Source organism: Accipiter gentilis, chromosome 4 (assembly GCF_929443795.1).
Source record: "Accipiter gentilis chromosome 4, bAccGen1.1, whole genome shotgun sequence".
NCBI lineage: Eukaryota > Metazoa > Chordata > Aves > Accipitriformes > Accipitridae > Astur > Astur gentilis.
Window position 1 is genome coordinate 35,924,583 of NC_064883.1, and position 210,428 is coordinate 36,135,010.

A 210,428-nucleotide genomic window follows, 5' to 3' on the forward strand; every position below is an offset into this window, starting at 1 on the left:
AACTCCCTTCTATTGCAAATGCCATCACAGACACTTTGCACCATTTCCATTTTCCAGCAGGAAGTCTGAGTATTTAAATTCTAACTTCTAGATGGCAGACTGAACCACCCTTCAGAAACTCCCCAGGTGCTTAAGCTGCTAATTCAGGCACTTGGATTAGGTGCTGCAAATGCTCACCAGTCTCACCTCTTCACTACAGAGAAATGGCATGTCCTGGTACTAATGGATATTCTCTCAGAGGACACTGACAAGCAGCATCCACAGCGCATCTGCGAGAACCCAGACTTCTCCAGTATGATGCCTCTCCCAGTCACTGGTACATTTTGACCAGGATTTACAGTCTGAATTAAATGGCATTTCCTCTGTAAGCTCCTGCAAATTACTTATGTTCCAAAAACTACGACCTGTGGGAATTAGAAAAGGTAACAACACTACTTTAAAATATCACAAGGCTGAATAATTTTTCAGTGACATACTTTGGTCTCAGTGGAGGATTAAATAAAATTTCTATGCCAGTCTAAAGAGCAAACTGTGATGCATGACAGAGTGGTTCTTCTGCAGTTCATCTTCAGGTTAGAACACAGACATCCTACTGAAACCACTTATTTGTGCACTTTATTTACTCATAGGTTTAAAAAAAAAAAAAAAAAGAAAAAATATCTAGGCTTCAACACATAGTCATCTTCAAATCCCCTCCCCCTCAAAAGATGAAGAGAAATGGCCTTTGTAAAGGGTATATAACTTAGGTCATCAAAAGATTTAAGGAGGTTACAAGCATCACAAGTTTAAATCAGTTGCAATAAGCCCTGACTTGATTTAAATCCCTCAATTAAAATCAACTAATAAACAGGGTTTGGCATGTTATCTTAAGTAAGCCCTCGCATCAGTTTTGCCACCTTGTAACTTTGGTCTTTTATTTCTGGTCCGTATCACTGGAGACACTGATTAATAATAGTTTTCCAGAGCACAAGCTCTTGAGGATTTGAAATGAGGCAATACGGGATCCTAAAGCACATTGAAGGAAAATATAGTATGCATAAAGCAATGTTCTGCACTCAGGTACTGGCTAGGCAGCACTCTGCCTAGGCATCCGAAACCCAGTGGCATGGCTTACTACAACACCGAGCTTTTGGGGATTTGTTTCAACATTGCAAAGCTTTATGTTTTGAATAATATGGGTGCAACAAGCAAACAACCTTTATTTTAACCTACAGAAAAACTGATGGTGGGGTTCCCCCTTGAGAGAAGTTTTGCAATACTTTTGCTGTATTCTAAATGTATAAAAACTGGTTTAGGTTTCATTTAAAATACAGATTTATAGAGCACTGTGAAAAGTCACATGGAGACTTTTGCATAATCTGCATAACAAAATGTAATTACAATTTTTTTTCCATACAGAACTGGAATACATATACAGTATAAATGCAGGTCTGAGCACCTTTTCAGTCTATAGACTTTACCGGCAGCATGACCATTTGTGCTACAGAGGTCCTACTGTAAGGGAGAGACCTGGCCTTCTTCCAGAAGAACTGTGCCCACCAATGCCTTGGAAACAAACTTTGAGTAGAAAAGAGTGGAAAGTGGACAGGAAGATCCTTTGACTACTAACAAAATGAAATAATAAGATTAATAGCAAACTTAACGCAACACAGAAGAACAGCAACTTGCAAAAAAAAAATTGTTGAATGTTTTAATGCATTTTGAATCATAATGAAGAAAAACATTTTACATCTAAAAACAAATTAGTAGTATAATAAAAAGTGGTTCCACATAACTTATAAATTCCTTTTCCAAAAAGGTAGTTTTCACAGATTTAGGCAACAAATAAGATGTTTCATTCCAGATCTTTCTGACTGTAAGGTATACACAAACCTTGTGAAAACTGATGTGCATTGCTTGAGAGAAAGACATAAAAGCTTGATTTTGCCCAGTGATTAGTTTTCCGTGAAATTCTGCACAATACTGAAACTGTAACTGCAACTCTCCTCCATTTTATGAAATGCTGGACGTTGTTCAGTGCTGAAAAACACTGTTTAGAACATTCAAAGTCATGAAATGTTTTCCATATATTTAGTCAATGTACTATTATTCACTACCATTGCTCATGTGTGATTCACTTCAAGGGGAATGGCAGCCTCAGCTTAACCTTCGGTACAGTATATAAAATTAAGCTAAGCAATAGTTAAGTGTTTAGCTGATTTAAGTATTAGCCTGCTCATAAGAACGTGGCTCTAGCACCTTGTTTGGTTGATTTTTTTCAAAGTGAAAGCATGTAATCATCCCATTCCTGGTGCCAGAGGATTGTCCCTCTGGTGATATAAAAAGTTTGCAGCAATGATGATTAAACTGCATAGAGTCTAGTGGTCCTGTATTACATATGTATTAGACAACCTGAAACAGACAATTTAGCAGGACCAAAACCAGTTGTCCTCTCCTCCACCTCGGGTAATAAAAGGATAGTCATTGCTCAAGATACTACATGCAGGTCATGTTGGAGAAACTGCTTCTACTGGCTGGAGAGACATTTTTCTCTTTTTTAAACAGCATCAACCTGTTTAAAGTTCTCTCTATTACCAACTAAAACAAAAAGTGAATCTTTTTTCTTAAAGAATAAAACCTGCAACCCAACATCAAATGGCTTTACCCAAGAGTTAACATCCCCCCCAAAAAAGTTAAAATAAAATTTGACACCATCCTTTAACCCTTGTTATCAGAAGACTTAAAACTCTGCAGCTGTCTTCTCCAACCTCGCTAGTTTTGGTATTTCAAGATTACTTCAGTACAATTCTGTATATATCTTGTATCTCAAAAAAAAAAAAACCAAACAAACAAAAAAACCCCAACCCAACTCAAAAAAAAAACCCCAAACCAGAAAAAAACCACCAAGGGATCAAGCTACTATGATGACCTGTACTATAAAGACACTACATATACTCTCCATTAAATACCTTGAGCTTCTTTAATGTTATGCTCCAAAACAATGTCTAGGACCCCAGTTACCCTACAATTACTCAATGATGCATTCATCCCCCCATTGCACTCCAATGGCATTTTATGTTAGTTAAGAGAAGAACCAGTTAACACATCCATTTTAATGTCATTATAGACAGTGCTGTAGAGGACATGAGCACAGCTATAGTTTCATGAAATCATAATGATGAGATAAAATGTTCCTAACACTTATCTTATGCCAACTCACCATTAACTCCACGATTCCCATCGTAAGAGCGCACCCTCAGCTTACCCTCACCCTTCATCTTATACTGTGATATGTCAGACAGTTAGGGGCAGTATCTCCCTTTAGCTAAAAAGAAGTGTCTGTCTGAAGCAGCCTTTTTGTTCTTTCAAAGACATCAGCTGCCACCTATATTTACTTATATAATCAGCAGCTGTGGTATAACACCCCACTGCCAGTGCAAAAAAGGCTAAGCATAGTGAGGAGCAAAACCAGAGTAAGGTCATTTGGGAGAAAGAAGGGAGACCTATGTTAATTACCCCCTTTTGGAACACAATAGGGACTGCAGCAGCCCTTGCCACAGCTGAGAACAGAAAGGTGACAGATGATGTTTACTTATCATATTGCTCCATTAGCTTTAAGTGTTAATTATCTTAAGGATCACGTTTAGCATGATTGTCTTTCCTCTCATGTCAGAGATAGTACTTCAGCCAGAGACCAAAAGTGCTTTTTTCTAGGCTACAGAGAGATTCAATGCATCTTGACCAACATACGTTTCTGAGGTAGTACTCATTTACTTTGTATTGCTGGCTCAAAGTAAAAATATGGGAAGTGAACACAATTAAAAGTATGCTCACTGTAGGTATATTAAAAAAAAAAAAAACCAAAAAAAACAAAAAAAAAAAAACAAAAAAACAAAAACCCAAACCCCCAAAAAACTATTTCCTTTCTGGGCAGATCACCAAAAAGAAGCAATCCTTCTTACAAAGGTCAGCTGACATTCACTGGTAAAGTCAAACTTTCATAAATGGTTTATAACAATAGCTATAAACTAAAGTGCTTCAAAATTTGCTTGACTAGATTTCAGTGATTAGAATCATAAAGTTTTGGATTTTTGCTAGTATGAAATGCTATGAGATTTCAGAATCACTTTATATACGAAGGGCAGAATGAATATTTTTCTTTTTCAGAAGCAAAAGTACAAAAAGCATTCCAAATAAACCTGGCAGTCTATATTCACTACAAGTTGCTTGCATTTTCCTTCTCAAATCTACTATTTCTCCAGTAACTGGAACAAAAATGGAGTTGAAGTTGCACTATACTGCAGCACTTAAAAAAAGTATTCCAAATCAGATGCAGACAGGAAAATGTTTACAATCATACAACTAGTGAAATTCACACTTCATTTCAAAGTTTTAGCCCTGCAGATTCTTTTTAACACAAGGCAGATATGTAGAGTCATGGAAAAATGTAACAGACTGCTATGCACTCTCTACGTTAATTACGTTTCACATTTATGTCACAAATGTAATGCCCTACTGTGTATCTATTAAATGCTAAATAACTTATGAACATTTATGTGCTCTATGCAACAGTGAACATATTGACCAGTGGATGCCAAAATATAAAAGTTCATACACAAGACAAACTAATTTTAAAAAAATCACATTTTCTGTACAATTCATGCAAACTGTGCACAATGTGGGAACAAGAACAACATTTGCTAAAGTCTCCACTTAAGGAAGAGCTTTTACAGCGACAGCAGACCAGTGTTCAGAAAAGTCTGCGAAAGTGTAGAAGTCCATGGCAACATAAAATGCAAAAATTATCCAGCATTTCATTTTTCTTGTAACAAAGCAGGGATGTTGATGTTCCAACCAATAGCCTGACGATCAAATCCACATGTGAAGAGGTTACATATTGGATGGTCCTCACTCCATGCTGAGCAGCATACCATTCTTCTGTGGCCCTGCGACAGTATGGGAGATAGCAGTATTACTTACAAGGTATTGTGAAAGCTTCTATGTCAACAAGTTAGTGCAACTCAAAATGCAAACTTGCTAATGCTCACACTGGTTTTCAAAAACGGTACTTGAGAAACCTAGAGGTCATTGTTATCTTCATCTGCAAGGTAAAAATCTTTATAACGATGAGGCTCCTTAATACCAGCACCAGATCCATAATGACAGAAGTATACAAACATGTGCACCAAAACTTTTGAGTTTTCCAAGGTATGTTTGCTATCTAATTACATTTTATTTACAAAAGCAAATTGAATTTTGATTTTAGCATTTTTATTTATAAAAGAAATCTTAAAATATGGAACTACTTGCTGGCAACTACTTTGTTATAAACCTGCAAAATTAAGTGTCCATCATGTTCATAATTCAGAAAGGATAATACTACAGCAGGAAGAATGTCATACTGAGGAAAAGCAATGCCTTATCTATTGTTCAAGTCCAATAGTAACAAAAATGCCCCAAGGAGGGTTCTGACCAACATTTAAGTTCCAAATAAAAATTTGCCATGATTTCAGTAGTGTCAGCCTGAATGGAAATATTAAGGGGAAAAAAAGAAAAAAAAAAAAAAAAGAAAAATCAGGACTAAACAATAGACTAAAAAAACCTAAACTAGAAAAAGACTAAAAAAGACTAAGTAAGTCTTAAAACCCCTTCCTAAATTCTGTCAAGAGCTGCTGAATCCACCCAAAAAAAGCCTACTGAAGTGGCATAATCTGACTAATTTCACTTACTATAATTTACTCCATTAGTGATGCTTGCCATGCTAAATAGCACCACAAATGCACAAAATTTGATGGCTCCAGCAAGGATGGTTTATAGTACGTGGTACCAAGTATCAAGAATGCACGTGCATGAGCAAGGAAGGAAAAAATAAGATTTACCCCCAAATCATACAAGGTGAGCTCACAAAACTGACCCCCACTTTTTTCCTTTTATGTTTCTTTATATAACACTGTGTAATTGAAAAAAAATAAAATTAAACCTCCTAGTGAGTGACATGATTCACACCAAGACATTAAAACACATTTGGAATGCTCTTATACATTTTTTCCATTTCATAGAGAAGGCAGACATTAGTTTCACTTTAGTAAGGAGAAAAATTATGATGAAATCCACTTGAAACATCATTTCAAATTCCAATTTAAAAAATTCAAAATATGTTACTTATTTGCATGTTGGTCATTTTCAATAACTAACAACAGCATATTTGTATAGACAAGTGTCTTTCAGCATTTGCTCAGCTTTTAAGCTATGGAGACCAAATCCTACTTTTAATCTTTTATGAAACAAGAACAGACATACTTGAAGGCTATAAATATTCAGTTACCTGTCTATTACTGCGAGGGAGACGCGCTAATCGCACTCCTGACATGTCAAATAATCTAACCTGTCGGTTGTCATGTGGAAGGGCGATAATTCTTTGGCCAACACATACGTTAATCCTGCACAGAAGAGACAAAAGTAGGTTACATACGAAACAGTGAGTCTGGCAAATAAAACTTGACAGTACAAGTTTAAGCTCATGGGAAGTTATACAGCTGAATTTTTCCTGATTAGAGTTCACAAGTTAAAAAAGCATTAAACCATTAAGGTGTTTTCCATTGTACTAGATGCTCAAACAGTCTTAACATCTGCACCCCGTGTAAAAAAAAATCTCAGAAAAGCAATACTATGTAATTACTGAAAATTAATGTTGACTACACCTGCATTTTATAAAACCACTTCAGACCTTTTGCAGAATCTCACAAATCTCAACTTTAATTTTAGCGACTAAAATTGAATATATATTCAGTGAATTAATAAAAGAGACCAATTCAGTTGGAAGGGACCTACAACGATCATCTAGTGCAACTGCCTGACCAAAAGTTAAAGCATGTTATCAAGGGCATTGTCCAAATATCTCTTAAACACTGAGTGGCTTGGGGCATCAACCACCTCTCTAGGAAGCCTGTTCCATTGTTTGACAAGCCTCTTGTTAAAGAAATGCTTCCTAATGTCCAGTTTAAACTTGCCCTGGCACAGCTTTGAACCATTCATATGTATGAGAGAAATTAAGAATTAATTAAGTAAACATTAATTAAGAAAAATAGTAACTCAGAGATCTGATTACCTGTTGACTGCAGAATCTGTACGGATCGTTGCAATAGGAGACCTCATGTTTTTCAAATCCCAAACTTTTACAGTACGGTCATCACTACCAGAAACAACATTGTCTCCCACAGTGAAAACTGCAGATGTCACAGTGCTAAACAATCAGGAGCAAAAAGAAAGACATCAAGCCCTAACGTTCTTTTTTAAACTAGCATCTGATTTCAAGTTCTATTTTCTGTTCCTGTGCTTCCTTTAAAATGTAACTTGCCGGGGGTTATTTTGTTTGTTTTTTTGTTTGGTGGGTTTTTTTCAACAAAAGTAACCTGAAATACTAAAACTCCAAGTGGGTATTTCAGAATTAAAAAATATTCTTACAAGAAGACCGGCCCAAGAGCTAAGAAAAGAAGCCTAACAGTGAAGAGTCACTCTGGTGGCATCTCTCATATTCCACTGATCCTAATATGAGCTAAACATGTCCAGTCTTGAAACCTTAATTCACTTTTGTAGTTCTGTATTAACGTCCAGTAGGCTTATCAGGCAACCAAAACTGATTTAGTAGCATACAGTACAATTCTTCCTCTCAAGTGTTTTGAGACTAGTAGTCAAGTTCTTTTATTTTCCATCCAAAGAATTCTGTAGAACTACCTCACAGGCATTTGTCATTCACAGCACAGACACTGAGGAAATCCAAAATACCTGTCCGAGATGTAGCTAAAGCTATTTTGTACACACACCTAAACATGTTGTAATACATACACAGAGCTTCCATTATAACTCCACTAGCAATAGCTACAGCAATCTAATATTTTCTAATTGTGATTTCTATTCCTGTTTACAAGTAGCCAAAGTCTGACAGTCAGATAAAAAATGGCAAGTAGTAGTAGTAAGAAACACAACCAGACGGGTCTTCAGATTTCACCCATGATGTCTATAAATGCAAAAGGGCAGCCAGAGAAAGACTCCCAAGAATAATCCTACCAGCTGCAAGTGCAACATGTTACTTTCAGAAGAGATTATATAAAGAATTTTATTTTAGAATTTTACTATCTTTGTATTTTATGCTTTCAAAGAACAGTACACCGCTGAGCTCAAATGAACAGTTCTCCCGATGATGAGCTGATTATTTTTTTAAAATCTGTTACCTATTATTTCATACTAACCAATTAAAGTTTTTGTACTACTATTTTCATTTTAGTATTGCATGAATTCCCAACTCAAAACCAGTTATTTTCTGCCCACACAATGTACTAACAAAGCATTTTTGTGTCTCCCTAAAATCATTAGGGAAGGCTTCTCAACTTTGCTTCTACAGATTTGATTTAATGACCTATCTTGTAACTTGGGTCATGCACATCAATTTCTTAGAATTTAGTAATTTTAATTTAAGTTGTCAGTTGTTACTGTCACTTTCGTTGTTCTGCAGAAATTTGAATTCATGTCCTATCCAAGCTGCTGATTGAGATTAGCACTAGCCAGGTCACAATGGACCAGTTTATGCAAGGCTCTTAATTTAAATTGACACCAAATTAAGTTTTAATTAGGATGAAAGCCCACTTTATTCATGATACCAAGTTTCCTAATGCATTATCAGCTAAGCTACCAGGGAGATGATTACAAGAAGAACCAAGAAGTCTTCACCTAATCTTCTGGACATAAAGGCCACAACTCACAAGTCTCTTTCATCAGGCACTTTTGCATTTGGGAAGAAAACTCATTCACGTAGTCAAGTTACTGCAGAATAGGGATGGTATGTCCTTAGCACTGAACTTGTCTTCCATGAGCCTGACCTCCATTAAACTTACTAATGTCTGCATTTCTCTCCTCACTAGTTCTTTATACAAGCTGAAAAATATCTCAGTAAAATGTTTCAGACTTTCACTGAACTCTATACTGCTGTAATACATTTGAAACAATGTTTTTAAGTTTAAAATTCACTATTAAGTCTCCATACTTTGCACACACATTGGGAGACCTTCTTGTACACAACAGTATAAGGAATTCAAGTCACAGAAAAGCTCCAGGTGAGTAAATATACAGTGTTTTAGTATTCTGCTGCCAACACAGAAACCTGATCTGTTTTCTCATCATACGTTTTACTCCAACTGCAATTGGACTATGTTATGAAACTGTCTTAAAATAACCCTCCAATTTTGGATGCTTTTTTTCACAACTTTAAACAGCTTTCCAGCTTCTTTGATCTCATATTGGTTCTCCTTTATCACTTATCACTGTCAAACATAGTTAAGTTTCTCTGCCCACATAAAGTTCTCTCATTCTTAGATTTATCATTTTTCAAATGAAAACATTTCAAAATTATCACCATGCAAACAGAATGCCAACTCTAGGTTAGCCTGACCTTTACTGCTCCTGTAAAAAACAAAAAGACTCTCAAAAGAAAATAAAATACTTTTCTGTACTGCTTTCAGTTTAACTACTCATTCAGATATTATTGAGGACACTAAGAAAAAGTTTGTAAAATAAAAATGCAATTAAGTTCTGCTGTAGCTCTCTCTGGTGACTGGATAAGCGATAGAAAAGCAAAGGGAAGGCCGCCAGTCTGTTTTCAGTGACATCTTTAAAGGTGTTTAGTGGTCTTAGTCCTCTGCTGACCCTCCCAACAGTTCAACCCTCTAAGGCACTGAAGGCTGGGATATGCGCTATTTGCAAGCGCACCTGACTATGAAAACAGCCTTTTTCATAAGGAGCTTTGAATTCAAAGGCTAGATACAAAAGCACTTTTTACTGAACCCACTGTTTATGATCAAGAATTTTGGTCACAGTTTCAAAGAAAACTATATGGATGTACTGCATAACAGACCTAGATATTATGCTTTAAAAAAATGAAACATTACTCTTCCAGGGAAACCTATAGATACACTCAATTCAATTCTCAAAGATAGCTCATTTTCAAACTAAGACTGCAAGACTAGAAGTTTTAAGTAACTTAACACCAAGACTAGAAAAGACAAAAGCAGTATCGTTCTCACAAACTTGACAGCTCTGGGGAGGGTTACCACCACTTGACTGTCATCTGAGAAAAGACCAGGTGGATTTTTTTGGTTTTGTGTTTTTGAAGCGGAACACATTGAGTTAATATTTAAAAAAAACCACATAAATTCAAGAACATGTGCAACACTACTGAGACTTAAGAAAACATGAGCAAGTGCTGTGCTTATAGGCTTTCTTATGCACTACAGATCATGCTTTGTCTCCTCTGCTATTCCAAACTGGGGCACCTCTTAAGGCGAGACAGATACATCTCATCTCATTTTTTGGTTTGTTTAACTAAGACAAAAATAGCAACAAGAAGAAAGGCCACTTCCTATTTACAAACTAAAACAGGATTTCAGCCCAACTAAAGGGGGAAGGTGAGAAGAAAGGGAAGCAAAGTCTGTGTGAGAAAAAAGAAGTTGGTAGAGCAACCAATATACAAATAACCTTTCAAAAGTATTGCCTCCCTAACCCCACTCATATCATGAAAATTAAAAGACTTTTTCATGTATTTTCATGTGGCTAGTTTTACTTTCTGTTTAGACTAGTCTTCAGTTTGTTCTAACCCAGATAAAACTGTGGTTAACATCCCCTTGGCTATAAAAAGAAGTGTCAACAACAGATCATCAGACCCCATATTAATGAAATGCTAGAAGACATTAGGTTTTTAATAACTCAAAAAGATGACAGGTATTGTAGGACATTAAAAAAAAAACTGGCAAAGAAGAAGCAGTCTTATGACACTTCAAACCATGGGTCCCACAGGGAGTTTGGTGTGCTACAACTATTCTCCAGAAAAGCTTCAGCCTCCGCCAAACCCCAGCAAAACTCATTTATCTTGTCATAGGGAGCAGTCGAGCGTGTACTTCCAGCTGACAGCGTGGCACTTCCTCACCACACACCGCTGCCTGGCCTCGAATATCCTGCTCCCTCCGTGGGTCTCAATCAACAGAAATACTGTAGTGCTAGCACTCCTCATTAGGCCGAACAGCTGTCTCCCCAGTCACACTGAGACACAAAACTGTTTTGCATAACAATCTGCTGAAATTTCACACATAGGGGAAGAAAAAAAAAAAAAAGAAAAAAAAAGACATTGAAAATGTTGGACCATGAAATGCTGACACAGAACCCTTATTGGCAATGCACCAAAAAAAGTTAACACTGCTCTTTCCATTTTGATTTGCAACATGTACTGGGATGTACTGTTGAACACTGGGAGACAACATGTTTTCATGCCTGTGAAAAGGCATCTACTCATAAGCATTAATCCGTGTGTGGGATGAAGTTCTGGAGAAAATGGATTAAAACAGAGCTTTCAGATAAATTTATTCAATGTACACCAAATTGTAGTTAAACAGCAAAATTCGAGTCCTCAAATATGCCTCTCATTTTAGGTAGTAAAATACAGGAACAAAACCTAAAGGAAGCTACCTGGGACAGCATTTCCTGCACAATAGTTTCCTTTCTTTTAGGGGAACAAAGCGTATCCCCACACAGAATAGTCTGCAGCCTGCGGGGAAGCCACAACCTGGGTTTAAAACTCCAGATATGGACAACAGTTTGCCCATCTTAAAGGGCAATGACATTGGCCGCAGGAGTCCCATGTAAGGACCACACCAATACATCCAAGTTTGATTGTGCATTCAGGTTTTAAAAGCACTAAAGGCACTTGATTCCAGGAAGAGCTAAACACACAATTCCCAAAGTCTGTGGATTTATCTCCAAATATCAGCAGAGCTTTTTTCTCCAACTTGAGAAACAGTAAGAACAAGCCATGAAGGAATTAACACAGAAGGGGGAGTGCGGGAATTCAGAGATGACTGTTAGCACTGAAAAGTCATTTTTTTAAGCATTTAAATCAACGTCTATTCCAGAGATATGTGTTTCATGACATTTAGAGAAAACTGCCAGCATCTCCTTTTCTCACTATTGTCTTAAAATAATAAAATGATACAGGATTGAAACCAATAACTAGCTTTTATGAGAATTACTCAATGGCAAGTTAGTAAATTAGTTAAGGTGCAGAAATTTTTAAAAATCAATTGCATTACATTTATGATGGGATAAAAAAGGTCCATTTATCCTTGCAGTATTGCTGCATCTGTTATGTAAGCTTTAGAATGACAACACGCTATAAAACGTTATGCTCCACTCAATATGATACAAAGAAAAGGCCTTTGGCTATGCTCTTTTGTGGGTCATCTGAAAAAAATCATAGCACTTTTTAGTGCATGCATTCAAGAATTGAATTAAGATTCTCTCAATCTATTGTAGTGAAGCTTAAAGCACTCATAAGCAACTGGATACAGATTTATTGCATACATCTTTTTTAAAGTGACTGACAATGTGAGTGACAATGGCTAACACTGAATACAGTCAAACTTTTTCTGTTACATACCCCAATCCCCAAAATAAAACACCTAAAGGGTTTTTTTTTTAATTTTAGCTACAGGGCTTTTAATCTTAAGCACTTACTCTTATAGCTTAAGGAGTAGTTTATTCAATTTTTTACATTTCTTTATTAATTAGGAAGCAATTTTTACCATGAGGAAGCTCACCAATGACAACAGAAAAGGTTCAAGAGCATAAAGGAAACAAAATTATCAAAGAATATTATCTTCTGGATTGCTTTTTCAGCACTTCGACAACTCCATGACAGCACTGACTTGGGGGAAGGTTAGTAGAGAAAATGGGCTATTCAAGTTGTGCAAGAGAGCAAAGACAGGTAATTTGGATGAGCTGAAGGCATGTAAAACATACTGGCCACAGTCTGTCCTGAAACAGATACACAAAGAAGTTAACAACATGGGAAGTTAGACAAATTCAAAGCTGGATGCTTGAGCTATCAGCTAATAAGGCTGCTAACAACTCTAAGAAAACTGTTGAAACCTTAACATGTGCTGTTACATGTATGTAATAAGCGTAAACCAAAAGGTTTTTATATGTACATGTTTAGAAACACAAAATTTAAAAAAGCTAACCCTAGAGCTCAAAGTCCAGGCCATAATCTTCATTTAAAGAATATGCAACATGCAAATGTGGGATCAGAACAGTGTTTGAAAGCCAAGTTTGGAGGCTTTTTCAATGAAATACAAGAGAAAATAAAAAACAGCAGACAGAACAAGGTAGGAATACCAACAGTAATATCAGAATCACCTAGTTATTCAGTTTTCTCCCCAAGCCTTACTGATTGTTTCATCAGAAAAATTTTGCATTTCTTGCAGAAGCTGGATTGAGAGATATACACACGGTGAATGCCTAAGGCATTCTTTGATTAGGAACAACAGAAAAATAGTAGACAAAGCATCATTGATGGCGTTAATAGCTGAAGCAAGAACAGAACTATCTTGAAAAGAACAGATGCTTTAAACTGGTCAAAGTCCACTGACAGCACCCAACTTGTGACATTGTGTTTGGCACAAAAGATTCCTTTTCCTAGCACAGCTTTTAGTCAAAGGTGCAAAACTTGCATTTTTAGAACTGCATCTAGATATGCTTTAGCTTCACCAAGAAAATGTGGCTGAGTAAGAATACCTAACAGCGACCTTGTAATATTGGGGATATCTAGAATAAGACTACTTTCCATCAGGGATGTCTAATGACACTGCTGCCTGAAGAGAAGGCTTTTCCCCCCTGCCATGACTTGGTGAACAAGACAAACACATATCAAGGTATGAGAACTAAATCTTGCAGAATAAAGAATCTGGGAAAGCCAGCTGACCTTGGCAAACTTGAGCGTCCACAGAATTAAAGCAATTATTATTCTCTTGATGCAGAATGCCATTTTGACATTAATTCCCAATTCACTAAATGTCAGAATTCAGCCCAGCATCCTAATCAGCTGCTGCTTAATTATTTTTACATTTTTTTAATTCAGACTTTCCAGCAAGCATAGGAGTTTGAAGATAAGTTGAAGAAGCAAGACAGATTTGCAATTCTCTAGTTTCAAAGTTCTCAGGATGAAGCACAACTCACCATCCAGCTACATATCCAGAGACACAACCAGAGTGAAAGGAAGAAGAATATGCTGTAGTCTGAAAATGCTATAAGCCACCTCGTTCAGCTCTTTGTCAGAAATAACATAAGATCCACTTTCAGCAATTTTTTCTCCGAGTTTGCTCAGAAAGTAACACAAAGATATGGATTCAGCAGCTAACAAACATTCATGTTTGACGCACTGGCTCAATCCAGCTACAAAGATCAGTAAGTTTGAGAAGTCGTAAACAAACTTTGTAATTTTTTCTGGCTAGGTCAAAAGTACCTGCTCAAATTTACTTTTTTTTTAAAGCCAAAAATGCATTTAATCATCATGACAAGTTGGTGCATAACTATATACTGAACAATCAAGAAGTGTTAACAAAGGACATTCACATAAGGATAGCAACCCAAAGCTGCTTCTGAAGACAACATTTTACTCTTTGAAGGATGATATTTGCAAGCCCAGACTTGGAAGTCCTGCACCTTTTTATTCAAGCATTTCAAGAAACATGTGCCCAACCTCTGTGTACCTTTGATGGTCATTAAACAAAACAAAACACTTCAATATTTACCAAGTAACTCTTAAGCAGCATATAAGCATCAACACACTACAAATATACAGCAAAAGAGGTGTATGGTTTAAAAGATGTATATGAATCTACTAGCTAATGAGCATTCTGTTGCCAATAGGGTATTCATTTATTTGCAGTGTTACTAAACTCTCAGAACAAATGTATAAAGTCTGTAAAGTACTTGACTGGACCTGTACAGACTAAGATTATTTTTTTTAAGCTACAAATGGTAAAGATTTCCAACATGAACATTTTAGAAGGCTCTGCACATCACGATAGACCTCAGTATATGCGGACTACTTGAAAAGACAGAAAAACCTTATCAAGCACATATGCAAGAGCATGTCAGTGCCAGAGTTGTTCAACTAGGTCACCACATTGGAAAAAGAAGGGCCTTCAGAGCCCCAACAAGACACAGCTGTGCAGGGGTCAGCAAACAAAAGCAGAAGTGAAGCAGGAATGAAAATTGCCGTGTAGATGCCAGAATCATTTTGCTCTTCAGAGCAAAACCTTAGTTCAACTTGAAGAGTTCTAATCAATAACCTCTACATTCAGTAATTTCTCAATAGGAGAACAGCTGGTGCTAAATATTATCACACATGTATTTTAAAGCAGTATCTGCTGAGAAAAAGGTGTTGGAATTTGAGTCCCCAGTATAAGTTTTGGAAGCTTTAACTCAGGAAGTCAATTTAATTAACATGCAACAAGTCAGTGTCTGGATGATAATATAAATGTAACCTTTTCCCAGGGCTCTGTTAAACGTCTCATAGAGCGATGTGACTGGGGATTAACAGCAGTTAAACAGGATTAATATAAATTCCTATTGGTGCACACACAAAATCAGACAATAACAAAGATTTATACTTAGGAAAAAACTGGTCTTATTTCCACACCATTTCACTATTTTTTAATCAGTAGAGAATAAGCAAGTGAGACAACCTGGGGGCACGGCAAACCTAAAAGAAAATGTGACAAGATATTTTTATCGCTATGGAAGCAGGGCACAGGCAGGTAAGTCATGTACTGAACTGAAACAGTCATATTTATGAAAAATGTAAACAAGCAATGTTTACAGATTTGGAGACTTCCCTAGGAAGATGCAACTTCGAAAAAGACCTGAATGTACTTTGAAGACTCAACCCAACGCAGGCTTGACGTGCAAAAGTACTACGAATGTACTAAACTTGATCTGTGGATATATAAATGTCAGGATATATTAGAAAACATACTTTGAGGCAAAATAGGTAACATAAAAAAGAACTGGTGATTTGTAGAGAAGAGAATACAGGAAACTTTTATCATCACCTGAGTATCTTGTAATATAGGAAACAAATCTCTTCAAGATGAAATCCAGCAACTAGAAACTGAAGCTAGACAAACTCAGACTAGGGATGCAAAAAAGGTTTAACAGGGAGGTTAAGTAAGCACTGGGATGAGCAACTTACGGAATTTACCAAGGGCTAAGCTGAAATCTTTATCATTGGAACAACGTAACATACAGGTGGCAATGCTACTAGAATTACCTCCTAATTGAAAACAGGCATCAATGCAAGAAGCTCGAGACAGATATGCTGATCACAACAGATTCCTTCTGGCCTTACTGGAGAAGAATTTCTTTTCTCGGACTGTCACAGTAGTAGACTGTAAGAAATACTCTGCTTTTAATAAAGCAAGCAGTTGCATGCTCAGAACACCAGAACAATAGGTGATTTCTTAGTCCGCTTACTTAAAATACAAATAATCTCTCATAGCTGACACACACACACACCCCTATTCTGACAGAACATCACTTCATCGGACAAAGCAATGCACGGCAACTGCTTTCCATTTTCAGATGTCCATTAACTTCATAAAATCATACTCTGCATGTAACAGGATTCTTTAGTCTCTCAAGACATCAGCATCATCCTGCTAGATTTTTTACAAGGTAACGTGCCATTTTGACTAAATCTAACTCGTTAAGGCTACTAAAAGGGACGTTGAAAGGACACTATCCACATAGGCCTGCCCGCCCCCCCAATTTGTGCGGTTTTCCACCGAGGGGGGGGGAGGGCGCGGCCGGCAGGGCGGTGGCGCCACCTGCTGGCGCCCGGGGGGGAGGGCGGCGCCAGGCCCGGCCCGGGGCGTCCGGCCAGCGCTGACCCCGCTCTCCGGTCCCCGGTGTCGTTCTGCGGCGCGGAGAAGAGCCCCCCGCCCCCCCCCGGGAGGAGCTTTACTTCACTCCGGAGAGAAGCGAGGGCCCGGCAGCATCCAAGAGGGCGGGAGGGAAGGGAACTGGAAGGCTGCGCCATGTGTTGCTGGGGTTCGGTGGTGGTTTTGGATCCCTCGTGGGAAGGAGCTTCGGGACCGAGTAAGGTTTTGGGGGCTACAGCACAACAAACACCGTACGCTGGCCTCACGATGGAGATGTCTGGCACCTAGTTATATTGGTTTAATGCACTGGGAGTTGGTCTGGTGACATGCACAGGGGGGAAAAGAGAGAGTTGCTCCATCAGCTCTAGACAGCTATTCATCAGGTACTACTTAGCAAGAGGCTGTCAAAACTTACAGCTGAGGACTTTAAATCATCAGCGTTAACGACTGTAACATCCAATTTACAGAACTGATTCCAAGAGCCTAACAAAATATTGAAAGCTTGGCAAATTATTCCGATAGATATTCAGGAAAGCCAAAAAACGTCTTGTGTGTATGTATTTTCCAGTCAACAAACAGTTTCTTCTTATGCGCTTAATGTGAGAATATTGTTAATAGTGTTGATTAGAGAGTAATTAAAAAACATTTTGCCAATAGGCAGTACAATAATGGACCAAAAATAGAATCCCTCAAAGCATGTCTCGACTGCAAAATACAGAGCTCCCGACTCCCCTCTGACTCCATTCCACAGTGAAATACTCATCTTCTGTAACAGAATTGTCTCTTTGACAAAACAGAGTGCTGAACAACCTTAGCCTTTAAAAAGTAAAGCCAGTTTTGAGACTCTTAAAAGTTAGAGTGTATTTGATGAAAAAGCCTATGTCAATGCTAAAAACTCACACCTTCAAAGAACAAAATGGAGACAGACAATACATCAGACAAACACAAAGACAATTAGAAGCTGGAATAAGAGCGACCAAAGAGGTTGCTCAAGTTCTATTCCATTCATAAAAAATAAACTCCCTGAGAGCTTATAGGTCTCAGTGATAGAAGCCAAAATACCAACTAACAGCTCTTACAGTATGCACCATCAACCCAGATCAACATCACTTGGTCTCAGCATATATGTGGAAAAACACTAATGTCAATCACATTCCTTTCTCTGAAAAAGTGTCCTGGGACAAAGTAATTGCCTAAAAAAAAAACCAAAAAAAACCCCAAAAAAACAACGAGCAAGCATCAATCAATGAACACAAAAACTTCCAACTTCTACAAGTCATTCTAGAATTAGTGATAGAAGAGTATAGCAATGATGGTATGAAAAAATTCTAGGATGCAGACCACAAAATTAAGCTTATTCTTCTATCAGAAGAAGATGGCTACTTATATGGGATGATTGTCATGCATCAAATAATTTATCAAGTTGAGGAGTCCAGGGCAGGAGCGTTTAAAGAGGTTTTACTTTATATATAGGTTAGACAACAGCTAGGGAAATAAGAAACTGGATACTGAAACTCAGTCGTAATGGAAACTACACATTTGAATTAACAAAAAATAGAAACATGAATAAATATTTGTGGTTTTTGTTTTGAGCTAGGATTAACAATCATATTTTATTCTGAAGAACGGAGGTGAAATCTGTTTCTGAAACAGTCAAGTTCAAACATTCCAAAATCTTTAAAAAACAAAATAGCTTCCATGGGTAAAGTATTTCAAAGTCACTCCTGCAGTTTCCACGTGTCAAAGCTCTGATTAACAGAAAGGTAAGTCAACACTGTAACGTAGAGTCGCATGACTACCTTTGCTGATATTCAACAGTAGCCAGTATAATAGCGTAAAGTCTAAATTGGTAACTAAAAATGTTACGCCAAAACAACTGTTTTGACAGAACATGGTAATCAGTGCCCTTACTTTAGTTTCTTATTTTATGTACAAGTTAGAAGCTTTAGCTTGAAGAGTAAAAACTAATCCTGCCTTTTTTTTCCACTGGTTCCAAACAAGTAACCTTTATTTCACACCGAGTATCATGACAAGTAGAGGTAATCTGCTTGATCAGCTGCATTACAGCAATACCCCTAAACTACAAGCATAACCAATGCCGAAAAACACCTCATACCTTAAATTACCTTAATTGTAAGGAGTTTTGTCTAGACTTACTATATAAGCAATATCACACCAAGAGCCCTGGCTGCTGTTTTGGAAATTAAGTACTGCTGTGCTACATTTGAAGGAGAGTTAGGGGTTTCTCTGAAAATCAGTGTCATAAAACAGGGGAATGAGCTTAGTACCTCAAAAAGAGCACAGGAACAGTTTTGTTCAGATTAGCAACTGAATGCATTTGTACTTTTGGAACTTGTAAAAAACCTGTGAAGGAACTGTCACTTACTCTGTGTGGCCCTGAAAGACATTCACAGAATGGATAGAAGGATCTCTGAAATCCCACAGACGGAAGGTTGTATCGCGTGATGATGTCACCACAAGACGTTGGGTGGGATGTGTACAACAATGTGTTAGCTCTTGGTCATGCCCTACAATCACAGATGAGAACATGTAAGGTAATGAAAATAAGACTTTTCATTTCCACATACACTTGGAATGAAATGCTGGTGATTTTTTCTTTTTTCCCCAAACAGAAGAGAACAGTAATAATCATTCTGAACTTTAATGTTACTACTGCTGTAGAAGTTTGGAACTGTATTTAAAAGCAAAAACATCCACTACTCATTTCACATTATTATTATTAAGTAGCGATAGGTTAATGCTACTTAATATGCCATGAACACAGCAAAAGCATTTTGCAAGAACTAAAATACAGCTACATTCAGTTTAAAAACAACTACTTTAATAGGTTATATCACAAGCTTAAAAGAACACAAATTCATGCTCAGAGGATTTACAAGGTCGGAATTTTAGAAACCATTACAACATTGAGCAGCAGCTTAAGTCTTGTACATGCTTGCATCATACTCCAGAGAAACAACTTTTCCCAGTGTTTCAGTATCTACAAATAATCCCACATAGAAAAAGAAACCACCAATTTACCTTTTTATGAGTGAACAAATACCTGTAAGAGAATGGACAAGTTCGGAAGTCTCTACATCATACAGATTTGCTGTCCTATCCCATGATGCTGTCACAGCTTGCTTCCCCCCAACAAGCCAGTCAGCTGCTATGACCACTCCTTGATGGCTTTTCAGTGAAGTTAATGGGACTCTGACAGTGGGACAATCACTAGAACCATCTCCATCTCCATCAGGTTCATCTTTATCTGAGAACTCAACTTCATCTTCTCCAGACATTTGCTATAAAATACAAGAGAAAAAAGATTTAGACTAAAAGGGAAGGAATGCCTCTAAGTTACATTTTACAGTGTAAATGCCTTCCACTCCACTTAATGTGAGTAACTTAATTCTGTAGCATCTAGCCTATTCAGGTACTTAGTATCAAAAATTTAATTGGAGGAATAATACCAGTGAATTAAATGCAGTTTTAATAACTACTTTATTTTAAAATCTCTTCCAAACTGTTCAGCTCTGCGCATCTGTCCCCTTTACTATCTGGTAAGTCTTTTTGTATTCCCCTTACTGTATTACCCTCAAGTTTCATTGCAGCACATGTATCAGGGCACCTTTTTTCCCCTTCAGTTTTTAAGGGTAGGAAGCATCTAACAGGACACTGACTATTTTAATCTCTGAGAAGACAATCATTTACAGCTGTATTTTTACCCATTGGAATCCAAATCATGACATCAATATTTGTCTGCTTGTCGATACACAGTCATCATGCAGTGCTGATGTAAACTGAATGCAAAATAAATTCTTTTGCTAACCATAAAGCATCAAGCTCTGAACCCTATTTCACTTATGCAAGACAAATAGGCTTTTCCTTCATGATATCTGGATGGGAAAGAGATAACATTTGTACTGCTCTTTCAAAATGGAAATGCCAACCCAAATAAACTGAATCAAACATTTTCCAATCGGAAATCTATCTCATATTATACAGCCATCTCTTGCCCCGACTCAGCTTACTGAGAAGCTCATGCTATAAACTATGTTTGTCTTCACAATTTAGTATTGGTGCTTTTAAGTCAAATACAGCATTTGACAGTCTACAGTAAATACTGACTAAAGAAAAGCCTGGGGACAACAACAGCAGATAGTGTGATGAGTGCTGGCACAGGTCGATTAGAAATCAATAAAGATATAATTAAATAAGTGCCAAAAATACAAGTCTTCACCATCAGTTTTCAATTCATAGCAACTATAGCTAATACAGGTGCCTCAGTAAGTTAAGCTACAAGAATTTAACTGGTTTAAAAATAACTTCATTATTATTTATGATTTGAATTACTACACAAAAATTTTACTTGACAGTTCATTTACTTCCATGTTTATTACCTTGAACAAAAAGTCAATTAATGTAATTGCAGCTGTATATTCTATTCTGCACCACAGAGCTTTGAAAACATGAAGCGAGTCTTTTTTGAAAGAAAGGCTGAAATACATCTGTTAAACTAAAACCTTAAAATCCAACCTTTTGCAATCCTGAAATCATGTAATTTTTTAATTACATATAAGTTTAACATTCGGTCTTATCGTAAAATCTGTATCTGATGAAATTGCTGTGCAATTAGTTTAGCTGCAGTAAGTTGATTGCTTACATTGCAGTCTGCAGTTGGCTGAGGTGTAGGCAACTGCACTATGTATCTCCAGATGTGAGCTGTCTGGTCTCCAGATGCTGCACAGGGGGAAGAGAGGTAAAAGAGAGACAGAGAGACTAAGTAAGAACACTTCCACGGACAATAAAAACAAGCTTTAACATTATATTTGGCAATACTGTCTGAGTTGCATCTTTTTCTAACAGATACCATTATGACTTTTTTGGTAAGCAAGTCTCAATATCAACAGTTACTATCCTGGCTTCAATACTGGTAACAACATAATTCATTATGCAAAAATAGAAGTAGTTACCACGTTAATCATTCCTACAGTGAAAACATCCACTTAAATACTATACATCAGAACACGAATGTCACTGCTCTTCTAATATGTAATATCTGAAGAAGGCATTTTATACATCAACAGGTGCCATCCTTCATTTGCTATTTCTGAAATTACTGGGGTGGTTCTTCATTCAATGATTTCTCCCACTAAAGGTTTTTAGCGTGGTTTTATTGAGAAACCCAAAAGAGCAAGTGTGAAGCTATTCTGCTTCTGCCTTAAGCAACTCAGCTTAACTAGCACCAGTTTACAGCTCAGCAGGTACCATCTGATTTTAGACTTCATTTGTTTCTGAAATAGACTTCTCTTTGTTATGGACAGAACAACCGTGCTCTAATAATTAGGGGTACAATGCTGAGCGCTCTAGATTGAGAAGAAAAACAGTTTGTTATGGGTATGCATAGCTCTGGCAAATACAATGTACATGAAAGCACTAGGAAAAATATCTCATCTAATAGACCAAGTTAGAAGGCTAGAAGAAAGGTCAACCTTATATTATTTCTGTAGTCAGTATGCTGGATCAGGGAGGAAGTTTTTTTTATTTTAATCAGTTCTAAATCAATCAAGTGACACTGAAGAACAGGTCTGCAGAAAACTTTCAGTGAAAATACTTTGCACAACCACCTCTCAGAAAAATAACAGCAGAACAAAAATCTAGCTATGGGCAGCTTTTGTTTGGTTTGGTTTTTGTAAGTCAGTTTATACAGCAACATTGTTTATGGTACTAAAACGATAGCTACAGTTAGCATATGAAAACAGGAAAATCCAAATAGCCAAACTTAAATCATTGTTAGCCTAGATAGAAGGCATTCTACTCTCCACCTTCCTTTAAAGTGGTCACTGTAGATGCAGGAAGAAGCAGTGTTTTAATTTTTAACCTCAGTAATAATTATCCTCGTTTTACAATGACTTGCCTAATAGCAGCAAATTGAATCCAGATCTCTTTAATTCCAAAGCTAGTGCCCTAATTGCTGGAGCATATGAACCATAGTATTAGCCACGTTAGACAGTTTTCAAACCTGAAGCTGCACTGATTGTATCCTTAGTCCTGAAAACACCTTTACACTAACAGTCATATTTTAGAGCTGGTTTTTTCTGCACACTCAATATCACAATATTCTTTTCCTTTACTTCTGGAAATATCATGGATTTCAAAAGGCTTAAGAATGGAATAGAACAGAATAGAAGTAGGATAGGATAGGGGCAGGATAAGGGCAGGATAGAATATTTCAGTTGGAAGGGACCAACAGTGATCATCTAGCCCAACTGCCTGACCAATTCAGTGCTGACCAAAACTTAAAGCAGGTTATTAAGGGCACCGTCCAAATGCCTCAAACACTGACAGGCTCGGGGCATCAAGCACCTCTCTAAGAAGCCTGTTCCAGTGTTTGGCCACCCTCTCAGTAAAGAAATGCTTCCTAATGTCCAGTCTGAACCTCCCCTGGTACAGCTTTGAACCACTCCCACGTGTCCTATCACTGGATCCCAGGGAGAAGAGTTCAGCACCTCCCTCTCCACTTCCCCTCCTTAGGAAACTGTAGAGCACAATGAGGTCACTCCTCAGCCTCCTTTTCTCCAAACTAGACAAACCCAAATCCTTAGCTGCTCCTCATAGGACACTCCTTCCAGCCCTTTCACCAGCTTTGCTGCCCTCCTCTGAACGTTTTCAAGGACCTTCACATCCTTCTTAAACTGTGGGGCCAGAACTGCACACAGTCCTCGAGGTGACACTGCACTGATGCTGAACACAGCCCGGTAATCACTTCTTTGGACCAGCTGGTTGTGCTGTGTTTGATGCACCCCAGGATGCAGTTTGCCCTCTTGGCTGCCAGGGCACACTGCTGACTCACATTCAGCCTGCTGTGGACCAGCACCCCCAGATCCCTTTCTGCAGGGCTGCTCTCCAGCCACTCCTCTCCCGCCACTCCTCTCCCAACTTACACTTGTGCCTAGCATTACACCGTCCTAGGTGCAGAGTCCAGCATTTGGGCTTGTTAAATTTCATCCCACTAATCACTTGCCCAATGCTCCAGTCTATCTAGATCCCTCTGCAAGGCATAGTGTCCCTCAAGAGTCAACAGCACTTCCCAGTTCGGTATCATCAGCAAACTTGCTAATGGCACATTCAATTCCTGCATCCAGATCACTGATCAATATATTGAACAGAACTGGCCCTAGAATTAAGCCCTGACGAAACCATTGGTGACTGGTTGCCAGCCAGATGTAGCCCCATGTACTACAACCCTTTGAGCTCTGCCCTTCAGCCAGTTCTTCGCCCAGTGCACCGTGAACCTGTTCATCCCACAGCTGGACAACTTGTCCAGAAGGATGCTGTGAGGGACAGTATCAAAAACCTTACTAAAATCCAGAAAGACTGCATCCACCCCCTTCCCTTCATCCACTTGGTGGGTGCCCTTATCATAGAAGGATATCAAATTAGTTAAACAGGACTTTCGCTTTGTGAGCCTATGTTGACTGTGCCTGATGATTGTTTAAATGTCTTTCAACAGTACCCAGTAAAATCTTCCCCATATTTTTTTTCCAGGAACTGAGGTTGGACTAACAGGTCTGTAGTTCCCTGGGTCTTCCTTCATGCTCTTCCTGTAAATTGGAATAACATTGGCTAGCTTCCAGTCAGCAGGGACCTCCCCAGACTCCCAAGATCTTTGGTAGGTGATTGAGACAGGTCCTACCATAACATTCACTAGCTCCTTCAGTACTCTGGGATGAATCCCACCTGGCCCCATGGACTTGTGAACATTCAGCTGATTTATGATTCTAAGTGACTGTTTCAGAACAGGTAAGCACAAATGACAATGATATGACAAACACAGATGAAAAGATCTAGCTCTGATTTGTTATGCCTTAAAATATAAAAATAATTCAATCAAGAAGGATACTGACAGAGGAGTAGGGAGAGGGGCTACAACCAAAAAGATGCTAGCAAATGACACTTATTTTTCCATCATGATTAACATACTCAGCATATGAAAAAACTTTACATACCTGTAAGAGCCACTTGCTCAGTTGGATGAAACTTTATGGAATTTACTGTGTGAAACAAAGTAAAGTTTTAAGCTAGTATACTAAAAGAATCATTTCACAATGTTTTATCATTAAAAGCACAGAAAAATCAAGAAGTCTTCAGTTTTAAGTAATTTTCTGTAGTATAGCAATTTCTCAGTGAGATAAAGCACAATGGTATTTTGAGTACATAAACCTACGTAGTATCAAGGAAAGCAGCTACAGTTGATTATACAACAATACCTGTTTTCTAGCAAGTTATTTCCTGAATCTAGTACAAGTGTTCCATGTAACAGAGGATTAAAAAAAAAACAAACAGTCAATTACTCATGTGTAAGATGGCAGGAGATAATGTTCTGGACTTCCATAAAGAGAATTTAAGTATTCATAACTATTCCTAACATAATGAGAACTTACTATATATGACGATCAACTTTCTGATTATTACTTAAGATTGCAAGAACAAATGCCTAAAAACCTAATGCAAATAATACAAATCGGATTTCAGTCCTGCAACTGTACATAATCAAAACATAATTGTTTTAAAATGGTCCTGCGATAATCCTATCAGCCTACAAAGCTCTTCATTTTTTATTTCAGTGCATAAGATTCAATTACTTTTCATTACTAAGCACTTTCATCAGCAAAATCCATAAGCTTCTCTTCAACAGTTCTTCAAGAAATCATTTCCATCCATAATACAAGTAAAATAGATGCTTATGTTGTCAGGAGAGTGTGGTGTAACGAGTCTAAAAAACTACTCCTTAAATTGTTCACACTGAACTATCTCAATGGTGCACCAACTGCTGGCACCCAACAACTCTGCTCCATTTCAAATCAACTGTCAAACATAAACAAGTGAAGAAAAGTTTTACTAAATTAAAAACACATTATTTTTAATATAATTTATATAAATTTCTATAACTTTTATAAATTATAGTGTCTATAATTTATTTTTTTTTACTTAGTTTACACACAACTGTTTAAATACAGGTTAGAGCTTTTATTATTTTCATGGTTATTCAAATAGCAATTTAAAAACAAAAAAACCAAACAAACTATTGGCATGAAAATACAAGTGATTGGAGTTCTTAAATATGACTTTATGGAGGCTAACGGTACCCTATCCACACAGCAAGCAACCTGAGATATCCGAACAAATTAAAGTGTTACCTGTTGTTTCTATGCATCTACCTATTACTATCTTTGTGCTGTAGGAGACAGAAGTCATATAGCAGGAAAAAAAAGTAGAACTCATGGTGGAAGCAGCTGACCACTCTCTGGAGAACTTAATTCTATTTGTTTCTTTGCCACAAAGTTCCTGTGATGTGCTAGCTTAGTTACTTAACCAAACATACCAGGTCAGTAACCATGTTCCTCATTTTCTGGGTGCATGACTCTACACTCCAAGGTATGATCACTCAAATTGCTCAACACTCAAAAACAAGTTAAAGCTATGGAAAACCTCTCCACCTTTGGTCTATAAAACATTGTATCATAAGCCAGTATGAGATAAAATGGGGCTAATCACATGCTTGTCAAATTGGACACCAAAACAGATTAACATCAAAAACACTGACTGCACTGCACCTCTCTACCCAAGAAGGGGTTTAAAAACACTGTTTCTGAAATATTCATACTGGTATAGAGGAAGACAAATGCCTGTATTGAATTAACTGTCTTCAAACCAAGATTTTAATACTATATATATATATATAACAAATTATATATGGGATCATGTATTAAACAAAGAAGTGCAAATAGATGTTCACCCAGCACATGTATTTTGTATACCAAATATAACACAGACCTTGGAAAACAGTTAATTTCCAATTATATAAGCTTCTCTTGCTCTGCATATGCATGAGACCTCAATGAGTTCTGACATTTAACTTCTGAGTATCATAACTGTGCCTGTAAATTTCTTTACATGGACTTGTTAATTCATTTGGCATTTACAGAACTGTCTTAATACTCCTCTCCAAGAAATCATATTACAAAACATTCTATGTATGAAGATTAGTGGAACTTCACAATTGACTTGTTAATGGTGTTGGCAAACCTGCAAGTGAAACCACAATAAATATTTTTGTAGTTGTCCAAAACACATTTGCCCCTCCCACAGTTTCCAGTTTTCACAACATGCCCTTATCTTACCTGATCCAACATGCCCTACATACTTGACAAGGCACTTCCCTGTTTCTATGCTCCACAGCAAAGCAGTGTGATCTACAAAGATTAAAAAGTAGCTGTAAATATTGTTACAAATGTATGGTTTTCACTTTTAACTGATTCAACAAACAAGTTATCTTCGAATGTAGATCATACCATACAAAACAGACCAAATCCTCTTGACTACCACCTTACATATAAAACATAAAAGCTTCCTGTCATTGTAACTTAATACACATCTCCCAAAAAAAGTAAAGGTGCTGTCCCAATCAGATTAATTTGCAGTAAGTATTGAAAGGCAAATTCTACTTTTGATATTTTTCCTACCTTGGTTATATACTTATGTATAATGCTCCAACTGTGTATCATGAGATTCAGAAAGAACACAGAAAGCATTCAGTGGTCAAAAAAGTCAGGCAGTCACTACAAGAGTTCTATGCACAGAATATTTACTTCCTGAATAGAAGTCCCAAATGCATATAGGTCACTGCAGAGCACTACGAAAACTTATTTAAAAATGAAATCACTCCAAATGCCACTCTTTTATCCTGCCACACACCCCAAAATAAATAAAAGTATGTTAAGTGGGGAGAACCTTAATGCTGAATTGGAGAATAGCTGTTCCCAAGTTAAATCAGGACAAAGACAAGACGTTCCACATGAAGACAAAATGTGTCCCTCAGTGGGCACGTAAAAATGATAAGAGTTCAGTACATGAAGCAGAGGTTTCTAGTCCATTACATTTATGTCCAGTGTATTCAGATTCTGTTCCAGCTTCAAAAGACTGTCACTTCAAACTGACCAATTCTAACTGGTTATGGTTTATTTCCCTAATAATTTTCCAAAACCACACAAACCTCTAGATTGATTTTTGGATCGTAATAGATTTAGTGACTTATTATCAGTAGCTGTTCCCTCTCAAGTGGGAAGGAAGGAATCTAGTAATAAGAACTGAAAATTAAGATTTTTAGCTGTTCCTACATCCTTAGGCAAAAGCCAGATCACTGTAAGAATACAAGAATATGCAAACTACGACTAAGTCTATGGCCTCTATTAAACAAAGGCTAAACAATACGATAGAAAGTCTGTGGGGATCTCTGTAAACAGCCATATAACACTCTGTGCAAGAGACCTCTCCAAGCAACCAGCTCCCCAACCCACCCATTTACGCCATCCAACAGACAGGAGCTGACTCTAAGGAGAGCATGACCTGCACGGAAGTTAACTGGCACATACTTTAGAAGGATCAACAAGGATGCCTGAACCTTCTAAAGATTAAATGCATGTCAAGAAAACTCCAATTTAAGAATTTTTCAGCTACTGAACTTCTTCAAATCGGCTCTTTCACTGTGGAGCTAAGTATTCAAGTATGGTTTTGATCTACTTTTGCTATACCTTAGGGACGAAACCAGAATTTTCTAAAGATTCAAGCAACACAAAACTTTACCAGCAGACGCAGTTCCCAACACCACTGGTTGAGTTTTCGCGACACTGACATCCCAGATACCATCCCTGTGGCCAACATATTCTTTTACCAGTTGACAGATTGCCCTTGATGTTGTAGTTTTAAAACTGGATACAATCTGAAATAGCAGAGACACCAACATATTTTTTTCCACATTAACTCAAGATTAAGTAATTACCTTCACAGATACAAATAGATACTAACTTTTTTCATAATGATTCTTCAGTGTTCTGACAGTTCACTATTGTAAAAAATTTGACATTTGATGGTAGGAAAGTGAGTTTGGATGCAAACATACCTCTTAATTTTTTTTTTCTTTTTTTAGTAACAGCCCCCTTTTTACAGAACACGAGATAAACCATTCTGTACTATAATAACACAACCTTATTGGAGTAATGAGTAATGCAGCGTGCACTGCCCACTCAGTTTGGGTAAAGGATTATAATTTAAAAAAAAAAACAACAACAACAAAAAAAAAACACAAAAAAACCCAACAAAAACAAACAAAAAAAAACCCAAACCAAACCAAACAAACAAAAAACACAAAAAAAAAAACCCAAACAAAACCCCTCTAAACTTTCCTTGCCTAATTCCAAACAAGTACATCCAATAATTTAAAGACAGTCCATCCTATCCAGCATAATGTCTTTGAAAAAATGTACTTACTATGTAATTCTAGTAAAATCCAGAAACATTCCCATTTAAAACACTCACTGCTGTTTTTCTTCAAAACTGCACAAAGCTATTCAAATCAAACATTAACCTGCGAGCATATGCCAGTTTATTTGTGTAATAAAGGTTTTGGTTGGGGTTTTCTTCCAAAGTATGTCAAACTCATCTAAACATTTGATAAGTACATTCCCTCAAAGTCAGTACTACTAGGGGAAAACAGAGAAGACTCATTAAATCCAAATTAGTATGTGCATAAGTAATACCAAATGAAAGGAAGAAAAAGTCTTGCAAAAATGGTAAAACAAAGCACTATAGTACAGGAAGGCTGAAAATACTCTATCTACAGAAGGGAACCAAACTGCAGAAATTCTACATTTTCAGATAAAGGAGAGTGCAATATTTAAAAAAAAAAAAAAATTTGTCTTGCTGGAACACTTCCAGAGACAAGAGAAATCAAGAATGAACAAAGATGACTTCAAAAAGCAAAACCTCTATTAAAAATACCCTATATTTACCCCACCCTCCAAGTCTTGAAGCTTATAACTGTTCTTTGAAAAAGACTATCTGAAAACCCTTGTTAAAACTGAAACAAAAAGATGACTTCCATTTATCAGTGTTTTTCTCTGCATGCAATTATGAGCAGGTATATATCTGACTGGTTAAGTCAAAACCTTTAAATGCTTCAACACAAATCACATTAAGATTTATCTACAGCTTAGTAAAAGTTAGAAAATTAATTAAGTCTACATTTCAGATGCAATAAACTAAAGTTAAAATCCCATTAGTTTTGGTATCAAAAAAGGTTTTAAGTATGTCATTAAAGCAAATTACTTTCAAAAAGGTTTTTAAAAGTTATAGAATATCTGCAAGAGCATTCCAAATCCTGAGCATGTCAACTTTCCAATGATTAAATGATAATGCCCTATTTGAATTCCAAATTAACAGCTAATATGCATTTCGGTTTCGCCGCAGAAGGAGGAACAATAATTAAGGATGAATTGAAAAGAAAATGGGTTAATGGTAAAGATTATTAGTTCAACCATACTGCAGAGTTTCATAGGCTTTGAATACAATCCTAAAGATGCAACTTTCACATTGAATGTAATCCTTAAACTAAATGGAGTCATGTATGAGAAGTGGAACAGCAGAATTAAGTAAACAGTTAAGGACTAATATAGCGCTCAGCTCAAATTCCAGACTTGAAGTTTTTCAAGTCTCAACCCCACACTCGAGCTATGCTTCCATTCTGTCTTTCTAATGCTGAGTCAACTCCTCATGCAAAAGTTTTCTAGGAGAAACTATCTCCTACTCATCCAAAAGCACAGATTTTCCAAAACTGCTGGACAGTGGTTTCATTGATCATTTACTGTCAAGACTGTAGAACTTCTTTTGGAGTATTACCGGTCTTGAACAGACACACAGAAGATGAGAGTTCAAGAACACCATCTAACACTAAATATCCACATATAGACATTTTTTTAAAACACACTTTTTCTACACTTTTTTTTTTTCTTCTTTCTTTCTTTTTTGCTGTCCTCACTTCACATACCAGTAACTGGATAAACTATATAGTGTCTGGATTACTTCCTGGCTCCTTAATCATAAACATAATCATAATCATAAACAATTTTCAAAAAATGGAAAGTAAATACTTAAATAACATGCAACTTTGCAACACAAATAAGTGGGCAATCATATCTTGACTGTGTTTCACCTTTGTCTGTCCTCTTTCTTAAATCCACATAGTTTCATGTACTTCCTTCTATACAGAGATTTGTTAATAAGGAAACAATTGTTTGCCATGTAAACAATCAAAAATCACAAATTGAAACACCATGAAAACAATTGTTTACCATGTAAACAATTGAAAACAGAATACAAGTTGAAACAATAGTATGGCAAACAAATTGAAACACGCTGTAAAAATGTCCCTTCAGTAGACAGGGCACATTAAAAATAAGAATGAAAACTGGGTCAACTCAGGACCAGGCCAGCAGTATTACACTGTGAGTGACAAACAGAATTTCCTGTGGAGCAACATTAAGCAGTGAAGTAAAAACCTACATCTTCCAAAAAGTTTTATTCCCTTCAACTGCTGAGCGAAGAAATATCTTCCTTTAAGAGTCCTTTTCCTGAGCCAAAAGAATCAGAGATTCTGGAAGTTAGTTTATGATGGAGCAAGTTATATCATTTCAGTTTATTTTAGGACTCTGCATAAACTGTTAATGTTTTCCTGATGTCTTAACAACTGTCATAGCCTGGAATTGTTAACATCAGCAATACCATCTTGTTAACATCAAAACATGAATTTCACACAGCGATTCCTGCATCTACAAACAACTGCAGTTAAATTACAGGATCTTGTCCATTAACATATACAAAAAATTACTTCTAGACTACCAAGCACTAAATCTACTCTATCTCTTCAGGATTTGGGCACTGGTAGATAACCCCTGCTGCTAAAAGCATCCTTTTCTGATATGAGTTTTGCCAACTTAATATTCAGACTCCTAACTCAGCTAAGGGATAAAAAGTATCCAGGTATGGGAATTTTCTATGAAGGACTCAAATTAAGCATGTTTACCTCAGCATTTTCCCCAAGAAAATTAACAGATTGCTTTAGTCTTAGCATGTTTTACCAGCATTAAAGCAGTCAAGGATCAGCTTTCTCATTAGAACAAGCAAATATTGAAAGCTCTTTTCAGAACAAACCTAAACTCTATAGGTTGGCAATCAGAAAAATGTAATCAATTACACAAAACAATTGGTTTGTAAAACTTAAGTCTGTTCTAATTTCCCACAGGGAAAAAAAGAAAAAAAATTTTTAAAGGAGAAAAAAAGAAAAAAGACTTCTGACAAGTTTTAAATTAGGCATATAGTAACAGTATAAAGGATGGGCTGAAGAGAAAAGTTGCAATCCGCTCGCCCCCTGAGTTTGGAACACAACCCATTTTGGGTGAACAGCATTGTTCATTCAGTGCTCATAAAAAATGTAGATGCAGGAATTTCAAAGCTGTTGAACTCTTAAAACTGTTCAAATGTCGTTTTCCCAGATAAGATATTAGGGAAGTCTAACTGCATCCGGTCAGGATACAGATAGAAAGATCATAGTTTGCTAGAAAATTAGTTATAGTCTTTCCTGACTTTTGGCTATAGTCTGTTTGGGGGTCAAGAAACAAAAGGTTATAGCTTTGACTCTTCTGTGTAGGAAGGATTAAGTGGTCAAAATAAAGCCACTCCCATGAAGTGCAGAAAGGTTTCAGAGAACACATTGGACAGAGAGGCTCTCAACTTGACCATTTCCCTCAGCTCTCCTCTCTACCCTGCAGTAAATTCTGACTAAAAGTTGTAGAAAGAAATATATCAGCACATTCAAACATCTGTTGGTTATTGACCGATATAATAGATATGTACAATGTCTATAATAAGGTATTAAATTTTTCATGTTCCACTACTCATTACTACTTCGCTGTGCATGCATATCAGAATACTGGGAAGCAAAGCAGTTACCCAGGAGTCTCCACCCCATGCTTCCCAGCTTCCCACGCTGAAGTTGCGAGGTCCGCCTGCCTTGCCCGGGAAAGAATATGAGTGCTACATTGCCAGCAAGTAAAAGACGACAAGCATTTAACACCAGCCTTAAAAAAAAAAAACAAAAACAAAAACCAACCAAACAAACAAACAAAAACAAACAAACAAACAAACAAAAACAAACACCACACCACAAAACAAAAAAACACTTACACCTGAGAAAGTACTAATTCATAACTACATAGTAGGTGTACTAATACTAAATTGTCCCTATTAATAATGTTGTCCCTATTTAAGTGTCCTCATTAAAGAATTTGAAAGACATTAACTTTTAAGAAAAAGGAAGAGGCACCCCTATGCATCAGATTGGCAAGACTAAAAAAGAAAGTTTGAAAAACAATAAAATAAAAAGGAGACCAAATAAAACACAGTAACTTAGATCTATTTCACCACACTATTCTTACATTTACTCTCAAATTTTCAGACTACTTAACACATGGTATTTCCAAGATGGCTACAGTCATTCCATAACCAGATATTAGCCTGCAATACAGGTCACCACAGAGCTTCTTATATAGTTGGTTCACATACCAGATCCCACTGTGGTTTCCTCACATTTCATTTACCCTTAATAATGTATCATGAAATTATCATGAGACAGGGCAAAAAGAGCAGCAGATAAACTCTATGAAAATTTAAAAAGGGGAGAGAAAGAGGAAAACAAAAATACCAGAGATGCAGATGTGCAAAATGAAAAATATCAGAAAGGGTAACTGTGCTAAGAGACCAAGCGAAAAGAGATCACTAGCTACCAATTTGCAAGGCTTCCAACATAAAGGAAACAAACCATTCTTGTCTCACAGCTAAAAAATAAAAACAATTTAAAAAAAAAAACACAACCTATAATAGTACACATATAGATGCCTATTTAAATCCCCATTTCAACTGCAGTACCCAAATCCTTATTCAGAAATTCACTACTTAAGTTCTCTATTTCCTTCATGAAATTGAGGTTTTAGTTCTCTTTACGAAAGAGTAGTCCCACATACACACATATCCACACACTCTCTCCCCTCCAACATTCATTGTTTAAAAAAGGTGAGCAATTATAAAAATGTCATATAGTGTGGTTAAAGTAATGGGTGATTGATGAATCCACAATAAACGTACTGTTCCTCATGAGGCAGATTTACTTAAAGAACAGCACTACTCAGCTTAAAGAAACCACAATTTACAACTTAAAGACAGCCATGTTAGTCTCATGAGTACACATTAATGAGTAGAGGTTTAATTTGTCTCATACCTTGCTAGTAGATGCCTTGTAAGTTGTCTTTAATTTCTGAGAAAGCTGACTGGTACTATGACTGGCTGTTGAGACAAATAAATTCAAAGGAAGATATTTCAAATACAGCGTTAGCTTATTTGTATAAGTAACTAGTATTAATTCCCTTCAATAAGATGCTAAGTTTTGGCCAGCAAAGTACAAAAAAAGTGAATTCAAAAATACTAGCTTAGGATTCTTTGTGACTCTCTCACCTTTTGTTTTCAGTTGTCCTTTGCTCAGTTCAGCTCCATCAATCGTCTGTCCTTCAGCTGCTAAACGCTCATTCAGTGTATCAATCTCTCTACGCACTAACAAAACCAAAAATTCACATTAATATAAAAAATTGTGTTTCATTAACATACTATTTAAGAATTGTTATGGCTAGTAAGTAATCTATTTTATGCTAAGGACAGGAAAAGAGATCAACTATGATTTTATAAAAGCAGGTCTCACCAAGACATAAACCAAGACTCATGCTGAATTTTCCAGAGATCAACCTTGACCCAGATTCCAATGAATTGGTGGCTTCTAATTACTGTTACTTTCACTAATAAACATGGCTAAGGATTAACAAAACAGCTTCTGTGTAATACATGGCACACCTGTATTGAATTAAATCCAACAGAAGACAGAAAAACTTGCAGTATCAGAAATATTTTAGCCACAGAATTAGTATGTCATTTCTTGACAAAGATTTTTTTAATCACGAAACAGTATTCTCCCCTAAATTCCTGCCTACTGTTTCAGTAAGAAAGTTAGTGCAGCAAATCTATATTTTTTTATACTTTGAAATACATTAAAAAATGTAAAATGACATATACATTTTACATTCAACTGGTTTAGAAACACTAAATATGATCAAAATATTTTCATTGCACATCAGACAAAGGCATGTATTTGTAACAAGAATATGTTTTTCTGTCAATTATTTACAACTCTCACCAGTGCCATTTCAACACAAGACAGAGTGATGGCAGAGCTAAAACAAATCAGGTACTTGCAAATGATTTCCAGTGGCTGGGCTGGTTTAAAGTTACTCAACTTCATTTTATAAAGAACATTTTCAGTGGCTTACAGTTTTTTCTCCAAATCTGGGCTCATACTCTTTAAGTGTTCTCAGGTGAAATCTTATTGAGAGGCTTTAACCAAGCAGTTATTCCCTGTTCTTAAGCCTAGGCCTGTCTTTCCACAAATTCTTAGGACCTCTTTAAAAAAGTAATTCACTCCCAGGCTTTGAAATGTGGGAGAACACGACACATCAGGAGTATGATTCTTGCCATTTCTAAGAAATTCACTGAAGTCTCAGTACTAAGCACTAGAAAAGTCAGTTTACACTTTCATACCACATCCAAGTGCTTGAAATGAGCAAAGCAAGATTCTCTTCCCTGTCTTCCAAGTCACATAAACGTAAACTTTTATAAAACACAGACAACACAAAAGAGAAGCAAACAAAGAGACAGGCTTGTAGTAACAGATAACTAAAACAAACAAGCCAGGCAGATACAAGAATTGCCTGAAAGGATAAGACTGGAGCCTGGAAGGGGTAAGAAAAGGAAGAAACTAGAAATAAGGGAAAATAAGGGAAAGAGAGTTATATGAAGATCCAGAGAGGAAAACCTGAGATTCTCTACATACAGTAACTGCAACGCTAGCATAGGAATTAGACCAAGAACAAAAAGTAACAGACTGAGCATAGGAAGAGAAAAATGTAGAAATTGTCAGGGGGGTGGAAAGACATGAAAAAAGGCCAGGAGCAAACCAGAACTGTGAGATGAAGATGATGAAGAAGAAACAGAAATGGAACAGAGGGAAACTAATCATACTCTGGAGGGTACAAATTCACCACTTGTTTTGTGACAAACATTTTTGAAGGTTGGGGAGGGAAACCCTACTTTTCTTGCTACCAGCCAACTTCTCAGCAGGAGGCTGAGAACTCAGCTGTGCAAATTGTCACTAAAAATGTGTAGTGTTGATGATAGCTTTTAGCCAACACAATCTCAGAGTTTAAGAGAATAAAAACCCAGCACATTTTCAAAAAGCACACAATAATATTTTTTTAACATGAGTGTTTGGTTTAACTGTGGGAACAGATTAGGTGTGGAAAAAATTTGACTTGGAGCCAAGTCAGACAGATTCCACAATTCACAAGCCAAGCCATGCAACACAGCTTCCAAAATCCAGCAAGAAAAATTGAGCAGAGGCTTTACTGTATGACTGCCTGTGTTACTCACTTTGGATCCTCTTACATCACCATACGACTGCACTGTCATTAAACAAATAACATTTTTTGCAGATAACACCTGGAATTTTTATCTGAATGCTCGACTTCAAAATTCATGAACAGTTGCAGGTGCTGGTTATGCAAGGTACTATGATCCAAAACCACCACACTTTACACGTTTTAAAGTAAGACACTTTTCCAATTTTATTTACTAATATTACATTATTAAAATTAAGCCTGTAAGTACACAACAAAGCCACAAACCTCAATGGCTGAATGGAGTTACTGCCAGATTAACATGGTATATACCAGAGCCTACAATTGACAAGGAGACAGCCACTTCACTTTCTTTGCCTAAGAGTCAAGGAGGATGACACACAACAGTTCTCACTAGTTGCATCAAAGAGCCAAGAAAGTGATTTTTCTGAAAAGGTACAAACTCCATCTTTGTCTACAAGTTCAAAACAATTCTTAAACTTCTCACAGAAAAACTACGCTAATCACACTACAGTATCCCAGGTAAGCATCTCAATTAGCATTACTATATCATAAACCGAAAAAATTTGTTAAGTTGCTGGGGAAAAAAAACGATACTCACGTTCCAAATTTTCAATATACAGGTTTTCAAACTCCCGCTCTATTTGTCCAAAAAGTTCAAGAAGTGTATTCCGGACAGAAGATGGTAGTTTAGAATCCTAGGAGGCAAAATATCGGAGTTTATATTTTTCTTTACATACATCTTATGTAGTTACCCTTCAATCTTAAACTGATTTTAACAGTTCTCTCCATCTCCCAGCAATGGGGGAAATTAAAACCACTACTAGTGTAGACCACAAAACAAAAAGCTCCGTGAGTCATAAAATTTTTCATTTTACATACTCTTTCTCTTTCAAGGGAGACAATTCAAATCACCTGTGGGGGTTTTTTTGCTTTTACTAGAGAAAAATTATAAAACCAAGACACATGTACAACTCATTAAAAAAATAAAGGTGGAAAAAATTTGCAATATAATGTCAAGGTGCTCCCAGTTCAAGAAGAAAGAATATCTTTAGTTAACAAAGTAATTCAGAAGTTGACTATGCATTAGGTTAGGAAGTTGTCATCACATAGCACCTTATTACCAAAGCTTGAGACAAACTAACCTTTTAAACATATTTTTAACATTTACCTACTTTTATCACTAAGCATAACTAAGTGTGAAGGAAACTGCAATTTCTAATCCCTCCCTCCCCAGATATTATTCAAGCATCTCCTCTTCACAGAAAGTATTTTGAAGCAAATTCACAGAGCAGGGCTGATTTTTCTCTTCAGCATAATCAACATAGCAATTCCAAGGCACAAAACCGAGTATGTAATAAAACTACTAACACAGGATTTATATGATCTGAGCTCAATACACAGCCTGACCACAAGTTTCTGTTGGCAAGTTATTTAATTTTTATTCATCTGCCTACAAAGCAGAGATCAGCACCATATTTTCCCTGAACAAATGAATAGCATATCCAAAACAAGTAAGTACCGATTTCTGTCAGGAGTCAAAGTTCTCACTACAACGATTCTGTTATCAAACACCATTGAGCAGTAAGTAAAGCAGAAGACAGCTGACTGCAGTACATTGAGAACGTAGTACTAACAAATATCTTAAAATGTAAAGCACAGCATGCTACTAAAAAAACGGCAAATTAGAAAGGAGAAAATACTGTCATTAGTCTAATAACTATAATCAATTAATCTACTACAAGTACAGATCAAAGGATGAACTGTCCTTGCTCTCTATGTAAATAAATTCTACTAAACCTGTTCTATTCTTCAGTTGCTGGTGGACAATATGTAAGTTAGCTTACTGCACTTATTATTTATCTAGGTAGCAAGCTATAAACTTTTTTAAAAAGATGTTTCCACTTAACTGAGCTTTACCCTAACAATGAAACAGCTCAACTACTCCTTTGCAGTATATCTAACCCGACAAACCTGTAAATAACGCAGCTGTATTCAAAAACTACAAAATATCTATGTAAGGAAACAAGTTACCAAATTTCAAAGTAAAATTAATACAGTATCATGTGTACCATATTACCAATATATCAGTGTTCATCTGTCAAATAAACAGGCAATGTGCCCATCAGCTACATCTATTTTTTTTAAACAAAGCAAAAGTATGTAATTTCAAAATCTTGAAATCATCAGCTATGAGCAAAAAAAGACAATTGAGTCAGCTTCTGTCACAGCACAGACCACTATTTCAGGTCTAGAAGTACATAAGAAGCGTTACTAGAATGGGAGTACAAATGTTAGCACAGGACACCGCCCAAATTCGAGCGAACTTCACTATTCAATGCAAGTTTAAGGATGATTACAGCTTGCTTTATTCTTAAGTGTTCCAGCGAACCCAAACCGAAAGAAGTTGGTTCCACTCGTATACTGACTGAATTAGGAGGAAGCATGCGCATACTAGCCATCAGAGGGCAGCATGCACCTTCCACCAAGTCAGCATCTAAACAACAAGAATTTAGTCTCACTCACATTTTGGTTCATACAGTCAAGATGATTGTCTTCAGAAACAATTAGGAAAGCTCATCATGGTCCCGATTTTATAAGTTATTTCTGAACATCAATTTTAAAGAGTAGAGCAAGAGAAACCGCTAATAGCCACGACATAGAGCACATCTGCTTCATGCATGCTTCAGTTTTACACCAGTTTCACAGCTACTTTAAGCTGTGGCACTGTGCTGAAACAAGCACTGTGCTGAAAGAAGTGGTACTATGCTCCCTATGGCCCTCTAGAATATTCCTTTCTGTATCTTCACCTGCCTCTCCCTTGAGACAGTACTTTTGTTCATTCATTCACAGTCAGCCAGAACATGAAACAGATCCCAATTAAAACCAACTTGAATCAAAATTGATTAAACAAGAATACTATACAAATGAAACACTATTAAGAGAAACACTGAAGTTCAAAGAATTATTTCCAATTCAATTACCCTATAAACCCATACGGCAAGGTTATGAAAGAAGCTAAGTTATCCTACAACTTTCAAAACAGAAAAGGAGATGTAGAAAAGGTTTTCAATCCACTTCTCAGAGCCTGAAAGCATACACAAATCTAAACCTGTCCTAAAGTAACCTGTGTAGTAAAATGCACCCACTTCCTTTACTCTCTTTAAAGTCAGCATTATTTAAATTAGCTTATTAAAATACCATGTAATAATGCTATCTGTTTATCTGCAAAAGTACTTATCTAGATGTGATGCGGTTTACAACTCCGCTGTGAAGGGGTATTAATACTCTCTGCTCATTAGAATCTGCCACTGGCTGTTCAAGGTTAAAGGTCAACAAACTTAAATAAGATGATACATAAAACATTTATAACATTTACATATTACAGCATAATACACTTAGAGTTCAATAAGAAATACTAAAACAGCTTAAAATTTTGGTTTACTACACAGAAGTGACAGCATGCCTTGACCTCTCAGCTGCCCTTCACTCCTTTCCCGAAGTAAGGCTGTAATAGTCCAAATGCACGAATAGTTTTCTATCCAAGTACTTACATTCTCCAACTTCTAGATGACTAGAAGCAACAATCTGGGCTCTATTAGTTCCCGGAAAACTAATGCTGTAATTTAGTGAATAATAGTTTCAATTAAAAAAAAAATTCAAAAAAATCTCACAACACTGAGAAAACACAAAGTTTTCCCTTCAGAGTATCTGCAGAGTCCAGAAAGTGAGGTTTCTCGTACCCAAACACTGTTAGCATTCCAAACCACCTCTCTGACAAAAATCAAGTTTTGCATCATCTTTGCCAGGCCCACATTAACACTGCATAGTCAATTTGACAATAGTTTCCAAACTGATATTTGCTTATCTTTGGCAGTACTACTTCAACCATTTCCTATAGGAGCCTTACCTACAGTTAATCTCAATATTGTTAGGTGAAACACTCGAAGTGGCTCCAGATTGCGTCCACTACACAGAATGACATGATTAAGAAAACTACAGAAGTTTGTGGTTGTTGTTCTTTCCCTTAAGTTTAATACACAGAAGATCACACCTTCGTCTGAGCCAAATTAAAAAAAAAGAAAAAAAATTACATAACAAAATAAAAATTTAAGTTAGCTCACACCTCTGTCAAGCAGGCAATATTTGTTTACTTTATGGAAAGGAATGCAGAACAGCATTCCCACTAATACCCTCCTTATCAGAGTCATAATAACAAATATTTTGGTTTATTCATATTCCTGGGTTACTACTATTCCAAATTCAAACTTACAAAATCAAGAAGCAATCTTCAGCTTGGAGGGGGGTGGAGAGCAGAAGTGCAGCGATATAAGTAGGATGTTTCTTTTTATTTCTTCATGGTTTTATCATTCATGTAAGAATACACAAAAGCCGATAAAAAGCTCCACAGGTCTAAATACAACCTGAAACACTGTCAACATCCACATCAACAGTCTCCAAAGACAGTCAGCACTTACAACCAATAAAGTCTGCTGTTCCTGCAGCTTTACTGGACATATTTCATTACTTAAGTTGATGTAATTTCTTCACATAGAAAACACTCCTCATAAAAAAAGTCACAGAAGTTACCCATACTCAATACCCAGTGTATTATCTTACCTGCCCTTCCAACATGTCTCTCTGCAGTCCTGCCCGTTCTTGCTCGGAACTGTTGGTTCTTCGGATTGAAAGACTGTGCGATTTACGTTTCTGCTTTGCTTGGCGAGCAGATGCACAACTTCCACTTTCTATTGGCATTACTTCAAAAAAACAGCTTCACAGAGGCTCCTATGATAAACTAAGGACAAGCATTACACATTACAAATTGCTTTGCCAAACTAACCAGAGCTTACATTTTTTTGTCAAAACCGAAATATTTAGTGCTACTAAACTTTGGAGCTGTTTGGGTTGTCATTAAAAAGAAGGGATCCCTATTAGTTACAGCTATTCTTCAAACAACATTAAGTTCAAAAACACATATATATATAGGTAAATAAAGTGGAATCACTTCTGCATTACTTATTCATTAGCTAATAAACCTCTACAAAAGGAAAATAAATTCCACTACCTTGCTCATTTTGGAGAACACTAGCAGAGAAAGCCCCAAAATGCTTCCAGGAAACAACTATTATGCATACTATATTTCGCTGAAATGCATGCAAAATTAAAACCCAGCTGGAAAATGAAAGCAAACACACATGATAATCTAGGGACACTGTCAGGTTAAAAATGTATTATGCAACATTAAGTGTTAGTATACAAAATTTAATAGATGTGCTTGTTTACACATAAGCAGAAATTAATTTAATGACAGAAGTTCTGAAGACTATTTTCCACCATTTTTGACAGCTCACCATTTCACTTTCTTGAAAGTAAAAGTGCCCTTGAACTTACGAGAACAGTGAATGTGCACCTGACTTACCAGGCTGTTGTTGTTAATTTTTTGTCAGCTTGTTAAAGCCAAATATGCATTTTAATATCCCTAAAAACACCTGACAGTATCACCAATTAATATTACCATGCATGATCTACTGCTTTCCCCTGTTTAAGAAAAATCAAATTATGTTTGATTTCTTGCATAAACATGGAGAATATCTTCTTTACTGTCAAAATCTTTTTTTTTTTTTACAAACATTACTGGATTTTATTTTTTTTTCAATTTAAACCTGATATCAAACAGAAATTATTTTTAGTTTCATGGGGTACTAGTTGTTAAACATTTCAAATGTTTTAGGATTGATTACTCAAAAGTTTTTCAATCATTAACATTTGAGAGCAAATAAAAAATTCATTCTCCAGCATAAATGATTTCTGAAACAACAATTACAACTTAAAATAGCTGCAATAGTCTGCAGAGAAATAGGAGAGCAGAGTTGGCAAAGCTAACAAGGCAACTGAGCTTCCTTTCAAATAAGTTGATCAGAGAAAATTTAAACCAAACCCAGGGCCACTTCCAATTTAAGATCCACCAACACACTAGATCTCAAGCTAGGAATGAGCACCATTGCTATTAACAAGAAAAGGCATTAACCAGCTCAGTGGTTTTGACATGTTATTTTCAGCTTTTTAACATATCGTAAAGCCAAGGAAAAGCATACCTTACTAAAAACACAGTATGCACCATGAATAAAAACAGCTTTAAATTTGCTTGGGTTTTCGTATCACAAAATGAATATATATAAAGATACATAAATTTATATCAAAATGAGACTAGTTTTAGTTAAGGTTTTGAAGCCCATCCATCCTCAAATTTTCTCATTAAAAAAAACTGGTATTTTAATTAGTTTTTGGAACACCCGAGTTCCAGTAACCTAACACCAATTCCATGGTGAATCTAAAATAAAATTCAGGTTGCACGGTATCTTGTACTGCACTGAAATGATCTTGCTAACTTCCTCTGGACTCTGCACAGTCTTCCCCTGCACCTAATCCCATCAGAGCTCTTTATGTGTGATTAATCAGTAGTAACTAATTGGCTATATTCACAAATTAAAGAAGAAAGAAGAGAAAGATCTACCATTGGGTAGTTTCTTATTTGATGAGATTTCTTTTTTCACTGTGGCTAGATGACTCTACCATAGAAAGACAGGACTGAAATTTTAAAAAGCCCATCCCATAAACAAGTTATTGCCAATTTTCTGGGCTTCACTAAGTATCTTGCTGTTCTTGGACATATGGTCAAGAATCAGGAACAGGTTTTCACCACTCATCACATTTCTGTTTCTTTTCAAAATATGATCAGATCCCAAACACGTGTATATTCTTCTCTCTTCCACCCTCCTTCCCATCTCCCTTGGGAACCATTCCTTCAACAGCTTTCAGTTTACTGGTTTCTGCAGTGTTCAGGATTACTTTTTAAGGCCTGAAGCACCAAACTGTGTGCACACACATAGATGTGTTAAACAGTTCTAAATCTATACATACACAGTTACATACAATAACATAAATCAGGTAACACTGTTTCACTTAAGCTCTGTGAAAAAAAAAAAAAAAAAATATTTCTAATTCCTGACAGATATCGCTCCTGAGCTGTAGTTATACTGAGATGTTAATATGGTTTATGCCTTACCAGGCATTGTTTTAACTATGTTAACTTCCATTTGCCCTCTGCTCCCAAACTACTTCATTTTAGAGGGCTTCACCAAGAAATACCCTTTTCTGGATTGCTTCATAAAATCATAGAATGTTTTGGGTTGGAAGGGACCTTTAAAGGTCATCTAGTCCAACCCTCCTGCAATGAGCAGGGACATCTTCAACTAGATCAGGTTGCTCAGACCCGCCGTCAAACCAGACCTTGAATGTTTCCAGGGATGAGGCATCTACAGCCTCTGGGCAACCTGCTCCAGTGTTTGACCACCCTCATTGTAAAAGATTTCTTCCTTACAACTAGTCTGAATCTACCCTCTTTTAGTTTAAAATCATTACCCCTTGTCGTATTGCAACAGGCCCTGCTAAAAAGTCTGTCCCCATCTTTCTTATAAGCCCCCTTCAAGTATTGAAAGGCCACAGTAAGGTCTCCCCAGAGAGACCAGGCTCTTTTCCAGGCTAAACAATCCCACCTCTCTCAGTTTCTTCATGGGAGAGGTGTTCCAGCCCTCTGATCACTTTCATGGCCCTCCTCTGGACCCTCTCCAACAGGTCCATGTCCTTCTTGTACCACTGGCTATGACTGGATACAATTGGCTTTCTGGGCTGCAAGTGCACATTGTTGCCTTGTGTCCCATTTTTCATCCCCCAGTATCCCTAAGTCCTTCTCGGCAGGGCTGCTCTCAATCCATTCGTCCTCCCATCTGTATTGGTATTGGGGATTGCCCCGGCCCACGTGCAGGACCTTGCACTTGGCCTTGTTGAACTTCCTGAGATTCGCATGGGTCTACTCCTCAAGCCTGTCAAGGTCCCTCTGGATGGTATCCCTTCCCTCAAGCAAATCAACTGCACCACTCGGTATCAGTACATACAGATTTGGCAGCTATACATTCTAGCATATAGAATTTAAAGGGACACAGTCAAATGCATGACAGTACATTTTTACGTAGTGAAATTCTCACATTAACTACACAGAAGTTTCTACTTTCACAGCTCATAAGCAAACAGAAGAGGTTAGGTAAGGAACACCTCCGTTATTGAATCTATTTGCCAGCAGCACTTCACCTGCAGCCAGTGTCACTGACAGTAATTGCACTCTCCTCATGCACCAGCATGACCACATCACTCATGCACTGTTCTGGAGAGAGCGAGCATGCACATTCTTCCCCAGGCTCTGCAAGAGGGTGCACACAGCCATAGCAAAGCTGCAACCAAAGAGGCAACAAGCAGGCATGTGCATACAGAGGATAGGAAGGAAAGGCCAAAGGGGACTAGCTTCACTGCCTTTAATATTGTCCCGAGTTCCACCAAATAGCCTTATAACCTTTCCATAAGGGAGCAATAATTAAAGAGTTTTTAGAACCAGGATGTAAATCCAGTTTTTAAAAGTGACAGTGTCCCTTTAAATATTAACTTCATTTTGACAATTTCAGAACTATTTTCTTTATAATTGCAACAGTAAGAAGCTATAGGTTTTTTAAGAATAGATTTCAAAAAACAGATCCTTGGCAATAGGATGCTAAAAAAATAAACAAATAAGGTGCTCATTTCTAGCAGTTACCTGATTCCCCTTATTATGTAAGGTTTTCAAACAACGAAAATTACCTGTCCAGAATATCAGTGTCATGTTACATATCCTATGAAAACCATATTAAATATTGATTAGTGAAACAGTCAGTAGTATACAAACCAGTCAAAGTCTTTCACATTTTTGAAACTTTTGTAGTTAGAACACACCAGACAACAGGAAAGGGGAGTGAAGGAAAACAACAACACAAGTCAAGGCTATGAACCAAATCCCAGTCAAATGAAGAAAGAAAAAAAGGCTTCAAAATGACCCATTATATATATTGTTAATCATAAAAGTTAATAACTTTTGAGTGTTACAAATGAGTTCTGCAGAGATAAATTCACTAAATTCACTTTCCTTCTACTTCATAATACTACAAGTAGGATGAAAAATCTCTAATAAGTAGGGGCATCTGTTTCCTGAACCAAATGAAGCTGAATTCACAAAAGCTAAAAATTAGCAATCAAGAGTAAAAAAAAGCTGAACAAAAGTACTTTCCAAGAAAAAAAAAAAAAAGAAAAAAACACAAACAAACAAAAAAAAAAAAACAAAACAGAAAAGGGGGAAGAGTGTTGTATTACAAAACTATACTCATTAAGGGTGGCAGTTCACAAGTACTGCATTATTAAAAAGTGAGCTTATGAGACATATTAAGCTATTCAGCTCAATCGTTTTGAAAATGCTGCATTTGCATAGTGTTCTTCACACAATGATCTGTCAAAGCCTCAAGAGAATGGTACCAAATGAATTTCTGACAAAGTCAATCAGCAGAGGTAGGGAAGAAAAAGATGTCCTAGAAAACATCTAGACGACAGGTGATTACTACTTTCTGAATGCAAAGATACTTCAGTATTTCAGTTACGCTGTTTAATTAAACTCACAGCATATTTTACAGGGTGTTAAATTAAAGTTCTGCCACCTACCTTTCTGTAACATATGTTACCATGTATTCAGTCACAGGAAATATTTCATCAGAGTAACAGTAAAGAGCAGATGTGTAACCAATTACTGTTTTATTCAGCCACAACAGAGAAATGGCACCAAACAGAAGTGCACACACTGGTCTTACTAGACTTAAAAATTCACTGCAGCAATCAACTAATTCTACTTGCCTACTTCTTCTACTCCTGAACATGGAACAAGCAGACTGCTGCAAGGAAGGAATTCCTGGGGTATGCATGTTGCTGAAGCCAGGAAGAAAATGTTTTAAGAAGTGTCAGAGCACAGACAGAATGGCTACAGTATTGCATTTCCTTTTTTGTTCATTCAAGACAACAGACAAGTCTGTAAAGGGAAAGCATCAGGAAGTTTCAGCAACATCTCTTACCCAAGATCTCCCTGCTCCATTTTGTTTAGCATTTAGCAATAGTAATACTTACTATTTAAAGGATTGGGTCAAAACAAGCAAAAAAAAAAAAAAAAAAAAAAAACCACCACAGAAACAATTTTACTGTATTTGTGTGTGCTTTTAAATCTCCTAAACAGTCTCAGGTGTCTCATTTTCAAACATGGTTTAGAACAAAATTTCAGCGTATACTACATAAGAAACAAAGGCTTTTTACAGTAGTAATTATTGTTCTGTGCAACATTAAAACCTTAAAACACAAATATGCCAATGAACCTTTTTTTTTTTTTTTCCCACAAAGCAGGGAGGGAAAGGGGAAAGAGAGGAGAATGATTACAGTTATTAAGTTCTTAACATGTAACAGTCTGACAGAATTACTCATGAGGTAAGGGAATTTAGGGATCAACATACGCCACTACAATCTTTATTAATATGCAAAGAAATCATATTTAAAGGACTAAAACTTCCATTTTGAGGTCCTCAGTGAACAATTTGTTTCAAGGATGCTGTACATTCAAGTGCCATTAACTCAACGCAAGCTCCAAGAATACAGCACACCTGAGAAAGATCAGGCTAAACAGACTTCTTTGTAAGACTAGTTGTTTTGCTGAAGATAAATATTTAGGAAACAAAACCATCCCAGATCATCACAGATGATGCTAGAACCGCTGATAAGTGTGTTTAAACCTTAAGAAACCCACTCGAGCATTACAACATTAATTTTCTTTATAAATTTAGTGCAGCATACTTTCAAACAAAACTGGATGTTCCTTGAAATGTAAAAGGGGAAAGCATCCACCCCATTTCTCCCTTCGACAGAAAGCATAGTAAAGAAGCTGCATTAATGAATTTTAAGTATGTTATACAGCTGGAAATCAACGATAAAAGCTTTAACACACTAGTAAGTACCTACTCTGAGCAAGCTTCTAACACCAACATCCAAGTGTAAGCCAGCCCAGTTTTGCTGCTAGCAAGCTTTGATCTTGCTAATTCAACTACGTCAGCAAATGCTGCAATCACACCAAAATGCAGTGCAGGCCTAGCCTGTCAAACAGTCTACTAAAGCAAGAAACGATACTCTCAACCATACAGACTTATTTTAACTAATATCAAACAATAATAATCAAGCTTGAATGATTTTTTTTTTTTTTTTTTTTTTTATTTAGAATATAGAAGAAACCTGGGTCCACTAATAATCATCAGACCAAGACCTGTTAAGTGAAATTGCTGGTGTCCTGAAAGCATACAACTTTCCTTTAGGATCTGTGCCACCTATGCTCACTGACTGTGCTCACTGTTTCAACTAGTTTAAATGATACAGGGTACAATCCAATCTTACATTTAACACTAGTCACCGATGAGTATATACCATACCTTATTTTATTAATAGGTATTGATTAGCAAACTTTATTGAAGTGTTCAACAGACAGCATCAGCTCCTGCTAAATTACATACTGCTGGTTAAATCCTAAAATATGTTTGAAAGCTACTTTATCTCCTTAGCTGTTTCACAGATATTTTAGCCCCAATTCCTCTATTAGCAAATCCCTAATAGCCTAGAAGTAGTCTACATGCATGCACAGGTATGCAAATACAAGACCTGAGGGTGAGGAATCCTAAGGAAGTTCAAGAGCAAAGGCGGTTTAACCAGGTATTTGTTTAAGGAAGCACGCCACCACATACAGAGGCCAGAATCTTATTGTGCTAGTCTCTAAACAAGCAATATTTAGGTACTTATTACCAATGTACTAGATATATTGCTATTATGCTTTTATGCAAGCAGAGTGACCTCTAATATCCTTGCTCTTCATTTGGGAATATATTACTTGCTAATAAATTACAATCTTCTACTGTTTAAGACATCAACAAAAGCAAGTAACTTTGACACTAACTATAATACGTTTAGCAAGCTTTTCTGAAGCACCAACAAATAACCTTTATACAGCACATTCTTGAAGCATTTCCTCACATGGCCTACCACAGAGATCTACCAAATCTTCCAACAGTACACGTAACAGCACTGCAAGTACCCAGTCTTACCATCTTGAAACACTAAGACAGTCTCAGAATAGTCAGCATTACTCAAGGATGAGAAAATAACAAATCATTCTGGCTTGCAAGAAGACCATCCCAATTCCTGCTCATTCCTCAGCGGTCGTGCGTAGAGTACTAACAAACTCTCCCCACAGAGGTTTGAAGTGGTGGTCTCCAGAACAAGCCCCTCACCCTGGCCTTCACCTCACAAGACAAGCTACTAGTCTTAGCTCCAAGACTTAAAAATTCCATGACATGAAACGATCCCTATCCCTTCTCAAACTTATAAAATGCAATACCAATTAACTTTTCCTTACTTGACACATACTAGTTCTGGCTTGTAATTTCTGGATATTGTAGAAGTGAGCTCTTCTTTTAAGACAGTATCACCACACTAACAATATTTATCCCATGACTGTACCAACAGTCTCAAGCATTTCAGTCCATACAAGAGACTGCATCCTTTAAACAAGTCCTAAATTTAAAAGAAAGATGGTGGAAGGGCATGTCTACATTAGAGAGACAGTTTCATCTCAGGAAAGAGTTACCTTTAGATTTAGTATGTTAAAGCTAGTTTAGGGACAAATGTACACATAAACAACTGGCATTAAAAAAAACCCAACAACCCACAACACATTACAGTAGCCTCTGCCTTAAATTCTAATGTTGGGTGCAGGCATCTTTTCCTAAAATAATTGCCCAAGTCCACAACACACAAAGTTACATTTAAAGTTATTATAACAAGACATATTAGGTCTGACACATGGACACACAAGATCTTATCTAATGTAAACTACTCATTAGAAAACATACTTGGAGGAGTCTTGAGGTTACCAGCTCACTGTCAAAAATATCACTTAAGAAACGCCAACAGCAGGCCTGCTTGGAAAACAGTTTCAGAAATTTGCTTAAGGAGAATGATACTGCTGCAATGTTGCAAAATGGGTGCCTGAACAATAGACGTTTGTATAATTTCAAGGTGTACTCAGTGACACTGAATCACTTCTAAAAAGCTGTTCCACCAGTTCTTTACATAGATCTTCCATGAATTACTGTTATAGAAAGCATACTTTAAAACGCTATAATGAAACAACCTTTGACAAGCTGGAAGATGTAACAAGAGGGATAAAACCACACATAGAAGTTTCTCTTTTCTCGCAAACACCAAGATGTCCTTGAACAATGGTTCAAGACTTAACTTGAAAAAGTTAACCTCATCTTTGCATAAGCACAATCTTTTTATTTTATTTCCTTCTACAACTGGGACCTAACATCTAGTCAACCGCCAAATACATTAAGCATATTAACTCTTCCCTCAAATTTGTTTTCACCGGTTTTAGCTCAGGAAAAGAGAAAAATACTGTAAATGGCTCTTTACAGATATAACTTTTACCCATCTCAGATGATTCCGAGTCATCCTCCTGCTGCCAAAGGCCAGATCTACCCCATCCCACCACAAACAGCACCTTTCTTCCTCATGCAGTTATGCCTCACTTCAGGGAATTTGGGAGCTTCATTTTTGCCCCATTTGTGCGTATGTCAGAGGATCTGAACTCAGTCCGTAAACTACTGAGGTACTACAGTTGGCTTGTCCTTAGGATACGCAGTAGCACACAAACAAAGTTAGTGAGCAGACCCTACTCTGCAGGCACCCTCGGTTTCACTATCTGCAGACCTGGAACCACCCCTACAGCCTCGGGATGGAAGTGTTAAAAAAAAAAAAAAAAAAAACCACCTTAAAAAAACCCCCACCAAACCAAACCCAACACACAGGAGAAGATGAAGAAGGGCTTATTGACGGTTATTTAGGTTTGTAAGAAAGAATGTGCAAGTCATTTCACGCAGAAATAAGCCGGAACAGGACGGGCTGGGAGGGGGTGCCGCGGCAGGAGCCCCGCTTGAGGCCACGGGCCTGGCGAGGCGGCGGCACCGCGCAGGTACCACCCGCTGCCCGCCCCGACGGGCTGCGCCCCCCGGCCCTGCCCTACCCTTCCTTCCTTCCCCCGCGGCTCCCCCCGCGCCGGGCCGCGCCCGCAGCCCCTCGGGGGACCCGCTGCCAGCGGCGGCAGCGGCGGCGGAGGTCTCGCCGGGTGGGAAGATGGCGGAGGGTCTGCGCCCCGCTGAGGGAGGGGAGCGGGGAGGGGGGGGCGCGCCGCGCCGCGGCCCCCCGCACTCACCTGTCAGCCACAGCCGGGCGGCGGGCGGGAAGGGGCAGGACCGCAGACGGCGGGGGGAAGGAGGAGGAGGAGGAGAAGGAGGAGGAGGAGGAGGAGGAGGAGGGCGAGGGCGGGAGGGGCAGCGACGAGCCCGGCGCCGCGCTCCGTCCGCGACGCGCCTCCCCGGTGAGGAGAACCTCGCGGCGACATCCGGCGGCGGGCGGAAGCGGCCCCCGCTCGCCGCTATGGCGACGGGCCGGGCAGCGGCCGGCGGCGAGGAGCTGCCGCCCGCCGGCCGAGCCTCCCGCCCGGCGGTCGGAGCCTCCGGCGGCTCCCGCCCGGCGGCTCGTTGCGGGTGGATACCGTCAGCCCTGGTAGATCGGTACGCGAGCTTACCGGTCCGTGCCGGCAGCCTTGCTGGTGCTGCATTTGCCCCGAGGTGCGGTGACGAAGAGGGGCCCGCGGCAGGAACGACCCCGCCGGTACGGCTGCGGGCCCTGTCAGGCTGCGAAGAACGGGGGCGGGCGGCTGCGCGGCTACCGCCGCCGCCGCCGCCACCACCACCCCCCTTCCACGGTTAGCTCTCAGCCCCGCGTCTCCCAGCTGCTAATTTAATGCTGATACTTGCAAAGCTGAGTTGTGCCGCATCCTGACTGTTGTCCGAGGGGACCACCGTGGACTGGCAAGGGAGAGGAAACTTTCCTGAAACTCCAGTGGGAATTCCTTATTTTTTAATGTAGAATGGCTGGAAGATACCGAATCTGGACTTTTTCTACTGCGTCCGCAGGCAGTAGCATGACAGAAGCAGTGAATCAAAGCTACCCACTACATGCTGCAAGTAGGCTGTTCGCTTTGAAGCTTACAACGCATAATTGAAATGTGATTAATTCCTTTGCTGATTAACACTTAGAAGAAACCTTCACCTAAAATTCTTATTCATTGTAGCAGATTGTGAAAGCCAAAAGAGGCCTTTGCCTAATTATTTTCTCTCTTCCCGCAGATTATCTGGCTGCCTCAGAAGAGGTCTGCAAAAAGGCCAGAAGAACGCGTGCCTCAGAGTGAAGGCTGAAAATAGTACATTTTCTTTTCATGTGCTTCCCAGATACAAGTATGCCTGCTGCTCTCTTTCGTCTTCTTTTCCCTTTCTACCTCCTTCTGTGCAGTCATGTCTTACTTGCAGCTGTACTAGCACTGACAAAAATAGCGTGTTTTACCTATTTACTAGCATCTTTTTCATCACTGGAGGTCATTCTACAAGATAACCACCCTAACTGGTTGAGAACTTCCCATAATTTTAGCCTATTCCCTTCTTCAAAGCCACCAAAAGGAGAAAGGAAGGGAGCAAAATGAATAGCTAAATGGCTTTAAGGAGAGGAAAGGGGGGAGACAGAACAGGGAAAAGAAGACGGACAAGAGGTAGAACAGAGTTGCCTGGAAGGGAGCCTGAACACAACCTGACCAAATGGCACAGTTTGATGCTTTGAATTCTCTTTATAGTTGGTCCAGTTGCAGTTTTCTCAGCCATCTTAGCCAAGTCACAACTACAGTCTTCAGCTATTCAGTTCCCAACTAGACATTTTTTTAAGGCTCATTTTTCCTACCAAAATTACTTCATCCTAACATAATTCTACTGTTTTAGCTATAAGTATGAAGGAAAAAAACATCCAGCGAGAGCACAAGGATCCACAATTCAGATTTCCCTGGGAAAACACTTGGCAACTTTCTTACTCTCTGGAGCAGCTCACTCTCTATCAGCAGGGGGCAATATAGAGATGACCATTTTTTTCCTGAAGAAATGCAAAATGCTCCAATAAGGAAAGACAGGGGCTTTTTCCTTCATACAGGGTGACTCTGACCTGAAAATTAACAAGCCTTGTATGGATGCAGTTGCTTTTTCACGAGAAAAGAATGGCAAGTAGCCTGTTGTCACTCTAGCCCTGTTACGGGTTTGGTTTTGTCATGGCACTACAAGAGGAGCAGATGCTGTGTAATGTACAGGGGCAAGTGCAGAACAAAAGATAGCACGTGCTTTTCACAAACTGCTTGTTTTAAAACAAGAGACCTAGACAGCAATACAGGAAGGCACCTAGGGAAATGGGGGGCAGTACTAGTTAGCATCTTATCAACAGCTAAGAAGCTTTTTTTAATAGGTATTACAGTCAACAGAGTGGCAAAAGTTAGGTTGTCCTGGACATCACCTTCCAGATCTCCTTCTGCGCCCATGGCTGGACTTGAGAAGACAAGATACAAGGCTTAGGAAACCAGCAACAGAACGGAGTAATAGTTGAATGTCCCAAATAAAGATTTTTCCAAACCTGTAAAACTAGCAGAAAATGGCAGAGCCTCCTACCCAGAGCTCAAACCAAAAGAAAGAAAAAAGAAAACAGATCTAAGGGAGAAAAGAACTCAAGGGTTATTTCTTCCTTCATGTGGGAAACCTAGTAACTCCTTCCTAAGAGCGGTTTCCTATATCATTAATCATCACCGTATGCTGTACAGAAACATTTGGAAGCCGTCCATCATAGCACTCTTCCCATCATGCTTGAGATAGCAAAACTAAATGCAGATACAACATCCTACTTATATATTTAGCATACATGTATTACATTTTTACTACAAAGCCATCTGTCTTCTCTGAAGCAAGCTGAAGCCAACCCACTTTCCTGAAATAGGCCTTTTAAGAAAGAAGGGTCAAGTGAACGACAGCAGATTAGTTAGGACTCGGAGGTATATACCTCCCAATCCAGATAAAACCCAGGCTGTTGTTCACTCTGCACGTAAGTGGATCACTTAGACAAATGTTTTCTGAAGAGCTATGACTCCAGGGCAGGAGCAGACTTCCAAGAGGGATTCTTCAGGGAGACCAGGAACAAGGATAGCTCTATAACTGAGAAGGGTGAACTGGAAGTCTTAAATGTTCAAACAAGTGAGCAGGAAGCTTAAAAAGAGGCAAGCTAGATATGAAGAGGGGGGCGGGGGGGACGACTTAATTTGCGCTGGCAAAGCTGAAACTGAGGAAAGGCATGTCTCAAGAGTCTATGACTTCTAGGCTGGGGTCAAATCCCAGGTTTGTTCAATGTTTACTTCATCCTGTGGTGTACCATCTTCTTGTTTAACTTGCTGGACGATTAAGACATTTTCCTCCAGTTTGGTGGGAATTGCATTTCCCTTTATCTTAGTAGATAGCAAAAATCTGTCACTTATTTGCAGCTCATTGCCTTTTCAGGTGAAATGAGAGACTTCCCAGTGGTGGCAAGCAACTGCTTTTCCCTTGTTAGTAGAGTGTCTGGAAACAGCAGACTTCAGGAGATGCATAAATTAAATCAAGTCTCAAAGGCACGTATATGTCATTTCAGGCATGCTTCTGTTTATGTGGGGTGGAGGAAAAGTTCTGAGGTTTCAATGAAATGCATACTATTACAAAAATGAGGGTGTTTTATTTTCAAAACAAATAGCTGCTTTGAAGGTACAGGCTAAGTCTAGAGGGGAGCAAGAGGAAAGATGATACAGGTGACATAAAAGACCTGATCCTGAAAATGTTTTTGGTTAAAGGCTTGGGAGGTGTCTCCCTTGTCTGTTTTGTGAAAAGAGTTTCTTTTGTCTGTCTTGTCCTTTTTGGCTGCTTTTTTACCTCTCATTATCCACCAGGACTTGTTGTCAGACATGGTGCTCACCAACATCGCTCCAGGTGAAGTGCTGTGTTTGTCTGTGCAAGACAGGAACTATAGTTGTTTCTGACAATCACATTCTAAAGTGCCTATATAGAACTTCTCAATAATTATTACTGGGGAAAAAAAAATCTATTTTCTTTTCTCCATTATCTACAGGGACATTTTTCTGGTATCCCTCTGCTGTGTAGCTTGCACATCACTGTGTACATCTGCTCCTTGGTGTATGTCAATGTCAGCTGTGCCCCACATACAGACCCCATCTCTGTCTTTTAGGGCAGAAGCTTCCATTCCAAGAGCTTCACTTGCAGGAGGGTTGGTTGTTAACTCTGTTGTCTTCATATGAGATGCTGGTTTGTTTGTCCACCTCGGCAGTTAAAAGTATTTTTGATAGACTTGTGTAGCTTGTATTTGGTTACATGAGGAGAATGATAGAAGAAGAATTTGACAGATTTTTTTCATCTGGTACAGTGAAACTAGCAAGTGATCAATATAGCAAAGGGTATTCTCAGTATTTCTACAAAGCTCAATCTCCATTTACCATGTTTTCATGCTAAACAGTGACTCCAGACAAAAAGTAATCTTTGTACTTTTCAGTCCTTTCTGAGAGTGCATATTAATCATTATTAATGTTCTTGTGTTAATGGATATTACATTTGTAATGTGTTAATGAATAACACAATATTAACATTAATGTTCTTATGTTGTATTTTCTACAGTTAAAGGCACACTTTTTTTTTAAACTTCTTAATGCTCTCTGCTACTCAAACCACTTCCTACCTCTTACTCTCCCTTCATCAAGCTCTGCACAGCAGAACCCCTCTAAGACACCCCCCTTGTAAGATATTAACTGTCAGTTTGAAATTTTTTTCTGTTAATCGTATCTCTAAATGAAAGGCCATCTGTCCATCTGTCCTGTTCACAGGAAAAATCAAAACAAACCAGACTGAAATGCTGGAATGTGAGCCGAAAGGCAGTCAGAGTGATGCCTCCAAGACAACATGTGAAACGTCATTTGTAATTGTACTGGGTTTGCATGGCAAGGTTTTGGTAGCAGGGGTGTTACAGGGGTGGCTTCTGTGAGAAGCTGCCAGAAGCTTTCCCAGTGTCCGACAGAGCCAAGGCCAGCCAGCTCCAAGACAGACCCGCTACCAGCCAAGGCTATCAGCGATAGTGGTAGTGCCTCTGGGATAACAGATTTAAGAAGGGGAAAAATGTTGCAAGACAGACAGAAACGGCAGCCAGAGAGAGGAGTGAGAACATGTAAGAGAACCAACCCTGCAGACCCCCAGGTCAGTGCAGAAGGAGAGGGAGGAGATGCTCCAGGCGCCAGAGCAGAGATTCCCCTGCAGCCCATGGGGAAGACCCTGGTGAGGCAGGCTGTCCCCCTGCAGCCCAGGGAGGTCCACGGGGGAGCAGATCTCCACCTGCAGTCCAGGGTGAGAGGACCCCACGCTGGAGCAGGTGGGTGCCCGAAGGAGGCTGTGACCCTGTGGGAAGCCCACGCTGGAGCAGGCTCCTGGCAGGACCTGCAGATCTGTGGAGAGATGAGCCCACACTGGAGCAGGTTTTCTGGCAGGACTTGTGACCCCATGGGGGACCCACGCTGGAGCAGTCTGTTCCTGAAGGACTGCAGCTCGTGGAAGGGACTCACTTTGGAGAAGTTGATGGAGAACTGTCTCCCACGGGAGGGACCCCACGCTGGAGCAGGGGAAGAGTGAGGAGTCCTGCCCCTGAGGAGGAAGGAGCAGCAGGGACATGTGATGAACTGACCGTAACCCCCATTCCCTGTCCCCCTGTGCCGCTGGGGGGGTAGGTAGAGAATCCAGGAGTGAAGCTGTGTCCCCGAAGAAGGGAGGGGTGGAGGGAAGGTGTTTTAAGATTTGGTTTTATTTCTCATTACCCTACTCTGGTTGATTGGCAATAAATTAAGTTAATTTTCCCCAAGCTGAGTCTGTTTAGCCCATGATGGTAATTGGTTGAGTGATATCTCCCTGTCCTTATCTAGACCCGTGAGCCCTTTGTTATATTTTCTCTCCCCTGTCCAGCTGAGGAGGGGGGAGCGATAGAGTGGCTTTGGTGGGCACCTGGTGTCCAGCCAGGGTTAACTCACCACACTAGTCCTTTTATGGAATCTAACCATAAATCCAAATCTACGGACAGGCGATAAATCAGCAAAAGAATTCTTGCTCAGAACGTATTCAGCTATGGTGCCATGAACTTTCCGTAGGGGCTGGTATTGAAGTTCCTCTGCCTTTACACTGGGTATCTGTGCATGTCTAGAACTATCCTATCTGAGCAGTTCATCGCGATGTCTTGCCTGTGCTTGATTCCTATCCAGAAACCAAGTGTTTCTTTCTCTGTCCCTTAAGAACATAAGGAGTTAGGCAATTTCAGAGCTTGACTAACATAGTAACTTTTCTACAAACTGTAGCTGTCAGTGAAGGCGGGGAGGCAACTGGCCAACATTCCCCACCTCAGAGTGTGACAGGCTGTGATCTGTATGGCACACACTTAACCTCTTCAAGGGATGCCACTATTGAGCAAAGAACATCCAAGATTAAATGTGCTACAGAGACTGCCAAAAAGGCCGGTGACTCTACAGTCTTGTGGTTATGGCATCTACCTGAAAGAATGCTCCCAGAACTGATTAGAAATTCAATCCTGGAACTGTCTGCCACAAACACAGGCGTGTTTGTAGGAGATGGCACTTCAGTGCTGTCCTTTGGTTTTCACGGATGGGTGGGAAGACAAGAGACAGTGCTTAATGTTAGAAATACTCAAACCTGCTTACTAAGGGAAGATAAAGGCGCCTCGCATCTTTGCAAGTCACAGCAGCAGCACGTTTCGAGGCAGTTTTTCCCCCAAATGAAGGCCTGGCGACCACTCTCCTGCAGTGCCCTGCCTGGCCCGCATGGCACCCATCGACATCCAGCCTCGCCCCTGCCATGGTGCTGGTTCCGCCGTGCGGCTGCGTGCCCCGGCACATTCCCACCAACACCGGGCCTTGGCCTCGCCTCAGAGGCGGCTGCTGACAGAAGGCGCCCCGGAACCACGCCTCGCCACCACAGCTCGGCTCGGAACGGGAGACCGCACCTCAGCAGCCGGTTGTCGGCTTAGCGCGATGCCCACCAGCACAGAGACGAGACAGCCCAGCCCGGCCCAGTCTAGCCCAGTCCAGTCCAGTGCAGCCCAGTCCAGTCCAGTGCAGCCCTGCCCTGCCGGAAACAGCTGAGCCCCGCCCGGCGTCGCCACGGCCTGACCCGGCGTCCCCGCTCCCATTGGCTAGCTCACCGTTATCCCCTCTCCGTATTGGTCAGCGCCTCTACCCGTCTGGCGCTGCGGTTGGCTGCGGCCGACGCCTTTCCCTTCAGTCACTGTTCTTCCCTCCTCCTGGGCAAGCCCCCGCCGCGGTGGGGCGATCGGGCGATGCGGTGACGTCGGTGTTTGGGGGCGCTGCCATTGGCGGCGGCGGGGTGACGGGCGATGTGGCGCGTGCTGCGCCCGGCCGTTGCTGGGGGCCGCCGCGGGGCCGCCGTCCCTCAGGGGCGTTGCTGCTGCCGCCGCCGCCAGCCGCTCGCGTCCGCCGCCGGCCTCTGCGGGGGGAAGGCCCGAGCCGAGAGGTGCGGGGGACGGGGCTGGGGAGAGGGAGAGCGGGGGGCAGCTGCCGAGGGAGCGGGCTCGGCGGGGAAGGGGGGCTGCGGAGGGCGGGCGGTGGGGGCACGGGAGCTGACTGGAACATGCACGCGGCGGGGCAGGGGCCGCCAAGACAAGGGTTGGGGGGGGGGGGAGGGAAGTGCCGGGGGGCTGCGTGTGCGGGTCGGCGAGTCCTTGAGTTCTTACGGGGGGGGGGGGGGGGGGACTGGCATTGTAAATGTAACGCGGCGTTAGTGTGCAGAACCTGCGCGGGCTGCGGGGTTACGAAGGGTGAAACTTGGAGCTGGGTTTCCTCTCCGGCCAGCCCGTCAAAATGTTACGTTCGGCGCGGCTGTCCTGCAGCAGCTGCTGCACGGGCTTTCAGAGAAACAGAAAAGAAACGTGTGAGGCACCTAACAGATGTTGCTATGGGTCTTGTATTGTGGGTAGGAAATTTCAGAAATCTGAAAGAAGGTAAACCCCAAGAAATACAATTGGCGCACAGTTTACACCGTGTCGGAAAACCTAGCCGTTTGATTGTTTCTCGCACTCTGCCCAGAACCTTGTAGATGTTATTATTACTGAATGACTCTTCTTCTCATCGTTTTTTTCAGTGGAACGCCTGCTGCCATCACGATGCCTGAAGTAAACACAGATCACCTGGATGAGCAGCAGGTGCAGCTCTTGGCAGAGATGTGCATCCTTATCGATGAAAATGATAATAAGATTGGAGCGGATACCAAGAAAAACTGTCACTTGAATGAAAACATTGATAAAGGTACAGCTTGCTTACCTTCTAATTGAACCATTAAGCTGATGAAATATTTTCAGGAATATAGTCATGATTAAATTAAAGGCGTAATCTTAGGTGAGTGCTGATCAAACCAGAGCAAGTATTTCCCCACGGCCGCCTCCCTCGCCTCCCAGTATCTAATTTTAAAAATATTGCAATATGGACAAACACACAATTGGCGGCAGTAGCAAAGGAGAGAAGTGTGTGATTGTGGGTATAAGCTGTATGCCTTAATGAATATTTTTGAATCGCATTTTGATGATAAAATAGTATTGTCTTCCTATTATAGATACCTGATTCTCTGTATCTGTGTACCTGATTCTAAATAATGCCACTTGCTTCTTTGCTGAGTTCTTTTTAAGTAGAAGAGACTTTGATTTTTAAGTAGTTGTCATGGTTTAACCCTAGCCGGTAACTAAGCACCACACAGCTGCTCACTCACTCCCCCCCCCCGCCCCCCCACTGGGATGGGGGAGAGAATCGGGGGGAAAAAAAGGTAAAACTCATGGGTTGAGAAAAGAACAGTTTAATAGAACAGAAAGGAAGAAACTAATAATGATAATAATAACAATAATAAAATGACAATAATAATAAAAGAATTGGAATATACAAAACAAGTGATGCCCAATGCAATTGTTCACCATGCGCCAACCGATGCCCAGTTAGTTTGTGAGCAGCGATCCCCCCCAGGCCAGCTCCCCAAAGTTTATATACTGGGCATGACATCACATGGTATGGAATACCCTGTTGGCCAGTTTGGGTCAGCTGCCCTGGCTGTGTCCCCTCCCAATTTCTTGTGCCCCTCCAGCCTTCTTGCTGGCTGGGCATGAGAAGCTGAAAAATCCTTGACTTAGTATACTACTTAGCAACAACTGAAAACATCAGTATGTTATCAACATTCTTCTCATAGTGAACCCAAAATGTAACACTATACCAGCTACTAGGAAGACAATTAACTCTATCCCAGCTGAAACCAGGACAGTAGCTTACACAGAGTTCTACTTCAAATACTGCTAATAGAAAAGGGGTTTTTGTCGGTTTCATTCTAATTGATTGTGGGTTTTATTTGAGGTTGGTCAGATTCATGAGCCTCTCATAGTAGTTTGTGACCTCCTTTTCTATACTTGGGGGAAACATCGTCCTGAAGAGAGAGGAATAACAAAAGGTGCCCAAAATGGCCATTGTACCGTTATTAAGGGAGCCTATTTTTCATTGTACTTTTGCAATTCCTGAAGCGTCTTGAAATTCCATACAGTTTTTTAGGAATTTTTGAGTCATCTCTTTTTGGTAGGAAATTTATAGAAGCTGAGCCCTCCTTAGAAGCTTGCACAAATGTGCATCTTCAGAATGGTGAACTGACCAAGTTTAGTAAAAATCTTCTGTTGCATTGTTGTTCTTAGCACTTTTCTAATTTCATAATGTTTTGCGTAAGCTGACATAGAAACCTGAACAGTAACTCTGAATTTTTTATCAAATCCTTGGGCTTTAACATACATTAATTTTAAATTAGATTACTCAAAGATGAGGCTGCTTTAAGCCTTTAAACTGTCTTCATATGGTTTTTTCTCCTCTGTTAAATAGCCTTCCGGGTTTTTTTTATTTTTAGGTTTACTGCACCGAGCTTTCAGTGTTTTCTTATTTAATACAGAAAACAAACTGTTGCTGCAGCAGAGGTCAAATGCAAAAATTACATTTCCAGGTTAGTACTGAAACACATTGTATTTATCAAAATATTTTATTTAAATCGATATTTAAAAAAATATGCCAGTCTAATCTTGCAGCGTAAGTCATTCTGAGGTTTTAGAATTTACTGCTTTGGAGAGGAGATACTTCTAAATACTTTTAAGAGTTCAAGATGTACTTACCTGGTGGATGAAGTAAGCTAATGGGAGCACTAGCTTATTGTTATATATCTTCTTGGGAAATGATTGTTCCCTGACATGTTTGATCCTGTTTATGCAAGCGCAGAGTGTGTGTTGTTTACCTCCTCTGCTGCAAGACATATTTAGTGGAGTTGAAGAAATTGCTCTGGTAGCTGTGGAGGATGTTCTCGTGCTACTGGTAAAGACACATAGTTGATGCATAGTGGAGCCCTGCTGCCTGGAAGCAGTTGCATTGTGCTTCAGCGAGATGGGTGGACCTTTATCTGTGTATGTCTTAACAAATGCTTTTTTAACTGTAGAAGTGACACTGTGTGGCCAAACTATATAGTGCATGATTTTTTTTGAAGATTCCTGAACTGTTACTATGAAATGCAAATGGGGAGGCATAACAATAAGAAGTGGAGTGAAAGAAAAATACCTTACACAAGACGTGTTGGTGGAAGCATAAAGCTGTCTGTTTCAGAATTTTGGATTGAAAACAAATTCAAGTGTTTCTAACCCTCTTCAACTTGAGGAAGACCTTTTTTTTTCTCCCAAGGGAATCTTTAGAGATGTTTTTTTAATTTTTTCCTTGACTACTATCTAATAAAAATGCTTCAGTGTTGTTTGTAGGTAATCTGGCACTATTTTAGATACTTTTGAGCTAGACTTTTACAGATAAAAGGTTAGCCAATCACAGTTATTCTACATAAATGAGAAGTAATTTTTAATATATGTGAAGCAGAGAATATAGAGGGTCTGTCCTTCAAACACGAGTGTAAACTGCTTATTTACTTCTACTTACTGTCAGCTGGTCTTAAGCTCTGGGAGTATTTTCAATATTCTGTTGCATATAAACTCCCAAAAGTAATTTTAATTAGCATTTGCAGGGTTTACAAGGTCTTTATAAACTGGCTCTCTAAGTAGATGCTATCTTGGGTATGAGAATGCATGTCTTCGTGTGTATCAAACACTAACCTGCAAAGTGGTACTTGGTAGATGCAAATCCTGGTGCAAAATATGTAAAGAAAAATAAGAGGTGAAAATACCCTCCTTCCTCTCTGACCCTCCTCTGCAAAAGAGAAACAAAGCTGTGATGTGTTGAATAACCATCCTATGTCTCCGGGGGTTTTTTGGTGGGGTTTCTTGGGGTTTTTTCCCAATACTTTATATGTGTCAAAAGTGTACTGATATAAACTTCTTGCAGATTGTTTTACCAACACTTGTTGCAGTCATCCTCTAAGCTATCCACTAGAACTGGAAGAAAATAATGCCATTGGTGTTCGGAGAGCAGCACAGAGACGACTGAAAGCAGAGTTAGGAATTCCCATGGAGCAGGTAAAGGAAGAAGGGAGAAAGAGGAATTCTTGCCAATGTTTGCCAGTTTACAGACTCACTGCATCAGGGGCAGCCTGAAACCTAAAAGTGAGTTTAACTTTGGAGATGTAGAGAACTTGGTGAATTTGAGACTTCTTCATCTATATTTCAGCCTCAAAGGCTTGTCTCAGTAAATGGCATTTTAGAATATTGCACCGCTCAAACTAAATGTGAGCCAAAGAGTAAATCGCACGGTAACGAAGGATTGTGTTGCTTCAGGTCTGACTATGGGTGCCTACTGTTTTCCAGCTGGGCAGGCTGGGGACAGGCAATGTGCTGTCCTTCCTCCAGGCTGATGGCAGAGTGCTGTGTGTGGTCTGTTCGACTGGTGCTCCTGGAGGGCATCGCTGTGAGCTGCTGCCAGCATCCGTGTACAAGTCCCTCGGCAATCCTGAGTTTCCTATGGGAAGTAGGGTGGTCTGGGCACTCGTTTCTTCCAGAGCAATCACACAGCCTGTTTCTAGCTACCTGCCTTTCTGGTGGCAGTGAGGGAGGGAGTGCACAGAGAGCAGGGTGAAGCTGGCTGAATTATACTCGTGGTCAATACCTCTTTCCACATTTTGTAACTAACTGCGTTTGTGTCATGGGACATGGGAGAAGCAGTGCGTTACTGGGAAGCATGATGTTTAGGTTGTCCCCAGAATTAATTACCTCATCTGCAGCTTGCACAGATCCTGGTAGATCAGGGTTATGTGTGGTCTGTCAGGTACTGACCTTGGCTTTAAGTAGTTGTCAAGTCTTTTCCTTGGGAGGTAAGAGGCAGGTGCAAGTGTGTTCATCAGTGCTTCAGTAAGTGCATGTTAAGGTCTGGTAAACATTATTTAAAACTTAATGTACAGAAGAAATCTGCTCAAAATATTACAGGGTGAGTCTGACTAGAGAAATGCTGTGCAATTCATGTCATTGAAGTGCAATAAAATTGTTTTTTCATAGTAATACTTCATGAAGAAGTACATTGCAGTTGTACACATGGGGGGAAAAACAATGTTTAAGGAAGAGCGTTAGTACCTGTAATTCTTCTATAATGCCTGGTAGTGCAATTGTTCTGTTTTGGCACCGGTTCTGACAAGCGTTTTGGTTGTAGGTAACTCCTGAAGAAATCTCCTATCTGACACGAATTCACTACAAGGCCAAGTCTGATGGGATCTGGGGTGAACATGAGATAGACTATATCTTATTTGTACAGAAGGACGTAACGCTGAATCCCGATCCTAATGAGATCCAAAGCTACTGCTACGTGACACAGAAAGAACTGAAACAGCTCTTGGACAAAGCCTCCAAGAATGAAGTTAAGATTACTCCGTGGTTTAAACTAATTGCAGAGACCTTTCTTTTTAAGTGGTGGGATAACTTGCCTAACTTGAACAAATTTGTTGATCATGAAAAAATACACCGAATGTAAATAGCTGGGGTGAAAGATGCTGAAGGCTAGCAGTGATGTGCTGTCTCATTAACACTATGGTAACTTGTGACTCCTCAGTGCAGAAAGGTGATCCACTTGGAGCATGTTTAACAAAAACTTTATATAGAGATGGTTAGAGCCAATGTTTTTTCTTCTGTCTCCACCTGCTCTTCCCCCCAGCCCTGTTCCTCTTGGGTGAGTTAAGCTCGGATCTCACGTGAAATAGGTAATGGTAATGTAAGAAACCCCCTGGGTTCATCTTTCTCCGTTACCTGGCATGATACGAAGGATCCTCAACCTGTGCGTGCCCAGTTTGCTCTTCCCTCCTTGCATAACTACACATGCTGGCAGGGGAGCTTGGGCACCTCCTGTCCAGCTCATTTGGTAGAGCTGGTATGTTCCCAACTGTACAGGACTACGCCTTCTAAAATAGTGACTAGAATTTGAGTTCTGCACTGACGTTGAGAAGACTAGTTGCCTGAAGAAAAGAACAATTAAATCAAAGTAATCAGGATTATTTTAATTGCAGAAAGCAAATCTCTTCAGCTACTGTACTCTATAATTAACCAAACTCATAAAAGCTTAAGTAATTGGATTGTCTGCGTGGACTGGGTTTCACTTTGAAGTGCTGCAATATGTGTCATAGCTTTAGATAATAAACATTGGGGGGATATCTCTTAAAAAAAAAAAAGAAAGGAAAAAAGGTTAATTATACCAAATGTAAATGGTACCTGTCTAATAAAGGAAGTAGCCTGTCTTTGGAGAAGGGATATGCATTCACTGACTCTATCTTCCAGAGAACAAAGGCATCTTGATAAAAGCTTTTTTCCTGCAACACCTGCTGTAATACTCATTACTGGACAACTCAAACCCCTTGAACTCCAAAATTCAAGATTGACAATTTATGCACTTACACCAAGTCTTAATTTCAATTAATCAGAAGTTGTACCAGAGTGCAGGAGCTAATCCTTTTTGATCTTGCAGTTCAATTGCTACTAACAAGAGTAAAATGGAAGGCACTTTTTAATAAGACAAAAAAATCAAGGCTATCTCAATTTGAATTAAAGATTTTGGGGTTTGTTTGGGTTTTTTTTCCCCCAAAAAAGCTTAATTGTGATTTCTTCTATTAGCAGACTACTCAACCTAGATTTCTTAAGTTAACTTGTCCCAGAGGTGTCTTGATGAAATAAGATGTTTTTCATACCATCTCCTTGCATGTAAAACATGCTTGTAACTAGTCTGGTTTCAGCGTACATCTCTTCTCATCCCAGTTGTGACTGCAGCACTGAAGCTTCTGTGTGCCTGCACCTCTAGTGGTTCAACATTTAAAGGTTTTAGAGCCAAGTTTGTTGTATGTTGACCTGAATTGATGTATTGTTATGATGGGTTGATGCTGGCTGGATGCCAGGTACCCACCAAAGCCGCTCTATCACTCCCCCCCGCTCAGCTGGACAGGGAAGAGAAAATATAACAAAAGGCTCATAGGTTGAGACAAGGACAGGGGGAGATCACTCAACCAATTATTGTCATGGGCAAAAACCAGACTTGACTTAGCGAAAGAACAAAATCAATTCAATTTACTACCAATCAAATAAAAGCAAGGATAATGAGAAGTAAAACCAAATCTTAAAAACACCTTCCCCACACCCCTCCCTCCTTCCCAGGCTCAACTCCACTCTTGGTTCTCTCTACCTCCTCCCCCCCAGCAGCACAGGGGGATGGGGAATGGGGGTTGTGGTCAGTTCATCACACGTTTCTGCTGTTGTCTCTGCCACTTCATCCTCCTCAAGGGAAGGACTCATCACATTCTTCCCCTGCTCCAGCGTGGGGTTCCTCCCATGGGAGACAGTCCTCTATGAACTTCTCCTATGTGGGTCCTTCCCACGGGCTGCAGTTCTTCATGGACTGCTCCAACATGAGTCCCTTCTGTGGCATGCAGTCATTCAGGCACAGACTGCTCCAGCGTGGGCTCCTCTCTCCACGGGTCCTGCCAGGAGCCTGCTCCAGCGCGGGCTTCCCACAGGGTCACAGCCTCCCTTGGGCACCCACCTGCTCTGGCGTGGGGTCCTCTCTCCCCGGGCTGCAGGTGGAGATCTGCTCCCCCATGGACCTCCCTGGGCTGCAGGGGGACAGCCTGCCTCACCAGGGTCTTCACCACAGGCTGCAGGGGAATCTCTGCTCCGGCGCCTGGAGCATCTCCTCCCCCTCCTTCTGCACTGACCTGGGGGTCTGCAGGGCCGGTTCTCTTATCCCACTCCTCTCTCTGCTGCAGGTTTCCCTTCTTAAATACATTATTCCAGAGGCACTACCACCATCACTGATGGGCTCAGCCTTGTCCAGCAGCGGGTCCGTCTTGGAGCCAGCTGGCATTGGCTCTGTCGGACATAGGGGAAGCTTCCAGCAGTTTCTCACAGAAGCCACCCCTGTAGCCCCCCGCTACCAAAACCTTACCACACAAACCCAATACAATTGTCTTGAAGCAAGTAATAGTGGGTGAGGGAACAGTGATGCAATGTAACAGCTCTCCTGAATTCAGTGCAATCAGCCATATTACCTAAGTTAATGTATTAGAGTACTTTTCAAATACTTAAAAAATACTTTTTAAATAAAAGTTTATCTTAAAAATAAGATTATGATTAAAATACCTAACCTAAAACCTTGGACTGTTGTTTTCTTTCCAGACTTTGAGCCGCATGGAAAACAATCTCTTGACATTACTACACTGTAAACAACATGCCTACTAAAGGTCACTGAAGCAGTATGATGGGGGGTAGCAGGGCATAAATTTATTTCAATGAATTCCTACTTTTCTATTTCAAATGGCCAGCTTGGAGCAAAAGCTGACAAAAGCATAACCTGAAGTAGACTAATGTGCATAAGGAAGCTGAAAGCAAAGTTTTGCTAAAGAGGTCTTCAAAATCCCTTAGAAGTTTTGACATTAAAGTTTTTCTTGACATTGAACTTCTTTGCAGCATTACAATGTTTTTAATACCAAATTTATTACATGAATTAGATGAAGGAAACAATATGGATTTACACATAATGCTCCAATATGCTAAAGTTCATATCTGAACACTCAGCCTGTAGTGTTTAAAAAAAGTTTTAAAAAAAAAATAATAGTACTTTAGGGATTCTTCCCCCTTACCTTTTGGGGGTTTTGTTTGTTTTTAACATGCATATTTCATTGGATTCCAGTTTAATCTTTAAAACTGTGCATTTTAATTGTATTGTTCAGGCAGCACATTTATAATGCACAATTTTCCTAACCTCTAGGTCATTCCTACCTTGTTGTTGACCAACTAGGGACAAAAAGGGAGTATTTCACATTTGACAATATATTTTCCCTTGAACAGATACAGAATTTTTGTCCATCAGCTTCTGAAGAGAAAATGTTTTCCTAAGCAGAGAGTGAGAGTAGCATAACTGACATGCACTCAGGACAAAATTCCAGTCTGATCCTCATTTTCTACATAATCTGAAATATTAATATTGATCTGAAATATTAGAAGTTCTAAGTTGTAATCTTCCCTGCCCATGCTGCTTTAGGTCATTACAGATGGCAGGTCAGTACTAAAACTGCAATGATTCCTCCAGCTTCAGTCACTGTTTAGCTGACTGAACTGGCGAGTATTTCTCCTGTTCCTTTAAAACTGGTTCGGTGCATGAACACTAACTTTGTGCAGTACTTGTCAGTCTGCCATTACTTCCCCACTAATTTCAGCCTTCACCTACAACATAAACTCACCACTTACTATACATCAAAGAACTAACTTGCACACAGAAACCCAAACCTTACTGATGCAGTACCTTATGAAGCTGTGCGTTTTTAATTCTGACAGCAGCTTTATTAACAAATACTTCAAGTTTCTCAATTTAACCTCGTTTTAAATCTAGTTTTACATAAAACTTCAAATGCTTTATTGCTACATGATGCTCAGTAGTAAGAAAATGGAATGAAGTGGTATTTTTGATGGCTACTTAGAAATGGTTTGTGCCACTGCTATCAACAAATTTCTCATGGTATTACTAACCCACTTAAAACACCAAGATCAAAGTATCAGAACTTTCCAAGTTTCAAGTATCTTAACCACTAACACAAAACCCGTACTTTTAAAATATATTACTAAAAAGGAAAACAGGACTAGAAATTAGTTTTTAAAAGCTATGTTTAATTGGTTTTAATTCAGAAGACTGCTTATCTTCTCTGTGTTTTACCAGATTTTCTCTTTCCAGCCAGCAGATGTTTTGGCTTCAAGTCAAATATGTGTCTGTCTGCCTCTCCTTTCCTGCCCAGGCGATTCATTTTCTTTTGAGCTTTCTTTGCCATAGTCTTGACCTTCTTCACCATCTATTTAAAAACAAACAAACACGCAGAGTAACTTCTGTAGTAGCTCAGGCAACTATCTTTACCTTTTAAAAAACCACAAAGCTAAATGATTTTAACAAGGACATTAACTAACACTGAACATACACCACCATCTGCAACTCTGGAACAGTATCACTGCAAGTGACACTAATCCTCCTTTGCGAAACTCTCCCTTCTCCAGTACGCTAACAAAATGATCACACTATCCCTGGAATTCCTAACTTGCTAAAGGTGGAACTCCACAGTTTGCAGAACTCTTCCTCCATAATTGCATTTAGAGACAAAAATTCAAAATGTACTTTCTTAGCCTGTATTATTACATGTTACTTGTACGAACAAAGTAGGCATTTTTAAAGTATAGAGAGTTCAAATGAACAGAAGATGAACCTGCAAACAGAAGAAAGATGATCTCTGGGCAAACATAACCAGCCTAGTATGAAGTTTCCCAGAAGCTGGTTTAAGTACAATCGTGATGGTTTAATTGCTATAAAGGTAAATAACAAACCTTTTCATCACGAAGACCAGAAACATCCCGTGGTGTGCGAGAGGAGCTGCGACTGCGTGCCACAGATTTCGGGGTTTCAGACTCATCACGTTTACGTTTCCTTGTAACACTACGGGACCTTCTCACATAATGTGCCTGCAATTCAAAACATCACTTTAATGATTAGAAACAATCAGCTCAGACATGCTCCATTTCTAATTAGACTAATACAAAAAACCAGGAAGTGGACTGCTGTGATACATTATATTGGCTATCCCATAGTAACATAAAGACCTTGTCAACTGTTGATCACGGCCTTTCTGTCCTACAGTAATACTCAAATTTCGGTGAATATTAGCATATTCTTTTCACAAACTCCAGTTTTCTGATTTTTTTCTGAGTAGATGTATAAGTAATGGATATAAAGACACAGACAAATTAATGGATAGCAATACTGAAGCAATTTAGCAACAGCAAAAAAGCAATGAAGAAACCTACACTGATTAGTGTCCTGTTTACAGAGCAAAGCCCTAAAGAATTTTGGACATGAAGACTTACCATCCTACAGCATAAGTATTAAATTCCTCCTCACCAAGATCGCTCCTAAATCAACATGGCATGTCAGCTCTGAGAAGCATAAATGCTTGCTTCAGATGTGTAGTGTTGACATTCCTTGTTTCCTAACTCCTTGTTTAGTCAAAGAATTTAAGGTCTCAAGATGTATATAGCCATAATACTGCTGGATTTGCTGTACAAAATGGATTTTTTAAAAATTTCTGATAAAATGAAATGTCTCCCGAAGGCAAATCTATGTTTGAAGTACTTTAGCTGCCTTACATCTAAAGATGCCAGTTGCCCTCAAAAACTTCAATAACAACTCACAGAATTAATGAACTGTGAAAAGATAAGCCTGATCTGACATTACTGCTATTTCTGACATAGTGTCTCATCCAACAAAGCAGACTTGAAAATTAAGTATGTTCAGCCAAACCCTGTTCTTGAATCCTATACAAATTCCAAAAGAGTTCTAATAGAAAGCAGTGCATACAAATATATGCAATTCTTGATAAATGTTTATTTTTTTCAGCCTACCCAACATGTTTTGATCACATCACTCAAAATTCCAGTATCGACTGCCTCATCTGGGTTTCCTATTTTCTCCTTAATAAATCCCACCTCTCTCGTGCCAACTGTAATATGCATTTCAAATGTGCTCAAAGAAATTTAGCATGTAATGACATTGATCTCTTGTACACAAACATTGTGTTTAATTAGCAAAAACTTACATCATCTTTATTAGTCATGTCCAGTCCAAGATCAGTCATTTCTTTCTCTAGCACCTTCCGCTGGACCTGTAAAAAGACAGTTAAGAAAACATGTTTGTTTCAAAAAAGTATGGTTCTATCTTATTTTTTTGTTTTAATATACCACCACAAGCCCATTATATTCACTACATATTTATTCCTTTGGCACACCCCACAAGCAGATAATGGAAGTCTAACTTCACATTTCCTTTACTGCAATTTAATTCTCTTCACTGATAAATCCTTCTTCACAGCATTGCCATGTCCCAGCATTCTCTAAAGATCTTTCAAATAGTTTGCCTTTTTGGGAGTAAGGTGACAAAGAGAGGTATTTCAGTCAGAAATGTTTCCTTCTCTCCCAAGAGGCACACGCTTTGGGGAAGATAAGAAATACTGCATGCAAAATCAGCAAGATTTATTTTCTCAAAATGTCTAGTTATCAGTTTATTACTTTGCAATCATCCTGGACTGGTAGCAAGAGATTCTGACATTAGCAAGAGTGATACCTAGCTTCCAAAAAGAAACATACAATCTTTTCCAGCATAGGGAGGGCCCCATAACAAATTTTACATGATTGTAAGTAAGTATACAATTCTCCTAATTATTTGAATTTAGAATAAATAAACAAACAACAACAATAACAACAATACATGACACAGCAACCCAATTAAATGAGCTGAACTGTATTCTTGAAAACTTTTTCTCCAATATACATGGAATTTTACAGAAGACTCACTTGTGTGGCACAAAAAAAGGGCTACTATCACTCATTTGGTTTGGCCTCCACAACTAAGTAGTGACCAGAATGCCTAGGAGGACAGAAGGAAGCAAGTAGCAAGTGAGATGGCCAAACATGCGAAAAAGTGAACAGTTCCACTACCCAATACTGGCTTATGTTTTCATGAAGTTATTATACATCAGCAAGATTTTACTACAGAATATGTTCTATACTTGCCTTTTTAGCTGTTCTAGGCATCCTCGGACCTCGAGTATCTTTTTCCTTTGACTGCAGGATTTTCAGTTTCTTCTTTTCTCGGATCTGTTTTGCCAACTGTCGGATTTCCATCATTTCTTCATCTTCACTTTCTGGTTCACTGTCATATTCCCCAGCAGCTTCTCTCAGCTCTTCCTCTTTCTCCAATTCTTCCAGTTTCTTAGATTTTGAAGAGATGAAATGAAAATCAAGATGCTCATCAAATCCTTGACTTAGAATCCTCAACAATACATTTTTGCATGGCCCAGTGCCATGTCAGTATGCAGACCCTTCAAAGAAGGAACTACATTACCCAACAATGACCCCTCCAGCCACACTTAATGCAGTTGGTGATATAGATGACTGCAAACCTATGGGGGGACACTACTATGCAGATTTATTTGATCACATCGCATTATAGTCTGGCTGTATTTGTGTGACTGCCCCAAAGCTGCCCACTGCGTGAATGCAAATGTGCTATACTGTGACCTGTGCTAGTTGTGCCATTTCTGGAAACACACTCTGAAAAAAACTTTCTTTCTACATTTAGCACAAGTCTGGAACACCAGCAATTCAGATGAACCCAAGTGCAGAACCGGCAGGCTCTGTAGTCTGCACTCACTGCTCCTCCTTAACAACCAGCAAGAAATAAGAACAGTGCTCGTTATTAAATAAAAATGTTATAAATTAAGAATTCAGTCCACTTCCTTTAACGTCATACTCCAGTAGACATAGATTTGATGAGTGAATTTCACATTATTAATAATACATAAAGTTTGATAGCTACATTCCTTCTGGCTCTACTCAAAAAATGAAGAAATATAACTTCTCCTGCAAACCTTATATTTTAGGATGGAAAAGATAAGATCACCATCATTCTGACAAGGTAAAGCAATTTTCCATTCTTCTTAAATTCTGTCCTTGGTCATTCAAAAAACAGTATCTTTTCCCATGGGAAGTGCAGAAAATGTAAAAGAACTTGTTCTCCTGACATACTGTTTTTAATCTACAAATACAGTAATTTACACTAAACAAATAAAGGGATAAAGAGGCAAAAAAAGTGTAAAAAGAATAATGGAAAACTCACTTTCATTATGTCCGGATCAATGTAGTCAAGTATATTATGACCTTCCCATATCTCTGGTATCTTATCATATTTTTCAGATGAATTCATTAAGTCCCAGTATTCTTAAAATTATAACAAAAGTTAATAAAGAGACAAAAATAATTTCAAAGAATGTTCAATGACAGAAAACAACATTCAGATCATAATAAAAAAAAAAGTGCCATATCCTTAAGTGGCAAGAATTTGGTAGCATCTCTGACATATTCACAAACTCTTCTAACTCCTTCCTACTGCCAAATATTGTTCAATGACATGATCCGCTGCCAAGCCATAATAAGCAACAGATATTCAGCTGAAACAGATACATACATTCTCTCTCATATTGATACTTTCTTAACAAAGAAAGCATTCTCTCTCATATTGATACTTTCTGAACAAAGAGAGCATCAAGAATTAATGAGGTAGTACAATATAAAATGGAAGGGAAAAAAAAACACTTGAATCATCAGACCAGTCATTGTATGTCTGGGACTCTATAATGGGAAACAACTGAGTGGTATTATGACATGAGGAACAGTCACTGAAGATCACCAGTTCTGCAACAGAAGTAAAGGACAGTATGCAATGGTATAGTATGCATAGTATGGCATTGGTACTTAGTTGAAAAGAGTCAGGTTTAGGTATTCTCCCTTAAGACTGAAATAGCCAAACTTTACTGCTTAATAATAATACTGATTTTTAGATAATACTTACTCTGAAGATCCAAAACATAATCATCTCCCATTTCAAGTTCAAGATCTCTCTCCTGCAAAGACATGCGTGGCTTTATATACCATCTAATTTAAAATCTATGGGCTAATACAGCAGAGTTAAAATCCATCTGCTGATTTCCTAATTAAGAGATGCCACTTACCAATTTCCTCCTGGGTGTGTCTACTTCCATGCGTTTCTTACGTGTTACTGCTCCCTCAGGTATAAAAGGCAGCCGCTCCTGAAATTAATGCAACAACCCACCCCCCAAAAAAAGGGAAAAAAAGTTTGAATCTTTTTTTTTAGAATGCTATAAATCACCATTGCAGAGTAATGTACTTCTAAAGAATACAAATGCCAAGCTGACTATCCCACCAGCAAAGGCATTTACAGATAAAAAATAAGCAAATTTCACCATATTAATCTGTTCACATGTTAAGACAAGATAATTCTTATTCTAATTAAGAAGTGCTGGGAAATACACTAAAAAGTATAAAGATGTAGCGTACCTTGTTATCTCTTTTGGTTGGCATGGCCAAGTGTAATCTATTCAATACTTCATTCACTTTATTTCCTTTCATTTTAGTATCAACACGATGGGCCAACAGTCTGTCACAGGCCTGAAAGTGCACAACAACATTAGGTAAGGAATGAAGCCTTCCTGATACAACAAAAGACACAGTAGGCTTTCAATCCCAAATATCTAACTTCACATCTCATCTTCTTTCTAATATCTTACCTCTCTAGCTCTCAAGAAAGCATTGAATTATTTTATATAAAAAGTATCATGGGAAGATGCATACAAACCTTTTATTTTATTTTTTTATGATGAGTTGACAATAAGAGAAAGCAACAGGACTCAGAAAAAACTCAGCAAATGTTTTTTAAAATATGACTTTTATTAGACATAATTTTTCATTTGCACCCAAGTCCACTGAGGCTCAACAGGCTACCAAGGACAACATGCTTAAAGTTTAGCAGTCACTGTAATGCACAGTTCAACTGAGATTAAATTCATACAAATGAGGCAAATTGTTAGCTGTTCATTTGGAATGAAATTGAGAGAAGAGAGACTTACCTCTGTTTTAACTTGCATTACACCTTCTTCTGTTAGAGTACTTGTCTCTATTACAGAAAATCCTTCTGCTTCAAAATTTTCAAATATTTTCTAAAATAGAAACATCCCTAAGAATGACATTCAGCCCGTTTCTTAATATACTGATACATTAAGAACAGAACTCTTAATCCAATATCAATACATGCAACAGGTTACTATTTTATTAGAATGCGTTTCTAAAAACATGGCAGAAACTTTACAACTACAGCTCTATTTAATCTGTTTCTTCTTTTATAAGCAAATAACTACTTTCTAAAAGGCACCTATAAATGACCCGTAAGTAAAAAAGAAAAAGAAAAAAACAGTGAGAGAAACACAAATTCTATGTGTCCTTGAACTCATAGATACATAAGAATTAGCCCTGTATATATACAAGGCATTGCCCAGTGGGACCTTCTACTGCAACTGTTCAGCAACACCTCTCAGTGCAGTGCTCATTGTCTCTGAACTTTTACTGAAATAATTATTGAACAAGGCTATTCAGTCTTACTTACAACTACAGTAGTAACTAAAAGTTCCCACAGCGTCAGAGATTTCTGAAACCACTAAGGACTTGCTTTCTGTCTCGCATTTACAATATTCAGACAAGCATATACGTTATCATAGAATCATAGAATCATTTAGGTTGGAAAAGACCCTCAAGATCATCAAGTCCAACCATCAACCATGCCCAATAAACCATGTTCTGAAGTGCCTTGTCTACGCGCTTTTTGAACACCTCCAGGGATGGTGACTCAACCACTTCCCTGGGCAGCTTTTTCCAAGACCTGACAACGCTTTCAGTAAAGAAATTTTTTCCTAATATGCAACCAAAACCTCCCCTGCCACAACTTTGAGGACATTTTCCCTCGTCCTATCACCAGCCTCCTGACAGAAGAGACCAGCACCCACCTCACTACAACCCCTTTTCAGGTAGTTGTAGAGAGCGATGAGGTCTCCCTTCAGCCTCCTTCTCTCCAGACTAAACAGCCCCAGTTCCCTCAGCCGCTCCTCATAAGACTTGTGTTCCAGGCCCCTCACCAACTTGGTTGCCGTTCTCTGGACATGTTCCAGCTTTCCTGTAGTGAGGGGCCCAAAACCGAACACAGTACTCGAGGTGCAGCCTCACCAGTGCCGAATACAGGGGAACAATCACTTCCCCACTCCTGCTGGCCACACTATTTCTGATACAGGCCAGGATGCCGTTGGCCTTTCTTGGCCACCTGGGCACACTGCTGGCTCATATCCAGATGGCTGTCAACCAGCACCCCCAGGTCCTTTTCTGCCAGGCAGCTTTCCAGCCACTCATAGAATCATAGAATCATTTAGGTTGGAAAAGACCTTCAAGATCATCGAATCCAACCATTAACCATGCCCACTAAACCATGTCCTGACATACCCTGTCCACTTGCTTTTTGAATATCTCCAGGGATGGTGACTCAACCACTTCCCTGGGCAGCCCATTCCAATGTCCCCAAGCCTGTAGCGCTGCATGGGGTTGTTGTGACCCAAGTGCAGGACCCGGCACTTGGCCTTGTTGAACCTCATACAATTGGCCTCGACACATAGATCCAGCCTGTCCAGATCCTTCTGTAAAGCCTTCCTACCCCTGAGCAGATCAACCCTCCCTCCCAACTTGGTGTCATCTGCAAACTTGCTGAGGGTGTACTCGATGCCCTCATCCAGATCATTGATAAAGATATTAAACAGAACTGGCCCCAATACTGAGCCCTGGGGAACACCACTTGTGACCCACTGCCAACTGGACTTCACCCCATTCACCACAACCCTCTGGGCTCCTCCATCCAGCCAAAGATTACCCAGCGAAGAGTACACTTGTCTAAGCCATGAGACACCAGTTTCTCAAGGCGTATGCCATGAGAGACAGTGTCAAAGGCCTTGCTGAAGTCCAGGTAGACAACATCCACAGCCTTTCCCTCATTCACTAGGCGGGTCACCTGGTCATAGAAGGAGATCAGGTTGGTCAAGCAGGACCTGCCTTTCATGAACCCACGCTGACTGGGCCTGATTCCCTGGTTGTCCTGGACTTGACATGTGAGCACACTCAAGACGAACTGTTCCATAATCTTCCCCGGTACCGAGGTCAAGCTGACAGGCCCGTAGTTCCCTGGATCCTCCCTCCAACCCTTCTTGTAAATGGACGTCACATTGGCAAACGAAGTACACAGTACTTAAGAAAGATATGGGTCAAGACCTGGAAAGCTACTTTCCATTACACTATTAAACAGTTAGATAAAGAAATAATCATGTAAAATTTTTGCCCAATACAAATGATAGCCATCCACAACACCTGCGCATATTTTTGTAAATGTCGGAAGAGAGAGAGAGGTGGGAGAAGTAGTCTAACCTGACTCTCTTCAGGAAGTTCTGCAATCCTCTTCACGTCACATTTGTTTGCAACAATTATAAGTGGCTAATAAAAAGAAAAAAAGAATCATAATTAAAGTTATCATGTTACAAAAACCTGGGGGTTATTAATAATGTAAACAAACCTACCTTGTTAGCAAACAGGGGCTTGATATTTCTGAAGAGCTCTACTTGCTCCTCCAGGCTATGTCCGCACTGCTCAGACACATCCATCACGTAAAGCACAGCAGCACGAAGATGTGCAAGCGCAGTTATAGCCTGCATCTCAATGGTGTTCCTATCCTCCAAAGGATGATCCAAAATACCAGGAGTATCTACTACCTAAAATTAATGTAATTGTCAGTAATTAATGTAATTAGTACAGGATAATTGATATGCTATTTCAGGACATGTGCTTGATTTCTGGTCAATATTGTCTTTTTTAAGACAGCACTATTCTTTCCTTTCAGTCATAAGTAAGACTGTAAACTCAGCCAAATTTAGAATGTGAAAATGGAGTAATAGGAAAAGAATGAGGTTTCAGAATAACCAACACTCCAAGTATTGAACAAGTCGGGAAAGCCCTGCCCCAACCTGGCCCAGAATTTGACAGTGATAAAAAGTGAGCTGGCTTTAGTCAGTAATTCCATTGCCATTCTTCCCTCAAATTGAAAACACACCCATACATGTACACTTTTAGAATAGCTTTTGACTACTGCCCTCATTTGGCACACTGTACCTTGCACAGCAGCTCTCACATAGTGTGTCTCATCAAGACACAAAAATGCAATTCACATTGCAAAATGGCAAACCAGATTACACCCAGTTAATTCTTTAAAGAAAATGCAAAATACTAACAGTTCTTACCTGCCAACGCAGATACTTATAATCCATATGTCCCACAAAGAGAGATTTTGTGGTAAAAGCATAAGGCTGCACTTCTACATCTGCTCTTGTAACCTTAAAACAAGATTTATTCACACACATTTACTGAAAATTTCCTGCAAGCAGTGTATCATAATTATAATAAACTTCCTTTGCTACAAAAAAAGCTAAAAACAGTTATTCTGGCTTCTCTGCAAGAATTATCTATCAGAAAATATGTTAATGGGATACAGGCTATTTTGGAAAAGATAATAATTTTTAAGAGTGAAATATATTGTAGTTTTCCATTTATCCCTCCAGGAATTTCATTCAACCCCTACTCACACATTTGAATTCGCTGATGCTCACAGCAGACAGTGCCATAATGATATCAAATTGTTTAAATGTTACCTTGTTTTAACTAAATGGTACTCAGTATTATTTTTGAAAAAAACAAACATTCACATACCTTATTTATAAAGCTAGATTTTCCAACATTCGGGTAGCCACACAACAGAAGAGTTCTTGTATTGGGATCGATGGTTGGCAAACGAGACAAATGTTGTCGCACTGAAATGTTAAGAACATTTTTTAAGTATTTGCAATAATTTAAGTTTTACTGAAACGGAATTAAAATTCATATGCTGAATTGTTTATATACAAATTAATAACTTTTCTGACATAATTTGATCAATCATTTATGAAAACATATAATACTTTGTAGACTCCACAAGTATCTATGTACAATAACAACAAAAAATTAATAAATATTTTAAAAATGAAGACCACTGTCTTTTAGCTAGAATGACCCCATCAAATCAGGCAACATAACCTGAAAGAATAATAAGCCTGAAGTAAGGCGTACTGTTTGGAAAATTTTTAGCAATATCTTTCAAATATATGTTAGTGAAAATAACGATAAATAAAAGCATGGCTATGACTTCTAAGAAAAGAAAAACATTTTAGAACTGTTAGTAATAAAATAAAATTTAAAGACTTTTCAAAGAGAAAACTATTTAGTTAAAAAATAAATTCTAAATATTTGGGGATTTTGAAACTATTTCTATGTTTCCTGTGTCTATATTCTGTACTAAACACATTCTTCTGTTATTAAGTGTAAGAATAAATTTTACATCCAATTCACATGCCTTATATTAGCCTATTTTTAACACAAACCTTGCTCCAAATATTCCAAGCTTTGTTTCTGTCTTTTGATAATTGTGCACATTCGTCCCAGAGCAGCACGTTTCAGCTGTTTGCAGCGGTAAAGGGAATCACCATACTTCATCAGCCGCACATAGTCTTTAGCAACACTGTGGAGACAAGAAACAAGAATTTAGCCAACAGTCAACCAGGCAGGTACAAAATTGAAGAAATTAATGTCCCTTACTTGTCAATCAGATTCTTGGCAATATTAATCTGCCCCAAAGCCAGCTTGTAGTGATCTTTGTCATAGAGAACATTCATCAAATCTGCATAAAAAGGATGAATATCCTAAAACAAAAGCATAAAGCAAAATTAAGCCTAATATTTTCCTTTTTTAAGATGACTGTTTCTTGGCAACTATGTAAGTTCTTTTATTTTCTCCAGTACAGCAACACAAATGACAATACAAGCCAAAAAGTTTTCATTACTATCTTATGTAAGAAAAATAATCTGCTTGGTCATTAAATGCATAAATCTTAAATCACTTTGAATTTCTTCTGCAAACACATCTTGGACTCATCCATATGAAGCTTCCATTTGATCTTTTGCTTTGTAAAATATTTCGTATTATAACTTTGAAAGGTGTTTTTTTTTTAAATAAGAAACTGCAAGAAGCCTGCAGAAGTAGTTTCTAAAAGCAAATTCACACTATACCAGAAACACAGCAACAATATTAATTCCTCCCTTTTTCTGAGTGCTACATTAAATTTCTGTGCAAGACTGGGTAAGAAGGGTTTCTTCAACTCCCAAATAAATCCTTTAGGTTTCCAAGGAAGCAGAATCTTTGGTTCAAATCTTTTAAACAAAATATTTCAGCTACTTATGTATTTATTTGCAGAATTTTCATTATGTGATATTCAACAAAACACAGAAGATATCTGTGGGAGTTCTGCAGTAATACTCACCAGATATGAAAACATCAGGAAAAAATATTATTGCAGGTCAACAATTTAAGCATGAGCCGAAAACTGCCTACATAAAAAGCCCCACTGGACATGTGGATCCAGTTGCAGTTGTTGGGAAGTTAAGACTATGTGCATCTCTTCAGAGTTTGTTTCCAACACTATCCTTTACGGGGCCAAGAACAATGTTTATGTTATCAAAGTAACTTCTGAAGAACTGAAGATGGGAAGCAATGTGATATATTTGGACATTTCTTACTTCCTGCAAATATCTTCTAGGGAAGACTAATCATAAGCACAATTTACATACACATACACAAGGAAGAAATAAGCAGACACAACATACTTAAAAAACCCCACACTTTCTTTCTCTTAATTCAAAAGCAACTTCTGGCAAACATATTTGATCAGCTAAAACCGTCTAAAACCCACCCTTCAATGACCATCCATGCGCACAATTTAGACTTCCTTTCTTAGTAGGAACATACTATTTTTGCAGAACAAGTTTGCCTAAAATTACTCCCAGTAAAATCTACTGGAAATCAGTCAAAATCATCTACACAGTGAACCAGCAAGATGTCGCTCAGGCCAAAATAAACTCAAATAAAACCAATATGCTGTTGAGGAAGTATTCCTGATACCGTGAAAGCAAAGGTCCTTTATGATCAAATGACAAAACACTTACATCTAATTTGGGGAAATCTGTTAAGATCTGAGTGAGTCTATCATGGTAATTCTGTTGAGTATATTTGACTTTTCGCATGTAAAAATGTCGAATCCGATGGATTTGATAATGTTTATGAATGACAGTTGGGGTCTTCCGCTGAGTCTTTGACAATGTCAAATCTATGAAGTCCTGCAATGAAGGAAACATAATTATACAAGTTGTCAAGTTCTTATAAAGCCATATATTTCATTTTGGTGGAGGAGCACGCAGGCCAGTTAACTGCCTCCACACCATACATGGTTTGCGACGTATGTTTTAGGATAGGTTCCCATCTCTGGGTAATAACAAGCAGTTTGTACATTCCCCCTCTGGTTTTCATTTCAGCTGACTGAGGGTTGGCCTCCCGTCCACAGCTGCCACAGCAGCAGCTCGGGCAGTGACATGACAGATACCGACGAAGCACAGCAGGCCCAAAACCCCACGAGGAGCTTCACGCACCATACTTTTAACGAAAGCTCCTTCGTTAAGACTAGGTGAAAACTTCATTTGGAACGAGCGCGCAGGGATGAGGCTAAGCATGACACGGGGTTGGAAAACGGGGGATTTTTGTAGCGACCACCCCGACACCCCTGCGGGCCTGTGGAGAAATGCAGCCCCAGGATCCCTCCTCAGGCCGCAGTGCCCCTCTCTGACAGGAACCCCCACCCCCACACCCATCCACACCCCCCCCGCATGGTACAGGCCGCCGGGCCCAGGAGCATTAGCCCAGGGCGATCCCACGCGTCCCGCGGGAGGGGCAGGCGGCGAAGGCCGAGGCCACGCCGGCAGCGCGGGGCGGGTAGCGCTCTCCTCACACGCGGCACGAGCGAGCCGCCGCCTCGCGGGAGGGGCTCTCCCCGCGCCGAGGGGCGGCGAAGGGGGAGCGACGCCATTACCTTGGCGGACGGCACCACCGTAATCTTCTTGAAGTTGTAGAGCGCCATGTCGCCCGGCCGCCCGAGCCCAGCCGCACGCCGCCGGAAGAGACAGCCGGCCAGCACCTCTCGCGAGAGACCCGCGCTTCCGTCCCCGGGAGGCAGGGCCGGGCTGAGGGCGGCCGCGGCCGAGGGGCTGCCTGGCGGCTCACCACCCCCGGGCGGGCTCCAGGGCTGGGGAGACCCAGTCCGGCTCCGCTTGGGCCTCCGTCCCCCCGAACTCCGTGAGCTCGGGGTGCTGCGCGGCCGGTGGCAGGGTTGCTGGCGCCCGGACGGGCCTCGGGAGGCTCTGGGGAGCTCTGCCGTGGGGAGCGACACACTGGATTAATTTGGGGTCTTACTGGAGAAAGATCAAGCCGCGAGCAGGGGTTCAAGAATGGCCCGTTGGTATGATCTAGAGCAGTCACGTTGTGTGGCCTGTAGGAACGCGAAGGCTAAATACATCCTCGCCCTGCTTGGTGATGTGATTGAAGGCTAGTTTCCACTAGCGCAAAGGAGGGGAGAACACGGATCTGGGAAGGGACCCCGGTAACCCTACCAGTGCCAAGGGGCCCCTGACCCGTCTCCTCGCCAGGCTGGCACAGCAAGCAGTCTGCCCTGTGGCCCAGGAATGCCACCCACCAGGTGGGTCAACAGGAGCAGCTCTCTGGACCACCCTGCAGATTGGAGGGGTTACTGCCTGCAGGGGTGTGGGGCTCCTTATGGGATGCCTGGAAGAGCATCTTGTCATCGTACAAGACATACGGGCTGTTCAGAGAAAGGACCAAAGCTGGGAAAAGGGAGAGATTAAGGTGGATAAGGGAGGAAAAAGTGTATGAAAATGGAGAGAAAAGGGGGCAAAAGGCCAGTAGCATGCCAACAGGCTGGCCAGTACACGTGTCTGACCATGGCCTGCACACCCAGTCACGACACTCTGTCCTGCCCTATTAAACTCCATTTCTAACCATTTCCCTGGTTAAGGGGGCTCTCTGTTCTGCGTCTGTGCATATGGAGCCAAGTGCCTGCCACAGGAAAAGGGGCAAAAACTCACAGTGGCCATGTGTCTGGGGTGCCAGGAACTGGAGGGACTGCAGTGTGTGCGTACTGTATGTCAGTGTATGTATATATGCATACGTATGTGTGTGTGTATGCATGCAGCTGGGAGACCAGGGGCTCCAGGGGCCAGCTACTGGATAATTTCAGTGTTGACGGTCTGTGTGGCTGGCCATGTGCACAAGCGTATCTGTACTCTGTGTGTGTGCTCCCACTGGGGGTACACACTCGGTCTTCCTTTCAGCTGAGCCTGGGGCCATGGAGCTGCAGCAGGCTCACCTCTGTCAGACTCCTGGATTCCTAACCCCAAACACGCACACTCCTAGTGCCCTTTTTCTTTCTTTTTTTTTTTCTCCTTTCTTTTTTTGATAGCAACTTTCAGTGACTTGTCTCATACTAAATTGTACATCCTTTCAGATAAAGGCAAAGCCTGAGTGAATCCTGGAGCAGTTTATGATCTTGACTATACTCTGTGCTCTGTTCTTTTTTCCGTATCTCCAGCAAACATGAGATCCAAACAAGACATAAACCTGAAAGATACCTAAATGTAGGCATGTACTGCAGTCTGCATGTCTATTCCTGTTTTCTACTTGACACAAATAGTAAGTGGGCATGCACTGAAATACATCAGTTTTGAATAAATTACAAATTACTTGATTCACTTTGGAAGGCAAGTTAGATTAAAAATTAAGAATTCCCTTGGCTTCCACAATTTATTTTTTCTCTCTCGACACAAAGCATGACATTTTCCACTTGAGAGAATTTAGTCATGTATTACTCTGTCATTGCACATTTTTCTGCAGTACTAGAAATTCAAATGCATAACTCCTTCCACATTTCCTTTATTTCTTGCACTTTCAATTTTGCTGAAATGTTCCAAACAGCTTACCAATGCACTGGAAATTTGTAAGGTATTTGAAAAGTAAGAATTCATCTAATCAGCAAGCCAGTAGCTAATCCTTTCCAGAAATTAATTTCAGTAATGACTGTATGAGCACTATTCAATCATAAACATGCTGTTAGAGCCATCCCTGTTTCTATAGTCTCTCGATGGTGATGCAGCTGCCCTATTACGAAGGGGCGTGCTGCTTCATAAACATTTTGATATGACCACTTCAGTCTGCTTTCTTGAAGTGTTCTTGAGCAGCGAGATTTCACTTCGTACTTTATTTACATTGTGTTTTGCCTGCAAAAACATTGTTTTACAGAGTAGAAGGAGCTCTTCTCTAAGCATATCCCAATGCCTCCCCAGTTTCTGGGAGGATCCCTCCAGTAGCTGGTCTGGGACACTCAGACTGCCCAGCAGCTGGGACCAGCATCCCCAGGCACCCCCAGACTCTGGCACTTTTTTAAGTATGAGCCTCTGAGGCCCACAGCCCCACGCCCGTTGCTGGTACTCAGAACTCTCTCACACGCAGACATGCCTGGCACCCCCTTCATGTAACTGACCCTCGACATTCGGATTATCCAGTAGCTGGCCCCTGGTCTCACACTGCGTGTCCATTACTACTTTCTTGAGCAGTTTTCAAGAGAACTAATTCCTTCCAAGACAAAATTTGGGTACTGTTCTGGGTATTGTGTCCTCTGGAGATTTACTCCAGGAGCGGTAAGACCTTGTCAAGTTATGTTTCTTTTGGCCCACATAGTTCCTTATCCCTAGTTCCTTATCCCAGCTGGCTTTCTGCGCTCAGACATCCTCATTCATATTTATGGCAAACTCCAGGCATGTAACACTTATTCTCCATTTCATGTTTTAAAAACACCACTCCAGTAGACTATAACTCATATCACTTTGAAATTAAAAATTACACAAAATTGTTCTTGTGCCTTGTACAAGACCAACTAATGGCACTCAGCAACATTCAGACCATGTGCTGTGCTGATTGTCCAGAGAGGTACTTGGAAAAATGGGCACGAGAATAGGCATCGCCCAGGGAGCCACCCAAACGTTCCTCTGTAACAAATGCTTCTGCAGATTATGTGGCATTTGTATTATGCCTAGATATGGCATTGGCTTAATAGCCATAGTTCTAAAGTGTTAGCTGAAAAATTCCAGAACTAGCCTCAGATTTGGGGTATCCAGTTGGGGTTGATGGAGTTGGACATACTTAGCAAATTGCTGTATTAGACAAAATGCTTGCCACCTAGTCCCACAAAATGAAAAGACCTGTTCATGTAGGATTCTTCCACCTGTAAGTACATTAATTCTGTAGAATCTTGTCCAAATTCAGCTAAAGTGTAAATGAAGATTGTCTGCCATTTCAACAATCTGCTATTGTAAAGCTGTTTTCATTATCAGTCCTTATGTATGTGTCATGGTTTAACCCCAGCCGGTAACTAAGCACCACACAGCTGCTCACTCACTCCCCCCCCCACCCAGTGGGATGAGGGAGAGAATCAGGGAAAAAAAAGTAAAACTTGTGGGTAGAGATAAGAACAGTTTAATAGAACAGAAAGGGAGAAACTAATAATGATAATAATAACAATAATAAAATGACAATACTGATAAAAGGACTGGAATATACAAAACAAGTGATGCACAATGCAATTGTTCACCACTTGCCGACTGATGCCCAGTTTGTCCCCAAGCAGCAATCTGCCCCCCCTTGCCAACTCCCCCCAGTTTATATACTGGGCATGACATCACATGTTATGGAATACCCTGTTGGCCAGTTTGGGTCAGCTGTCCTGGCTGTGTCTTCTTCCAACTTCTTGTGCCCCTCCAGCCTTCTTGCTGGCTGGGCATGAGAAGCTGAAAAATCCTTGCCTTAGTCTAAACACTACTTAAAAACAACTAAAACATCAGTGTGTTATCAACATTATTCTCATACTGAACCCAAAACCATAGCACTATACCAGCTACTAGGAAGACAATTAACTCTATCCCAGCCAAAACCAGGACAGCTGGTCAGAAAATACTGTTTCTGAAGGCAATTCTGCTTCAGTTTGGTTTCTTGAGTTTAAAAAGCTGCTCCATGTCAGTAGCAAAGTTGCAGAAAATAGTCCCGTTCTGGTCATCACAATGAAGAGACACAGGCCTGAATGGACCTGGCAGCTTCCCTCACCTCTTGTTCTATCGGTTGGATGCAAAAGCTCAGGGCCAAGTGACACTGGTACGTGGCAGTTACAGAAACTACTGCTTCTTCTCTAGCAACTCCTCTGGACTTTATCAGAGAACATAAATCTCTGAACTGCCAGCTCAGTAGTATCACATTAATTAAATACAGAAAATAAAGCTATAAACAGGCAATAGTGCTTACATATATCTGCAGTATCTGAAATATCAAAAGCATGCTTTTATTTTGAAACGGTGCCATCTCATATCAGCACACAAAAGGCAGATAAGGGGAAGTTCCAAAATTGAATTATTAAGTATCAGCCTCTCTTACTAAATTATCATTACAAAGGGCATGCACAGTGATAGATCAAAGAGCTTTGGAGAGCAACAATACTGCTACAGATGAGTAATGCCTTCTAATCTGTCTTGGTAACATGGCTGGGACGCTTAGGAGCACTCTCAGGAATGCAATATATGCATGTTAATAGCTGTAGTTATCGTGTAATCCTGGGAAAACTTTCAGGTTGTTAAAGGAAGTACAATAAAGACACACTGTGTTATGTCTTTCTCAGCTGCTCCTCTTTATGGTTGCTTGAGGAAGGAGACAGCTTTATCAAAATGGAGATGGGGGAGTACGTCCTTTTGTTACATGATTTGCCATCGTAGCATTACAGAGAACAGCGATGGCAAGCGGGGGATTCGCTCTGTGTCTGGCAGCTGCCCCTGCTGGAGTCTGGGAGGGAGGGGGCCGTGTAGAAGGAGACCCTCACCCTCAGCATCAGGATAAGGAGGGGCACATCGGTGCTGCTAGGGTCAGGTCAGAGTCACACGGGCAGGGAAGGGCTCACGAAGAGCTGCCTTCTCCGGTGTCCCCTCCTCTGTGGGCATTCAACCAAGAATACAGGCTGGGAGAGTCCTCTAAAAGCCTCAAAGAGCCCCAGGTGGAGCTTCTGAAACGTCTTGTCTCACCCACCTTCCCCGAGGAGTTAACAGCCAAACCCGAAGGAAAGAGCAGAGAGCCTCAGCAGATCGCTTACTGACACTTACTACACCACACCTTCCCGATAGTAAAAGAAAAAATACTCGGGAACCATCTGAAGTCTGGTGATTATTATGGTCGGGAAAGAGTTGCTTTGCTAATCTTTCTGAATATGGACACTCAGTCTTAGGGCTGGCAGAGTTGCGTCATGCTTTAAGGAATAAGTAATTCCTCTGCAAAAACAGTGTCTCATGTCAGCCCGGCCGAAACTCTGGCACCAACAGAGCGGCATCCGTCGGTTACGTTTTCACGTAACCATCCAGCCTTCATCCAGCCTTCCTCAGCTGGGACCAGGTGCTCGGCGGCGCAGGGTGCCCCAGGCAGCTCTCTAAGACACCTCAAGGGCCTGGTAGGCTATTGCCTATCTCTTAGGTCCAAAAGAGGGGGGTTTTATGCCCTACTAGCTCACTTCCTGCTATTGTATTATCACCCTAATTTTAAATTACTTTACATCCTAGGTTGCTGTCCCGTCCGTGACTCGCCGTAGCGCTGTGGAAAATGGCGTGTTGGCAGAGACCACGCTGAGACTGCTGGTGATCAGAGGCTCTTGACAGAGAGGCCCAAGGTTGTGGAATTCATTGGCACTAACGATTAAACTGCACTCACAAAAGGCTAATCACTTCTGCAAGCCTTCCCCGAATAGTGACGGGAGGAATCTGCCTAGGAAAATTTTCCATGTGAGAGAGAGAGAGAGGAAAAGGAGAGGAAAAGAAAGGGAATAAAAAAGAAGAAACAGTAACAGCGGTGTTGGGAACTAACACAGAGGAGGGCCATATTAATATTTTATTTAATTATGATTTTATTAGTCCTTGTTTAAGACTTAAAAGACTTTAAGATCCAGAAGAGTAAATATCAGAAGGATTCAAGATTACTGAGTGGATATCCCTTAAAGTGCAAAGGCAGGATGTGCTTTGTACTCACAATAGATATTACATAATATATAATATAGTTCTATATTATATATTTAATATATATACTATATATACACTATATATAAAATATAGTTTGTATATAATATAGTTCTACTTTTTTCAAGCTTCATGTGTTTGGAAATAATTTCAAGTGTTCTTAGATTTTTGCACTTGACAACATCTGCAGGTGTAATTTTTGCTGGGACATATAATTGCAGGCACATTTTATTATACTTAGGTGCCTATTTCATTTTGACTGGAAAAGTGAGCATCGTGACATCTAAATGCCCCTGCAACCAGCTATGACATAAACTCTATCTACAGGTGTATTTTTGACACAAAATTGGAAATGAAGTTGATGTCCTTTCCAAAAGTAATGCCTTCATCCTCACAATTCTAGACTGAAGATAGTAGGCTTTAGGTTTTATAATAATACTAAACCTTTGTCAGCACATAGTTAAAAAGTGTTAGCAATGACGTTTTAAAAATATCACCCTGATACTGCTAAGCCCACCGAAACAGCCAAGTAGATAAAGCGGTATCTGAGGTGGCCGTCGGGAAAGCTCTTGCTGCTGCGTGGAGTCAGCAGGTGGTGCTTTTGAGTCACAGCATGGTCACACTGCCAAACGCAGCACCGTGCGATCCTCCTGCTAGTTTCAAAGAAGATCGATGGCATTCTGCGGCGTCTTTTGGTCGTAGCGTAAGGCACAGTAGTAATATTTTTGCCAAGCACTGTATTTTCAGCTAGTGATATTGTTACAGTTTGCACTAACCACTCGCTCTGCATGGACCTAACTTCTGTAGGGTCTCATGTGCTTGTAACCTCCGTGCGTCTGGGTAGCAACTGCTGGTTATCCAAGTACTGGAACAGTCAGTTATGTTCCGTGGTGCAGATCCCACCAAAGGTCATCAGAGTGTCTGCCAGCACCACTGGGGTTTGGCCCTGCAAGTCACTCTACCATGTCAGGCCATCAGTGGTCTGAAGACCAAGCTTGGCTGCAGTAATCAAGAACATGAAAAGGTTGGTTGCAGCCTGGTGTTTAGCTAGCCAGCAATATTTCTGCAGTTCCCTATTCTTGCAGCCACAGATGTCAGAGAAAAGACAGAACATTTCTCCTGAGACAGAACAGAGGCTTGCTTGGATGATTGGAGTTTCCTCTCCTCTGAATACAAGGCCACCTAAAGAGTTCCACAATTTGAATTTTGTCTTTTCTTTACCTTCTGCTCACTGACCTCCCTCTCCCACAGCCCTTCAGCTGCCAGTATCTCCACCCATCACAAACCCTTTCTTCCACATCTTTCATTCCGGGCTATACAGCTCTGTGTATCAGTCACAACAGCATTGCCCTTGTCAATCACATGAATGTGACTGGCATTCTTGCTGGAGGAAAACTAAAAATACCTGCTAATTATGTGGCTGCAGAATCACTCCTTGTTTTATGAATGAATGTCTTTTTCAGTTTTTTTTAACCTTTCATTGATTCTTGCTCAGTGAGAATGTCCTCACAGTATTTTTCCTTAGCAATTAAATCAACAAAACTCCCTGAGACATAAATGCGAATTGGTACTGAGCATTTCAGGCTTTCCTTTGCTGCCACTTTTCCTGTATTTCCATATGGCACACAAAGACACTGTACTGTGAAAAAATGGCATTTGTAGCACAGTGGGATGGAGGGAAGAAAAAACACCTCCTTACCAGTCTCTGTCTGGGTTTTTATAAGGTCACCTTGTCACTGTGCTGTTAAAGAGCCTTTCAAAAGTACCTGAATGTCTTCACAGTTTCTTTAAATAATAGTGGGCTAAATCCAGGAGGGCCTTTGGTAGCGAACTATGATGGTGACTGATTTAATGAGTATAATTTACTATATAATCTCATATTTGCTATGAATCATTGCTGCTAAGGTAGTGTCAGAAACACAGGAGTTCTGGACCTAAAGGGACATGCATATTATTCCTGGGGGAATGTATTACTACAGTGTCATCTGTGAAGAATTACTAAAACTTCCCTTCCCTTTATCGTATCGTTCCTATACATATATATACACATACTTGTTTGTAATACATACATATGTGGGTGTATATATATATATGCACACACTTTCATAAATATATAATATACAATATTGATATATTTATATAAAATATAAAATATATACTTATATACTGACAAAACAGTCCTTGTCTTTAGAATTTAATTCACACACTTTTGGGGAATTATCATTTGACACATGGTATACTAGACTATTGCTGGTAATAAAAATTTGTGTGGTATGAGATAGGAAGTTAAAGCTGCAAAGACATACCAGAAAAAAACTGAGGTTGTGAACCATTGCTGTATAATACTTAGGAACACTTATATAGCACTTTTCATTTTTCCAACTTAAAAAATACCTAATTAATTAATCTTTGCAACATTCCTGAATAGTAAGTGCTATTCTCAACTAATATGTCCTGGTTTCAGCTGGAATAAAGTCACTTTTCTTCTTAGTAGCTGGTATAGTGCTGTGTTTTGGATTTAGGATGAGAAGAATGTTGATAACACCCTGATGTTTTAGTTGTTGCTAAGCAGTGTTTATAGTAAGTCAAGGACTTTTCAGCTTTTCATCCTGCCCAGCCAGCAGAGGCTGGGGGTGCACAAGAAACTGGGAGGGGACACAGCCAGGACAGTTGACCCAAACTGGCTAAAGGGGTATTCCAGACCATGGGACGTCACATCTAGTATATAAACTGGGAGGGAGTTGGCTGGGGGGGGAATGTGACTCGGGGACTGGCTGGGCATCAGTCAGCAGGTGGTGAACAATTGTATTGTGCATCACTTCTTTTGTATATTATTATTATTATTATTATCTTACTTTTCTGTCCTATTAAACTGTCTTTATCTCAACCCACGAGTTTTACTTCCCCACTGCCGGGGGTGGGGGTGGGTGGGTGTGAGCAGCTGCGTGGTGCTTAATTGCTGGCTGGAGTTAAACCACGACATAATAGCACATATCCAAACAGCCCAAAAGGCGATACAACAGAGGGCTCCGTGATTGTAGATGGAGCTGTAACGGTTGCACAGCAGTGCTGCCGTTTGCCTGTGATCTGACCCAGAGCATGCGCTCCCCTAGACTACAAAGTGCAAACAGAGGGGTAATTAGTGTTCAATTACTCCTGTTTACAACGTATTAACACTAACAATCGGGAAGGATCCTGTGCATGTGATGCAGAGAAATGCTCCCGAAACATTCAGTCCCTGGCATTTTGTTGGAAATGAGACAACTGATGTGCAATTTTCTGATACAGAGAAAGCCTTCCTCTTCGTCTGTAGGGGAGTGCCGTGCCACTGATCCCAGACCTGCTGCTTTGCAGAGCAAGGCCACAAAGCCTGCGTTGCCATCTGCTCCCCGTTCATTTCCCGCAAGCTCTTACTCCCCACACCATTTCCAGCGTCTTTCCACGTGCCTTGTCCTCCACACTCCAGGCACAGGGTCCTTCTCTCCCTCTCACCCCTGGCTTTCGGCTGTGCGAGAGCCAGGCGGTGCTGCGGCTCCTGAGCTCCGTGGGATGCTGGGTGCTGTGCAGCCAGCCGGCTGGCCAAGCTCAACAGGCGGGTGTTGAGCTCGAACTGCATTAGCAGAGCCTCCCTCCTCCTTTCACACCCTGCTTTTTGTTGCTTGTAGGGAATTAGCTTCTGCAGGAGCAGAGCCCTCTGGCAAATTCACTTTAAGCTCACCAACAGGCCTCATTCATTGGAGGGTCTCGAGGAGACAGACGGGCAGCGGAACAGTTGCAAAGACCTACTAGCTTTACGAAACTAGGCTAAAAAGTGTTTTTTAGGGATTCAGCTTCACTGCCTCTCTCTGCCTTAGCGCCCGCCTCGTTCTCCCCAGCAGTAAAAGGACAATCCTACTAGCTGCTAACATTGCACACTCAAGCCAGATATCACCCACCATGCCAGGGAAGGTGCAGTAGAGGGATAATATCACAGTCAGAGTAACAGCATCTTCAAACACTCGAGGTGACAAGAAGGAACTTGGGGCGTCATCTACACTGTACTTTGAGAGCAGTCTCAAGCCCTCGTGTGAAGCCCTTGTTCTCTGACCCTGCTCCATGTACTCTCAGGAACTGGGGCTACGACTGGGGCAAAACCAGACAGGATACACAAAAGGTAAATGGTGTGCTTTAGGCTGTGCTATAGCCACGGGACCTGCATATATGTTCAGGCTTTGGAGCACTGTGTTGGATCCAGCTGCTTTCTGGGCAAACGGAAAGGCCTGCAGTCACTTCCAGAAGGGCTCTGACAGCACCTGCAAGCCCAGCCTGATGGTGATTCACGCTGCCTCTGAGTCCTTCTGTCAATCTCAGGGTGACTCCTGGTACCTCAGAGACATGGCTTCTAGTACCGCAAACAGAAAGCCGTAATCTCAAAGGGGAGCACGTGGAGCAGGGTTCAGCAGCTTCCTCCCCAGAAAGCCCAGGTGCCCGGAGCAGGGATGCTCCTCCGAAGTACAGTGCTTTTTAAGAGCTCCCAAAGAGTCAGTCAGGCTGTAATGATGCAAGTTAACCTCTAGTGTGAGCAACAAGATGTGCCAGACAACTAAAAGTCTGTTGACATCTCCATTAACCGTAAGAGTTTGCAGGCGACCCAGAAGCTAGTGGGATCATAATTAATAAGGTCAGCTCCCATGAGTGATGCGATGATCATGGAAACTAAGGCTCACCTGAACAGCAGGTGCTGTAAGACAATTAAAGGCAAGGTCATATATGTATGAAACAAAAATGTAAGCCATAGTTACAGATTGGTACTTGGAAAAGAATGATTTAGAAAATAACTGTGAAGGCCTGATGAGTCACTAAGAGCACATGAGCTCCCAGTGTGTTGCAGCAGCCAAAAAGCAAAATGTGAGGTATAAACAATGTCTTTTCCACTGAAAGCAACAGTACAGACTGGAGTATTTGCTCCTCACTTCTCATTTCCATTTCTTAAAAGAATGTTGGCAAGTGTAAAAGGGTTCAGAAAAAGTCTGTAATAATTATTTGAGACCTGGATAATTTCTTCCAATGAGAAACCAAAGGAACCCAATCTCAACAAAGAGAAGATCCTATAAATACCTGTACAAAGAGACACCTGGCAGTAGAAAACTCTAAGCTGAGAGGGAAAAGGCTAGAAGCATGAAGTGTCAAATTCAGACTAAAAGTAGAGCTCATTGAGGATATGTAATCAGAGATTTCTAGCTGGGGACATCTCTCATCTCATAATGACTAATGAGTAACTTTTCATGAGATATAGTTTATCTCTGGAAGAAGCTGCAAGCCTGCGGAAGTACATACTTGATGAAACAGTATGGTCCATGCTATGCAAGACATCAGAGCAGACCATTGCAATGTCTTGCTGGGTCATTTCCAGATTGTCTGAACTGCACATATACTAGTTCACATCCAGTCTTACTCTGAAGAGGAGTAAGTTGTCTCCTAGCCAGAGAAACTCAGACATAGACCAGAGAACACAAAAATCCCATCCTTTGAGTGTATGTCCAGCTCAAAATTGCTCTCATTGACCCCTCCTATCTACTATATGCCATCTAAAGCAAGCCTCATAGTGTCACATGCCTCTTTCTAATCTCATATACACTATGCCATTGTCTACATGCTTCACATTCAGAGTTACACTGCAAAAAGCCACATCTGGCTGGCTGGGAAGCAGCTGTGCCTGTGGTCAACATCTGCAAGGACCATGCTTCCACCCACAGCTTCTTTGGCAAGAAGATTTGCCAGCAGCAATATGAAGAAATAGCAGACATATAAAGTACAGGCAGCTTTTTACAACTGAGCAGTGCTGGTTTGCATTAAAGATGTTGGAAGCTGTATACAGAAAGGGAAGGGTCAGAAACCAGTTCTTGGCTGCAGCCAGGAATGGCCGGCTTTCGTGCCAAACAGCACGTGGTACTTGGGAGACCATGTTGGTACCTCACGTGGTCAGCAATGCTTTGCAGTTAAGGCTGGATGCCAGAGCCTGACAAATGACAGACATCTTCCATTTCAGACTCTTCACTCACTGTAGCAGCTGAAGAGAGAAAGACAGAGAGAGAGGGAGAGGAAGATAGAGGACCAGGCAGGCCCTGTCTCCCTCCTCCCCATCATTCTTCGAAGCAGACTTCGAGAGATCAGCTAAGAGCACATGTCTAGCCCATGGGGCAGAAACCTAACTTCAGCATACTCTTGATGAGGACATCCTTGTTACTGCAGGATAAAGAGGGAGTGAGCTGTGCTTCATGAGAGTATCCTGACAAGTAGTCTGCAGCTCCTTGGCAGCCAGAGAATGAGAATCAGCTGCATCTGGTGCCCTGAGGGTACCTTCCAAAAGTACTTCACCTTGTCCTGAACTTGCCAGCACAGACAGAAGGGGAACTGCTGTCTGTTCACAGGGGTGGTCTCCTGCCTTGTTTGCTTGCAAAGCAGTGGTAATGATTTCAGGGCCTGCTGCTTGTTGGTCTTGCTCATTTTTAACAACTTTTCTTCGTAGTAATCTGAATTGAATGGTTGTATCCTCCACCCTGCTCTTGTACCTCACAGCTACCACCAAATGAGGATAGACTTGCCATAATCCATAGGATGACTTCTACCCTCAGGGATATAGGACATAATGTCCTGTATAGGAAGTGTTAACCTTCCAGGAAGATGGTGGCTGGAAGGTGGTACTTCTCGCCCCAGCCACAGACTTGGCAGATATTTGGCAGCATCCTGGAAGGGATGGATCTGACTTTCCTTGATGTTCAGGATGACAGAGAGGTCAGTTGTCCAAAGCACCTCATCACCCACCATGGATTGTTGTGTGCCATCCTGTACGATAGCGATCATGTTAACTAAGCCGATCTTTACCGCAGTGATGAGCAGCAGTAAGAGCTGGTGTGATGTGCAGCAGGTGGAGAGAAGAGGCTGAGGAGTTCCCTCAAGCCTTGATTTTTATGTTGATCATGTTGGCCATGATCATGATCATGACAAGGCAGATGTCAAGGGCACAGGGCAAACATCCTTGTGTTTTCAAAGTGCAATGTGCATAGACAGCTTTTTCACCGCAGGGTACTCCTGCCACAGAGACTATAGCTGTACTATTACACTGAACATGCCCAGCACTCTTCTCAGGCATGGACTGGCCCATACCCTTGTGATTAAAAGCTCCTTAATCCCCAGAACATGGGCAGTCACATGGAGGTCACCTCTTCGGAAAGTGTCTTATCCCTTACCTGCTTCTGAACTACACCCGGGAATTGGTTGAGAGACAACTGCTTTGCATGTCTAAAATCATGCTTTGAGCCATCCATCATAAGCGATGTAGGTGCAGTCCCTGGGTATGTTCCCTGGCACTGTTCAACGTACTAGTACAGATGTACCCAACATGTGTCGCGAGCAGGCCCCAGGAGCTCAACACTATGACCACAGCCAGGTCCACACATCGTCCAGCACACGTCCTTGGCACTGCAGGATGCATGTCATGAGCCCTCTAACAATATGGGCACAGCCAAGGGATTCCTCCTGTTGGCCCAGGCTCTGTGTAAGTGCACAGGTGGAAGCCAGGACACTGGTTTTAACCCCCAAAACCCTAATGGCTTTGGATTTGTTACCTGGAAAACGTCCTTCTACACGTGAGCAGGAGTACTGTGCAAGGAAAGCACTGCTGATGGACCATGCTGTCCAAGGGGTTTGGACACGAGGGTTCACTGTCTTTACCCACCTCCTCAGAGTCACCAGAGCCTAGACATGTAATTCTGGCTGCTTCAGTGTTTCTTCCTTTTCCCACCCAAGATGGGAAGTGGGCAGGACAGGGGCTCTTCTTTGTGAGAGCCAGGACAGAAAATGCACTTGGGAAAACCAGGTGCTCTTGTTAACCCTGGACAAGTACATTTATGTGTCTGCGCTCTTCCCTCCCCTGCAGTAAAGCTGCTGGGCAGGAGGTGTTTCCATGTCTGTTAGTACTGAGCTCAGCTTGGTTGGGCCCTCAGGTGCTGCACAGTGCAAGTAATCATAGCTTAGAAATGAGCTACCTGATGCTGGTGGTTGTTTCAAGGGTTACATGCCTACTGGTGGTCTTTGTACATCTGGAGACATAAATAAAATAAAGCTACCTAAGGATAAAATTGCAGGGCATAAAACCCCCTCGAGTTTGTGATGGATCAGACTGTGTTTCCAAGGTCTGAAGGGATCCAATATGTCACATTGGCAGCAGCAGTCCCCAAGGCAGCCAGTCGCACAGTCCTGTCTATGAGGGATGATGGAGTCTGTTGTGTAACAATACCATGTCAGACGGGCTTTGAAGAGGTGCTCTAGCAAACTGTATGCAATTTTATTTTCTTTTAAATGAAGGCACTTTAGAATTGCACAAATGCAGAGGAAACATCTGATGTTAATTCTTTCTTTGTCTCATCAAAATTGAAAAAAAAATTAAGCTTCACTAGCAAATAACTGAAATACAGCAAAGATTATTATATGTCAAATTACAACTAGCAGTAATCCTTCATCTCCACATTAGGAATTTGTAAAAGCAATTGCAGCGTGTTTTTAATTATTAACTACCACATAATGGAGCAGGCAATACAATATATTGGAGTTTTTCTTTTTTTTTTTTTTTTTTTGCATATGGTAGATCTGAATTTAAATTCTGGATATGGCTACAAGTTAAAGCAAATTCTCAAATTTCAGTCTCACCTTTCACTATCTACACGACAAAAGCCCAATTAAAAGGAATGCCTCTGAACAGTTACGGCCGTGCTGATGCTATCCATTTTCAAGTGCAGATCAACAGATCCATGTGAAGGGATCTTGCACAATGCTTGCATATTAATGTCAGCAACACCACATTGCTCATCCAGAAAAAATAAAAGGAAATCTGATGACATCATTCATCTTCCCTGTCAAGTGACCCGCAATGCCTAAATAAATGGATATTTCATAACACATATTTGTAACTAGCAATCAGAAACAGCTGGAGTGACGAGTACAATATTTTCCGGTCAACAGCACTGGAGTCTACTGGCTTTTTATTTTAAATTCTGTATGGGTTGAATACATCCCCCACCCAATTACCTCTAAGTGAGATGGACGTTGGATGGGTATGACTACCAGTTTAGCTAAGGTGCTTTTTTATGACACTTGATTAGTCTAATGGAATCGGGGAGCAAATGGAAATGATGCTCTCGTGATGCTCTCTGCTCCAAGGACCTCCTGCAGCGCAAGGGAGGACCTACCCCATCTTTGCTGCCAGCTTGTGTCACAGAGCTCAGGAGTGGTTCAAGAGTGTGCTGCAACTGCCTGGGCACACACCGTGAACGAGGCACGGTCCTCCACCCCCTAAAGGCAGTCAGTCCCTTGCTCCGCGCAGTGAAAGGCTGGGTTAACGTGCATCGGATGACGGCGGTGTGTCTGGTCATTTCTATATTGGAAAAGAAAGAAATATTTATTTTCCTACTGTTTGTTTCTAGGTAAAATCCAGTTCAGGCGTTTTAGATCAGTGGCGCTCAGTGTCTTTTGACATATTACAACAGTGAAAAGGTAGGGATTGACTCTGTCTCTACTGAAAAACAGAGAATTGAGCAAGAGTAACCCAGCCTGCCCTCTTCCCCCCGGCCTTCAACTGCTCCGATCTACCATCTGGAGGTGGAGAACTAGTATCTAACGATTACATCTCCTTTAAACAAAGAGCTGTATTCAGTCCAAACCTTTTTGTGAGCCCAGGTTTAGGAAGCTGGGCTGGGCACTTTAGCCTCAGCACTAAAAACCAGCAACCCACAGGACTGCCTCTGCACCGAATATGAGTCTAGTTCTTCTGTCAGGATCCCACCAGGTGAAAATGCAACTCGGTCCAAGAACGGAGAAAGAAAAGCAGCCAAAGTGCCATAAGTAAAAGTTGTTACTTAACCCTTTAGGTCTTATGATTTATTTACTACATTTTATTTTACACTGAAAAACAAGCTTCTGGGTTATAGATGTGTGCAGATAGGATGAGATCATCTGTATGGAACATGACAACTTGAGTGGAGTTCTCCGTGAACATACAGCCTGTGCCAGAAGATTATCTTCAACAGAAACGAAGTAGTGACAAAACAACCTATGCTGATAACTAGAGGAATCTTTAGAAATAGCATCCTAGTGTCCTCACGGCAATCTCACAAATCCTAGAGGTTTAACCACCACCATTCACTTTGCTTTTTGCACACTAGGAAATAGATTTTAGGAGGACATTGCCTTGAGTTGCCCTACCCCTTGGCCCTGACAAAACCAGCATGGTTAAAAGCTATATTCTCAAGATGTAGGTAAAACATAAATCAAGAGAAACTCATAGAGGACTACAAGTTAAGGTGAAATCCTGGTTCTACTAAGTTCAAGGGCTAGGTCCTCTTCTAGAAGGAGCTCTGTATATCCACATACATGATTAGGGGCTCCTGAGTGCTCTGGTAATAATAAAGAAACAAATTTACTGATTTCAGCTGTTTTCAGCTCATTTCAGCAGGGGAAGGATTTTACCTGACCTTCTATATACATGCACACATTCACAAATATATCGACATGTATTGTATATTGGCACTGAGACATCAATACAACTTTTCTAGGAGTCTCCTTGAACAAAAAATACTTTCAGTAATACAGCTAGTCCCTATCTGTAGACCCCAATTCTGTGGCAAAAAAAGAATTAAAGATCTATTTTAAAGTCTGACATTAGAGATGGAAGAGGTATACGGAACAGCGACTCCATCGCCCTTGGGCACACAGGGGAAATTCTCGTTGCACGTGTATTAGAGCTTTGTCGGCTGCAGCTGTAAGTGGTGCATAGAAAAGGTCTCCCATGCATGCCCAATGTTCCTCCGCAGTCCTACAGATCTCACTGTACGAACACCTTCCTGGACTTTCCTCTGTTTTGTCTAACCTCCTACATACCTTATAGTAGAAACCTTGCCATTCATTTTTGCCAATACACTCCTATGAGTACTGCATCAGCCAAGGGACTAATAGACGGCTCACGGGGGTTTCTGGCCATGGGTCTGTCTCCTTCAGAGAACAGATGCCCAGCTAGCTCCAGGTGCTCCCCTTTTCTTTGTGGAGACCAGGACTTGATTTAGCAAAGAAATGGAGTTTGCTGGCTGGGCATAGCATAGCTATGATTTATCTCTGCTATTTCTGAGGAAGATGTCTGAGAACACTAAATTTGGTATTAAATTTCCAGAGAACTGACACATCTCAAGGGCACAAGTGTGAATCCCTCCAGTCATTTTCACTGTAGTTTATCATGAAAGAGTTTTCCTTAATGAATTTTTGCTTGTGAACTTGTTACGCTCTGATACAGCTAGTGAATTATTATCCCTCTTAATGGTAATTCCTGAGGGCTAAGTTTTGAGATACTAGGATTATGCCAGGATCAATTTTTTAAAAGATGCTATGGTATTACAGTGTACTACCATTTCTTTACTCCAATTTTCTTGTATATACTCTATTTCGTATGATTTCTGAAGCATTAAGATGTGTTGTACAATTTTAAACTTGCCTAAAGATGCACTCTAGTGCATAGGCAAGTCATCGGGGTTTTTTATACAGGAAAGGTATTTGTTACATAAACAGGTGAAATCTTAAGCCATGCTTTAGAAATTAGCTAGATGGGAAAGAGAAGCCCCTCTATACTGAGACTGAGCTCCTCAGAACACCTTTTTCAGTATGGTATTAGCATGCTAAAAAGAGCATCACAGTAGGACCTAAGCACACGTACGATCTAAGACCTGGCAGTATGGACTTCTCTCCCATCTGTGTGTGCTGAAATCCACCCAGCACACTGTTAGCTGAAACCAGAAACATGGGCTATTCCTTTCAGTATGAGGAATGTTTTTTGTATCCCCCTGACCACGCTTCCTCACATGCTCGGAGACCAAGTGCAGAGACCAATACAACCAGGTATGAAGGACTCAGAGAACAAAGGGCAGGATTGGGCCATAACGCATACAGGACCTCCAGGTACAGTGTTAAACTTAGTAAAAACAGCACGTCCAGAGTGGCTTCTTATAGTTCTTTTTTCTTTGTTTTTAAAAGAAAACTGCCAGACAAAGCAATAAAGATCACCTCCTGTCTTTTACAACTTAATGTGATGGCAGTGGCTCGGCGGTACTGACGTTCAGCTGGTGGTACAACAGGCTGCCTGGAATTCATCTCTCCAGAGTAGGAAGGTACCAGTGCTCCCCAGCTTCATCCGGCCTCCCCCCTCGGAAGGACTAGTAGGGTCTGCAGCTCCCATTGGCAGGGCAGAGGTTAATGGAGGAATTTGCTTCCTTTAAAATAGAGTGCTGTCAAAATTCAAAACTTCATAGAAGACCCTAATGCTAGGAGAAGAAAAAAAAACATCATTGTGTCACTCCCATGCTTACTCGGAAGAACCATCTGCTGGTGAGGGCAAAGGGAAAGGGAGGCAAGGCTGGAGGGATAGCCCCCCAGGTCTGATTTTGCAAGAATAATCAGGAGTGCTGGGAACACACTGGACACACTGGCCTGAGATGGTCAGAAATGTTTAATCCAGTTTTGTTCCTTTTGAATTTTCTGAAGCTGAGAAGCCCTAAGTCTTGCTCCTTTGAAAGTTGAGAGAGCTGATTTTTCAGATGCAGTGTCGCAAGGGACAGTATTTATTTGGGATTTGCAGGGCTTGCGGGCTTGTCTGGAAGTGCAGCTGAAGGGCTGGAATATGGAGGATCCAGCTTCTTCAGGTCCAGAAAAGCTGGCAATGCCCGGGAAAGGTACAATCTGTGATGCTAAACCTTCCCAAGGTGGGCTGCTGGTCTCCCAGGGACCATCAACTGCACTGATGTCCCAACACTACCGCACCGCTGGCCTGTCAATCAGTGTAAAAGCAAATCTTTGCAGCGCACTGACATCCCAGACCTGAGCTGTGCATGATACCAGAGGGGTGCAAATTAACCGACAATAATTTTCTCAGCCAAAAATAATTACCTTCCATTGCACCTTTGCTCGGAAGGAGGGCAGGAGCCGGGGGCGGTGGGGGCCAGGCGGGGGCACGCGGAGGTGCCCTGCCGCCGGTGGGCTGCAGCTGGCTCGGCGTGAGGTGGGCACTGCACCCCAGCACCGCCGCCCCACCAGATCCGGGGGCTAGGCAGGGTAGGCTGTGCCTTAAAATGGCACTGCTAGCAAACTGCCTCCACGGACCCCTTTGTCCTTTTTCTACATTACATGCTGCTTCGTTCGATGCTGCTGTTAGTAGAAATACTGCACTACAGTGTCACTTCTCCTATCAGTGAAAAGCCCATCCGGCCTGGCAGCTGGAAGCAATTTTTGCAGGAAATACAGAGTGGTTCCTCTCCTGATAGAAAACATTTAAAGAAAGGAGGATATGCGGGGTGTGGGGCTTATCGGCAAAGGCTGCTGTGCTTCACAGTGCCAGCCACTACTGCTGAGCTCAGAGGGGAACAGAATATGAAGAAGACCTTCAGAGAGGTGAGGTCCTTGGTAAAAACAGAGTTTTTTCTCTTTAACCCAGAATGAATCAGCTGGGAGATGCTTCTCACCAAGAAGAGAGACAACCAGGTTCTCCTGCCAGCCGTAAGACCTCTCCTGTCTCTCTGAGGAAACTGGGTTCCCCAGGACGAGAGCTCACTACTGGGTTGTGGGCTTTTACTTTCCCACATGGGAAGTGAGAATGGCACTCCATGTTTCCCTGAGGTGGTAGAAACGAGAGATTAGCACAATCAGAGGTCCTTTTCTTTTAAATTAAAGACTGTTTTAATATTAGAGGGACTGAGATGCTTGGCTGGCATTGCTGCGAGAAGGGTAAGATCTCTGCACAGACTGAGTAGTGGAGGTTGGTTTGATCTTGCTGGGTACCCAGACTTTTTGTTAACTGCCTTGTTGATCTTTTTTGATGAAAGAGGTTGTTTCCCCTGACACTGCCCTACAACCTCTCCTCTCTACTTCTATTTGCTCTGCATCCTCCCGCTGTGACCCCAGCATGAAGGATGCACTGAGAGCTTGCCCAGCCAGATCAAACTGACAAGGAATAGCTGTTACCATTTTACTCAGAAAGTTGCCATGCTAACTTCACAGGCTAAACGGTGCAATGCATGCTTACGAGTTATCGCTGTCGGCAGCCTGTTCCTCACCCACTGCGGACAAACTGTTATACACCATGGATCCTGGCACTATGCCTAAATACCTTCACTCTAAGTCCCATCTAATGAAGTCAACAGAGTTTTTAACGTTTCCAGTTCAGTATGAATTTCAACTTACTTTGCCTTGGCTTCTAATTTGTCTTGTGGGATGATACTAAGAGTAGATACTGAAGCTATACTTTACTAGATTAGCGTGGTGGCTAAGCTCAGCTGTGGTACAAGTGTGTACAGCTCCAGTGACTCACGCTGATAATTACAGCGCACGTCACATCAGCAACTGCATCTCTGTGTGCCTCCAAGGAATGTCGCCTTGCATGTGCCTCAGTAGTGGGCTTCACCCTGCTCCACTGGAGAAACGATGAGCAGGAGGGAGCTGTTAAAGCTCACGAGGTTGGTCAGCAGGGAAGACTGAGAAAGCAAGGCCATGAGCTTTCCTCTGCCAGGCAATATGAAGCGAGACTTCTGCCCATCAGTGATTTGAGCAGCTGGATTCTCACGGTGGCTCTGACTGTTGGAGCCTGCAAAATATTGCAGATGGGCAAGTCTGTCTTAGTTTACGCTCTCATTTCTTTCACTCATTGCCTAGGCACAACTGTGACAGAGAAGGAAATGATCTTCAGCATGAACCAAAAGCTAGGAGTGAGGAGTAATTACCCCTCGGCAGACAGGGAACCCTTCTCCAAAGCTGATCTCCCTCCACTGACACTGTTAATTCACTGCCTCGATTCCTCTCAGCTGTCCTCACTCTGTGGCACTCAGGGTTATGGCTGGAACTTCCCCATGCTGAAATGTTCCCACAGTTTGAGGAGTTTTACATTTAAAACTTGTTCCTTCTGTCTCAGTTTGGCACCCAGCAATGATAAATTCAGAGATGTTTCTGGGAAGGCAGCCAGCGCTGTTGAAGCCCAAGAAAAATCAATCTTTAACAAAGAAATAAATTAAATTCTGTCACTATCTATCAATATTTGCCTCTGAGTCCACATAACAATTATATGAAAATGGGCCATTTGCATTAAATATGGAGAAAAAGGGAACCACACACAGGTACGTTTTGGAAGAAAAGAGATCTTCTGCAGCGCAGAACTATTCCCGACATACTGTATGATCTCCTCGTAATGGGCACTGCAGGAAAAAAACACGAAGTCAGTCCTAAAGAAATATAGTACTGTCACCTTCAAAGTCTTCACACTCATAGAAATAATCTTCTCAAGTTTTCAGTGCTGCATTTTATAAAAATTTTATATTGACTTTATAGCCTAGATAATGTGAAGATATAACACATGCCACTTAACTAGGACAGCAACACCAGTGGGGCGTGTCTCAGTGAGTTGGCACAGCTGCATGCTAGTGAATAGCATGGATTCATGCTCCATGAGAACAGACTCAGCCAGGTGTCCATGAGCAACTGCTAAATGTAAAGATACTACCTCTGGCTCAGGAAGTCCCTGAGCCACAGATTGCTGGAGGCTGGGCCAGAGTATCTTCAATTTAGGGAGGTAAAACTACACATTGTCTTCTTCTCTCAAGCTTTTCTGGAGATTTGCTGTAAGATAGTAAAAAAGGCAGAGTACAAGGCTAGACAGACCTTTAGTCCAACCCAGGTGCCCACGCTCATGTTCCTCATAGAGACACAGCACCTGAAGAGGTGTTTGCTCCTGTACCAGCCCCTTGAGCCATGGAGAAGATAAGTTTTACAGATGCACCCAACTTCTGAGGGTTTCCCACCGGCTAAATATATATTACCTCTACTACTGTTCATATTTGCATGTTAAATTACATTTTCCCCATTAAAACAGATATCTGAATTATGTGAAACCTTCTTCCTTTTTATGTATTTTGCGGTGTATGTTTCATCATTCATCTGATCTCCAAACTGAGAAAAACCTTCTGATCCTCAGATTAGCAGTTAGGTTCTCCTGTGTCCCTGGCCCAGATCTGTGACCACATCTATCCATTTTTCTGTCTTTGCTTGTTCTGGGCTTTTTTCTCATTCTTGAAGGAAAAGGGGACGGTGTTTTCTTTTTTCTTGTGTGTGCTTGTTGAAAACTCTGGTGTCCTCTGGCTTCCTGCTTCTCTCCCTTCTGGCGATGCTGTGCTCCTCAGCTCTGCCTGCCCAGAGAGAGGACATAGTGCTGAGGGTCAAGGGTACCTATGGATAGATGCTCATTGAGGCTTGACAGAAAAAGGTTGGGTCTGAAGCACAAATGTTATATGTGAGCTGTATATATGGGCTGCTTCCCACAGCACCTATGTTGGAGCTACAACAGAACATGCAGATGTAATGGGGAGCACAGATCCATTCGTTTCACCCAGTAACTTATCCTACTGCCGGAACAAATACAAATGCTCCCCTGAGCTGTTATATGATTTCACCGTAACAACCAGATATGCCTTTGATACAGTTCAATTACTAAACATTTCAGCTGTCAGGCAAGAGAGGGATGGAGAGGGAAGTGGTAGAGGTCTCAAATACCTTGCACCTGTAACAGGTTCTGGCTTGTGTGAATTTCTTCTTCTTCACAGACCATCTGACAAAACATAGCCTGAGGTAATCTTCATCCCTTTCTGTATTTTGTAGCACCAATCGGCATTTTCAATAAGATGGCTTTCCATAACACCTGTCAGCACTACATCAAAGGCTGCTCCCCGTTGCGTTATATAGTCTGGGTAAGAGTGCAGAGCCAGGTATCTCTTTCCTGTTCCTCCCAGTCCCCTGTTTATTGTATTATCATGGTTGATTGGGAATTCTAGATACAAAAATAACCAATTTCTCACTGTCCAAAAATAGGTCAAGAAAACCACTGGGCGTGCATAAGAGAGAGGCAGCTTTAAAGCACTGACTAAAAGTGATGAGGCTCCAAATTCATGTGGTTGTAATTCTTGATGCAAGCAATGGTGACAGTAATTATAACCACGGTCCTTCAAATGCAGTCGGGTCTCCGGGCTAGCCTGCCAGCACGATCAGTCACTGGGCCTGCTTTCGTGCAGAATATTTATTCAAATTTTACCATGAAAATTCACAGTGTCCTCTGACATGCCCATACTCGGTCTCCTGAGGTAAGCCTCCCCAGAGGGGGGGACGCTGGCTCCTCCGTACTGCAGAGGGGAGTTGTGCTGTTAAAAAAATGAATCCTAGGTGGGCTCGCTTGGGGGACACAAACTGGCTCAAATGATAATCCAGATGCTTTCCTTTATTATTTGACTTTACGTGTTACCCCCTCCATCAGTAAGCTTTTCAGCTGTGTTATTCCCGTTTTCCTTCTGGAGCTGAAACCGAGCAGCGCACACCAGGTGTAGCCCCTTAGCAAGCCGTACCACTGCAGCCCCCCAACCTCCTGTGGTGCTGAAGGCCGCTGTTATCTACAGCCAACGATTAGCAAAACGTTAATGATGCAACAGTCAAATGTGGTGGTCATTAGTATTTGTGACAGATACAACAGGAGGCTGGCTGGTTTTGGTTGAAGGCTCTAGGGTCCATGGCAGTATACATAAAACGCATGGCTACTCATCCAAATGAAGATGAGTGCTTATCGCTAATAACCACATCCGTGCATGTTGAGCTTGGTGTGATCAGCCACCAGGAGGAGCCAGTGTAATTTGTTTCCAGGCTAATTAAAGCTTAATTCAGGTCACACAACTAGTTTGAAGGGGGTGGAGCGGGGAGGGGGGAGATGCTGTCTGGCTTCTACCTCCTTTTCCCTTGGAGCACTTTGCAGACTGGTTTTGTTTTAAGCACTCGCCCAGGGTTTCATGTTAGACACCTGCTATTCTCCGAGGGCAACGCTTCCCAGCTTCCTAAACGAGGGTGCATCAGTTCTTGGGTACCGACTGTGGTCTGGGCATTCAGAACTATTCGTCACACACAGTAATGATGATGCGTAGCAAGTTCAGGAGCTAGCGTTGTATGATGAATCAAGGCCACCTAAATGAAGGTGTCTCAACCTTTTCCTTTTTGTACTCAGAGGAAAAATGTGTGCCTGAATCCAGGTCTTGGCTTAACCTCATTTGCTTCATACACTCCCAACGAAAATGAATATAAAATTGTAGTGTGTAAGAATAGAATACTGTTATTTTAAATAATTTGAGCATTCTAGAGATGATTCTTGCTGTCTTGGGGGCTACCAGAAACCACCTGAGCAGCAGAATATGAACAGCAGGGCTTTACATATTTGCGGATTTGGTTAACGCAGTATTTGAGGTCCAGCCATACCTCTGTGCCTCCTTTAAACTTTTGGCTGAAGAGGAAAAATGCGTAACACTAATGAAGACAATTTCCCCGCTTCATGTTACTCGTTGCCAGCTAGAGAGTAAGTTTTCTTGGCCGAGGGCACACTGTTACAGCAGGGACGGCTCCGCTGCCCCAGCAGCACTTCTGGTGTTTGCTCTGAGCCCTGTGCTGATGCATTGCTCCTCTGTTAGCATACATGGGACTTCCACCAAAGATCTCATTTTTGGAGAAGAATCAGATTTTTACCAGTTTAGTTGTTTTCACATTTTGAGCTCGTGCAGAAAAACAACCGCGAGTGAGAGTTCAGCACAGGCTGAATTGGACACAGGCTGGTGGGTCGCCTGCGGCTCCGGCCACGCGTGGCCTCTGGGCACTGAGGAGCAGCCAGAACTTCCCCATCCTCATCCAGAGCCTTCAGTGCTTTCTGAAACAACGTGATTTAGGTATGTGCTTTAAGGAGTGAGAGGTTGCGTTTATTTTTAAATATTTCTCTCTAGGGAACTTTCTGGATATTTTTCTTTCTCAAAATGGGTTTTATGACACTGTGGAGTAGCTGGAATGATTAAAATGCTGAAGAACAAGAGAATGTATGACTCCACAGGATTATTTTTAGATGCCGAGTTACATTAATTGTTTTGAAGACAAAGATGCCACTTGTGGTTTAAGGCCACCTAAACTTCAGATGGCTTAAGGCTGGAACACTGTACGGGAATGCCGCTGTTGGGAAGCTCTTCCATCTGCTATTGGCCACTGTCAGCAAGGATACCAAAAAAGCCACTGCTGTGTATTTATATACCTTTGTGTGTCAGGAATACCATCCTATAAGGACTTCCTTTTGCCTGTGCTGTTGGATTGCCCTCTTGACGCACTAGGCAGGCCGGTCCTCTAAAGCCTATTTTTATTGTGCTCCAGTTCTCTTTGATGAGAGTTCTCCATGTGGAAATCACACAGGACCTAAATTCAAAGCTGAAGTGACCAGCCACAGATCCCAGCTGAGCTGGCTCCTGAGAAGGCAGCCAGGAAGGAGATGGAAATTACGCCTGGAGCGGTCATACCCTGGCTCGCCATGGATGGTGGAGGGCTCGCACAGCAGAGGAATCTCAGACCACAAATCTGCCTAAATCCAGCACTGACTGTTACCCTGTTGTCCTGGGCCTCAATTTGGGAGAAGGTGGGAAAAGAGGTTCTGTGACTAAATGCAAACAGAAGACGGATTTTGCAGAAATTGCTCATTTACCTCCTTGGCCATGAAAAGCCAGTGTGGTGCCTCAGCTCCCTGCGAGGAAGCAGGGCAGGTGGGGGGCAGCGGGGGCAGCCCCAGCCCTGGGCATCGGACACGTCCCTGGGGAGGGGGCCAGGCTGAGGCCAGGCCAGGACACCAGCCCTAACACCTGCAGGACCTCGTTGCTGCTGTGCAGAGACACCACGACAGACTCAACCGGCATCCCCCATCTTCCCATAGCTGCCAGCATTTTATTAATATAGTTGCTGCATCTCTTCTATTTCACAGTCGCAACTAACACACGTATACATATGATTATTTGTGTAAATGCAGCAAGATGCTTTCTGAATCACATCAGAGGGGAGCTGAGGAGTTATCAGTATCGTATCCCAAAGAAATACTGCTCTTTAAAGGAAAGAACAGGATATACTCAACTCTCAGCATAGAGAAACCCCGTCTGCCCTGGCCTAATTGTGTTGTCTTAATCATATTGCCCCCTTCGCCTTCTCCAATGCAGCAGAGGTTTTAATGAGCTAAAGTGGAGTTAAGTGAATACTAAATGAAATGTTTAGCTTACTCAGGTTTAAAATAGGTTAGTGCTTATTATTTGAAAGCTTGGTGCAGGAGCAACCATTAAATGAAACATAGTGTGGTTGTGGTCTATTGTGCTGACTTGAAAAAGTAGGTCTGTCCCTCTGCAAACAGTAACTCACAGGGTCACTTCCCAGTATTAAAGATACCCGTATAGTGCATCCAACAGTGCAAGAGAGAAATCATCCTGGCTTTACAGTGAGGGGGAAAAGGAGTTTGTTACACTGCACCATCGTTACAAGCACTGCATACAGCCCTGGTAGGAGTCTCCCCAGAGGAGCAGGAGGACGTACTCTGAAGTATAAAGCGACGCCATTTGCTCCAGTGCCACAAATACTCCTGTATGAGCGTGGCTGCAATGCACGTACTCACAATTTAGGAAGTCTTTGTTGCAGGCCAGTTCTGACACATATCCCTTTGGGAATGCGGAGTGCTCCAGCACAGCTGGCAGCTGGATGCCAGTTCTGGATCCTCCTTCCAAACCATCTGGGTGTGGTGGTAGCCCTTGGCCCTAAGCAGCCTATTGTGTGTAGCCATAGGGGAGTCAATAGCTGGGGTTCACATGCTGTTCCAGCAGATGTTTCCATAAGCTGCTTCCTCCTATGTGAATGTATTGATGTCTAAGTCCTTGGCTGGACTTGGCTGCGCAAAGGCTCAGCAGGTTTCCAGCTACTGGCCTAGTCGTGCTTTACTAAGAGAGCCACTCTCAAATTCCTCTTAGACCACAACATAAAAAGAAATGGCCTCTTATTTGGATAATATTTTATTTGTGACCCAACAGGGTTTGGTGATGGAGTATGACAGAGTGGTCTGCCTGGAGCAGGGTCTTCCTGACCCCAGCACAGAGTGAAAACGTTCCCCACGTTCAGAGAAGACACGGTGCAGGACCACCATGTCTTTGCCTGAGACACCTTCTTCTATGGTGGTCTGTCACTCTGACTCCCTCAGACTTCTCATATTTATGGTGGTTGTTGCCATTTATCTAGGTTTGCAGATGTTAACTGTCAAATACTGAAGGTGAACAACACAAATGGAAAAGAGTGGAGCATACTGAAGGTTTTTAGGAGCTAGTACAGAGACCTGGTCTGGTTGGTCTCAATAGCCGCTGCCTTTGAAAAAGTGATGCACAGCTTTGAAAGCTGTGCTGCAGAAGTTCTGACATCCTTAAAAATAGAATAAAGATGATATAATAATTAAAATACAATCATTTTAAATTGTCCTTTTCAACAAATTAACATTCTTTTATGGCTGGAAGATAGTTATCTTAAGTAATTACCCTGTTATCCTAGTGACAGACTGATGGTGACCTTTATACTGCAAGTGAATTATGCAAATTGGTATTTTCATTAAACATTAAATAACTCCCTTGGGAGGAAAAAATGTTACTTACTGTTCACTGGCTATTAAAGTCTAACGATATGATTTACCACAACTTTGTTTTCCACCTCCAAGGGCTCTGGAGGAGAAGTGATTAAAGCTTGGTTTGGAATCTGAGGCTTAGACATGTGTATGCAGGTCAAATTAAGTGAAAAAAAAAGCGCAAAACAAAACCCAGTTACTTCATCCCATGTTCAAAGTGTACTTTCTCTCTGACAGAACATCAGTATGCCAGTAAAATGCCTCCAGTGCCACCCCTTCTAGCCCCCCGAGCATCTCAAAGCCAAGAGGTAACCTTCCCATTAACTTCACCTAATTCTCACCACTGATCCTGACTTCATACCAACTTATGAGCAGGCCCCAAACTTCAAACCATGGCTAGTTCTTTTGCTTTCAGCAGTTCACATGGACCATGCATGCTCGCAAAACCAGCCTTGTGCCACTCAGGCTGAATCAGGCTCGAAGGCAACAAAATGCTGATAAGTAAAGCCTATGGGAAAATTAAATTCACCTGATGGACAGATGCAATGGGAACGCTGGAGAGCACGCTTCCAGCACAGTGGGAGTGATGAAAGTTTACGGAGTTATGTCAAAAGTCATTAAAAATAAGGCCAATAATACAGGCTTTAGGAATAAGAATTACTCTGTTTTTAATGATTCCTGTTGTACAAAACAGCCCTTGGTGACAGCACAAGCTATACAGAAAGTGAAGCAGACTTTTTCAGTGGTACAGTAGGCAGGCTTGGTTGTTAAGTGTTGCTACTCCTCCAGATTTCTGCAGTTTAAACATCTTTTTGGAAACTTGTGCCATTGCATTAAATGGAATCTCAGTAGGAATGCACTTCATTAAAGATATCCTGAGGTCCGTACTGAGAAAAGCAAGAGTACGGCAGGCTTCCAGGAAGCACCATGAACTACACACCATGAGGGATGCAATTGTAATTGCATCCCGAAAAAGCTGACTTACTCCTCCCAGCACCAATCTTGGGATATGTGAAACCATACTGCAGTGCTTCACATGAAAAAACAAAATATTGCCTCCATATTATTTGGTTGTTCGTGCTGAAGATAAACCAGTAAATAGATTTCTCTGAAATGTTTCTATTAATGCATTAATGGTCTCATCCAAAATGAGAGAATCTGGGTGCCTGTGCATATGTGCAATGTATATTAACACTAGAAAGTTAATTTAATTTGCTTTTCAAAATACTAGAGTATGAGATCAACAGTCTGAACAGTGGATGCTGATGCAACAGCTTTAGAAAGCATAGCCAACTGTTAATCACATTTTATTTTGAAACAGAAAAGTTTCCTGGCCCATTAAACTACAGTTAACATGTCCTTTAAATAAATAATCACACACGCATTATTTTAATTACTTAAAACCTCTCTAGCGGTCTGTAGGAGAAGTCCACTTTTAAAAATTTTGTGACAGTTACTACAACCCAGCATTAGAAAAGTTTACTTTAAATGTATCAGGCTGTTAGTACAGCGTTACTGTTTTGTGCAGCCTCTTTAGAAGACTGAGCTAAGCGTATGGGAGCTGCACCCTCATCCATTGAATTAAAAGGAGAAATACTGAAGCCTTGATCGCCAAAAGCTTATTTATATTACAGTGGGATCCAGTCTGCTTAATTTAGGGAAGTTCTTGTAGACACTACATCTCTGAAAAATCATTAGCCACCTAAGTTAACCTAAATTATTACTTGTTTTCCAACGGAGAGAGATAATTGCCTGATGGCGATTAGGGAACTGTGTTAGGAGAAGAGGAAAATTTGATGTTCAGGTCTTTGCCCCCAGGGCAGGTCCCCCCCAGATCTCCCTCAGTCTGACGGAGTGGTCCTGATACAAGACCATTATTACAGAAAAGGTCACCATCACCTTGACATTCAAGTGCCTGTTCTGAAGACAGAAATTAATGGAGAAGGCACCATTTTCATTAGGTAATCTGTTCTAATCTTATTTGCACGTGTTGTTAAAATAGTATTCACTGCTAATAAGGCTTTAACTCTTAGCTTTTCTTCCATGTTATTCTTGTCTCTGCTAGACTGAACAGCTCTTAGTTTCCAGTGTTTTGTTCCTCTGATAATACTTATATATTGTCATCAAGTCATCTCTCAAAGTAGGTATAAACTAAACAGATCCCTATAAATCTCAGTATACTGAAATAGCTTGTAAGGCAGGAACAAATGATGCACCAGCAACTCATGTTTGTCACACACACACACAAAAGACAAAATGTAAAAACTGAGCTTTTCCCACATTTTCAGGTTAATTCAGAATTAAGAAAAGTTGTTAATAACAACAACAACAACAACAATAATAATGTTATTGTTGTTGTTGAAGCATGTAGACTGGTAGTTTCTTGATTGATCCTATCACCCAGAACTGCAATAGCTCATTCCGCAATAAACATATTCTAAAAAATATTATTCAGTCTGGAAATGCTAAAAAGTAATCTTAAAATACAAATATGCATTTTCTAAATAAATGTTAGTTCATGAAGTTTTCATATAATGAAGTTGTACTTTAAAGAAATAAGATTGCTTTTTCCTAAATAACCTCATTGTTGTTATTATGTGTCCAAAATTCTTAATAGAGATGGAAGATTCCCATCAGTGCTTGGCACTCTGTCACAGGACAGAGTCTGTCTAAACTTAAACTCCAAAAACCAGAAAATGAAAGGAGAATATTCCTAGCAAGGCTACCATTGTTCCCACCAGACAGGTAATATGACCTTGTCCACTCAGGCAGCACAAAACAAGCAGAGGGGAGCTGCACAGTGGCCACTGGGTTCTGCTAACAGCAGCCAAGTTTCAGGTAGTTCATTAGCAGGGGAAACGGACTGGCCCATGGAACCAGCCGCTGTACCTACAATATTCCTTCCATTTCCAGGGTATGTGGTACACATCTCTATCCTTCCATTTCATGTTGTGGGAGGGTCCTTCTGGAAGTTTTGCTCCAAGATCCGGGCAATCTATTGTTCAGATTCAAGAGAGAGAATTAATTTTAAATTTCAGTAATTCTGACTTAAATTTCTACAGTTTAAATGTCTTTCTGAAAACTTCTGACATTGCATTAAAAGAAATCTCAGCAGGAGTATATTTTATTAAAGGTATCCCAACATCTGTACTGAGAAAAGCAAGGGTATTCAGGCTTCTGGGAAGCACCATGAACTACACACAACGAGGAAGCTACAGCAATTGCACTTGAGTAGCAAGTGACGTAAGTAATTTCAGCTGAAATCTACAGGTGGCCACGCTTTTACCTGGAAGTAACGTAAAGGACTAATTAGGCAGCGCTACGGTAAAAGCATTTGCCTTGCATGGTAGCATACCTCATGTATGACCCATGGTCTTCATCCCCTCCATGAACGGAGGCACTGCAGGTGGACGAAGGGAAGGAGCATCACGTGGGGAGACAAGGCTTGTGGTGGGCTCGTGGTCAGAGCTTTCCTGCTGCCAGCCTGACACCGCTTTCCCATTCCTGTTTTCCGCTCAGTCCTGTCCCCACCTCACGCTCCCCTTAAGTATGTCAATTCAACTGACATGGCTGGGTTTCCAAATACTGCTTTTTCTGTCAACCACTTCCCATTTTTTAAGGGGTAGGATTTCACAGGGTGTTACACTCAACGAAGCCAGCAAGGTGGAGCAGGCCCAGAAGCAGGTTCCTCAGCTGCGGCTGGTGATGTATGAGTGCCATACTAAAATAACCTGGTAGCAAAGTGCCTAAGACCTGGCTGCACACCCCGTAAAGTCTTAGGATTGCAGAGGAGAAACAAATACAAAAATGAAACCAAGAAAAGGCCAGAAACGCAGTATTCCTCACATGGCCTGCTGGTGGTCTGAACCCTTCAGACGCCAGCTACTGGAAGAGGTGCTGGCTGGTGGGAATGTCCTCTTTCTCCACAGTGGCTTTATCTGGGACAGCAGTTTAGTCAGTAGCATTGAGTATTCCCTCTTTCTCACCAGTAGTGATAGCCTCCAGGGATCCCAATGTCCAGCCATGGAGTATCCATCTGCTACACTCTGGAACGAGGCAGACATCCCAGCTCGTGATGCCACCAACCCATCCTAGGACAGACGGACCACTTTACTGTCCCTACAGCACATACTGCTGTGCTTGGCCTTCCTACAGATACTTTTCAGCATTTCAAGTCCCTTTGGTGTCTGCTAAAACATCACTATGGAACTGGGATACAGGCTGTGTCAGTACATGTACTGCCACCATGGGAACTGCTACAGAGTGTCTTTCCCCCAAAAAACCAGTAGGCCCAGTACCTCCACCCAGCTCCAGTTTGGATGACAGTAAAAAAGAACGAGGCAAACCCAAGCAATGTGTAAATGAGCTACCGTGAACATGACTCTGACCTGTGGCCCTGGTTAGGCAACTGCATTTTTTGAACAAATGTAATCTGACAGCAGGGCTTTATCCTGGATCAACATTTGTGTAGTGGAGCGCTTGTGTATTTTTTTGACCTGGTGCTGGGATCCTGCAAGCTAAAAGTACTAACCACAGCCTCATAGACAACAATTATTTAAGGCGAGCAAGCCACAGAGGATATCCTGAAACCTGCTCTGCTGCAGATGAAAAAGCAAAATCCCTTCTGCTCACCCCAGGAGACATCCAAGGCTTGATTCAGTTGCCCAAACACAAGTGTGTCGTGCTGTTGGAGACACCACTGGACACCTGAGATACTCATATAGATACGACACAGAACCTATGATAGATACATGTCCTTCTGAAGTGACAACCAAAGGGCAGGTCGGATACACTAGGTTATCCCAAAATGCACTGATTATATCCACCTACTTGGTTGGTGAATTGTCAAAGAGCTACTTCACCTAGTAGCTGGTCAGCTGCATCACTCTCCACTAACTGTGTTGACAGGGGGCATGATTCAGTTGCCATGACATAAATATGTGTAGCCATTTGAGATGCTCTGGAATAGCTGCCTTGAGTTACTGATTCAGATGAGTGTAGGTCTTCTATGGAAATGTTGATTGGAAGGGACCTCGAGAAGTCTTCTGGTCCAGGCTGCGCATCCCGAGCCCCAACTCATGGCCACTGTTTCTTGTTCTATTACCTGGTGCTAGTGAAGCTAAGAGAGGAAGAGCAACGATTCTCCTACAACGCCACTCCTCCCTGGAGCAATGGCATAACAGCACAGCCTCTAGCAGACAGAATGTGAAATGCTACGTAACTGTTTTAGAACAGAGCACGCGGACATTGTATGTTGTCTAAACCTTTTCTGATCTGGTAAAAACAGATATAGCTTAGGCATAGCAAGTACAGCTACCTAAGCTATGTTTAAACACTGCACCTGCAGCAACCATAAACCTCACAAACTGCTGTCCTCTCTTCAGCTTTGCCAGAAAGATTAAGGATTTATTCCATGACATTTTCTTCCCATACCTACTAGTACCCCCTGGAGACCAATGACATGAACCCCATACACTGCTGGAAATCCCCATGTCACCTATACTGTCATAAAGGATTACAGTCGGTGCTGCAGAGGCCTAAGAACATAAAAAATGGCCACACAGATCAGGCCAAGATCCATCTAGTTCAGTATGTCATCTCTGATATAGGGCCAAAAGCGGATGCTTAGGGAAAAAATTTCCCGAATCTAGAAAAATAATAAATACTGGTATTTTCTCAGAATAAACACTCAGTCTGCCATTGCTGGTGGCCCAGGAACTTCCTGAGCCAGAGGAGATACTTTTGGATTTAATACTAGCACATTACTCTTTATGGACAGTTTACACTTAAATACATGCACATCTAGATACCTCTGATCCAGGCTGGTCGGAGCTGAAAAGTGTGATTTTGCAAGTCTCTGCCAAACTACTCTAAGTAATCTCTTCATCGTTGTAGACAAACATTGAACCAGGGAGCATACGCAGATGTTATGGTTCAAAGCTCTAGGGAAAATGCAAGCAGTGGCACGTTCTTTGAACCCAACCTCAGATCTACTCAACGTACATTCACAGATACTGAGGCCAGAATGAATCCGTAGATCATCTAATCCGATTTTCACTCTAAAAAATAACTGTATCCCATTATTGCACCCATTATTTGGAGTGTGGAGTCAGCTTGCAGATTAAAACCCTTTAACACAGGTCTTTACACCTGAGCTGAGTATCTAAATTCGTGCTATAGTCATCGCCAATGCAGCTAGTACTCTCCAGGAGTCTGGGGGCTCTTCAGCTCACCTTGATGTAGAGACCTACATCTGCTGAGCTGAGCAGCTCTCCCGGACCCACCAGTGACACAGATGACATTGCCACTGCCAGGAATGGGAGCCTGGAAAACTAGCCCACTTTTGGGAGTCTTGACCTGCAAGGTGAACCAGACTCTTATGACTGATAAAATCAGCTCCCAGAATGACATCTGAAACTGCCTGGAAGTTCATGTGCTTTTATGACTGGGTATCACGCAGCCTGAATTGTCAACTCTACAGTTATTAACTTTTGAAAGACTGCTTTCCAAAAGGGTTAATGAGTCATATCACTAGCTGATACAAATGCCAATCAACAGGGATCAGCTGTAGAATAATTAGATGCAGAATGTGAGCATTAGGTATGCACAAAACTTACAAAACCCAAGAGGATAGTGTAAAATTGCAGTTCCTAGGGAGCTGAATATCTAGAAATGCTTGGTGAAATTACTCCAAATTTGGATCCCTTTCCTCTACTTTCACAACAGATAACATTTTTCAATATAATTCAAATTAGCTTATATATTTTTAAGTATTTAGGCCCTTAAATAGGCATTCAACTTTACCGTAACACAGAATCACTCAATTGAAAATTATTTGATGACTACATCTGGAAAATGCATTTATTTTAGTGGCTGATAACATCTGCAGTCACCTAGCAACTTATTTGTGACAGTGACCTGGCAATTTGTTGAATGACATTTTTAACTGTTTAGCCACCGGGCTAAATAGGTTTTTCCCATTTCAGTCAGACCTGGTATTAGATTGCATGTATGGGGAAAAAAGGAATTAGGCATATAAAAGCACTGAAAGCGAGTATTATAATATTAGAAAAGGCATCATGATTTTGGGCAAGTATTCCTGTGATTCCAAGAAAGTATTGCTGAGAAGTTTTTCCCACCTTCCTTTTTTCTCATTCACAGATAAAAATGATTACGGCCATGGATCTGCAATCACCTCACCACAGAACAGCTTTCATTTGCCTTGGTAGCTTAAACTACGCCAGGTATATTGATTATCTGACTTTCAGCCTATTAACAACACAATAAATCTATTAAAACATAAACTTTAGTTTTGCATGCATTTTCTGTGCCTTAGAGAACAGTATTTATTGCTTGTAATTTAGCTAAATAATATTAACATAAAGCACATTAACATGTAACATAATCTATTAATAGATACTATTAACATATATGGATACAGTGTGTGGCTTTTTTTGCATACCTTTATGCTGCTTCACTTCAATCTTTTCATATTACAGATAAATTAAATGATGCACTAATCCTGGAAACAGGCATATGAAAAATTCACAAGTTATTTTACCTTCTGAGGCTTAGCTCTAGCAGGTCTGTGCCTCTCATCCTAAACAAAGGGAAATGACCTTTCAGTTATATACAACATGATTTGCAGCTTTTTATGGCCTATGAGTTTGCTTCTTCATAGCCTTGCTACAGTGAGCTCAGCAGCAGAGATAAAACTTCCATAAGCACATTGTTTCTCTGACCTGCTGACAGCACTCAACATCTAATGCACAGTTTCAGTTCAACTCATATGCAGATGTATCGATGAACACATATGTCCACCAGCTTACTAGGTAGGGCAGGATTCATCTGTCCCCAAACGAGACACCAACGTTGGTCAGCCAACTCATGCTTTGTGGTCTCCTGCCTGTATTGATTAAAATTCCATTGACTAGAGTGACTTAGGACACATGTGGGGTCTTTAGTAAAGGAGAAAGAATAATGAATGCTGAATCATGCATGAATAATGAATTCATATCCCTCCCCTGGTCTCTTTTAGGTTTTATACAACATACAAAAGGGAAATGAGCCAACCAGGTCAATGTCTTATGGGATTGTTAAACCACAAGTTCCAAGTTGGCTCAATGCACATTTCAACCCACTGCAATTTGTGCATGAAGGTTCATTCCTTGTTGGAAAAGGAAGTCACCCATGAAAAATTATGAATGAAAACATAGAGACTGCAAGGTGAAAAACTGTCCCCAAAAGCTACCTCACTACTTAGTGGCAGTGAACGTAAAGCAGAGGTGGGTAGTTGAGATGTTCTAGAAACCACTGTGGGAAATTTGGATGGACCTTTCTCGAACATCTCAATGAACATTTGGATTAAAAACAGAAAAAAAAAGTTTGTTTGTGAATGGCAGGTAATTCCATTGGCTAAGACTCTCCTCTCACAATATAATTGATCCACTGCCTGTATTTTCTAGACTTAGGAAGACCATGTTTAATTTTGGTTCAGTCTTGTATTGCATGTAAAAAGGTATAAATTGGGATGAGCATCCTGAATCTGTGCACAGGAGTCAGGGCCTTATTAAGGCATTAGGTGGGCATTAGATGGGAGATTGCAGCACTCAGTAAACAGGCAGCACACAGTTTGGGTATATCCCAGTTAATCTGTGTTAGTCTACATTTCATTTCATACTATCTCCTATAAACCTGCATTCATGAGTGGAAAAAGCTTGTGCTGAAAGTAGTCACTACTTAATACCCCTATCATTTCTCTTTACAATCATGCTGTTGCTGTAATGCCCATAAAACTGCCTGACAATGGTTAGGGAGCTGGTGTCATCTGATTGATCCTCATTGCACTAATGTAAGTATCTCACCAGTGTCTTCTACTTCCCTGCCATCAGCTGGGCCATGCTCTTCTTTTGTCTCTGGAAGTTCTTTGGGGCAGGAACTAAAGTCTGGGAAAAATATCCTGTCTTGCACAACAGGACCTTGACCTTTGACTGAAATCTCTGGACGCTGTGGCTTATTGTCTAAGAACACAAACAGCCTACATACGCCTGGATAAAGCCTTCCGGTAAGAGACAACGTAGAAAAGAGCTCCTTCCTATGTGTCTGAAACCACCCATGGCAAGAACAAACCCTAAAGGATCTATGAACACGCAGGACTTGCGCTGCAGCTGTTCATTGACATTTTTAGCTGAATTTATCAAAAAGACAGGAAATCTTTACCCAATAAAGTTAAAATTCACCTAGAAGAGAGGCTTATTGCCCTTCTCCAAAGTGAAGATACTGACAAATCCTCTTCAGTTTTGGTGCTTTCTATCCACGTATCTTGACCCTTCTAGCAACTGCCTCTCCTGCTCTCCCTCCCACCCCTTCCCTCCTCCAGCACTGCTTATATATACTTCCAGGTGTATATTGGCCATGGCCGCTTTTGCTCATCCACTTGAGGAAACCTCCATGAGGACTGCTCGGGATCCTCTCGCAACCAGCACAACTCAAGAGCTTCCAGCATTCCAGCTCTTCAGGAGAGTCATACCCTGGTATGATTCATAAAAGCATGTTTTGGTGTGCTGCCGTAACGTCAGCGAGCCGCGAGCGACGGAGCTGCCTCTGCGCCCAGAGCAGGCAGCCACGCGCGGGCTTGCCCACGCGCCGTGCGGCTGGACCACGACCCGGCTGCGCGTCAGAAGCTTGGCGGAAGTGACAGGTGACATCCTGCAGGATGTGAAAGGACACGGTACCAAGCGCCACCACAGCTATTAGGCACTAATACTACCTGTAGCGCTAGTAGTACTACCTGTAATACCAGTCATATGTCCTACTCGGCAGTGCTGAGTGTGGCCCCGCTCTGAGCCACCTTGATGGCATGGTTCCTCCCTCTTGCGCTCCTCTGTGGGAACACGCAAACTGTCCCTCCAACCCTTCCTACTTCCTTACCAGCAGCATTCCTCCCTTTCTTTAATACACAGAGGAATCAGAGGAGCCCAAAATAGTCCTGGGTCCGGATGACTGATGGACTCGAGTCCCCACACAAGGAAGCGGAGAGGGCCAGAAGGCGAGCAGTTGCCCCTGACCCCCATGACTTCCCGTGATGAGGTCTCCAAGGAATAGAGTGTGTGTCCCAGCAAGATGAGAGTAGCTGATGAGTGGAGGGTTTGGTGAGGAAAGAGAGCTTTCCATCTACGCCCCCTAGCCACAAAGGCTTACTAGCATTTACCGCTGTTAGTATCTATAATTGAAGATGCATGAACATATAGCTGCAACAGCAGCAGCGACCGTGTGGTGCTACTGAGTTCAACTGAAAAGCAGGATGAGCGCAAGCACAGTGACAATGCAACAATGTCCCAGCTCTTCAGAGCATGAGCAGACCTCGTGCATGACTGCACAAAATAAACGTGCCCCAAGTCTGCTCCTGGTTCAGTTCTGCAGAGGATTTTACACACCTGTCTAGGTGAACTGGAGCAAAACCTGAGCCAAAAAAACCACAGAACTGAACATTCCCAAACTCTGAAAGGTCCAGATGAATTTGCCCAGCCCAGAAATCCCAAATCCAATCTTTTGTGAATTTTGGGTCTGGAGATCAAGTCAGAGCTGTCCTGGCTTGGTCCCATCTTTAACACACACAGAGAAAAGAATATGTCAGCCCTTAAAGCAATTCTTTTTTGTCTTACATGACTGCCTTTCTGATTTCAGGACTTCAGTGATGACTAAAGACATGGTTGTTACTGACCTGACCTCTCCCAGCGGAGGCATCTTCTTCCCTACGTGTTTCTTTGGGAGGCAATTATTTTCTTCCTGCTTCTGAGGTTTGCAATTTTGGAGCTAGTGCTTTCTTTCAAGCTCCCACAACCCTCTCAGGAACCTCTCCAGGTAAAAGCAAATGTTATCTCAAAGGGGTACTAAGGCTTTTATTACATCCTGACTTCGCTTCTGTAATTCTTTATTTGCTGATCTGCCTGCCACTTCCCCGAGGCATTTGCAGCTCACGTTGAACTTCACTGTTGAAACCTGGATTTCTGAGCATTTTGATTCTTTGCTGAGAGAACTTCTCTGATTTCATCTTGGTAAAGTGGTAGCTTCAGGCTGAAATTAATTTTCTATTTATCAGTTTTCAATAGCTCCATTCCACTTCTCGTCATTTTCTTTTCCTGTTACTTGATTTGCTGTGTTTCCTCTAGTAATGATGACAACCTTCTCCTCCTGAGTTGCTTTTCAACTCCTTTCAGTATCAGTTTTACTGGTGAACATTCAGAAAACTGCCAAAGCCCTATACTGTGTGGAGGCCTCACAGTGACTGAGCGCCCTCACTTACTAGTACAGGTTACCCAACGTAGAACTTGGTAAAGAGGGGGATTGAGGAGGACTGTTTCCAGCCTCTCCTTCAATTCTTCTGACAGGTTCTTCTTGCCTTTTCCCTCCTTTCTCTCTTTGTCTGTGATGAACACCTGTACAAAAGCCAAGTGCATGGCTTACTTGCCACACGGCTGGTATGATTGTCTGCTTCAGCTGTCTCCAAAGGCATAGGTGTATATATAACAGACTGTGAAAGACATGCTAAGTCCATCATATGGATTGTCTAGCAATAGCTGGAGAACCTAAGAAGCCTCATATGGGGAGACAATACTTGCATAAGGATAGCTGCTTTGGTGCACAATGAGATTTGTTACAAGCTACTGAGCAAAGTTTAGAAATCCCGTTAAAAGACTGGAGGTTTCTGCATAAGCTACGTGCACAAGGTCAAGCTTGCCCGCCATTCCACCGCCTTTGTGCAGGTCCTCTTAAACTGCAAAGGGAAAAGAGCACTTATTTTGGCTTCTCTAGGGGAATAGTCAGGTGGCATAAAACTGCTGGTGCTTGCCTCAGCCCCTCAGCCACACTGAGAAGGTGGGTGCATTTGGTGGTGACCCTTGGCCGGGAGATCCTCCCAGCTGGTGACCAAGGCTGTCCTAAAACTTTTTCTGCTCTGCTCCTAGGGGTGAATAGCGATGGGAAATCAGCTGTGCGCTACTTTTGAGCATGCTGAGTTCACTTCAGCAGTGCTTACAGATGATTTAGCTTCTGGAAGGCATTCAAACAGTCCAGATATGTCTGCTCTCGCACGTCTCCACCTAAGAAGCAAAGTAACTCTGCTGGTGTGGAGCCAGACCCACACTACCCCTGTTGAACAACTTGGGGCATGGGAGCTCGCCCACTGCGACCCAGTGGGGTGTGCCCAGCCTGTGGCACCAGCTCTGGGTATGCGTTCCAGAGTGCTGAGTATGATATAAAACTTAGACGGAGACAGGGAAAGGGAGCAGGAAATCCCAGGATGCCATTCCTTAAGCGGGCATATCCACACCACTCTTCAAGGAGGCCTGAAAGGGTTTCCAGCCGCTGCCCAGAAATGGGGCCCAGGGTAGTCAGACCTGCCATCTGCTCCAACTTGCTAGAATGCTAAATATGAACATTTGGAAACCACAACAGTTTGCTTCTAGCTCTACATGCATCTGCTTCCCAAGCACAGATCGAAACCACCCAGGCCATTGATTGTGCCTCCCCAGCGCAAACCCATCCTGCACTTTCTTCACGCTTGGTTGTGCCTTCATGCATGCGGACGCCCACACCCTCCCTCAGGACTGCACAGGCATCTACCTCCGCCTGGTTTGTTTTGCCTCCACCCCCTGATAAATCTTGCCCGCCTCTCCCTTTCCTCGCAGAATCCCAGACATCTGATTTCGTTCCTCCCGTCTGGTCCTTGTTGCCAGCACTGCCGAGTTCTCTGCCTTTTCCCATACCTGCACCACAAATACAGGGGCAGCCTGACCACGGAGACTGCACTGAGCCCATCTCCAGATCACAGACCATGAGGCACAAGCATGGGAATCTCTTCTGCTGCTCCCTAAGAAAAGTGAGGACCACGGCACGCCACAAGCATCTACTGTGGCGTGCCCTGACAGCCAAGTGGAGAAACTATGCGAGATGATCGTTCTGTGCTGCGGGGTTGGCAGGATTCCTTAGCTGTATTTCCAGATTTTGTAACATTTGGATGGCTTAGTGAAGACAGTGAAAGTCTGATTTCAAAAGCTGGCTGGATTCCACAGGGAAACACTTTTAAAATTAGATCTTTTTAACCGCGCTTTCACATTTCAATAGCTGCTGTATCAGTAGCAGCTGCATTTAGCACCTAACTCCTGACTTCGTTTGAATAAACAGAATACTTACTGATCAGTCCACTTTCCATCTTTATGTGGAAGCAAAATACAAAAATGAATGGTAAAAGGTATACACAAAAGCGTCTGGGGCTTTGCCTTGATGCCAGCAATGAAAGACTCCTTTTTTATTAATATTTTCAATTCTTAGCACTTTGGCATAACATTTTAAAAAAATGTAGGTCAGATCTGGGTCTCATTTAAAGTCAGGAGCAGCTTTTCTACTAGTTTTGATGAAATTAAAGTTTGATGCATTATCACTGGTGTATCAGTATATTCCAACTTGTATCCAGCATTGGCATTGCCAATAATTTTATGGTGAATGTTATGATCTATAAAAGGATATTTACATTCAACTTAGTACCAGAATATGACATTTGGAAATGTTTCTAGCTGATACATGTACAGATAAGATCTCAAAAGTGTGAACTCTCTGTATTTCAATGCAGAATATAAATAACAACCCAAAGGTAATATTTTCACATTTCACTCCTTAACCCAGTCTTGGCCCACTTTGGGGTCCCATGCATAGTTTTTTAAAGCCTGTATTTTGCAGAAGAGCTGATCTTTGTTGCGAACAATTGGAGTCATTATTCCAACACCAGGAAGTCATCGTTCATTAGCTCAGACTTCTTTAGCTGATTTTTGTTTCACAGATCCATAATATAAACAGCCTTGATGACATATTGGTACTATCCTGAATTTTAGGCAGGTCTGTCATTGTCACCCAAAAGCAGACAGTTCAAGAAGTCCAACAACCTTGCCCCCGGCTCTCTTCTCCTTTTGTCGCTAGAGGCCACTTGCACTGCAGACACCTGCGCTTGAGGTCATGCTTGTGTCCTCTGAGCCAGGCAAGACCCTGGAGGGGTCTGACCCAGGCACGTGTATCATAGTGCAGATTACTAATCCCAACTACTAACAAAGAAAGAAGAAAGCAAACAAGAAATGCAGCCTGGGAAGGAAGCCCCTTGTAATGCTGCAGTTTTTACACCTATTTATGGACCATCTGTTGATCAGGGTTGTGCCTACAAGAACAGACTAGCATTTAATTTGAATGGGCCTGGAAAAGCAGAGCGGAGGGATAGTAAAGCAGCGGTGAAGAACACAGGCATCATTTTTTGCAGTGTGATGCAACAGCGACTTGGTGTCTTACTGCACTTATTCATTCATTCATTCATTCACTGTAAGGGGAATTTTTCAGCCATCTTCTCCTTCCTGTCTGCAGTGTGAACCACAGCACCGTTCCACAGCCATCTAACGAAAGCTATGCAGATCTCACCATGGATACCCATTTAACTAGAGAAGTCACAGGACAGTTGCTATTTGTGTGCCTGAATGGAAGTCTATTGTGTTATTTTTTTTGCTCCAGTGAAGCAGAACAAACCCTTCTTTTTCTTTGTTTATATGAGGTGAAAAAACATACTGGTACTGACTTTCAAATAAAAACTCTTAGTGGTAGTCAGTTCCTGCTCACTTTGAGAATATCTGGGAATACACAGACATTCAGTCCATCTGTCCTGCTCCTACACTTAGGCAACATACCTGTGATGTTAAATACCCTTCGCATTTCCTTTGTCTCATTACACCTCATGCTTTAGTCCCTTGTGGTCACTGACTGTTTCTTTTCTACATTTGCCTCCATCTAGAACAAACAGCAACCTTTGGGCACTACCCAAATATCAATCTTTGATATATAATATAATGCATGAAAATGAATATGGGTATTTTTATAGCTGAAGTATTGAATCAAAACTCAGAAGACCTCAGCCTTGTCTCAGAGGGCCTGTGTCGTCTTTGGTGCATAACCTCTCTCTGTACTTTGGCCTTCTATCTGTACTTTTAATTTGTTTTGCCACAGTGTCCTTGTCAGAGACTAGATGCTCCTTGCATTTGTGTTGTATAGACATATAAACTAAAGATAGTTCTTGCTGCAATACATCAACATAATCAAAGAAACACTTTCTGAGAAAAAAAAAATTAAGGAGAAGGAAAGCAAAAAAAAATGTGGAGATGTATAACGCATGTCCAGTAACATCTGAGAAGATGTGTTCCCTGTACAGCCTTCTGTAAATGTCGGCACAGAACGCAAGGCCAGTGGTTCTCCACGTGAGCTAACGCTGCCCTGCCTCTCAGCACGAATGGTTAGCCAGCCTGGTATTACACTAGCATCACCAGGCTGCTTCTGGGACAAAGCCAGCTCAGGTGTCTCTACACAGTGTGCGCTGGCTTTATTCATCTGTTCGGAGGGGGCACGCTTACTCAGAGCAGATCTGAAGCCTCCATTCTCACATGCAACTTCAGCTTATTTTGAGACTCTGATTTTTAAAAGGAGATTAAAGCACTTTCACAATGTTAGCATCAATCAATTTTTTTATAGATTATCTTAAAGGACACTAAGATAAGTCTTGTTTTGGGGCACATCTTAAAGTACACCAAGATTCACCTTGCAGATTAAGACACCTGGTAGGCATCCACATGTGAATTGGATGTCCAAGCTTTTGTTACTGTCAGTGGAGTCCAGAGATCTGTCCACCTCCCCCTCAAGCAGACCTCTCAGCCCACAAACCAGCTGGGTAAGCTTAGATGTCTAGTGCCAGCTTCACCTGTGGTATCCAAGAAATTTACACAGTATTGCCAAATATTAAACATGACCTTTCTCCTTCCAAAGTGGCAGTTAGAAGTTGGGGCCTATTACGGGGCATCTCAAATGGCACTAGATGAATATATGTGGGCAACTCAAGCAGTCAGCTGGATAGTTCTCCAGGTTTCAACTGCCTATGATGGGAGTTTGGATCTATCTCACGCATAGACATTTAATCCATGAGATAAATGCCACCCTGAATATCACATAAGAAGAGGACTGTCTGTCATTTTTTTTTCCTTCCCAAAGGGTGGGATGTTTGGCTCCAAGTTCCAAATCGGCTTCTCCCTAGAGGACACCATGGGCCTCACCCAGCTCTTCGTGACTTTCTGTACCTCCAAGCAGTATCCAGCCTGCCTTTAGCTGATGCGCTGACATGGTTTTGTATACTGTTAGAATTAATTTAGCTATAACGTAAGCCGCTGGAAAGGAACAGTGTTTATCCAGGACTCAGCACCTCTCAGGCTTTGTCATTATTTACATAGTGTTTCTATTGCTCAGTGGTGCCAATCAGGGTAAGTATTTATTGCTGCAGGGTGTTTACTGCTCCATATCTGAATATAGCTTCTGCCCTGAAGAGCTTACAATTTAATTATAAAACAAGATGCCAGGAGTTTAAAAGAAAAGAGAAAGTTGATGAGCAAAAGAGTTAACTGTACTGGTCACAAAGTCAGGAGAAGCAAAATATTTTTTATCTTACTCTGTTTATTTTTTAAAAGTAATGCTTTCCAGTTTAAAAAAAAACAAAACACAAACCTGCATGCTTCATTTCTCTTTTTCCCCTGCCTGGTTTCAATGCAATTTATATTTCTCAGTAGAAAGATTGCACTTCAAATAATTTTAAGTTTCTATTTAATCCTATTTAAGACTCTTTTTCATGTTTATAATTTCCATCTACTTACATACCATTGGTTCAGGTCTGTCTCTCACAAGCTCGGGGCTGGATTACCAGCAGGGATATACAAGGTGTTTCTTTCCCTGGTGGTCTATGAATGTGAGGCAGGTCACATGAATCCATTTTGCCTCAGTTCCTCTTGGTATATTTGCCTGCCTGTGATCCAGCCTCCAGGCTGGACCGTGCATCAACATGTAGGTTTCCTACTGGCCCCTGAGCAAGACCTCCTCTGGATTTCCTGGGACCATCAGTCCTGCCGTGCCACCTTGGGACATCACCCACCATTATCCCACACACTCCTCCCCAGTGACTTCCAGCTCACCTCTATCTGCCAGCCAACTAACTGCATAAGATCCAAGGACACACTTCCTCAGACACAAAATCAGTTTTACCATTCATTTAAAAAGATAATTTGTGTTATCTCCACAGGATACCCCCCACTTATTACCCAAGTTGATGAAAATTAGAAACATACGACTACAAACATTATCCATATTAGAGCAGACATCAAAACATGCTACTACTGTGCAACATACAGGAGAAGAGGTGCTAGAAGTGCAAAAGGCATTAAGCTTTTTAAAAATCACTGTGTATTGAAAATCGGGGTTTTGATGTACACTACATGCATTTGCACAGTTCATGTCCTATTCAAATTTCACAGGTGTACTTGCAGAGCTCTCCTCTCTCCAGACACACAAGAGGCACAGAAGCCTGGTGGGAAACACTCTGCTTCTGTGCCAGAAAGCCGGTTACGAAGAAAACATCTCTTAGATGCATAGGTCATATAGCATTTGTCTCACCTGGCTCATCTTTTCACTACCAGGCATTGGCCTTTGCCAGGTATCCTGGCAGTAAGGCAGAATATTTTCCGATGCACATATTTGTCCAGTAAACACTGAACCACCTGCACATTTCACAGAAGCTACCAGATATGCTTCCACCCCCACAGACCTAGCTCAGAATTGACCTAGCTGTATTGAGGAGAGAAAAATACAGTATAAACATGTATTTTTCACTACTGGGTAGTTCTCATAGTGATTTTATCCATCTATAGTAATACCAAAAGGATGAATGATATTAAGTTTGTGTCCAAAGTCAGTGTTAGCTGACCATGCCAGTAACAGCAATCATGGCTGTGTGCCACGAGGAAAGAAAAGCTATGTTATTTCCCTGACACATTGAATTTTCCATGTTGCATTTAGCTCAGTAAACAGCCAGCTGGAGCTTGCTGTTCATGCTTCCTATAGTATATACCAGTTTTGCTTTTGCTTTTAAACCAGATTTCTATTTCCTCTCTTAGACTGGAGAGGAAGTTAAAATTGAGATTGCACAAAAACTCCGCATAAAATATACTGTCTTTATGTGTAGCACAGTGATTTCCACACTGACCTAAATATACTCAGTTCAGATGTCTAACACATGTGTCAGTAGGTTACAATGAGACATCTCTAGCAGTCACAATTCATGGGGGTTTCCTCCACTCCTTTTCCAGGCCATTCCACTCGCACACATGATCGACTCGGGGGTGGCCACAGCTCTCAGTCAGCGTGGTACACCCAGACAGATGTACTTTCATTCAGTGTATCTTTTCTGATTTATTGTAGTTCAATTTTGGTTTATCTTCATGCACTGGGCTGAAAACTGTAGAGACAGAGAAACTCATTCTCTTATATGCAGATCCGACATCCTTGTTTCACGGGCAGCAACGACCGCTAGGGCAGTCTGGGCATGAGTGTAGCTTCAGCTCCAGAGTTTCCACCAAGTGCTTGGCCCTGCTCAACCTCTGGATGATTTAAAAAAACCCCTGCATTTCTCAGCCTGGATGAGTCCATTAACCAGGCAGGAGCTACAAATACTAATCAAACAGCAAACACTACTTTCCGGCTGCTTGGAGTCAGGTACTCTGATAAAGCATGACAGAGACTTAGCAGGGAGAAGTAAGGCATGGATTAAAGAAAGGACCCATCAATAGGGTTGGAAAAAAACCACACAAGATCCTAGGAAGGGGGAAACTTCTAGACTGGAAAAAGGATAGCAAGTTTTCAAGTAAACCAGCTGCCATTAAGTGTTATCATCATAATTTGGAAGAGGAGAGAGTTGGTGTTGATGCCGGCATCACAGCCGAGTCAAGGAAGCACTAGGAAGACAGGAGGAATAAGCTCTAACCCCCTGCCTCCTTAGAGATAGTTGCTTTAGCAGGAGCTGTCTTTGAGAGTCTTGAAGCAGCCAGCAACCTTAGCAGAAGGCTCTGTTGTAGATGAGGAAACAGGTTGGAAATTTTTATGAAAGCAACAGCAATTTATATAGGAAAACACTTCCTCTGATAAATATCCTGAGGATCAAGGCCCTCTGGTTAGGAACATGTTTGAGATGCCAAGACCATTACCTGAAGCTTAAACTGAGAAGAAAACATTGTCTATCTTTCTGAGCATTAGAAAATAACAGGTGTGGAAACCCTCCCTCCCACCGGAACCTTTCTGCTGGCTGAAAACCATAAATGAATCCCCATGTCAGGGAAAAGAGCTCTGCAACAGGGAAAAGGAGTCATAAGGCTGTGTTGAATAGATCATCTCAACAATTTCTAGGATTCAGCAGGATGAAGTGATTTTTTTACAGGCCTCCAGAGACTAACTGTCTCCTCCAACCGAGGGGGAAGAGGTGTAAAGAACAACCAGACATGACTTCACAGAATATCAACAGCTAATGGTCTTTTCTTGGGGAATCGTTTCTTTCTCTGAGGGCCTGCCTGTTTTTGCAGAGCCCAAGAGACACATCAAAGAACCCGATTAGAGTGTGTATATGTTATACTGTATCTGTAAATTATGGGCATAAAATATCTGAAGGTAGGGCAGCAGAGTCTTCTTTAACATTGATAAACCCTAAGTAACTGTGATGTATGGCAATTCAGAAGTATTTACAAGCAGAGCTAGCCAAGTGCAAGACATAAAGCCACTCTGCCCCTCTACCCCAGGTGACAAGGGTAGGGATCGATCCTCTTACAAAGGAGCTCAGAGACAACCAGCTCTGCTCTACCCCTTTTTTCCCCTCTTTCCTTAGAATTACAGGGAACTTGGAGTTGGTTTATCAGAGAGCAGGCAAAGGTTAGTGGGCATCTCTGGACCAAAAAAACCCAAAAACTCTCTTGAAATATATGTGCAAGTGCAGGTAGAATTCACAGTAAAATTTAATTAATTAATTAATTAAAAGTATTTAAGAATTATCTGTAGATTTTCAGGACTGGATGTTATCCATTCCCATTGACTACAGACCCTGCTTTCATGTGGTTCATATTTGTGATGCATAAGCTGCCACTATCTGTTTTTATTTATACAGCAGAGTACAGGTGATCTACAACAGAATTAGCTTTTAGACATTTCAGCATGTGAAGAATGATACTTTTTTTTTAACTTATCTAATAATCACCTTGAGCTCTGCAGCTTCAGGAGCAGTAAGCCTATAATTCAAAAGGATATGTGAAAAGAAACAAACCAAAAAGGCCTCCAGTCCTGACTGATGAATACACCCACTGGGGTTTTCCTGCCACTTTTGCTGCTATCTTCCCTAATCACCTCTTCTAGCAAAAGTACTTTTTGTACGACTAAGAAAGACGTAACCTCACAATCCAGCCATAAGGTGTAAAACTCTCAAAAGAATCCCTTTTGTTGGATAGGTTTAGTTACAAGCAGTAGCCTGGATCAGTTCTTGAAGCTGTGAAAAAGCCATCAAGGCCAGGAACAATCACCTTAGGGGACGCTGAAATGAAGTGTCAGGCACTGTACATCCAGTACTTTGAAAAAGGATACATGGTCTCCTTGTTCGGACTGAGCAATTTTGGTGCATCTGAAGTAGAGCGTAGCACAGTTGCCTGGAGCCAGTTTTGCAATTCCACTGTTCTTGGCATGATCTGGGCAGACCCTTCCCAACTAAACCAGCTGCTGGTGGTCTCAAAGGACTATAATAGCAGCTGGGAATCACTAGCACTGAAAGGGTGTTTTGGATACACTCCTTTCTATCCTGAGTCACAATGACCCTAAAAGCAGTAGTGTCAAAGAGATTACTGCAACCCACTATGCCCTTAGGAACTCCTGATGAACAGAACTATCCAGCATGCTGACATTAAAGCATCTCTCAGACCCTACAAGTAGCCCACAGTATTTCAAAGTATTTTTAAACTAATAATAGTCACTGTTTCATGGCATTTGAAACAGTAAACTGCGTCTGAATTTCTTGTATATTTACCACAGTCTCCATCAAGTGCTCTTTATCATAAACCCCGAAACTTTTAGCCACCCGACTATAGAAAACCTGTCTTGTATCCAATACACATATGAAACAGCTGTCTGCAGCAGTTTTCTTCTGTGGTGTTAGGGTAAATTTACACCCTCAGCATCCTGCTATTGTTGGTATTTGATGGGGAAGGAGTGGAAGGAGAACCCTGAAGCTGCACAGTTGAAGCAACATCACTCGGACCATGCAGGTTACACAAGAAATCCTGACTCTGAAGAGCGAAGGACAATGTACCTCTTCACTACTTCTGTCAGTACAGCCTTGCCTGTATGCTAATGAACAAGACAACACTGTCACCCTGCTGTAAGTATGACCTCTTAGAACTACTGAAGTCCAACCCTTACAGCTCTGTTACAAAAATCACACTATCTGCTCCACACACCGAGCAGAGACTCAAATGTAGAGATCTTGTATAATCTTTTGGCAGGTCACTTAACCTCTCTTACCTTCTCCTCCCTTTGGAAGCAGTATTTAGTTTCTCTTAATCTTTGTCTGCTTTCACGGTTGAGATGGTAGTCTACTTGGAATAGGGACTGTCTTTTACACAGACAGTCAACTATTTACCTGTGACTTATGAAAGACTCTGATGGAGAAATAATTTATACTTAAAATGCCACTCATCAAATCAATGCAATGCAGAATGATTACTTGATTCTATTTAAGTTGCAGTTTTATGACAGGAATACCCCATTGCATGTAATCATTTAGTATCTTACATTTGAAAATATCTCTCTCTTCCTGCAAAGCTGGGTAACAGCATCAGGAATTGTAAAATATTACTTGGCTCGTAAGATCTCACAAGCTGCAAAGGATTGAGTGGTTTGTGGGTTTTGGCAAGTGTTCCAGGTCAGCAGTTCTTAAATACTGGTGATTCATGAAGCCTTAACCCACAGATCTGCAGGATAAAATATTTTGAGAATGTAACTACTAGAGTGTGTTTTAAAGGAGCAAAAGGGGGAGGGGGGGGAAGTAGCCCAAACGAGGAACTTCCTTACAAAGCAGAAATCTAGTCCTGTTTCAGTGAAAGTTTTTATCACATCACCCGAGTGCTTCACAAACTTTAATGAATTAATATCCTCTACACTCTTGTGAGGAAGGAAATATTATCCTTTCTATATACTTAAGAGGATATCGTAAAGACTGTAAAGCCCAAGCATTCCAGTACATTTAGTGATTTTTAAGGGTCTGAGTTTCTGACTGCTCAATTCTAGTTTAGCTTCCAGAAATACTGTATTTTTTTCAGTTCCTCTTCATAAGGACTTCTCTTCTTAAGTATACTGAATACCGCATTCTTTTTTGCTGAACTAGGAATCCTGATTTAAAAAACTTATAAAATATAATTTTAACAATATATCACTAATATATTGAGAACTAACTTACATAGTCCATTCCTCATCTCTTTGACCACAGATCTAGAAAGAACCAACTAGTTAGTCTAATCTTTCTTGATTTTTGTGGACTAACAATCCTATTGTTCACATTGTTCCTTCAGAGATGCATTCTCTCTCCAGACTGCTGAGTTTGAGCTGCAGAAGAAACAGGAGTAGTTTCTATTACCACACGGCATCCATTGTCGATTTGTAATATTTTATTCATATCCGTGCACACATTCCTCAGCTACCAGCGTACCAAGGAAAAACATCAAATCTCTTTAATCTCAGCAGTGTGCCATTAAAAAATGGAAGCATTTAGTGATTAAGTTCTACATCCCCCACACTGAGAAGGGAATTAGAAGTGGCCCAGGCAAGTAGAAAACTCGTATTACTTTATGGAAAAAGTGCACTAGTTTGACTGTTACTCAACCACAATAAAACTTAAAAATAAGGAAATAAAAATCAAACCAAACACATCTATGTTGACACTTTTGTAACATTGGGCTTTTAAAAAATTTCATCTTAAGAGTATTTTTCTCCTTTAATAACACAGTTAAGCTGCTTTGGGAAAAAACCCAAAGCAAACAGAACAAACTATCCATTAAAGAAAACTTCTACCTACAATGAGGCCGTCTCCATGTGCTGGCCTTTGAAGGGCATCAGTCATTTTCTCTCTCCCTCACACTCCTTCAGTTACAGAAAGTGAGATGAGCTCTGCAATCATAAACTCTGAGTTAGCAGAATGAATGATACGGTGCAGTCTTCTTATTGGTCTGATGTGTTTGTTTTTCTGCTGAAGTATTGCGTGGGGGTACGGCTTGGGGGAGACATGAAGACTGTATGTCTAAAGGGGTAAGTATCAGGGATTTTGAGGCCCCTGTAGAACAAGGATATAATGGGGCTCATGATATCTGAGAGCTTAAAATTAGACCTTTCATTATTTCCTTTTCTTGACAAGAACTGCAGTCTGCTGAAAAATAGCTTGGCATTAAAAAAAAATTATATTGAGCTCCCTGATAAAAAAAGAATTAGGAATAGGAATTGTTTCACTGTTTTAGACTTTTAAGTAATCAATTCTTTATACAGCAGCTGCATGGTGACCACCTAATGGATCAGTCAGACTTCCTGCACTGCTTGAAGTATCTTCTGTTCTCCTAAATACCTACACTCAAAGCTAAGTTAAGTTTTATTCCTTTTCCTGATCAGGCTCTAGCCTAGCCATCTTCCTTCGCACAGGGTTTCTTCCTCATGACAATTCTGTAGAACTGAAAGAACTTACTAAGGAAAACATCACCCGTGCTCGCAGAAGCACTTGTTTGCCCAAGAATGAACACTGAGACACGCTCCCCTCGGATGAACAGTAAAGCTTCATGTCTGATAAGACCTGACCTAATTTCAGACACTATGATGTGCTTTATTGCCTCTACTAGCTAGGGATTTGGAACAATACACCAACCTCAAAAACAGTTCCAAAGGGTACTTGAGCGTCCTTAGAATAGGTCTCCTAAGTTAATTGCAGCATTGTCTCTATGGGAATTTCTAGCAGATACCCTGAAGGCAGGAATATGACTCTGATCAGTAAGGATTAAAAACAGGATCCAGAAGGCCCTCTCTGGATTCATTTCTGAGATGCAAAGATAGGCAGCAATACGTGGTACAGATAATTATTGCCAGCTGGTTGTGAGGTGATGTAGTTTTGCCACATTTGAGGTAAAAGGCAAGCTGAGGACTGGGAGCAGTCGTGGAAGATTATTCTTTCTAGTGGTTTTCTTTTTCCGAGTCCTGAGAAGAAACCACATGTTTTCCATTTGCCTAATTAACTGTAGTTAAAAACAAATTATGATCTGTATGAAACAACTAGAGCCGTTTGACAAGACTTGTCTGTTCTTTGGTCAAACAGAAGAGCTCTTGAATCTCTAGGCATTCACCAGTTTTCTATGACTGAGGATATACTTTATTCCCCAGCTTGGTAAACTGAGGCCGAGAAATCAGAAAAGTCCTACCGAGACAACGGTCTCCTGGCTTTCATAACCCACGCGGAACAGGAGGCTCTTCCACGAAATATTCTTCTCTCCTAAAATCCTCCTATTTATGTTTACCGCTTCCTTTTCAAGCCACAACTACTGAGCCTGACTCCACAGAAGCTGCTGTAGTAAGACCGAGAATATTCCGCGGCAGGCTCGGTCTGCGGCTCTGGGCGGGCACCCGGGCCCTCCCGCTGCTGCCCTGACAGCGTTTCCGAAGGCGACGACGTGCCCCGTCCCACCGCGAAGCCCCGCAAAGCGTTCCTAGACTTACAGCCCTCGGTGAGGGCGGGCAACTGACCGGTGAGAGGCCCTGCCTGACCGGGCCGCTGCCCGAAGGACGGACGGGCTGTTGGGACCAGTTCCCTCCCTTCCCGCCTTGAAAGGGAAACGCCGCCCGGGCGCGGGACGCCCTGCGGGGCTCTCGGGGGCTCCTGGGGGAGGCCGGACAGTATGATGTCGTCGTCGTCCCCCGTCCCCCCGTCCCCTCCACCCGAGGCACAAGGCGCCCACCGTGCCGGGAGGAGGGGCAGGGGGAAGCGGCGGCACCGCCGCGATCGGGGCCGATGCCGGGCGAGCGGCCGCCGGGGAAGGCCCCGGCCGAGGCGCCCGCCCCGCCGGCGGGGCTACGGCGACTGCGAGGAGACAAAACACCTCGGGTGGGCGGGCGGCGCCGGCCCGCCCCCGCGCGCTCATTCAGAGCGGGTGACGTCAGGCGCGTCACGTGCCGCCGCGCGCGTCACGCCGCGCGCGGGGTCCCCTCCGCCAATCCCTGGGCACTGGTGCCGGCCGGGCGCGCCGCTCCGCGCGGCGGCGGCGGCCAATCCCTTCCGCCGGCGGAGGAGGGACTTCCGCCGGGAGCCGGAAGCGGGTCTCTCATGCGAGCGGGTGGTTGAGTCTCGGCTCGGAGACGTTTCGGGCCCCGGAGCCGCCGCCGCCGCCGCCTCTCCTCCTCCTTCCTCCTTCCTCCTCCTCCTTCCTCCTCCTCCTCCTCCCTCCGCACCCCCCTCCCCCCTCCCCGCTGTGCTGCCGCCGCCCGCTCCTCCTCCCGGCCCCCGCCCCGCTCTCCGCTCTCCTCCTCCTGGCATCCGGCGGCGGCGAGGCCCCGGCGGCGGCGGCGGCGGCGCAGCGAGAGGCCCCGGCGCTAGCGGAAAGCCCGGCAGGAGCGAGAGGCCCCGGCGCCAGCGGAGACACCCCACCCCTCGCCCCCCGACCCCGCGCCCGCCCGCCTTCTCCCCGCCGAGGCCCGGCCCGAGGGCGGCGGCGGCTGCTGCTGGTGACAGGTGAGTGCGAGGGGCCTCCCGGGGCCCGCGCCCCGCCGGCGGCGGCGGCGCCCTCTCGGGCCGCTCCCCCCGCCCCGGGCTCCCGGTGCGAGGGGCAATGGCGCAGCTGGAGGGGGAGAGGCACCCCCCTCCCCCGTTCCGCCACCCCCCTCGCACCGGGGAGGCGGCCGGAGCCGCCATCTTCCCACCCGAGGCGGTTCCCGGGGGAGAGGCCGGAGGGAGGCGGAGGAGGGATCCCGGTCGGGGGCCTCGATGGTGGCGGGGGGTAGGGCGGGTCGCCGGGCTGGGCCGCCGGGGCCGCTCCCGCACTGCGGCCTCGCCGAGCAGCGCCGGCTGCCCCGGCACCGGCCCGGGCCCCGAACGGTGGCCGGGCAGCGACTGAGCGAGCTTTGCCTTCCCCCCCGCCCCCCCGCCCCTCAACCCCGCGCCGGTTCGGCGTTGCCGGAGATCTCCGCGAGCAGCGGAGGCGAGCGCCTGTGGAGGCAGCGGGGAGGGGGCGAGCGGCGTGGGGGCACGCCTGAGGCACCGGCTTCGCAGCGCTTCCCGGCTGCCCGCCCGTGACGGCTGGGGAGCCGTGACCCTCGCTGGGAGAGCAACGGCGGGAGTAAGCGGCGGTAGCAGCCCCTGGCCCATGGCTCCGGGCAGACGCACGGCAGCGCTGGCTTTTCGTGAGAGCCGCGTCCTGAATAGGTGAATTGGTCGTGCGGGAGCTGGCGGGCCGGCTGTGCTCGCAGGTTACGAAGCAAGACTTGGCAAAAGCGGCCGCCGCACAGACGGCGTTTTTGCCCCTAGGATCTTGTCGTCGTGCAGCCTTCGCTAGCTGCTTCAGCGAAGCTGTTTTCACTCTCGGTTTCAGTTTGTGCAGATGCTCAAAATTACTACGTAGCTTTGTCCACAGTCTAAACAGATGTGCGCTTGCCAAACAATGTTGTACCAGATTCCTGTGTGGCAGATAAGTATAATTATTTTTATTCTGCAGGTAAGGGAATTGAGGCAAAGTGGTTAAGACTTGCCTGTGGCCACAGAGAGGGAGAGATGGTTTCAAAACCACTGTTTAAACTTGAGTCACGGTTGGGGTAAAACCATGGGAATTCTGGCTTCCGATCCTGCGTCTTGTCTCTGGCCTAGTTTTGTTGGCCTCCCTCTGAATCCTTAGTAAAATTGGAGTAGGAACCTTTCTTAAGTGCTGCCTCAGGATCGCTATTGAAAGGCCTTCAGCTTTCATGTGGTTTAAGTTTCGCGTCAAACTTACCTGGTTTTTATGGATTGGATATATTTTCAAAGGTCAAAGCGTGTTGTGTTCTTTTTTTAAACTTGCTGGGATTTTACAACTTTAGGGTTTTGATTCTGATCTAGTAACTGTTTTTATCAGTTGAACTTTCACTTGTTTCCTGCTGACATGTAAGCATTTCTTCAAGTTAATTCTTGAGATATGAAGCTAATCAGCTTAATCACTCTAGCTATTAGAGGAACATTGATATTTTCTAACTTTTTTTCATTACTATTATTTTTTGCTGGAATTGAAAGAGAGGAGAAAACTAGGGTGAGGCCTGATAAGGTACGTGCAGAAAACAGGACGTATTTTATATATAATATCTATAGGAAATTTTATTCTAGGTGTGTTGCCATTTATATGTGTATATTGTTAATATGGAAACCAAAATTACTCTTATGTTTAATTGGTGTTAGATTTGGGGGGAGGGGGGGTGTGGGAATCCTTAGCGAAACTGAAATAAGAGCTTTGCATAGATGAACTAATAGAAAACATTTGACCTCTTGGATGTTCCTGAATAAGTGATTGTATATCTTCATGGTATATAATCAGGTCCTTAAGTGCACACAATGTTCTGGGTTAGGTTGAATTGTTTCCCTTGTAATTCTTTCTGGGTTTTCAAGTGTTTACACACAAACCCCTTAAGGGAATAAAGGTGTTGGCACAAGTGTGTTCTGCCTGGGTAGCTTTTTTATAGCTTGCTCTAATGCAAATAAATATATATATAAAGATATGGATAACTGATATGTACGTATATATATTGTTTAGATATGTGGCTGGACCTTAAATCAGCTTCAGCACAGAGCAAGATGGAAGACTTGGAACTGGAGGCAGTTGTGGGGGCTTTGGGATGTTGGGGTTTTTTATGTTTCTCTTTGAGACATGTGGTAACCATGTAGGCAATTTCTGGCTCTGATGTCTTACTTGGTTAGAGTGAAATTAACTACTTGGTTTATTTTACTGAAATGCAAAATAAATACAGTCGGGATTGTCTAATCTACATGTTCTGTGGAGATCTGTTGCTGCGTCTCTTATTAAGTCTCATATCTGGCAGTGGCTCTGGCTTTAAATCAGTTGTGAGCTTAATTGGCATGGTAATATAAACTCTTTGTTAAATATTTATTACATTACCTCACAAAATGCACATGCTAGACACGGAAGAGGCATGTTTCTGGCCATGGTGCGTGACAAACCTGAAGTGACAGCTGAAAGGTAGCAAGAAAGGAGTTATAAAGAACAAAGTAATTGGGTGTAGATGTGTTTCATCAATTTAATTTTTTTAATCTAGGTGGCTTTTCGGCCCTTCAGTGCTATTAATGTTTAATTCCATGATGCCTGTATATATTCATCAGACATTCACGTTCTCGTAAATTAACAGGTAAGGTACACAAATAAGCATGTAGAGCACTTGACTTTTCTTTTGCCTATGTTGGAAAGAGCAGGTTTTGTCAAGGGCAGCGGCCTTATCGATCCTCTTGACGAAGAGCATTCTTGTCTTGGAGATGCTCTGTGAAGGAAGGTGCAAAGGTGACTGTAGAGCTAGCTAACAAATGCAGTGTCAAGAAGGCTATCGCTGGCACAGAGAAAGAGGCAAAAGAGACCAGATAAAGAAAGCAAGGAAACACAGTTTCAAGTTTGGAGAATGTCAAGCTTTGGGAGTGTGGTTGTGTGTGTGTGTGCGTGCATGTACGTGCACATGTGAGGAACTGTTATATGATGTAAGAAGTAAAAAATTTGATTTACATAGTGTTTTGTTCCTTTAAGCATTTAGTAGCAAAATGACATTTTTAGACAACAAGTTCGTGTAACATAGAAATAACATAGAAATAACCGTAGAAGATAATCTTTGGCTGCATTTATTCCTGTATGTAATCAGTGATGTATTGCAAGTCTCTCGTATTTGCATCAGAATAGGCACACAGGTACTAGTAGGAAAGGAAGGATGTTACAAAACAGGACGTTGTAAGGAAGAAAATTAACCCCTCCCCATGCAGTTTTGTAAGAGGCAATAGTATGTTGAGAACTGTGTAGAAGATGAGAGTAAAAGCTACTCTCGTACTGAGGGCCCTGGAAAAGTATTTGAGCAATGTTGTTCCCAAAGCAAGGCATATGCGTGCTGAAACTAATACTATTATTTTAGTCCACATAAAACAAGATCTAGACAGGTGGATTTCACCACATAAGCCAGTCATTAAATTAGGGAGGGGAAAGTGATGTAAAAGTTAAACTTTGAAACAATGCTAGTTCTATGTGATACCCCCAAAAAGAGAAAACATGCATGCACACACACTCTTCCCCCCACACTGGTATTATGCTTTATCAAAAGTACCAGTTGAAAATGTTGTACATACAGTTGTAAGCTAATGCTTTGGGGAAGTTCTGTTTTCTTTCCCTGTGTATTAACCCCTCTGTGCTAAACTCAAGGCAAGCTAGTGTGTCATAACAGTCAAACACGAAAACAGAATACCTCTGAAGCACTTTCTCTGAATGGAAAACTCAGTGATATTTCACCTGGTCCATAGTAATAATTTGGTGCTGTAAATACTAGGTAATTGAAGAAGACCCATTGCTATTCAACAGTCGGTTTCTTTCTCTTTAAGGATGTGCCGGCTTCGACTGGCTCATGGTAAAAAATTTATCTAAAACCAGTAAAATTGAGGAACTTGTTAGAAACAGGAGACTAGAAGTTGATTTCTGTACCATCCATTCATTTAAATTAATCTAGCAGAGTATCATAAAGTAGTGCAAGGCAGAAACAAATTCTGTTAATCGGTTCATAGCTGATATTTCTCAAGTTTTGGTGCTGTGATGCAGCCAAGGACATTTTTTTCCATTGGTCTCACGTGTCTGTGTTGTGTGTGTGTGTTGCTGTTGGGTACCCTTTCTAAAGGGGGGCGTGTGTGTTCCCCTCTATTAGGAAGAAGGTGCTACAGAGTTAATACCTGCAGACAACAGAGGTACTTTGGAGTACTTAAATTAGGTGTGACTGTAATACAGCATAATTGCGTGATTAGGATGGCCATGACAGTGTTCGTTCTGTGATGTGTGCTGCTGCAGGTATTTTGTGTCTGGGTATGTGTTTCAGGAACAGCAATTAACTCCAAAATTGGAAGTCTGGCAGGGGTTACTAATATGTGCCTAGCTACTTGGCCTAGAACATTGCAGGGAATTGGGGAAATGCTGTTTTGACGCCCTGATGAATCACCAATTTCTTTGAGCCTTAATCTTTCTAACGCTCATTTACCGTGGAGGGCTGGGCTATGCATATTCTGGATCCTGTCAGTCCAGCTCCTTAATGGGTAGTTGAATGATGTAATACAAAAGGAATCATTCGTTCATAAGCTGAATGGATTGCCGCCTCTGCACTTCCAGCAGCTCTGTTGTTATTCGCATAAGGCTGTTGGCATGTAAGGAGCTGGTGTCCCCGAGAATATATCCTACAGTAAAGGTTTATTCTGGATTGCCTTTGTAACCATCTAGAGTTCATGGATATCTCGAGTTCAGTGTGCATGTATTTGAGGTAGTACTAGCTATACACAGCTTTTAGTTCTGGAATGTTGCACATATATGATAGAAATGTAGGTGCCTATAGATATCTATAGACGTCTATCTGGCATGGTAGCTTATGATGAATTAGACCCACAATTGCTTTATCTGTTAGTGACTCCTTCCTAAAATGCTTATATCGCTTTCACTGTTGAAAATGGCAAACACCGGTGATACATACAGACTTTGGAAATTACACCTTCAGATGCTTTCAGTAGTTCACATGGGACTTGTTCAGGAATATACTGAGTTTTGAGTGTAGTTGTAGAACATGCAGTTATTTTATCTAAAGCTTGAGCTGGGCTTTTTGCATGTCTAAATATTGTATCACTTAATTTTGCTTTTAGTTTTCCTGTGTTTTTTTGCACAAGTATCAGAATGGTGTTTTCCCTTTGCTTAGATTAATTGTCCCTCACCTTCATACTGGCCCTTCCCTTCTAGATTCTGGAAATAAGTAACAGTGATCAATATTAGTACTTCTTTGATGGTGTTCATAAGGTAGACTTCCATCTGTCTTGGTAATGGAGTTACAAGCTTACTTCACAAAATTGTAGATTTCTGTTATTCTGTTAAAGTGTTTCTCCGTGTTTCTCGGCAGACCTAATGTTCTGCAGTCTATTTTCAAGTATTTTATAATCACAGGATGCCAGTGATCTGACAGGGGATCTTGAGAAACAAAATATAAGTTAAATAGTAATTATGTTGAGAAAAGAATATTTAACTATTTGATAAGTCTCACTTGTCAAAAACTTAATGAATGCTTAAGAAGCTTTACAGTGATGTCTCTTGGCAGCTTTATGGTTTTGTTTTTGGTCAGTGTTGGTATCCATAAGCATATTTTTACAGGTTGTGATGCTGTTGTAGGTTGCCCCACAACAGAGTCTGACTCTGACTGTTCAAACAAGGAACTGATGAATCAACAGGCCAATGTCCAAAGTAGCTTGCTTTTTCATACCGTGGCGCTGAAGGTTTATGCTCAAATGTTTTGATGGATCTTACTTGTTTCTGATTCTTGCTCTAGGAATTAGAAAAATAGAGCAAAAGTGAAGAATGCATTGGGGCACGGTTACTTTAAGGGCTGAACTACCTATATGTGCAGAATTTGCAATCTTATCTTGGGAGTTTCATTCCCATTCAGTGTTGTTGCTGCCCAACAGACAGGGACAGAAAGTGGTCAACATGTTGCTGTTCAAAGCAGCAAGGCAAACAAATTGGGCAAAATATCGTTGCCTGCATTGGCCTGTCTCCAAGATCTTGGGTTTGTGTCCTTGTTCATGTTTAAAGCTTGTTGTCCAATTCTTCATAATAGATGTCTAAGAGATTTGTATGATAAGGGAGGGGGATCCTTATTTTATGAACATGTTGCAGCTTGGCTTATAATCTATTTTGTTATGATTATAATTTTCTGTTTCGTAATTAATATTGTGTACTTCAACTGCTTGGATTCAAGGAATCAGTGGAATTTTTAGAAGGATCTGTGTCCAGTTATTTTGACTTGCAAGGAAGAATTATTGTCCTTAAATCCAAGCTCCAATACTAGAACAGTCCATCCTTTTAACAGTGAGTCAAAACCTGAATTACCAGTAGTTTTGATTACAGTGATACTCTAAAAAGGTGGGGTGCTCTAACTGTGAACAAGTGTGCACCCAGTAGGTGATAGGCTTTCATACAGTGTTTTAAAGTAAGCAAGAGTTGCTTCTGATTTCAGCGAAGCTTGTAATGGAGGATGGTGGCTTTTTTCAGAAGAGGAAGTAATACTAAAATGACTGGATTATTTGGGTTAAATTCTATTTTTGGCAAAGAGGTTAATGAAATAATCATTGGCAAAAACACTAGCTTCCTTTTTCTTATTACGAAACCTTAAAGTTAAATGACGCTTCTTCTGTAATAGTTTAATTTCACTTTAGATTTGCCCCTGAACATGTTTCAAAACTTAAACTAACATATTTTAGGTAAAAGAATGCCTTTCACGTAATCCAAAAAAACCCCAAACCCCAAAGCCTGAGGGGGGGTCATCCTAGGCTGTTTGTTTTGCAGAAGGACTGTTTACTAAAATAGTCTTTGCATAGTCAAGGATTATTGTATTACATTCGTGTTGGAAGAAAACTTGTCATTGTACCTTTCCATTTATCACTTTAATTTTCAACATCTTATTTGGTTCTGTATATGCCTCTCACCTGGACTTTATGTAGGCGTAGACCCTTTCCTATCTCACTTTTCTCAGAGCTGTTCTGACCGAAGATGTATTCTAGGAGCACTGTAATAGCTGTCCCATCAGTCTGCATCAAATCTTCTCCAGAATCCTAGTTCTGTGTGCATTTGAATTTGAATTGGAGTTCCTTGGTGTAAGATCTCTGCTTCCCTTAATATAAACAGGTGTTTGTGTGATCTGAGAATGTGATGATAAAGAATTTAGAAAATCGGCTTTGAAACTATGTGTGTCTTAAAGAATAATTCAAAGCATTAAAAATATTAAGTGTCCTAGAAGTTCCTAATACCGTTTTTGACCTCCTCTTGCTTAAGCACACCACTGATTGCAGACTTGAAACAAGGAATCCAAATAATAGCAATATTCTAAGATAAGCCTATTAAGACCTGTTAAAGAATGTCAGACTTCTGACCTCACCCTTGGAACTGCCCTAAATGTTAACCTTATAGCTTCGATTGCAGACTTGAAACAAGGAATCCAAATAATAGCAATATTCTAAGATAAGCCTATTAAGACCTGTTAAAGAATGTCAGACTTCTGACCTCACCCTTGGAACTGCCCTAAATGTTAACCTTATAGCTTCAAGTGATGTTTTTAGTCTTGTCTTTCATCATAAAATACTGCATTCTCCTCTGCCACCTTCTGAATTTTTCTGAAGAAGGTGCTGCCCATAAAATCCTGCCCAGCAGAGCTGGGTTAGTTACTTGCTTTACCTTCGTGAACTGCACTGCCTAGAGTCATAGGCAGCATTGTGAATGTGCATTGGCCACCTTCTGGCTAGCAGTGTAGTGAAGTATGCGGAAAACTTAAATATCGTACTGGTAAATCGGAGGAGAAACATTCAGTAATTGAAACAAGGAAGTTCGTTGTTCCCAGCATTGCTAAACTGGCACTCTTCATGCACAACATTTAACTTGTTCCCTCTAAGCAAGTGCTAAAGCTGCTGGTACTTTGTCATGTGTTGTATCTTTTGAAGACTTAGTGTTTCTCTGAGGAATTAGGAAAGGCCAAATAGATCATCAATTGCTGCACCTTAGCTTTAAAAATTCGAAGCAGCTAGTAAAATACTGTAGAACTTTGTGAAATAAACAATTTATAAAATGATAGGTTCACTTACTGCAAGACTGGCATGCTGAGATGCTGGTGAGCCTGTTAACCAGCAAAGTTCAGTATCTTTTCTAGTTTTCACTTCAAGTCAGGAATCAGTTTCAGCCTTAGAATGAAAACTGCCTCTCATGGGTGAAGGTGCAGCAGTTCTGTAAACTTCACTGCTCTGTGTGAGCTCTTGGCATACTTAATTGTTGCTTCCTTCAGCAGTGGAATAGGTAGATTAATCTCTGACTTCACTTCAGTAGATACTTAAAAGAAAAGCGAACCCCCCAAAACCCCTTGGTTAAGTGAGAGCAAGCCAGCTATGTGGGGAGGGAAGGGAAACAAGGAAAATACATTATTATGCAAGATATTATCACTGCATAGTAATTCCTCATGTGTGCATGAGTTCAGAGAAGATATGATAGAATGAGACAGGCTTAGTATCCAGAGTGCCAAAGTAAACTCACCTGCTGGAAATAAGATGTATGTCAAAATGAAGAACTATATTTTATGGGGGAAAAAAATATCTGAGAAGTCTTTCATGTGGCTTTTTCTGATAGCTATGTTAATCTCTTCATGTGGTATCTTGGTTGGCTATGGGAAGGAGTAATATAGGCTGAAGATATGTCGAAGTTTTTGGAAAGTTTCCCTTTAAATAAATCAGAGTTTAAGAGTTTTAAGTTACTGTCTAGTGTTCTGAAAATGCCTTTTTAAAAGTAGTACAGAAATGAACAATATTTTGTGAAATCCATAGTCATTAGTACTAATAGGTATCAGCTTCTGCCCTATCCACTCCAGGGCAAGCTTTAATTTTCTTTCCAATTCAATCTACTGCTTCTAGTCAATTGTGTCTTGGTCCTCTGCTTTCTGTGTGTACAGATGTATTGTGCAATTGTTAACTCATGTGACCTCAGTGCAGACAAGCAACATGGATGATGACAGTTGATGAATTAGATGAAGTTTTTCATTTGATGGTGCTAATGCTAAACTTCAGAAACAGATTTTTGCGATGCTTTCCTAATGTTTACGTTAAGTGAAAAAATTAATTTCCACATCAGTGAACAGTACTTGACATTAAATATTGCTATTACATTAAAAGCCTGGAATAGTCTCCCAGCTAATTTGTAGGCATAAAGATATGTGAAGTTATTGAGAAGCTTTGACTTTCAGAAAAAAATGCAATTAGCCCGTCAAAGAGCACAACAAAGCGTTTACAGTTAATATTTGTGTAGTAGGTAAACAATTTTAGCAGTTAAAATTACGTATATTAGTAAAAATACCAACACTTTTATTTGTGTTACCTCAGCTGTGACTTGTTATTTGCAGATCAGAATCCCACTGCACTGGACACTGTGGAAGAACAGCCTGTTGCCTTGCAGCTTAGTCAAGCGTAACAGGTAAATGCAGGTGGATGGGAGTGTTACAAGAAATTAATGTGAGCAGTGGATTAGTATAGTATATGATGCCTGTGCTCTGATGAAAACCTCATCAGTTTTTAAACTACATTAATTTTAAAAAATCTTGTGGAAGGAGGGAGCTTCCATCACGTTCTGCAGTTTCTGTTAACCCATGCTAGGTGTAAACTTGGATTTTTTCTATACTTGGCCATTATTTAGGCTGGCTGGTTTTAGAAAATTATACGAAAAGTTAGTCTCTCCCTACGGTTAGGTTCCAATTACACAGCTTGGAAGCACAGGTAGATGTGAAATGCTGTGTAGAGTTTAGGGTCTGGAACTTGGTCCAAGCTTGTCCTTCTGCAGGTACTTTGAAGCATTGTTGCCCTGTGTTCAGGCTTAATTGGTTTTCCAATTTTTTTTTTCCCAATGCAAAAGAGCAGTGGTTTGCATTGACCTGTTCTTTCTCTCTTTAATTCAGTACAGACATTCTGCTGGGATTTCTCTTGTGAAAGTCCTGCAGGTATGTTACTGTCTTCTTTTCTTTCCTTTTTCTTTTTTCTTCTTTTTTTTTTTCTTTCTTTGTCTTGTAGTAGGAACTACCTGTGATATTTTGTAGGCAAGAATAATAGCAGCAGAGTGACGTGGACTTGACCTTTTAAGTTTCACTCAGAACTGCCGTACGTGGTTTGCAGTACTCTGCTGCTGCTGGTTTCCTGGAGAACAGGAAAGAAGGATTAGTAGCGTCAGTTCTTCAACTTGGGTCCTCTCTCCTCTACTACTCTTCTCGTGGTCCCAGAAGTAAAGTGTGTATGCAAGCAACTTCTGTGTAGTTCTCTGTTTAACTGTTTGTAGGAAAGGGGCATTGTTCAAATTATTCAAATTCTGTTCTTGCTGGTGATGTTTTCTGTCCTGGAAAAGTAAAAGAGAGACCAGGGCTGGGAGGTAGAGAGGAAGTCAAATGCTCATGCACCTAATAGTGGGTGAGTGATGGAGTATTTTAGTGGAAAATCATCATACTTTTAGGTACTTGCCTAATGTGCTTGAGTGGCAAATTCCTGATCTCTTTCCAGAGAAAGATAAAAGACCTTCTTCTGCCAGTGCTAAGTGTTTTCTGCTTTTTTTTAGGCCTTGGTCATGAATGTAGAATTTGTGATTCTACATTCAACTAAATAAAAAACAACTTTTCAAGAGAGGATGGGCTTGTGGAGAATTATGATCATAGATGCTTTATATTAAGGTAGCACCCCACCTTTCATTTCAGAGTTGTCATGTTTTGGCAGAGCTGCTAACAACTTTAACTCCGCCATTTGAGGGGTTCCTCAGATAATGCACAAATGGGAGAGTGAAGGGTTTATTTTAATTAACAGTTTGGTAGTTTTTGAAATCATCATCTGAAAAAGAATATCTTATCTGACATGATAGTTATAAAAGAAATTAAATATGCATCTTTATGGATAACCTGCAGGGTGTGTGCTGTTAGTCCACTTACAGTGAGGAAAACAAGCTTGTGGCTTTGTGATGGATGTGCTACATGAAGCAACCCCTGTTAATTAATGAGTTGGGTTTCTTAATGTTATGTGCCTCAGCCTGCAGTCATGAGAGTGCTGCTTCAGACTTGAAAACGGAGAACAAGCTATAAGCAAACTGAATACTGCTCACGACACAATCGCACTTGTCTTCAAGGCACATGATACTCTTATCAGTCAGAAAAATTTCTTCACAGTGGGTTATTCCCGTCTTGGTAGGCGCTCCTACTATTCTAAATGGTAAGATTTTTTTTTTTTAGATTCTATACTATTAAACATCTAGTGCATTACATTACTAAGGAGGATATGATCCACAGCCTTATTAGTCTGTTTCTTCAGTGATGTTTGAGTGCACATCAGATGGCACATGTGTGTAAAACTAGCACAGTGTGCAAGAGGACTGGAAATTCTGTGTGAGACCTTTCAATATAGTGAAAAGATTTCCTTTTATTTTAAGCATATATATTTAAAATACAATGCATAAAAGGCTAGACATAGAGATAATCGGGATTATTTGTTGTTGGGGATCATCCTGTTATCCTCTGTGTACTATCAAGATCTTTCTTCCTGTTGTTTGAGATTAGGTGAGTGAATAAGGCTGTAACTTTACCTCCTTCCCACTTTTCTTGCTCTTGACTGACAGTTTTTCATATAGCTCTATATAGAGTCCTTATTTACCACTATCAGGTTTCTTTGGTATTTTATGACCTTTGTTTAGTAACTTACTGCTTGATATCTCTTGGACAACTAATTATTCTAACAATCTGAATTTCTAGACTTGAGGAGTAATCAGTTCTGGTGTGTGGTTCCATATTACGGGTTTGTGTGTGAGTTAGATCAGTAAATGATGGAGTTGCAAATCACTTGTGAAGCCTGGCACGGAAACATTTCATAAATCTTTAAATAAGCAAATGCAGTGTTCCCTTTAAATAGCAAGGTTTGCTGTTTCTCTTGAAATCTCAGCCATTCTTAGAGGAGAGACTACATTTGAAGAGATAATTAATAGAATTGCAGAACAGTTTTGGAGGCTATCAACCTTATAAAACAGAAGGTTTTTTTAAAAAAACTTGTGAAGTAGATGCAGCAGCAGCTCTAAACTATTTGAGCTGGAGTTTTCTATTGCAGAATGTTAAAAAAGTATAGCATTAGGGTTTAGGTGGTCTTCTGACACAGTGCATTTCTTGCAAACACCCAGTTGCCATGCGGGTTTTAAAATGCCTTGCACCTGCCAAGTGTCCTGTTGCAGGTTCACCCCTGGTGCTTATGTCCGTGTTCCTCTTCAAGAACCAAAAAGTTGTGTTGTTCTGGGGGGTGCCAGGGCATGAGTAATTTTCTTGGCAGGAAGGAAAACTGAAACAAATCAGATGATACTTCTCTCGGGTTTTTTGAAATCTAATTCTCAAGCCACCATGCTGGCATGTACACTGGATGCATGTACATTTTGAAATTTTCATCTGGCAGACTTCGATAAATGTCTGGGTCACACTAACATCCAGAGGTGAAATTTTCAACTTTTCCCCCAACTGCTTAGCTAATTAGCAGTTAAACAAATTCAGAGCCTTATGATGATTTTTGAAATAGTAGCGTATTCAGTATTTAACTTCTGTAGACACATGCTATGACTAAATATTTGTCATGTCAGCTTTTTAATTGCTGTTGCGTAATACAGAGTTTACAACTGACGTAGGCACAATGGTGATTGCTGAGATCACCACCAGCAGATGTGCTTTTTGGGGTGGTTAGATTTTTCGTTCCCAGCTATTTTGTCCACTGTGGTAATGTATCGCTTCACAGTATATTTTCTTGTAAATAATGTCATCCTTTGAATGCTAAATTGCTTGTTGCATCTGCTCTGTGAAGAAACTGATTTCCTGCTTTGAAAGGAGAGATGGAAACCCCTGAATTCTGTCACAGGCTTTCTGTATCAGAATGATACAGCTTTGTAGGGTTATTCATCTACAGAATGGTAACATGTGCCCCATGCAGCAGGATGATGGTTCAGCGCTTACATTAACAGCTGAAATCTTTATTTGAAAGTCTTCTAAAACAGCCATTTGATTAAAATTGGAAGCTGTAGTTTGTATCACCACTCATAATGCTAAGACGGAGGGAAACTTGCAGCCTTTCAGAATTAGGATTTGACAGTTTTTCTTGATGATGCTCTATAAGCTTAACTATCCTGTATCTGAGTTAGCAGCTTTACCTGGGCTGAGAGCATGATTAACTCTTGACATATTACATACCCCTTGGGTATTCAAAACACTTGTGAAACTAATAAAGAAAGGTAAATGTTGTTTAAACGGGAGCTCATGTGTTAAATTAATAGCATACTTTTGGAAGAGGCATCTGTTATTTCTTGTATCAACTATGTGATGTGTTCAGCAGGTGCTAAAATTCTTTTCACAGCTGAGGTCAGTGGTAGCTCTAATTACTTCTGCTGTGGTGTTGTGATCCTCGTGGATACATAAGGTCGTGAAAGATGGTGAGAAAGTATGTTATCTCTGACAGTAGAAAGAGGGTTTCTGGCCTGCAGCTGGAAGTTTATGAGGCTTAAGTTAAGCAGTGCCCCTCTGTTTTGAAAACATTTTAGGCTTTCTCATGTAACTGGAAGTGTATTTCTGTATTAGCCTTGTGAAAAGTTTATCTTAATCTGTGTTTAAAGTTCCTAAAATGTTTGCTAGGAAGAGTTCTGCACAAAGCCAAACTCAAATCTATTTTTGTTTGTGCTTGCTGGAAGAGCAATGAAAAGATCTTTTATTCTAGTGAGCTTTTTTGTTTTATGGTGGTGGTGTTCGCAGTGTGAAAGTTAGTTGTCAGCACTTGCATTTGTAAATCTCTTTTTAAGGGCTGATTACTCTGGGCTGAAAGTTGGCAGGCAAGATCTCAGCCCTAGAGCATTGTTTGGGGTTTGCATGTTTTTAAATAACAGATCTATCTGACTGGTTTGATTGAGAGAACGCATGCTGCTACTCATACTCTTGTAACTCTAGACAGCAAAACAGACTGCATAAAAGCACGCTTTGAATATGAATTAGAAAAATTAGAGACGACTACTAATGAAAGCAGGAGGATTGGGGGCTACACTCAGGGAGGTTTTGGGGAGGTTGCTGGGGGCAGTAGTGGTTTTGTTGGCTATATAACAATCAAGGAGATGTCTCTTCTGAGCTGTTTGCAAGGTTGTGGTGTATGTGGATGCAGCGTGTATATAAATATCTTCAGACAGTTGAACATTAATTATGCCAGTACTATAAGATACCTAAACCTGAACTGAAATGCAGTGTAAAGGTTAGCCTGATGTTGGCACCACAATAACACACATGTGGCTTTTGGATGAGAGTGGTCCCAGCTCTGCTTGGCTTGGCACCTGAACAAGAGCGGTCATGTGGTTGTGTGTACTTAGCTGCATAATCATCCCGTGGACCATTGCTGGTTTGTATCTGGTATCTTCTGAAATGATGGAATTCTTAGAACAAGATACATTCGAAAATATTTGCCAATAAAGAACCGTGTTGTCAACTTTAAAACAAAACAACACCCCCAACTTTTTATTGGTGAAGGTGGTTGTCAATGTTGCGGAGGGAAGCCAGTGGGCTGAAAAAGTGCTACCTGTGTCGCTCAGCCAGGTGGTCTCAGTCCTTTCTGAGAATATTCTTGTAACTCCTTAGATTAACCACTGCTGACCAGGTGCCCACAGGGACAGATCTGTATAAGTAAAGAGTCCATTGCCCTTGTTCTAATGGGAAAACAACTGTAGTAAGGGACTCTTCCCCTTCCTGTTGCAATTACTAATTTAGCAGACTTCATGGTTGAATGCTGTGCAGTTTCTAAAGAAACGTGTTCTTACCTGTGTTTCAAAACTTCTGGGGGGATAAGTGTCCTGCCTACTTACAAACCAAGTTCAAATTGCTTATGATGAGCTTCAGTAAAATCCATGCAGTTTTTCTTGTATTAGGTAGTTCTGGAAATAAGTATTTGTATGTCTCAAGGGTAACTTTGCTCTTTGCATAATATATCAGAAGTTGTTGAACTTGACTAATTACTCTGTGATGACCGAATGGCAAGCCAGAAGGAAAAATAAAGATTTACTGTATGCATTTACAGAATTGAAATTATAGTATTGCAAAATTATAATTGTGTACTTTTAAATCAATTAATAAATGCAGGCCATTCTGTAGACTATGTGAGTAGACATAATTTGTGGAAGACACAGATTGTTCTGTGAATCTGCTTGCTATAGACTAGAAGTATTATTTAAAAGCTTATTTAAGAGACTTTGTGCCTTTGAAAGTTTTTCCTGTGGGTTTGTTGGTGGGTTTTTTTATAATAACTTGAATGAAAAAAAAATTTGCAGTCTACTTCTGACAGCTCAATGTTCTGCCATAGGTGTTGCTATCTCTATCCCAAATCGGTCTGCTGACTTGGGTTTTTCTCTTGAATGTCTCCTGCTTATTGCAGCAGCCTGTATTTATGCAAAGATATGGTTTACCAATCAGCAATTCAGTTTATCTTTTAAAGTGGTGGGCAAGTTAACTCTTCAGGGGGATGATAATTTTTATTGCTGCATTAAAATGCCACATTTAACTTGCTTGCTACTTTGACTATTAAACTAGCATCAAAAGAGGATAAACTGTCTTCGAAACTATCAATCCTGATCTGTAGTTTCTAGTACTACCAGATATTGATTGTGGTTCCTGTAAATAAGCTTCTGTATGAAGTTATGTATCAATACTAATGAAAAACATGCTAAAACACATCCTGTGAAGAGGCTTTAACATTTTGTCTTTTTTTTTTTTTTGTTTGGTTTGGGGTTTTTTATTGTTTCTCTCCCTGAAGTAACACTGTCTTTTCCACAAACACTGTATTCTGTGACATGATGGTCATGGAAGCCTGCAGTCATATAAGTTTTATGCTTTACGAGACCAGTAAGTGGCAACTGCAGTGGAAAAGTTGGTGGCGCTAACTTTCCAGAACAGCCCTGCACCTGAAGTCCTTTTGAAGTATATCACAACAGATGGGATTTTGCAGCAGAGCACTTGATGTCCTGGGGACTTGTAGAAGTGTGACATAGTAAGTGACGAAAATTGCAAAGGAAACTCCTGCATTTGGGGTCTTTCTGTATGGCTTACCCATTTGCAGAATGGCAATAGGTGATCACTGTTAAAAGCACAGGACTTAGCAGGCAGGTTGAATATCCTCTTTAAACAGAGTATAATAGTATCTCACTTGTTTTGAGAGCCATTTTGATCCCTAATGATATGGGTTTGGCATTTTAGTTATTAAAAATAATTTGCTCACAAGGTGAGTGGATTTAGTGTAGGGTGTATCACAACAAATCTGTGTAACTGATGAGAATATGATTATTAGTCTGAGTAATCCAAACAAAGTTACCTAGAGCTTCAATCTAGACCTAGCATGTGATAAGCATCTTGTGTAATCTCATCTAAAGGACTTCTGAAAAGCTGTAGAATGATATGCTGCTCTGATTGCTGGTGGCTTGCCCAAGAAATTTGAAGTTGCAATGTGCACATTGCAGTCGTCTTATCTATCAAGTTGGCTAACAGCTTGTCTAACCTTAGCTGAAATTAATGATTTAGCTGAATATTTTGTGCTTGATGGCCAGTCAGCAAATGCTTTAAAGGACATATGTGTAGTGGAATTTTACTCCTGCTTGATAGATTCACATGTTCTTAGCAGTTTTCCTTCCACAATCCGTAGATTTACCAAGTACTGGTGCTAACACTACATACTAGAGGATGGAAGAGATTGGAGCATGACTGGGGACAGGCTGATCTTAGAAGGGAATGGGAATGTGCGAGATAAGCAGGCGACATAGAGGGATGCAAAGAAGTACCTTGGCATTGATTTGGGGATCAAAATGCTGAGTAGGTAACATCATCGCTGACTGAAACACATTAACTTGGGAATCTGTACTAATGTGCATGCTCAAGGTTAGTATGAACAGCAGTGGAGATTATACAGCAAACACAAAATGTATAAGAAGTCTCTTTAGAAAAACATTAATCCAAAATTTTAAAAGGCATTCTCCAAGAAGCTTAGACACCTTCCGCAGTGTTAATGTGCATACAGCTTCCAATGCGTGGGTTTGAGCAGCACAGAGTCTACCTATTTAATACTAGCTTTTGAAAAATTGCTTTCATCACAAGGATGATTTTTGGTTATTTAATAAAATACAAACATTCTGAATGAATTCCACACTTTCTGCCATGCAGACTCTGTGTGTGTTCATGTGTGTGTAACACTATGTAAGGGGCAGTCATTTTTTGTGGTTTTTTTTTTTTTTTTCTGTGTCATTTCTCCTTTACTGTAATAGTTTCTATTCCAAGGTGAGAGGCAGGGTGTTAGGAAAAAAAACTTCCAGGAATATAACAGTGACACAGTGCATGTGTTTCTTTCAAAAACATGTTTTTCATCCTGACTTTACATCAGTAGCATGAAGTGATAAGCAACTGTTCATCTAAGCTGAATATTTTGGCCTGTCGGGGATGTCAGTATGTTTCTTCAGCTGTGTGTGCAAAATATCTTACCTTCTGCATAATCCCATAATACAGATGCTTGATTCAGTTCATAGGTGAATGTCAATAGTTTTATTTGAAAACTTCAGAATGTATTCAATCAGTTGTAAGAAAGGCTTTTGTCCATAGCATAGAGGGGATTCCATGGAAGGCCATAATGCCAAACTGAAAGATATACTTTGTAACTCTAGTCTTTTGGAGTCAAGACTGAAAGGAGTTTATGCTGCTAAAGAAAGGAATCATAGTGTTACCTTCCATGTGCTGCAGATCTTTACTTCCTTTTTTTTTTAAGGAGATGATAGAGAATCTTACCCTGAAGTGTGGTGTCACCAACTTGAAGACAATAAATGTCTCTCACACATTGTTACAGATGTAGAACTGTGATTTCCACATGAATAAGTAACTCAAAACACATATTGCAACTTGCTCATAGTCCTTTTAGAAAAGAAAATTAAAAAATTACCTTGCCTTTACACCTCAGTATTTATTTTCTGAGACTTTATGCTTTAAATGAGCTCTTCTTGGTTTTTTTAAAGACCTTTTTTTTTAATAACGGTGTTAAATAATAGCATCAAATTTCAAAGTAAAGTTGCTGTCAGACTTTCAACTCTACTCAGTTTTCTACATGTCTAATCAAATAACATTTTAGGATGATGGAGCAGAACAACTTGTTGAGCATTACTAATCTAGCAGAACTGTTGTAACATCCTGCTTAAAATTTGCAAAGATTAAGTGACTGTCGGTAGTTGTAGAAGACAAAGGTTGGTTTGTGACTAAATGCTTCTTAATGAGTTAAGTAAGTCTACCAGGTGGTATGAAGAAGTCATGGTTTGAAAACCAATCTGAGTAATTAAGGTGAGAATCGAGTGAAAGTTTCCCGGTGGAATTTCCCTGCCCAGTGCTGTGGCAAGTGTTCATCTGCACTCCTGAGGCAGCCAGTGACTGAGAGCTGAGTGTATCTGCAAGATCACTTTATCCTCACCTTCTGCCATAACGTTTTCTCTGAACGGGTAACCTTGACCGTGTTGTGTGGAAGTTCTTTGGACCTTGGCCTGAATCGACATGGCACGTCTGGAATGGCTGTGGGTTCTCAGGAATTTCAGTAACCACTTACAGAATCTTTTGTCTTCCTGTTTCCTCAGCTTACGAAGGTGACCAGTAAAGTTCTCTCTGAGCAGCCAAAAAGCAGACAGCTCATGACTTCTGATCAGGACACTAAAGTTGTGGCTGAACCGCAGGTGCAGCAAGTACAAGAAGTTAAAGACGGTTCTCATCTAGTAAGTATTATAATTACATACTCGCCTGGTGTAAGTGTTGCATGAAACACAGTTTTGATTAAGACATAGTAAAAAAACCATCTCAGAACATTTTAGAAGACAGTTGGCTGATAGCATTGCAACATAAAATGCTAGAGCAGAGCTGTTGAAGGTGGCTAATTCTCCATACCAAGTAGGAGCCTCAACTTAACTTTTCTTCAGCCCTATATGGGATTTAAATAAACTGCAAGTTACAACAGTTTGTGCTCATTTAAGGTACAGGACTTTTTAGGCTATGCAGGAATTGCATTACCAATCTTGAGTTAAGTTCTAGCTCACTTATTAACTTGTGAGGAAAATGCAGGAAATGCACTTGGCATGTATCTGTAACTGAAAAAAATACAAACCCATACAAATAGGAAATTGCATCCTGTAACAGGAATTTTTGCTCAGTCAGTTCTGCCAAATGGCACGTGTTGCTTCTGTGCTACTGTGCAGGATCCAGTAAGTTGCTTTATGGGATGCTTTTGGCAGATCATACAGCAGATAGTACTGTGTGTATATATTTTGCAGTAAATGTTGCATATGTCTTCAGGAAGATTGAATGCTTGATCTGTGTGTGAGCTCTACTCATACCATATTTTCATCTTTGATTGTTCACTATATTGTGAGGAATGTTTCTTCTTGGGACATCTTGAAGGGTTTGCTTTCAGTGTACACTCTGCTAACTGCTTCGCCTGTGCTATACTAAGCAGCAGATGCTTGCTGCTTCAAGTTAACCTTGCAGCAAGCACTAAGGAGCATTTTGAAAGACCCTCTGAACTTGTGCTGTTCTTTGCTAAGCAAGCTGGTGTTTTTTTTGTTTGTTATCCCCCCCCCCCTTTTTTTTTTATTCTGGGTTTTCTTCTGCTCTGTTTTACCTTTCTCAGATGTGAATTTTGTCTATTTGACAGTAGAGGAAAAAATTGAACCCACTTTTGTGCCATACTTTTGAAAGTTGAGCTTTTGTGATTTTTTTTTTGTTGTACTCAAGGCATTAATTCCAAGAAACCACTGTGTAAGCTTGAGTAAGAGGCTCTTGCAGGTTTGCTTCAAAAGCTTTGAACTGTCAGTGCACTTACAGCAGGTGCATTAGTATTAAAGGTGGTTGATCAGTTTTCACATTGATGCTAGTTCTTTTAATTTGTCATGCTAGAGTTTTTCTAAAGCTACATATAAACTTGGATCTAAATCTTGATTTCTGTTCTTTCATACTTATTTGGAGGAAGAGAGTAACCATTTATTTCAATTTCAGAAAATCTGTCTGTTCTTTTCCTTAGTAGCAGGGACTAATGTCAATTTGGATATCTTGGAATGTATCCATAGTACTATAATGGTGCATTTCAAATAACTAATTCTTTCGAGATTAAAGCTTTTGCTTTGCTGAATATTTTATTCCAAAAAGATGAGACCTGTAGGTTATTAAGCTTTTTAAAGTTATATCAGTATCATACTCTTACATGCACAGCATCAGAAGGTCATTTTGTTGTATGAGAATCATTGCCAATATATGCTGTTAAAAGTGTTGTTTTCAAGATGGTCCCGTCCATAATGGCATGCTTGCATGAGTATATTTTGCCCATGCTTCAGGACTTCATTTGCAAGTTTTGGGAACAAGGCTATAGTTTGAGGAAAAACTTCATGGAGTGCAGGAACAAGTTAGCAAAAAGTATTTTTTTGTTCTATCTTTTAATATTAACAATAAATAAATTTTCCTAATTATGATTTTAATGAGTGTGTTTTCTTTGGTAGGAACAAAACTTAACACGCATTCTACTATTATAATGTTGAACAGATAGTCAGTAGTGACTGAATTAAAATAAAAGTTTTGATGTTGTGATGGAACCCTTCAGAAATCGCTTTCCAGCGTTGCTTATGTTAATGATATGGAGGTCACTTGTTTACTAACAGTTTTCAAAAGCTTAACCTCATGGTGAGGGAGGCAAAGTAATTTCTTCTGCCTTGAAGTAGCTATAAAACTATATGCTATTTAATGCTTAATGTAGATTGAACTCAAGCCTATCTGGTTCGTTTCCAACAACAGCTCCTCTTGAATTTGGCTGATTTTAGTAGTATTAAATGGCAGAATTCCAGTAGTTTTGCATGCAAGTCGATTGAAGGAAATTGGCAACTTGAGGATCCGTGTAAATTTCTTGTTAATAGTAGCTTACACTTACAAATAGGAGGTAGATAATTTAGAGGATACTAGCAAATTCTTAGCTTTGATAAATGTGGGAGTTAAATATGCTGGTACTTCTGGCTTTTTTTTTTAACTGGAGGCAGGCGTTGTCACTTCAGGTGACATCTGTCATTGTATTTATTTTTTTTTTGTATCCTGATTGACAATTACCTTTCTGAGAAAGCCCTTGTCAGACTGGACTCAGGAAACTCAGTTGTTTAATAATGTTTCACTCCCTTTTGACTTACTTCTCTGTTTCCTTTTCAATCAGTAACATTTTGCTGCTAGAAATTTGAGGTTACTCTCTGAGGGAAGAGGCCAAGACCCAGATCCCATGGTGGAGGTAGTTTATATGACTTGTCTCTGCCAGACAGGACGTAACTAATCTTTAGTGCTAAAGGCACAGTCTTTTTCCTTGCTCATTGATCCGAAACTCTTCCTCTGCCATACCCACATTGGAAAGTGCTCTGAAAGGCCACATATTCCAAGGAGCAAACAATTTTCTTTCCTTGATTGTCTGAATTGAAGACTTGATCTGGAAATTTGAAATTAAATTTAGAAGGGATTCTTACCGTCAAGCAGCAACAGGTTCTGTTCCAGTGGAGAATATTACCATGGGGGCATTTAAACTTGCTGTCTGGTTGTGTTATAAGCATCACCTATTCCCTTCCTAGTTGAATAATTATCAGGTGCTGCCATGGGCTTCTCTTAATGGGAATTCAAGTCAATGTGGTGTGCTATTTTTTGTCAATGCTTATAGGTACTGTAAATAAAAGTTGAATCATATTGTTGTTGATTGCACAACAAAAATAGCTACCAAGTCAGAAAACTTAAGACGGGACTTAACTGTACTTCCTAAAATGTTTTTCGTAGGAGGTTATGGAAGGATGTCTTGGGCTTAGAGCTGCTAGGTTATGTTGTTCAAAAATCCTTTTGCAACCAATTCAAGAATAAGCCTCATAAACTAAAAAGGGACTGAGGAAATCAGATTTACTAGCTTAATATAGGATCCTATGTTATTTAATAATTCAAGAGGTCATAAATAGCTTTAAACAAGAGATGGGAGGATTAGACCTTAAACTGAACATGTATGGTATCAGCGTTATGAAGGATCCATACTGCTCAGTGTTCACTCTTTCTGTCACATTATTGCAGATTTAGACCATAAGAAAAGTGCTGAATAGTTCTGCACCTGTAGACGACTTCTGATGCTAATGTTTAATTGCTTTAATCTGTAAAATGTGTATTTAAACTCTTTTAACAGTCCATTTAACCTTGATATGTTGGAGGGAAAGTTAAGCTGTCTGACCAGCTATTTCCAAAAACCTGCAGTAGTGACATTGCAATGTCTGTTGTGATTCTCCTCTTCAGTTTTCCCTTAACTGGTGGTGGGCATGACATCAGGTATGGCCTGGGAATGCAGAATAATCACTGTTTTTTCAGGGCTCATTATGGTTGCATGACTTTATTATAGAAAAAGCATAAATGAAGTTAGGTATCAGGTTGTAAGGACTGTTTTAACTTGTGCTACTGTAACTTTAATGGTAGACTATATTTTAAAACTTAGTTCTGTAAGAGTATATATGGGATAAACCCTTATTCCTTGGCAAGGAATAGGTACATGTAGAAATGAAAGTAGACAGGTAGATATACTCCTGTTAATAAGCATGTTGACTTCGTGCCTTCTGTGTAGGTGTGTGCAGGACATAGGACTAAAATACTTACTAAAAAAATATTCAGATTATGAAAGCGCTGCTTCAGAGCAGTTTCGTTTCATGGAGAGGGAATACCTATTCAGGCTTTGAGTAGATGAGAAATACACCACAGCCAAAATATTTATATATACAGGGAAAAAACCCCAAAATAAACAAAATCCACCTCACCCCACCCCCTGCCTGAGCTGGGTTCTAAAGTGGCAGAGCACAAATTCTGTTATGGTGCTTATCAAGTCGGTGGTGTTTAGCTCAGCCAGAAGGTTTTATGACTTACTGAGTCTTGGAGGTTAAACAACCAACCTCAGGTGATACAGCATAACAACAGTGTGGCATTTTCAGCTTAAATTTATGTTGCTAGGGTTTTTTTATGGTGATCCCACAATAAACGGTATTGAGAAATGTGACTTAATGAATGTGCACTGTGGGTGCTTAAAAATAGAAATTATAACTGGAACTCTTAGATAAAACCAAAGGAACAGGTACAAAATGTGCCTTTGCACATAAGGTGAAGGGTATTGGAAAACTGGAAGAAGTTTCTGCTTGCCTAAACTGCTTCACCCATTTTCTCCCCATTAGAAGTGCTTGTTAAGGCACTGGAAAAGTGGACTTTGCCCTGGTCCGTCTCTCAAAGGCACTTAGTTCCTCTCTAGAAAGCACGTAGTTAGTAATGGTTAAATCACAGAGGGAAAAATCTTGCTATTTGTTTAACTGACGGGAGTTTTCTGAGTAGTTGTAAACTTCGCAAGTATTACTGTGACTTTATGCTGACGTTAAAAACAGTTGAATTGTTTGCTCGTGGCATTTCTTCAAAAAAACTATTATAAGTAACTCCCTCCCCCTTTCCCTGTACTTGGTTCCAGAGAAAGCTAAAGAGAGGAGTGACTTGGCATAGTTTTAAGTCTGGATCCAAGCATGTTGAATAACTTTGTCCCACGGGAGAATTAAAAAAAATGCAGCAGATGGCAGCAATGATGCATCAGACTTCCTGTCCTTAAGAACAATGTTTCTGGAGGCACTTGAGGCTTCATGGATTGGATAAGCTGAGGGGGGGCAGGGCAGTATTCCTCTTTTCTTACTTTGCAATTTCAAAACAGACTTGCTGAGAAGGGCATGTATTCCCTAGCCAATTCAGCAATCTTTTCTATGGTCAGAGGATTAGTGGTGAATAGGAGGTTTCCCCTGAAAGTTAGCCAATACGGTTCTTTCACGTATACAAATCTGAGTCTGCCTATTGCATTTAAGTTTATATGGCACTTAAATATACGGTAACCTGTGTTTAAGAATCTAAAGCACGTTATTTTTTTGTGATTCATTTGTCCTATGAGCAGAATACTTGTCTGGGGAGAAAAAGCTGCGTTGGTGGCTATATTGCACCTTTCCACTTTTTTATGTTACATAGAGTATTTATAAAGAGAAGTAGGATAAGAAATGACTGAAAATAAGTATTCAAATACCTTGCAAAAGCTTCAGAGAATAGAAGCATTTCACGCTGTATAAGGAAGAGAGATTCACCTCTAGTCTGTTTTATGCTGCTAAATGTGAACTCTACTACTATTACAGCAGGTGTGCTTCATCGTGACTGTGGTGCAGACTAAAGTGAAACATTTGAATTTCTAGAGTGCTTCTGCACTTGCTTAGTACTACCTTGTACTTGCAAGTTATTATCATAAGATTGTAAACAGTTTGAGATAGCAAGAGGTTGGTTGGATTTTGTTGTTGTTGTTGTTGTTGGGTTTTTTTTCTTTTTTTCTCTTTTTCCTGATTTTAATCCAGCCTAGTTCTGCTTACTGTGGTTCAGTGCAGCATCGTTTTTTTCTCAATCTTCAGGTGACAACAGTAAACAAAAAAATGCTTGCTTCTCTTTTCTGGTTCGTTACTTTAAACAGATGTGAACTTAGTTTACCAAATAGATATGAATGAGTAAAAGAGGAACTGATCCTTAATTTATTTCTATGTTGATAGTAGTAGATTTTCTGTCAGAAGTAAAGTAAGCAAAGGAGATTTAAAGGGAGAAGTGACTGTGGGCTTCTCTGGTAAAGATGGATTTCTCCCCCCCCCCCCCCGAAATTTTGGAAACAGAGGAGAAATCTTGCAGTGTGGCAGTGACAGGGACCGTATAGACAACATAGATGACACTGAGTTATGTCTTAAACCTTACATAGGCTATGTGACTTGGCATGCATGAAAGCAGCTGTAGAATGTCACAATGACAATTATGAAAAAAAAAAGTAATGATAGTGGAATATTAGAGCATGGATCTCTGTGTGTGTTAAGCAGCCTTTACTCTGCAAGTATAGTTTACAGTAGAAATTAAAACAGATCTCTTACTAGTTAGTTGAAAGGCAACTGCTTTAATTAGCCTTAGTACCCCTATATACTGCTATATGAATACAGTGAAGGTAAATTGCAAGGCTAACTTAAAACTCTAGTTCAAGTACATCTTGATTAAATTTGCCATAAGGTGCACAGCCAGTTGAAAAATAGCACTCAATTCAATGTATAGCTGAAAGAACATTTGAAATAGTGTAAGGGTCTGTCTTGTCTTACTTTCTTCTGTGTTTTCAGTATCTTTTAAGTAATGAGTAGATTGGTGCTGTAGTGGTACAGTCTGCAAGCTCTCTGAAGGATTGGGTGTAAATTTGAAATTATAGCAACGGATTTGAGACTAGGTCTGAGTGATGTAAGGTTATGTAAAGGCAAATAAGAACAACTCTGTTTAGAGCAGAAAAGACTGCTGGGTATTTTCAGCTTTTTTATTAGGTTTTTATTTTTGAAGAAACAACCATTTTTTTAGCAAGTAAAGGGGCTTACAGTAGTATAAGTCTTATAATGTGTAAATACATGTGTATAAAGATATTCTAGCTGTCCTAAGGTCAGAAAGAACTGTTTACATACAACAAAGGAAACTTATACTGGGGACAGACTCTTGGAAGAAGTAGCATTTAGTTGAACTACCTTTTAAATCTGTCCGAGTGTTTTATAAAAGAACGCACAAATATTTTGGAGGTTAAGTATAATTAATCCTGCCATGGTGCCACGAGATGGTTAGATGATCTTGAGGCCCCTTCCAGTGCTGTAAGTCACTGAGGGATTATGTTTTTTTTTTCATGTAGATAACAAATAAAAAAAGGCTTGGAACAGAATTAGCGTCTGATAACGTACAATGACTGTTCAATGGAATACATGAGGTCTTATCTATCTTTAGCCTGCTTTTCCTAAAGAAGTAATCTTGGTGTAGGTTCAGCTCTGGGGGAAGGGAGGAGAAGGAGAAAATGGTCTAAAATCCGTTTGATCTAATAACTTTCCACTAGTTTAGTCTTCAAATCAGATTTAAATGTGTGAAGCCAGAATGCATTTATCCTTGTATAGAAAGCAGGAGTTGTATTAAATGTGAAGGCAAGCAGGTTTTTTTGTCACACAAGGACATTGTGAAAGATGTCATTTAAATATTTTAATGATTTGGATGAAGGAAACTCTTCAGGAAATTAAACAATGGAAGTTAATAAGACTTGGTAATACTTGTAAACAGACTAATCTCTTTAGAAGAGTTATTTGGCTTGAATATTGCAGTGCATATGATGAAATACTAAAACATTGCTCAGCAACTGTGATTTGGACTTTGAGTGGCAATGACATATGAACCCCTGCATGGTTTTAAAGTGTGCTATTTTTGGCAGCTGGGTGTTGGCTTGTCTCCTCAATAGCAGTAGAAAGTTAGTTTAGTATATAGAGGAAGGTGATTTGCAATGAGAAGACTCCTCTGACACTACTTATTGAACATGGGCTGCTGCTTCAGTAAAGAATTAAGTAACAGCACGAATGAGGAAAAAACCAGCTTGTTGCAAAAATCTGTGGAAGAGGAAGCACCAGAGTCAAGGATAAGTAAAACTTTATCTTCAATTTTGGGAACTGTGGAAAGCCAGGATCTGCATACAGTGGGAAGGACGGTTAAAGGGGCAGCTGCTATAATCGGCATTGAACGAGTTTGTAGTGATGATTGCGCAGTGTCAAATTCTAAATCTGGGTTCTGGGATAGAAAAGCAAAATATCCATCATACAAAAGCATGGAGAATACTCCCCGTGAGAGCTCTAGGAGAACATATGACAGACCTTTTACCTTCTTTAATTCCTTTAGTCACCTCCTGAAGGTCTCTGGTACATATGGAAGTCTGCAGAAAAGTGAAGACAAGAAAGATAGGGTAACTAAAAAAAGAGCACCTAAAAAATTTAGTAGTAATGGTCAGCACATGAACAATATAGAAAATAGTAATACTAATAATGAAAATGTAGCTACAGAAGAGCATTCCTTGTTTGATCATATTTCTGATTCACATGCACCAGGCATCCTAGACAAAGGCTTACAGGGTGAAATTTCCTTAAATAGAAACTTTCTGGAGGATTATGCAGTTACATGTGACCATTCAAGGCAGAATGAAAGAACAGTAAATGTTGAAGACAGCAAGAGTGACAGCCTACAAAAAGTTTCAAGTTCATATAGAGAAATGTCCCCATTTTCCTATCTTGATGTAGACAACAGACAAAATATAAAAGATAGGGAATTTTACAGTATTTGTGTTGTAGATGCTGAAGATCTGAAAGGGGATGAAGAGCTGCCAGCTACCGTGCATGAAGAGACTGCAGCAGACATAGATAACTCAGCTGTTACTGATGAAGGAATGTGCAGCATGGCACGACCTCTAGACACTGGGGAGGAATATCCAATGCAGCAGTCGGCACAAGTGGAAGTTAAGTTTAATTCACAGAAAGAACTGTTTGAGTATAAAAAAGAGGATAGGTCAAATGTGCAGAAAAAGGAAACAAAAGAATATTGTAGCATAGACATCCAATCTTATGATAACTTACTGGCTAACAGGTGCCAGGTGTGTAGGTTTAACACTGACAATACAGTAACAGATGGCTTAAGAGCAGAAGTATATGATGAAGTCATCCCTGATAATCGACAAGAGGAGGTATATATCACAGGTAATGCTGTCAGTTGGAATGAATCACTCCATAGAGCTTGTGATTCAGTAAAATTTGCAGATGGTGCTGAAGAGGACCGATACAGCCCTAATTCAGAAAACATGAAACACAATGATTGTATTTCCAGTGCACTGTTAAACAGTAGAGCATGTAATTCAGGAAAAATTGAGGGAAGTCATGATTCTGAGATTGTACCATTTGGTTTAAGTAGGCATCCCTCAAGTGTTGTAGGGGAAATAAATACTAAACAGGTGGCAGAGAACATGAGGGGTAACTTTAAATTACCATTAGAGTTATGTGAAATGGACAATGATTCTTTTTTGATGAGTCAACATGTAGAAAAACTTGCTGAAGAAGGCTGCTTCCTAAAGCCAGAAAGTGAAGTAAACTCAAATGTGGAAGAGAGAACATTTCAAAGAACATGTGATGGTAGCCAGATGCTTGCACCTGACTCTAGTGAACATCACAGCATTTTGGAAGAGTTCTTGAAAGATAAAGAGGAATGCACAGGTACAGTTTTGCATAGCTGTGAAGCTTTGAATATGACTGAAATGCATGAAAACTTAGAAGAAAGTTCTGATTTTCAAACTCAAATTAAGGGTTGCACTGAAAACAAGACATCAACTGAAGTTGCAAACCACAGTGACATGGAGGAGGATGTCTGTGTGAGTATCATTGAGCTAAAAGGCGACATGCTTGAGGAAGCTGGTAGCTTGAGCAGAACTCCATCGTGGGTAAGTGATGGCACTTTGACATCTCATGAACTATATAACACAAGCGCAGATGAAATGTTCCTAAAGGAGAACAGCCTAGAATCTCATATTTCAAAAGAGTCACCAGGGAATAAAGGTAAAGTATGCAAATATTCCAAGTCAGATAACAAAACCAGTGTCTCTTCTGTGTCCATGGAACATGAGGATATGAACAAAATGGACATGAACTGTAGACAAGGTGAGCAACAGGATCTATGTTCCTTCCATGCAGTGGAAAATGAATGGAATGTGGGGACTGACTCGGCCAAAATAGCTGGGGATGTAGTAGAATCTGTAAAACAAACAAAACTTGAAGCTCACCTAAACGAGACAATTGATAACAAGGCAGAAAATGCAAAACAGAATTTGGGTACTAACATTATTGATCGTGATAAAAATTTCTTAAACTGCAATAAAGGTTTGACTCACGATCAGAATACTTACTCTAACTCTACTGTACCTGTAGCTTTGGACAATTGTATGTACAAAAGTGTAAAATTGCTAGATGACACTAAAAATCTGGAAGATGCCAGTTATCTCTTACATAAAGCCCATAACCGTTTACCATCTTTGTGTCAAAATTCATATCCTCATGTGCATGATAAACCAGTGGAAGAGCCTGAGGTATGTCACTGTGCCAGTCCAGAGCCAGAGGTCAGGAACACCCAAGTTTCTGTTGGGCCTCTTACTGAAGTAGGATCAGAAGCTCATGAAAAAAGTGTGTGTGATGTAAGTGAATGTAATCTTCAGGATGGTGAAATAAAGCTGTGTGTCAGCATCTGCTCAAAGGAGGAGAGCCTCGCTAGTTTTAGCATGTCAACTGAGAATCTAGAAGCTTTTACCACGGAGAATTTAAAGCAGTTGGAAGCCAAAGCTACTGAACTGAAAAAGAGCAGTTACATATTAAATAATGAAATGAATGACTTGACCACAAGTTGGGAACAGATGCAGTCAGATCACAAGATTTTCTCAAACAAAGAGCTCGGAGTTTTTGTTGACCCAAAGCAGGTAGACAAATACGCTGCTACTCCTTCCTATGAAATACACAGTGCCTTTCCTGGTGCTGCAGGATTTCAGCGAGGCAGTGGGAGGTGTGTATTGGATCTGATGGAAGACGTATCGAGTGGCCAAGAGCACTCCTACGAGCTGGACAGACAAAATCCCCAAGTTGAAATATGGTCACATTTCATCAGTCTTCAGACTGGCAGTGCCGATTGGACAAATGAGCTATTTTCTGACACTGTTACTGCTGGTAATGGTGAATATCTGATGGGCTTTTTATGGAATAATACAATTTCTAACAATACCATGAAGAATGACAGACTGTGCATAGTTAGTGAAAACTTCCAGAATGAACCTGAAGATCTAACAGGTACTTCGTATGCTGTGGGAAGTTGCCCGTATCAGCTGCTAGCACCAGAAAATCTTGGTACTTGGGGATGGCAAGATAAAGATGAATTTGTAAGTATTCTGTAGAAGTGATTTGATGTTAAAGCTTAAAGAATAAGCTAGGGATTGGAATAAGCCAAGTCAAACTGGTTTCATTAGATAGTTAAATATATCATGTGTTATTTTGTCCTGAAGCTGACCATTCTCTCTCTCCTTTGCAAAACCAAATGCTATACAGAATGTAGTAATTCAAAATGTTGCTGAATATTGATACATTTTTTTCTTTCTTTTTTTGGTCTGTTTACCTGGTGTGAAAGTTTAAATGTTGGGCAAAGTTTCTTGATTGCAGATTCTCAATTCTAGATGAACTTGAGATGGACACTTCCGTATGTCAAAGGGAAACTTTCTCCAGACTGTTAGTAGTGCTCTTGACCTTCATGTAGGAAGAAATGTTTGTGGATTTCCTGAAATCTTAAAGTTCTTGCTTGGTAGCAATTAGGAAACCTTTTGCTCACTTCTGGAGATGATCTTCTGAAGTGCTGTAGAAAGGAGTGGCTGCAGGAGAAGCGTGGAAAATGAGCTAGAGAGTGGATTTTGGCTAGCTGGAGTAAGAAAGCAGCAAAGCCAACCTGCAGCAGCTGCTGCTCCTCTTTCTTCCCTGCTGAGCAGAGCCAGTGCTTAGTATTGTTCTCTGCACTGGCTGCATTACAGCAGCTGCTCTGAGCTTGTCCAGCAGTTGCAGTGCCAGCAGTGGGTTGTACTAGAGGCTAAGTTTGCTATCTCCTGAGAGAACTTTTTGTATTAAAAATGGAAACTGATGGAACGTGCTGTCATCTTTGAATCCTTACTATTCAAGTAGTTATGTTGAGCTCTTCCGCTTTTTATAAGTCTTTTCTCTATCGTTCAGTAGGTGTGTTTAAGTTGAGATTCTTTAGATCTTTTTACCTGCTGGATGTGTTTTCTATGCACTATGATAATGACTGAGTGCATGTGTTTCAGAATAATTAAAGCTTCATGGAATTTTGAAGTGCCTGTGCTTAAACTCTGTAATGTTCCTAGCATCGCTAAATTCGCAAAACAAATTTTAATAAGCTTTTTTAGTATGTGTTACCATGAGCAATACTCTTTCCCAGTATAATCATAATATTAAAACATACCAAGGATATTCTGGGTATGGAATAACTTAATGCGTTTTGCTCAAACATTAGCAAAACAAGTGAAAGCTGTCTCATGTTACTATCAAAAAAGTATTGTAGGTGCTGGCACTGCAGAGAGCAAGCTCTCTGAAGCACGAATATGACCATTTATATAATGGTTATATATGACCATTAAATGTGTCCATTTCCAATCCAGGTTAAAGGAGACTAAAGTCTGCTCATTAAAGATGATTTAACTGGATCTGGTTATTCATTCTTTTTGTCCTGCGTAGGGGAAAACTAACCAACATTTTTGTTAATGCTCTGTATTTTCTCTCGAAGTAATGACAGAAAGTGTCATGCGCATCTCATTGCTTTCAATTTTCCATAATGCTTCCTTAAAACATGTTTATATAAGTCCAGGAAAAAAAAAAATCCTGTGCTTCTGTATTTTCTTAGGGGTTTTTATGTTATTTCACAGAAACAGATACATTAACAATATAGTCAACATTGAGTTAATATTTGTATTAGAGAACTGCCTGAAGTCTAGGGCAAGTACAGGTTGAGTTAGGTTGTCAAAGGCAAAGAATGAAATGTTTGTTGTAGTTTGCACTGCTTGTCTAGCCTTTCCTGGTGATTCTTAATCAGGGAAATGAATTCTGTGCTGCACAATTCAGTTGTTTTTGTAACTGAAATGGTTATGGGGTGGCAACTCAGTTAATATATATAGATGTGAAAACAACCTTGACAATACAATCAAGAGTTGTACATCTGATACTGTTATTTGAGACTGTATGTAATATATGCACAGATGCATGCTGTGCATCCACAAAGTGCATAATCAAAGAAATTTCTTTTTTGTAGGAGTCAACCAAGGTTTCAGAGTTAAATCCTAATGCAAAGGTGTGGGGAAATCATATGCTACACTTGGAAGCAAGTGGTGCCACTGATGGTAGCGTGAGCAAAACGTGGGAAGAAATACCTGACCAACCTCCAGATTCTTGTAAAGAAGGTATGAATAAGAGTTTCTAGCTGTTGCTTCAGCAAAAGTGCAGAACTTTCTCAATTTTAATTTCCTGTTATAAAAATAAAATGCAACTAAGTAAGCAACTTTACTTCAGATTTAGTGTTAACTATGACGTTACTGTGATTAGAAGGAATGCTTTTTCAGTGTGTTTGTCATCTCTGCTGCAGGACTGGATGCTAATGGTGATGGTGACAAAAAGCATCAGAATGCAGTGCTGACAGAGCTGCAGGAGCCATCACCAGCTGTTTCGGTGTCAGACCAGACAGATATGAACCCTTTGGCTCTCGATCATTCTGAGTATGAGTCTATACATGAAACCACCCAGACAGGTAAGTGAAAGCTAATATTTGCTTGGATTTGGTTTTAAAAAAGAAAATATATTTTGAGTTGAAGAGTGAGCATCAATTAAAAAAAAAAACAAAACAAAAACAAAACAACAAACCCAAACCAAAAGAAAGGTGACACCACTTTGGTTGTTCAATATATGTGTTCTGTAAACAGATGCCAGAAAATCCTGCCTCTTTTGCTCTCAGGCTTAGACCTTTGGAAACCAGCCTCCTCCTGTTGAGTATAGGCCTTATGAGATACTGCACAGAATAGAGCATAAGTTCTGGATATAACTGAGTATTGTTTTCTGAAATGTAATTCTGAATGCAAGTCCCTAGTGTAGCCGTTTACATTTAGATATCTACCTAAGCTACATGTTTCTAGTTGGTTCAGGTACTGAGGTGAAATTCACATACCATTTGTGTCCCAAGTAGTAATGTTAATGTGTCAAAAGATAAGTCTTGTACTTAAAATGCTAAAATAAGCAACAATTTAGTCTGACTTCTTTGCATAGTTTTTTTAATGAACTTTCATGGTTGTTTTCAGTGCAACTGTTAGTAGGTGTAGTCTATACCAGAAGGTATGTTTTAAGAAACTTCTGGAAACTAGCATAGAGATTCAGCCATGCTTATATTTCACTGAAAGGGACAGAAGGTCTGCAAGATGCATGTAGGATTTCTACTTGAACTGAGATGAGGGATGGAAAAGAGAGGAAAATGTGCTGGGCGTTTCTTGGGAGTCATGAGGTCTGCTCCTTGTTCATTGTGCTTAGCTGATTTTATAACATGTATTTAAAATGACCAGTATAGCATCCATAATAGTTGGAAATCAAGACAACTGAAATCACACACAGTTGTGGCATCATCCTTGCTTGTGTTGAAAACTGAAAGTTCTCTTTGACTCTTCTACGTAAGGGTACTATTGGGGAATATTAAATAATAGCTAACTGGCAAATAGAAAATTGATACTAATGGTGCCTAGCACTCTAGAAGGGAACAGTGTTCCTCAGTTTAGTGTTAGAACTTGTCAGCCTGTCCTTTATGTGCCGAAAATAGTTAACTTTTAACAAGAGTCAAATAGTGATGTAAAGCAGCTGAACAGCAGGTTGGATCTGTTCTCCTTGTTGAATAGCTACACAGGTGATCCCAATTCTTAAAGCTGATTTTTATTTTTTTAATTATTTTAAAAAATGCATAGAATTTTGTTCTTTGTTAGGTTTTGAGCAAGGAGGAAAGAGGAGGTGGGGAAGGGAAGTAGTGGTTAGTACATGATATGTGTATTTCTCAGGTGTTGGCACTATCTGCGTCAATAGAACACATGAAGGACAAAATGGTGGGACAAAATTAAAAGTTGCTCTAGGAACAAGAAAAGTTTAGGAGAGCTGAAGAAAAGGATGAAAGTTACTGAAGAAGGGAAGGGTATAGAGGGTAATAGTTGGTGTGAAACACTTTTTAAAAAAACTAATTTACACTTATGTAACATGTTTACTAAATGTTTTATAAATCTCTGAAAGCCACACTAAACTTCTGATCTTTAAGCAGTTCTCCCACTGACACAATTAGTTTACCCTCAACTGACTGTAGTGTATTGGGTCTAAACTAAACTAAAATAAACATGAAATCAGTGTTTTCCATGTGGTAATTTTGAAACTTCCAGGTATAAGAAAAAAATTAATGTCTCCTTCTTAATCAAGAGATTGTTAATTGATCACACATCTGTTGTTAATTGATTGGATATTTGCTGATATTTCATAATTCTATTTTTAAACTCTTTTCTGAAGTGTCTTGGGCATTTAGAGTGAGGACAGAAGTACGAAGTGTCTCCATTACATTGCTCACTTGCTTAGTTAGTCTGCTGCATTAGTCAGGGTTTAGTCGGCTAGGAATTAGTTAGTTTCCAAAGACTGGAAGACAGATATACGAGCTAAATCAGTTCAGTATTTACTTTGAGATGCCTTTGTAGCTGCTCTTCTAAAACGGCTTCAAGTTTTTATGTATTTGGAGAACAGAGTTTAGCAAGTGAAGTTAGTCATGGTTTTTCTTTTCTGTCTTAAAGTGCTCCTGTGCAATTTTGGTGAGTGGTGAACTAATACACAATGAACATTTATTGAATTGGAAAATTTGTTACTAATTATACAGCCAGTAATAGACATGATGGCTTGATTAAAGTATCTGTTATGTAATATAGCAGAAGTAAATTTTAAACTTAAGTATTTTAATTATTAGGTGGAAACGAACAGTTGCAGCCAGAAGGTCAGGAAGATTTACGAGAATTACTGAAAAAAACACTGGAATTCTGTTTATCAAGGTATGTATACACCTAAATGTAGCAAACTGGAGGATAACCAGCGAGATCCAGTACCTAACTTCGGATGTATGTTAATATATTTCTCAGCTGTCACTTAAAACTGAGTGGAAAGGATGAGAATTTGGGGGAAGTAACACAAAATTCCGGAGTATTGTATTGATGTACCTCTTAAAGCTTACATGAAACTTTTGGGCCTAAAAGATAAGCTAGCAAATACATTGTTTTGAAGTGAGAGTAGTTACAAGCAATTACAGATCAGGTGAATTTTTATGACTGCTACTGTTTTTTTGCAAATTAAAACTGAGTAACTTAAGCCATTTGGTAGGCTTTGTTTAAGCTAATAATTTTAAAATTTGCATTGATACAAAGTAGGATTTTTGTATGTGCATCTGTAGATCCCTTTATATTTTAAGTTAAGGATCAATTTAAAAAGAAAAAAAAAGGTAGGGGCTCTGAATCATACAAATTCCGGTACAGACTGATGCAAGATCTTCAAAGCAGCTTACTCGTACTTAATTATTCTCAGTGCTTGTGTCTAGATAAAAACATCCTAAACCACATGTCTTAATAACCTAAAATAATTCCTAATCTGTATACTCCTGCATAACCAGTTACAGTCAGTGGTCATTTGAAGTAGTAAACTCCTAACAATATTACATGTTTGGGTGGGGGGTAATGTGCTGCTTGAACAGGAAGATGCCAGTACTGTTGCATGAAGGGAAAAAAAGACATTTTCATGTTTTCTAGGAAGTGAAATATAGTAGGTGAATGGACTGAGGAATTGGTGAAAATGCTGAAAACAAAATTTAGTTTAGGAATCTGGCTTGTACTATGTGATGAATTTTTTGTCTCAAGTTTATTGGCAAAAGTTACATCTGTGACATTTCCCAAATTTTTTTTCTCTCCCAACAGAGAAAATCTTGCCAGTGACATGTACCTTATATCACAGATGGACAGCGATCAGTATGTGCCAATAATGACAGTAGCAAACCTTGATCATGTCAAGAAACTCAGTACTGATATGGATTTGATTGTTGAAGTGCTGAGATGTAAGTAAAAATCTCTCAATGCTAGAAAGCATTCTGGCTGTTGCTGTAGGACTCTTAATCTGGATTTTCAATCTCTCGTCCTTTTTCTTGTTATGTATTGCAATAAAATGCCATCCTTTTTCTGTAAAGCATTAAATAGAGCACGCAGCTTCCAGTTTAGACCATCACAGTTAAGGACTGCAGTTTTATCAAAGCTACGTCATGTTTGAGGTATTGAGTAATCTGCGTAAATGAGAATAATGTGAGTTTAAATTGTGGGACATGGTGGGACAACACACGACTCGAGGGTTGTGATGGATGGTTATTGCCTGTTTCATAAAGGCAGGCAGGGAAGAAGAGAAGGAATCACACTCTATGTTAAGGAGAACCTTGAAAAAAATAGAAGTTGGCTGTGGCAATAGTGGAAGCCCTATCACATGCCTCTAGGTCAAGATCAGAGGGGTTGTCTCCAAGGGGGATCTTACAGTAGGTATCTGCTACCAACATCCCAACCAAGACAATAAGGCCAACAAAGCAGTGTTTGGGTCACTTAAGCAAGCTTCAGGTCAACAGAACCTGGTTCTTATGGGTGACTTCAACTACCCAGACAGTTGTTGGAAGAACAGTAGAGCAGCTCACATGTCATCCATCAAGTTCCTGCAATGAATGGAGGACTGCTGCTTCATACACGTGTTAGATGTGCCAACCAGGAATGAGGTACTGCTGGACTTGCTACTCACAAACCAAGAAAACCTGCTTTGTAATATCTCTGTGATAGCCTTGGCTGCAGTGATCATAATATTGTGGAGTATGGGATCCTGCTGAGCATGCTGAAGGTTAGTACTAAGACAAAGGTTTTAGATCTTAGAAGAACAAACTTCAGCTTGCTCAGAGCTCAGTTGGGAAGGATTCCATGGGAAGCTTCCGTGGAGGATAAAGGAGTTAGCAAGCACTGGAAGTTTTTCAAGAATGCTCTCCTGGAAGTGCAAAAACATTTCATCCCCTTTAAAAGTAAGGGAAGTAGGCAGAGCAAGAGACCCCCTTGGCTTAACTGCAGGCTTGTGAGTCTGCTCCAAGCCAAAAGAGAAGTGTACAAGAGATGGGGAAGCAGATGAATACCTGTTGAGAACTACAAGGGCATTGCCAAGGCATGCAGAGATGCAGTTAGAAAAGCAAAAGCTCAGCTGGAATTGAAATTGGCCAAAGGTATCAAACTACAACAAAGTGTTCTTCAGGTATGTAAACAACAAGCAGAAATACAAGGAAAATATTGGCCGCTGTTAAACAGCAGAGGTGAATTAGTCACCAACAATGCTGAAAAGGCAGAGGTTCTCAACACTTCCTTCACCTCTATCTGTACCAGCACTTTTGGGCTCCAGGCCTTGGGAACAAAAATCCAGGTTGATGCAAAAACAGACCCACCATCCATGAAGGAAGAGTTGGTATGTGAACTATTACAGGAGCTTGACCCCTGCAAATCAATGGGCCCTCACGTTATCCACTCAAGGGTGTTAAGAGAGTTGGCTGATTTTGTGAGGCTGCTCTCCGTAATCTTTGAGGAGTCGTGGAGATGGGGGGCCATCCCAGAAGACTGGAAGAAGGCTAATGTCACCCTCATCTACATAAAGGGCTTAAAGGAGGATCCAGGAAATTATAGGCCCATCAGTCTTACTTCAGTCCCTGGGAAGGTTATGGAGCTAATCCTCCTGGGGGCTATCACAAGTCAAATGAAGCACGTGATTGGGAAAAGCCAGCATGGATTCACCAAGGGCAAATTGTGCTTGACAAACCTGATTGCCTTGTACAACAAAGTAACCTGCTCAGTTGGCATGGGGCATTGATGTGGACATTGTCTACCTGGATTTCTCCAAGGCTTTTGATATGGTTTCCCGCAGCCTCCTCCTAGAGAAAAACTGATGTGTTACGGTCTAGATGAGTGGTCTGTGTGGTGAGTGGGGAACTGGCTAACGGGCTGCACCCAGAGGGTGGTAGTAAATAGCTCCTTTACAAACTGGCAACTTGTCACAAGTGTGGTCCGCCAGGGATCAATACTGGGCCCAGTGCTGTTCAATATCTTCATAAGTGATCTGAATGATGGGATCAAGTGTACCCTGATGATACCAAACTGAGTGGGGAAGCAGACGCAAGGGAGAGCCACCCTGCAGGAAGAACTGGATAGGCTGGAAGAGTGGGCTAACAAGAACCTTATCAAGTCCAATGAGGACAAGTGTAAAGTCTTACACCTGGGAAAATATAATCCAGGAGTGTAGCACAGGTTGGGATCTATTTGGCTGGGGAGCAGCTCTGTGGAAAGGGACTTGGGGGTCCTGGTGGACAGCAAGCTCAGTATGAGTGAACAGTGTGCTCCTGTGGCAAAGAAAGCCAACAGGATGCTGGGTTGCATCACCAGCAGAGATAAAGTAATTATCCCACTTTACTCAGCATTTGTCTGGCCACACCTGCAATACTGTGTTCAGTTTTGGTCCTCACTGCACAAAAAAGATGTGGACAGGCTGGAGAGGGTCCAGAGAAGGGCCACGAAGACAATCAAAGGACTGGGAAGCCTGCCACATGAGGAAAGGCTGAGAGAACTGGGTTTGTTGAGCCTTCAGAAAAGGCAGCTTAGGGGGAGACATTATCACCATGTTCCAGTATTAAAGGGTAGCTACAAAGAAGATGGAGACCCCCTTTTTAAAAGGAGTCACATGGAAAAGACGAGGGGTAATGTGTACAAGTTACTCCTGGGGACATTCCAGTTGGACACAAGAGGAAAACTTTTCACAATTAGAATAATCACCCATTGAAATAATTTCCTCAGCAAAGTGGTGGATTCCTCAACATTGGACACTTTTAAGATTCAGCTGCACAAGGTGCTGGGCCATCTTGTCTAGACTGTGCTTTTCCCAAGACAGGTAATACCAGATGATCCTTGAGGTCCCTTCCAACCTGGTATTCTATGATTAAATTCTCAGAAAAGCCTACTGGACATTACCACTAAGGTAAGAATCAAAAAAGAACATGACTCGATGTGTGCCTTAGAAGAAAAAGCTAATGAACTGGGATTTTCTAGGCTGGAAGAGTAGCAAGAGTGTGGAGATTTCAAGGAACATGTCTACTCAGTTTCATATGTCTGAAAGTATCCTCAGTGATCTTCTGCTTGTTTCTTAATGTTCAAAAATATTTGAAGTTTAGCACAAAAAGCTTTGCATTGTAAAACTGTCCACCACATCTTTCAGTGTGCAAAGCTATTATGCTTGCTGACATCTAATACATGTTTTTGTCTTTTCTCCCTCAGCATTGCCTTTAGTCCAAGTGGATGAGAAGGGAGAAAAAGTTAGGCCAAATCAGAATCGCTGTATTGTGATTTTACGTGAAGTACCCGAATCCACCCCCATTGAAGTAAGTGTTTAATTGTTCAGTAAAGAATGCTTTTCCCTTAGAATTTGGAAGTTAAGATTTCTTCCAGATTTCAATAAGCATATCGCATTTCCTACTACATTGTTAGTTTCTAACGATGTTTTTAAACCTTAGTTTATTGTGTGTGTTTGGATAATAAATACATTTGATAGAAGCATGTTGCTTATAGGAAGACTGTGGTAAAATCTGTAGCTCTACAGAGGGCTGAAAAACTTGACAATGCTGTGTTTGGTAGAGATACCATAATTTTCTTGGACTCTGGCTTATCCATATTACTTAGTGCTTCAGCTCCTTGGATAAATAGCAAGTGAAGATGAGGGAAGATAAGTCTTAGAATGGAAAATGCTACTGCTGCACCTTGAAGCTTGTTAGGGTGAAGTACTTGAAGCTTTGCAAACCTTACCATAATGGTGAGGGTAGAGGTGTCAACAAGTCACAAATGATCTAGAATGTGATTGTGTGAAATACACTCAATGCAACTCTAATGTAGCTGGGACTATGACTAATGGAAAGACTAGGAAAAAAATTATTGGGCCATAGATAAAACTATCTTGAATTTTCAAAAAGGAGGAGGACACACAGATTCTTGATGATGGGTAGATATTTTAATTTCCCCTTTGTTTAATTTTACAAGGAAGAATAAAGATTCTGAAAGAGCTGCTCTTCTTAATGGTCTTCATATAAAAATAAAAAGTACTGCAGTTTAAAAACTCATAATAAAGAACTAAGTGGCGTTAATAAACAGGAGCACGAAACAAAATGCTAAAAGGAATTGGAGGGAGGAAGTTAGATATGCTATATACATAACTTAAAAATATCAGTGGCTTTTAGCTTTCTAAATGAAATATAACCTTTCAAAGACTGCCTAGCTTTTAATATTATAGATTTGGTTGGTTGGTTTGGTTTTTCTGTCATCAGTTTGTGAGGTTGGATATATTAGCACGGGATGGTTGCTCTTAAATGCTTAACAACAACAAAGTTCTGAGGAGTCTTAATTTTCAAAAAAGGTGGTCTGAAGTGAAGTGTTTTATATGTTACGTGTTTACATTTGCCACACTGGAAAATCTATTAAATCTGGCCAGGTAAGTCTAGGATATGTTTTCTGGCGTAGCATGGTCAGGCTCATTTAAGCAGCAAAGTTCCAAAATACTGTAAGGCCTCCCAGGCTGGATTGCTTTTTGCTGCTGCTCGCCTCAGCTCTGTGGCAAAAAGAAATATATATGGAAATGGATTAAAACAAATATAAATTCCAACGTGTGTTTTTTCTGTAGGAATTAGCTGATTGTTTTTGAGGTAACATAAACCCTGTTTCAAATATATTAATCTGTACACACTTTGAGTTAAAGTGTATCTTCAGGTGTCTGCTCAAAGGGTGGGGTTCTCCTATCCTATGCAGCATGCACAGATTTTCATGTGGCTTCATTGTTTTGGGGAGAGGGGAGAAATGGACATTTTTCTGTACTTGATGCCAAATTTAGGTGCCTCTCTATGGCCTAAATAGCTTATCTTCCTTGATTTAAAGGGATCAGGCAACTTCTATTTGCAGTATGGCCTTAGACAATGCTTGTTCGAATTCATTCTGTCTACCTAGTGGAGTGATTGGACAGAGCTAACACTACTGCAGGTGTTCCGAAGTTCAGTTTTGTTTTGTAAGCCTGAAAGTGGTTTTCATCTTTCTTACCTAGAGTTCCAGAATTCTGCACGTTAAATTGATGTTTTCTTCTGTCCATCCATTTTTTTTCTCCCACTCTTTTCTCTCCCTTCTTATCAAAACCACTTTTTCTTAGGAGGTTGAAGCACTTTTCAAAGGAGATAATTTGCCTAAGTTTATCAACTGTGAGTTTGCCTATAATGACAACTGGTTCATCACGTTTGAATCAGAAGCTGATGCACAGCAGGTAACGCTTTCTGAAGCATTTTAGAATATAACAGTAAATAAGGGTGGGATGTGGGTGGATTGACAGGTCATAAACTGCATTACAAATGTATAGCAATTTAAAAAGCAAAATACCCAAACATCTGAAAACCATCTTCCCCTTAGCTAATGTCTAGTTATCAGTTAAACATAACCTTGTAAGAATTTTATCTTGTTTGCCTATGCTGGCTTCCTAGACAAATCTTTAATTTTTTTGTACTTAAGAACATTGATCTTTTGGATGACACATTTAAATGCTTCAATCATAGGAGTTAAAATCCTGTTTTAATGCTACTGAAGCACTTCTGCAATGGTAACTTAAATCTTGCCAAATGCAGTTTACATATGAGGGTTTTCCATAGTCTAGCAGACACTTCAAGAATTATTGTTAGGTTTAGCCTGTCAAAACTTAAGTTTCCTTTGTTTAAATTATATTTGACAAATTTTATAATTACTTTCTTTAAAGGCTTACAGATACCTTAGAGAAGAAGTGAAAACTTTCCAAGGAAAACCAATTAAGGTAAATAGAGCTTTATGGGTTTTTGGGGGGCATGTGTGTGTATATGTTCTGGTTTTTGTGGGCCTCACTGTGTTTTCTAATATAAATTTTAAGTGGTCCAATCTCAGCAGCCATTTGACCTGGAGATGGGTTTCGAAATGTAGCACAAGCCATTTTACTTCTCCTTTTCCTCCTTTCTGGCAGCGGTATATCTGTCCTAGCATCAGGCCAGCAGGGAAGCATTCATCTGTTCCTGCCTTCCTTGAAGGAGAAAGCAGTGACTGACAAGCATCCAGTAAAAGTTTGAGAGCTGCTAGTTGGAACCATCCTGATTTAATTGGAAAGGTTGCTGTAATAAATAATCTAATCTCCTTTGCAGGCAAGGATAAAAGCAAAGGCAATAGCTATAAACACATTTTTGCCAAAGAATGGATATAGACCTCTGGATATGAACCTTTACACGCAGCAGCGTTACACAACATCCTTTTACTTACCTCCAGTATACAGTCCCCATCAGCAGTTTCCATTGTACAGCTTAATTGGCCCACAGACCTGGTCAGCCACACACAGCTACCTTGACCCTTCATTGGTAAGTCTCTTGATTATGAAACAGTTGCATTCTTTTCAAAGTTGGTATTATTTTCTTATGAAGTCTTGAGGTGTAAAAAGCATATGTATTCTGAAGAGGGGAGTTGAAGGTACTGATTCTTCTTAAAAAACAGTTCTTCAGAATTCTTTCTGTGGTGTACAAGATTAATTACTTGAAAATTGCATCTGGTCTCAGACTACAGTGTGTTTCTCTTAACCTTTTAGTTTTTGAGGTAGTTCTTTACTAAAGGTTATTAATTAACCATTATCAAAAGAAATCTTCAGTAAAGACTTCTTTTAGAAATGGTTAAAAGCCTCTTTAGAAATTAGATCTTCAGAATATTATATGTGAATACCAGAAAAAGCAATTCTGGTATGTACTGAATAAACTTAATGGAATCAGATAAATAAGGATAACTTAGTATCTTGATCTTCCAGCAGGAAAATAAGTCCTAGGTTAACATGCTGAATTACCCTATTCAGCATGTTCTTAAAGCAAAATATTTTCTGTGCAAAAGTAACATCTTTTTTGGCCATAAAAAATAAAATTACTTTTGCTAATAAAAATAATTCACTTTTAAATTGCTTAATTTTAAAAAGTTTTCTTAAAGGGGCTATTGGTAAGCCTTAGAGCTAGGGTGGTAGCAGTAAGTCTTTAATATACTCTAATAGGACATCTTCTGCATCCTGCAGTGCTGCTTTTCGTCTCCTCCATTGTGACAGTCGCATCAGAATTACCTTGGCCCCTTTTAGTCTGCCTTTGTTATCCTACAAAAACTAATATGAATATAGTTTTCTGTAATGACTTGGAGACTAAGGTTGTCCTATGTGGAACCTCTTTCTCCCTTCTAAATGCCTCTTTACTTGCGGCTGAAAGAAACTAGGGTAGCAATGCTCAAAACTGGAAGCATTTTGGAGGTTTTTTGGCAGAGGATCAAAGTGTCCTTGAACAAACTTGAGCAAACTTCCGGTGTACTGAACAGCAAGCTAATTAAAAAGTTGGTGTGCTGAACACTTCCCACACAGGGAAGGTAGCCAGAACCCTTGCAAGGGAAGGCTTTTTAAGGGGGATGAAGAATGCAGAGGAGACAAGGTAGCATAGTGAATGATGTTATTCCAGGAGAAAACCACATTATTAAGCAGCAATGAGTGTGATTCTTCCTCTAGATAAACCAAGACTGACTATTGCAGTCTTGCTGTGGGATAGTAAAGTAGTTGGATGGCACTGGTGTAGAAGACAAAGCTTAATTGGCCACAGGTTCAAGCCCAGCATTGTGTGTGTCTGCCCTACATCATCTTGGAACTTCTAGTATTCCAGAAAGCTTACTAGTCCTGGGCTTTGGGGGAAGGTATTACAAGTTTGCCAGCATTAGAGATCTCATACCTTTCCTAGTAAAAACAGAAAATTAACTAGCAGAGCTTTGCCTCCCACCGTTTTGCAGCATATTGTCATTGGTTAGCTGCATTTCGTATATGTTAATGTAATACGATGTTTCTTGAACTTTTTATAGGAAGAGCTATATTTGAATAGAAACTTCTTGTGAGGAGAACAGGGACCACCAGGCATAATGACACAGGAATAATTTTCAAGGGACAGGGTTGCAGTTTGCATGTAGATACACGTGTGCAAATATAGCAGAAGTTTCTCTCCTCTTTTGCTTTGGTAGAAACACTAACAGTGCTTTGTCTCATCTCTAATTTGAGACTAAATACACCCAGCAGTGGTATAGTTAGTTCTGAAACTAGAATATGGCAACACCTGTCGTCAAAATTCTAAAACTACCTACTTCTTCATCAAGTACTTAATAGTATTTGAGGAAAGATCTAGTTTGTCCTGCTTGTAAAAACAATAGGTGTACTTTTGATGAGCCAGATGACTTCTGTGGAGAAAGCAAATTGATGCTTTTGGTATTATTGGAAAATGAAAATTATATTTTCCCTTCAGAAAGATCACCAATCCTTATAGAGAAAGAAGAGGTAAATATTGATAGTGTCCTTTTAAGCAATGAGTTAAACTTGTTTTCCTTTAGTATGTTCAATGTTTTCTCATTATTTGGGTTCAGTAGTTGCCTACTAGCTTTGATTGAATTTTACAGCATTCAAATTGTAACTATTAAATCAGAAAGCACTTCAAAACAGTATTTTGATGAAACTTCCTAAAATAGCTTTATTAAACTCCTAATGGCCTATTTTTGGAGTCTGCAGTAGCATTTGCTGTCATGTGTGCTAGGTTAGACTAACAGTAGTTTGGCATGACAGCTTAAGTGTTAAATTTCATTTTTCATTGATTAGTGTTTTGCTTTAATTTTTGCAAGAAAGGTTAGACTTAAAGATACCTGTATAGGAAACAGTCTTAATCCCAGCTGTTTCTCATTGTTTAATTAAGTGTAGAAAGAGTGCTACATAGAAGTCTTACTGTTCTGCATTTTAGGTATTTTCAGGGGGAGAAGATGAGCAAGCATTTGCTGTTGGTAATAATAACATTTTCTAAACGAAGCTCCTTCATACATTTATAAAAAAAAAAGAGAAAAGTGTGGTAGTGAGGTTGCAGAAATTACTATGAACATGCTTCAGATTTTGAGATATCATGTTAATACAAGACATTGATCTGCACCCACCCCAAAAAATCTGTTGCTAATGTTGCTTCTTCAGGTGACAAGACAGTAATTCACACCTAGAATAAGGTGGTAAGATGTGAAAAGAATCAGAGGTCTACTTAACATCCACTTATTCTCTAGGCTTTATTTAGGTATTACGTGGAAGATAAGTAGGATCAGGAACTAAAAAGACATTTTCTTTTTGGGGAGGGATTCACATATAAATTATAAGAAAAACAATTACATATTGTTTAGGTTAGAGGGTCTTTGCGGAAGAAGTATCTCTGTAGTCTGAAGTCATGCATGGTATGGTGCGAAATAGAAGGAGTTACTTAACTTACAGCCAAGAGGTTTTTTTGGCTCTATGTTTTTTCAGTCCTCTTAACAAATGTTCTGTTGCTGTTCGAGCCAGTCTTATACGTACTACCCTGCATAGAATGACATAAAATATGGGGTTAAGAAAAAGCGGTACTCGGTTTGTTTATAATTATGACCATGCAATATATCCTTTAGGTAACACCATTTCCAAATACTGGATTTATCAATGGGTTCACATCTCCAACCTTCAAGCCTGCTGCTTCTCCATTGACTACACTCAGACAATATCCCCCCAGGAACAGGCAAGTTGAGCCATCTTTTAACAATACTATTTTATTATCTGGCATGTGGGGTTTTAATCTTCTTATTTTAGTAACACCAGCCAACTTGAAAATACTTGTGAAATTGAACCTGGTGCAAGGTTAAGTGAGGCCAAAGGGCAGATGGTGCTGCTATTGTTAGTGGATGTACTGTTTCTAAATGTAAATGGACTGTCTGAAAGCTGAGAACGTGTCTGTTCCATGATTTAGGGTATTCAGATGAAATATTCTGAAGGATGGCATGTGATCAGCAGGATTATTCATACAGTATTTTCAGTTTCCAGTAGTTTTTAGTAAAGGCATAGCTGAAAGTAGACAGTGAAAAGGTTAATTTTGATGAATCACATGACCTGTTAAGGTGAATATTTATCATTCTTACAAATGAAATATGCAATAAAGGACTAAATGTTTTGCTGCTTCTAAATTCTGTGTATAGACTTAGGCCTCAGAAGATATCTCATAGTACGTATGTTGAAATGACTTTTGAATTTGTAGGAATCCTAGCAAGTCTCATATACGACATACAATACCCAGTGCAGAAAGGGGACCTGGGCTTCTAGACAGTCCTACAATATTCAACTTTTCTGCTGATCGTTTAATCAATGGCGTCAGGAGTCCACAGACGCGGCAGCCGGGACAAAACAGGACACGGATGCAGAATGCTACTACAAGCTATACCAAGAGGGAAGTAGGAACTGGACGGATGGAACAGACCAGCGTTGACTCATCTCCTGGATTAGGTAGAGGAAGGTGAGTGTATTCTGTAGTTGTCCTCTGAACAACCTGGTATTGCTGCTTCTAAACTATTTCTTTTAGTAAAGCGGTATGGTACTAGTACTGTTCTCATTACTATTTTAAACTGAGACTGTGTCTCCTCAAAGCTGAAATCTTGGAAAGTACTTAAGAGAAAGTGCTAAATATAGAACAAATGCCAAGTGAACTTGCATGCTTTCCTACCAAATGAAAATCATTAATGGCAACTGATGAACGATTTACAGCCATAAGATCTAATCCTCCATCCTTTTTTCATCTGTTGTAAGAAAGTTTTTGCATATTATTTGATGACTTCAATGAAGCTGTTGTGCCCATTCCATTGTTCAGCAGTGTAGATTGTGCAGCTGAACCTGTACTAGCAGTCCTCATTGTTAATTTTTTCAATTGAAAGATCAGAATTTTGCCCTAATCAGACATTTACAACAACAAAAATGATGGATTGGTATGGAGGGGGGGAAAAGGATTACATGCAACTAAGAAAACTGTTGTTATGCAGTTTAAAAAAAAAAAAAAAAAAAAAGAAAGAAAAGAAAAAAAAAAATCCAGAAAGAACCAAACCAAAAAAACCTCACTCAGGGAGCTGAAAATTGGTGTCACCAATATTAATATAAGAATTTAGCAGGGTTATCTTGGAACTTCTTAAATACAGTACAGTTTTAATAAGTGCTCTATAAAAAGTACTGCGTAGCTTTGTTTAATGATGCCTGTGTTTGTCTCCACGTAAATCACATTTTGAGTGACTTACTGAATTGGAAGATAACTCAAGTCTTTTGCAGATGATGCTATATTAGACTTGTACTGTATCCCTGCAAAATTAAGTGGGGATTTTGTGCAAAGACTGTAATACTTTTCTAAATCTAATTTGCCAAACTGTGTTATAACTAGTGGATGAAAGTATGATTGAGGACATAGGAAACAAGATTGCTCAAACTATAGACTACAAAAATGTACAGGAATAGTCAGTACTTGTATTCAACACCGAACATCAGAATATAAATCTATTTAGAGTATTGAAAGTCAAACATAAAACTTAGAAAATATATTGAAACTGAGTTAGAATGCATTGCAAATTTTAAACTGATGCTTGGAGGGGCTTTACCTGAAGTAGGGCTGGGAGAGAAGCGCTGAAAATGTTTTGGAGGGGCTTTACGTGAATTGAAAATAGTTAGCCATATTTCAAAAGTTACATAGGTATCAAAAAAAGAAAAAAAGACAAAATTAAAGCCTTTACTTTGGATATTGAAAGGTTTTGTCTAAACCTCGTATGTATTTGGCACTGAGACGCTTTTAATACAGGAATTATTTGTAACCAGTGTATTCTTATGCTGACTTGTATAAGATCTGTACCTTTATTTTAATGAGAGCTTGCTAGAAATTTTTACCTAAAACATTTTTTTCTAATAACCTGTCTAGAATGAAGATGGATGAAATAGCAATTTGAATTAATTTTTCCTGTTTTCACCAATTGCCTTCCATTCATGTGTAGGCAAGGTTCTGATAACTGCTTTCTTTCCCTTTAGGAAAAACTCATATGGCTACCGAAAGAAGAGGGAGGACAAGTTTACAGTGAGTGTTCATGATCATATTCATCCGCAATAAAAGTAGGGTAATAAGGCAATAGTATGGATATTATGTGGAGTAGCAGGTGAGATCAGTTATTGCACAAGCAGTTGTATGTCACAGTTGACTGAAGACAGCAGCTCCTAAGTCACGAGTTTACTGCATTTGAGTATCACAGAAGATTGTCCATCAGTGCAGAAGTCAGGAAAAAGTTAAAATTACTGCTTTAAAGTAGCAAAAAATTTCCATCTTAGTGTTACTTTTTTCAGCATACCAGTGTTCATGTTAAGGGAGAGCTAAACAGCTAAGCTAAAATTCAAAACACTTGATACTTGATTATCGTTCATGTAGACATTGAAGAACATTTTATAGATCCATGTGTCCTAATGTGTAGCTAGAATATTAGTTACTAAATCGTCAATTCTGTTTCTTAATGCCTCTCAAGTACCACTTGGTAAGTGTATACTAACACTATTGAAATATAACAGTTTTGCTAAACTTAAATTCAAGGCGAATACCTAAATAGCCTTGATGCTTGAAAAGGCTGGACTAGACATTGTATAGAAGAAAAAAAATGTAATTTTTTTTGGTAGGACTTAAAGTTTGATTTGATAAAACCAGACACTTCTCTGCAATTCATTTTTGCCACACATGGCTTGTTCATGAAGTTGAACTGGATTATTTCCTTATTCATGTCACAATTGCAAAGTAACCCCACTGCATGAGCCATAACACTTTCTTAAAGGTCTAGAATCGTTGCATTTGTGTATTTGTGGCTCCTGCTGTTGAGTAGCCTTAGGGGATTTGGATGAAGGAACATCAAGGTTTGGAAAGTATAAAACAACAAGCGGTTCCTTGCCTTCAGTTGCTTTTAGTTCTTGTCAAACTTCTCAAAACTCAGTGAGATCAGATTACATGTAGGATTCTCAATACTTCTTTCTTTTGCCCTTTCGAAGCTGCTTGAATTTTTAGATTGATGTTTTCCTATCACCTTTTTTTTCTGTCTTTGAAAAGAACAAAGTGGTACAGGTTAGGCCTGTGAGTGGCTGGACTGAAAGGATTACCTTGAACACACTTACTGAGCAGAGAGGCTCTTCTGACTCAGCTGAATTTCAGGTTATTTTAACTTCGAATGTAAAACTGGTAGACATGACTTCTTTGGAGACGCACAGTTCCCTTCTCTCATCACCAGGTTTTAATTGCAGCCTGTGCAGCCAGGTTCCTTCTAGTCTCTTCTGGCCCATGAATCTTTAGTCTGTACTGTCCAGTGATGCAGTTTGAACAGAGGTGAGAGCTGCTGCGCACCCACAGCTGTGTACACTGGGAAGGAGCATACTCTGAAGTGAAAGACTAAAATTTGACTGCTTTAAACTGGAAATAATTGAATCCAGGATCCTCTTTCTTGTGTGATGCTGTACTGATTAGTGTATGTAGGACATCATTACAACCAGTTGTATTTGAATGGAGTGATGGCTTCTTTAGATTTTCTTTTTTTTTTTAAAGGAAAAATAATAGAGAGTATACATGCTTGCATGAGAGAGCATGAAACTTTTTGATCTGATTGTATCTGAGGCTATAGACATAAGCAAATTACTCAACTTGTCATAACAAGTTGACTTGAGAAATTGTATGCAGTTGGCAGCTTGAAATCCATTTAAGCCCTCCCTGGTCTCATGAATTTTAAGATGTTGATGCTGCTTGTCTCTTAATATGTTGGGGTTTTTAGGACTCCCCTGCATAACTGAAAATGTTTGTAACAAATATAAAAGCATTATCTATTGTAGGACTTCAGTCTCCTTTAAGAAAACTAAGTGCTGTGATTTGAAGAACTGTTGTAAAAAAATAAACAGATAAAGGTTGTTCCTCTTGCAGTTTGAGCTGGATAAGTGTAGTCTGTCTCCATGACTCTTTGACAGGTCACCTGACTTCTGGCTCTGCAGCCTCCATTGCTGTAGCACTCTCAAACTGTGTTATGGGGGGTAATGCTGGGTCTTTAGCAGTCCCAAGAGTTGCAGTTGTCCTTGCCTCTGTACTTATTCTTTCCCTACTTCCCTCTCGACACACACTTCTTTTGACATAAACTGTAGTTTGTGAAAAGACCTAGGGGAAAAAAACAGTAAGTAACGCAACACCTTTCTGTCTGGAAGCATTGTTCTCAGATTCAGACCATCTTGGCTATATACCTGTGAATATTTTCCTTTTCAAAATAGCAATCATCTCAAAGACTGCTTTGCATTGGGTATTCTGCAGCAGAGATAATCTTAGCACAGGCCTGAGCACAGTTACTTCGTTTACATGATGTAGATGAAGTTAATTTGTGACTTCAGTTACAGCATATTACAAAAGGAATTTTATTTTTTCAGTGTAAATAGAATTTAGCTTTACAAATCGTTACAAGCCATCCTCACAAGTGATCTTTAACTGTGGTACTCTTAACTCCTGAACTGCTGTCTGTAGTGCAAAATAGTTGCATTTAGCCCAGTGATTATTTTTTTTTTCCTGGGACATCGTTTTTCTTCTTAGATTTAGTTAGAAGAACTCTCCCTCTTTCAAAAATAATTCTGGCCTTTGTCTTTGCATTTTTACGAAGTGACCATATAAATTCATATTAATTAGATGAAAATTGCTGTTGCTTGCATGACACACAAGGCATGCTGTCTTGCTATTTCTTAATATATCTGAACATGATATAGGAGTCTTGCTGACTCCTGACTTTCATTTAGAATGTTACACAATGGGCTTTGCATTTTCACTATATTGTGATATCTCAACCAGTCTGTTTTCCTTTCTATGTTAGTGTAAATGTCCGTCATGAAGGAAGGGTCGGCAAGAAGACTTCTCTTACTATACCAGTATCACTAAAGCGTATGCATATGAAATTTTTAAGAATGCTTATGCCATCCCACTTAAATAATAGTTAAATATTTTAAGGGCAACAGTGGACAATGAAAGCTTCTATTCGTCGGTACTGTGTGGTTTTCTTGGGAGGTGGGATGGGGGAGGCCTCTCTAGGGCTTCACAGATATAAATCAAATGCAAAATACAGTTTAGAGTCCCATGTCTGTCTTTTCTGTCATTCAGTGCAGTAACCTCAACATGTTATTTCTATTCCAGAGAGGCCAAACACAGTCTCCACCACCCCCAAAACCTCCATCTCCTAGCTTTGAATTGGGTTTATCTAGCTTTCCTCCATTACCCGGGGCTGCTGGCAATTTAAAGACCGAAGACCTTTTTGAAAACAGACTGTCCAGTGTGGTAATAGGAACGTCAAAAGAAAGAGTGAGTAGCCGGTGTTCATTTTTGTTCGGAAAACAAAGAATTGCATACCTCTTGTTTTCAGATTTGGTGGCTTATGCATAGAAAAAACTTAGGTTTTTTCATGGGTCATAAGAAATGCTTTTAAAAAACAGCTGTCAAGTGATGTGCCACTGCTTTCTTCACTTATGTCTTACAATTTGTTGGATATTCTCTTTGAAATGGTGTGGAATATGAGCACCAGTATAAGTAGGTGTTAATAGCAGAGATTTGAAAATATGCTCTTTGCTGTTCATAATTGCCTCAGGCTTTTTGATAGACTCAGGTGAAAGATATGTGATAAATTTTCCTCCTGTTTGAAAGTCAGACTTCTGAGTTGTATATAAAACACTTTAAAGTGACAAACTTTTAAGCACTGAAATATAAAGAAGTTCCCTACATAAACTCAGTACACTAGGCATCATAGCTGGAACAAGAACTGTTACCAAAACCAGCTGGATCCCAGCGTTGTCTTGTCATATTGCTTGGAAAGATAGAAATATATCAGAATGACTTGGCAACCACTGCTTTCTAGATGTAGTAGAGATACAGTTGAAAATTAATGTTCAGTAGCTGTTCATAGATTTCATTCTTAGAACTGTCTCTGCCATGCCATCTGTGAGTGACAGTATGTTTTCCTCCATCAAGACTCATATAATCCTGTGCACTATGGAACAGTCTAGGCTATGGAAGTCTATATTGGGGTTTTTTGCTAGCTCTGATTTGTGTTTTTGTAGCTGTACCACAACTGAAGAAGTTAACCCCTGGATATAGCAGTGCAAAAGCAACCTGGTGAAACACCAAAATCTCTCTCTTGTCTCATCTCTAAAACCAGTCTATTGCAGAAGTGTTTTCTTTGGTGCCCACGTACCAGGGGTGGGTAGGGGGAGGCCATTTGTTGGTAAAGGAGAGAGGAAGCAGCAAGGCAGCCTGCACCTAAAGCAGTAATTGTGCAGACAAGCTATCTACTTTGTTTCCTGCAAGTGGTAATAGGGACAAGTACATTCCAGGGTTGCTTTTAGGGGGAATATGCATGACAGTGCCATGGTAAGAGCAGTGTTTAATTTACTGTCAGCCGGTACTCCAGATTGTAGTCTGTTCTTGGCCAAGATCTAACTATTTTTAAAGTATTTTACCTCTGTTATTTCTGAAGTGTTTTTTGACTGTCATATTTCAGATTTAAATACAACTCCAGCACTTGCTATTTGATACTTCTCCTGCTTTCAGCTGGGATAGTTAACTGTCTCCCTAGTAGCTGGTACAGTGCTATGTTTTGAGTTCAGTAAGTAAAGAATGTTGATAACACACTGATGTTTTCAGTTATTGTTAGGTAGTGTTTAGACTAAAGTCAAGGATTTTTCAGCTTCTCATGCCCAGCCAGCGAGAAAGCTGGAGGGGCACAAGGAGTTGTCACAGGACACAGCCAGGGCACCTGACCCAAACTGGCCAACGGTGTATTCCATACCATGGGATGTCCCATTTAGTATAGGAACTGGGGAGTGGGGGCTGGGAATCGCCACTCAGGGACTGGCTGGGTGTAGGTCAGCAGGTAGTGAGCAATTGCACTGCGCATCATTTGTACATTCCAATCCTTTTATTATTGCTGTTGTCATTTTATTAGTGTTATCATCATTAGTTTCGTCTTTTCTGTTCTATTAAACCGTTCTTATCTCAACCCATGGGTTTTGCTTCTTTTCCCGATTTTTCTCCCCCATCCCACTGGGTGGGGGGGGGAGTGAGTGAGCGGCTGCGTGGTGCTTAGTTGCTGGCTGGGGTTAAACCATGACAATACTGCAGCTGAAAACCCATTGCTCCTCCCATTACAAATCTAGTGCTTGCTTTGCACTCTACTTATTGTATAAGAACTTACACTTCTTCCTTGTAGAGGCAGTCTTAATATCAGTCAGGCACTGAGGTTTTATGATAGTGCGATGCACTGTTACACTGAAAAACTTCCTTTGATTTCCCACTTTTTCCGGCTTGCATGAGTTAGTCTGTACCATTGTGTGGAGGAAAAGGATTGTGCTATCTTTCCTTGTTGACGTTATTAAGGAATAAGATAACAGCAGTTGGCTCCAAAGAGCAATTGTGTTCTATTATAAAGGCATTTGAGTTAACGTTAGAATCTTGCCAATGTGTATACAGGCTGCTTTTCACCTTGATCTCAAGATTTTTTTTCACGTCAACTGATGTAGAGTGACAAAGTGCCAAGTAGAGTTACACAGTGCTACTCTTGTTTTATAGATGGGCAAGTCCAGTGTACAGAAGCTGAATGAACTTAGGTTGTATAATTTCGAACAGTTGTTATCCAAGCATCATATCTTATGCTCTTAGCTTTGTGGTGCTCTTTTAGATGTAGCTCTGGGGAATAGCAGGTGTTAATCATCCCACATTTTCTAACTAGGAAACTGCAGCGCTGTCAGATCAGGGGCTGAGTATTTTGGCCTAGGAACAGCACTTGCATGTCTGCTTGAGTTGAAACTATTCACGCTTAACCATGTACCTACAAGTTTTGATGACCTTGGGCCAGAAAGCTCAGCAACTTGCAATTGCAAACCTTTTCACATACTATTATAGTGAGTAAAACTATAGAAGCTGTTCTTTTATTTCTAAACAACCACCTTTTATGGTTTTACTTTTACTTTGAGTAAAACTAGGCTTAGGTGTACTGCAATAATCTCTGCTACCTGATTTAAAACAGTGTTACCAAGTACAGTATTCCTTTCTAACAGTGACCATAGGAGCCTCATGTTTTATTACCTTTGAGTGGTGGCTGGGCTGGGGGAAAGGGGTGGCTATCTTGTTCCTCCTGTGCTTGTGTTCTCCTGTTGCTCTCCCTTCTGCACCAGAATCTGTTCTGGAGTCAGACAGGTCAGAAAAAATACGAAGAATGTAGCACTTCTTAAAACAAACAAAATGGTTATAAATGTCAGAAATATATTTTTCAAGATACAAAGCCTTCTTTCTTTGTCTATTCTTATTTTGTGACAATTTAAATTCATGCATGCATCTTGAACCTATCTGGCCTTTATCTGGAAGCACAGTATCCATTGGCAGTAGCAGAATCTTTTGAGGGCTATGGAAAAAGCCTCTTCTGCTTGGTAGCAAATCACAGTATAGCATAAGAAAGGTACTTTTAAATGATGGTCATATCCTAGTTTGCAAAAAACTTTTTTGAAAGTTAGGGGCTTTTAGCAACAGCTATTGGGATGATGCCAAGTTAGAGCTTTGAAGGTGACAGTTATAGGAGACGTTTGTCTTAATAGGCTAACTAAGGTTATGTGAACAGGCACAAAGCTTACTTTGTCACCAGCAGGTGCAAAGTTCCCAGGTTGAAAGAAGTGATTTTGCCATCCCGGTACATCTCAAAGGGAACTAAGCTTCCAACTTTTGGGGAAAGAGCCATAGTGTGTGCTTTATTTGTCAGCGTTTCGAAATAATTATGAAAGAAAAACCTTATTTGTTACAGTACATATATTGGATCCTTCTGTATCTTGCTATAGGTAATTTACACTTTTATAAATAAACTTATAAACTGTTTCCCAATTGTGTTAATTTTCAGGCAAACCGTATTAATTTGATACTATGATTGCCCTTCTGTGCCTTTTTTCCTACTCCAGAACATTAATGTGGATGCAAGTACAAACACTATTCCATCGGGAATTCCTCGAGAGCCGTTGTTGCCAGTTTCTTCTACATTGCCCAGGACGTTTGAAAGGTCTCCTTCGCCATCCCAGTCTTCTGAGTAAGCATTTAACTACATGGCTATAACTATTCTGCTCTAAGTCAAATTCGCATTCTCTGTCATCAGAAGGCTAGGTGGAACATTGTAATTAGCTCTTAAAGTCTTAATCAATGACAGAAATTTTTTGCTGTATATTGTACTTGTAAAGGCAATAAAGCTTAATTTCTGAACAATATCATAACAGTGATTCAGTCATAACAGTAATTCAGCAGACAAAAGTTTAGTGTTGTGTTTTAGTCTCTGCAAGTATTTAAAAGTTTAATGAATACCTGGCTGTATTGTATTTAGATAGCTTTGAAGCATAGCAAGTAAATCCACAATCTGTGGGCAGTACTGTTGTCCATACAATAAAGTTTTCAGTAAGACTTTATTTGGAACCTGCAAATCAAATTGAGGTGTTTGAGTAACAGGTGTAAGATAACTGAATAATCAAATAGTATCAGAATGTCACAAATTACAACTAGCGTCAAGTTCCACAGGAATATTCCTTTTTAATATTTGATAGCATTTTTAAATGCAATGCTAGTCATAATGTGCTAGGCAAATTATAGCTATAACTTCTTATAGTCATACTCAAAGTTTTAGACCAGTTATTAGATCATTCATCTATCCTGAAGTTTCGCTTTTCATGAGCCTTGCTTCCTGCTGGATGCTTACAGGGACTCCAAGGTTGTGGATAAACAGCAGAGAGAGACACAGAGTACAGAAAGGCTTTCTTCTTCCACACTCAGTACTGCATGTAAATCGGTACAAGTCAATGGAGCTGCCATAGTAAGTGACCTTATTATTTCACTTTCTCTTAATGATCCACTTTGATGCATTTAACAGACTATTGCTTCCATTGCTACCCAGTGTTGCTTTATCATATGATCTCAGCATTCTTAAATTTGTGTGTTGGTGACCTCCTGATTACTTGTATGATACAATTATGCAATTAACAGTGCAAAACTGTTCAAGGTAACTTGGCAAATGATAGCTCTTTATCCGAATTCTCTTCTTGATAGTATCATTGAGGTAGAAGCATTAATACATATGATGATATTTAAACCAGAATATTCATTGTCTTTCAGCTGTTTCAGAGTTTTCTTGAATTGGAAGTATTTTGCCCTATCACAGTACTCAATTTTCCTAGCATACCTTTTTGCGTTTTGCCTTGTCTTGAACCTTATTGTCTCTACAGCTTCTGTAAACTTCATACTGTAGCCCTCATCTGCATATTTTAGTGCAGCAGTCTTTTGGGACAAAGACTTTTATCCTTTTTGTTCATAAAAGTAAATAATTTTTTTTCCTCAGGATGCTTTGTTTAATGGTGCTGTTCTGTTTGCTTTTGATTCCACAGGAACTGCGAAAACCTAGTTATGCAGAAATTTGCCAGAGAACAACTAAGGATCCTCCTACATTGCAACCCCAGAAAGAACAGAAGCCAAACACTGTAGCATGTGGGAAAGAAGAAAGAAAGCCCACAGAAACATTAGAGAAAAACAGAGAACCTCCTCCTGCAAAGTCACATCCTGGACAACCCAAAGACCAGAGGAGACAGTCAGGACGCAGATCGTCCCCTCCAGCCGTTGGCAAACGCTTAAATAAAGAACAGAATACCCCTCCGAAATCTCCTCAGTGAAACTAACACCTGGGAGGGATTTGAGAAGAGGTCTGCTTCCCACAAATTAAACCCATGTTCCCACTAAGATACCTGAGAATGAGTTGCTGGTTAGGAGCTTGCAGTGATACTAGGCATATAACAATGCCTGCAAGTTATTTTTCTGTGAAATACTTTTTCCCCTCTTGAACAAACATTCTATTTTTCTGGATATTTCTGGATAGTTGTTCTAAACCTTACATTTAGGTTGGTGCTTAATTGGAGGTGAAGCTTAGTGTGATTATTTTTTTTCAAGATGTAAAATATTTGTCTTTAAAAAAATCAACTTTTTATTAAGCCTCTCTGTGGCTGTGTGAGTGCAAGCTCTGTATAGTGAGTTTTTTCTAAACTGTTAAGCAGAAATGTGCTGCTGCAATATTTTTAATAAACTGGTCTGCAAGTACATATCTAAAGTGTCCAAAAGACTGATAACGGCAGCTAGTGTGTAGAGTGCAAGGAGGTAGATGTATTTTACGAATTAGTATGTGACCTTGAAGATTTTTTTTATTGGGCTGCTGTACTAAGTGTCAGCAAATGAACTTGCACTTTTAGGTTAAAGGAGTAGTTGTTTCTAGCGTTTTTAAAAATTTAATCTTTTTTTGATGTTTTGCACACACAAAATGAATCCTACGGAGCACCATAGCAGTCTTTCTAAAATATTTCCTTTTTTGACTTACTGCAAGCAAGTAACCATCTTCTCACTCCAGAATAAAACTGATGTTATAATTTGCAAATACAAAGCACATTGTGAATAGAAAGAATTAAGTCTGTGAGCTTCTATGGTGGTGAAGCCTGTTAGTGGATGTTATCAGGAGAAAGCACTGTAGCCTTCTTGTGATAACCTTAGCTTCCCTGTGCTTGTAAGGGAGTTAACTGAGTCAGCGCTGTATGTTCTGGTTACCCCTGTGCTCTGTGTAGACTTTTTTTTAAACTCTGCCCCAAGTGCTCTTTGAAAGAGTTCATATCTTAGTCAGCCTTGTGTTGACATCTTCCTGTAACTACAAGCATTGGCATACGGATTTAAATTTTTTCAAGACGTGAGATAATGGTGTTTGTTTTGTGTGGTGGAGGAAGAGATCCCTGATATTTACCTCTGGGATGAGGTTTCTCACACTTATTTACTTTAGAAGTGATGCGCTTTCTGAAGGACAAGGATGCACTAAATTAGCAAGTTTCTAATAAAGTTGAATATAAATTATTTTTGTTTTAAAATGCCTAAAGTTTTTCTTTAAGTGTTTAAACTGCAGGAAGTTCAGACAAAACTCATTCCTGCTGACTATGACAGTACAGTTTATTCCACAAAAATGTTTATTTAAACAACTGATTTTTTTAAAGAATTATTTCCATCCAATATTTAAAGACTTGAATTTTATTTAAACTTGAAAATGACTTTGCCTTAACTTTTGTACAAGACAGCTTAGAGTTAATGAGGTCTGACCCCGTGGAGGGTTAGCGTGAGTGGAATACAGAATTACTCAGTTACAGTATGTATCTATTGTCACTGGTCTTACTGGGTAAACATACTGTAGTACAGGAACTAGCAGCAGTTTTTGTAATATACCTTAAAGATCTTAAACAGTTGATCTTTTTCAGATTGTTGAAAAACCTGTAAATGCAAATAGTCAATACTGTATTAAATATGTGCACTTGGAAGTGTGTGCTTTGCTTGTACAGTTGTAAATAATCAGAACATATAAAAAGGTACCCTAAAGAAAAAATCTGATAAAAATTATTGATATTATAAATGTTGCTGTTGAGCTGGATGTAGATAAACTAAATGTTGTGGTTTGAATATTACTTTAATTTGTTGTTTTTCTTTTTCTTATTTTATTCTGGTGTGCTGAACTGACTCTGCCTCTTCACTGCAAAAGGGAAACGGAACGAAAGTCTTATTTGAAAGCCCTCAAATGTTTTCCTAAGTCCCTCTAAAAACAATCGATTTAACCAATTCAAAAGTGTTCTGCAATGTAAATAGTGAATTTCAGCAGTCAAATTGTAATTTTAAGTCATTAATAAAATCAAATTTAATTGGAAAAAATTTTAGACTGCTACAAAAATATACACAAAGCTTACTTGTCTGCTTTCAAGAATATCAGTGCTTTCCTTAGTGTATGATTCCTAGAACTGTAAAGTAACTGTAGAAGTTGACTCCTGATAAATTTCCTGTTACAAGCATCAATTGGTAACTAGTTGACCTTTTAAATCCAGCCTGTTGTATGCTGCAGAATTGGTCAAAATAGGGCATGCTGGAATCTGTTGATTTTTCTTGTTTAAAAAGCACACTTCGTGAATGCTGTGGGAGGAGATAGGACTCTGACAACATCACCAAAACCGCTCAACTAGTTCTGTCATTGGATTTTTAATATGCTTCTCCTTTCCCCAGTGGCAGTGAAAATGGTAGCTAGATTTGTGTATGGTTTAGGCTGGCTGTATGATTCATTTTGTTTGTCTGCTGCAAGTGAAAGGCTTACCAGCTGCAAACAATCACAAGTGGTTCCTTACAGCGACTGTGTACAGCTAGTCATAATACTCAACTGGTACCTAAGGTAATATAGAGACCAGCGGGATGTGTTGTGCTGTTCTAATGTATTCTGCTGCCATTTGTGCTAGGTCAATACACTGTAATTACTGCTTACCCAGCAACAGTCTGTTGCATCGAAAGTTGAAACCTTCCTCTGATGTGGTTTTTATAGCTTTTTTTTTTTTACAAAAAAAAGTGACACGCCAAATTGCTGTGTAATATACGACCTATCCTTACTGCATTTCACTTTGAGATTTATTATTTTTTCCACTCGGTGACAAAATGGAGTTTTTGGAGTAGAGTTGTGAAGTTGCATGCAGACTGTTGCTACGATACATAGAGAGATTAAAATGAAAAACCTCCCAAAAGCAGTAGCTGAGTTAAAGGTTCAGGGGTACAGTAACTAAAATTGGCATTTTACCTTGTAGGACTGTGTGATGACGCTTTTCATTTTGATAACAAGTCAAAATGGGATCCGAGACTCTTCTTCCAGGAATTTAAAAAAACAAAGATTGCTTTTAAAGCTTAATGTTGTTTCAGATCAGTCCCCCACCATGACACTGTCCTTTGCCACTTAGAAATCTGTGAACAGTGGCAATTTTTTTATGTTGCTGCATTATCCTTCAAAGACTTCAGCAGTTGGCATAGAAAGGCCCTTGTTTGAGTGTGGTGCAGTGTATCACGAGCAACAGCTGACTGTAATGGTGCATACCTATCTCTGTATCTCCTTCTGCTAGCTACAGTTAGGGATTTTTATGTGCTTTGTAACCTATTACACTAATAGCAGCAGACAATCGAAGATTTCTAAGGAGACCTAACAGCTGCCAATTCACGAAATAGAAGTGTAATATGGGAGCCTTCCTGAGGGTTTTTGTTTTTGTTCTTCTTCCATTAAGACTGGAATCAAGCTTACATGTAAACTATCAGTAATTTAAGTTTCCTTTTGTGTCATAAAATGTAAAACTGTCTAATTTGAAAAAAATATGTAGGTTATGAAAAATAAAGATTTAGGCACTGTTGAATTCCTGATTTTTTTAATTAAACCTTTCTTCAGCAGTATTTTTCATTACCTTTTGTCTTTTGCTCCCATTTTTGGAAATTATATATTTCTAATTTGGGGGAAAAAAAATCTTTGCTTGCTTTACTGTTCAGCACAGCTGTTGTAACCATCACCTAAGGCTATGTAGCAGCAGCAAGAACACCTATAATATAATTCTGAAGGCAGCAATATCTATCTCTATTAGGTAACTGTGACTGGTTAACTCTTTTAAAAGCAAACAAAAAAAGCTGATGTGATATTCTGTTTAGTGGAGGTTATCATTTTCATTAGTGGTTTCCTCAAATTAGATAAAGTGTTGGCTTGGTCTTAAATGTGGATATTAAAGTTTGGGTTAGTGCTTTGGTTGCATGGCTCTTGAATCCAGAGGTGTCCTGGGGTTATTTTTTGCTTTGGCTGGTTTTAGAGGTTATCCTGGTCACACCCCTAAGAAAGAAGAGCTTCTGGGATATCCTTCGTCTAAGTAAAAAGATTTATTTTGGAAACACTTGACACACACATACACACACACCCCCTTTTTTTTTTTACCCCTAGGTTTATCTCTCGTTCAGCTATATCTGACCAAGTTTAATAATAGACATAAGCATGGAAGTAGTAACAATTACTGTGTTTTATAAATGTCTTGGGAAGTATTGCAGTGTTATTCTTCAGGCTGGATAGCCTGTAAGCTGGACAGGTTAGGCTGCTTGCTGCTTTATTTCCCCACGACTGTCTGCTCAACAGAGTAGGGCAATACAGGAGCACCCGTGTACACTGGGCACTGCAAGTTTCTCCATGTTAGAAAAGTCAGTTAAACATTAGGCTTTGGTGGTGACGTGGACTACAAGGACTTGAAGACAACCAATTTTCACAGTATCCTGTTCTGCCCTTGGAACTCAGCTTTACTTAATGGGTAAAAATGCATGGATATTTGTCAGCAATGTTGCCGTAATCCTAGTGTGGCTCTTCAGGGCCACCCCAGCTTTGGCAGAAATTGGAGATTTATTTGTTCACACAACAAAATTGGGCAGTGTCCCCTTTGTGCTAGTTTTCCCCAATACAAAGTGATGTTTAATGATGGCTCCACCAATGTTCATGTTGAACAAATTGTTTCGTTTCCTCTTGGGCATGAGGAGGAAGAGTGACTATGGAAAATTACATGCGATTAATGTAATCCAGAGATTACTTATTGTCACAGAAACTGTGACTCATTGCATTTTGATGCTAAGGCTTCTTTAGGAAAAAAAAAAAGATTTTATGAAGTTTTAAGTTTTCTAATATGCTTTTACTTCACAAGCCTCTGGGATTTAAAGCCTCTTATTCTGTTGATTATCATGGCCAGGCTTTTATGAGTGCAACTGCTTAAGTCAGGGAAGCGATTGAATTTCAAATTCTGCTCCTTTATAGGTGGAAGTAACGTTACCCACTTCATCTCTGCTTTTGAGAGAATAAGCTGTGTAGCAGTATAGAGCCCTGGTGCCATCTGGCTAGAGTAGCTCTGTTACTGCAACATCCACTCCCAGCATGAATATACACCTTTCATGTAGTTCAATGTTCAACTGAAGTTGATCAAGTAGAAATTTGCTCCTATTGAAGTGGTGCAAGGAATACTGTTAACTGAACTGTTATGCCAAATAAGCACAAAAATGCTGTGAAGAGGCTGGCCTACCTGAGCTGGGCCGTGTCCTTCTGTCCGTCGGCTCCCTCGCGTCAGCACGTTGCCCTGTCTGAAAAGTAACCGAGAAAGAGGAATGGATCAGAAGCTCTTGTCGTACCATCAGCAGAATGGAGGAGGGGCAGCAGCTGAAGCAAACTGAGTATTTGTACAACTAGCTTATGAGGAATGGAAGGTAAAAAGTTTTGGCTTAACTGTAGCCTTGCTTGCTCAGGTGGGCATGACCCAACTCATCAAGCTTGGTCACTTTTGAGCCTTATTTTCACAATGGGAAAAAGAGAGGAGAAAAGGTCTGGTTTTTGCTTTAGCCTTTCTGGTTATTCTGAGGTACAAGCTGTAAACGTGCTAAATCTTGACTCTTGTCTCATGGTGATAACTCTCAGGAGTCTTTGTGCATTGACTTGTCACAACTGGTTTGGGAGCAGTTCACTGTTTTGCAAAATGGAGGGCAAAACATGTATGTGCTTGGGGAAGGGAGTCTAAGAGAAAACCGCCGCCTAATCCCTCTTAATTTCTCATCAGTTTGAAGAGCAAATTGCTTTGTGTGCTTGTGTTACGCACGTATGGTGCGGAAACCATCCTGCAGTCTGATAGCTTTACATTCCATTTACTGTAGGCAGATGGTGTCTGCTGAGCAGTAAATCTGCCATGGCTAAGGATGCTCTGAGGAAGGAGGGCTAAATGGATGAATTTAGAGTTGTAAAACATACCAAAGCTGGAAAGATCTGTGAAATCTACGTGGAAGGAATTATTGATACCTAATGAAACGTGTCTAATATTAGTCTTCCAAAACTGGAGGCGAAGTCGTATGCGTGCTCTACGTGCAGCTTGAGATGTCAGCCCAGGCAGAACAAGTGAGCAAGGTTCAGCAGGTCTAGCCTGACTGACTCCTCTCCAAGGTTGGGAGTGTTTTCCAAGAACTACAGTTCGTAGGCTGTAGCACATGTGAGAAACCTTCATTGCTCTTGCTTCTGTGTCTCCGACTTCAACGTACGTAGTTTGGGCTTTGGATGCTAGTGTGCAGCTCGTGCAGCAGAGCTGGCTCTCGATGCTGCAGCGGCTCGCAGCTCCCACCATCCAGCCCGGCGTGGCGTGGGAGGCAGCCACGGGCCTTGCCGGGACAGGAGGGTGGCAGGATGCGCTCTGTGGTGGGAACAGAGATTTTGGAGATGGGCAGTTAAATAGGTTCTCTGGGGGAGAAGGCCTGTTTCCTAGATGATGCTTCTCGGGGATCTGCGGTGTCTGGCTAGCCTTGCTGACACAGTTTCTTACTCCTCCGCAAGGAGGAATGTCGTTTCTATCTTGTTTCTCTTTAGAAAGAGCATGTGTAAGATTTTTTTAGTCATTTTCCCTCTCCTGGTATATTCTTCTCCTTCTCCTTTAGTGATTCAGTGCTCTCACTCTTGAGAGCTGCATTGCTTGTGGAAGACGGCGGCTGTTGATCCCTGCTCCTAAGAAATACACCTATTTTCAGAAATACAATAGGCTCAGCATTTTGGAACATTTCGGTTCGCTGGAGTTTTATTTTTTTTGTCCCACTTGTTAGAGCAAATTTGGTACTCAAAAGAGGATTATCTTGCTATGTGTCAGTTCTTAGTCTCTAGGTTCCCAAACTATTATGTATACAATAAATTCCAAAACAGTATGCTCTATCTTTGAATATTTATAGCTGTCGCTGGGTTTATGGCGTTTGTCAGATACTGCGTTCTTCATTTCTATGTTTGCTGGAATCTGTGTCTTTTCAGCACACCGGCAAGTGCTAGCTCCATCTTCTGTAGCGTGACTCATGGTGGTACTGAGGGAAGATGTCTGCCTTTGAAGCTATGGCAAATAAGCGCTGGAGAGACCTGTTGATTCAGACAGTAGACACTGAAGTGACGGATGTGCTGGAGTGATTTTCTCAGGGAATTTGATTGCTGGGACTAGCAATCAAATGCTTCCTTGGTAGCAAATGCTGTTTCAGATAAACCTCTGAATTTTACTTTTTGTTTGAATTAGCTCTTCCCATGGAGACCTAAGCTCAGCCATGCTGGCTGCCATCCTGTGTACTGATGCACACTTTCATCTTAGCCTAGAAAATCTGAAGGCAGCCACACTGGGTTGGACACATGGAAGTTAGTTAGGTACTGGGTTTAATGTACATTGAGCTTGAAAATCAAAAAAAAACAAGAGATGCTCTTTGGAACTGGTTTTTAGTTCTGACATGGAAAAGGAGATATAGGTACCACAAGTGGTTCCAGAATGGGAAGGTAGGGAAGTACAGCAGAGCCGGCCTTAGCAAGTCATGCAGACAGTGCGCTGCATGCTTCACCGTTCAGCTGTGGCAGGCGCTGCTGTTTCAGTGGTTCTGACATCCTAAGATGCAGAAGATATTAGCAGTGTTTTGGTGTGAAAAGTCTCTGCCTCTTCTGCATCAAATGACGTAGAATTGTCTGAAACCAGAGGTACTTACCCTTTTCCTGTAACTTCAAGCTGTAGTTTCTATCGAAGGTTGGTCTTTAACTGTAAGAGGGTGAGTTGCTGATGTTTATCTATTGTATTGCTGGCTATGATACACCAAAGGTTCATTTTGTTGACCTGAATGTTGTAGGCTTGGTGATCTTGACAGGCTGGAGAAATGTGCCAAAAGAAACCTTACGAAGTTCAACAAAGGGACATGCAAAGTCCTGCAGCTGGTGAGGAATAACCCCATATATCTGGGGGGTCACCAGCTGCAAAGCAGCTTTGCAGAAAAGGACCTAGGGGGTCCAGGTGGGCAACAAATTGGACATGAGCCAGCAACGTGCCCTCACAGTACAGAAGGCCAACAGCGTCCTGGGCAGCAGGAGCAGGAGCATTGCCACCAGGTCGAGGGAGGTGATCCTTCCCCTCTGCTCAGCACTGGTGAGGCCACACCTGGGGTGCTGGGTCCAGTGCTGGGCTCCCCAGTCCAATAAAGTCATGGACATACTGAAGTGAGTCCAGTGAAGGGCTGTGAAGATGATTAAGGGATTTGGAGCGCCTGTCATACAAAGAGAGTCTGTGAAAGCTGGGACTGTTCAATCTGGAGAAGAGACAGCTCAGGGAGATCTTACTCATGTGTACAAATACCTGATGGGGGGACTAAAGACGATGGAGACAGACTCTTCTCGGTGGTGCCCGGTGACAGTGCAAGAGACAATGGGCACAAACTGAAACAGGGAAATCTGTTCAGGCAGAAGAAACGCCTTTTTTGCTCTAAGGGCAATTGAACACTGGTGCAGGTTGCCCAGAGAGGTTGTAGGGTCTCCATCCATGGAAATACTCAAATTCTCACCTGACACAACCCCGATTCCCCTGCTCTGCCTGCCCCTGCTTTGAGCAGGGGTTCAGACAGGATGATCTCCAGAGGTCCCTGCCAACCTCAACTGGTCTGGGATTTTGTGACCCAGCTGCTAGCTGGGAAGGGAGAGAGTCTTGCTTTGGCTTAGTTGTTGATAGAAAAATTCAGATCATACTGTTCATTGAGCAGTCTAATCCCCAGTGAGAACCACTGTTAGATCTTCATGCAGAGCCCCTTGGAGATGAAGTTCAGCTCCTTTGCTCTGGTTTATTAGCAGACAGTTTTCAATGTGGGTTGGGTTTTTTCCTGTCATGTTGTGAAATAACAGTTCATACTTGATGCATTTTATTAACTGTCTTTCAAAGCCATCAACAAACGTATCATAAAGGTGAAATCTTCTGAAGACTATATTATTTAATAGCTTGTTTTAAAGCATCTAAATTGAATGACCAAATTTGAACAAGAACTCAAATTTCTACAGAAAATGGTAACGTTCCCATAATATTTCCCCAAATTCCATCTAGCTGTTCCACTTGCATGTCAAAATGGAACTTGGGTAACTGGTCCAAATTCTGACTATTGACCAGTTTACAACATTTGCCATTATTGCCCTTTTAGGAACAAAGGTAACAAAAAGCAATGCCATGGATAGGTAGGGCCAAGGACTGACAGAAGATGCTGGTGGTTTATGGCAGCATCTGCCACTGTCATTACCAAATAGATACCAAGCAGTCATAGAGTCTTGCTAGTGTGACATGATGCTTACATGCAGATGGGGATCTCCCTGTGCCTTCCAAGTTCTTCGAGCATGTCCTGTCAGGACATGTTTGTCTGTGGGTCCTCAGGCCATGGGCAATCCTGCTGATTCAGCAGCACTAATGGGGTGCTCCACAACCACCTTCAGGTGTTTGGCAGCATTTCCAGGGACACCTACATGTTTTCTGGCTTGATTCTATTTCTGTAAGAACTGGTGGTTTAAAAATAAATAAAAGGTACTGTCCAGAAAACAGAAACAAAGCAGAGTGCAGGGGAAATGATGTGCTTTGCACCAGGCTTAGCCAGGTGACTGTAGGAGATGTGAGCACCATGACTGCAAGTCACTTCTTCACTGAGAGGTATAAAAAGTTTTGTTGGTCTCCTCTGCTTCTTACAATGTCTTTCCATCCCTAACCAACAGCTGCCAAGTCAGACTGAGCTCAGCATGGTAAAAAATCCCAAGCAAATGACACTAGAATAGCCCTGTAAGCAGTTAAATGGGAGATTGTGTTAGGCTGTTGTCTGCTAATACAGCATAAAAGAGCAAGGAATGTGTATGTAATATGCAGAAATTAAGTTATAAACTACTAGGCAGTGGTTGGGACTCAGCTTGCGGATGTACATAAATTGAATTGTCTGCTTCGTCCGTGGAGATCAGATCAATAGGCAATGGAGCCTGGAGAGCTGTTCATCTGCATCTTCATCAGCTGAATTTTGATCCTGCATCTTGATCAGCTTAAGTAGCTCTTCAGGCTCCAGTGAAATATGAGGACACACATATACACAGTTTGTGTAGACACCTGTAGCTGGATGTCTTGATCTGTGAACTCAATTTCACACATGAAAATAGCCAAGTGATACAATTCTTTATTAATTTAAAACTACATAGCACATTTTTAGTGGCCTGAATGACAGTTAATTGATAGTCTTTGTTTGGAAGCAGCTGCAACTCATAGCATGTTTTGGATTTGCGGTTAAATCTTTTCCTAGATGCAGATTCAGTAAAAACTATAGAAACATAGAGTAATTCTGGTCTGAAGGGATCTCATGAGGTCTTTGGTCCAACATCTTGCTCAAAGGGGGATCAGAGCAGGTTTCTTATGGCATTACCCAGTTGGGTCTTGAAAACCTCCAAGGATGGAGACTGCACAACCGCTCTGGGCAATCTGTGCCAATGTTTGACTGTCCTTATGGGAAAGGAGTTTTTTCTTAAACCCTTCCCTCTCATCCTCCCTCTGCCCTGCTGTACAGAGTCCAGTTCTGTTTCCTTGATGGCTCCCTATAGGTATGGGGGGGCTGCAGGTAAGTTTCCCCAAAGCCATCCCATCTCCAGGCTGACCAGTCCCAGCTCCCTCAGCCTCACTGCCCATGGCAAGTGCTCCAGCCCCAGCCACCCTGGTGATCTCCTCTGAACTGGCTCCAGTTTGCTGATGGTTTTCCTTTTATCGGGGCCCAAAACTGGACCCAATACTCTAGCTGCGGTCTACCTTCCAGCGGTTTTCCAAGCAAAGGAGAATAATTCTAGTTGTCTCTTGCTTTTGCATAACTGGAGACTTAGAAAATTTCTGAAGTCCCCTTCTTTTAAGAGGTTGTGTAACATTTGACGAAGTCTGAAGTAAGTCACAGTGGCTGCTTATAACCCTGATCACTGCTTCTCAAAGTTGATAAGTACTTGTTGTTTGGGTTTTTTCTTGTACCCAGTGGCTGCTATTATGAGACAGTAAATTTTTGAAAGTATGGATTGCCGTCTCAGTGTAATAGGGAAAAAAAGTCTAGAAGAGCCTTCAGGAAATTAGTCTATTGCCTTGCTTTTGTTCCCTCCATGCTAGACAGATGATTTATTATGTTTATTTTGTTTCTACAATGGAAACTACCTTCCCAAGCAATCTAGTCCAGTGTTGTCCTGTCCTACCCTGCTCCCAGCCTCCTCCCCTATTCCCCTTCAGCTGGCCACCCTGGGACACAGGGAAGGAGTCTGAACAGGGCATGAGCAGGGGCAAAGGGAAGGACAGACGGGGAAAAGCTGAAGAAATTTACAGTCCGGAAGAATGAGGCTTTTGTTCCTTTTGCTGCGAGGAGGGTTTCAATACACCGCACACCCCTGTGTGCCAGCAGCAGCAGAGCACCGTGGCCAGCAATGCAGGGAGATTGCACAGGCTGGCCGGTCGAGCTGACCTGCTGCCCCACCAGCCTGTTCCTGCTGACCCTGCCACTGGCAAAAATGGCTGCATTTTTTTTAATGTCTCTTGCAAACAGCGCTGGCTCAAGTGAGATGCTTTGCTGATGGGGTGGGTTGACCCTGGCTGGACACCAGGTGCCCACCAAAGCCGCTCTGTCACTCCTCCCCTCAGCTGGACAGGGGAGAGAAAACAGACCAAAAGGCTCACAGGTCGAGATAAGGACAGGGAGAGATCACTCACCAATTACCATCACAGGCAAAACAGACTCATCTTGGGGAAATTAGTTTAATTTATTACCAATCCAATCAGAGTAGGGTGATGAGAAATAAAACCAAATCTTAAAACACCTTCCCCCCACCCCTCCCTCCTTCCCAGGCTCAACCCCACTCCTGTTTTTTTCTACCTCACCCCACAGCAGTGCAGGGGGACGGGGAATGGGGTTTGGGGTCAGTTCCTCGCACGTCGTCTCTGCCGCTCCTTCCTCCTCAGGGGCGGGACTCCTCACTCATCCCCTGCTCCACCGTGGGATCCCTCCCACCGGAGACAGTTGTCCATGAACTTCTCCAACGTGGGTCCTTCCCACTGCTCCAGCGTGGGTCCCCCGCAGGGTCACAAGTCCGGCCAGAAAACCTGCTCCAGCGTGGGCTCCTCCCTCCACAGGTCCTGCCAGGAGCCTGCTCCAGCGTGGGCTTCCCACGGGGTCACAGCCTCCCTTGGGCACCCACCTGCTTCGGCGTGGGGTCCTCTCTCCCCGGGCTGCAGGTGGAGACCTGCTCCCCCGTGGACCTCCCTGGGCTGCAGGGGGACAGCCTGCCTCACCAGGGTCTTCCCCACGGGCTGCAGGGGAATCTCTGCTCCGGCGCCTGGAGCATCTCCTCCCCCTCCTGCTTCACTGACCTGGGGGTCTGCAGGGTTAGTGCTCTCTCATCCCACTCCTCTCTCTGCTGCAGGTTTCCCTTCTTAAATCTGTTCTCCCAGAGGCACTACCACTGTTGCTGATGGGCTCAGCCTTGTCCAGCAGCGGGTCCGTCTTGGAGCTGGCTGGCATTGGCTCTGTCGGACACAGGGGAAGCTTCCAGCAGCTTCTCACTGAAGCCACCCCTGTAACCCCCCCACTACCAAAACCTTGCCACACAAACCCAATACAGATGACACTGAAGTAAGAGAATCATTCCCTGTTGGCATTTTAAAATCCGGTGTATAAAAAGTAATATAATAGTAGTGCTGGTTTGCATTTCAGTTGCTATTTAATCTGGTCAAAGAGAAGAAGCAGAGAACTTGTACAGCATGATTTATGTCGTCTTCAGTGTTTTGGCACTTATTTCAGCTGTATGTATTATAAAAACCAAAGACCGTATTTCTTCAACCTTAAGAGTGACTCTTGGCCAAAGATGTATCATAGTAAAGTAACGTTCCAAATGCCTTTTTGACTGCATCTGAGAATACTTTGCTAGATGGAGCAGTTGCTTTCTCAAAGTGTTCTTCTTCACAGACTAGGAAATTAGCCCTGTCTTATAAATACACTTCTAGTGCATTAAACCATTGACAAATGCAGCGTAGCCATTCTAAACTAATTTGTCTTAAGTGGGCATCTGATGACTCAATTTATCTGAACTTAGTCATTGAGATGTGGCTCAGCTGCTCTGTTCAAAGGAAATCATCTGGATGCATCTGCTGTTTCTTGCTCTCAGCACTGGTTTAGGACTGTACAAAAGAGGGCCAAACTAACTCAAATAAGCTTGTATTTGATAGAGACAAAGAGCTTACATGGGGTCAATTGCTGCACATTGCCTGTTCCCTGGTGGTAACTGTGAGTCTAAGCCAAAAGGTCTGGAGAGAAAGCAGTATTCTTTCAGGAGAGTGTCTTTCAAAAGAAATAGCCACCAATGTTGCTAAATCAACTTCGTGTCTCTCAACCACTCTACTTCTACTTAAGGCAATCCTTAAAAAAAAGGGATTTGCCAGAGCTAGGAAATTGCCATGCTATTTAGAGTACGTTGATTCTTAAAATTACTAAATATGATATTAAATACTAAATTATCAGTGCCAATTCTCTTTGACCATGGGCAATGTGTTTTTTTACTAAGCAAGAAATCTGCAGATAAGGATTTGAAGGATCCTTTCATATTTTACAGTATTTAAGAGATTGTCCAGTTACACAAATATTCTTGGACATAAATTGCATAGCAGCCTGGCACACCAGCCTTCTCCCACTGGCTTGCGGTGGAGAGCTCTATGTGTTGCTTCTCAATGTTCTTCTCCATGGGAGGCCCAAGTGAACTATCCGCAAGATGTCAGCTTCTACCCAGAGAGATGCCAAAGCTGTTTGTCGTTAGTGATACAAAAAATCATTTCATGAAGCACTTCACAGAGATGCCTGCAGTATGTTCTCATGTGTAGATATCTAAACGAACACCATGTATCACACTGCCTTTTGTTAAAGAGGCTTAGCCTGTACTGGGGAAGCTTTACTGATATTTTAAGAAGGAAGCACCAATTCTTTGACTAAAAGACTGTTTTTACAAATACAAAGAAAATTAATACTTTCGTGCACATTTTTAATGAGTTTACATCTATTAGCTTCTCTTGCCCTTTATTTAGGGAGACAACTGGCTGATTAAATCACCCCCCCCCAATCCTACCTCAGGCTCTGGAGTAGAGGTTAGACCCATGCTGCTGGGCTTCAGCTTTGGCTATTTTCTGACACCGAGGAGGGAATTTCCAGACCTCTCCAGGCTAATGTTATTTTTGGTGATCTGGGCTATAATTAGGCTTTCAAGAAGACTTGCTGGGAGATCTGACTTGAGCTAGTAAGAGCTAGCTTATTGCCAGGGCCAAATAAGAGTCTGCTGGTTATGGCTGCGGGGTGAGGAGGCTTTAGTCCTCCCTGTTTCTGGCAGTGTTACCGGAAAGCAGGATTAAAATGGAGATGTGTAGGGCACCTAGTAGAGCTAGGATTGGACAAACACCCCTGTGTTGTCGTGTATCCCTTGGCTGGGAATAGAGCATAGCAGCCTTCCATCTAGGTTAAGGTTTTTTTAGTTTCTTCAGTCTCCTGAGGCTAAGGAATGGTGATCATGTTTCCACGTTAAGTGAGCTGAAATGACAGCTTTTTGATGGCTGGGAGCAAAGCTAGATCTGTGCTTGTGGGTGTAGAGCTACCCAGGATCAGTAGCTGCAGAGACCTCTCTGGGGTAACTTTAGTCATGGGGCTTGTAAGCCATGGGCTGGATGGTGAGGTGGCATTCATTCCTGCTGCAACAGGTATTTTTGGGGCTTCTCCCAACAGGGTTTGGGCGGGCATGAGTAGGAGGTTGCCGTTACACTGCTTTGGGTTTATGCAAGGGATTAACTTCAGCACCAGCTCCAGGCTGTTGTAGCTCTCCCTGAGGAGACAGGTATCATTATTCACTGGAACAAAACATTTAGGCATTTCAACATGGTTTATGGGATAGAATTATTTTCTAATCAAACCGTGCAAGCTTAAAATGCTAGGTCACTGTGTACATGTACCTGAATAACTGCTGCTCACCTGAGACTTTGCAGTCTTCCCAAATCTGGTCATTAAGATTTCCAAACCTCAGCTGTCCTCTCCCTGTAAAGTTACATGTTTTCACAGTACAAAAAATACTGTAATTAATGCTATTTTATAAAATAAAAAAAAGAAGCAGGAGGGCTGAGTTTTCACTGGTCAGGGATAGTGCAGAGTGATAAAGGACTTGCTGTGGGATCTGTTGCCTGATTGTCTACGACATTTATTATGCAGCTGATCTAGACCATGCTGGTTCCTTCTGGCCTTCAGTCTACAAATCTCTGCAGAAACACCCCCTGCCCCGCACTCTCTCAAGCAGATGGTTAGGCAGATGAAGAGCAGAGATGTGCTACTTCAGCAAGCGCCTTGTTGGTGCCAGAATTTTAAAAAGCGAGTTGGAGGAAGGAAAATGTGCAAGAAAAGTGCAACAGAATGGGCTGAAACTTCCCAGTAAGGAGCTCTGTGCTGGAAGAACATGCAGGTTGGTGACTGGGGAGGACCGAGGTCTGTGGATCAGTGAATTGACTCTAACTGAAGGAAAAACAGGAAAGGAGGGAAAAGTGTGCCCCTGAGGTGTGATGGGCTGGGATGGTCTCTGCTCTGTTGAGCATATTGCTCATCTCTCCCTGGCATGGCGGGGGGTGGGGTGGGGGTGGGCAGTTTGCACTGCTTCCCTGTGTTAGATGAGGATAACAACATCAGTTGAGAGTCCCTTTAAATACTGTGGCACAAAGGACACATAAGCATCTCAGACAAGTGTGAATTTTGATATGTCAGGTGGGAAAATTAAAATGACAGAGAAGGCAGCTGAGAAGAGGGATGGTAGCTGGGATCACAGTGATTTTAGCAATGTCTAGCAGAGAGAAAAGGATACTGACAGGTCAGGAAAAAACCCAAGGATACAGGAAGTGGTTTATCAGCTGAGACAGAGGAAAGCCCTCTGTAAGTGCCGTAGCTCTGGGATTTGTCATGGATTTGGGAGAGATGAATTATAGCTGATCCCAGAGCCCTGAGAGATGTTGTCTTGCACAAGACACCTTCAGCACGATAAAGTCCATTAATAAATACCGCAGCACTGAATGTATTCTGCCACTTATTGGCATGAGAAGTGACCTTTTTGCTTTCTTCCTCTCCCCCTGGGAGCCTGATGGGCTGCGATAACCCACTTAGTGGGTGTGTGGGCGGCAGGTGATGGCGTCAGAGTGACGAGAGGGAAGCGGCTCATGCCATATCCTTAGTGCTACGGCACTCTAAAAATAAACGCCGTCTCATGTTGGGAGCCTCTGGCTGTGCCTCGGCTCTTCTTGGCTGTTCCTCTCCCCGGCGTCTGTCAGTGCTGCTCTGCGGCAGCTGATGCACTGCGCTGCCTCCGAAGCATCTGAGTCACCGGGGACGGGGCTACAGGGAATGGGATGTTTTTGCACAGCCGGGGACATAGAGGAGCCATGGAGCCATCATTGGGCCCCGCCGCTGAAATTTCAGGCACGAGGGCACCTGCAGCAAGCAGCTCCTCTGGGTGCCAAGCTTGGAAGCAGACAGTCGGCCTCATCCCAAATCGGCACCGGCGGCAATGGACGGTAGGGTGGGTTTAATTCAGTGTATCTGGCACAGGTCGGCAAAACCGTGCTGGATGAAGGAGCATCTTTGCTGCAGAGCTGGGGCAGGCACGCAGCTGAGCTAGCTCAGGTAGGAGGAGATCCCAGGCAGGGCCTGACCAAGGACGGAACCAGAGGTGGTGGAAGCAGTGGAAGGTGGCTACTTCCACGGACTGCGTCAGGTCCCTGCTGTACTCACCACCCAATGCTCTCAGCGTGCGCAAACAAGGGCTGTGGCCGTGCGGTCCCCGCTGTGCGGCTCTAACGGGCAGCACGCTTCCACAGCTCACCGTGGGGTGCAGCAGTGGAGGGCATGGCGTGGGGCTTGGGGGAGCTGGCATGTTCACCTTGGGACGGGAAGGCTTATCTGGAGAGGTGACACTTCGACAGGTGACTTATTTACACGTAGGAACTGTAGGGTGGTTTCTGCAAACACAGACATGAGAAGTGAAAGAGAACAAAACAGAAAATAAAACCCAGGAGGACAGTGTTGCTGTAAGAAGAACACACGCATCATCGCTGTAAGAGAAACACACGGACCATCGTCTCCCTTTCTCCCTTGCTTTCCTTGTATTTCAATGATGGGCCCAGCGCGTCAGCCACCCAGAGCGCTCCAGCCCTGGTGCCAATGGGTGACTACTGGGGCAAGCTGGGCTGGGAAGGGAAGAGGCTGCATTTGGGCTACGGTGTTCACGTAATCAGTGAGACTTGCAGCTGCTCGGTGGGTCCTGCTGCTGCTGAGATCCTCATCACCCTGCCCATGGAGTCGTCACTAGCTCTTTATCCATCACCTACGTGGTTCCTGCTACATCTTTTCTCCAGTCCTGAGCTGGGACTGTTCAGCCTGGAGGAGAGAAACTGAAGGGGGATCTTATCTGTGTGTATAAATACCTGCTGGGGGGAGTAAAGTAGACAGAGCCAGGATCTCCTCAGGGTATCCAGAGAACGGATGAGAGGCAATGGGCACAAGCTGAAACACAGGAAATTACACTGAAAGATAAGAAAAAGCTTTTTTATGGTGAGGATGGAGTCCTGTTTGTAGGAGAATGTGAGGAACTAATTGAACAAATAAACAGACCAAGAGAAGCTGCCATTTAAACCTGAACTTCTCACTCTGTGACACTGAACAGCTCGTTACCTTGCAGGGCTTGGAGCTGAGAGGTTAACACACTGGAAAATTCATGCCAAAGTTTCGAAGCATCCTGATTAGGATACACAAGAGAAATAGATCAAAAACAAGAATAAGCATTTTGAAATTGAAATTGAGTAGTTAGGCGAGACGTACATAATCATAACTTGGTTTTTCAAAGGGAGGATGTGGCTTAAAGCTCATGTTTTGTCAAGCAACAAATACAAGAGAGAAGACTTGGTTCTGGTCACTCCTAACTGCTTCCTCTGTGACTGCAAGGTGTGCACAGAGGAGGAAAACAGGGAGGATGGAAAAAGACTGGGGCGACACAGCATTTTCAGGATATTGTTGGTGCCCGTGGCAGCTCCAAGGGAGCCTTCAGTGGCAGCCAGACCCCTGGACTGCATGGGTCCCACCCGCGAACAGGTTGAGTCAGGGTCTCACTTCGCTGGCCCAGGTGAAAGGCAAAGCAGCAGGGGAGGAAGGCAGGAGAAAAACAGTGGGGTACAAAAGAAATGCAAGGAGGAAGAGTTCATGTGTCCCCGGGCAGTGCCCTTTTGGAGGGATGCCCTTTCGGTCAGGGTTCCCCCTTTCAGTGAGGAACCCCATCCAGTGTGCTGCCTTGAGCATCAGAAGGACGTTAGAGCTTCAAAGCTGCAGCCTGATGGGAGTTGAGGCTGGTGCGACACTGTTCGGTGGCTCGGGAAGTGCTGCCTGTCCTCCCACGGGCCCCTTGTCCATTTGGTAACCAAGCCTGCTCAGCAACATTAGTCGTCATTAGGCTTGCTTGGCATCGGTCACCTTGGGGCAATTGATTTCCAGCCCCACACGCTGGCTTACCAGGTCCTCAGCATCATCCTTTGACTGCATCAGTCAACCCTGTTGTTCAGTCCTTTACCTCCCTTTCACATCTTCTCCTGTTGATGTTTTTACCTGGGATGTCCTGGAGCTCTGTCTGCTTTTGGCAGCTGAATATGCAGGTGACAGCTCCCCTATTTTACAGAAGCTTCTGAAATTATAGCAGCATGGCTTTTCCCCTACACCTTGGGTGAGCAAAAAAATGTCAAGCACAGAAGCACACAAAATGAAACGCCAGCACTGAGAGCACTCCCCCAGCGCAGCTGCCTTTCCCACCACGTTTTTGGAAGAGCAGTCAGGGTAACAGGTCTGACTCAGCCCAATGAGGTGGTGTTCAGAGGCAGAGATTAAGAACAAGTGTGAATTAAATGAGGTTCAAAGTGTTAAACAGCAGGCACTTCCCTGGTGTAAACATTTTGGCACAAAGATTTGTCAGGGTTTTAATCTAAAGGAAGCTGCGAGACCGGAACAGACACATCTTCTGGTGGTTACAGAGATACACCTGTCCCGACCTGCGGCACGAAGCGGTGAGTGCCTGCCTTGCCTGGGATTCTCCATCGCTTTTGGCAGGCTTGGGTCCAGTTCAACAGCAGGAGCAATACCTTTATGTCCTGTCCCCAGCACGGCCTTTGCGGCGGCGCGGCTGGCTCCCAAACGGCACCATAAACCCCGCCTGACAGCGGCCTCCATGACGTTACTTTTTCTGGCTGTACTATGTTTGTGTGGTGGGGTTTTGGTAGTGGGGGGGGGGCGGTTACAGGGGTGGCTTCAGCGAGAAGCTGCTGGAAGCTTCTCCTGTGTCCGACAGAGCCCATACCAGCTGGCTTTAAGATGGATCTGCCACTGGCCAAGGCTGAGCCCATCAGCGATAGCGGTAGCGCCTCTGGGATAACAGATTTAAGAAGGGAAAAAAGTTGCAGGATACACAGCAACGTCAGCTGGAGAGAGGAGTGAGAACATGTGAGAGCAAGAACCCTGCAGACCCCCAGGTCAGTGCAGAAGGAGGGGGAGGAGATGCTCCAGGCGCCGGAGCAGAGATTCCCCTGCAGCCCGTGGGGAAGACCCTGGTGAGGCAGGCTGTCCCCCTGCAGCCCAGGGAGGTCCACGGGGGAGCAGGTCTCCACCTGCAGCCCAGGGAGAGAGGACCCCACGCCGGAGCAGGGGGATGTGCCCAAAGGAGGCTGTGACCCCGTGGGAAGCCCACGCTGGAGCAGGCTCCTGGCAGGACCTGTGGATCTGTGGAGAGAGGAGCCCACGGAGCAGGTTTTCTGGCAGGACTTGTGACCCCACGGGGGACCCAGACTGGAGCAGTCTGTGCTCCCGAAGGACTGCAGCCTGTGGAAGGGACCCACGCTGGAGCAGGGGACGAGTGAGGAGTCCTGCCCCTGAGGAGGAAGGAGCAGCAGAGACAACGTGTGATGAACTGACCACAGCCCCCATTCCCCGTCCCCTGCACCACTGTGCGGGGTAGGTAGAGAAAACCAGGAGTGGGGTTGAGCCTGGGAGTGAGACTGGGGTGGGGGGAAGGTGCTTTAAGATTTGGTTTTATTTCTCATTATCCTACTCTGATTTGATTGGCAATAAATTAAGTTAATTTTCCCTAAGTCAAGTCTGTTTTGCCCATGACAGTAATTGGTTGAGTGATGTCTCCCTGTCCTTATCTAGACCCGTGAGCCCTTTGTTATATTTTCTCTCCCCTGTCCAGCTGAGGAGGGGGGAGTGACAGAGCGGCTTTGGTGGGCATCTGGTGTCCAGCCAGGGTCAACCCACCACAGTGGCATGTTTTCCCTCCACCAGTGTCAAAGCATGCAGCTACAAATAATGTTTTCTCCCTCCTCTTCTATTTAGCTAGTGCATTACGAGAAGAAATTCGCGGTCTCCTTCCTTTACATGCATTTTTTCTGTCTGGCACTAGAGGGCAGGAGAAAGGACGGTGGAGCCTTGCAACCCAGACCTGTCCCGTCTCAGCAGCTATCCGAGGGCGCAGAAATAAATCTGGCTTGAAAGGCTTCTTTCTCCCTTTGCCCATTACGAGTGTGCATCAAAGGTTTCATGCCCCAGCCTCTTTAGTGCTATTAAAGTTTAATACTTCGACGTTGCATTTCAGAGG

The 210,428-nt window shown here is 41.0% G+C and overlaps 4 protein-coding genes and 1 long non-coding RNA gene across 10 annotated transcripts; 3 read left to right on the forward strand and 2 right to left on the reverse strand.

Moving 5' to 3' along the window:
• Window positions 1-1,668: 1,668 nt before the first annotated feature.
• Window positions 1,669-50,530, reverse strand: WDR37 (WD repeat domain 37). 2 transcript variants are annotated; one of them, XM_049798803.1, is made up of 15 exons: window positions 50,364-50,530; window positions 44,843-44,874; window positions 40,772-40,949; window positions 36,753-36,849; window positions 34,146-34,241; window positions 33,913-33,977; window positions 28,389-28,524; window positions 26,927-26,998; window positions 24,752-24,796; window positions 21,406-21,482; window positions 19,807-20,044; window positions 19,129-19,270; window positions 7,088-7,222; window positions 6,305-6,419; window positions 1,669-4,925 (listed from the first exon to the last, which is right to left on the reverse strand). In XM_049798803.1, the coding sequence occupies exons 3-15, from the start codon at window positions 40,907-40,909 to the stop codon at window positions 4,794-4,796; spliced, it is 1,488 nt and encodes a 495-aa protein (XP_049654760.1). In that variant the 5' UTR covers window positions 40,910-40,949; window positions 44,843-44,874; window positions 50,364-50,530; the 3' UTR covers window positions 1,669-4,793. The 2 variants fall into 2 exon arrangements, with proteins under 2 accessions (XP_049654760.1, XP_049654759.1); XM_049798802.1 differs by lacking the exon at window positions 44,843-44,874.
• Window positions 50,531-50,831: 301 nt separating this feature from the next.
• On the forward strand, window positions 50,832-209,547 carry LOC126037894 (uncharacterized). Of its 2 annotated transcripts, none has more exons than XR_007505838.1 (3): window positions 50,832-51,180; window positions 51,343-55,302; window positions 209,308-209,547. It is a non-coding gene; the product is annotated as an uncharacterized LOC126037894 (long non-coding RNA). The 2 variants fall into 2 exon arrangements; XR_007505839.1 differs by lacking the exon at window positions 209,308-209,547 and having other exon boundaries at window positions 51,343-51,450; window positions 54,936-57,176.
• Window positions 57,424-63,846, forward strand: LOC126037893 (isopentenyl-diphosphate Delta-isomerase 1). The gene is made up of 5 exons (XM_049798804.1): window positions 57,424-57,633; window positions 58,261-58,424; window positions 60,046-60,138; window positions 61,509-61,639; window positions 62,763-63,846. Exons 1-5 carry the CDS (start codon window positions 57,497-57,499, stop codon window positions 63,078-63,080), a joined length of 843 nt encoding a protein of 280 aa, XP_049654761.1. The 5' UTR covers window positions 57,424-57,496; the 3' UTR covers window positions 63,081-63,846.
• GTPBP4 (GTP binding protein 4) lies at window positions 67,229-80,174 on the reverse strand. Its single transcript, XM_049798801.1, has 17 exons — window positions 80,061-80,174; window positions 79,144-79,314; window positions 77,741-77,844; window positions 77,527-77,663; window positions 76,820-76,920; window positions 76,354-76,446; window positions 75,637-75,828; window positions 75,488-75,553; window positions 73,102-73,191; window positions 72,533-72,643; window positions 72,187-72,264; window positions 72,027-72,078; window positions 71,295-71,395; window positions 70,190-70,387; window positions 69,217-69,282; window positions 67,952-68,086; window positions 67,229-67,428 (listed from the first exon to the last, which is right to left on the reverse strand). The coding sequence occupies exons 1-17, from the start codon at window positions 80,106-80,108 to the stop codon at window positions 67,276-67,278; spliced, it is 1,896 nt and encodes a 631-aa protein (XP_049654758.1). The 5' UTR covers window positions 80,109-80,174; the 3' UTR covers window positions 67,229-67,275.
• LARP4B (La ribonucleoprotein 4B) lies at window positions 132,935-193,278 on the forward strand. Of its 4 annotated transcripts, none has more exons than XM_049798799.1 (17): window positions 132,935-133,355; window positions 152,074-152,208; window positions 165,245-165,392; window positions 165,575-165,736; window positions 167,960-168,041; window positions 168,954-169,090; window positions 172,365-172,468; window positions 174,274-174,384; window positions 174,868-174,921; window positions 175,280-175,489; window positions 178,599-178,705; window positions 179,219-179,473; window positions 181,018-181,063; window positions 184,172-184,336; window positions 187,972-188,096; window positions 188,756-188,867; window positions 189,436-193,278. In XM_049798799.1, the coding sequence occupies exons 2-17, from the start codon at window positions 152,128-152,130 to the stop codon at window positions 189,715-189,717; spliced, it is 2,181 nt and encodes a 726-aa protein (XP_049654756.1). In that variant the 5' UTR covers window positions 132,935-133,355; window positions 152,074-152,127; the 3' UTR covers window positions 189,718-193,278. The 4 variants fall into 4 exon arrangements, with proteins under 4 accessions (XP_049654756.1, XP_049654753.1, XP_049654754.1 ...); XM_049798796.1 differs by lacking the exon at window positions 132,935-133,355 and adding an exon at window positions 160,702-163,316 and having other exon boundaries at window positions 152,119-152,208; XM_049798797.1 differs by lacking the exon at window positions 132,935-133,355 and adding an exon at window positions 160,688-163,316 and having other exon boundaries at window positions 152,137-152,208.
• Window positions 209,548-210,428: the final 881 nt, after the last annotated feature.

Coding starts and splice junctions, on each gene's coding strand:
- WDR37 (XM_049798802.1), bottom strand. CDS start 40,909: ATGCCAATAGAAAGTGGAAGTTGTGCATCTGCTCGCCAAGCAAAGCAG. Junction 26,999..28,388: donor GTTGGGAACTGCGTCTGCTG/GTAAAGTTTTGT, acceptor TAATCTTTGTAG/ATCACACTGCTTTGCTGTGG. Junction 7,223..19,128: donor GTCTTTCAGGGCCACACAGA/GTAAGTGACAGT, acceptor CTGATTGTTTAG/CACTGTGACATCTGCAGTTT.
- LOC126037893 (XM_049798804.1), top strand. CDS start 57,497: ATGTGGCGCGTGCTGCGCCCGGCCGTTGCTGGGGGCCGCCGCGGGGCC. Junction 57,634..58,260: donor GGGAAGGCCCGAGCCGAGAG/GTGCGGGGGACG, acceptor CGTTTTTTTCAG/TGGAACGCCTGCTGCCATCA. Junction 58,425..60,045: donor GAATGAAAACATTGATAAAG/GTACAGCTTGCT, acceptor TTTTATTTTTAG/GTTTACTGCACCGAGCTTTC.
- GTPBP4 (XM_049798801.1), bottom strand. CDS start 80,108: ATGGCGCTCTACAACTTCAAGAAGATTACGGTGGTGCCGTCCGCCAAG. Junction 77,845..79,143: donor CAGATTTCCCCAAATTAGAT/GTAAGTGTTTTG, acceptor CTTTTGTTTTAG/GATATTCATCCTTTTTATGC. Junction 72,265..72,532: donor CAACCAAAAGAGATAACAAG/GTACGCTACATC, acceptor CATTAATTTCAG/GAGCGGCTGCCTTTTATACC.
- LARP4B (XM_049798796.1), top strand. CDS start 160,797: ATGTGCAGCATGGCACGACCTCTAGACACTGGGGAGGAATATCCAATG. Junction 172,469..174,273: donor CCGAATCCACCCCCATTGAA/GTAAGTGTTTAA, acceptor ACTTTTTCTTAG/GAGGTTGAAGCACTTTTCAA. Junction 188,868..189,435: donor AAGTCAATGGAGCTGCCATA/GTAAGTGACCTT, acceptor TTGATTCCACAG/GAACTGCGAAAACCTAGTTA.